The sequence below is a fragment of the Hemicordylus capensis genome, chromosome 2 (assembly GCF_027244095.1).
Source record: "Hemicordylus capensis ecotype Gifberg chromosome 2, rHemCap1.1.pri, whole genome shotgun sequence".
NCBI lineage: Eukaryota > Metazoa > Chordata > Lepidosauria > Squamata > Cordylidae > Hemicordylus > Hemicordylus capensis.
In genome coordinates, this window is record NC_069658.1 from 404,244,132 (window position 1) to 404,532,489 (window position 288,358).

General features: G+C 45.4%; 3 protein-coding genes, 2 long non-coding RNA genes and 1 pseudogene across 14 annotated transcripts; 2 read left to right on the plus strand and 4 right to left on the minus strand.

Annotated features, from left to right (window-relative positions):
- Nucleotides 1–12,917: 12,917 nt before the first annotated feature.
- Nucleotides 12,918–58,743, minus strand: DNAI2 (dynein axonemal intermediate chain 2). Its single transcript, XM_053301072.1, has 14 exons — nucleotides 58,589–58,743; nucleotides 50,400–50,590; nucleotides 48,201–48,362; nucleotides 47,980–48,101; nucleotides 45,500–45,642; nucleotides 45,044–45,157; nucleotides 40,277–40,416; nucleotides 38,499–38,621; nucleotides 34,974–35,197; nucleotides 33,139–33,274; nucleotides 31,928–32,074; nucleotides 21,916–22,149; nucleotides 20,841–20,885; nucleotides 12,918–13,125 (listed from the first exon to the last, which is right to left on the minus strand). The coding sequence occupies exons 2-14, from the start codon at nucleotides 50,580–50,582 to the stop codon at nucleotides 13,045–13,047; spliced, it is 1,854 nt and encodes a 617-aa protein (XP_053157047.1). The 5' UTR covers nucleotides 50,583–50,590; nucleotides 58,589–58,743; the 3' UTR covers nucleotides 12,918–13,044.
- A 9,253-nt stretch (nucleotides 58,744–67,996) lies between these two features.
- TTYH2 (tweety family member 2) lies at nucleotides 67,997–170,444 on the minus strand. The gene is made up of 14 exons (XM_053298422.1): nucleotides 170,337–170,444; nucleotides 122,102–122,274; nucleotides 104,156–104,267; nucleotides 101,376–101,596; nucleotides 96,293–96,388; nucleotides 94,636–94,708; nucleotides 93,622–93,691; nucleotides 92,145–92,200; nucleotides 84,357–84,449; nucleotides 82,570–82,662; nucleotides 82,309–82,451; nucleotides 80,361–80,546; nucleotides 77,936–78,014; nucleotides 67,997–70,507 (listed from the first exon to the last, which is right to left on the minus strand). Exons 2-14 carry the CDS (start codon nucleotides 122,224–122,226, stop codon nucleotides 70,427–70,429), a joined length of 1,428 nt encoding a protein of 475 aa, XP_053154397.1. The 5' UTR covers nucleotides 122,227–122,274; nucleotides 170,337–170,444; the 3' UTR covers nucleotides 67,997–70,426.
- On the plus strand, nucleotides 80,758–82,280 carry LOC128345851 (uncharacterized). The gene is made up of 2 exons (XR_008316667.1): nucleotides 80,758–80,881; nucleotides 81,935–82,280. It is a non-coding gene; the product is annotated as an uncharacterized LOC128345851 (long non-coding RNA).
- Nucleotides 170,445–193,033: 22,589 nt separating the features above from the next.
- On the minus strand, nucleotides 193,034–200,777 carry RPL38 (ribosomal protein L38). Of its 2 annotated transcripts, none has more exons than XM_053298115.1 (5): nucleotides 200,684–200,777; nucleotides 200,447–200,474; nucleotides 198,664–198,724; nucleotides 194,683–194,805; nucleotides 193,034–193,111 (listed from the first exon to the last, which is right to left on the minus strand). In XM_053298115.1, the coding sequence occupies exons 2-5, from the start codon at nucleotides 200,447–200,449 to the stop codon at nucleotides 193,086–193,088; spliced, it is 213 nt and encodes a 70-aa protein (XP_053154090.1). In that variant the 5' UTR covers nucleotides 200,450–200,474; nucleotides 200,684–200,777; the 3' UTR covers nucleotides 193,034–193,085. The 2 variants fall into 2 exon arrangements, with proteins under 2 accessions (XP_053154090.1, XP_053154091.1); XM_053298116.1 differs by having other exon boundaries at nucleotides 200,645–200,727.
- Nucleotides 200,778–200,786: 9 nt separating this feature from the next.
- On the plus strand, nucleotides 200,787–218,062 carry LOC128345728 (uncharacterized). Of its 9 annotated transcripts, none has more exons than XR_008316601.1 (3): nucleotides 200,787–202,747; nucleotides 204,220–207,310; nucleotides 215,305–218,062. It is a non-coding gene; the product is annotated as an uncharacterized LOC128345728 (long non-coding RNA). The 9 variants fall into 9 exon arrangements; XR_008316603.1 differs by having other exon boundaries at nucleotides 204,220–206,982; XR_008316606.1 differs by lacking the exon at nucleotides 215,305–218,062 and having other exon boundaries at nucleotides 204,220–206,982; nucleotides 207,187–209,146.
- LOC128345727 (UV radiation resistance-associated gene protein-like) lies at nucleotides 213,233–216,176 on the minus strand (annotated as a pseudogene).
- Nucleotides 218,063–288,358: the final 70,296 nt, after the last annotated feature.

Sequence of the window (288,358 nt, forward strand, 5' to 3'; positions counted from 1 at the left end):
GGGTGAATCTTATTTATGGGCAAAGTGGGTGGCACACACTTTCTCAGTCAGCCATGTTGTTTCTACCTCCATTTTATGTGCCTACTGCCTCCCTCTGTTGTTCCCTGCTGCTCTTGCCTGCAGCCTGGTGCTGCTGCTTTAAGAGTTGTTAAGTGGGTGATGGTAGCACCAACCTCAAAGAATAAAAGAAATGCCCTAGAGCTTTTAAAATATTAATTAATCAGGAGCCAATAAGCAAGATCACTTTTGTTTTGCAAAGTGGACAGTCCTAGGATATTGGCTCTTGTAGTGACAAGCCAGCCTCTCCTAAAGAGTTAACTGGAAGTGAACCCTGTCCTGACTGACAGGCTGGTGAACTCCAGAGCTCAGCCAATCACACCAGGTGAGTGGTAGGACCTAGAGAGCCATGAGAAGGAAGAAAAGTTTCCTTTGTTAGAATAAGCTGGCTGGGAGTACAGAGGAGGAGATGTGGCCATGAGGTCCGGCTGTAGGAAACTCTCTCTGCAAGTCTTGGGAAGCCAGGAAGCTTGAAACCTCTCCCGGAGTTTGGGTGAGTTCAAGGTAATGAAGTCAGGACTTTTGGAAGTTTATTAGGGAAACGTTTGTTTAGACAGATTTGGCGTTAGACTTTCTGTTTTCTTTTGTGTCTGCTTTCTAGATCCCTGAAACTGTTCTAGGATTGTTAACCTGTAAGATAACTAAGCTAAGAAACACTAGCCTTCGCCCACCCAGCCAGGGCATTGTAAAGGACTTTGTATAAACTTTTTAAAGGTGCTTTTGTATCTTCCTACATCCCTGTTCCTTGCAACTTTTTTGAAGTAGTCTTGTAACCACTGAGTATTTTTACCAGTAACTAAAAGCTGAGAGAGCCTCAGATGGCAGTGGTCTGTAGCCTTTGAATAAAACTTGTTTTTTCTTTGCATTTTACAAGACTCTCAGGAAAAGGGGGTTGTTTACTTTGGTGCAGACATGCCCCAGTCTCAGTCCACTTGAATCTGTTTTCTCCCCACATGTAGGCTTTCACATGGAAGGTTTTAGCATTTAGCTTAAAGCAACATAAAGGGAGTAAATCCTGAGTTTTCCACCCCAAACTCAGGGAGGGTCAAGCTCGGGGGTGGTGGTGGCGGCAGCCATTTTTGAAACTACCAGGAATACAGGAAAATTTAAGGAATAGCCTTTGCCAGGAAACCCTGCAGGGATGAGTCAGCATTTATCTCCCTCACATGAGCTTGCTCTGAGACAAAGGCTTTAATCCACTACAACCCTATAAACTAGTCAGAGTGGACTAGGCTAATTGACTTCTCAGGCATCCAATAAGAGTGCCCAGAGGGTGGTTAAATCTTTTTCGTGTAGCTACTCAAAAGAATCCAATCACCATTTTGGTTAGAGAGTAGGTCGGCTGGCTGCTGGTAAGTCTGATCTTTTGCTGGCTTCTTTGTTTGTTTGGAGGGGAGGAATACAACTTCTGCTTTCTCTCCCTTGTTCTCTGATCTGATTTGTATGCAAAGCATTATGGCCCATTCCCAAAATGACATGCTATAAAACACTGGAAGGAACAGCAAACTGTAAGACTGGACTAAATAGATTAGAAACTGGCTTAAGAGGCTGAGAAGTTCGTTGAGGGCATATGCATGGATTTCTGAGTCCAAATTGCTTTTCAAATAATTGCAGAAGTGGCTTTCCATGTGGAGTGTGGTGCAGAGAAGGAATGGATTCTGTTGGAAGGAAAATAATGTTAAAAATCAATTTGCTATGCAGAGAGGTAATCAGGTTTTTTCTCTGGACTGTGACCAGTATCTGTAACATTAATGTCCACTGACAGTTATAGTTCATTGGGCAAGGATTGAGGAAGTAATCTCTCTATTTTTTTTAAAAAAATTGTTGCTTGCTAGGATGGACATCCAGGCTAAGTGGTGGGCATCCAGCTGTTCAGCAGGCATGGAGTTGTTGTGAGAGGGTGTCTCCATGCATCTTTGCTTCCCATGTTGTCTTCTAAGTTACAAGAGATGGTTCATAATTGCAGCAAGTATCATTGAAAAACCTGGGATTTTTCTATTTATTTATGTATTTTTGAAATAGGCAAGCAGAGCTGCCCTTGTAACGTCAGAATGCATGTGTTCTTCACTTTTGTACTTGTGGCTTATATAGATTTATTTACTTCTACATGTATAGCCTGTGCTTCCTCCAAGAAGCCCAGAGTGGTGCACATGGTTACATTTATCCTCCCAAAACAGACCTATGAGGAAGGTTATGCTGATAGATAAGAGACTGTTCTAGAGTCACCCAGTGAGGTTCATTGCTGCATAGGGATTTAAACTTGGATTCCCCCAGTCTAGTCCAGCACACTAACTACTCTGGCTCAGAGTTCTTTCTTCTCTTCTTCTTTATTTTTAGTAGTAGTCATCTTTGAAATAATCAAGCAGACAGTGCTGCCTGGGGACTTTTACACACAGCAGGCTTTACCACGAGTTTACTGAGAGGCTTTACTGCAAACTCGAAGTTGCCCCCACCGATGCAAATAGTGGATTTTTAAATCTCAGATATAAATCGGGCTACACTCTAAGGTGCTTTGAAAAACCCAAATTGTGTGTGAACTGCTCTCCGATAACTCACGGGGACTTCAGGGTAAATCTGCCCTATATGTGAACACACCCGGTGTCCTGGAGGAGATGTGAGTTAAAGGGCTTTAAAAGCCTCATGTGAAAAACTTCCTGGTGACTTCAAAATTCATTTATTCCCCACAGAAGCAGCCTTTTATAGCTGGTCTGTGCTTTACTGGTGGCTTGTACAGGTTTTTTCCTGTGTGTGCGTGCTTACATTTGATCCTGCTGTGTTAGATACTAATCTACACATACTGTAGTCTTGTTAAACACTATAAAGCAACGGATATTTTCCATATTTCTCTGTATCTCTGCTGATGAGCAATTGTGATGTGTGTGTTTGTATTTTGATCACACTTGTTAGCTACAAATCTGCACTTTGCCAGTTATTTCTAAGGCACCCACCTAATCCTGGCTTCTCCTCTGTAGTTACCCACAATTGGTTCCACTTCTCACTACTAGTGTCTCCACCCATCACCTGCCCTGCCTAGTGCCCCTGCCCCCCAGTCCTAGGAACTGCCAGACCCTCTCCGTGTCCCTATCAACTTTGCAATGCCTAGACCGATTTGGACCAAATTTGGTACAGTTCAAGTGATACATAAGGACACCTCAGCAGCGCAGTTTGTGATGATGTCATCCACCTCAATTCAAGATGCTAGATGCATGAAGTTTCAGTTTAGGAAGATGTGAGATAATTTATAAAACCGTGTGCCACTGAACTTGTGCAGAGTGCCTTTACCTCACCACTGAGCAACCCAGAGCCTAGCCTCTTTAGCACATGATCAGTGAAGAGGATGCAGCATGACTCATTATTCAGGGATGGACATCTCATTTTAGAAATTAGCGACTGACTGGGCAAAAGGCAGTGGCTGCTTTTGTAATTGATGCTAAAGATGCTGAATGAAAAGAGCAGGAAAAGTGCTTGGCTGGCACATGCCCCTTCCTCTATTCACACATTACGTTCAATGCATACAGAAGTACATGCAATTGGTAGCCCTCTGCATGGGGTCCAGTCCCCATATTGACTTTTAAAATGAAATGTAGAATCATTCTTACAAAAATGTGTATGCGCCTAGGGGTGTGTGTGTGTGTGTGTGCGCATGTGTGCACACGTATAATATAAGCATGTGAATAGCCCATTTACAGGAGGAGAAACTTCAAATCAGGTAAGGGTTACTAGACACCATAGTTCACTTTGGTCACACATTTCTGGTTTGTCCTGTATGCTTTTGACCAGTAGAAGCAGGATTCTCTCTTGGCTATTTTTTGAATTTTATTTTTGTCCCACTAGTGAGTGTGTTCTCTTTACAGCACTCACATCTCCCTCCAAAGAACTTGGAGTTGCTTACATGAAATGTTACTATTATCCTTGTTACACCAGTCCATGATCCAAGTTCTCATATTTGATATTCACTCAGTAGAATTACATAGCAGGTTCCAAGCTCCTAAGCCAAATTGCTGCAAACAAAGCCCCTTCATCAGATGGAGGCATCCGACACAAGGCAGGCTTACTGTCAGAATTTGGAGGAAGAAAAGAGACAGGGGTAAACTGAACCACCACTCTCGGGGGTGTTGTGTGTGTGGGGGGGATCTTTAAGGTTTACACAAACTAAGGTTACTCCTTGCATCATTTTAAGAACAAAAAATTGAATTTCATATTTAAAAATAGATGCCAATTGCCCCCAGATGCTTTTCACTCATCCCCAAGTAGCACCTACACACTAACCAGCCAAAATGCTGGAAGGCAGATGTTTTCTTATTGAGCAACTGGGCAAGATATTACACACACACCTTGCCCCTTTAAGTGAAAAGACAGAAGCCTTCCTTTTCAAAATAACAAAAGCTGAACTTTCAGGAAAGGGACCTGGGATTTCCATGGTCCAGCCCAGCCCCAATCCAGTGGCTACAGGCCTACTACCACCAAGATCTCTTGGTACCTGTCCAACCTTTCCCCACCAACAAGAAAAACAGCATGGCAATCCTCACCTGCTTATCTGATGCTCCAGAACTTCTCAGAGTCACACCTGATTTGTCCAGGATCATAGTTATTCATGTGCATGTGTATGAGGGCGCAATGGCATCTCAGGTTACACACAGCTGTGAACAGAGGGTAGACAGAATTTTCCTTTGCCATGGGGTAAAGGGAGAGTGGTCTAAAGGGGCTGAAAGAGCGGTGACAAGAGAAACTCATGATCATAGGAGGTTTCCTGCACTGCCTGTAAATCTGCATGAGTAAGACTGCCATGTTCCACACATCCCCAACCCAATATGGAGCCTGATGCCTTTCACACTGCACACCAGAGAGTATTCTGTGCAGCTTCCCCCCTAATTGTATCTCTATCCAGAAAAAGTGTAACTTATTGAATATACCTGCTTGTCATACAGCTGTTAAAGGCACAGGAGGCCTTTTGGGGTGGGGGGAATGATTGCAGCACCACATATTGGGGTATTTCTGGGGCACTGACAAAAGGAAAGATTTGCAACAGATGAGACACTGTAAAATAAAATAGAAGTGAGCCCTATAAAAGAAATGATCTCTTCAAATATGTGGAGCAACATATTGTATTGCCAGAGGGTTTTAGTCCATTGTTATAGGGAGTGTCCTTAAGCATTTCTGTATCTTTTCAATTCCTATTCCATGTCATAATCACCATGTAAATCAGGCTGGGCTGAGAGAGAGAGTGGCTTCAGAATGGAAGAACTATCCATGGATGTTTCTCTCCTCTGAAGTCTCTCCAGAGATTCAGTTTCTTAGGGAGGTAAAAGCTCTTACACAGAGACCCGGCTGAATGCCAGCCATTCCAGACGTGGTTTTAGTAGTAGTTTCCATGGCATTTCTAACTGTGTCTGCAAATCACTGGAGCAGCTGGCCGATCAAGATCAAGCCTTGGCTTCCCTTCTGTTCATCATACCTCACCATTAATCCTCTGGTGAAACTGCTATTCTGCTTAATGAAAGGTAGCTGTGTGGTTAATCCATAGGATGTCCTGGTGAGATGTGTTGCAGAAGTGCTCTCTGATGTATCTTTACAGACCTACTTGGATATGTTGTCCATTGCCCCCATCCTTCAGTGCAGAGCATCACCCTTCCAACATCCAGGCTTCAGCAGCCTCTGGCAACCACAACACTCTTCATCCTTCCCAATCACACCCTCACAGCAAATCTTACCAAAGTTACTTACACGTTTATCCAGACCTGTTTTGAAATCCATGAATCTCTCAATCAAAGCTATTCTCTATCCTGATAAACATGCACATTTTGTTGGAGTTCCAGTGCATCGACCTTTTGCACCAGCTATCCTAATGACCACTAGGGGCATTGGGAGCAGAGACAGTGAGTAAGGGTCTCCCTAACAGTTCTGTCTCTACTTTCTGACCCCATATATGACTCTTCAGGTATTTCCTGTGCTGAGTCAGAATCCCTTCCTTTCCTCTTAGAGAGGGATGTTTCCATCTGCTCTCTCTCCCTACCTATTCATTATATAGTTATTTAGATTAAGGATTAGGTCTTTCCTATCCAAAGATGTACTTCACCAATAAATCTACTTAGTATTTAGTTCTACAAGAATCTCCATGTGTCTTCTAAATCAGAGTTTCTTAACCTTGGGCCCCGAGATGTTGTTGGACTACAACTCCCAGAATCCCCAGCCACAAAACCCATGTCTGGGGATTCTGGGAGTTATAGTCCAAAAACATGTGGGGGTCCACGGTTAAGAAACTCTGTTCTAAATAGCTGCAACAACTAAACTCTGCATTCTCTTGTGTAACTGGAGTGGGTAGCTTCTTTAGTGCTCTGCTAATTAACTGGGGGATAAAAATTGCAAACCCCAACATGTTTATCTTCCTCTCCATCTAAAATTCCACAGCAACATGTCGAAAACCAAAATACAGAAGGGGGCGAGGAAACCCTGATCTTTCTTCAGTAACACAAAACATTGATATTCTGAGTTACTTGAGAACACTCAAGCATGATGCCATTTCCCTAAAATTAGCATGCATGCATGTGGACACTTATTAGAAAGAATACTTCTATCACTGGCTTACATCCAGACTCAGCTATTCATGAGTACTCTCACTGAAATTTGGGGGACAAGTTTATTTAGTGCCAATTTGCTGAAGCTTGTCAATTAGGTCAAGGGTAGGGCTATGCTCAGTGACGGCTGGGGGTGCTATGCAGGGAAGGTGATGGTGGAGACACAGTAGTGAGAGGTGGAGCCAATAGTGGGCAGCTGTGGAGGTGGAGCCAGGACTAGGCGGGTGCCTTAGCAATAACTGGCAAAGTGCAGATTTGTAGCTAACGAGTGGGATCAAAATACAAACACACACAAAAGCACACAAATCTCAATTGCTCATCAGCAAAGATACAGAGAAATATGGGAAACAAAAGTTACTTTATAGTGCTTAACAGGACTATAGTAGAGGACTACGATAGTGTGTAGATTTGTATCTAACACAGCAGGATCAAACACAGGCACGAACATACAGGAAAAGAACTATACAAGCCACAACAAGTAAAGCACAGACCAGCTACAAGAGGCTGCTTCTGTGGAGAGTAAATGCATTCTGAAGTCACCAGGGCAGCTCTATCTGCCTGATGATTTAAAAATGAATACTAATAATAATAAAGAAGAGGAAGAAAGAACTCTGAGCCAGAGTGGTACAGTGGTTATTGTGCTGTACTAGACTAAGGGAATCCAAATTCAAATCCCCTTTCAGCCATGAAACTCACTGGGTGACTCTAGGACAGTCTCTTATCTATCAGCATACCATTCCTCATAGGACTGTGTTGGGAGGATAAATGTAACCATGTGCACCACTCAGGGCTTCTTGGAGGAAGCACAGGCTATACATGTAAAAGTAAATAAATCTATATAAGTCACAGCTATGAAAGTGGAGAACACATGCATTCTGAAGTTACAAGGGCAGCTCTGCTTGCCTATTAAAAACACACACCATAAATAACAGAAAAATCCCAGGTTTTTTTAATCATGCTTGCTGCAGCTATGAATTATCCCCTGTAACACAGAGGATACCATGGGAAGCAAAGATGCACAGGAATACCCTTTCCTTACTCCGTGCCTGCTGAACAGTTGGGTACCACTCTTTGCCCACCTTGGGTGCCCACCACTTAGCCTGGGTGTCCATCCTAGCAAGCAACATTAAAAAACTATAGAGAGATTACTTCCTCAGTCTTTGCCCAATGAACCATAATCGCCAGTGGACATATTAATGTTACAGATACTGGCCACATTCCAGAGAAGAGACTGGTTAGGTCTAGGATTTTTAATATTATTTTCCTTCCAACAGAATCCATTTCTTCTCTATACCACACCCACACTGGAAATCTACTTCTGCAATTATTTGAAAAGCAGTTTGGACTCAGAAATCCATGCATATGCCCTCAAAAAACTTTGTGTCTTCTTAAGCCAGTTTCTAATCTAATTAGCCCAGTCTTACAGTTTGCTGTTCTTTCCAGTGTTTTATGGTATGTCATTTGGGGCCATAATGCTTTGCATACAGATCAGATCAGAGAACAAGGGAGAGAAAGCAGAAGTTGTATTCCTCCCCTCCAAACAAACTAAAAAAGGCAGCAAAAGATCAGACTTACCAGCAGCCAGCCGATCTACTCTCTAACCAAAATGGTGATTGGATTCTTTTGAGTAGAGTTTTATAGCTTCTTCCCTCATACACTAGGGATGTGCACAAGTCGGTTCGGCGCCTCCTTTGGGAAGCACAGAACCAGCTTGAGCAGCCACAGCCAAACCAGTTCGGTGGGGCAGTGAGCTGTTCCCTTAATAAGCAGGTTCTTATCTGCTCCGCTGCTGCCCTGCCAGCTTTTCCTGGCGCGTCGCTCGCTCTAGCAAAGGCTGTGTATGGCTGCTGTGCTATTCCCTGCAGCCTGCATGTGGGGCATAGGCACACACATGGCTGCCATGCATGTATGTCAGCCATTTGCCGTGCATGGGGACATGGTGTTGCTGACCACGCAAATGGCCACTATGCATGTGCTGTGGCCCTGTGCATGCTGACGCCAAGCGTGCAGGCTGCAGGGAACAGCGCTTCAGCTGTGCATGACCTTTGCTAGAGCAAGCGCAGCACCTGGGAAAGTAGCAGGGCAGCAGTGGAGCAGGTAAGGACCTGCTTCCCTGCTTCGTAAGGGAACTGCCCCCTACCCCCACCTGCATGAGCCGTGGATGAACATGAGCACATCCCTATCATACACACAAGGAAATCCTAAGTAGATTTACCTAAAGGTTTATTCAGCAACAACTCCGTTTCTCCTTCCTTTCCCCTCCCTTTCCCTCTTGATTCCTCCCCCACTCTCTACAGGATCCTCCTTGGTACAAAGGTCCAAATAAACAAACTGCAAAGATGGCGGAATAGAATACAAGTAGCTAAAAGAAAGAGATTTCCCTACCCTTTGGGCACTTTGATATGCTGCCTGGGGAATCATCAATCAGCAGAATGCCTTATGACTGGTGTGCAGGGCGTTTTAAGCTCTGCCTACCTTCTGAATATAAAGGCAAGCCTTGTAATTGGCTCCTGTCTCATTAATATTCAAATCTGAACAACTCTATGTGTTTCTATTAGTGTTTACAAAATTCTGGTACTGTCACCCACCCTATGTATACACTGGGGCCAGACTGCAGGCAGGGAAGAGGCACAGAGGGAGGCAGTGAGGCAGAAAGATGAATGGCTAAAGAAGACTGACAAGAGGAGATAAAATGGATGACAAATATTTTCAGGTGGTCACCATCCACTCTTCCCTCGGGTATCAGCCACCACTGGCTATGCTGAACTTCAGCACATAGACAGCCAATCAGGAGCAGAGAAGGAGCACCTTCATCCTTCTCTCTCTCCCCTTCTGCAGCAGAAACATCACTGAAGGCACAATGGCTTCAAGCTGGCAATCCTCAGATGAGGAACAAAGCGTGGCTGCAGCATGAGAAGGCAAGAGAGCTCTGAGTCCCTCCCATGCTGGGAGCCCTTCAAGTAGCCCTAGGGGTACTACTACCTTCTGTCGGGAACCCCCCTGTACTACACTATGGGAAACAAAACCACTTTCTTCAGTTCTCTTAAAAACTGTTGTTTGTCTACAGCTACAGCCAGCCATTTCCTACTGGAGCTTAACAGGCCACTTCTCTGGCCAGCTCCAATAGGAAATGGTCTGCATATAATGGAGGTCCAATAATCTGGACCAAACAAGGTATTTGAAAGCACTGGCCAACATCCTGAGTAATGCTGCATGCAAGTGTGTGTGTGTGGGGGGGGAGCATGTGAGCAGTGCTAGCACTCACCTTCTGAAGGAGTATTCATGCAGGGGAGGCAATTTTCACTAATTTTCCCTCCCCATGGAAGTCCTTTGTGTGACCTGGAACTGGAAGTAGGTCCTTGAGGGTTACACAGCCCTCAGGGACCAACTTCTGGGTTTCACAGAGCACTTCCAAGGGAAAGGGAGATCAGTGAAAATTGCCCCCCACGAACACCTGCACTTCAGAAGTATGGATACTAGCACTGCACATATGCTCTGCTTGCATGGCTGTAGCATTGCTCAGGATATCAGCCATTGACACCATCTCTTCTGTGAGCCTGCCTCCCCACTGGAATCATCATCTGAGACCTTGCTCCAGGGTTCCCCACCTTTGACAGCTAGGCAGATGGTTATGGAGACAGGACCTCTTACTCTGTCCCAATTGTAGAATTTTCTCCCCAGACATTTGCCTAGTGTTGACACTGCTACCCTTTCTTTTGCTGTGTATCTCTGCCCTTTTACATGCTTGGTTATTAGGTGGAATGATTTCAGTTGTGGCATTTTTAAAAATCATTTTAAAATCAGGATGTTAGTTAATGTGGTGAACAGGTAAAAGGGTTTTTAAAAAAAACCCAATCAAATAAATAAATAGCGACCCATGGTAGCTGCTAATTCAAGGGCATTTTGCCCACAGGCCATATGTTGTGTCAGCCTGGTCTGAGCATTGGAGGGAAAACCAGCTGTAACAGGACTCCATTTGAGGCCGCTCCTCTCCATTACTCCTACCTTCTGCCTCCGCCTTGGGAAAAGTGTTGCACATGAGCTGCAAGATGATCACCCCATTAATCATTTACCCATCATCAACAGGCAGAGCTGTTGCCCTTCAATAATAAGTCCTGGATATGTTGACACTGCTGCGATAACTGGCATTATCTCTTGGTTGATCAGTCATTGGTGCTGATGCTTCTAGATACTGGAGTTTAACTCTGTGTGTGTGTGTGTGTGTGTGTGCGTGCGCAGGCCATTTAAAATATTGGCCATCTGAGAAGGAATGGAGGATGTTGTCTGTCACTTTTGGCAAGTGGTAAATGAGAAGTTGCAGTTGGCTCATAGAGGAGGAAGAGGGGGAGAACCAACAGCTTTCAGCTCAAAGAGGAGACAAAATATCACAGAATGTCAGAAAAAGATCGTCTCTCCCCTGCCCCAGAAGCAATAGCAATGCTGACAATGACAGTCCTCTGACCTGTCGTCTGATTAATTAGCACTTCAGGAGAGGGATATTCTGTCTTCTTGACAGATAAAAAACAACTCCCTCACTTACTGTATGTCTTTTGGAGAAATGAATGCATTTGGAGGAAAATTCATCAATTAAGAAACATATTCACACTTCAAGACTCTGCAAGGGGGCAGTCTTTCTGGGTACAGCAAAAGAACAAAAAAACGCTTGGCTATAATCTTGGCTGCCAAACACATTGTATTTTTCCAAGGGAAAAATACAATGTGACTGTTGGATATTGTTAGCCTCGTCTTGGTGCTCAGCTGAGGCTATTTGGGAGTTGCACTCTCTTCAAGGGTGTTTTGAGTAACCCTGCATAAATACAGCACATGACCAAGACATTTCTGCTGCATATCTGTTAAGTAGATGGCCCATGTCTGGCTTCATGCTTATACATTTGCCTCTGTACTCTAAAGAAAAGGTTCTGCCTTAACACTAGCCACAGATTTGGCAGAGTTATACTTTAAATAATGGCACTGCTGTTAAGAGGCCATGTTGCTTTCCTTTTCAATTTAGGTAAGGGGGAAATGTAAGAAAGAATTACGGAACAGAATGGGCAAGCTCTTAGCCCAACTCTTGTGCTGGCAGGATTCCCAAGCCAGATTTTCAGTGGCCTGGTCTACACAAAACAAGGGTTGCAGTCTCTTGGATATGTACAAAGTTGTACAATGCACCAGCATCTTCCATTAAGACAAAAACTAGTCTGAATCAGAGGTTATTTTCTTTGTTTACCACCATTAGGCTACACCTTTAAGTTTGCACAACAGCATTATGCTAGCATGACCCGAGTTTGGGTGTAGGCCATTGACTTTCACTTTAACAAAACTCTGGGAAGAGACATTCTGTAGCTTTTCAAGCTTGGCCCACTGCACTTATAGTGTTGGGAAGTGTTTCTAGATGGCCAGACTAAGCGTGGTCTAGTGCACTATGAATTTGCGGCTGCTGGTCCTTGGGAGATCCAACTGTTCTCCCCTTCAAAATGGCAGCCTTTAAAAATTTGTCTACTCATTTAATGGAATGCAGTGGTAGAATTCTGGATTGTACCACTTCAGACTGAAGGCAGGGACTAGATGAATGCTTGCTCATATGAAAAGCTCCCTTCAAGTTGTACAATGTGGAAAAAAGTAGAACACAGACTTCTCTCTCATGTTCTAGCTTAATACGTGGAAGAAGCTTTTTTAGATGGGAGAGCATTCAGAAATTATGATCAGTGGACTGAAGTGATACAGTCCAGACTTCTACTACCTCATTCTTCCACTTAATTCTGCATAATATGTAGAATGGCTGGTCCCTCTCCCTTGGTAACCTCTTCTCTAAACATGCCGTTTTCCTTGGCCTTTCGTCGGTTTTTGCAAAACACTTTTTGTTGTTCTCTAGATTCTGTCTTCACACTCTGTATTCTTACTGAAAAGCAGTGAGCAAAAGGGTCCACAATACCCCCAGTGTGGAGCAGAATGGTTCCATTAGTCATTTTGCTACCATACCACATTGCTAACCCTCATTTGGATTTCACTGACTAGAACACCTTGCTCCCCCACAAAGATGCTGGGAAATAGTTAATTTCCTCTATTTTGTACTGGAATTCTGGACTAGAGTTTTCTTTCCAGTGTGTAGTATTAAATGGTGCTATGTACTGAAGTTCCTTTTGTTGTTTTCAGTCCAATAGTGGTAATCATCTGTCATGGCTATCTTGAATTTTATTTTTGTCCTTTTACTCCTGAGAGTTACTGTGAGTTTCCATGGCAAAGGCACTCAAAGCTCAGCTGGACACTTGTTTGACTAAGACAGAGTAGGGGGAATAAAAATGCAGCTACATTTATTGATGCAGTCTGTTCTGTAGAAAAATGATAAAAAGTGAGAGCCAAGTCCCGAAAGGCAAGTTAAGTAATTTCCATGCTGGATCTTCAACTTCAGTCTTCACTCTTCTTCTTCTTCTTCCTCCTCCTCCTCCTCCTCCTCCTCTTCTTCCTTCTCTTCTTCCTTTTCTTCTTTCCCCTCCTGTCAAAAAGTACAATGGATTATTTTGCAAGATGTTACTAGAAGTTATCCTTTTTCCAAAATCAGTCCCTCGGGGTGACATCCCTATAACTTATGAATTAAAAAGGTACCATACTGAGGATCTTGCTACAAGTTCAACATAATCACATGGCATAGTCCTTCTTAGACTATGTCACTTCTAATAGCAAATGGGGGGACTGCATTTTTTTTTTTAGTCATCCTGCATGTAAACAACAACAACAAAATCACAACACATAGAAAACTAGCTTGTCAGGGGGGAAGGTTCTAGTCTAACCCACTCCCTGATGTGCTAGTTTCTACATGTAGTGTGGGTGTGCACATGCATGAGTTTTTAATAGGGAGATCATTTGGAAACATGATTCTCCACTAGTAATCTGAGGCGATACAATCCTAGAGGAATGCTACCATATGATTTTGCTTAAAAGTACAAATCAGCCTTGACCATTTGTGGTAACTATGGCAGTAAAAACTGGTGGGGCAGATGTAGTGCTAGGAAGGAAAGCAGTGAGAGTATCCATCACTGTAGATATGTCCAGGCACCATATGTATGCTTTAGTGCAGCAGCGGCAAAGCACCCCACAGTGATCTGTCAACCTTAGTCTTTTATTCAAGATAACTAGTCAGATCTTTTCTTAACCTGGCCACAGTCTTGGGTTCAGCAGCTTTAAAGAACTGTCTCTATCCACCCACACAAAAATTTCTAGATGGCATCCTAGAATGAAACTTAGCATTGCCTGGGGAACACAAGAAACATTTGGAAATGGATATTGGCCAGTCTATAATGGCATAGTAGGGAAATGACTTGATTATACAGCCAGAAGTTGCTGATTCGAATCCCCACTGGTATGTTTCCCAGACTATGGGAAACACCAATATCGGGCAGCAGCCATATAGGAAGATACTGAAAGGCATCACCTCATACTATGTGGCAAACCCCTCCTGTATTCTACCAAAGACAACCACAGGGCTCTTTGGTTGCCAGGAGTCGAAACCGACTCAATGACACACTTTATCTACTTTTCTGGGATTGCTTGATGGAGTAGAAATGGGAAATATTGGTCAATAACTTGTGTACATTATTATGTCATTTCTGGGTACAATGGGGAAAGTGGGAATATGGTAGAGACTCATGAGCATTTTTGGTGGCAATCATTGTAACATGGAGAAAGGCAATCATGCTATTCAGATATAACTTCTTATTCACAGGAGAATAAAAGTAACATCTGGATGTACCCTAAAGATAGACCAACATAGGATCTTCTAACCCCTGCTGGGCAAAGAGGTAGCTTTTAAAGTAGTGACTCTCTTGTATTGAATAAGGGGAGAACAGCTGTCCTTGTTCATCCCAACATAGTGTCCCTCCAGTGGCTGTTGCTGGTGTCTGTCTCCCATGTATTTCTTTTTACATAGTGAATGCTTCAAAGACAGAGTAACCACCACTCAAGGTGGTACCCAGATGCTGCCAGCCATACCTCCTGATGCCACCTCTCTCACTACATTGCGCTGCCCTGTCCCCAACTTCTGGGCAGCAGGAAGATAAAGCAGCAGGGATTTTAAACTACAAGTCCATGTGGGAAGGCAGCAGTGGTGGAAGAGAGGGAGATTCAAGGAGATAGGGCTTCTGTTGCCATTTCTCTAGCTAGCTTTCTTTCTTCCATCTCCCCCCACACCACCTCTTCTCCCAACAGCCTTGTGTCCTGCAAAATGGAGCAAAGCACAAAAACCTGCTACGGAAGGCAGTGGACAAGGAAACAGGAGACAGAAAGCTATCATCAGGACAGCCTAGTGGAACTAGCTGCCTCTTCACTTGTTCCAATAGCCCCCCACCCCTGATCGCGTTCTACTTCTCCCTCACTTCTCTCCCTGGTCTGCCATGTCTTCCCCAACAGGATTGTGGGCTGCACAACCGAAGCAAAGAGGTGGCTAGCTCCAGTGGCTTGCCCTGATGATAGCTTTCTCTCCTTCCTCTTTCTCTCACCGTGCCTTCCCTCAACAGGTTTGTCCTTTGCTCCATTTTGCAGCACACAAGCCTGTTGGGAGAAATTGGGAAGAGAGGGGAGAGAGGAGAAGAGAAAGATAGCTAGAGTAAAATGTTAGAGGTTGTTGATTTTTACCTACAATAGGTAAAACAGCAGAGCACTAAGGAATGAGCACACACTCCAGTTACAGAGTAGGTAGTAGAGGATGGTTTGGATATTGCAGCTGTTTAGAGAAAACACATGGAGATCCTTGTATGACTAAACACTAAATATTTATTGGTTAAATACACTTAGATAGGAAAGACCTATCTCTAATCTAAAGGACTACATAGTGGATAGGTAAGGAGAGAGAGAGATGTTCCCATCTGCTCTCTAGGAGGAAAGGAAGGATTGTGACTCAGCACAGGGAGTGCAGCAGAGTCAGTTCATGGTTCATAGAGTAGGGACAGATAGGGAGACCCTGACTCACTGTCTCTACTCCCAATGCCCCTAGTGGTCATTAGGATAGTTGGTGCAAAAGGTCGATGCACTGGAAGTTCATCTCCAACACCCCTTCTCATCGCCTGTCGCACCTGGTCACAACTCCCATCTTCTCACGAAGCATCTGGAATCTGTCTCTGGATAATGGCTTAGTTAATCCATCTGCCAGCATCTGTTCTGTGGGGCAGTACCTCAGCCGGACTATCCCTTTTTCTTGCAAGTCCCGAACATAGTGGTACTTTATGGGAATATGCTTAGTTCGAAATTTCATCTTATCCATTTGGGAGATCTGGATACAACTTTGGTTGTCCTCAAACATCACTGTGGGTTTTGGTTCCTCGATGCCAAAGTCCGATAGTAGTTGGTGTATCCATACTGCTTCCCTGCATGCTTCACTTGCTGAAACGTACTCCGCTTCTGTGGATGACTGCGCAACAAGTGACTGCTTGCGGCTACTCCAAGTTATGGCTCCACCTCCATACAGGAACAGGTGTCCACTTGTGGACTTGCAGTCCGTTCTGTCCTCGCCCCAGTCTGCATCCACATATCCCACAAGTCTGGGATTGCTGTTTGCTAGGATCTCCAATACATAATGTGCAGTAACTTTCAGGTACCTTCCCAGTCTTTTGACCGCTATCCAGTCCTTGTTCGTTGGCACACTCACTTTTCTGCTCAGGATTCCCACTGCTGAGGCAATGTCTGGCCTTGTCACTGTGGCTATGTACAAGAGTTTTCCAATTGCCTTTCTGTACTGGTTGTTGGCTGGTAAAGGCTGGTTGTCCTCATCTTGCTTCCAGAAATCAGCATCCATTGGAGTACTGACTTCATTGGCATCTATCAGTCCCAGGCATTCTAGAAGATCTTTTATCTTCTGTTTTTGGTTGAGAGGGAATGTTCCGTTCTCTTCTCTTTCTATTTGGGTGCCAAGGTAATATGAGATGCTTCCGAGTTCCTTCACCTCTATTTCCTTGATCAGGTGTTGTACAATTTCATGACTGTCTTGCATTTCCTCATGTGCAAGAATCAAATCATCAATGTAAGTCAGAATGTAAGTCCATCTATTGTCCCTGAGTCTAGAATATAGGCAGGGGTCAGCTTTTCCTTGCGTTAACCCCTCCTTAAGTAGTAATTGATTCAGTTTCTCATTCCATGCTCTGGCTGCCTGCTTTAAGCCATAGATGCTCTTTTGCAGTTTGAACACTAGCCCCTTCTTTCCAGGTTCCTCAAAGCCTGGTGGTTGTTGCATGTAGATGTCTTCCTCAATTTCCCCATGTAGGAAGGCAGTCTTTATATCCAAGTGTTCAACTTGCATCCCTTTGGCTGCTGCCACGCTGAGCAATGTTCTAATTGATGTGTGTTTCACGACTGGTGCAAAAGTCTCATCATAGTCCTGACCATAGACTTGGGAGTTTCCTTTGGCTACTAGTCTGGCTTTGTAGCACTGTACATCCCCTTCTGCATCCTGTTTGACTTTGAAGACCCATTTGCATCCCACAGTCTTTCTTCCAGCGGGTAGTTCCACAAGTCTCCAAGTCTCATTTTTGTGCAAGGAGTCAATTTCTTCCATTGCTGCTTTTCTCCACTTCTCAGCTTCATCAGCTGGCAACCTTTCTATATCTTGCCATGTAGTGGGTTCTTGCATCTCTCCTCCTTTAGCCATGAGTGAGAGTCTGTTAGGTGGAACCCCTTTGTTATGCCTCTGTGAGTGCCTCAGTTTGGGTTCTGGTTGTCCAGCCCCTTCTGAATCTGGCACTGATTTCTCGGTTAGTCCCCTCATTTGGGAGTCAGTTTCAAAGTTTAGGCTTCGGTGGCCCAATTTTCTGTGCCATGAGGAATCACAATTTTTGTGTTGGCAACTACTTGCCACGTTTGCTTGTGCAGTAGCACAGTCTACTTCAAAAAGTCCATCATCCCGCATGTGGGCAGTCATGATTAACTCATCACCTTTAGAGATGTAGCATGCTTCATTTTCAAAAATTGCTTTACACCCCTTCTTGAGTTCATGCCCAATTGAAATCAAGTTGACTTGCATCTCTGGCACGAAAAGTGCATCAGTTATCTTAACCTCATAAGCTTCAGCAGCAGAGCCACAAAGTATCTTTGCTGTCCCCTTGCCAGCCATGCTTAGCTCCTTGAATCTGCTAAGATCACAACAGAACTGTGGCTTTTATCGAGTTCGATAAATAGATTGCAATCACAGATTATATTCTGGGATGCACCTGAGTCCAGGATGAAAGTGTGACCCTTTGTTGGATCTTTTAAGGTAATGTAGCTTTTGGCATTGCTCTCCCTTTCAGATAAGCCACCTTGTCCGTGCTTCTCCTCCTCCTCTCTTTGTTTGTCACCATGACTCATCCCTGTGTTTACTTCATTGCCATGGTGACCAGGTCTGTGCCCTCTGAGTTTCCCGCTCTTTGAATTATATGCTGATGAGTCACTGAGGCTACTTAGCTTGCTAATGCTGGAATTACTTTGCCTGCTGAAATGTGCCAGAGTGCCATCGCTTTCAAATTTCTCCTGCTGCAACTTTATATTAAAATTTCTCAGACTGGACACGACAGAATCAACCTTCAGTTCACAGTGAGACAGTTCGAGAGTGACAATTGGGGGTTCAAAACTTTTAGGCAGGGATTGTAGGATTGCCCCAATTAGAATAATTTCATTCAATTCACATTGGTTATTCTTCAAAAGCCTGTTAATTTCTAAGATATTTGTTATGTGGGCTTCAAAGTCTCCCCCTTCCTGCAGTTTGCTTTCACATAGCGTTTTATACAGGAGAAGAGCTGCGTTTGCAGAGACTTGGCCACATTGCTTTTTCAGTCTATCTCACGCTTCTGAGGCTAAATCAGTATCCCGCACATAGATCAATAAATCATCACTTATACTCAAAATTAAAAGGCCATACGCATGTTGGTTTTTTCTTGTCCCACAAGGCTTGAGCAGCTTCATCTTGGGCTGGCCGTCTCTCCGTGAGCACTTCAAAGATTCCTTTTGTCATGAAGATCGCTTTCATTTTGAGGGCCCAGGTTTCGTAGTTATTGCCATCCAGTTTGGGAAAAGAAGGAGCCATTCCTGAGTAGGCTGTAGTCACAGGATCCATGCTGCAGTTCCTAACTAACTCAGCTGCACTTTCAAAATGAAAATGAAAAATAAAATAAACTCTGCTTGTGCCTAGAAGCCTGTTGCTCCTGCTGGGCCCATAACCCTGTTAGAGGTTGTTGATTTTTACCCACAATAGGTAAAACAGCAGAGCACTAAGGAATGAGCACACACTCCAGTTATAGAGTAGGTAGCAGAGGATGGTTTGGATATTGCAGCTGTTTAGAGAAAACACATGGAGATCCTTGTATGACTAAACACTAAATATTTATTGGTTAAATACACTTAGATAGGAAAGACCTATCTCTAATCTAAAGGACTACATAGTGGATAGGTAAGGAGAGAGAGAGATGTTCCCATCTGCTCTCTAGGAGGAAAGGAAGGATTGTGACTCAGCACAGGGAGTGCAGCAGAGTCAGTTCAGGGTTCATAGAATAGGGACAGATAGGGAGACCCTGACTCACTGTCTCTACTCCCAATGCCCCTAGTGGTCATTAGGATAGTTGGTGCAAAAGGTCGATGCACTGGAAGTTCATCTCCCACATAAAAGGCGCAAGATTTCTAGGATCTGAAGAGAAATCAGAGAAACCTTAACCTTCTGGGCTGCAGAGAGATGGGAAAGGTGTGACATTTGCATGGCACACCCAGTGGGAAGAAACCCAGAGCGGCTACCTGAGCTCTGTCCTTAATAAGCCGGCAGTGGCAGCAGCAGCAGCAGCAGCATTAGGGCTCTCCTTTCTCACTTATGCTAGCTCTCCATTACATGCTTGGAGGGAAGAAGATCCAGTGGAACTGAAGGTCAGGAGGATGTGAATGCTGCTGCTTCCATCTTAATAGTGAGGTTTCACGAAGCAGTCCATTCAACCTCCTATGGAGAGTGGCACCCAGGCTTGAGAGGCAGCGGTGGAGCTGGTGGCAGCACTGGCTCCTGCCTGCACGTCAATAACTAGATGGGAGGCAGGGACGTATTTTGTCATCCCCAAATTGGCTCCCTAAAGGCACGCCTGAGGCAACTGCCTCAGTTTGCCTTCTGAGAGACCCGCCCCTGCTGTGGCTTAGTGGATGTCATCAGTGGTGTAACAAACTTTGAAGGGGTTGTGTTACACTCTGAAGAATGAAACATGGGTCCCATAGGATAATTTCCCCATTGGGATAAATGGGACTGTGACATCACAGGGACACTCAAAAAGATTAATTATTCTGGAAAGGCTCAGCAGAAAGCTCTGAATTTTCATATGGTGTTCCTACATGATGATAGCATTAAGTGTACAGACTTTCTAGGATATTGGTTCACTCACTGATTTTAATGAACTTTTAAAAAGTTTCTAAATCTGTTGAAGTGTCATCATAATTCCTTTATTTATTATTTATTTAAATTATTTATACCCTGCCCCTTCAGTGCACTACTGCTCGGGGTGGCTCACAACAATAATTTCATGGTAGAAAGTTACAAAATAGTTTCATGGCAGAAAGTTAGAAAAAGTTCCAGAATTGAATCTGTCACTCTGTCCATCATTCAAGCCTTATTTGGAAGAAATTGCATCTTGCCTCCCTACCTTTTTTGCACCCAAGGTTATAAATCCAAAAAGGCTTGATGGAAAGTTCTCAGTGCATATGGTGGTAGTACACGATGGTAGCATTAAATTTGTATGTTCAAGGAGATCAGTATAACCACTGATTTGTAATGATTTAATTTTTTTTTAATTTTAAAAGTATTTCTTAAAGTTCATTAAAAATCAGTGGGTGGATTGAACTCCTTGACTATCCACATATTTAATGCTATCATCCTGTAGGAACACCATGTGAAATTTCACAGCTTTCTGCCCAGCCATTTGGGAGTTAATATTTTTGAATTTCCCATTGATCCCGATGGGACAAGTATGATTTAAATCAGAAATTCGGGTTTGGCTCTCCCTTAATTGTAGATCTGCTCCTGCATAAGGGGGAAATTCTTGAAAATGTGAACTTGGACACTGTGAACTTGTTCAGCAAGTAAACTACATTAACAAAGGGGTTCTAAAAATATGGCTTCTAAAGTAGGAGGTTGTGGCTGGTCTAGAACTTCTTCAATATCTAGAAGAAAATTAATGGAAACTATAGTTCACAAAGACATTCAGGAGTGTGAAGAATACTGACCTTAGGGGCCTCTGCTACTTCATCTTCATCTTCAAACTCCCGCTCCTGGAAAAAAAAATAAGGAGGATGTTGCAAGATTTGTCCTGATTTGAAATCGTTTCTTGGACTATTAATACCAACCAACTGGGAACTGGATTGCCTCGATGGCAGTTTTGGAGGGTTTCATCCTAGCGACTTTGAATATTGTAAATTCATTGCACCTTGATCCTAAACTTCTTCTGTGGAAGCATGTTTCCTTGACTTCCACTCAAGTAAATGTGGGTTCCTCCCCCTGCCCCCCCCCACAGATTTGCAATAATATCAGGAGCAGCACATGTGATGCAAAGTACTATCAACTAACAGTAAATCCTGCCTCAGAGTCTGAGCTGGTAAATCTGACTGCTGGTTTAATCTAATAATCCCTAGATGGTCAGGTACCATAGTATTATTTGAACATGCCAAGCCGAGATAATCAAAGGCTTTTCTCCAGGTGCCTCCACCTTTGGAGGTTAGACAACGACTACTAGAATCAGGACCCTTTTGTGGTGGCCCGATTATGGAACTCTCTCCAGAAAGATGTGAGTTCTCCAGAACTCTCACCAGAAAGGTGTCATCATTATGAGCAAGGAGAAGCCTGTCCTGTTCTCCCAAGATTTTGAGGGTGGTTAGCTTATGGTTTTGATGCCAACTGGCCTCCCCCCACTCCACTGGTTTGGTTTCTGTTCATGTTATATTTTAGTATTGCTTCTCTGAGGATACATATTTACAGTTTTGGATTCGTATTGCTGCTCAAATGACTTTTGCATATATCATTTGCTGTGCTATGATTTTTATGGTTTACTGTTTTATAGATTGATGCATGCTCTGAGGCAGAGGTGGGATACAATTTTTGGAGGCAGGATCAATTACATTTACTTAAATGACACCCGGCAGTCATTGATAGACTGCTCAGTCTCCCTTGGTCTTGTGCTGTGCCTAAGAAGCAGATCTAGCCATCATGACAAGCTCCATCCTGTTGCCATCACTTACAAGACTGAGGTTCAGAGGGGTGTCTCTGGACTCCCCCCTCTACTCCCCTGATTTGTGGCCTTTTTACCTGGCCTCCAGCTTTTTGCAGCTTGGCTCGAGCTCGCTCCCTGCGCTTGAGCTCGCCTTCAATGACTTCAAAGAACTCCTTCTGTACTCGGGCTAAGGTCTCCTCGGGCTTCTCCTCTTCCACTTCCTCTTTGACATCCTCTTCCTTGCCCTCTGCCTTGGTTCGCTCCTTCAGCCGCATTTCACGGTGCCGGGCCTCCAGAATCTTCTCCCGCTTTGTCTCCCGCTCAAACATCTAGGATGCAAGCAAAGGGACTCAACCAAGCTCCAGTGGAGATGGGGGAGACAAAATCTGAGGAACATAGTTTGCCTAATGGGGCTAAGCTCCCAGTGCTGCCATTTTGGACCAGGGGTATTAAAACTAAAGTTTCACTCTTTAACAGTTTAGAGCCTGTGATAATCCCTGCTTCTTCTATTAGCGAGAATCAGACCTCTCATTTTACTTACATTTTTCAAAATACAAAAAAATTGACATTTCATCTACTTTATAAAAATCTAGGCAGTTTACCATAGACTAAAATGTCATCCTTTGTTGCAGGCTGTGGCATATTCTGCCTGCACAGTTTGGAGCCATTTAGCTCTCCTTGCCTCCCTTCATTGCCTGTTTCCACCTAATACCTGAAAACCAATTCAACAGAACACAGAAAAGACCAGATGCCTTCCATTTCTCATGAACTGCTTCAATCTATGCATGTCTCCATGAGGGCAAAACTGAAGTTGGTTCCTGGTTCCATGCATTTCCCTCTAGGGAAGTATGTTAGGTAGGGATGTGCACAAACCTGTTTGGAGGCCCGTAAAAGGGCCTCCAAACAGGTTTGAGCTCGAAGACGGAGGGGGTCGCACTTTAAGTACAGATGAGGGTGCACTTACTCCTCCCTCTGCTTTTCCTCTGCCGGCGCCCAGTATTTCTCAAGTCCTATGGGCCAGCAGCATACTTCCCTGCCGCCCCGTTTGCTCTTTGGCCGGAAGTGGCTGGTGTGTGTACGCTCAGTGTGCACAAGCGCGTGCACATTGCAAGTGCCCATGCCCCCGCTCAATGTGTGCGTGGGCACTCGCGATGTGCATGCACTTGTGCCCAGCAGGCGCATGCGTGCCAGCTATTTCTGGCCGAAGAGCAAATGGGGCAGCAGGGAAGTACACTGCCACCACGTAGGACTTGGGGAATACCAGGTGGAAGCGGGGGAAAAGCGGAGGGAGGGGTACGTGCACCCTCCCCTGCCCTTAAAGTGCGGGCCCCTCGCCATCGAGCCACCCACGCGTGGTTCCGTGCACATCCCTAATGTCAGGCAGCCCATATTGGGAAGGTCTGCTTGAATCAAGCAATGGAAGAATTGTGCCAGCCCCACTCCACTACATCCTTCTCCCCTATACCTTCAGTCCTCCAGCTCTGCCTCAGGTATTCTAGATAAAAACAAAATGAGGACTTCCCAATCCAGGGTTCTGAATGACCAGAACACTAAAGATGAGTCCCATCCTATTTCAGTTTCTTTTTCTGTTGAAAGCAGGGCAGTGATGTGGGAGGAATGGGTAACCTTGCTCATTTTTTTCTCTTTTGAATAAAATGATAAAAGGACTACACATAGGAACAGCCTGTATGGTGCAGTGATTACTGGTGGACTGAAACTGAGCTTATATTACTATGGATGCAGTGACGGCTGGCGGTTCCTGGGACTGCAGGGTGGGGGGTACTAGGGTGCTAGGCAGGACAGGTGATGGGTGGAGTTACAGGTAGTGAGAGGTGGAGCCAATTGTGGACGGTACAGGAGGCAAAGCAGCTGTAGAGGTGGAACCAGGACTAGGCAGGTGACTTAGCAATAACTGGCAAAGTACAGATTTGTAGCTAACAAGAGCGATCAAAATACAAACCAAAACAAATCTCAATTGCTCATCAGCAGAGATACAGAGAAATATGGAAGACATCAGATGCTTTATTGTGCTTAACAGGACTACATTAGTGTGTAGATTTGTATCTAACACGGCAGGATTAGAACACAAGCACAGGAAAATAACTGTACAAGCCACAAGTACAGTACAGACCAGTCACAAAAGTCTGCTTCTGTGGAGAGTAAATGCCTTCTGGAGTTAAAAGGACAGCCACAAAAGCCTGCCTATTTCAAACCATTCCCAGTAGCTTAGAGGACACCCTCTCACAACTCCATGCCTGCTGAACAGCTGAATGCCACTCTCTGCCCACCTTAGGTGCCCACCACTTAGCCTGGGTGTCCATCCTAGCAGGCAACAATTAAAAAAAAAGAGAGATCACTTCCTCAATCCCATAACCACCAATGGACATATTAATGTCATAGATACTGGCCACAGTCCAGAGAAAACCCTAGTTAGCTCTCTGCATAGCAAATGGATTTTTAACATTTTTTCCTTCCAACAGAATCCATTCCATCTCTACACCCCACCCCACCCTACATGGAAAGCCACTTCTCCAATTATTTGAAAAGCAGTTTGGACTCAGAGATCCATGCATATGCCCTCAAAGAACTTTCTGACTTCTTAAGCCAGTTTCTAATTTAATTAGTCCAGTCTTTACAATTTGCTGTTCCTTCCATGTTTTGTAGCATGTCATTTTGGGAATGGGCCATAATGTTTTGCATACAGATCAGAAAGCAAGGGAGAGAAAGTAGAGTTTGCATTCCTCCCCTCCAAACACAAAATCGCCAGCGTAAGATCAGACTTACCAACAGCCAGCCTGCCTGCTCTCTAACCAAAATGGTGATTGGATTATTTTGAGTAGCTAAAAGGAAAAAAATGACTTCCCCACCCTCTGGGCACTCTGACTGGTTTATAGGGTGGTCCTAGGGCCACCCACTTAAAAAAACAACAACCAAAAGTGAGCAAGCTTATGGATCCTGCCTTATTTTAAAATATCTGGGCCGAGAGGTAGGAGCAGAACCACTGTAAAACAGTGCCTCCTACCCCCAACACTCTCAGACATTCCAGAAGGATACTATGGTCAATAGTATCGAAAGCCGTCGAGAGATCCAAAAGGACCAACAGAGTCACACTTCCTCTGTCAATTCCCAATTGGAGATCATCCATCAGGCCGACCAAGGCAGTCTCCACTCCATAGCCCGCCCGAAAACCAGTTTGAAATGGGTCTAGATAATCAGTTTCCTCCAAGACCGCCTGGAGCTGAGAGGCCACCACCCTCTCAATTACCTTGCCCAACCATGGGAGGTTGGAGACAGGCCTATAATTGCTAAACTCTGAGGGATCTAATGCAGGCTTCATTAGAAGAGGTCTAATAATTGCCTCCTTCAGACAAGGAAGCATCCTGCTTTTATGAGAAGCATTTATGATTTCCACCAGGCATCAGAGCAGTCAAAACACACTGCAGGTCCCATGAAGGGGACATCACAGGAGGGTCTGGGTACAGATATGACAAGCCTTTCAGGAATTGCTTCACCTCCTTCGTAGCGAAGAGGGAAGAGCTGAGAATAGGACGATCGCGGAATGCAGAGATCGCCACTAGATGTACTCTAATAGAGGAGAGAGACAGTCCGGCTTGCTTCAGGGAAAGCAGGTAGGACAATATCAAGGGTAGGGGTGCACGGGCAGGATGTGATTCACCCTGAGACAATACATAAGAGGAAAACCTCTTCCACTTAGAATTGTAAGACCTGGCCGTGGAAGGCTTTCTAGACGCTGCTAACACGTCTCTTAAGTCTTGGGACCAGAGAGCTGAATCTTCCATGCCGTCAGCCGAAGCATTCTGATGTCGGGATGTAGGATTCGTCTTTCCTGCAGAGACAGTAGAGACAGCGATAGGAGGAGACGCAGGAAGTGGTTGTTGAAAAGCAATTGAAGGCGAGGGAACCAGGGTCTCCTTGGCCACCAAGGGACTATCAGGCGGAGTCCGTCATCACCTTCTGGAGAACTCGCGCCAGCAGAGGCACAGGAGGAAAAAGGTACAGGAAATCTCCAGCCCAGGAAATTGCAAAAGCATCCCCCATGGAGCCATGTCCAACACCTGCCCTGGAACAGAAGTGTGGACACTGGCAACTGGACTTGCTGGTGAAAACGTCTATAGACGCATATCCCCACTGGTCGAATAGATGGCGAATGACCTGAGGATCCAGTCTCCACTCGTGGGAGGCATGGTGAGTTCAGCTCAGTTTGTCTGCCCGAGTGTTTGAGGGACCTCTGATGTGTACTGCCGAGAGGTCCAACTGATGGAATAGGGCCCAGTGCCAAAGGCGGAGAGACAGGGAAAGAAGGGCACGAGACCCCGTTCCGCCCTGCCTGTAGTGTTGTCGGTTATAATTTGGACATGTTTCCCCCGCAGATCTGGGAGAAAGGCTTTCAGAGCCTTGTGAATAGCAAGAAGCTCTAAATAGTTGATGTGGTGTACGGCCTCTTCACCAGACCAGTGGCCATTGACCTGCAAGGCGCCCATATGAGCCCCCCAGCCATCTTCCGAGGTGTCTGTAGTCACTTGTACGTGAGGAGTGGACCGCTGGAATGGAGTTGAGCGTTCCAAATTTGGTAGGGATGCCCACCATCGCAAGGTCTTGTGAATTTCTAGTGGAATATGAAGAATCTTGGAATTGTGCTCCTGGTGAGGATGGAAAATGTCCAGGAACCAACGATGGAGGGGTCTCATATGCAGCCTGGCCGTGGGGAGGACAGCGGTAGTCAAAGCCATGTAGCCCAGCATGTGTTGCACCATCCGTGCAGGATGGGTAGGGTGGCTGGGCAGTTCCTCTGCCAGATGTTGCACATTGAGGACCATGTCGTCTGGGTGCTTCACTGCAGCAGTGAGCGAGTCGAACATCACCCCTAGGAACCAAATACATTGGGTGGGGATGAGGTGCGACTTTCTGTAATTGATATTTAATCTGGTAGGTCTTCCAACAGGTCTATGGTCAGCTGAAGGTGGTCCCGTAATGCCTGTGGCGAATACGCTGTCAAAAGCCAATCGTCCAAATATGGGAAGATTTGGAACCCCCTCTCCTGCAGGTGGCCAACCACCACGACCATGCATTTCATAAAGACTCGGGCGGAAGAGAGACCAAATGGCATGGCCTAAAATTGGTACGTGACATCTCCTAGCTGGAATTGGAGGTACTTCCGATGCTGAGGGTGTATAGAAATATGGTAGTAAGCGTCCTCTAAATCTATGGTGGTGAACCACATGCCTTGAGACAGTAGGGTCATAATTTCCGTAATAGTGAGCATTCTGAAACGGCGGTAGCATACATATTTGTTTAGAACGCGGAGGTCCAAGATAGGTCTTAGCCCGCTGTCCCTCTTTGGTACAGTGAAGTACCTTGAGTAGAGGCCATCCTCGTGGTGGGGGGAAACATGCTCGATGGCACCTTTGAGAAGTAGTGAGTTGATCTCTTCTTGAAGGATGGGTGTCATAGGGGTTGGCAGCTTGCCCAAGTCTAGGGGGCGTTGCATAAATTCAATAGCATACCCCAGCTGGATAACGGTGAGTACCCAGGGATCTGATGTTATTGACTCCCAGTGATCTAGGTAAGGGTGTAGCCAGAAGCCCAAGCACAGGTAGTCAGGAGCACTTTGGGAAGGTCGCAGATTTCGTTTTCTGCTGGCTGGGTTTGGAGACGGGATATTGTCATCTCTTATAGTGATGGTAAGGTTGGCCCGTGTGGGGAGGACGAAAGGAATGGTCGTAGGAGGCAGTAGGCGGTGCCTGGTGCTGATAGGGCCTGTAGGAGCGAAAAGGTTTGTGAAAACGCCCTGCGGCTGAAGCAGAGGAGAAGCTCATCTATCGGGCAGTCTTGTGCATCTTTTGTACATGCTCTAATGTCTCATCGGTCTGGGTGCCAAAGAGGGCCGATAAGTCAAATGGGAGGTCTTCTATTCTGGTTCTAGCCTTGAGATTCAGACCAGAAGAGCGAAACCAAGCGTGTCTTCGCAAAGCCACTGAGGTAGTAAGTGATCGTTCTACAGAGTCAGTGGCGTGTTTACAAGCATGCAGACTTAGTTCATAGCCATCAACTTGGAAGGCCAAGAGACTCAGTCTAAGGTCAGTGGGCAGGCCCTAGGTATATTCAGAAAGCTTGCCCCAAAGGAGGTAATTATATCTTGCCATGCACGCCTGGTAGTTGGCTATTTTAATGCCCATGGTTGCACTGGCATAAAGACGCTTGCTGAAGGTATCTAGTCTACGACTCTCTTTGTCCACAGGTGTGGAGAGCATCTTGTTTTTTTATTTTGTTCGGGCAGCCTCCACAACAATAGAGTTTAGAGATGGGTGTTTCTGCAGGAACTGAGAGTCTTCGTTCTGAACCTTGTATAAGTTTTCTATTCTCCTAGAAGCCGCCGAGACCAAAGCAGGCTTGTCCCAAAACCCCTTGACTATATCCAGGAGCGTCTGGTTCATAGGGAGAGTGATGGGGGCTGAAGAAGCATCTGTAAGAACATCAAATAAAGGGTTAGCTGCTGGCGCAGGGGTGTCCTTGGGTTGGATGCCCAGAGCTTTGGCCATCATAGATACATAGGTAGAGAAGGACTTGAGATCTGCAGTAGGAGATGATGGGAGTTTGCCCTTGTCCTTCTTCCTGCGCTTGGGTGCAGGGGTGGCTGGACAGGAGGGAGGGGAGGAGGAAGAGTCAGAGTCAGAATATGATGAGGAGTCCAAAGCGGCAAAAGATGCCAAAATCTTATCCGGAGGAGCTGTTCCCAGTGAGTCCAAGAGTGATGGGGTATCCACCTGAGAGGGCTGGGCTGGTGCCTGAAGAGTCTCGCAGCCCTCCTTGGGGGCGGTCAAAGCAGACGGCGGCGGCTGTGACACAGGTATAGAATGTTTCATGCTGGGGCACACATGGTCCCGCAGTGAGGTGGCATGGACAGTAGTGTGGGGCGAGCAAGGCATCTGGCTTCATACCTGGACAAACGCTTCGTGTTCATTGGGTCGATGTTAGAGGAATGAGTAGGTTCCTCTGCCCACCTCCGATATGGCCAATAGGGTGGTTGAGAGTGGTAGCACCGGGAGGCAGAGCGAGCCTGACGAAAATGGTATCGATCCTGCACGTAAGGGTCATATTCATATGGGCCTTCACCATAGTATTCTATGTCCGAATCCTCACAAGGCACCTCCCCATAAGGGTAGTAAGCTCCTGCTGTACGTGGGGAATACCCAGACAAAGGAGAGTAGGCACTGTCCATTCTAGACTCCTCCGATAAAGATCCATCAGGATCAGAGGTGTAAACAAGGTCAGAGCGTCATGCCCCTGCATCCGTGTCAGCATCCAGAATCATAGAGTAGGATACAGCAGGAGCTGGTTGGGAGGCTGAGCGTTGCTTCTGGGAGCGGTGCTGTGCTGGTGGATTGGGAGGTGCATGCCCTTGAGCTGCAGAAAGGGGCTCAGAGTACTGTGCTTTGTGTTTACGTTTGATGGGCACAGAAGGCTCTGGACGTGAAGAGGAAGCGGCGGCGTGGGGCGCCTGCGTCGGGGCCGGCAGAGCCTTGTTCATATTCAGCACCGTGCGAACTCTCGGTGCCGAGCCTGTGACAGCCTTGTCTTTTTTAGCCTTCTTCCTTTTTGCCACCAGGGGGACCAAGAGTGCTGCAGGTGAGGCTGCACCAAAATGGAACATTTTAGTGCTGGACCCTCTGAGGTAATTTTCAATACAATGGGAGCCGATGGCACAAGGGAGGCAGAGGGAATCCCCAGGGGAGTCCCAGGCCCTCCAGGTGGCGAGGGAACCACCACCAACGATTTGCATCCTTCCCCAGAGGTACCTTCTGAAGGAGTACTGAGACGCTCCATCACAGCTGCTGACAAGGCTCGTTCTCACAGAAAAACTTGGAGCCGTGACTGTCTGTCATGCTTAGCCCTCTTTGAAAGCTTCTGGCAATGTGGGCAAGAAGTGGCTACGTGGGCTTCTCCCAAGCAAAAAAGGCAGGGGGTATGCCCATCTGAAGACAGGAAGGCTGAGCGGCAGTTCAGGCAACGTTTGAAAGGCACTGTACTGGCCATAAGCCATGGGTGCTTCAGGTGTGAGGGAAGGTTCCACTCCCCCTGAAAAGCTCCCTCCTTCTTTTGTGTTTGTTTGTTTTTAAAACCGAAGGAAATAAACACGCAAAAAAGACAGAAAGAAGTATATAGGTATAGAAGGGAGGCAGAATAAAAGGAAAAATTAAAGTAATGTAGCTAGGAGAACAGCTTGACAGATGTCCAGAGGTGTTACCTCTCCGGCCAACAAAAAAGAACTGAGGAGAAGGGGTCTGGGTCATGTGACTAAGGATAAGGGGAGGTCCTTAGCTACCTAGCTAGGAAAGCAGAAAAGAATTTATCAGCTTGATAGGTTTCTGGTCTTCCCGCAGGCGCGAAGCCCATCTGTGTGATGGACAGAGACCACTTAGAAGAACTGACTTGACGGCACACTTTACCTTTACCTTACACACATGGTATTGACACACCAGGAACCTGTCACTTAGAGGAGTATATTATACCAGCACCCAGCATAATGATCTGTATTAGACATGGCTCTTGACACACAGAATCCCATGCAGGAATGCTTTTTAAAAAATAAATGAATAAAAATACCCTGCATCATGTTTAAACCAGGCTCTAGACAGGGGACACCTGGTTTAAATCTGTGTCAACCCATAAAGTAAATTGGGTGACCAGTCACTACATCTCTCTAATTTCTCTCACAGGATTACTATAAGAAAAGAAAAAAAGAGGGGAAGAATAGCCTCACAATTCCAACCTATGATTTCTATACATAATATATAATATATCTAAGCATGAGTTTAGATTTATATATCCCATTGAAAACAGATGGGATACAGACAGTAAACGTTTTAAAGATGGACAGAATGACCCCCACCCTATGCTATGTCAATCATCACTAGTACTGTCATAAGCAATATCCAGTAGGAACTCATGGTACCTGCACAATCAAATCGTACACAGCACTAACAATTGTGTGCTCACGGGTGGAAAAAATGGCATTTTCCTGGCAACAACAGATTATGGTTTTAGTGCTGGGGAAATGCTACATCTTAACAACAGAGGTGCTTCAGTGAGAAAAGACAACTGCACACCACATTACAGTGTTATAAGCAGATGATCTGGAAAGGTGCTGAGTGCAGAACAGAAAAATGATGGACATCAGTGTTTATGTTCCAAGGAGCAGCACAGTTTGCTGTCAGCTTTACATGTATACCAACAGCCTATCCTCCAGGAAGGGCAATACTAGCATAGACAGATCACCTTGGGCCTACAGTATTTGTGTTAGTAAGCAAAAGGAGCAGTAGCCCATTCAAGCCAGAAGACAGATATACCTTGTGCAGTGAACTTGTTGTGGATTCTTTTTGGACAAGCTTCCAAAGAGAATCAAGCCCAGCAATAACTGATTCTTCTGGCTTCCTGGAAAAGCTGGCTACACAAAGAGCTAACCTCTGCTAACTGGACAAAGAGGCACCTTTTAACATGGCAGCTCTCTTGTGAGGAAAGCAACTGTTCCTATTCAGCTTGCCACAGTGTCCAGCACAAGGGCTGTTGTTGGAGTCTCCCTTGCGTTTCATTTTAGTTTTAGACTCTTTGGGACAGAGAACCATTTTCTTATTCTTTTTGCTATGGAAACCACTTTGAGAACTTTTCTTGTTGAAAAGCAGAAATAATAATACTCCTAACAATACAAAACTAGCCTTTGCAAATTCACCTTTCCTCCCACCTCCCTATCTGGGAGAGTGCAGAGTGCTGTTTAATTGCCCATTGTGGGAATCACAAAGCCAGTCCCAGAACACCACTTTAGATTTGACCAGACTGAATCATATGCTGGCTTTAAACAAAATAAAAAGCACTGAACAAACATTTCAAAATGGAAAAATATGCTAGGCACCGGGGATGGTGGTGTTGAAAGAACGTTAAATCCTTCCTGAAGCATGTGGGGGAGGAGCAAAATTGATGCTCAAGTCAGAGCTAGGTGTGTGCATCAATAGAGAAGGACGGGCAGGGAAAAGGAGGAAATCTCCTGAAGGGAGAGAGCCTGTCTGCCTCTGAGAGGCAAGAGACACTCACTGCTGAAGCCAGATTCTTCTCATTCCGCTGTAAGGTGCACAAGCCAGAGGAAACTTCTAGAAGCGTCACTGTGCCCAACTTGGAGCCACAGCCAATAAAACGTCCATTATCCTGCAAACGCAGACTGAAGAGAGGGTCATCACAGACCTGTGGAGAAAGACCAAGTCAGGAGGGAAGAAGGAGCTATACACATCAGGTCTTTCAGGCCCTTTAAAAGGATGGTGGGGTGGGGAGTAGGGATGTGCATGAAACCGCGGCGGGGCAGTTAGAAGGCAGCAGGGGGCCGCTTTAAGAGTGGGGGAGGGTGCACGTATCCCTCCCGCCGCTTTCCCCCCACTGGTGTCCTTTGTTTAGAAAGCTAATCGGGGCACCAGCGTACCTCCCTGCCGCCCCATTGGCCAGAAGTGGTGTGCCGCCACATTGAGGACTTCTGGCCATATCCAGCCAACGTGGGCAAGGGGGCGGCAGGGTGGTATGATGCTGCCCCAATTAGCTTTCTAAACAAAGGACACCTGCGGGGGGAAAGCAGCGGGAGGGGTAAGTGTACCCTCCCCCACTCTTAAAGCAGCACCCCGCTGCCTTCGAACTGGAAGAACCACCAGTTCTGTGCACATTCCTAGTGGGGAGTGGGGGTTCAACTAAGCATCTCAGAAGAACTGACAGACAGCAGAGTAGCTGAGATTTTTCAGAATGTTGTTCCAATGCCATTCTGTTGCCCCAGCCTGCCCACCTAGTGAGGGATGTTTCACTAACATTTTTCCTATGTGGAGATAATTTCCAAATATGGAAAAAATGTGTCTGAAAAGCAGCATTTATTTTGCAGCATGATAGTAAGCCACTCCAGGTAGAGGCTTCCAAACCATGCAACAGTAGCAAAATAAGACTCATGCCACTTTCAAAGCTGATGCAAGGGTGCAAGTTTTCTTTTTCAAGGAAGTGGCTAGCTGCAGATGCCATTTACTTTTCAGATTTACTAGTTGTTAGTGCAGAAGCAGAGTCTATTTAGTGGCTACCATTTACTGCAGAAATTAACAGAAGTAGCTGAAAACAGTTATTTCTAATGGTTCTAATACAGCAGCGAAATCTTTCAATTTTGCTAGTGAGATCTTCTGATTCATATTCTACCTCTAGCGAGTGGAAATATCGGGGGTGGGGAGAGTTTGGGAAGCTGACACATACAGAGCTGAGAGGCATATTTTTTCTGGAATCACCTTCAGGTTAAGGGTGGGATTATTCTGTTTGAAGAGGAAGTCCCAGACATCAAGGGTCCCGTCCATCTTGGTGGTGAAGAAGACAGCTGGTCGAATGGTGCTCCAACATGCATCTGTGAGGTAAGCCATATGGTACCTGCCCAAGAACACAACACCGGTTGGAGCTTTTCCCTTCCATCCCATAGGACCCACTTCAAAGAACTGCTACTTTCACCACCTATTGAATTGCAGTTTTATGTGAAAACTGTATGTTTCAAAGGAGGAATCAGGCGCTGATATGCAGCCATTGTGACAAAGGGGCAAATTACACTTTCCGCTTTTGTAATACACACATTCAACTCTTGCATATAATATTGGGATCCAGAATTTATATGGAGAGCCAGTTAAACAATTACATCCCTCTTTATTTGCTGGGCTTCTTGGCCCTCTAACCTTGTTGAAGCTCAGTATTCCATACTGACAGCCAGAGAATGTAGTAGCTAAAAGTGTTGAACTAGAATCTGGCCAAATCTCTATCAACTGGTTTAATCTACCTCACTGGGTGGTTTTGAGGATGGGGGGGGGGGGGAAGGGTGATCTGTATATACTACCCTGAACTCTTTGGAAGATGGGTGGGATAAAATGTAATTTTAAAAAATCAATTGGTTCACCATTTCTAAAAAATGAGGAACAAAAGCATGGATTATTTGATTGGTAATTCAACCACACATTTAAACCTTAGCACTGATTACTTGCTTTCAGCTCTCTGGATACTCCTCTTACCCTACAAGACAACTTGCTCCATCTCTGCTTTTTGCTTCTTCTTGAAAACCCCTCCAATCCCAAGAGTCAGCAAAGTGTTGACAATATGGCATTAAGCAAACAAGATCCCCACCATACTATGCACAAACCATACAATAAAGAGCATGCAACAACCTGGTCCAGTATAATTTTATAATCAAATGTATTCTCAAACTAAGATAAAACAAAGATCATAGGAAATCATATAGATGAAACCATATGATCCTTGTTTGCTTGATTTAAGAGATCCTAGTATATATTATTTATTACTGGTTATTTAGTTTTAGTTGCTGTCTTTAATCTCAAAAGTTTCCAGCTGTCTGAGATATTGATTTTTGACAAGATGGTGTAGCCAGGGCTGCCCTCCAAGACTGATGGACAGGCACATGTTTTGGGGACAGGTGAACTCAAGACAAGAAACAACACCAGCAGACTGGTTTTCCTGATGACTGGAGGGGCCTTGTCTGCTGTGCAGAGCAGAACAAGTCCCCTGCCAGACATTCCATTGCAGCAGTGGGTTTTCAACCCATTCATTGCTTAAAGGATGTTCTCTCTCCAAACCATACAAGAGTCAAAATGGCAATCAAATGAGGAAAGGAGGACACAGCCATATGGCTTTTGCATCCACAGCCAGGTTGCTGTTTGACATGCACTTTTTGTGAATGCCCACAATGAAAAAACAGATGTTGGAGCACCCTCCGGTGGGGCTGCTGTATGCTACATGCATTAATTCCTCACATTTATACCCCACCCTTCCTTCAAGGAGCTCAGGAGATGTACATAGATGGGGTGTGTTCCCCCCGCCCGCTAAACCTCACAACAACCCTGTGAGGAAGGTGAAGCAGGTAGGCTGAGAGGGACCAAGATTACCCAGTGAACTTCATGGCTCAAGTGGAGATTTGAACCTCAGGTCTTTAACCACTATAGCACACCAGCTCTTGCATGAAAGCCTCATCACCTGTGAGACACAGCCAACAAGGTACAGCCATTATGGTCAATGGTCTGTGAACAGATGAATAGATAGACAGATAATGGCAGATGAATGTGTTACCTACTTAGTCCACATGATTGATGATTCTTTGCTCTCTTCTGACCAGATGCGTGCAGTCCAGTCCCCAACTGTCAAAAAGTTCTTGGGATAGAAAGGATTTCTAGACAAGGAATAGATGGGGCCATGGTGCCCACTGAAAGTGCAGACAATTTTTTCAGCAGGAGTCTTGGCTTTGCGGTTACAGGAAATCACCACCCCTTGCTCTGTTCCCACCATGAACTTGGTCGGCTGTCAGTGGAAACACAGCAGAATGGTCTTGTTACTTGAGCATTGTGAATGCTCTTTTACTGGATGGAGACAAACTTCACAGAGGGATCCGCCCAAAGCAGTTTGCTTCTCATTATTTGCATAGAGTGGAAAGGCAAGTGATGCTGGATTCATTAAGTTTATAAACAGTGTTGCAAGGTACCATTTGGGGCGGGAAAGAGCCCAGGTATAAGAATTCAGCAAGAAGGATATTAAAGCTAAAGGAATTCAGTTAACCAAAGATTGTTTATAAAGTGGTGAGATGAGTGAACAAGGAGGAATTTGTAGACAATTAACTTGGAAATCCCCGCCCCCACCCCCCAATTAAGAACTTTTTTTTTAAAACTGTCACTGAGCACTGTTTCTTCTAAGCCATGTTAGCCTTGGTCCAACAGCAATAGTGCAATATCCCCCTAAACTGGAGGGGGGGCTCGCTATTTGAGACAAAGACTATTGAATACTGGAAAGTGTACAGTACCCAAATAACAAAACACATGTTTTTAGAAAAGCCCCCCAAAAAATCATGAAATGGTGGAGCTTATCTCTTGTGTAAGAGGAGCAGGAAGAGCAGGTTGCATGGCAACATTTAATAAAAGTTAGATGAAAACTCATGCACTAGGAAAGTATTTCAGTGGAAAGTCTTTCTCTCTCTTTTTGTACGAGTTTAAATACAAACCTTTTTTTAAAGGCCAGAAAGTGATACAAGCAAAGTGGGTGACAGAGGAGGACAGGCAGGGGGAAAGGATGCACTGTGTCAGGACTGGGTTTGAGGAGTCCTAGCACATGAGGGACAACCACTTGGCTCTGAACCTATAAACACCAGAGACATGCACCAAGGACCTTGATCAAGCAGACTAGTTATTTTGCCCCAGTTCTGAAGCAGAAGAACAGCTCCAAGGATTCTCTGTCACGTCCAAGGCCCCCTGGTTTCCATGATCGCTGCCACCAGCTGGTCAGAGTTGACGCAGCTCAGATATGAAGGGGTGCCTATTGAGTTGATTGGAACATGCCCCTTTTAAGGTACCTAGGATTTGCAGCAAGTAATGAAGCTCTGCCAGAATCAATGCCTTTATCAACTTTCTTCAAAACAAGCTGGGAAATGGTGGTGCTTATGCGTTATGTAAACTCTCAGTTGGGAACTAACAGTTGTTGGTACAGCTTTTGAGGACCTCAGCCTGAACCCCTTAGTGTTTCCTGGAGCAATTTCTCACCACCCTCATTTCATCCCCTTTCTCTGATCTGGGTTTTAGGATATCAAATTATTTCCATGCCCTGCCAGATCTGAACCTGCTGACTACTGTCTCCTGGGTGTGCTCTGCATCCTGGCCGAAAGAACATCTTATGACTTAGCCTCAGGCCTTGAACCAGAAACCACTCACCTCAGCAACAGCATGACAAGGGGGCTTCCTCCTTCGCCCTCCACCCCTAGCATATGGACTATGACCCACCAACCAGGAGGGAGGAAGAGTGGGGAGGGATTGTATGTTTGTTTGTAGAACATACACAGGAGGAAGGAAAGAATAACATTTTCTCAATGACAAAATTATGTCTTGGCCAATTTATGTTCTTTGGACGGTATGGACCTAGTCTACTTTCAAACTTTCCAAGTAAGGTTTGTATGGTGGTCAGCGGGGTATGATGTACTTATCAGTTCCATCTCCCTGCTGGTTCTCATCAAACCTGCAGTCTCTGTAATTAGGGGCTTGCCTGGTCACATAACAAAGAGATGAAAATGCTTATCAAAATTCAGTCCCTGCTAGCTGGAGAGATTAGACCCCTCACAAGCTGCAGCCAATTCCCACACCGCAATCTCAGAAGAAACCATTTTAGAACTAGATGCTTAAACACAATGTTAGAAAATGCCTTCTCCCTAATGTGGAGGCAAATAATATGTTACTGTTTGAGCCACATGATTCACCTATAAATGCTCCAATTTACAAACCATGATTGCCTGCTATTATTGCCCTGCTATGACAATGAAAGTCTCAGACAGAAAGGAAGGCAGCAGGATATTCAGTTATGCTTGAACAGAGGAAATTTATCCCAGGGGTTTATATGAGCAACCACAGGGGTAAGAATTCAAATCCTCTTTGCACCTCAACTGAGTTTGGCCCTACCACTGCGGGGTCTGAATTCTCTGTTAAAAGAGAATACCTGTATGTTTTGTTGCACAGGGCAAACAACTTCCAGCTGATGATGGGGAAGACGAAAAGGGAAGAGACAATTTCAACTGAGAAAATGGTGCAGGGGAAAAGAATGAATCCCCAGCCCTACCCTAATGCTGAGTCCAAATCCAAAACTGGGATTAGGGTTGCCAACTCTCCAGCACTGACCTGGAGTCTCCAATAATTGGCATCAATTTCCAGGAAACTACTGAAACCAATCCTAAAGTTCTTAATAGCTTGATATTGTGAAAAAACTGAAAAAGAAAAATCCACAGTTTCAGTCAAAGTTAATGACACTAATTGGGATTTTCTGCAGCTGCATTTGCCATTACAAAAACCTACATAATATTACTGATCTCTCATTGTTTTGCCAGTTGCACCTTCAGCGGTGCTGGACTGAATTAGAGTGACTGTGATCTCTGTCCAGCTTATAAGGATGTTCAGGGAGCTGGTACATCAAAAAAACACTAGGAGGTTCCATGAAACAGATTGGTACTCTGCCAATATCTTTTGGACACAATCTTTCATTTTTAAAGAGGATTACCTACTGATGTAAATTGCCCAGTGTGGTGAGGGTGGATTCTTCATCACTTGCAATCTTCCAGTTAATACTGAGTCTCAGCAGCCTGAAGTGGTCTCAGATGAAACTCTTAAGGTGATACTTCAATATGAGTATTCATATTCATACTCATTCCAGAAAAAGTTAATGTACAAAAGGACCCAGAGGATATCTCAGAGGGGTATGATATCTGAACTATGAAACTTTCCCTATTCTTCACCTTATCCAGCTTTTTTGCTGCTACATGTTAGGTTGGCAAGAGTACACCTTGTCCCCTCGACCACTCCAGTCCTCAATCAAATTTCTGAGAGTCCCAAATCACCCAATTTAGCATTTGCAAGAAATGAGGGGAAAGAAAATCTATGCAAGAACACACTATTGTGAAAAACATGGAGGTCTTTCACCCTACCCAAGGGCTGCTTTCCAACCATAGTCTACAAACTGGGCACTGAGAGCAGAAGGAGAACTCAGGGCAGGTTTTTCTTAGTTCCTGAAGCCTAGAAGGCAGGAGATTACAAAAGCTCACCTAGAGCTCACACAGTGGAGAGAAAGCACTCACCATGGTTGGCTCATACTCCAGAGCAATGGCTCCTAAAGCATTTTCCAAGATTCCTTTCCTACTGATGTCCATCACCAGTGTTTCAGTGGGCTCAGAAAGTTTACGGATGTCCCACCACAAGACCTGGCAAAGAAATGCACATTCCTATTGCTGTTTTGTTATTTCTTTGGCCCACATTATGGGCAACTTCAGATGACCTGTTTACAACCCATCACATCATACAAGTGTTACTTTTTAAGATATGAAAACAGTGGATAGATATGTAATGAGAGCTTCAAATGGCTGTGTTCAGTCATCATGCAGACAAAAGATAACATGGTCATCTGTATTCTAACCTAATTTTAATCTAATCCTTAATTAACGGCTCTAGCTATTACAATATGGAGCTGAAGGGCCCTTTATGCTCAGTCTATCTTCTGGGTCCTGAATGGGATGTCTGTTTTCCACTATTGTTTCCAAAGAGAGCAGACATTACTGTGCTGACTACATATTGTGCCTAAGGACCAGGCATGGATGCTCTTGCTGACTGCTTTTGTCTCCTGACCTCCTACAGACAGTAGTCTTTCACCCAAATCCTCTTCCTTGTCTTTCTCTGTTCCTTGTTCACTGAATCACTGCAGGGCTGCAAGTAGCATGATAGTCACTTAGTTGAATATTCTGTATTCAGGCAGAATGTGCAGTATCCAAGCATTCCTATTAGATTAGTCCAACTCTCCTAAACATCGGGTGCTATGCTAACAATGAACATGTGAACAGAAGTGCCCAGGGAACAAAGAAGAAAGTAAATTATATACTAGATGGGAAAATAGGAGAGAAATCCAGAATCACTGGGCAATCTGAATTGGAAGAAAATTCCCTGCCATCCCAAAAGATGGCCATCAGCTTGAAAATGAATTTCATAACCAAGCCATTCAGGGAACCTCACCCAAATAAAATTTCCTCAGCTATATTGCACAAGTTCTCTTGACTGAATGCTCTCTCAGTAGTGGTTGGTGATGCATCATACAAAAGGAGACCCACCACTCTTGTAACTTAAGGGAAAAGAACCTTCCTGACCATACTAGGCAATTGCAAGTTGGACTAAATTTTAAATTTGTCCTACCACATTTTTGGCTAAACGACCAACTCTTTTTTTTAAACCCTCACAAAAATAGGTAGGTCACAGAGTCTATAAGAGAGCTTTACACGTACGTTGATTAGAAACACACCTTGGGCTCCTCTGCCTCCTCTTCACTTGCCTGGACAACACAGAATCCTCCTGCATTCACCAGACCATCTCACTCCTTCAATTTACTTCCAAATTCTGCTGCAACCCTCCCAACTTAGATCTTCTCATGAGCCTGGATTGTTCTAAGGCTGCATGAGTATTTTATGCAACAGGTCCAGAAGCCTTATTTTTTATTTTTATCTATCAATCAAATTTGTATGCCATCCCAAACTTTCATCTCTGGGCGGTATTAGTTGCTCTTGGACTCTACACACCATCTGCTGCATTCACCATCTATGATACAAGTACCATATTCAACACTGCTGCTGCACTGGTCAGTGCAATTGGCTATTTGAGACAACTAAGTGTACAATAGCAGTGAAAATCACAAGCCATTTGACATCACTTCAGAGCACACAGCCAAACCACAGCAACACAAGGTATCTCCAGTGGCTCTAGAAGTTTGGTGGAACTTCTTGTTGTGCCACCCTTCCTACACAAAGCCACCAAATGTGCTATGGTTAGTTGGATCCAACTGCAACATCCATTGTGATCCTACTGAGGCCCTTACCTGTCCGTCAGTGGAGCCAGAGAAGCAATCAGTTCCTGTTTTGGACTGCAGCCAGATCGCATTATACACAGGGTCCCGGTGGCCAAGCTCAACCATGGTCAGCTCAACTGGCAGCCCTCCTTTTCGAGTGTCCCAGTAAGCTGAGGCAGTGAAAGACAGTCAAGTAATATTACCAGTAGTTGTATACCTTCCTTCCTCTTTTCCCTGTAATTATGGGTTCCTTGCAGGATGCTTACTGCCATCTCTTTCCCACTGCCTGAGGTCAGGATCACCATATATAATGCTACTACTGAATCTCTCCTTCCCCCGATTTCAAAAACAAGGTTAGCAGAAGTTTCTTTCATTTTGGCTGTTACATCCTAGCTCATGTGATTCAACGAGTGTCCTGAAATATGAATACACAGGAAAAGCACTCCAAAAAACTAATGGAGGTTCTTCACTCCAACCATAACATTTCACTCCAAAATCCACCCTCTAAAGGGCGTTTTCAAAAATGATGCTATTAAACCTTTTAGTCTGAATGTATCATTTTTTATTCTTATTAATGAAGCATAAGGAAGCATTTATTTTGTGCAATAAAAGGTCTTTTTGTTGAGAATTTGGAGTTAATATGCGCATTGCATCACCAACATATCGACTTATTCGAAGCATAAAGAGAAAATTGCTTGCGTCCCTTGCGCCCAAAGTGGCAGTTTGGCAAGAGGCTTTGCACAGAGAGGAGCTCTGCTTGCGAGCTCCTCTCTGCCTCTTAAATTGAGGGCAGTCTTCGGCCGACAGCAGTCGGCCAGGGTAAGGGGGACTCGGCAGCTGGGAGGGAGGGTGGGCGGTCGCGGCGTCGGCCGCGGGAGCAATTTTTTTTTTAAGTTACATGGCCTCCGCTCCGCCCCCGGCCTCCATCTATTTTGGCCGAGGCGGCGGCTCTGCCGCCGCCTCGGTCACTTTCCCCCGCCACCGCCTCTCCGGCTTCTTTGGGGCGGCCGCTTCTGGCCGCCCAAGATGGCTGCCGGTGCTGGCGAGCGTGTCTCCCTTGCCCTGTTCTGGGCCTGCGCTTCGCGCAGGCGCAGAACAGGGCAGGGAGGCACGGACACATGCTTGGTGTCCGTCCACGGACGGACACCAAGCGTTTTATTAGAGAGGATATAACTTGCCTCACAAAATGTCTAGCTACTAGGCAATCCCATGAGATATCCACATAATTGCTTCTCACTCAAATACACCTCCAATCATTATTATTTTCATTAAAGTATGCTGAAGTAGAGTCAAATACAACTGTATAATTTTACCGTGGTTTTCTTTTGTTGATGCAAAAGTTTAAAGAACAATTCTTAAATCAAATGTACATTCTAGTCTATGTAGTTTTTGCATTCAGTGTGCAAACACTGCCCCTGACTGTCACATAACACTGGGCACATTTGGACATAGCACAAAATCTTGGGTAGATGAATCTGTGGTTAATCTGTGAAGCCAGGAATCAGTCTGCAGACAATCACTCAACCACAGTTTCACAACCTCTGGCTCCTAGGCAGAGGGACCCCTACCTCTTCCTGGTCCATCAAGGCTGCATCCCAGCAAGCTTTGTACTGTACGTGGCACAAGACATCAGAACATCAGTAAAATGGCAACCATTGGTCACGATCTTTGAGGGGGCATGCCCAGTGCGATTGTGCCTTTTCGGCACTGATCACATGCCCTCAGCAGGGAAAAGACATTTTAATCCTTTCCTCACATCACTTGCACCATTGCCCTTGCAAGAGCCCTGTAGCCATACAGTCTCGCACAAGCACAATTACTGATACCGGGGGATGGCAAGGGGCACTAGTTTTCTGTTACCCCGGGAAGGAATCATGATGACTTCCTAGGAGGGAATATGTATATGAGGGCAGGCAAAGGATCCTGGGGTTTGGTCCACTGTGACAAAAGATGCTACTGGACTTGTAGACCCAGGCCAGGAAGCCCCAACACAGTCCTGCCCCTGTGCCGGCTTGCTGGCCGGGGATTAGCCCTCTCACGAGAAGGCCAGTCCACTGGGGAAAACTAGAGGCACCATGTGTTTTGAGTCTCTGTTGGACTGCACTCTCATGAAGTAGGCCATCCAACTACAGGAGGCCTCACTGATGTGGGGCTCCCTGTATCTCTGGCTAAACATAGAACTCATACTCCGTACTTTCCCCTCTCCACTCAGTCCTTCCTGACTTCAAAGCAATCTGGTCTGCTTAATGTGTCCGAGCAGACCAGGGATGGATTCTATGTCCACAGCCAGATGGGACGGACTGCAGTGTATGTAAATTGGTTGCCGCAGGGCATCCCAGGGCAGGGCACCCACAGATCTGAGCAATCCTTGGCAAGCCAGGTGGCTGTGCAGGGCAAAAAACCCCATGGATATGTGTTGTGGGGAGACCAGACTGACAGAGGGGACATTTGGACTCCTGGTTTGTGCCAGTTGCTGGGGCCGGGAAAGATATTGCTGGGGTACCCTTCCCCAGGGCTTGCATGGATCTCGCAAATGGGCTAGGTGGCAACAGCCCTCTGGCCTGTGTGTGTCTCCATGGCCAGGCATTCTCATGAGAGAGAGTGGTCCTTGAGATAAGTGAATGTGCATCTACTGCATGTTTTATCATCACACAGGGCTTTCAAGCATGTCCCTTTTATCCTGTTAGATGGTTCCACTCATGAGGTATGGCCAAGACTGCATGCTTGCACCCCAGGGAAAGAGGATGGGCCCCCCCTCCCCTAAGAACCAGTACAATAAAATATAACCAAACCACTGAAAAACCTAGGACTTTTCTTTTAACCTAAACTTTGGGTTATGCCATCCATGGTAGATTTTCCTTTGCCATTATGCATGATACCGCACCAGTCTGGGGTACTTCCAAGGCATGGGGGCCAAGGCCAGACAAGTGGGTAGACACACACAGACACACAGACACAGACACACACACACTTGCAGGTACCCCTCTATACAGTTGGAAGGAGCAGTACTGTCAACGGGAACCTTAAAAATACAGACACTGTCCAGGCACTCAGGGAAATCAATGCCCTGCTGCCCAACTAGACAGCACATGCAACACCTTTGAAAGAACACCTTGCTGAGCAGTCACACTGGATCAGGTGTGATATTAATGAAAGGGCTCAATGCACATGTGCCCCCCGCCCATGGAAGCTGTCAAAATGTTTTGTGTGGTAATTCCAAGTAAAGGCCCGGCATGCCTGGCAATGTGCCATATGTCAATGGTGATTATATGTATTTGGATTTATTGGCTGCCATACTACAGGATAAAGGAAAGCTTTGGTCCACCACGTCTCTCTAGCTTGGGTTTTAACTATTATCAAAACTACACCATTATCATCAAAACTACACCATTATGAAAGAGTTATATTAAAGAATCCCCCCCTTAAAGAATCCTTTTCAACCAGGCAGATGGGCTGGAACTTTGCACACGCAGCAGGGAATTGCTCTTGCTTTCTATGGCTCGGTTATAATTAAGCAATGGAAAATGACAGAAAGGGTTTCATCAGGCCATTACTGCATGCTTGGGGAGGCCTGCGAAGGACAGGGCAAAATCAACTCTCTCTTCCATCACCTATGAAAGTGCCTGATAATGTTGCTTAACATATACCGTCAGGTCTAATTGCTGCTGAAAATAGCAACTGAAACGTAACAGGGAGCACAATTAAATCAAAGGGCACATGCGAAATGGGAAAGTAATAGGATCATAAATGGACCAGGCCTAGTGGAATACTTAAAAGAAAGGTGCAAAATCACTCAGTCAAATGGAAACAATTATGAGTAATGGGGCCATAGGTCTCCTGGGTAATGCTTCACAGCAGCAGCTGTGAGCCCCTGGTGGCGCAGTGGTAAAAAAACCTGCCGCCCTGTAACCAGAAGGTTACAAGTTCGATCCTGACCAGGGGCTCAAGGTTGACTCAGCCTTCCATCCTTCCGAGGTCGGTAAAATGAGTACCCAGAATGTTGGGGGCAATATGCTAAATCATTGTAAACCGCTTAGAGAGCTTCCAGCTATAGAGCAGTATATAAATGTAAGTGCTATTGCTATTGCTACACAATACACAGTTCCCCACTCCAAACAGGATCCCCAAGAGCAGGCTTGTTGCTACAAATGTGACCTGCTTCTTCACACTGTACCTTGGCAAAGCCATGGGCCAGCCAAAACACTAGCTGTCAGGCCACAGATCAGTGGTGGAGCACTTACTTTGCATGTGGAAGATCCCAGGTGTGAATTCATGACAACTTCAGGGTTTGTTTGTTTTTAAGATCAAATAGCAGGTGATGGAAAAGATACCTGCCTGAAATCTTAGAAAGCTGATGGCAGTCATCATAAATAAAACTGGGCAAGATGAACCAGTAATTTAGGTGGCTGGTTGCTGTTAGATACAGGATAGATATTGCCACAAAGATGGACCAGTGGTCAGTGAACTGATTTCATATTGGTTTTATTTTTCTGCTTTGACTATTCATAGCTGACTCTTTTTTTTTAAAAGAAGAAAAGAAAATACATGTGCGCAATTTGAAACCTGCAGACCTTTTAAAAAACCAGATGGTCAATCCAATAAAATATATTATAAATATTATTTGAAATAATATCTTCCTCTATTAAGTAATCTTCCTCTATTTTCTTTTCAGTGCTCCAGGAACTGAGGCTGGTTGAAAGATGTTTATAATTAAGAGTCAAATAAGAGATGGATTCAGGTTACACACACAATAATTCCCAGGACTTTTGCCAATTATATATTATCTATTTCCCTTACCAATCTGTCCATTGTAGCACCCTCCAATTAGGATGTGTGAGTCTTTGGGGTTGTATTCTAAGCAGATCAGAGGTGAGGATGGTCGGATAAGCATTTCTGGTTTGTTGGGGGTTTCTAAAAAAGACAGAATTTATTACAGTACTGGAGGAAAAAAAGCATATATTGCATAGTCCCCTCTAGATATTCCTCTCTAATGTGGATGATCCCTCCGGTTTATTCACTCAACTTCCCCCACCTGAAAGGGTTGCCACTAGGCAGAACTGTAGTGAGATGAGGCCTTAGGTGCATCAAAGTCAGGCAAAATCAGAGTCAGGGAAGCTTTTTGTTTCCTCCACAGTATTTAGGATGGTCATGGCAGTATGTTAGAGCATCCCCTGTAGATTCAAGATGAATCAGCTGGCACTCAGACCCTTTCTAGGGAAGATGATTATGTTCCTGCCTTTCCCCCACTCTTACCAAGATCCCATATGTATGAGTCAAAGCTCATATCTTTTGAACTCCGCTGGAACTCTAGGCTGGAATAAGCTACAGCCAGCTTCCGGCTTCTGTCAGGGTGCCAGGAGAGATGAGTGGCTGTCCTCTTGATAAGATTTGGGTCCCTTGTTGATAATAAAGCAGAAGAGAATGACATTCATTTGCTAACATACTGTAGCATGCCACAAGAACTCACTGAAAATTGCTTTATGTAGATCTGTTATAATATGTGAGCATTTAGAAGAATGCACTATAAAAATCCTTTGTTTGGCTGGGAGGTTAAAAAAATGTATACTAAATAAAAGGTTTCTATTCCAATTCCAGCAGGTCAAAATTTGCCACAATTGCTTAACTAGTATACACTTTCCCTTGTTTTGTCTTCATCTAGTACAGCGTTTCTCAACCACCAGTCCGCAGATCGGTGCTGGTTTGTGAGCTGTTGGGTACCAGTCCCTCACACATAGAGGGGCAGGGCCTGGGATCCACGGAGCCTGGGCGAGCTCTCCAGAGCTCATTTCTAGGCAGGCAGCCCTTGTTGCTGGATAACATTAATTTAGCTTCCTCAGATGAACATTATCCAGCAACTAGGGCTGCCTGGAAATGAGCTCCAGAGAGCTCCCGGTGGTGGCCCCTACTGGCACAAAATTGTTTTTAGGGGCCTGGGGTTGGGATGGGGGGGGGGGTGACTCCTCTATTAACTGCTGGTCCGGGAAACTGCACACGAAGAATGTACCAGTCAATGACTCCAAAAACATTGAGAAACACTGATCTAGTACCATAAGACCTTGACCCTAAGATCTTATGATCTGACATTTCCTGCCATCACTATCACAAGCGCATTTTTCTGCTGCCATCTGTGTTTCTCCAGTTGAAACCTAGTTTGTACTTAGATGAATTATTATCCAAGAGGCCCCAATTCCAGTTCTGTTTGATTGGCACACCCTTCTGGTTTCCAATCAAACACAGCCATTTGGGTGGCAACCAATGCCAGGAAAACAGGGTTTTCCCCCCTACAGGGAAAAGGTGTGAGGGGTATAGTTATTCTAACTATGTCAAGGTCCTGCCATCAAATCACAGCTTTCAAATAGGATCAGGAAGTGGCAGTTGTGTGTCACTCTAGTCTTTTCTTAGCTCTGTGGGTATGACCTTCTGTATCTTATGGCTTATCCAGCTAATCAATGAATGAGTGCCCCAGTCCCAATACAGCTTATGCACAAATGTCCTATACAGGGGCATAGCAAAGTTGGAGTGGGCCCAGAGACAAGATTTTAAAATGGGCCCCCCCTCACTGAAGCTCAGCTCATGAAGAAATCTTAAATGAGGCTTAATAGTGGTAACAAAAAGCATAGTGTGTGTATATACACACACACACACACACACACCCCTATGTGCCACAATAGAACATCATCCATTCCTAAACTATTTTTAAGAAGGTTTTGTACATTGTGGACGATGCAAGTCATTTAATGGTGCTAGAGAAAGACATGCTGTTCTAGTAGCTCCAGGTCTTAACACTCACATCAGTTTCGGAGGATGAATACAACTGAAGGAAGCCCAGGTGGGTGAGCGGCTGGGAGTCAGTCATGTGACTTGCCTCTGGGGGTCCCCGCAAGGCAGTGGGCCCCCAGACAACTGTCTCCCCTTGCACTATTATAGTTACGCCCTGGTCCTACATCTCAAGACAACAATGTGATATCCAGTTGTCATGCAACATAGTGGGGTGGGGAGGGCAAAAACCTCCCTCCACTTGCTGCTTTTCCTCATCCCTGCCCCCAACATATAGCAAACACAGGTCTGGCGACTGGCTGTGGGCAAAGCGATGAGTAAGAGAAGGGTTAAGTGCACTGTCCCCTCTTGCTATTTCATTGCAAATTGTGCCCTTCTACCCCACACTGTTAGGGTAGATTGATTATAATGAGCGTGTTTTCTCCATCTCTTTTTTTTTAGATTATTCAGGGCTGAACTAAATATATGGTGGCAGAAATCGAGCTGGAAACCCTTGTTACCACCAAACAACTGCAAAACAGTGGGACAGTTTTGCAGCTGTTTGGTAGTAACAAGGGTTTCCAGCTCAATTTCTGCCATCATATATCTAGTTCAGCCCTGAGTAATCTAAAAGAGATGGAGAAAACACGCTCATCATAATCAATTCACTCTAACTTGGAAAGCTAAATGAAAATCGTCAGAGAGATATTCATAGTGCTTGATTTCAGGGACTGTCAGTGAAAAGAAGCTAGAAGTAATTTTCAGGTATGCAGAAAAAATTAATGGTAACATAAAAGGGGCAGTCCCATTCTCAGATAATTTAGATTTAATAACAACTGCTGTAACAATGCTTGTACCTTTGCTGAACAAATGCAGTAGCCAACCAAAGCAGTCATTAAAGCAGAGCCAATGATAATCTCAGATTAGATTAGAACCGAATCCTGAACAGCATAGAGGTTTCAGGCCACTGGAGTTACCTGAAGACATTGATCGTTTTTGCTGAAGGAGGCTCATCTGTAAGTTCTTCCATCTCATCTTCCTCAAAGTATTCATCGTAGATATTAATGGCATTATTCTGTTTGATGCAGTGATCCATCAGCTACAAAATACACAATGGCTTGAATCAATGGGCAGCCAGAGAACAAATGGTGGGATGTTATAGAAAAAATGCACTAACAGAGCAGGCAAAGGACCTTACACTGCCAAGCTGCATGATGACGTTGATATAGTTCTCGTCCTTCTCAACTTTCTTCCGGAAGCGAATTGTCTGTTCCATTTCCAGTGGGTTGACATCTTTAGGCCAGCCACCTTCCAAATGGTTAATGCCCCGAGTTTCCATCTCAAAACGTTCTGTGTTAATCTGATGTAAAGGAAAACCAGAACTGCTTCCAGTGTTTAGAATTACCATAATCTTCAAAGGCTCTGTGTGTATGTGTGTGTGTACACACACATATATACATACACACCTTTCTTAACAATGGCAGCTGACATCCAGACTAAGTGACTCATTAATAGTCCCGCTGCAATTAATGGAAGAAGCTAGTTGTGACTAACTTGTTTCATTAATGTAAATGGTATTACTCCCAAATAATAATCTGGCTGTTAGTCATAGATAAGTGATTCTCGGACTTGGGTCCCCAAATGTTGTTGGACTATAAATCCCAGCCACAATGGCCTTTGAGTGGTAGTTCAAGAACATCTGGGGACCCAAGTTTGAAAACCCTGACTTAGATAATATACCACCAATGCTGCCAATTCCTGTTGGGAGTCTACACATCCCAGTAGCAGTTTAAAGTATTATGGTACCCAGGGGAGAATTTGTATGGACAGTTGGAATTGCATATCACCAATGGTAAAGGAATAATACAGTGGAAGCAATAAATTGCACTTCCCACTGGTAGTGGTCCCAGTGGTGGTAAACGTACTGTTGTGGGCTGTTTTACATGAGTGCTTGTTGCTCTTTTTCTCCACAATCAACATTATCCTTCCCATGTAAATAACTGTGTGAGAATTTCCAGCATGACCCATACTTACACAGACTTGGCCCACAACAGTCAATATATGGACACATGAAGCTATATACCGAGTCATATACGTATACCAAGATGTATACCAAGTCAGGCCATTAGTTGTGCAGTCCGGTTTTGCTGGCTCAAACCGGCTGCCCAAGGTCTCAGGCCATGTTTTCCCCCATCTCTGTTATCTGAGATTTTTTTTAAAACTAGCAGGGATTGAACCTGGGACCCTGTGCATGCTGAGTATGGGTCTTGTTTCTGAGCAATGCCCCACCCCAGCAGCTATTTCCATTATTGGGGTGGCAATGTAACCATGTAAATGAGAGGGATCTCATAGAGCAAAATAAATGGCCAGCTTGCATGAGAGTTGACTTGTGCATGCTGAACACATAAGCATCTCTGAAACGAGAAGGAGATGATAGTTGAAAGTAGTTTGAAAAATACATCATTTATGTTCTCAGCTTTTGGGGGGGCACAGAAAATGATGCCTCTCTCTCATGCCATCTTCAGCTCCCTTAAAAACAATAGCCACCTGCAAGCAGCCAATAACAGAGAAACACCAGTGATACAATTCCCTTATCACTGGTGACACTTACTCTCATATATGGACTTTATAGAAAAGCTTAATGATGCAAGAATAAACTTTTGAGTCATATCTCTCTCTTCTCTGCTATAGATGAATGCATGTATTTCACTGTGACTGCTAGAAAACTCAATATAAAAGTGTGCCTGCCTTGTGTGGTCTGTTGGAGAAGTGTTCCCTGCAATGCTATTGCTACCTGTCTAGAGACAGGAGGGATGTACCAAGGAATTCACTTGTTCATGAGCATGCCAAACACCACCTGTGTCTAAGTGTCCATCAGAGTCATGAGAACCTCAGCTTTCCTTCGAGGGTGGGAGGAAATATGCACAGGTCCAGTCTGCATGGCTGCGCAGCAAAACCCAAATACATGCAATTAATTAAAAACATTAAGGAAATGTTATTTCATTGAAGCCTTTGAGTTTTCTGGCTCTTCCTTGGGTTTAAATGAATATTTTGTGGTGGTGGTTTTTAAGATTGTGAACCAAGAGACTTACGTATGGAGCAATATAAAAATGTGTTATAAATAAATGAAATAATCACCACCAAACCAGATTGTTTTTGGTTGCAGATTTTAGAATGTTTTTTAAAAACTGCAGAAATCTAAACCCCTTGCTTGTATTCTCCTGTGCCAGAATCCTCCCCTCTTCCTGGCTAGCAGAATTATGCAGAGTGGAAATCCTATCAGCCATACATCTCCTTTTTCATCACCAGAGAGACCCTTGCAGATTGAAGATTCATGTACTATACAAAGTAGTTTTCAGGATCAAGTAGTTTCAACAAAAAGTATCAAGCATTCTACCTCATGCTCTGACATATCACTGGCACACTGTATTCCCCTATCAATTGGGTCTCTCTCAATAAAATTCATAGCCAGCAAGGGATCCGGATGAATGTCCACATTGACCTCTGCCATCCGGTCGGAAAAGTTGCATTGTCGACCAAACTCATTGCGGTTTTTCACATAAACGTAGACGATCTCCATGGTGCTCACTGCAAATGAAAGAGAAAAAGCCTATCTTGCTCCTTGGACACAAATTTTGTCACGAGTGCATAATTTGCACCCTACAACATGAAATTTGGTGGAGAAGAAGAGTCTAAAGAGCTTAGCTTAGGGGTCTTGCAAAGACTGGAACAGCAGATACTAATTAACTGATTGGCAAATAATGAGATGCGTGATGTTTTACCACTTTGCACTGATCTTACTTTTTCTTTTTCGAGACTACCAAAGTGCAAATGTCACAATAACACTCCAGACGTCTTCATATCCAAGATATCCCTTCTGAGCAGGGGCAGGCTTTCCATGAGGCAGGGTGAGGCAGTTACCTCAGGCACGAGGAGGGGCAGCAGGGGGCCTCTGTCACCTCAGACACCACCCTGCTGTTCACTGCTGCTGCTCTCCTGTGCCCTGCTGGGCCACACTGTTCATTTTCTCACCTCACTGGTGTGCATCTCTTCTCCCCCTGCAACCAAATTGAGCTAGGAACACCTCTTCAGCCAGTGCCTGGCTTGGTGGCATAGTCTAAAAGCTCTCACATGTTGCTGTCTCAGCCTCAGCAGCACGGCCCTGGGAGAATGCTGAGCAGCCACCTGCAGATGGTGGGTGGCCATGATGCTGTCCTTTGCCTCTGCAGCAAAATGTCTCAGACCACCCCTCCTTCTGAGTGGGAATATTCCATTTCCCCAGCATTTCCCGGTAGCTAAATTTCTCCTTCAGCTAGGGAATCAATTAATCTTACAGTTTCCATGGGCAAGTGGTTACACAAATATCACAGGTACTAATTGGACAGGGACTATTACATCACTGATGATGAGTGATGCAATATCTCCATGCCTGTTCTCTGTTACAACCTTGAAGATAGAAAAGTAAAGCAGTCTCTGGAAAGTATGGATAGTCTTAAATTATTCTTTGGACAGAGAGAGACTCCAACCCTATTCGGACATTAATTATTGACTGATTGATTGATTGTTACATTTATATACCGCCTTTCATTAAAGCAATCCCAAGGCAGTTTACAGCAAAAAAAAATTTTAAACACAAGATGGTAAAAAAGACACAATTAAAATATTAAGTGTGTGTGTGTGTGGGGGGGGGATATTAAACAAATCTGATTTTAAAAATTAAAACAAAAAGCATAAAAGCAATAAAGATTATAAAGAGCAGCAGCAGAGAATCAAATAAATGCCTGGGCAAAAAGCCAAGATTTTACATTTTTTCTAAAAGCTGTGATGGAAACTGAGGAGCAAATAGCCACCGGGAGAGCATTCCAGAGTCTGGGGGCAGCAACAGAGAAGGCCCTGTCCCGCGTGCACGACAACCGATAATGTCATACAAATATGCAGGTTTCTATATACATGCTTTTGTTTGAATGATTGTACACTGGTTTATTTTAAAAATGAATTTGAATGCAGTTCCCATGAAACACAAGGTACAGTAAGGAAGTGTATTATGCTATGTATGTTGAACATAATGTGTGATCCACATGCATTCAGCTCTGTACATACATAAGCTGTACACAAGTTGAATGTGTGTTAAACATAATAGGAATAAGACTTCCAGTGCTAAGGAAAACAGGAAAAGCAGCAGCTAAAGCAGCCTAAGATCCTTTATATTCCAGACAGTCTTCTTTGCCAGTTAGGAGAAGCTGTAGTTAAAAGTAAATAAGGTTTCCAAATGCTGGAGGAATGCTTTCCTCCAGCATTTCAGCTGAAGGCAGAATAATTCTGAGGGAAAATAAGTTTCTGGGTAGATAGGCCTTAACATGAAGTAGTTGCTTCAGGGCAAGGGATTTCAAAAGGCCTCCAACTTGCCTTTAAGAACCTCTAGAGGCAGCTCAGGACTTCCGTGTGCCCGAGACAGGGCTCTAAATGCTGCCCACTTGTGTGTACCACCACCACCACCACCACCAAAAGCACCTCCTCCCCTTGCTGGGGCCCCAATAATGAGTTGTCTGAGGTGACAGCTTCATCTCACCTCATGGAAGGGCTGCCCCAAGGACCTCTACTTATATTGTAGGAACATAGGAAAGTGTCATATACTGAGTCAGACCATTGGTCTATCTAGCTCAGTATTGTCTTCACAGACTGGCAGTGGCTTCTCCAAGGTTGCAGGCTGGAATCTCTCTCAGCCCTATCTTGGAGAAGCCAGGGAGGGAACTTGAACCCTTCTGCTCTTCCCAGAGCGGCATCATCCCCTGAGGAGAATATCTTGCAGTGCTCACACATCAAGTCTCCCATTCAGATGCAACCAGGGCAGACCCTGCTTAGCTACGGGGACAAGTCATGCCTGCTACCACAAGACCAGCTCTCCTCTCCTCTCTCCTCTCAGTCACATTGTGTTTGTGACTGTGAAATCTCTGGTTTCAATTGGTCCACAAACATTCCATTGTTCAGGGAACAAAACTATTGGGTGCAAATGTTCACAGACCAACTCCTGTGGGAAGGGATAGCTGCCACTTTGGCTGGGATTAAAGTATGAGAAACAACTGAGAATCAAAAAGTGCTAAAAGCCTGAAGCAAAGTGACTGAAGAAAAGTACATGAAAAAGCAGAGATACAAGAACCTGGGGGAAATGCAGCCGGAGAAGACAGGGGATGGGGGGAAATGCCACAGGCTGAAAACTAGGCAGCCAAGGGGATTGCCAGCTTCAGACCTTGAGGTGGCTCCTGTGCTTCTAAAGGGTTTCACAGAAGGGAGAACTGTTTTGTGCTTCAGTCATCAGTGCGGCATGGCGACCTAGCAAGTGTGAAGAGTGAGCACTAAGAGATAGTGGAATGGGATGGGCTACTCAACTGAACCTACTGATTTGAAAAGAAGTCGGACCTGACCTCAGTCATTCATGCTTTGGTAATATCCGGATTGGACTGCTGCAATGCGCTCTGCGTGGGGCTGCCCTTGAAGATGGTTCAGAAGCTTCAGCTGGTGCAGAATGCTGCTGAAAGGATGCTTGTGGGTGCAAGTCGCTTCACGAGTATCACACCCATCCTGTGACAGCTTCATTGGTTACTGGTCCACTTCTGAGCTAGATTCAAGGTAGTGGTCTTGACCTTTAAAACTCTACATGCCTTGGGCCTGAGGTATCTCTCGGACCGCATTCACCCATATGAACCTGCCATGGCCCTCTGCTCATCATCTCAGGCCCTGCTCATGGCCCTGCCACTGACAGGGATCCAGTTGGTGGGGACAAGAGAAAGGGCTTATTAGGTTATATGGTCTCTCGGCTCTGGAACACCCTCCCTGTAGAGCTTCGCCATGCTCCCACCCTGAGATTTTTTAAAAACAACAACTAAAAACACATCTTTTAAAAGAGGCTTTTTAATGTTTCACACGTTGCTTATATCTGGTAGTTTTTTTGAGTTTTTACAATTCTTTGTTTTTAAGGTTTTTTTAAAAATATAACTTTTAATTTGAAATTTTAAAATCTGTAATTCAGATAGTGGTTTTAACTTGGATTTTTAAATTGTTTAGCTTAATTTGTTTAATTGTATTAGTCTGATTTTACATTGCAACTATTTTATAAATGTGAGCTGCCCTAAGCAGTAGTGTACTGGAGGGAAGGGGTATAAATATTTTAAATAAATAATAATAAATAAATACTGTAAGCAGCCAATTCTCTGGGTACACACATTCAGGTTCTCTGGTTTAAAATAATGAGTTGCAGCAGGAAGAAAAACTATTTGTTATTACTTCATGTGTGGAACTAGGTAAGACTGGCCCTGATTTCTGGTATACCTGCATCTTATAATGGTGAGTGTACAGGTGGCAGCAGAAAACAAAACCCTGTTTGGATTTGACAATATCAAGACAGCAAAAATAATTAAAATACTATATACTGATTTAATATAATAGTAATAAAACTATCTAGTTAAGAACTATCCAGACTATATTAAATATAATGAATCCAACTCAATATATTTATATACTACAATGAAGTTGGTGAAAAATGATCAATAAAATTTCATTAAAATAGTCTCTATGTGTCTGATAGAAAAGATTGAACTGGATAATTCATTTCCAAAAGATCGTGTTGTCGATGAATGGGAGAAGTGCTGACAAATGTTCCCTTGTAGTCGCAATGTTACATTTTGATTGGTAGTCTCAAGTCCCAACATGGGGATTAAACTGGCACTAGTTTCTCCCTTCAGCAGACATGCTCTTACTCCTGGACTTCGGGGCTGAAGCCCAGGGCCTCCACAGCCCCTGGGGGCCCCCAAATCCTTTTTAATCTGTCTTGGGTGGTGTAGTTGCCCAGCCAAGTATGATGATGCTTAATTTGCAGGGGAGGGGCGCAGGGTCAGCTCTTGAGAGTAAGCAAGAGATGCGTTGCATAGGGGCGCAGCTTGCTGTGGGAGGCGCAGAGTGCCGCCCACTGGGAAGGTGCCGCTGCCGATGGAACTTGAAGAAAAGCAACAGGCTTTTCTGTCTCTTTCAGAGCAGGTAATCTGCAGCCAAGTGGATTCTGAAGTGGATTGCAAAGACAGACTCGCAGAGGTGGGGGTGGACTCGGGCTTCCCTTTGTTCTCCCAGCGGCCAGTGCCCTCTGCTCAGTCTGAGTCAATAAGTCATCAAGTCAAAACAAAGGGACTCTCTTTGTTTTGCAAAGGGACTCTCAAACAAACTTGACCAGAAGCTCTCCTCCTCCCCTCACTTGCTCTCTGGGCTAGACTCTCTGTACATGCACATAGTCACTCCTCACCTCATGTGTGAGGCTCTTCAGATCAGAGTGAGGAGAAAGGAGACATGGGGAGCAAGACCACAGGCACAGTCTCATTTCAAAGAGGAAGCATCCTTTATCATTCAAATTTCAAAAACAGTAAGCAAAAATGGAAGGGTGCATATGGGGGATGTTTTGTGAAATGGGGAGATATCAGGCATGAAATCACTGTGTCTGTGATTCTGGGGATGGCAGAGTATTGAATGCAAAACATGCAGTGCCTGTAGAATCCAGGGCAAAAAATGCAGTATATTTTAGTTGCTTAATGCAGTATAATGCTCAATTTAATTTTCAGTATGATTATTTTGAGTTAATTGAGTAGAATTTACAGGAATAGGTAGGGACTATTTTTTAAAGGGTGAAAATAAGGAGCAAGGACTACTTCAGTGTTTTGCCTGCTTAATCATGAATGTATGCACAAAATTGAGATTAATTGGCACAAAGAAAAAAGCCTGTGTGTGATCTTGTGTATGTTTCAATGGTGATATAGAGGGGAGTAAGAAGGAGGTTGTTCATGCTGGCCAGTGAATTGCTGTGAAATGAATACCTTACTTATATGTTACACCTTAGTTTAAAGAATATACATACAGATCTCTCTCTCTCTCACACACACACACACACACTCACTCCTCATTCAGTTCTGGACATGTAAAGGTAAAGTGTGCTATTGAGTTGGTGTCTACTCAAGGTGACCACAGACCATGTGGTTGTCTTAGGTAGAATACAGGAGGGGTTTACCATTGCCATCTCCCACGCAGTATGAGATGATGCCTTTCAGCATCGTCCATGTAGCATGTTTATAAATGTGGTGTAGTGGTTAGAGTGCTGGACTAGGACCAGGGAGACCCGAGTTCAAATCCCCATTCAGCCATGAAACTAGCTGGGTGACTCTGGGCCAGTCACTTCTCTCTCAGCCTAACCTACTTCACAGGGTTGTTGTGAAAGAGAAACTTAAGTATGTAGTACACCACTCTGGGCTCCTTGGAGGAAGAGCGGGATATGAAATGTAAACAACAACAACAACAACAACAACAGAAAACAGAGTTTATATATCAACAGTTAACAGAAAAAAATTATTAAATGGGGGGGGGAAGTACTGTGAAGCCCACCCATTCCGCTGAAAACTTGGCGCCCTCCCCACATACGTTCCCCCGCCCTCTCAGTGCCCCCAGTCTGGCCCTGGTCCCTCCGCTCCATCCCGATCGCGCGCTGCTGCTGGCGCCGCTGTTACTGTGCATCACATGGACCTGCCTGGCGCCTGCATGCAGCATCCCAACCATCTCCCGCTGGCGCCTCCTTCGTCTTCCTGCACTCCAGACGCTGTGCTTGCTGTGACTCCCCTCTGAGCTTGTTGTGGGAATTTTGGGGGAAAGGTTTAAACAACAAGCAGCAGCAACCAACCAAACCAATTCTCTAGCCTGTGTTGTTTTCCTGCATGCGGGTCCGACTGTTCCCCTTTCCCTGCTCTTGAGGGAGGACAGAGCTGCCTGAGCATATGATATCAGACAGGGTGAAAAGCTGTGGAGGAGCTGCGCCCTGAAAGGAGTGGAAAACAGGTTCCCATTTCCCTGCTCTTGAGGGAAGAGCTGCCTGCCTCAGCATATTATATCAGCGTAAACAATTAGCAGTCTGACATTTACTCAACTAAGTTTACTTCAGCTAAGGTTGAAACCTTAGTATAATTATCCCAGCCATATCCACTATAATAATCCCAACCTGATCCATTTGTTTGTTTTCCTGGCTGTCCATGGTATCCTCAAAAGTCTTCTCCAGGATGAAAGTTCAAAAGTGTCGATGCTTTTTCTATCTTGCTTCTTCAAAGTCCATATATATTATATACATAATTATACTATATACAATGTTATGTACTTAATTACATAAAATCTTTGTGTATTAGATTTTGAGTACACACTAATTGTATTTCAAATTTTTATTTTTCACGATATCTAAGGGCACTCAACAGAATGTTGCATCTGGGCACCAGATCCCCTAGAGCCGGCCCTGGGAGCGGGGGTGCCTTTAGGTCCAGGCTCCAACATTACCTAGGTGCACCTCAGCCCTTGTTATTCATGGTTTCGGCAACCACGGTTTTGCTTGCCTGCGGATGGGTCTTAGAGGCCCAGTTTCATTATCTGCGGTATACAAAATAGGCAGTTTTTGTGTATCCACAGTTCCTGGGCCACTGGAGGCAGCTTGGGAGTCATTTAGAGGCTCATGTTTACAGAAAAAGAGCGGGGGCGGGGGGAGGGAAGCCTGTGAAAATCATTTTTTAAAAAAATTGGCCGATCTGGAGGCTTGGGAGGAAACACTTTTATTGGAAACACTTTTATTTCTGCTTCCCTCCTGCGTTTTTTGTGATTTTAGGAGTGGGGGAAAGTGCAGGAACCTAACCCCCGGATTCCCATATAGTTAAGATTTCATTATTCATGGTTTCCATATTTGCTATTGTAGGTGAAAATGGAATCCCCATGAATAACAAGGGCTTCCTGTACTTACTTGCAGCTACTTTCCCAGATATCTATTAGTAACTAACTTCCCAGAATCCAGAATGTAAGGCATATATATTACAATCCCTCTTCTGGCCAAAATCGCAGGTCAAATGCCCACAGCTTTCTAGAAACTCTGCATCACTGCCAATCAAATTGTCTAATATATATAAAAAAGATATGTAACTGTGGAGCACTTGCCCATTTAAAAGAGGGGACTCAGATGAAGACCGGGAGGAAGATTTAGGGGGCAGGAGCAAGGCACTGAGTTATGAATGAAGGTGGAAAGAGGCAGCAGGTAGGAATTTGGATTAACAGAACTGAAGGTGAAAGGAAGGGGTTGCTGGAGTGAGGGAGGTTTTAATTGGAGCCAAGGCTCACCTGGGCTGAGCTTTGGGTTCCTTTGCTTCCTTCAGTGGCTGAGCTCAGCCTTCGCTCATGCGACGAGTAAAGAACAGAGTGCTTCTGAGTATGTGCAGAATCGATGGCCTCATCATACTGAACAGCCACAATGCGCATCCCAAACATCTGGGATCAGGACTGCCAGGCAGAGAGACCCGAGCCCCAGAACCCCACTTGTTAGGAACTGAGCACCGGAGGAAGGAGAGAGGGGGGGCAAGGGGCTCCTCATCATGAGTCACCTCGAGTATGCAGGAGGGAGCCAGGGCTGCACCATTCCGCAGTGGGAGGGGAGAGCGGAGGTGCAGCGGTGAAGGGTGCGCGTGCCTATTCTACACGCAGAGAGATAAAACTCCCCCAATCCCCCCGCTGCCTGCATTAGCACCTCCTTACCTGGTTCCTCTTCCAGTCGTGCAAGATCCCGCCGATTGGAGCAGCGTTTACAAGTCTCCTAGCAACCACCTCAAGCGTCACGTGCCGAGCTGGGCGGGACTAAAGAAGAGAGCGGCGGAGAGCATCTACTTTCCTGGAGGAGCAGCGGGCGGGAGACGCCATCTGAGAAGGCTCCGGGGGCGGGAAAAGGAGAGAAGACAAACTCCCCCTCCTCTCGTTCCCTAGTGTGGTTCTTACCACCCTTTGAAGGGCACGAAAAAGCTTTTATATATGGGATGCATTCAGTCCTCAAGGTTTCTTTTGAGCCGTTAGGGGAGGGAGTGCTCAGACTCAGAGCACAAGAAGCAAGGAACCAGCTTGCGATGCTAGGCAGTGCGCACTGGCGTAAATGCAGAAAACGGGCCTCTTGGCATGTGCAAAGTGTTTTGCATCTTGCCAGTCTATACCTCATCCTCACACCCCTGAACTTATAGGAAGGATTTCCCAGGCAAAGAGTAGGACCTCTAAGCAGGCTTCAGCTCTGGAACCATGAGTTGTAAGTAAGCTCGCTTAATCTAGTCAAAATTGAAGAACAACTCTTCTATTTCAACAGAGCTGAAAGCATATTACACCTTATAATTTATTTAGTGTTTGTAATTTGCAGAACGTTTCACAGCTTTCAATATTGTCAACCTCACTCACAACAAGCCTGTGAAGTAGATAATGATTAGTCCTATTGGACAGATGGGAAGCTGAGATTAAGACAGACTCTGTCAAAGCCCTACAAGCCATGAGCCCCTAGAAGAGGTAGAACCAGGTAGACTCACACTGCCATTATATTAGGGTAGTGCTACTCTGAAATAAAAGGTCACCTGGCAATCACCAACCCTCCCTCATAATGTTATAGAGATACAAAGCTGCACATCCTTCTCCCTCCCCAACAGCTTCTAGGCTAGACTTTATACTTCTGTGGCCCGGATCTCTTTACAACATTAACCAAGCTGCAGCCTGGATGTATGAATTAGAAGAGAACCTGTTAATGCTATCAGAGGGAGTGTTAAACAATAATGATAGCATGAACACTAGTGAGCAAGGTGTTGGACTAGGACAGAGGAGACCCGAATTCAGATCCTTGTTCAGCCATGAAACTACACTGGGTGACTCTGGGCCAGTCATCTCTCGGCCTTGTTGTGAGGATAAACATGACCATGTAACCATCACTCCAGCCTCAGAGGCAAGATGCCTCCATAAGAGATGCAGGAGTAACAGCATGAGAGAGGCATGCCTTCACTTCTCTTGCCTGTGGGCTTAGGAGCATCTGGTGGGCCACTCTGGGGGAAAGGATGCTGGACTAGATAAGCCTTGGGCCTGATCCAGCAGGGATGTTCATGTCACCGCTCTGGGCTCCCTGGTGGAAGAGCAGAATATTTTTAAATGTAAAAATAAAATAAACTGGTATTTCTGCATGAGGGCAAAAGAAAGTCATTCTGGTTAGGGGGGCAGTAGTACAAGGATGCATGGTCAATCCCTAGGAGTGCACCCTCTTTATTCATTGCCAGATGTATTCCTCATCCAAGCTGTTAGTGTTATAACCCCAATATGGAAGTGCTTACCTATCACATGGTTCACTCCTTATCACAACTGTAAAATTATTATGCAGGTAAAATATATCAGGTGAAGTCTTCCTTGTAAATTTATTAGTACTGTATTATTATTTGCAGGCATCCGAAACTAGCTGACCCTGTATCCACCCATACAATCTGTGATTGGGAAGGTTTGCAAGCACCAGCCATGTAGTAGGTATCCGTGTTTCCCCAAGAGCCTTGCATCAGTCTGTATGAATTTCTGGCTCTTTTAAAACACAACCCTCTTTTTGTGAAAGAAGAGAGTTTTGATTGAAGAGAGCAGCTTTTAAGACCAGGCTTCACAAGGGAACAAATTTCATCCTTACCCAGCTGTTTCCCACAGGCACATGACATGCTTTCAAAAGAAGAGAATCAGACAGAAAGGACTGCTCTTTTTTGTATTCTCTTAATGATTTATTACAGCATCCAGTGACCCAACATCCGTGCACTGCCAACAGTCATAAGCAGTGCCATTCACTATCAAAACAGTTATCATCTGTCAGAGGCCTACATCCAGATACTGCCGCAAGCAGCCCAGGAGAACAGAAGAGAATGCATAATAAAGGCTCTGTGTAAAAATATGCTGTTGCTGGAAAACATTCAGAAGGGGATAGGAAAGTGTGAGTCATTGGAATAATATCAAACTCGCGTAGCATTTTAAAGTCCACTGATATGGATTAGGATATGGAAATTGACTTCTAGACTCATTCACTCCAATTTTATTCAGATTTGACTTTACAGGTGTCAGAACATTAAGCAATCACTGAGAGAAAACAAGAATCACAGGACTCCACTGCAAAGGGCAAATGAATGCTTGTGCAGCATTATGTTATAATTGTTCTCTCTTAATTTATTTATAACACGTATGTCTCACTTTCCTGATCAATGCAAAGCAATCAATTAATAAAAACCAATAAAATGCTATGCTAGCTAGCTTTCAGCTACCATCACAATAATGCAATAAAAACACAAGAGGAAGCTATTGTATAGTGCAACAAATACTCATCTGTTGAGCAGCATCATCTGTTTGGGGGATTAGAGCATTTTTGCACCACTTCAAGCACATTCTACCTTTGCTAGGAGCTTCTAATGCACACTTCAAAGTGCACTTTACTGCATTTCAGTTCTTTATAGGATATACCCCTCAAGTCTTCTTACATAAAGTATGTGGGCCACATGAGTCATGCTCAGCCTAGCTACTCTAGAGAAGGAACCCCTTCTGCAACCAGCTCTGATCAAATTCCAAAACTAAAGTTGAAGATTTTGTTAGGGAGGAGACGAGTGAGACTAGTCCCTCTTTTGCAGGGTAAGTGCTAATGTTGCTAAGGTATAGACATGATAGGCTGGAGTTGCTGTTTATTTTAAAAATATCACATATCGCTTTCCCCCTCCTACAGGAGGCTCTCATGTCTTGTTAGGTATACATGGAACAAAACAGTTTCAAAATAAAGAGGGGGACAATGGAGAGAAAATGAGCATAAACCACAGAATGGAACACCTTCCCAAACAAAAGGATTTTTAAAACAATTGAAAAGGGAGCCAGATAAGCCTCCTGCATCGGGGAGTTCTAGGCACCACCACTATAGAAGGCCTCTTTTGTCCCCACCAACTGCACCTCAGTGAATGGTGGAATGTACAAGAGGGTCTCGCCTTATAAATGATATCGCTAATGAGGGCTGTCCCTAATGGTTTAAAGGTCTCCAAAGAAGACAGGCCCCCCAGGGCCCCTGCTATCTGCCCCGCCTGCCCCTGCCCTGCTGGCAACCATGGCTTGCATTCTCCTCTGCTTCCTCTCACCCTCACTGTGCCTTCTGCCCTGCCATTCCTCACCATCACTGTTCCTTGCCTCTGTTGCTGGGTAGCCAGTTTGTGCAGCGGTTGGAAAATGTTCCATGGTTTATCTCCTTGCTCAAATGAGGAAATAAGCCACAGAAGCCCTCAGTGCTGTGCAAGCCAGCAAAGAAATGGAAATGACATTATGGACAGCACTGTTTTGATTGATTGATTGATTGATATACTGCCCTTCCAAAATGGCTCAGGGTGGTTTGGTGGGTGTCTGATCCTAAATTGGCAAAAGGGCCTGAGCTGAGCCGTTTTGACTCAGGAACAAACATTTTGTGCTGTTTATTCACAGCCCTATTTATGCTGAGAACAGCAAGACAGCAAAAGTACCTGTGTGGCTATGCACTCTGTGCTTGCACCTTGAAGCCTAACCTGGGTGCATGTGCTATGGCTCTATGGCTTCTCTCCTCATTCAAGTGAGGAGAGAAGTCATGGACCTCCCCCACTGCTGTGCAAACCAGCTGCTGAGGAATGGGGATAAGGAGCAGCAGGGGCAAGAAGCAGTGGGACAGGAGCAAGCAATGGGAGTGAGGAGTGAGTGGGGGCAGGAGGAGGAGGATTAGTTGCAGAAACGTTGGCAGTGGCAGCAGTAGGTAAAAAATAAAGTAATAAGGTTTAAAGGGGGAGGTGTTCCCCCATGATCATTCATTGAACATAGGCCCTTGCTATACCCCTATAATGTTAACACTATCAAACTGGTATTTGCACAACCACAGCCAGACAAGAAGTCACAATGACCTGTGTAGCAAGGGAAAGAATTATATTTTCCCAGTTACCATGATAGAATGCTGGGGAAATGTAATGTCCCTAAATTAGATCACTGGATCCTCCCATATAATAGCAATAGCAATAGCACTTACATTTATATACCGCTCTATAGCCAGAGCTCTCTAAGTGGTTTACAATGATTTTTAGCATATTGCCCCCAACATTCTGGGTACTCATTTTACCGACCTCGGAAGTATGGAAGGCTGAGTCAACCTTGAGCCCCTGGTCAGGATTGAACTTGTAACCTTCTGGTTACAGGGCGGCAGTTTTACCACTGCACCACCAGGGGCTCTTCAGCCATAGTGCTGATTGGGAAAAACTCTGAGGAACTGCAAGTAAGGTCTTGGATAATAGGAACAACTTAAAGGTAAAGTGTGTCATCTAGTTGATGTTGACTCCTGGTGACCACAGAGCCCTGTGGTTTTTCTTTGGTAGAATACAGGTTTACCATTGCCATCTCCTGCACAGTGTGAGATGATGCATTTCAGCATCTTCCTATATTGCTGCTGCCCGATATAGGTGTTTCCTTTAGTCTGAGAAACATACCAGTGGGGATTTGAACTGGCAACTTCTGGCTAGCTATTCAAGTCATTTCCCCGCTGTGCCATTAGGTACAGAAACTTTATCCAGACAAGACATAGTGCTGATTTGGGGAAAAGTGTTAAGACTGTTCTGGATGAAATTGCATTCCCTCTGAACGATCGAGTGTGCAGTTTAGGAAATGCTCCTAGACCAAGCTTTTTAGAGTTTATATAAACAGATATTACATATATTAACAAAATGCACACAGCATACATAAGAAACTATCGGACCTATAAATTATTGAACATTCTGGATGATTTATAAGAGGTTAACATTTTCCATTTCCCAGTCTGTAATCTACCAGAGGATTATTAGGATCGCTTGAAATATAATTAGTTATAAACTCTCTGAAATCATTATTCAGTTTTAAAGATGCGATTAATCATTTTAGTCGAATTCCCAAATTTTCTGCAGCCATTTTGTTTTTAGGTGGATGTAGAGGTTTTTCAGTGTTTTACCAATATTAATCTAGCTGCATTAAGCAGATACAGGAATATTTACAAGAATTCTTTAAGGAAATAAGTAAAGAGGCATAACTTTGGCTCCAGCATGGATGTAGCTACAATACTGCCTGGTAGGGCACATACACTACCAACCTCACCAATTGTTTAGTTACTGTGCACTGCCAATGCTGGTAGCCACACGACTGCACTTCCTCCTCCTTCTGTCTCCTGTTTAGGAACATAGGAAGCTGCCATATACTGCTCAGTATTATCTTCACAGACTGGCAGCAGCTTCTCCAAGGTTCCAGGCAGGAATCTCTCTCAGCCCTATCTTGGAGAAGCCAGGGAGGGAACTTGGAACCTTCTACAAAGAAGGTTTCTACCCTGTTTCCCCGAAAGTAAGACCTAGCAGTAATTTCTGATGTACTAATTGCCCTAGTGCATTTTTTGGGGCTAAAATTAATATAAGACACTGTATTATTTTCGGGGAAACACGGTAGGTTATAACCAGCACCTTGTATTTTGCCTGGAAACTTACTGGTAACCAGTGTCGTTCTTTTAATGTAGGAGTGATATGTTCTCTTCAAGATGACCCAGAGACCAACCTGGCTGCCACATTGTGTACCAACTGCAGTTTGCAGACTATGTGCAAAGGCAGTTGTCAAGGCTGGAGATTCCCAGCATATGTACCATTGTTCTGAGCTCATTTATCTCAAGAAATGGATGCCACTGGCATATCAGCCGAAGCAGCGCATATTTGTAGCATTTTGTTATGCTGGGAAGAAACCGTTTAAAGCAGAAGTTGGTCTTGAGACCTGATATGGTATTTTGTGTGTGTTTCAATTAACCTTTTTGAAAACTTGCTTTAAATGCTTAAAAAATTATTTAGGGCCTACATAGGCAAGGAACAGAGTCAGATAGTGAAGAAATGACTTCAAAAAAGCAGCAAAGTTTACCAAAAAGTCACCCATCTAAATAGCAGAAGGAAAACAGCAAGAGTGGTGCATTACCAGATCATCATGTTCTCAGTTTTAAGACTAGGAATTGCAGGTACCAAGTGTGTGGAGCTCTCAAAATTGTTTAAGCCACATAATAAATTTTCCTGGTTCATCACCCACTTGAGCTGTAACTCTGCACCCCTAGATCCCAGTGTTAGATGTAGGTGAAGTTTTTTTGTTCAGAATATTTAGCACCAAAGATAGGATTCAGATTTGCTGCTGGAGGTCCAGGTGGCAGCTGTGGCCAGGAGTGTCTTCAGACAGCTTTGGTTTATGTGCCAGTTTGCTCTTTTTCCTGGAGAAGGTAGATCTAGCCTATCACTATTGCAGCTGGGGATTATGGGAGTTGTGGTCAACATCATCTGGGAATCCCTGTTACAGGGAACACTGCTCATCACTTATGCTTTTGACATACCCCATTTGAAGTATTGCAACATACTGCATGTGGGCCTGCCATTGCAAAGTATGCTAAAACAAGTGGTACAAAATGCTGCCACCAGTTTGTTGATGGGAGTCTCAAGAGATGGAGCATCTTGCTCTGATACTGCTTGAATTGCACCCAGAAGCCAGTAAAATTCAAAGTGCTGGTTGTTACCTTTAAATCCCTAAATGGTTTGGTCCCTATGTATCTGTAGAACTGTTTGCTCCCATGCAATTCTTCGGGCTTAGTAAGAACTGCAGAGGAGACTCTGCTTCATATGTTAATGCTTGGTTGGTGAGCATAAGGGGCATTTAGCTGCTTTGAGACTATAACACACACACACATTACACACTTTAAATAAATACAAAATAGAAGAAAATCTGAGCCAGCCTTTAGCACTTAATTGTAGCGTGTGACCTGGTGTCACGGTTATTAAGGAGGCAGCAGTTATTTGGCCTTTCCAACACAATTTGGCTTTAATAGCGGTTGAAATATGCATCAGACAGTAGCTTTAGATTTACTGATGTTTAATGCCCTTTAAACCTCTTGTGATTAACATTTATAATGCCTCAACATGCTCCAGCTGCGTGAGCCAAGAGCCAATGATAATACAGAGGAATGGTTCAGCTGGGCTGTCATGGGTGTTCTTATGTAGTCTTATTCATTCAGTGCAAGGACAGCTTTTGCCATAAGGTGGCACTCCTCTCCAAATCCAAGAGCCAAGCCTTGGAATGTGTTCAACCAGAACACTTCCCAGTTCTGAAGACAGCAGGTCTACAGTGGGATTGTCACAACTGCTCAACAGCATTTGGGGGGGATCAAACAGTGTTTAGCAATGCTTTCAATACTGCCCCACCAAAAAGAACCACCCTCCCCAGCACATGATGTAGAAAGAAGTTGGGCTGAACCCTCTTCCCACTAACCTGCTGGTTTCCTACATGCAATGATATTTATCCTGGGGATCTTTCAAATATGCATCCCGTCCAAAATAGTACAATCCAGGACAACCTTTATCATGAGATTCTGTCAATGGTGTAAAAGAGATACTGCCAGCAGATGTTTTAGTGATGTTGTATGTGTTTTAAAAAAGAACTACTATATTTCCTGGTTTGCCAAAGGCAGTCTGAATTCCAATGAGTGCAGAATGTAATGGGTGGTCCATCAAGCAGGCACATACGTGAACCCCTACTTATCCTAGAGCAGCTGTTACATTTGAGAACGATAGACACCATTTCCATTTGTAGAAAACTATAAAGGGCCAAATCAGATGAGAGGAGAGCTGGTCTTGTGGTAGCAAGCATGACTTGTCCCCTTAAGCTAAGCAGGATCTGCCCTGGTTGCATATGAAAGGGAGACTAGAAGTGTGAGCGCTGTAAGATATTCCCCTTAGGGGATGGAGCTGCTCTGGGAAGAACATCTTGGCTCCAAGTTCCTTCCCTGGCATCTCCAAGATAGGGCTGAGAGAGATTCCTGCCTGCAACCTTGGAGAAGCCGCTGCTAGTCTGTGTAGACAATACTGAGCGAGATGGACTTATGGTCTGACTCAGTATATGGCAGCTTCCTATGTTCCAGGTAAGAACTGACCTGCCTACTTTCCATGTGGCTGCTAGCTTGGATTGGGGTGCATGATGTCATCAGAAAGCACGCCATTCACCATGTGCCACAACATCTGTACCAAATTTGGTGCAAATCAGTAAAGGCATTGTGAAGTTGTGACAGACACACACAGCAAGGTGGTCTCAAGAGTATTTTCCATATGGAAAGTAGGCTAAAAATGCATAAGAAAAAAACAATCAGCGCCTTGGGTTGTACTTGAAAGGCAATAATGAACTGAGGCACATGCTAGAACAATGATGCAACCACCATGTTTCATACCACTAGACACACTTATCAAGGGCAGCCCTATATAGAGGAAAAAATCGCAGTAGTCAAGCTCCAGTGTTTATGAGGACAGCAGTGACCACACCAATTTCTAAAACCAGTTTGTGGGGCTGAAGTTAGACTCTACTATTCACTGTGCAAGCACAGGTTTTCCTTGTATTTGAGACCTTTAATAGAATATTCCTAAAGGACCACGGCAGTTCAAGGACTTGTGCATGTACATGCATGACTCACCTACCACGCAGCACACCACCCCTCAAAGAGGGACACTCGTGCAGCTTCCAAGCCAGCCAGCTGCTAGCAGAGGCAGACACTGCCGTGTGCACACAAAGCTGTGAATCATTGTTGCTGAGCTGCTATTGCCATTAGGAATCATGGCATTAGTGGTGCAGCGGCAATTGTACACTGCTTCATGGGCACACAACAGCCCTGCCTCCACCAGCAGCAGGGATTAGCTCTTAGTTCACTCAGAAGCCACACAGGTCTCTCACTTCAAAGGACAGCCCACTGCGTGTTATGTGGGCCATGTTTTTATAGTCAGTGGTACACAATTCACTCTGGTCGTAACACCACAGGAATTTGCCTTATACAGAGTCAGACCATTGGTCCATCCAGCTCAATATTGTCTGCACTGACTGGCAACAGCTCTCCCAAGGTTTCAGTCAGGGGTCTTTTCCAGCCTTATCTGGAGATACCAGGGATTGAACTTGGGCTTTTTGCAGGCACAGCAGATGCCTTACCATTGAGCTGTGCCCCCCTCCCCAAACTGGTATTTAAATGTGTGGTTATTCCTCATTAGATTCAGTTGTGGCCAACACATGGTTCTATACTGAACACACAAACTTTTCAAGAACTCAGGCAATTGGAAGTTGCCTTTTAGTACAAGTGTTTATTTGCTTCCCAGTCAGTACATACAAATCAGGCATAGCTCCAAGAGGAGCTCGAGATGAGGTTAGTTCACATGCGTTTTTAAAAACAGTTTCAACGGTATTGTTACAATGACGAGATTAAAAGCATAAAATGAGGGTGTACCTCCCCATGCCTTAAGTTGTAGTCAATCACATATAGGATGAATGTACAAATGATGTTGCCGTATATTATGTGTACAAGTTATCCTTGATAAAAGACAAAATGAGTCATTGCTGTCACATTGTTAAAACCTCTATGTGGCACTGCATGCCTAGGACGACAACTTTATACCCCTGTAGTTTTTTTTAGCACTGTGCAGTTGTTGGCAAAAGCAATTCCTAAGGATGTGCAGCTGAAAATTCACTGTCCCAAACTGATGGCACTTGAAGTCTTATTTGCAGTGCTCATGCTTGGGAGTGAATGTATTTTCTGGGTTCTTTGTGCTTGGGTGGGCAGACCCATCCCTTTGTGTTCCCATGAGAGTGTTGTATATTGCTTTCTCTTCCAACAATTTTAAGGTATGAAGTTCCAGGAAACATTCACGGGTGTGGGGGGAAACTCATAAGCACTTAAGAGCCTTGCTGGATCAGGCCAAAGACCTATCTAGTTCAGCATCCGGTTTCCCAATGGCCCATTAGATGCCTCTGGGAAGCCCACAAGCAGGAGATGAAGATAAGCCCTTCTCCTGAAACTGGTATTCAGTCACTTAACACAGCCGAAGCCAATGCAGCCTCACAGACTTTAAAAAAGGAATTAAACTGGTTTAGCCAAAAGCTGCAATTAGATCAGTAAGATGGCAGAACTGGAAAACCTGTAAATGAAAGAACATTTCACTTATTGATTTGGACAGATTTTGATCCTTTTACACTTCTCCCTGTCCCTCAGCAATCTCCCATTACTCCTTCAGTGGGGGAGTGAGACAGGCATGGGAAGAGAAAGGCATAGAGGATCCCTGTGGATTGAGGTGGAGAATCAAGTTCTATTTGTATTGACAGCCAAAACTATGCTAGCCATTACTGCAGTGATGAAGAGCAGTTCATTTAGCAAGACTTCCTTGATCAGTGTCGATAGGAGGTTACTTTCAAGACCCTCTAAGAGGGATGTAGCTGCTGCTACAACTCTGTCATTGCAAGACAGATGTTACTCAAAGGAGATTGTGCTAACACATTGTTGGTCAACAGCATCTTCACTGCAGTGCTCTGGAGCTATCACTTCTCAACCTGATTTTCACAGATACTTCTCTCACCCCCAACACAGCAAAAGAAAAGAATGCTTGAATGAGTTAAAGTTTTCCCACAGAGTTGCATTGCCTTGGGAGGGTTCATTTTAATGTTTCTTTTCATCAGAAAAAAAGTCAGTGCTAAAAACAAAAAGCCCTGCAAAATATTTATACATATATAAAAACCATGTTTAATAAATTTTAAAAACCAAAACCAAAAAAGGTTATCTTCTTTGGAAAGTCAATATAAAAACACTGGGAGAAAGAAATACAGAACAAAAATACACAGAACAAAAATTCAGTTTGTTCCAAATAATACCTGAGGCCCCCACAACAATGGCTGGCGAGGCAAGTGGCTTGTTAACTGCAGGAGCAAAGGAACAGGTGACAAGGGAGAATACTGCATGGAGCTTGTACCACACACACCAAAACTGGTGCTCTTGAAAGGGATGATGATGGTAAAAAGTAGCATAGTGCCAAGTCAGCATCAGGGCTTTGTTTTGAACCCTCTCCAGAGGAAAACATGAAAATCACTCTAGTGGTTGGTATTGCATTGACTCAGAGATGAGGAGCATTTTCTTTTGTGGCCAGCATCCCCATTTCCCTTAAGTCATTGTACACCATGCGTCAGTTTTCTATTTACTTGTACAGTGTACTGGTCTTATTTGCTCGAATAAAATAAAAGGAAGCCTGAGCCACATCATCAACAATGGACAAAATAGCCCCAAAGTCAGTGCAGAGGGAAAGCAGGAACTGATGGCCTGGGCACAAACTTGTGACAGTCCATACCCAAATTTCCCCACCCGCCACATAAAGAGGATGGGGAGGACAATGCACTGGTGGCAGGAAGGGGGCCGGAGATGTCAAGTCAAGGAGAAGACTTCAGAGCAGCTTGCTCAGAGGATGGAGGCACTGGGTAGTATCCTATGTGTGCAAGAGAGGAAGACTAAACGCTAGGAGAAAAAAGCTGCCAGTCAAGCACATGGGATAACCCCTGGAAGACTATCCAGAATGCCAGCAGGTGTTGTCTTCAACTGATTCCCTCTCCAATTGTCCTCCTCTGCCATTTCACTATGAGGCAATCGTAGTCCCTGCAGTCCACACACCTTCAGTTGTTGCCGGGTTCCACTATAGAAACATTGTTTGTGGGTTTTTCTCTACCAGTTGACTGCTAGGCTGGAAATTCGCTGCCGTACTGTCGCCTGTGATCATCATTAACCGAAAGATAGGTGGCTCGCATACTTGGAGAATACTAGGGAGAGAAGAGAAGGGGAGAGAAGTCATACCTTGCAGTTCCAACTACCAGCTTAGGCTCTGACAGATCACTGTACAATCCCCTAAATCGGGGATTCCCAACATTGGGTCCCCAGATGTTACTGAACTTCAACTTCCATAACCCCCAGCCAAAGGAGCATTGGGGCTGGGGTTTATGGGAGTTCAAGTCCAGTAACATCTGGGGACCCAAAGTTGAGAATCCCTGCACTAAGTGACTGTGTAGAGTCCTACACAAGCAACATTAAACGTGACAAAACAGATCATATCAGGTCTAAATTTTTGCAAGTGTTCTTGAAATTGGCCCGTTTCATGTACTGGAACCAGCAAAGTTGGCAGGGAGTGGAATGAAATGAGATGGTAACAGAAAGGCATCCAGAATAAAAGAAACGTGATAATGCCAAGGGTTTTATACCATGTGTTATTTTGAAAACACACTGGCAGCAGTTGGGAAACAAGACATCCAGCAGAGGGAGAACATGTGAATTTTCTCCACTCAAGAATTGGGATGTGGGTGGGAAGGAGGATCTATTTTGGAAATGTTTTTTGGGGCACACAATTCAGCTGTTAACACACTCAGTTTGGAGTTGCCCCCACAGTAAAGGATAAGAATTTCAATCTTCCATTCCTCCAGCCTTGAAGCATTCAAGTGACTCTAAATGACATTTGTAAACATTGGTCAGTTGCAGTCTGCTTTCTGCAATCCCCTGAATGAACATATTACATCTAGAGAGAAGTCCAAGTTATTTTGCAGATTCCTGTTTTTCATACTATGAACAAACAGAAGTCCTCATTCACGGGGGTGGGGATCCACATGCATTCCCTCAAGGAACTACATCTGTTGTAAAGACACCATATATTGTCCAGTATGGTGCAGTAGTTGGAGCAATAGACTGATCAGGGAGTCCTGGGTTCAAATGTCCACTCAGCAATGAAGCAGACTAGGTAGCTGTGGACAAGTAATTATCTCCCAAGCCTAAGCTGCTTTGCTGGGTTGTTAGGAGCATAACATGGGAAACACAGATGAAGCTCCTTAGAAGGATACTAGTGCAACAGCCAGCAACACACCTGTTACTGGGAGGGAACTATATTCTCCCCCCAGCTGATAGGCATCTAACAACTATTATTGTGATGTCATTAGTAACTTCTCCCCTTTCCCATACTACTGCCATTTTACCTATCTACAATTATCTTAAACATACCCATAGCTAATCCCATGCGTGGCAGCTCTTGCGAGAGTTCGCAAGCGAGCTGCTAGGGGAAAAGCGGACGGGCAGGTTCATGGCCGGCCGAATGGCCGAGAGAAAGTGGTGCCGAGGAGGTAAGAAAGCGGTGGCCGAAATGGGCCGAGAATAGGGGAAAAGATGAGGGGGAGGGGAGGGGGGGGAGAGCCAAGAGGGATGGGGGAGGGCCAAGGATGAGGTGGGTAGAACTAGAGGCACAGATACTCTGTGCCCGGGCCAGCTAGTTCTAAATATTTTAACACATATTGAAGTCTTCAATGGACAAGAATAGCTTGTCCAATATTAGTATTTTTTTCTTTAAACTGTGAAAGCAGGCAAGACTCCATGGACCTCCCTCCAATTCATAAACCTATCTGTAGATTATATTAGACAAATCCTATGCTGCCTCACTATTTCATTCACTTTCACTTAAAAATTACATTATTCTTTATTCCCTTATGCTCTTCCAGTGTCCAAAGCCTGCTCTAGGGCATACAGCCAGCCTGTTTCTTAAAATGTAGTTCTAAGTAAAAACAAATGGAGTCTACTTTCTGCTTCTTTTAACATGGCAACTCTCATGTGGGACCCTACCTCCCATGTGCTGTTAATTTGACTTTCATCTGACTGTGAGTACATGAGCTACAATATGTACTTTGAGTGGCTATACACTTGAATGGCTGCCATCTTGAACCAACATGGCAGACTGGCAAAAAACACCCTGAGGCTATCCACACAACGGAGAAAAACCAGGCTAAGGCAGCCCAGCCCAGTTTTCCTCCATCATGAGAACCACCGGGCTCATGGGTGAGCCCAATGGTTCAACAGTGGCCAGCCCTCCCCTTAAAAGAGGTTAGCAGAGCGAGTGCTCCGCTACCCCTGTTTCTTTGATTGTGAGTTGCTGTGGCATGGTGCCGTGGCGACTCATGAGGAGGATCCCCAACCGGGAAGCTAACACAAGCCTCCCAGCATTGGGGGTCTCCCCAGAATGCCCCACGCACTCATGCAAGACTTCCAGGGGCCAGGCGGTCCCCGGTCCCCACTGGCTCTGTGACGGAGCTAGTAATCGTGTGGGAGACTGATCTGGCCACCCAGGGAGGGTGGAATGCTCGTGTGCGAGGAGAGCAGGTCAAGCCTGCTCTCCCTGCACAAGCCCTGCAGGCTCTCCACACTGCTCGTGTGGAGAGGCTCCCTGTCGGAGTCCCCTCAGACTCTCTCCCATGTGCTGTACATTTGGTTTATACTGGACTCTAAATACAGATGTTATTAGAGGGACACCTGCCCCCCATAAGCCTTCCCTCTGGATAAAAGGCTAAAAATGAACTGGGAAACTGCAGCATAATCACCCTACTCCATTCAATTTGTGGAGACAAGATCATACTTTTGGTGCCATTGTTACAGCACTATGGAAAACAGCTGAATTGGGGATGCTTTGGTCTGCTTGGAAAGAATGCATGTAGGGGTGGGTGGAAGAGTTTCTTCCAGGTCACAGCATTAAGGAAAATAATTCACAGTCTATTTTTCTGGAATTTAAAAAAAAGTTCAAAGGTCTTTCCTTGGGTGATTGAAATCTTATTTAAATTGGACTGTTCAGTGTGTGGGTGGGAGGGTTTGAATCGATCTGGTTGCATTTTGTTTCATCATCATCCTAGAGCTTCCCAACTGCAAAATGAAACAGCAAGATTAAAAACTTTCAAGCTGGAACAGTCCCTACATTTACACACCTGATTTAAAAATAGTTCCTCCAATTATTTTTTTTAAATATTGAATTGGCAGTTGAGCCTTTCTTTTTAGAAGAGATTGCAGTAGCTGAATTCAAACTTCAAGAACAAAAGGTTCTCAGAACAGTTTTTCATCCAGGCCATGTACTCGAGTACAATGCACATCTAATTTGCACTTTTGTAGCATGCAACACAGTAAACCTGCATTTGTCTGCACTGCACAGTTCAGCTCTGCCCAGATAAACTGGTTTGGAGTAGGGGTGTGCATGAATCAATTTTTGTGATTTGATTCAAGCCCAAATCAAATTGCAAAAACCTCGAATTGACTTTTCAAGAACAGCTGGCTTGGCTGGCTGCCTCGATGAATCAACCTTGAATCAATTTGAGTGATTCGACCACCATTTTTCTGGCGAGAGCTGGTCTACTGATTGGGATTAGCAGATAGACCAGCCCTCTGCTCCAGACTTAGCGCATCTACCTGCCTAGTCCGTGCAGACCAGACTTGGCATGTCTGCCCACCTTGGAGGACCAGTCCTCTGAGGCAGGCAGGCACACCAAGTCTGGAGCAGAGGGCTGGCCTATATGCTGATCCCAATCGATAGACGAGCTCTCCGCAGAAAAAAAAGTGCAATTCTGAGGCCAGTTTTCCCAGCAAACAACGGGCCTCAAACTGGCATCTGAACTCATTCAGGTCAAATCAGGAATGATTATCCTTGACCCTGAAATGAGGCATCTATTTTGAGGGAGATTCTATGCAGGGTCAAAGTTGTGCCCCCCCCCCCAATTCAACCCAAATCGATTCAAGGGCATAGCGAATTGCACACCCCTAGTTTGGAGCAACAGGAAGTTCTTTTATACTTCCTGTTCCCTGAGCAGCTCCATTGTGTATGATTATTAAAATATTTATGTATTGCTTTTCCAGAGCTCAAAGTGGTGGCAGAATTTGTGCATCTCTCCAACCTGAGAGTTCGCAACATTTCAATATGAAGACAGCTTCCATGACTCTCTGGCAAGGGAAATAGCATAAGTTACCATATTTACCCGAATACAAGACTCCTCTGAATTTAAGATGAGCCTCTTTTAAAAAATAGAGGTTAAATACCCATATTTACCCAAAAGGACGAGGTCTCTGAATTTAGGATGACCCCCTGATTTCTAATATGAAAGAACTTGGAAAAACCTAGTCTTAAATTCTGGTAAATACAGTATATTCCAGATGTGAGACAAATGCAGAAGAGTTGAAACACTTAAGCTTTCCATTTCCTGTACACAATGCCATGTCTGAAGCTACTTTTAGTCTGGTAATGATAATCAATAAGTATATTTTCTTAGTTATAAGTGAGGTCAATATTTCAAAGTAGTTATTGAAGTGTTTTCTTCCCTTGTTTGTTCAATACCAAAATGATCGCCATGATAGCTCTGGGGGCTTCTTTCTCATCTCTTATAATACATGTCACCACCCTGGATTAAAAACTGAGGTGCTTTGAGTGGCTGACTGCCTCCATCACAAGCCAGGATCTGAATGTGGCATGTATACACTTCAAAAATATGAGTTTCTGGGCTTGTGGGAAATGAGCCTAAAAAGGCAAAAGAGTTTTCTTGGTTTTAAGAAGTCTTTAACTCACAACTTTAATTCTGGGGATTATTTAAGTGAGAATTTTTAAGTAAGGGTACTATTCTCTCTAGTTGACCAATATGTATTGTTAATTAAAGAATCTGAAGGACAGCAGAAGAATCTGTTCAATGGACAAATCCCTTTTTTGTTGCTTGAAAACACTGTACATCTTGATCTTTGTTTCCCCCACTTCTGGTTCCAAATGGAGCTCTTCTACCCAGTAAGAGAGTGGGCATGATCTGCATACCCCACCACCACTTCATCAAAGGATCTGGTGGCACCTTAAAAAGTCACCACGGCATGACACAACCCACTACCTCAAGATGGGTATAGACAGAAGTCAGGAAAGGGAAGCTTATTACAAAGCAAGGTCCAGGGGCGGAGCCACCATTGGGCCAATGGGTTCAAAGAACCCAGGCTGCTGACCAATCAGGGGCCGCGAGAGCAGCCCCGACATGCCCCCCCCCCACTTCTGAAGTCAGACGCGGGGAGACTAGTTTAGCTCCCGAGCGGGGTCTGCGCAGCCCCTTCGGCAGTTAAACGAAGGCTGGCGTGGCTTTCGCAGTGCCAGCCAGGAGCGGCTCTTCCCTGCAAAGGCAGGGAAGAGCCACTCCTGGTTGCGCACTGCAAACGCAGCGCCAGCCTAAGTAGCTCCTGAAGGGGCTGCGCGGCCCCTTCAGGAGTTAAAAGGCTGGCACTGCCTTCGCAGCACAGCCCAGAAGTGGCTCTTCCCAGCCTTTGCAGGGAAGAGCCTCTCCTGGCTGGCACTGCGAAAGCAGCGCCAGCCTTCGTTTAACTGCCGAAGGGGCTGCGCGGCCCCTTCGGCAGTTAAAGGGCAACTGAGACAAACGGAGCCTCAAGGCTCCGTCCAGCCAGACCACGGCCCCCGCATCTGACATCAGACGTGGGGGCGTGACTAGCCCCAGCATCTGACATCAGATGCGGGGGTGGGGTCAGCGGAGCCACGGCACACAAGCCGCCGGTGGTCCCGTTCCACCAGGGGCGAGGTCAGAGGGCCAAGTCCAGCATAAGATGGGGAAATCACAGTATTATGCAAAACTTAAGTGAGATGAGATCTAATAAAGAATGTAAAACAAAATCTAATCGGTGCAGGTCTGATCCATTTCTAACTGGGCTTTGGCCTATAAATGCAAGTCTTGAAGCTGCCACCTGTCTCTTTACTGACTAACATGGCTGCTACTCTGAAATTTGTAGACTATGTGTAGAATGAAATATGCAGCTGGTCAGTCAGCTAGTAGAAGTTATTTACTATTTAAAATACAATTTGCTGGAAGAACACCACACAAGTTTCCAGAGTGATAACAGTTGGGCATCATTAAGACCTCATTCCCACCCACCCCAATTAAGACTCCACACCCAAAACACAAGAAGTACATCCCAGTAATAAGAAACCAACTGGAAGAAACCCTATCAGCCTCAAATTCTGGATGTCTCCTTCAGTTTGCATTTTCCTCAGTTCCACCCTGCATGGTACAGAGCTGGAAGAGATCTCCAGCATCAAACAGAAATTGCCACATCTACAGTAAAAGTCAATAAGATATAGTAAAAGATGCATCTGATGAAGTAAACTGTAGTCCACAAAAGCTTATGCTACAATAAATTTAATGTCTATAGAAGCAAAAAGTGTCCTATGGCGTCCTAAAAGCTAACATGGCCACCCTTCTGGAAGCAAGAGAGTTAACAGCCTAGATCCCAGAGTCTATTGTTTGCGAGGGGAAGGGAAATTTACAGCACAAGGAAGTGAAAATTATGGGAAGTCATGGGGTGGGGAAAAACACAAGACAAGAACAGCCCAAACCGAGTGGGGGGGTGGAAGAAACAAAATAGGCGACTTACTCTTGAAGGACAACATAGCTCCAAAATAGTTGATGCAAAAACAAAGCAAACATTAGCAGGCAAGATGCTTTTTAAAGGAATGCTATGTCAAACGTAAAGAGTGTTTTTGCTTACAGTGAAATCAGTTGAAACTTGAAAGGATTATAGAACAAAAAGGAAAAGCAAGCACAAGTACATAATCTTCTTAATGGTTAGAATGTGCAAGTTTCCTCCAGAAGCAAAACAATTAAAGAAATGTTAACGCACCCAGGAAAAAAAATATTTTAAAAAGATATGGCACTGAGTAACATTATGATAAAGAGATAATGCAAAGCTTCAGGTACAATGGGAAAAGTCTGTCAACGTGATAGGCCTGCAGGACAGCCTCATGCAAGGCAGCAGGTGCAACAGTGACCGAGTACCAATGCCGTAACATGGAGCAGCTCTGTAGTCCACAGCCATACAGCTCCCCACAGCTAGCCTGCAAGGATGCAGCCCGAATGGATTGCACCTTATGTTGCCAATAGGTGCAATTATGCAACCAGGGGCGCAGATACATCTGAACAAGGGCCGGGCGGGGGAGATCAAGTGACCCAGGGGGAGGGGGTCCCCATTGACTGGGTGACAACTTGCTCTTCCCATTGCACCTCTCTGGAGAAGATGGGGAGGGGGCAAGGGCCCACTGTCATTTTGTGGGCCAGGGTCTGCTCCAACCCTGCTATGCCCCTGGTTGCAGCTAAACAATTGTGGGCAAAAATCTGCCAGCATGACAGGTCTGCAGGACAGCCTCATGCAAAGCAGCAGGTGCAACAGTGACTGAGTACCAATGCCGTAACAGTTTCCTCATCTCTAACATCAGAAACAAAATTAATTTGGCTTTTGATAAAAGCAGGCTTTCTCGTCCCAATTTAAAAATATGTATTTCAATAGAGAGAGAGTGTGTGTTTGTGTTAGTAAAAGAGAAAGAAATAAAGGGTCTGTTATAAAAATGATTTGGCCTCTGACGCCCACCGTACCGTGGGGGGAGGCGATCCTCTTCCAATCAGTGGGACGTTTTCATAGCGTGGGTTCCCACCAAAGAGCACAGCTTGGTTCCTGCAGGTAGAGAGGAGTAAGATCAGGAGGACAATCTAGTCAATAAACTCCATTGTGAGCTACTGGCTAGAAAATGTTTCTCTTGTGTTACTACAAAAGTAGCTGTCCTAGTTGGGATAAGTGGGGCTGGGGGTTGAGGAAGGAAGAGGGGAAATTAGAAATGCTAACTCTGAGCTGGCCATTTCTATTCAGTTGAGAAAAGCTACTGCCAGTCTAGAGCAAGGGTGGCAGAATGTCAGCCACAGTCCACTGGTGGCATGCAAACACCTCCTCCACTATAAGGAGGGAAACACACCAGTCCACCAGGGGAATTAAGAACAATTCTCAAACTTAAGAATAGTCATTAAACACATTTCTCTTAATAACAAAAGAAATGTGTCTCTTCATAGACAAATGGATTGCAGTTAACATTCTGCATATTTCTGGCCTAGCGATTCTCAACCTTTAGCCTACCAAACCTCACTAAGGAGGAGGCTGGGGGGAGAGAAGGGAGGATGATGATCTTGTATTAAAATTCTGAAGGTTTTACCAATTTTAAAAAGTAGTTGAAAACTGGCTGTTCAGAAGGCAGCACTCAACCAATTCTACCACATGTAGCTATACATGTGGTACCATCCATTGGATGGTACAGCTCCTAAATGTCTGTAAGGGAATCACTGGTCTGAAAAGTTCCTCCCTATGTCCAGTCTCCCTGCATGTGGTAACCTACAAGGGTAGGTACTCTTTGATGGCACTGTTCCGTGCAAGAACTTACTGTGGCATGTTAGAGACAGCACATTTGAATCAGCTCCCACTTGCCCAGGTCTGGAACAGGCATATTAAGGACTGCTTCTGATATTGTTTGGAACACACATAAAGGGAAGCAATTTTGTATTTTTTGTCTCTTAAGATGTGTACATGGAACAATCCATTTTGGCACAGTAGTTTCGAAACACAAATATCTGATTTTTTAAAAAAAGACATTGAAAAAGATTAATATCCTACAGTTTCAGCTAGACTTTACAGCAGTAATCAAAATATATTTGCCTTCATGACAAAAGGAAATCCTGTTAATCCCAATCCTGATGACCTAGCATCCTTGAGCAATGTGATGTGAAGGCTCACATGATATCCATTATTCCTTAAGAGCACCAAATATATATTAGACCCAAGAGAGTTGCTAAGAGGTACTGGGCGAATAATGAAGCATGCAGGTAAGTGCAAAAACAGGTCCTGGGGAAACCCACTCTAAGAACTTCCCACACATCTATTCTATGAGAACTCCCTGTTCTAGAAAGACAAAAGTGTTGGATCCACCTAATCAAGGGAAAGACCATCAGCATACAACTCTGCTGAAAACAGAGGTTCAACAGCTGGCCATAGTCCAAAAGGCACATTAAACAGGGAGACATATTGCATCTTCACACAAGAGTTTCCTGCCCTGTTCCACTTTACTGGAGGTTGCTTTCTGGGGCAGAAAAAATTCTGTACCACCAAGCCATATCACATACCTTATCTAACTAAAGTATGAGAAGAAAAGCAACAGAAATAAATTTTCTCCATTAAAAAAAAATGGACAAAATGGGAAATGTTTGGGTAAAAACATGCAAAATGTAGAACAGTATAAAACAAAATAACTCTGTGTTAAATCAAATGCTTGCAGAACAGCAGTCAATAATGTTTAGTCCAGAAGAGTAGTAATATTTTACCCGTTTCATTTGTGGCAATTTGCCACACACATCCTCCATAAGTATAAACATATCAAGGATTACATCCATGGGCTTTTAAAATACTTTCTAGAGCACCCCATCCAGTGAGCAAGATTTGCAAGCATTTAATGGAAAAGTAGTCTGACATTTGAAAGCTGGCTCATCCATTGATGAGGCCATAGCTCATGACAGAGCATCTGCTTAGCATGCAGAAGGTCTCTGGTTCAGTCTAGGTAGAGCAGAGAATAGTTCCTGCTTGAAGCCCTGGAGAGTGATTGCCAATCAGAGCATACAACACTGAGCTAGATAGATCAATGGTCTGAATCAGTAGATGACAGTTTCATATGTTTGTTTGGATAGCTGGAACATCTGCCTAGGGTATCAAACACATAGGGGATGCTGAATCACTTGCTGTTCTGACAGGATGGAGAGATACATTATGGTTCTTGAAACAAGAGATGGAGAAGAGAAAGCTCATGGGAAAGACAGCATGGGTCCAAGGAGAAGCAGATGATACCGGAGGATGAAGACAAAAGGACGGGTGGCAACTCTTTGTATCCAGGCATCAAAATAGCTGGTTGCACTATGTCTGTGGTGATCCCAGGACCCTCACAAGTCTTAACAGAGACTTAGGTGCTGACAGACATCTTGTACTCACATGTACTCAGACACTGGGGCATTGGAGATGGTCTGTGCTGGAGGCTGGAGACTTGTTTGACTGCCCAGGCTGCTACTGTAACTGCAGAAGCTACGGAGCTGCCCACGGGAGGGGTTGTGGGCAGCAATACGTCGGGCCTGTGGATTGAAGGGGTCTTCTTCATCTATGTCATCGTAATCCCGGTCCCTGGAAAGGAGAACAGTTGTTTATACACTGCTGTTCCACCAAAGGCCTTCAAAGTGGCATACATCAAATAAAAGACAAATCAGAATACAAGACTGAAGACTGCTTCTCTTTATGTTTTATAAACTATTTTCTTTGTATTGGGGTTTGTTCTATGTTCCTCTGGTTCTGTAAAGCTCCGCAAGGGTTCAAAGGTTGCAGACTCTGATTGACAGCTAAGTCTGAGGTTAAAAGTTGTGTTGCTACTGGGCTTTGGAGGGAATGTATCTAAGTGATCTAACCAGTTGTTTCCAGGCAGAGACAGAAGGTTTTGGTTGCCTGAGGGAAGAATCACTCTGGTCTGTGTATACTTTTTCGTGTGTGTGTGTGTGTGTGTGTGTGTGTGTGTGTGTGTGTGTGTGTGTGTAGGGGACAATGGAATAAAAAGACTGGGTTGGAGAGAAGAAAGGGAGAGTGAAGCGGACAGCTGTATGAGCTGAGAGGCTGGAAAGTTGGAAGACTGAATAGGATCAGGCTGATGTTGCTGGGGACATTAACAGCGAGGGAGCTGGGCCTACTGGCACCTGTTAGGCCTTAGTTTAGAAGGCTAGCAAGCTTGTTTGTTCTATACAGGTCGAGAATCCTTTATCCGGACTGCTTGGGACCAGAGGTGTTCCGGATTTTGGATTTTTCCAGATTTCGGAATATTTTCATAAATGAGATATCTTAGGCATGAACGGTGGTTGTTTTTTTAAAGGTTTTATTTAATATACTATACCCCTCCTTCCCCTCTCTCAGACCAGCTTGAGAAGCGTGTGAGTGGCAGTGCGATCGAATTCACAAAACTGGCTTGGCTCTGCCCCAAGGAGGACTCTTCTCGGTTGCTGAAGCCGGCATTTCTCTCTTTCTCTTCTCAGCTATTTATTCTGCTAGATCTTTATTCATCTGTGTGTTATCTCCTAAACCTTTTAAAAAAACAAACCTTCTTTCATCTTCCCCCCTCCCCCCCCTTTCCTTTCCTTCCCTCCTGGAAACTTGAGAAGGCAGTAAACAAAAGGCAGATAGCAAAGCCTGAGGAGAAAAGAGAAGGATAGCTAATGAGCTGAGGAATCAAGGGCTGTATTGCTCCTGCAAACTGGAGGAGGTTGAAGTGACAAGCATTCTCTCTCTCCCCCACCCCCCCACCCGTGGTGTCAGGATTTTGGAGCTTTCCGGATTTCAGAAGTCTGGATAAAGGATTCCCGACCTGTAGTTGTAAAGTGTACTCTTTCCTAACTTAATTTTCCCATTTGTTCCTGTACTGTTTTGTTTTTTGTGTTTTTTTTGCTATTTGAAGATTTTATTCTAGTAAGCTTATTCTCATGTTTCCACTATTTTCCCATTATCTCTGCTGTTTTGTTCGCACCTCACAGCTACTTGCCCTATTGATTGGCTACACTACTGAGTTGTTAAAGGCAGAGCTTCATCTGAAGGAACAGCGCCTTTGCTTGCAAGAGGCACAGATGTAGCAGCAGGAGGAACAATGCAGAAACAAGAGATGCTGAGGCTTAAAAAAAGCAATTGTGTGCCAAAGTCACTCCAGAAGATTTCACCATCGTTACTGTAGGGGCGGACCCTCATATGTTCCTCACCACCTTTAGTGGGCAGTACAAAAATGTACAAACAAAAATCCAAGTACCCAACACACCACTGATTTTTAATTTATCTATCCTCATTGTTAAAAACCCTTCATAAAAAGCAAGGATCTTTTTTGCAGTGTACATTTCTGGAAGACTCTTTATTGTACCTGCTGGCTAAATGCTTCCAGGCACGTGGCATGGCACAAATGATGGTGGAGAAGGACATGGCAGCCAACAGGGAGAAGAGGATGAGGTAGAGCAAGCCTTCCACTCCATCGTAGCAGATCCCAATCAAGCCATCCAGATAATCCTGTAATCAGTGGAGGAAAGGGGAATGGGGCAGGGAAGAGAGACTGTCTCAGTCCTGTACCAACAGGCACCATGTGGCTCATGCCTCCAAAGGACATTGTGTCCTGGATACGGCTCACCTTGTGTAGGCCCCTGCAATCCAACATGGCAGTTAGCTGGTGAAGGCTGGTCTCAGAGTAGTTCAGTAACTGCTGTATACCAAGCAAGTCTTTCTGCAGCAAAAGGGAAAGTGCAGTGAAGGGCATGATATATTGCACAAGAGGGAACAGGAACGTTAATCAGTAGTATGGCTGCCAGCAACTCCAGAACAGATATGCTCCCAAATATACCCAGCTAAAATGCACAGTCTTGTGATTTCTCACAGCCTTGCACAGGAATTCAGGGTTCCTGCTGCTTGCTATTATCATTTCTATCTTCTGTCAAACAGTATCAAGTTGGAACCTTGAAACCAGGCAGTTTCCCTGCTCGTGGGCACCTCTCAGGCAAAGGGCCAAAACGGTAACCATATGAATGCACAAATGTAGTCCACAGTAGGGACTTGCTCATGATAATCTGATCATCTGTTTATTCCCAGCTAACTGGGTCCCTCTCCTTATGAAACGGCAATTCCTCTGTAGTCTGAGAGAGTGTTTCCAGGATAGTTGCTGCCCAAACCTCTAGACTCCTGCCTCCCCTATCCTACTCCTCGATCATGGCACTTTTGCTCCATGAGCTGCATGCTTTATTCCAGGGGTGTCAAACTCAATCGGGTAGTGGGGCTGCATTTAATCTGATGCACTTCTGGAGGGCCGCATATAGCCTTGCACTGTCTCCCATCGCCTCCCACTCATTCTCTTCTCTCTCTCTCCCCACCCCCCGCCACCATTTAAATTAGCTGAATACACTGCTTTTACACCAGAATATGTTGGGGTAAAATTCAAATTATTTTTTAGTTTTCTGAACAAATTCTGAACACCATACTTCCCAGTGACCTAGAGATACCAAATTTTGCATACACAATCCTGCCAATGAAATCAGCTGAATGCACTACTTTTTATTATTAGAATAGGCTCTGGGAATTTTTTTTCTATTTTAAAAAGGAATTCTGATTATCATATTTTAACTGTTAATGTTCTGAAAAGATTTTTAGCACTCAATAGTCAGATTAATAATTCCAAAGTAACATGATGCCCCAGGAAAAGCAGAGCTCCTCTCCCCCACCCACCCACCCCCACTCATTCTCCTTTCTTCTTCTCCTCTCTCTGTCCCTTCCTTGGGTGTGTGTGTGATTGTCCTCCTCCTCCCTGTTCTTTATCTCCAGTCTCCCTCTTCTGGGCTAGTGCTTCATGCACTGAAAAGCCCAAGGGAGAAGGGGGGTAGGAGAGTGGCAGTGGGGAGGAAGGAGGAAACTTACAACTTCCACTGCTGTGCATGGGGTAGTGGTGGGCGAAAAATACTGGCACCAGAGGTGGCGGGAGAAGGGGGGAGCTCAGAGAGAAATACGTATATGTGCTACCTCTTCTTCAGCAATTGGACCGCGGGGGGCGGGGGGAAAGGGAGGAGAGGCAGCAGCGGGGCTCATCCTGGCCTCATGTGGGCTGGTTAGTTGACCTCTGTGGGCCTGATCCAGCACACGAGCCAGCAGTTTGATGCTATGGCTTTATCCTTTCTACAGCTTGGCACAGCATTCATAAGAGTTCCATGCTATGAATGCCCCTTATCACATTACTTAACCCAGTCCTTGACAAACACTTATTTTGAAAACAGAAGGTGTGCATTTGCTTAGGCTACTTCATTCTCTGTGTATATAAAATTTAGAGCCCCCACCCCCACCCCTCACAAAAGAGACTAAATAAATCAGTCATGTGCTGTTCCATAAGATATTATGGTACTGTGGTTTTGGCTGTATGCATTTTTTTTTTTTTACCTCAGCTGTAGGGAAAAGGGGTACAGCAAATTGCATAAGGCCTTGAATCTGGATCTGCATGGTAGTGAGAGAGCGCTGGTAGATGGTCAGGGCCTACAAACAGATAATAGTAAACAATGTATTATTACCTAAAGCTTTTACTGACAGTGTATGAATTCCAACTACCTCCACTACAGCTTAAGGCAAAGAGAATTTTGCAACAATGAAGCAAGCAGATCAACATTACCCGCCTCTAAATCTTGGTAGTTGGGTCCCCTTTACACAGCAACACTCAACACACCACACCCCTCAAAACTGTGGAAGCTAAATAGAACTATCTATGGGCTCTCTCACAACCATGTTATTTAAATACTTCTATCCCACCCTCTCCATTAAAAAAACCCCCACCCAAGGCGGTTTACGACAAATTTTAGAAACCAACCCTTTACCATCAAAGCCAATAATAAGCAGCTAAAATGATTAAGAGTCAGCAATTAATCCAGACAAGTGTAACTTGTTCCAGAGAGTCATTTTATGGCTTATCCTGAATGGCCAATCCTTTCCCAAGAGCCATGGCTACAGTATGCTGAGATTTAGGAAGGCCCTAACCATGCACTCAGAAGTAGTCATAGGGCTGAAGTTGCCATAGTGTCATCACCAAGATACAGCAATATAGAAGAGTCCTTCTCTGGACAGACCGTGTCAGAGAGAGGCACAACGCTCCACAATCCCCAAATGAGAACTACCAGTTGCTTACCTGTAACTTTAGTTCTTCTAGTGGTCATCTGTCCTTTTACACCAATGGGCTATGCACCTGCGCAGAGACCTCGTCGGAACCTAATAAGCTCAATTCTCCTGCTTTGGGCGGGAACCTGCCCCCAGTTGCTATATGCAGCTCGCCACTCCACATCCCCTCAGTCACAGAGTCCACCTTACAGGTGAAACTCAGAAAATTAGAATATCGTGCAAAAGTCCATTAATTTCAGTAATGCAAATTAAAAGGTGAAACTGATATATGAGACAGACGCATTACATGCAAAGCGAGATAAGTCAAGCCTTAATTTGTTATAATTGTGATGATCATGGCGTACAGATCATGAAAACCCCAAATCCACAATCTCAGAAAATTAGAATATTACATGGAACCAAGAAGACAAGGATTGAAGAATAGAACAATATCAGACCTCTGAAAAGTATAAGCATGCATATGTATTCAGTACTTGGTTTGGGCCCCTTTTGCAGCAATTACTGCCTCAATGCGGCATGGCATGGATGCTATCAGCCTGTGGCACTGATGAGGTATTATGGAAGACCAGGATGCTTCATTAGCGGCCTTCAGCAATTCTGCATTGTTTGTTCTCATGTCTCTCATCCTTCTCTTGGCAATGCCCCATAGATTCTCTATGGGGTCAGGTCAGGCGAGTTTGCTGGCCAATCAAGCACAGTACACTGTATACTTTTCAGAGGTCCGATATTGTTCTATTCTTCAATCCTTGTCTTCTTGGTTCCATGTAATATTCTAATTTTCTGAGATTGTGGATTTGGGGTTTTCATGAGCTGTACGCCATGATCATCACAATTATAACAAATTAAGGCTTGACTTATCTTGCTCTGCATGTAATGCGTCTGTCTCATATATCAGTTTCACCTTTTAATTTGCATTACTGAAATTAATGGACTTTTGCACGATATTCTAATTTTCCGAGTTTCACCTGTAAGTAGACCCAGCGGGGAGGATAGGAGGGCATGTAAAAGGACAGATGACAACTAGAAGAATCAAAGTTACAGGTAAGCAACCTGCAGTTCTTCGACATGGTCTCTGTCTTTTACACCAATGGGCGCATAATAAGCTAGCACCCAAAGAAGAGGGAACAAATTGAAACAATATGTAAGCTGCCAGAAGTATTTATTTCAGAAACAAGTACATCAACTGAAAATAGACTGCAAGACACTCCTGCCAAATAGCATCATTCTGTGCCCTGGCATCAGTATCATAATGATGGATAAAGGAGTGGGGTGCAGCCCAATTAACTGCCTGACAGATAGTGTCCAAAGGGACCGCACGATCAAAGGCCACAGAGGCCACCATGGACCTAACCAAGTGCGCCTTAATGGTCGCAGGCAACTGTTTATGTGACAACTTGTAGCAAAGTTCAATTGTTGACACTATCCACCTAGACATGGACTGAGCAGAAACTTGTAGAGCTTTACACGGTCCATTATACAGAACAAACAGAGAAGGAGTTTTCCTCCATTCAGCTGACCTCTGGACATAGAAGGATAATGCCCTCCTGATGTCCAAACGATGCAACCTGCACTCTGCATCAGAGGAAGGGTCCTGGAAAAACATGGGCAAAGTGAGTGGCAAGGAACGACAGAACATGGAAATCACCTTCGGAAGGAATTGGACATCCAGTCAGAGTACCACCTTGTCCGTGTGAAATTGTAGGTAGGGCGGATCAACCCCCAGGGTCCATAATTCACTCACTCTCCTAGCGGAGGTGACAGCCACCAGGAAGGCAACTTTCCACGTCAGGAGACGGGGGTCAATCGAGGCCAAGGGCTCAAAGGGAGGCTGTAGCAACCCAGCCAAAACCACGGACAGGTCCTAGGCTGGTGACACAACAGGGTCATCTGAAAAACATGGGACAAGCCTTTCAGGAAACTTTTAATTAATGGTTCCTTAAACCAGGAAGCTTGGGGGCTGGTGAATGTACCACAATGGCCACCAAATGTACCCTGAGAGAGGAGAGCTTCAGACCAGACTCTTTCAGAGAGAGCAAATAGGTACAGATATCTTGAACAGATCGATTAAGCACATCAAACCCATTTTGAGAAGCAAAAGAACAGAAACGGGTCCACTTATGTTCATATGATTTTCACGTCGATGGCTTTCTGGCCACAAGCAGAATGTCTCTGAGCCTCACCGGGAAATTGGAAGGACCTTCCAGGCCATCAGATGTAGGAACTGAACGTCCGGATGGAGCACTCGACCCATCTCCTGCAACAGCAGGTAAGAGAGAGCAGGGAGGCACACCCAAGTCACTGCCAGCCACCTAAGAGCTGCAAACCAAGGCCTCCTGGGCCACCAGGGGACTATCAGGATGGCCCTGGTGTGGTCTTCCCTCAGTTTGTGTAGAACCCTTGGGTTGAGGGGAAACAGAGGAAACCTGTCCAGGACAGGACAAAAGCATCGCCCCGAGAGCCCTCGCCGTCCCCTCCTCTGGAGCAATTGAGGGCACATTGAGCATTGTCCAGAGATGCAAACACATCTAGAGCCGAGCACCCCATGCTGCAAATATGCCCTGGAGAACACCCCGGTCCAAAGTCCATTCGTGGGAGACCATAGTCAGCTTGTTCAACATGTCTGCCTGGACATTCAGGGACCCTTGGATGTAGACCGCATGAGGTAACATGCATGTGCCATACACCAGTGCCACAGCTCTAGTGACAGGAAGAGAAGGCTCCTCAAAGTCGTGCCTCCTTGACGATTTATATAGGCTTCTGAAGTCGTATTGTCCATTTGGATTGTCACCGAGCAACCTGCGATCACAGGCAAGAAACCCTTGAGTGCATGGAATATGGCCAACAGTTCCAGATAATTGATGTGTTGACCTTTCTCCATCAACGACCAATAGCCACTCAGGCAAAACCCGTCCAAATGAGCGCCCCAACCCAGCTCTGATGCGTCGGTCATAATCACCCATTGCAACTGAGGAAGCTGGAAGGGGGCGCTGAAGTTCAGATGACGAGTTGCGACCCACCATGCCATGACTTCCCGCACCCACCGAGAGGGTGTGCGCTCCAAACGAGCTGAGTCTCGAAGAAGATAGAACACGTCCAGGAACCAGTGTTGAATGACGTGCATCCGAAGGCAAGCATGACGGACCACATATGTGGTGGCAGCCATATGCCCCAAGAGGCGCTGCACCGAGCGCATGGTCTGTGGCCCTCCAGCCAGAAAAACGGAGGCCAGCCTTACGAGCGTTCTTATGCAGGCCTCCGGGAGGAAGACCTTCTCCAGACCAGTTTTGAAAATCAGCCTATAAATTGTATCCTGCGGACCGGCTGCAGCTGGGACTTCTCAAAATTAATCTGGAAGCCCATATCCTGCAGGGTATTTACGATTGATCGGAGAACCTCCAGGGCAGTGTGCCTGGAACTCATCAGCATGAGCCAATCATCTAAATAAGGCAGGATCTGCATCCCTTGCTCCTGTAGAAAAGCCACCATCGGGGCCAGGCATTTTGTAAAAACCCTTGGTGCTGTTGTGAGACCAAACGGCAAGGCCTTGAACTGGTACGGGATCCCTGATCTGGAAACGTAGGAAGCGTCAGTGCTGGGGATATATCAAGACATGGTAATACGTGTCTTTCAAGTCTAGGGAGACCATCCACATGTCTTTTTCTAGGAGGACCAGTATAGTTGGTACCAACAATATTTGGAAACACCTGTACACCAGGTGCTTGTTCAGGGCCCGGAGGTCCAGTATAGGATGCTGACCACCATCCACCGTCTGGTTTTGGAATGACAAAGTACTGGGAATAGAAACCGGGGCTTTCCATGTTTGCAACCATTTCTATTGCATCCTTCGAGAGGAGAGTGGAGACCTCCTTGTCCAACTCCAGAGTAGATGGAGTAGTCACGACCCCGGACACGGGTGGCGTCCTGCGGAACTCGAGAGCGTAGCCCATACATATGACTGTTAGGACCCACTGATCCACGGTCACCCTGTCCCAAGTCACTGCAAATGAAGCCTGGTGGGTCTGAAAGGGCCCACAGTCATTGTATCTTTTGAAAAGTGTCCAGACATTTCTGAAAGGCCGGTTTACTAGGTTGGAACCTGGACTTGTATTGAGACTGGAACTTGTTGCTGCGAAAGAAACATTCCGATGAAGTTTGCTGCTGTGAAGGGTTTTTTGGTTGTTGATAAGGAGACCAGCTGGACTGCCTCTGCGGCTTAGGGGCCAAGGACAAGTAGGGCATTGACTTAGCCATACTCCTCAGCTTCTGGACCTTCTGTAGCGTGTCATCCGTTTGCTCTGCAAAGAGGCTAGAACCCTCGAAGGGAAGATCTTCAATCCTGGTGCGGGCCTCATAGGTCAGACTGGACCAACACAGCCAGGAATGCCATCTAAGAGCCATGGACGTGGCCATCACCTTGGCTGCATACTCTACAGAATGTCTAGCCGAGTAGAGCTCCTGTTTAGCCACCTGTACCATTTTGTGAAGAAACGCCTTAGCCAGGTCACGTTTGTCTTGTGGCAGGAGATCCAAAAGAGGGCCACCTTTTCCCATAAAAAGTGGTTGTACCTGGCATTGTAGGCCTGCTACTTAGCTACTCGCAAGTGTAGAGCGTAAAGCCTTCTCCCAAGGGAGTCCAATTTCCTGCCCTCTTTATCACCAGACGCAGAATGACTGTGACTTCTGAAGAGATGCCTCCACCAGAACGGAGTTAGGAGTGGGATGATTCTTCAGGAAAGCTATATCATCCTACAGCTGTACCCTGCAGAAGTTCTCCAAGCACCTGTTGGGCTGGGAGAGTGTTGCTGGCTTTTCCCAATGCATGCATGTCCCACAACAAAGCAGTGTTAAGGGGCAGAGAGGATGGTACCTTAGCCTCCACATCAATAAGGCTGAACAAAGGGTCCAGTTCTCCTTTCTGCTACATACCAAGGCTCATGCCCAGGGCAGAAGCCATGCGGGTCACATATGCTGAGTATTGCTTATGGTCCTCTGATGGAGAAACGGGCTTAGAATCCGATTGAATGTCCAGGGGGCAAAACCCCAGGGAAACAGCATCAGAACCCAGAGAGTCAGGTTCGTTCTCACTGTCCGACTCGGGAGACACCACATAGTCCTCGGCCAATGCGAATGAAATAGTAGGGGAATTCACTTGGCTCTCCAAAATGTCAGGTACTGAGACATCTGGCTCTGCTGGCAGTACCTGGTAGGTTTCGAAACTCTGAGGTTGAACCAGAGCTTCAGAGTGCTCAGGCCGATCTTGAAGGCATCTCTGAGGAGAGCGAGAATGAGGTCTTCCTTCCGAATGTGAAGGGGGCTCACACCAATCACGAACAGTCCCGGCTTTCCCATTAGGAGGTTCCTCTTGGTACCGAGAGCCATATCAGGGCTTCCCAAAGTCCGAACGATAGTTCGTGGGGTAATGTCTATAAGCACTTGAGTCTCGATGCCAAGCACCATATGACGAGGGCTCATCCTCAACAAAGGAGGAACATTGTGCAGGTATATGGTACCGATCTGCATAAAAGTTTCACAATGGTCCCAGTCCTGACCGGGCCTGTATTCGGAGGAGCGTTCTTCCAAGTCCCAACGCCGATCCCTAGGAGGGAGACGTCCCAGGAGCCAAGGAGGGGAAGACCGACGTCGAGGCAACCACGACATGTTCTCGGCGCGCTTGTCCAGCAAATACGGCTCCTCATCAGAGGTAGCACATTATTATTATTGGTAGCTACTGACCCGTACGGGTACGGTCAAGCGTCAGGATAGGAGACATTTCAGCCAGTGGTGAGCTAGGCCGAACAGAGACCAAAGAGCTCGGTATCAGAGGGGCTAGTACCACGGCTGGGCGACCATGGGACGCTTGGTCCACGACAGTCGCGCCAAGTCCCGAAGCCAACTTTGGTTTCTTGGCCAGTGGGGTCTCTGAAGTAGAAACTGGTGTGAGCTTTTTCTTCTTAGGAATAGGCGGAAGGTGTTGACCCGCTGGCAAACTCAGAGGCAACTTTGGCTTTTTCTTCAGTATTGGCACAGAAGATATCAGGGAAGGGTCCGGTACCGCAGGCGTAGGACGCTTAGGTAAGTCGCCCAATTGTGCCAATGGGGCCAATACTGTTGAGGGGTCCGGGACGAGTGCCACCGAAAACAGTACCAAGGCTGGGAGTTCAAGCTCCGTAGGAACGGAGTCTGATCGCTCCGATTGCATTGAAGAAGCCATCCTGAATGACCGCTTCAATGATAAGGCCTCCAACAAACAGAGTCAAGTTCCAGAGGGCAGCGCGCAAGTGAGAAGCCCTATTTTTTCGAGCCTGTTTTGTAAACCTCTGGCAATGAATACAGGTCTCGACAATGTGGGATTCTCCCAGGCAGAGAAGACACTCTGTATGAGTATTGGGAGAAGGGAGCTTAGATCCACAATGAATACATTTCTTGGTTCTTCGTGTCCAGCATTAACACTGCAGGCTGGCTGGCCACCAAGCTCTGTCCCAGCCGGGACCGGAGCCATGGAGATATTGGAGGGGGGTGGTTCGTTAGAATAAAAACGCTACTGCGCAAATAAAGAAGTAAAGAGAAAGAAACAGGGAGAAAAACAACAAGAAGATACAGTAATAGTCCTACTCATTGCTGAGCTACAGATTTCACGATGTCTACTGAAGCCGACGAAGACTGAGTGGTGCAGCTGTGTATAGCGGCTGGGGGCGGGGTTCCTGCCCAAAGCAGAAAAATTTAGCTTGTTAGGTTCCAAAGAGGGCTCTGCGCAGGTACATGGCCCATTGGTGTAAAAGACAGAGACCATGTCAAAGAACCTACCATCCAATGATCTATGTTTTTATATTTTTAGCTTAATATTTTAATTGTAATTGTTATAGTCTTTAATTTTTTTGATGTGAACCGCCTTGGGATTGTTTTTAATGAAAGGCGGTATACAAATTCAACAATAAATAAAATACAATGATGGTAAGTTCTCTTTTAGAATGAAGATACATTCCTCTTCCCAATATAAGCAGACTGAAGACACAGCAGTGGAAAGCTCTTATCACCAGGAAGCACACATGGCCAAGTATATACCTGCTGGAAGGGACTGGTCAGACTCTGGCTGCAATACAAGTAGTAGCGAACAATCTCTGAAAAGCAAGATACAGGTGAAGTCAGAAACTATAGCAGCACCATAGTATCCAATACAAACTTTAGCCTCTCCCAGCTTGGATAAGGAATCTGGTGTGGAAGCATGGCTTCATAAACATTTCAGTCTTCTGCTAGGGCAGAACCACACATACAAGCAAGTATTTCTCTACGCCTCTACCAATTTGTGCAGGTGCAGGAGACAATTGTCATGGGGGTGGGGAATCTTTTTCATACCTGCTAGTTCTCTCTGGCAAGCACTCCCGCTCCCACCCTCTAACGTATCGTTCTGCCCTAACATTAATTTTGCTTTTAGAAAAACTTGTTACAGAAGGACCCCCCAGGGGTCCAAGGGATAACCCATGATTCAGTGTGCATCCTGGTTCTAGTTGTGTGTTCTCTGCTGGCTCTAGAGAACAACTTCAGCATTTATCAGTGGTTAGGAGGCAAGTGAAGGGATTTCAACAGTGGTTTTCTCTTCTATGTTTATCAACTGCAGAAATGAAACCAGGGTGTCATCACAGGGTAGTGCACAGGTTCTTAAACCTTTTGATTGATACCTTGACTCCCTAAAATCATGGTGCCTCACTGTGGGTTGGGATCCTACCCACCAGGGGGGCTGCAAGCAACTGTAAAGGGAGTCAGCAGAGAGCTGTTAAATGGTAGGGGTCTTAGCCAGTGTCTCAAAGGCACAGGGCTGACAGAGTCAACTGAGAGTGAATAAGGGAGACAAGAGCTGACAATCACTCACCTCCACCTTTCACAGAGGGCAGGCACAGCAGTGGCACTTCTTTGGTCAGTGGCCCATAAGAGAATTCTCTCTTTGCTCCTGGTCATCCCTGTGCCTTGGAGATATCTGGTAAGGTCCTGCCTCTGACAGTTCCTTCCTGACTCCTGAGCCCCTTTGAAATGGCTTGTGACCATCACCCACCAGGGCCTCAACCAGTGTCCCTTGTTAACAGGGAATCCTAGATGTTGACGACTACAACTTCCAGCATTCCCAGCCAAAGATCACTGCAGATAGGGATGCTGGGTCTGGTAGCAAACATCTGAGATTCCTTGTTACAGAGAATACATTTCGCTCAACTCACAGTTTGAGAACCCCTGGAGTAGGGGATTAGCAGGAAAATGGGTTCGGAAAACATCCTGTTTAAACCATATTATTTAAGATAAGTTCAACTCTGACCCTAGCAGGACTCTGGACATCCTCCCCACGCAGATTTCCTGCAATCCAGGTCTACAGATTGACTGCCTGAGCTCCTCTATATGTGAGCATAGGCCATGGAGAGCAATGTCTACAGAGAGAGCTTGGAGGGGTGGGGGGCTCACAAAATATGGTCAGCTATGCTTCTCTTTTGGTAAAATCTCCCTAAGGCAAGGCTTGTCTGCATGACACTGATAATGCCCAAAACAATACTCTCACCTGCACTGAGGTCACCTTGCGTCATGTTCACAATGAATTTATCTGGGGCCACACAGAAATCACTGGTACCCTGCAATAACCAGAATTTAATCTGTCACATGAGCAGGAAAACTAACATTGGTAGAATGTGCATTTGATTTTAAGAGTTAACATTTTTATGCATGTGCATTTAAATATTGCTCTTCATTTTTTTGCCCATCTTGGCAACATTCACCTGCACACACAAAACAATAATTCTAGTGTTCTGCATGAACACTTTTACCACTGCAAAGATCAATCTCTTGGGATGGTAAATGAAAGCAGAGTGACGCATGGGCTGTGTATCAGTAAACTGCCACCTGCTCAACTGATCTCCTTGATGTATCCAGCTACTGAGATATTGGAATCACTAGTTTGCAGATGGCAGAAGAGGAGCTAGGTGTCTGGCCTGCTTTCCCTCACCAAAGCCTGATTGCAGAAAATATGTGATCTAAAGCCCTGAACACCCCACAACTAGAGCTTGTTTGGGAATTGGCACATGCATGTGATAGGTAGTGCTAAAGGTGTGCTGCAGCCTGAAATGTAGCAAACAGCATTTGGTACAGGGAAAGCAGTTGGACAGCCTAGGGAAGTAAGCAGATCACTTAATGTACTTCAATAATCAACCCTTTTGTACGTACAATCCGGTCATTAGTGGGAGTCCCAGTAACGTTAGTCATAAATGAACAGGGAACCATGGGATGGCATGGGGAAGAAAAGTATAGGGAGGACTGTGCAGCAGGCATAGTGAGAAGACCAAAATGCTTGCTCTGCCTTAAGTGCCTTCAAAACCAGCAGGGCTTTACAGCAGCTGTGCACCAGTTAAAAAGGCCCCTGTTACCAGCGAGAGCTACTGGGGCAGCCAGAAGGGAGGACAGGAGATGCACAAAAGCCATTGTGCGATGGACCAAGATTGTTTCAGCTCTTAAAGTGACCCCCGCTTTAGCAAACTGGGAGACAGGAAGCAAGCAGCTATGCCTCAGCCATTGTGCTTACCACAGCTGCCGAAACATCTGCTGAAAAGGAGGCCCAGCTGAGAATAAGCGTGAGAAGTCCAGAGCACAGCATCCTATGGACAGAAGGCAAACAGTAAGGGAGCAGTAGCAGGATTCATCAAGGTGGCAGCAAGACTTGGAAAACCAGGAATCATGCCAACACACTGGATACAGTACTGCATTCACAGTGACTTGTGATTTTTATTGCACACTTCCTCACAGCCACCAGTTATACCCATTTTACAGATACAGAAAGAGGCAGCAGGAAGGGGTGGCAAAAGCCACTCAGTGAGTCCATAGCAGATAGGGAACTGAACTCCAGTTGCTTGATTTCAAGTCCAATTAAGCAAGTCCTGTCAAACCAGAGCACCACCCCTGGACTAATTTATGACCCCCAGACCACAAATACCTGCACTAGAAAGAGTATGTAAATTGTGAGGCAGGAACAGTTGGACAAGTATCAAGTTTCCTCACAGTTTACAATTCTAGGAACTTGCATGGCCACATTCACCTTATATTTGTGAGCTTTTCCAGCATATCTGTGGTTAAAGAGAGGGTAATGCTAGGATCTGCCCCAAGCTTCCCGAAGATCAATGCTGGGTAAATTATTTAGAGTATTTATGCGCCACTTTTCAACAAATGCAAATGATTTTCATAGCAAAGGAAATGAGATGGTTCCCAGTTGTCAGAGGACTCACAATCTAAACAGGCCCACCCCCACCCCCCGAACAGCCACTGGAAGAGATACTATGCTGGATTGAACAGAGATAGTTTGTGGCCTACTGCTAAAGGCAAAAGCGCCACTATTTTTAAAATGCACCACTTCACCCAATTAGTAGGATTGGGCCTTTGGCACGATTCAGCAAGGCTGTTCTTATGGCTATGAAATCTGGTGTTTGCACAGAGATTCCACTGACAGATTTATGCTTTGTGCAATAGCTGCAGAAATATCCACATTGCCTTTTTCAGAGATATTAATGTGAGAAATAGCCCCGAGCTTTCTTCAGATTAGTGTTAGATATCTGTTGAAACCCCCATGTGTCAGAATAAAGCAGCTGCCCATGACAAGTCACCTAGAGAGTGTTGCTTCATGCCTCTACCTTACCCACCTGCCAGCATTCATTCTGACCCTTTAGCCTGTCCTGGTTGCAGTCATGAAACTGCCAAGAACAGATGCTGTTAAGAGGCGGAAAGGAGAAAGCCAGCCCAAATCCCCTATGCCAGCATTACAATGAAATGGTGAGTCTGAAGAGAGCAGTGTAGTATATGGATGGAAAACCTTTTACAGCTTCTTTCATTCTTCCTTGGGCAAAATAAAGGTTTTTCTATTAGGAGGAAGCAGGCCGAGGCTGCATCAATGTTGAGACATGCCCCAATTCCATGATGAAAAAATGATGTATGTGTAAAGACATATTAGAAAATGGAATGTAGGAAGCCAGACACTGCTCCCTGAGTCCCATAATGACCACACCAGTTCTACAGAAACCTGATAACACTCCTGCCCCAGAATAGAGAGATAAAGAAGATTAATTTCCCTAAGCTCAGGACCTTGCTAGACGTGGGGGTACTCCCTTAATCTGGAAGCCAACATCAAGGGCACTATGCATGCAGATGTTCCCAACACTTTCTTTCTCCAGACACTGACCATGTATACTCACGTAATAAGCAGACATTTAGAGTGCTTTGCAAGACCCAGGCAGGCAATAAGGCAAATCACCAAGTCCAGGATGAACAGGAAGAGGTAGGACAGCCACCTTTCAAGAGAGGAAACTGGTAAGACCCAGACAGGCCTGCAGAAACCAAGACACTTAGACCTTTGCTGGCAGCCAGCAGAGGGCATACTGAAATCCAAGTAAGACCATTTTAACATTGTGTGTGTGTGTGTGTGTGTGTGTGTGTGTGTGTAATTCCTCAAAACCAATGAATTCGCTGCATTTCTCCCAAGAGCTAGGCTTAAGACAAACCCTTTGCCCATCAAGGCTTGCAGATACATCAATGCAGAAAGGTGAATTATCCAAAGAAACTTGAAATCTGAATGGCTGTGATTGCATTATGACTTAGAGAATCACATGGGAGTTTTGCTTAGATTTGATCCTTGTTTCCCCTTCAAATACATCATCTAGGAAAAATCTGCAGGAGAAAAACTTATCTCAGAAAGCTGCATCATTGATTTTGGTGCACAAGCATTTTTGTGGATGCCAGCAGGAGTGGGGTGGGGGGTGGGGGGATGCGGTTACTGTGTCCCTCCCATGCAGATTTTTGTATGGGGCAGGCTTTCATAGTTTTTACTGTAATGTTCCTTTATGTCTATCTTTATGGATATTATAGGACTCCAGCAATTTTGAGAATTGCACAGTCTATAAGGCTGTGAAAACATGCTTGTGGATGTGCAGGGTAACTCACAATGTCTCAGAAAGTGGGGTGTACTGCTGAGCATTTGCGGGGCTAGACTCAAGGTTGCAGAATTTTATTCTTCTAGACAGAGAATTTGGGTTCTCTAGGTGCAGATTTCTGCCCCCTGCTATCCAAATGCAGAGCTTTTATACATAGCTCTGGATTTGGTGTTGCTTGTACTAGATTAAGTGGCTTTCCAGCCTTCTTTGCAGAAGGTGCCCCTTGCTCAGAAGGGGAAGAGACAGCCACAACACACAGCACTGTGCAAGCTGCAGTGTATGTGATGCAGGCCTGGTCTCCAGGGCACGTGAGCAAATCCTCCTTTTCAGTCACTGGCAAAAACTGGGCTTTTGATCCCTCCCACCCTGCAGATGCTGCTGTGCTCTAGTTTTATTCACAGCTAGTGACTTTCTGCCTCATTAACACTACAGAAGAGAGGAGGAGCAAGATCAGTGGATTCTTCCCATTTTAATCACCGCCTGGAGTCAGAAAGGACCCAATTAAAATTCCTCTACTGCAGCCAAGACCTGGGCACAAGCAGGCTGCAGCTTGGGGTCCACAGTCACTGCTCCAGGGGAGGTTGCTAAATTTGGAAGGGGAAAAAGTCACCAGCAGGGAGCGGAGCTCTGGCCTCATTTTTGGCTTTCACTAATATACTCCAACACTTATGACCTACTGCAGGCAGCTTCCTGAACAGCTTACAGGAAGGAAGCACAAGCTCCAAAACTTTCCCAAGTCTGAAAGCTTCATGGTGAATTCAGTGCATGTTACAGCTGGTCACAGTGAGGCAAGTGCATACAATTTCTTTGCTGCATAGCCAGGTCAATTTTCAGAACAGTATGAGACACTGCAGGCTGAAAAGATTAATCTGTCTGCATGACAACCAGCTTTTGCTCTGACCGGTCAACTACAGATCAAGCCTTGGTCCTCTCCAATTTGACAGAGAAATACTATAGCAAAAACTCGTCATTATACGTGGCCTTCACTGACTTCAGGGCCATGTTTGACTCAATTTCTAGGACGCGTCTTTGGAACAAATTAGCTAGGTCCTCCATTGATTCTTGCCTTCTTTTTTTAATCTGTACTTTTTATGAAAATATGTCTCTGATGGTTAAGTATGACAGCGAAGATCATCTATCGGACCCTATCCCAGTTCAGAAAGGGGTTAAACAGGGCTGTATTTTGGTTCCCTTCCCATTTAATTTTTATATTAATTATTTAATCCCCCTCTTAGTTGACCCTGTTTTTCATCAGCCCAAGCTAGTAGGCAGAATATCTATCTTGCTGTATGCTGACGATGCAGCACTACTAGCCACTACGCTTGTCGGCATGTGGAGGGCTCTGAGAACTCTTGCACAATTTTGTGCTGAGGAATTTCTGGCCATTAATACGCATAAAACCAAGGTGATGGTGTTTGGTAGGAGAGCGAAAAAGCATTGCTGGTCCATAAATGGTAATAGTGTTCACCAAGTTAAAACGTATCTTGGCCTTGTGCTCCATGAACGTCTCTCATGGAGACCCCACTGTGACTATTTAGCAGCTAAGGTTCAACATACAGTCACAGCTGTATTAAAAAAATTTTTTACACCAAAGGGGCCAATTCCATTCCTGCTGTACTGAAGGTTTACCAAGCTAAAATTTTAGCCCAGATGCTCTATGGAATACAGATTTTTTTGACAGGAAATCTACAGTCACTTGAACAGGTTCAAATGAGATTTCTATGAGGTATTTTCCAACAGAGAATTTGGGACCTGGAGAAACAAAGGGACCTGAGTAGGGTCTCTATTGGAGTTTATAATGATTACTTCACAAGTTACCCACTTCCGGCAATTTATCTTACGTACTTGTCTGCTCTGACCCAAAGGAGAGCATTCTCCCAGGCTCAGTTTAATGTCTTGCCATCTATGGTTTTGGAGGAAAGGTATAAGGGCGTCCCTTATAAGGATCGACTATGCCCTTGTGGTGCAGAAGTGGTTGAAACAACTGCACATGTGCTCTTACACTGTACCTTTTACAAAACCATCCATACCTCCTGGCTCGAACCTTATTTGTGCCATTTTTGGGGACATCAGGATGAGTTCTATGTTGAGCTCTTCCTGTCAGATCAGCACAAGGAGATTACCCTGGCCACGGCCAGATTTTGTGCAGCTGCTATAAAAATAAGAAATGTTTTACAAATTTTAATTGATATGTTTTATGCGCTATTCTTTTTCTTTTTTTCTTTTCTTTCCTTTCTTCTTCTGATAATTGTATTATTGCTGCTTGTTGTATGTATGCTATGTTTGGTCTTGTACCGCAAACAAATAAACAAACAAACCAAAGAACTCAATCCAGTTTGCTTCACTTTGGCCCCAACCAGATGATGATGCTTCAATTCAGATTGAAGCAGGCTGAAACTGAATGGGCACCAGAAGTTATGCACAGCCTTACTGTGTATACAAGTCTTTTGACAATTCAGAGGACTGATGTTGCCACACACACTTATGGGCAACTCCTTAAAGAACTGGTCATGTTCTCCTTCATATTTAAACCATGACCCTTTTGGCAGTCCTTCTGGCCAAGTAAAATTATTAGCCAAATGTTATTCTGGATATTCTCTAAGCCTTTCAGATAAAATTAGGTTGTGCAACAGTATTTGCCAGCCTCCATTTGATTCACAAACATTAAGGCTTGAAAATAATGATTGTGAGATTTTTTTGCTACCTTCCCTGTTGCTATACCACATCCGTTCCTTGGACCACCTCTCACTGACTTAAGTTAACCCCATTAAATATATTTCTATACCACTTTTAAACACACACACACACACACACACACACACACACACACACACACACACACGCAGATTACATAGCAAAGGACATGGGGAAATGGTTCCCTGCCCCAACAGAGTTTACAGTCTAAAAAGAAACACACGGAAGACACCAGCAACAGCCACTGGAAGGTCTGTGCTAGGATGAATAGGGGAAATTGCTCTGTCCCTGCTGGTACAGGGAAAAAGATGCCTCTCTGCCCAGTTAGCAGGAGCTTACTTGGTTAGCAAGGCTACTTGTCAAGCTTCATCAAATCCTGTGGGCTCACTGAGATTCAAGAGAGAGAGGGAGGTACAAGCACTGGGTAACAGCTGCAAGAGCATGCCCATCTCTAGAGTGTTGCGATCCCCAAGAGATACAGGATTGGAAGCAAGTTTTTGTCTCTTTCACCCTTACAGGGATATTCAGTTGCTACACTGGACCAAATGCTCTTACATCAGAGTGCAGTGGAGTTTTCCAGAGTGCCACAGCCTCCTCTGTTCACTTCCACAGCTAATACGATTGCCTAACATAGACAGAAGATGCCATCTGCCTCAGCAAACTGCTGGCTTGTCTTCCTGGGCAGAAATGTCACCAGTGCTTGCAGCCAAGGGGTAGGCTGACGGGTAAACGAGAGAAAGAAGAATCTCCCAATTAAAAAGTTGTCACTGAACAGAGAGGGTACAGATGCCAACATACTGCTCTGGCTTTGACAAAGCCCCAGGGGCAGCATTGTAGGCAGTGGAGTTGGCGAAGGCAGGGCTGGATTGAACAGGAAAAGGGGAGGAGAGTGCCTTAGCAAGACCAAGGTTCCCTGTTGTCAGACATTTCTCCCACTCCCACCCCTCCTGCTGAGAAAAACACCCTCAAGGACTTACCAACAAGAGAAGATGAGGTCACCACGGGTGAGCTGTCATCCCAATCCCTCAAACCAAGATAGGGGTATCTATTCAGACAACTCTGCTTCCAGGTATTTGTAATAATATCTACATCTTTGTTCCAACAGGGTCCAGTCAAAAGCAGCTGGAAAGTGATGTTCACTCTCTCTCTCACTAACAGTATAATCACTGCCTCAGATTCTGTATGCTTAACAATGTAATTTGAAATATGTGTTTTACCACCAGCAGGTGCTAAAAAGTGTTCTAATGTTTTCCATCTGTGTGCAGAATGAGTTTTGTTCTGGGCAGCAGTATCGAAGCAGTGTGTGCATGCATGTGCATTCAGGATGGGGCGTTCCTGATTCAACCTGAGTGGAATCTAAATTTAACTGAGTGGACACAAAAAACTTGTGTGCGCATGGACATCTTAGAGGGAACACTGGTGCTGAAACATGTTACAACTCCTTAATCTCTCTGATTGTGCATATGAAGAGGCAATTATTGGCAATAAATTATCTTGATGAAATGGTTTTCTGAACCTAACAGAGTATCATCTTTGTACCATCAAGGTGTGCTTCTCGTGTTGCCTCCAGGAGAAACATACCAAATGCAAAGCAATTCTGCAGGGACCTGACTGGTCACCCATCTCTCCCTTTGCAACATCTGCTCCCACTTACCTATAGTACTCCACATAGCTGACTTCATTGGCTACCTGGGACAGGTCTACAGTGACATCACCCCAGATAGGGAGCCCTGAGAGCTGCAGCACAATGTTGCCTGCCATCTGCTGCAAGAATTTGAGTGTCTGCACATAGTCGCCTCGTATGGCAAAGATCTCATTCAGTCGCGCCAGATGCTGCTCCAGAGCCACCTTCATCTCCACAGTGGTACTTGAGACCTGGTAAAAAAGAAAGTCCAACTTTTCAATAAGAGCAGGTTGATATCCTTCCACTGTTCATATTTATGGGTAAAATGGATAGCCAAGATCAACTTGACCAGAGTATGTATAAGATTGAGCTCTCATTCTAAAGCCAGAGTAATCACCACCACTTCAATTCAACACTCAATTCCAACAGCAGGCTAGAACAGTGTTTCTCAACCACCGGTCCGTGGACCAGTGCCAGTCTGTGAGGAGTTGCGTGCCGGTCCGTGCTGGTCCATGAGGAATGAATCCCCCCACCAAACAATTTTGAGCCAGTGGGGGCCACCGCTGCTGGGAGCTCTCTGGAGCTCATTTCTAGGCAGGCAGCCCTCACTGCTGGGATAATGTTCATTTCGAGGAAGCTAAATGAGTGTTATCTCAGCAGTGAGGGTTGCCTGCCTAGAAATGAGCTCTGGAGAGCTCCCAGCAGCAGTGCCCCCACCCTGGCTTGAAACTGTCTTGGGGGGTGTCTGGGGGTGGGGGTGAGGGGGTCGGCCCCTTTACTAACTGCTGGTCCTGGAAACTGCGCACAAAGGACGTACCGGTCCATGACTCCAAGAAGTTGAGAGACACTGGGCTAGAATACATCACTCCATGTGATTTATACTCCTTCCATACATACACTGAAGAACGGGCAAGCATCTACCCTTGTACTATTTGAATTGCCCATCATTGTGTGGACAAAGGTATGGTAAAGTGAGTTATGGGTAAACTTAGCTCTCCTAACTTATCTTAAGCAGGCAATCACAACAAGGCATCCCTTTCCAATATAAGAGCTGCTGTGCAGCCCCTTCTAAGGCAGCTGAAGCTTGTTCACATGCAACAAGTCTGGTAATAGTGCTATGCTATGCCTAATCTTGGCCTATCCTCATGGCACCATTTAGACACACAATTGGTGGAGTTTTACATAGCTGGCCACCATTACTCATCAATACTTGATCCAGTGGCATTGAACCAGTGTCTTTTGAAGTCCAGACAGCAAAAATATTCTTCACTAAAAATGGAAAGAGGGTGGGCTCAACCATAATGCCACTCTCTCCAGAGGGTCCAGGTGCCGACAATGAGGGAGGCTCAGCTGTCATGCACTCGGGACAGGGCCTTCTCTGTTGCTGCCCCCAGATTCTGGAATGCTCTCCTGGTGACTATTTGTTTCTCAGCCTCCATCACAGTTTTTAGAGTGCATGTTAAATCTTGGCTTTTTATCTAGGCTTTTCTATTATTGCTTTTCTATTATTGTCTCTACTGCTGCTTCTTTGTATATTGTATTTTGTATGGTTATTTTATGCTTTTATTTTAAATCCTTTTAGTCAGATTCATGTTTTTTATATTTTAGTTTAATATTTTAATTGTGTATTTAAATAATCTGGTTTTAATTTTTCTGTGTGAACCGCCTTGGGATTGTTTTAATGAAAGGCGGTATATACATTTAACAATAAATAAAAATAAAATATAGAAGTGAAGCCTCACCATAACCTGAACAAACCAGCCCTGCCCTCATTTCAGTGCCCTTTTGTATCGTCAACTTTTAATCAGAACATATCTGTCTTGTGAGTCCAGTGTGTGGAAGCAAAGGATAAACAAAAGTGAATTAAGTTACTAAGCCTTCCCTCACACAGCCATGGCATGAAATCAAGCAAGACTGCCGAGGCACAGCTGTGAGGCAAACAGCGGCTGAACGAACTTCTTTTCGTGCCTCTGGTTTCCTTACAGAGAACCAGTAACAACGCAGCATGTTAGGAACATTTTGGAGAATTTGAGAGAATGGAAAAGCAGCAGCAACCAGTCCAAGAATCAGTCCAAGGCTGGTCCCAGTCTCTTTTCTACATTGTGGAACAGATTCATTGGCCTTCCCAATAAAGGCCTGGTTTCATCTTCTGTCAGCAGAGTCAGAGAGATGGTGAGCTGAAACAATACCCAGGAGTATGGATTTCCTGGCACTACAGAAGTCCATTTTCCCACACTAGCCAGAGCAAGGATTTCCAGTTTTATGCTCAGATTTCTGTGTGTCAGTTTTTGCAGCCAACGTGGCCTGCAGAAAGGGAACACTGCCAGCATGGCCCATGCCCAGCAGAGACACCACTTGATCCTGGTAATCTGTACAGGAACACAGCTGTCTAAGACCAAGTCAGTCTGAAAGCTCCTGCAGATTATAGCAGCTTAAGGATGGATGCACTGATGGACTCCAGGACAGGCAGATGATACAGGATGCTGCCTTATACCAAGTCAGACCCTTGGTCCATCTAACTCATTATTGTCTACACTGCCTGGCAGCGGCTCTCCAAGGTTTCGGGCAGCAGTCTTTCCCAGCCCTAGCTGGAGATGCTGCCAGGGATTGCACCTGGGACCTTCTACACAAAAGCAGATGAACTTCTACTGAGCTATGGCCTCATGACTAAAATGTGGCATGCATGGGTCTCCCATCCAGGCACTGATGATATCAAAACCCGCTTAGCTTCAGCAGGGTGGCTACAGAATCCATCAGGACCAGACTATGAAGGCAAAAAGCAAACGAGTTCAACCTGTATGATTTCTTACCAGTGAATCAATCTCTGAGAGAGTGTGATTCGCATTATCAAGAGCATAGATCAGCTGATATACTCCATCGTTGGTTTCGCTGTTGCCATAGAAACCAATGCCAACAGCAGCACTAGAAAAAATAATCAGAGAAATGTGGGTTAAACAAAACAGGTATTTACATTGAGGGCCACAGCCACAATCCAGACTGATACTCATCATGACATTTTATATGCACAGCTAGGGAATAAGATGTTCTCAGATCACTCCCTACAGTTGTAAAGTGGGCAAGATGCATGTAAGCTGCAAGGGTGCCTAAATGGGCCCCAGGAGAAGATTCCTTAATACTAGATGCAGAAAGGTATTGGATTCTGGAATATCCCATTTTGCTAGTCTATTCCCCACAAAGCCATCAGGGGATGAGGGTTACAGATGCATGCAACAATTATTACTGAATCAATGTGATGTGCAAGCAGAGAGAGTTGGTGTTGGAGAGGAGAGCTGGTGTTTTGGTAGCAAGCATGACTTGTCCCCTTAGCTAAGCAAGGTCTGCCGTGGTTGCATATGAAAAGGGAGACTAGAAGTGTGAGCACTGAAAGATATTCCCCTCAGGGGATGGAGCTGCTCTGGGAAGAGCAGAAGGTTCCAAATTCCCTCCCTGGCTTCTCCAAAATAGGACAAGATTTTTTTTAATTGAACCAACAAACTACCAAAACATACAGTACGTTGCCCAAGCCCAATTATATACAAAGTGGTTGTCTGTACATGATATATCTACAAAGATTTACACACAATGATTTGGAAACCCACAAGGTTATGAAGTATATGCAGGTAGTACTGTAACTCGGGGGTGGGGGATTTCAAGGCACATCAGGTAATCGGGGGGGGGGGTTATATCCGACGTCCATTTCTACAATTTGTCCCATTGCTGTTTAGAAGAGATACTCTTGTCTTTTTGCACATAACCATACAAACTTTTCCAGAAGAGATTTACTGTCTCATCTGCGTGAACCTCTTGGTCGCGTCTTCCCTCCCTATTCCTATGCAGGAGTGTTGCATAAATGGCATACAGATTTACTAACCTGATTACGAGGAGTGGAACATTCCAATTCCCTAGTATGAGGGCACCTGTTCTGTCCCGTTTCCTTGAAGGTTTCTTTCTGGGACCTTGAAAAGAGGTTCTATCGCTCAAACCCGATGTTAGTTCTTCCCAAGTCTGTTTTTCCAAATCAGGCCACTCTAACAGCTTGCTTATTCCCTGCCACACTCTTTTGGCTACCACACACTCTTTTAAGAAATGTGAGTGGGTTTCCCTGAATGTTTTGCCTAGCTCACTAGCTTTCTGTTTGCAGGTGATTTTAGGGCACTCTTGCTGGTCCTCTGGGAGCCACGGCTTAGCCGCATTAAGTGGTAGTACTTGATGGTATAAGCGCCACCTTGTTTCCCATAAATGGAAAGGGACTTTTTTCTCCTTAAAGAGAGCGATAGGGTGATCGGGTTGCAACAAGTACTGTGAAGTGCGGTGTTTGTAGCGTTTACGTTCTAAATCAGGTTTTAAGAAACCCACTTCTAGAATCTCTCCATAAATTGTTTTCCTTAGCTGCTTAAACTGAGGAGGATCCTTTAAATAGATCCGGTTCAACCTTCCATTTTTAAAGTGTGAATAACAAATCTCTCAAGTAGTCTGGGTGTTCTCTTTTTAATACTTGTGTGATATTTCCACTGAAAGATCCTTTCCCCCACCATGCTATGCCCCATGCTGACTTGCGCCAATGCAGAGCGAAAAGCGAGACCCAGGTTTTTTGCAGGAGATTGGACATATTATGTACATTCACAAAAATCCAGTTTCCAAAATTGTAGGACATGAATTCAGTTACAAAATAGGGTTGCAGGGCAGGTAGGGCTAGGCCTCCCCGCTCAACCTCCTTAAATGCTACTGCACGGGCCAAGGGACTCCTGCCTGCAACCTTGGAGAAGCCGCTGCCAGTCTGTGAAGACAATATTGAGCTAGATAGACCAATGGTCTGACTCAGTATATGGCAGCTTCCTTTGTTCCTATGTTCCACAAGTCCTCTCCTTGGCTGCAACTAGCTGCTGTACCTCCTTGGTCTGAAGGGCTCCAGTTCCCAGAAGTTACTGAGATGAACCATTTCTTGTCCTGAATTATTGCTTTACACTTTTGAACCTATTTATGGGATTATTTTGAATGTTCTAATTTCCCCCTCTGTACTGAGTTGTTAGCTGTTTGGTCAAGGTAAAGTATGTGTTTCCCATAGTCTAGGAAACACCTATATCAGTATATTAATGTTATTTCTGTTATGCATTCTCTTTCACTATTTATTATTCAATTTAGATTTGTTGTGAGCTGCCTTGGATTCAGTTCTGGGGGAAAGTGGCATACAAATAAATGGATTGATTGGCATGTGGGAAGTTTGCTTCCCTACAGTTTATTAGTTTGTAATTCACTTCCTTTCAGTTTGGGGCCTAAAAGCAAGGAGGAAATTGGTTTTAGAGAATGCATGGCTAACAGCACTTGTCCTCCACAGCCCAATTCCAGCATTCCCAAGGAATCCTTGCATTGCCTGGGAACAGACCTTTACTGATTAGAAGAGGAAGAATAAGTTACTGCCTTGGTCCCCATGGGCTACATTCTGCCCCCCCCCCCCCCCGCATACACCACAGTGCCCATGATTCAGTGAGGGGACCACATCAAGATGTTGACAGAAAAGTTTTCCTTTTTCTGGATCAGGAGACATCAGGGTAATGGGGAAATGGGTTGCTTCAGCCAAAATTCCTCCTATTTGCGATGGCCTTCTCCCCCCACCCCCAATTCCCACATTTTATTGTGGTGTTCATTTGTATACAGGAGAACCCTGGTATCTGCAGGGATTCACTTCTCTTCTACTATAACAGACAATGGAACTGAGGATATTGGGTCATTGAGGCTATGGGACTCATGGGGTTAGATTCCTGGAAGGCAAAAAAAGCCTTCCCAAAAAGCTTTAAGATGCTGAAACATGTGAAATAGCGTGCCATTGCCATGCTCTCCAGGTGTTCAGCAATGCCCCAGTGTGTGTGTGTGTGTGTGTGTGCGCGCGCGCTGTTTTTAAAAAGACAAATGAGCCAGAAGATGTCAGCAAGAATTTACCTCAGAGGTAATTTCCAACCACCCCAAACCCACGGAATTAACCCTTTTTTGCTGCCCCCCTCCTCATGTATGCCAGTATCAGAAACTGCGGATGCTGGACTGGCGGCAAGCTTCTCCTGTACTCTAATTAGGAAAGGCTGGTGGTAGGACTTGCGTGTTTGGCTACTAGGCAGAGTCTCCATTTTGCTGCGTGATCTTGGCCAAGCCACTTGGCTGAGATAGACTGAACGCTTGAGCTGGTGTGTATGTATTTGCCAGATGAACTTGTTTTAAATTATGTAAGTAACACCTCATACATGACATTATCTCATGGGTTTGGGAATGGGGAGCACCACACATTTAATGTGTGTAAAGATTGTGCATATGTATGTAGTATAGACTTCATTCCACATCCTATGCATTTGTATACATTCATGGAAGTAATACATCATTTGTAAAGTGGCTCTGAGAAACAGACTCAAGCTGGGGAGGAAGAGGAGAAAAAGTACAAGCAATGTGACCCAACTCCAAGGTGGGAAACAGTTTGTGCCCATTTTATTAAACAACTCCCAACTGAGAAGAAAATGGCATTGCTTTGAAGTGGTTAAAATGGATTCCCAAAAGAAATTGCTCATTTTATCATTTCCACAATTCATGTTTGTCATGCCCTTTAAAATGCTGTCTCTTGAAAGAGGAAATTGAATAATTTTTGACCTTTAATGTAAAGTAATTTACAGTTTTATCTGTAAAATCTGTTTTGCTACTTATTTTTACAGTTTTATACAAGCATTATGGCTAAACTTAGCAAAAAAGCTGCTTCTGTCAGTCTGTGAAAGCTGCCTCCATGAGGATCAGTAGCCAACACACCCTAATGAATGCCACCATTCATTAGCTTCAAATGCACATCTCCTTACCTAACTGGGGTGGGTGGGGAGTGGGATACAATATCTGCATGTTTTTCAGAATATTGTTCGCAAACACTATACCATATTTCCCAATACAGAGACTACTGATAAGCGTTTCTTGCCTCCAGCACAATCTCCTGGTTAAAAAGCAGGGCTGGATTATAAAAGGCCTTCAGACTCAGAATCTGATTGACAGAAACTACAACTCCATCAGTTGCAGTCAAGCTCACCCCCCTCAAGGATCCGAGGAAAGCTCACAGGCATCACCCTGACTTGCCTGATTTATTAAATCAGTGGATGTGGAGAATGTGGATTGCTTCACATTGAGAACATAGGTATGTAGGAAAATATCCTGAAGTCTGCATGGAGATCAGCACTCAAGGTTGCACACTTGCATATCCAGTGAAATGCACATTCAGGCAGTGGTTACATGGGATGATCTACAGGCACGTTTTATGTTTTTTTCCTTCATAGAAGTGCTTTCTATGCACAAAAACCCTACAAAGTGTGCATATGTGTGAGGAGAACTGCAAACACTGTAAGACAGTCAATACTGGAAATGCAAGAAAGCCAGAGCTAGAGAAAGAATCTAGTTATACATATCAGGTAACCAGTTAGGAATGATTTACAAACAGTTTTAAAACCCAAGCAGGGAGATACTACATTCTGGGAGTGGCTGATAACTTGGAGTGGCTGATAAGAAAGCAGCCATTCCCCTGTAGATGAAAAATCCTCTGGTTTCAGAAGAGCCCCAACCCACTCTTCCCTCTCAGTGGGCTCAAGGTACCCACAAGTCATTGCTCTAGGAGTCAAAAAAGATAGTTTCAAACATCTGCTCAGCACAAGAGCCAAATAAGCCACGTATTACTGTTTAGCCGGACTGCATTTCCACAAGTCCCTCAACATTTAACAAGCCAGACAGGTCCTTATGGGGCATCTTCCTTATTCACCTGTTCTCAGTCTCGTGTCTGATCTGCATTGTGCAGGTGGATGTCCAACAATGAATCAAAGAGAGGCTCAGACCACTACATGTTCCTCATACCGCCAACATGTTCCTATTTTCCCATTCAGATGAATGGGAAAATAGAGACAGGTTGGCAGATATGGTTCTTTTCTTTGTTGTCTGCTCTTTAGTAATTCTGGAACTCTCTAGCCATTTACTGTCTTTCCCTCCCTCTCTTTTTCCTGACCTTTCTAATAGAAAATCCACCTCTTTCAGCAAAACCCTTCAAAAACTACTGAGAACCCTACATGACAGACTAATGTATCTTCTCTTTCAACTTGTGGTTAGTTATATCCGTTTTGCTAACTTAGCTCTAAGTGTTTCCTCACATTGTGGTAGCATCTCTCTTCACATTACCCTATATATTTAAAGCCTGCTAAATGAAATAAATATTGAGGCCTAGCCAATACAAAACGGTTCCCAAACCTGTTGCTATTCTAAAATATAGTTCACCATTTTTGTAAAACTGGCAAGGTTATTTCATTACAACTAACACAGCATTTCTTTCTTTCTTTTTTTAAAGAGAGCTTACAATTTAGGTAATTTGGACTGGGTCTGAGAAGCCCAGAGACTGACCACTATACAGTGGGAGAGGAGAGAACAGAGAGTTCCAGACTTTAGCAGAGAGTGCAAGAAAAGCTTCCATAAAGGTGCCAACAGGAAGTTCCTCCTCCATTGACCTTTTAGGACATTTGTGGTCACTCCCCAACTGACACCAAACTACTTTCACCTCTTCCAATACTAGGGCTTAAAAAGGATGCTACAAGCCAGCAATACACTGAATTATAATTTGTAAGCCAGTTCCCTCCCAAATGCTGAGAGATTTAGGCCAAAAAGCAAAAGACCGGACTAAGCAGATTATGAGAATCTGTCGAAAGAAATACTGCTCTGGATTAGAGCTGCTCCTTGGTTAAGCCTCAAGGGAAGGCGTGCACACAGAGGGAAGAATTCCAGACTCACTAGCGAGCTCCGCTCCGATAAGAGTGACTATGGAGAGATTATCCCTCTTTCTTCAATAGTGCTGAGGCAGATACTCTTGGGGTGGGGGTGGGGAGAAGTAAGCCCCTACAAGGTGTCACCCTGTCTTGGAGCCCCGCCCCCCACCTGCCCTGATGCACCACCTCTTGGATGGAAGACAATTCAGCCCCTTTGTTTGCAGGGCCAAGACACCACACACACACACACACACAAGATCCCACTCTCTCACACTGTATTGATTCATTCTGATTAATGAACGTCCTCTGGTATAATCCTTGTATTCATTAATGTGAACGAAAATCCCCATTTCATCCACGAATGCACATTTAAAGGAGGGGGGAATCCATCACAATTGCCCTAACTGTGAATAGAGCAGGGTAGGGCTAAAGGGTGTCAAGAGGTAGTTAATTCACAGTAAGTGACCTTGAGTTTGCACACAGAGGCAGTCACAGAGAGATATCCCCTCTCTTCAAAACAAATAGCAATATGAGCAGATCACAAAACAGTCACCCTATTTTCCCCTAGTAGCACTGGCTCCATGATTTCAGTTTGCCACTTGATGTTATGCTTCCTGAAAGGACAAGGAGGTTGCCCTGACACCAAAATAGAAAGGAGTGCAAGACCTTTGCAAAGCTAGGCTTGAGACAGTACAGAGCAATTAACTCAGCAGAAGAGAACAGTGGCGAGTAGGAATCTCTCCCTCAGACAGAGAAATCCCTCCTATACTGGCCAACAAAAAAGGAGCTTCATTGCATTGATAGACTGCTTCTTACATGGTAGTTCATACGTGGGTGCAGATATATAAGCTTAAAAAATGCATTCGTTCTCCTGTATGAAGGATGCCCATGTGCACAAGATTTTTTTTTTTAAAGCAGAGCTCCAATAACAAATCTTTTCCTGAGTGTTTCCCCCATGTATTTTAAAAGGAAAACGCAGAGATCCATGCATGCTTGTGCTCTTATTTGGTACAAGTCAAGATACCATAGTACAAAAAACATATGTATCAGCAACCAAGTATGAACTATTGTCAAAGCAGCAGCTTTTTCACGTAGTATATCAATAATTCAGTTTCTCTCAGTTTCTCCAACAGGGGAAACCTGGTAAAAGCCATCGACCACCCACCACAAAAAACCCAACACACACGGAACAGCACAGCAGCGACGCAAACTAGTTTTTCTTGGGAAATGGCCAAACCTCTCAGAAGCCTAGCATGGGGGAACAATAACATGAGGATCTCCCCAAAGTAGCACTGAAGTTAGCTATCTGAGAAGATCTGCTGCTGCTCAGTTGGGTAGAAGAGGAACCTATATCCACTGGCCCTGTCTTGATCCTAAAGGTTTTCATTGATTTACACTGCCATAAGGAAAGCCTGGGGTGGGGGGAGAAGAGAGGAGAAGGGCCTGAAAACAGCAGGGGATTGAAAAGGGTAGAGTGGGGAGGGAATAACCTCAGGATAGAAAAATAAGCTTGATTGATCTAGAATTGTAATAAAGTTGAAGAGCAAGAATAAAACTTGAGACTTTGAAATTATCAGATTTGCCTAAAATCATTTATTTCCTGGCATGCTGCAAGCAAAAAAAAAGGTAGGGTTAGCATAACATGCAGGGAGCTTCACTCCAATCAATGCATTTAAGATTCAAAAGGGACTAGATGCCCAGTTTGCTCTGTATTGTTGCACTTGCAATCAAAGCACCCTAGGGATCTGAAGGAGCACTTAGCTATTTGTTACTCTGCCGACCCCCACCTCACCCATCCATGGTTTATGTATTTATCTTATTGCATAGGAACAATACATGCAGAGTTTTAATGAGCCCAAGGCCCTGGAAGTCATGTGCCTGAGTTAGGGAAGAAGGCAAGTCATGGGAAGAGCATGCCAGTTTAATCAGTGTGTTTACTCTCAGATACAGATAGCTGCATTCAGCTAATGAAAGGAAAAACCTCACCCTTCCCCCACACCCGAAGGCTCAGATCACCCTCAAACAATTAAACAGAAGGGTATTTGCAGTCAAAGAGATAAGCAATAGAATGTAACATGCAGGACTCCCCGCAAACAGATGGAAAGAGGAATATATCTCAAACAGATGTAAGGGTGCCATTTCCTCCATGATTGCATCCATTGATGGGCAGATAAAGTTGGAAATTTAAGTTTATATTGTAAACGCATACATTTATTATGTGTGCCTAGTTTTTAAATTCTACCATTTGAAAAGGTAATGAAGATTAGAGTCCAAAGATGAGTCAAAGTTAGCCCAAAATCAAGACTGTCTCCTGGTTAGAAAGCCCTAAGCAGTTTCAGTTCATAAGAGAGGAAAGGTCAGTTTAGTACAGAACTGTCACCTGGGATGATCCACGTGTCCTGTGTAGATGATAAAATAAAGTGTGCCGTCAAGTTGATTTGGCGACCACAGAGCCCTGTGGTTTTCTTTGGTAGTATACAGGAGGGGTTTACCATTGCCTCCTGCCACGCAGTATGAGATAAGGCCTTTCAGAATCTTCCTATATCGCTGCTGCCCGATATAGTACCAGCAGGGATTTGAACTGGCAACCTTCTGCTTGTTAGTCAAACATTTCCCTGCTGTGCCACTTAAGGTGACATGTGAGAAGAAAAGTGACCTAGTTTTTGCCCAAAGACCCAGGATACTTATAGCCCCAACTACTCCCCAGTTTGGGCAAATTTAACACTGCTTCATAAAAAGCAATTTGCAAAATGGCAGTTGCACAACAGGTAGAAGAAAGGCATGAAAGGTAGACAGTCTTCACCTGCAAGATCCACACGGCTCTCTGGAAAATCCACACTGAAAATAAAGAACTGCAGATGCTCATGATTGTTCTGCTTGTCACAAACTTTTACCCCTCCTTAGCAGTGCCCATGGCAGCTGCTTCCATACATTTTGTCCAATTCATTCATCATTCCACCTTACACGGTTGCATTCACACAGCAGTGGTATACAATTGTGAGCAAGAGTTCAACTTCTGCTAACAGAACAAGCCAGATGAGCAGGGAGCAGCTACCATGGGTTCTGATGACGATGACGATGAGAAGAAGCAGCAGGATATTTATATACCACTTTTCAACAAGCATTCTCAAAGCGCTTTACATAGACATAGATAAAGTGGCTACCTGTCCCCAAAGGGCTCATAATCTAAAAAACAAGATAGACACCAGCAACAGCTGCTGGAGGAATGCAATGCTGTGCTGGGGATTATGTGGCCACCATGAGTTGTGCTCTTACCAGCTCTAAATGGGAGAGTGGAAAGAAAGAGAATCTTCAGTGAGGCTCTTCTCGGGAGCAGCAGGAACCGGGCTAAGGGAGTCCAGCCCAGTTCCTGCTGCTCGTGTGTGCTGCAACAGGAACTGTGCAGCTCCCGGCAGCAAACCTCTGTAAATGCCCCCACCTTTAAATGAGGTTAGCAGAGCGAGTGCTCTGCTAACCCTGTTTTTTCAATCGTGAGTCACAACGGCATGGCTCTTCTCTGTGCCGATTCATGAGGAGACCCCCAACCAGGAGACGACAACAAGTCTCCTGGCCTCAGGGGTCTCCCCAGAATGCCCAGGGCATCCTGGGACATCCGGGGGCAAGGTGGCCCCTGATTCCCACCGCCTCTACCAACTCCGCAACGGAGCTCCGTAATGGAGCTGGTAACAGTGTGGGCGGCCAATCCAGTCAAGCCCACTCTCCCCGGCTCTCTGCACTGCTTGTATGGAGAGCCTCAGTATGTTAGAGATCCTCAAGCTGGCTGATCCTGCCTTGGTTGCCTTCCATTAGCCATTCACGCACTGGAAAGCCTGTTCAAGTGATTTCACAGTACCAGTTATCTGGGGATGGGGGAGAGCCTATATCTTGTTTTTAAACTGGAATCTGATCAGTCCCTCCTAGCCATTAGTAGTTGTTTCTTTAGATGGGTAAACACTCCCTTTGGCATTAAACAATGAATGTTTCAGTAAGTAGCTTAATGAACCAGGCAGGCACAGGACTGCTGATTTACAGGCTACTGAACAAACAAGACTGCTTCTCCAGGGCCTCCACAAACCCACCCCTAACAAATTTCCCCTTTTTAATTGACTTCAAGACCAAAAGAAGCAGTTCAGCTTTTTGTTCACGTGGCAGAGGAGAGGGAACAGTGCTGCCAGGAGGTTCTCTGTAGGCCCTGAAGCTCTTAAGGGGACATTTGCACATGTATGGACACTGCCACATCCTCCAGAGAGTGGGCCCTGGGCAGGCATTTCCCCCTCATTATGAAGAACATTTACTGGTATTAAGAATAACCCCTTCTGGAAGACCGATACTTGATAAGTTGAAGTGCATTTAAAGTGCACCTTCCTTCCAAGGGGATTTAATAGGTTTGGCTTGCATGTTTGGGGCTTGAACTGAACAAGGAATTTTCTTCTAGCCCTGGTGACTGCCTCCAGGTGTGTCCAGGGAGGGGGAAGAGGATGGGACACAAGTGTGGCATGGGTGCTCACTGTCTTCTGAAGTAAATGTTCTCCTTTGTGCGATAGGCAAGGCTAGCATAGCAATGTGACCTCCACTGACCTCTCCCTGCAGCACATCCTGGTTTGCAGCCTTCTACTCTATGAATGCATTTGTCTAAAATGGTTCAGAGTATATGGAAGATTTTGTCTCTGGGTAGAAGCGGGTTGTCTTGGGGTAGACGATCCATTGGTCTTTTGCCCTTCTAGACAGTTCCCTGGTGCAGCTATAAGCCGAAGTTAGCGTTCTTTACCAGTAGTACCACTGAGGGGTGAGCCGGGCACTTGATCCATTATTTGCTTAATCTCCCATTCTTCCCAATGTTAAATCTCTCACAATACCCAGCTCTGGACCAGCTCATCCAAAGAGATTCAACACCACCCAAGCCTGCAGGAAGCTGATAGGTGAAGTTGTGTGCAGGGAGGAGACAAGGACATAGAGCTTTCCCTTTCCAGAGACTCCCAACACTGCTGTTCTCCTTTAATTGACTCTTACTCCATATGCAATTAACCTCAAGCCTCATGGGACCCCAGCCAGCCAGCTGTGCCATCTGCTCAGGGGGTGGGATTAAGAGCTAAAGGACTCCTCCACACCCCAATCTCCCCCTTTCTCTTGGGATTAGCCACAAGAGGAATGAGTACTGGGGCAGAAGCCCTCTGGAGGAGAGAGAGTATAAAAAGCAAGGCTGCAGAACCTAGGAGCAGCTGGAAATAGACCCAACACACCTATTCTTCCAAGGCAGACAGGAAAAGGCAGTCTAAGAGTCCCTGTGGTTTGCAGCCTTCATACAGGAAAATGAATCACCCAAAGGTGTTGGATGCACTTTGCCTCTGTCTCCTTCAGGAAGCAGTTAGTGAAACTGGAGGAGAATTGCATTTCCATTCACAATAGAGCAACCTTATTTAGGACTGGGAGAAATGTGACAAGGGGAGTCTGGTCACGTACACAAGGCAAAATAGCCACATGTGCTTTTGTCACACATTATGGTCTGCAGGCAATTTTTGTTCATGGAAGCAGCAGCTGACATCCTTACAAAGTACACACACATCAGAAGGCTCTGTCTGTGGGGATGCAACAGGGGCCCACGTGCAACTACCCAAGTCCCCCGTGCACGTGGTTCCACAAGGGAGAGTAATACTTCCAACACTGCTCACACTCCAGAAGCGCTCTGTAAGGGAGGAAACACGTTGCAGTGGCACAGCAACATTTCTTCTCTTTCAGAGCACTTCCGGAGTACAGACAGAGCTGGGAAGTTGCGCCTGGTAGCGCAACAGCACACACAGAGAACTGGAAGAGTTGTGTGCAGGCCCTTGTTGTGTCCCCACGGAGCCCGCTACTGCATGTTCTTTGTTAGGATGTCAGCCAGTATCTCTGCAGGACATTAGTTTCTGGTAAAGCGTTTCCTACTAAAAAAACGGGGTTCTCAATATTAGCATACCTGTCAAACACTTAAAGCAACGTTTTCCAGATATTATGGTCTACCCATCTTATTTAGATCCTAGCTGTATTTTGGGAGAGACAACCAAGTTCCTTGTTAATCCTCACATACAATCCTCAGGGCTGTATTTCCATTTTATAATCAGAGAACCAAAGTCATGGAGACCTCGAAGTAGTACTGGGGAACCGATTCACCCATGGTCACTGGAAGAGTCCACTAATAAGCAGGTGACTGAACTTAGGAGTTTAAGATGCATTGGACCACACTCTCCTCACAAATAAGCCCTTCCCAGTGGTTATTGTCTCCCCACAAGACTCATCCAGGTCACCTTCTTAAAGAGCATTCTCTCTCTCTCTCCACCGGGCCCTGCGAGCACGTGCGCACCCCACCCCCAAAGGGCACCAGTGGCTAATCACTCATGCTAGGCTTTTTTAAAATGGTGATAGTCTTCTGTAGCCAGTCCACTCACCACAACGCTTTCCTTACAGCTTAGCTGGGGAGGGGAGAAAAGCAAGCCTGCAAACTGTATTTGCTATACCGTATCTTCCCATGCACCTCGCCTTCATGACATCCCGTATCGCTGGCTTCTCTTTCTGCAAAAACTTAGGGAATGTGAGACTCAAATAGTTGTCTAACTATTTCTACCCATCAAGTGAATGAACGCCCTATTTGAAAGTGACATATTATGGCCAATATGCAGAACAATCTCATGCCTCCTCTTCCCACCCCACAATTAAACAGAAAGAGACTTGCAGCTCAACAGTCCAGGGGAAGCCAGTGATGTGGCATGTCTAGGAGTCCATCTTACTACCTGACATTTTCTCCATTGATTGCCAAGACAGGTAAGCCCTCAAAAGGGAAGGGATCAGTGTCATTAGAGATACTACTAGTACAAATATTTATACCACTTTTCAACGTTCTCAGAGTGGTTTATACAGATAAATAAGACAGTTCCCTGTCCCAAAGGGGCTCATAAGCTAAAAGGAAATGCAATGTAGATACTAGCAGCAGCCACTGAAGGAGTGCTATGCTGGAGTTGGATAGGGACAGTTGCTCTCCCTGTGCTATATACCAGAGAATCACTGCTTTGAAAAACTGTGCTCAGTGACACCATAGAGAAAGCTATAGCAGACAATGGCTGAAATTCATTCACCTCCTGAAAAGGGCTTGGGGGGGGGGGAATCAAACCAACTAGATAGGGCTATGAATGACACCAGTACCCTACATAGGACACTTCTTAACATCTCAACATTTGCAGCCAGCAGACCCTTCAAATGTTGACAGCAGTGCAGCAAATGTCCACTTTACTGAGCACCAAAATCTCTGCAGCAACAAGCATGTTAGCTAACCAATCCCCTCCGCCCCACTTCTGATGAATGTGAGCCTCTACAACAACTATCTTAGAGAGCGCTTTCTTTTACATGACCCCCACTGCACGTTAAGGTCATCTGAGGAGGTCCGTCTCCAGTTACCACCAGTTCGTTTGGTGGCGACTCGGAGGCGGGCCTTCTCTGTAGCTGCTCCTGGGCTGTGGAATGCACTCCCAGCAGAAATCCGTAATTTGAGATCATTACTGTCCTTTAGGAGAGCCCTTAAAACCTATCTGTTTGGCCTGGCCTTTCAGGGTTTTAATTAGTTTAAATTGTTTTAATGCTAACCTGGTTTTCAGGGTTTTAATTGTTCTGATAGTTTGTTTTTTAAGATGTTTTTAATTGGTGTTCATATATATATTTCTGTTTTAATTGTTATTGGTTTTAATGGTTTCTGTTTTTAATTGTAAACCACCCTGAGCCATTTCGGAAGGGTGGTATAAAAATCGAATAAATAAATAAATAATAAATTACTGGATCCAGTTACAACTCGGATGTGGCTACCCCTGCCCTTTACCAGATCTAGTTACCAATTACTCCATTTTGAAAATATGAACAGAATGAGGAGATCATTATCCAGTTCAATGCCAGTGAAGCTGGTCTTGGTGCAGTGCTCTTGCAAAATGAACAGCCTGTGTCTGTTCATTTTGCAGATGAAGTGGTATTCAGCCCAAACTGAGGAGCGGGGGAAAGGGTGCCTAGCAATAACTTTTACACCTGTGGGGAAAAAAATCTGACCAATATTATAGGAGATCAGAAATCCATCTGGGCTGACAGTGGTTATAAGCTACAAGTAATTCAAGAAACCAGTGTAATCACCTCCAAAATGCCTCCAATGCATGCTACTCAGACTGCATACAAGAAAACAGATGTACGTAACAGATCTCCAGTACAGGGCACTGTGGCCCCAAAAATGCCCCCAGTCAGGCAAAACTGAAATATTCTGTTCATCTTATGTAAGTGAACTACAAGTGGAGGTAGAAGGCATTAAATCAAGCAAACTACATAGCCATCTCAGAAAGGACTTCAAGGAGTCCAGACTTCATGGAGTCCTAAATTGAGCAGGACAATGAGCTAGTGTTTCTATGTCATTTTATCAGGTTGGCCCGATACCTGGGAAAAAGCTCTAGTGTCCACTCAAAAAGAGAGAGGAGAGCCCGTCTTGTGGTAGCAAGCATGGACTTCTCCCCCTAGCTAAGCAGGGTCCACCCTGGTTGCATACAAATGGGAGACCACATGTGAGCACTGTAAGATATTCCCCTCAGGAGATGGAGTGGCTCTGGGAAGAGCAGAAGGTTTCAAGTTTCCTCCCTGGCATCTCCAAGATAGGGCTGAGAGAGATTCCTGCCTGCAAACGTGGAGAAGCCACTGCCAGTCTGGGTAGACAATACTGAGCTAGATAGACCAATGGTCTGACTCAGTATATGACAGCTTCCCATGTTCTAAAAATACTGATGAACTGCCAGCTCAAAAAAACAAAACAAAAATCCCAAATACACCAGATGTGTAAGTTGGTGATATAAAGGATCCTTCTACCTCACTTCCAAACACAGATGGTTTGGGTGACAGCTATAATCATGAAGTCAAAGAAAAACTGAAGCAATGTATATGCTCTAGATGGTACAGGTGTATATAGTGTGAGCCTACAAAGGCCCCCCGTAGGCATAGCAAACCACCTTCACGTTACAAAGATAATGTGATGGACACCACACTGAGCAACTTATCAGTACTGCACAGGGTTAAAGTATTAAGTGTCCATAATCTTTATCCTGAAGGGTTATACCATAATGTTGTTTGTGTTTTCTTAAATAAATGAGACACTGAGGATGTTATGTTAGGTAGGCCTCCTTTCCCTCAGAGGAACATGAAGCAATGGCCTTTCCTGGCTTTATACGAGACTTGGAAGGGCAGCTCCAGAATATGGATTAGACGGCAGAGGGAAGCAGGGCTCAACCAACCCCAGGTGCCAGCTCACCACTAGAAAATTTAATCATGGTATTTCGGCGCTACAGCTTAAGGGGAGAGGGAGTCCTGACAGCGTTGCTGTTAGCAGTCACCTCTTCTCCTTCCAGCGCTAACAGTAGTTTGATCCCCCCCCCCCCAAATCATGCCGTTGAAAGGGAAAAGGAGGGCTGCCTGCTGCTCACTGGCATGCTCAGCTGAGCCAGCAGCAGCAGCCAGTCGCAGAAGCATTGCTGGTGGGTGGTGGGTCCTTCTGCTTCCTCTCCCCAGAAAGCCAGTCTCTGCCCCACAACCCCACCTAGCTACTTAATACAGCTACTAGTCCCTGCTGGCTGCCTCGTTTGTGCACTCTTTTGGGGGCGTGGGGGTGGCCAGCAGCTGCCGCCACAGAGAACATGAAAGTAGATAAGGCTCAGCATTCCTGCTGCAGTCCCTTCCTGCTGCCAGCAGCAGCCGCCGCCTACTGGCCCTTCTCCTTTGGTTCCGGTCTTGTGTTCCTCCCCACTCAGAATCTGAATGCTATTGCACAGCAAGAGAACCACAAGCCAGATGGGAGGCAGTAGATGGCTGCTGTGCTGTTCCCCTCAGGGAAAAGAGAAAGCAACAAGAATTCATCTTGTGTGTGTGAGATTCCCCCCACAATGCTTAAAAGCCTGTGTGTGGGGGTGGGGTGGGATCTGGTCTTAAGCTCTTTTTTGGCATCCAAGCATGAGCGGTTGGGGGGAGATAAGAGAATCCTGGGTTAATGCTCCAGCTCTAGCAAAATTGACGTGTGGTTTTTCCCACCATATCTGCCTTTTGGTTTCCCATGTGGTGGTTGGAGTAGGGTTGAAGATTAAAGCCAAACTAAACTAATCCGTATTTTTCCCTTTGTGCCTTTGCTTATTGTTAAAAAGTGGTACATAAATGTATTATTAACAACAACAAAAAAAGGTTCAAAATGATTTGCACAGCAAAAATGTTTAAGGCAATTACATATTTTTATGATTTAAAAAAAGAGGAAAAGTTCCAAGCAACACGAAACCTCTTTTAGTATTTTTTCACTTTTCTCAATGGTTTTACATGTATGCAGTCAAACAGTAGTGTCAGATTTTGTTTGAAGTAGATCTCAGTTTGAAACCCTGAATCCAAGACTCACTCATCCTGACAAGCTGGAGGTGGCAGCCGTGGGCACTAAAGGCAGCACAGCTCCCATTCCTTTTCAGAGCTTCCTTTGCTCTTCTCCCCACATCCTGCCCTGTCCACCCCAGTGTTTGAGAGTCAAGCTGCCTGCAGGCTGGCCATTCATCAGATAGAGCTGTGCAGGCTGGTTAATCATTGACTAGCCTGCACAACTCTACCACCACATGGGAAACCAAAAGGCAGATATGGTGGGAAAAACCACACGTCAATTTTGCTAGAGCTGGAGCATTAACCCAGGATTCTCTTATCTCCCCCCAACCGCTCATGCTTGGATGCCAAAAAAGAGCTTAAGACCAGATCCCACCCCACCCCCCCACACAGACTCTCATTAAACACTAGGGTGGAGCAGAATGGGGAAGAGAAGAACAAATTGAGCTTTGAGAAGGAGAGGCAGCTGTGCTGCCTTTAGTGCACCCCTCCACCAGCTCGTCAGGCTGAGCCACTCCTTAAGGTAAAGGCTTTCAAGATAAAGTGTGCTGTTGAGTCTGCGTTGATTCCTGGCACCCACAGAGCCCTGTGGTTGTCTTTGGTAGAATACAGAAGGGGTTTACCATTGCCTTCTGCTGCGCAGTATGAGATGAGGCCTTTTAGCATCTTCCTATATCACTGCTGCCTGATAGAGGTGTTTCCTATACCAGCAGGGATTCGAACTGGCAACCTCTGGCTTGCTAGTCAAGTCATTTCCCCGCTGTGCTATTAGGTGGCCTGAGCCACTCTTGCCCAAGCCTAAAAAGTGAGTCTGATTACTAAACCCAAAGAAAATTTGTCCTGAAGGATAGAGTCAGAGCAGCAGCACTAAATGATCAAGCGTGATTAATAGAACCCCAGGCTTATTTGAACAAGGCACTACTACTACTTTTCAACAAAAGGTTTCCAAAGTGGTTTACATAGGATTAGGTGCTGGTTTTAACTTTTAAAGCCCTAAATGGCTTGGGACTGGGTTACCTGAACATATGCCTTGCTCCAACCTGTTCCTTAAGATCTTTGGAGGCCCTCCTCCGGGTGCCCCTACCAAATGAGGTGCGATGGGTGGCTACTAGGGAGAGGGCCTTTTTGGTGGTTGCACCCTGTTTATGGAATAGCCTCCATAGTAAGGTTCGCCTGGCTTCATCGTTTTGTTTTTTTAGAGGCCAGGTAAAGACCTTTTGTTCACTCAAGCCTTTTAATTCGATTGTAACTGATTTTAAAAAAATGTTTTTAAGACTGTTTTTGTATTGTATTTTCTCCCCCGCCCTACTTTTTTTTGTCTGTTATGATTTGATGTGTGTTTATCTCATGTTTTAATGTTGTGTTGTAAGCTACCCAGAGAAAAATGTGTTATGGGGTGGCTAACGAATCATCATCATAAGACAAGTCAGCTCTTCAAGAGGATCTAGTGTTTTTAAAATACACTTCTGGGAAAGCACCAGTGTTATGGAGTTACTGCTCAGTTAAGGCCTTTCCTATAAGAGCTAATTATAAGTTAACCATGAAAGTTGCAGGTACCAACACACATCCTCAACCACATTTTTTCGCCTGAAGGGAACTCACCAGCAGATGAGGCCAGCTACCACAGCAGTCCAGGTGATGCAGCAAGAATTGGGTCTCTTGGTCTCAGACTCTTCCTCCTTCTTGCAGCAGCAAAAGCAAATCAGGTAGATGCCAAGGAAGACCATGTTGAGGCCCAAGAAGATTGCTCCCACCAGGGCCAAAAAGAGCAGGGACTGGGAAAGGAGAGAAAGAGGAAATACTTTATCATTTTTTTGCCAGCACATCAAGGCAGTCTACAATTTTAAAATAGTGGAATGCACTCCGACACAAAAAGGAAAGAGGTATGGGGAAGAAAGGAGAGCAAGCAACTAAATTACCAATTCTTACCTAATTGTTAAAGTGACCAGATGGAACAGCTGCTGATGTGGGAAGGGACTAGTCAAATGGTGGATTGGACTAATGGTAATGGAGGCGGCCTTGCCATCTCACCTCTCCCTCAGATGCAGTCAGGTGAAGTGTATATGAGCAGCTTTGGTCACAAAAAGAAAGTTGTTCTCCCACTCTGCTCCATTAACATGCATTTGAAGATATACAATTTACCAGAACAGCGTCCTGAGAACATGCTCGGAAGTTCTACCCTGGAGCTGATGCACCTAGAAGCACCACACCGCCATGCTCTCCATTCTTACAGCATTTGTCTGAACAGGCAAATGACTTAAGCATGATGGGGGCAGTTTCTTGGTGAATCAGTGCAGGGCTTGCCAGCATAGGACATTGTACATGGAGTCCCTTTTTGCATGTGAAAAGGGCTCATATATTAATTTAGTAACGTGCAAAGTGGTCCTCACTTGCCTTCCCACCATCCGAAATGGCCGCTTTTTTAGAAAGGTTTGTAACAGGGACAGATACCAGAGACTCAAACCAAGCACACAAAGGAGGGCAGCCCATCTCCCCCAAATCATCTCAATCCAAACTAGTTTCAAACTAAAGTAAAGTAAAATGTGCCATTGAGTTGATTTTGACTGCTGGTGCCCGCAGAGCCCTGTGGTTTTCTTTGGGTTTACCATTGCCTCCTCCCGCACAAAATGAGATGATGCCTTTCAGCATCTTCCTATATAGCTGCTGCCCAATATAGTACCAGTGGGGATTTGAACCAGCAACCTTCTGCTTGTTAGTCAAGCATTTCCCCACTGTACCACTTAAGGTGGAGGTTTCAAACTAGCCATCCTCAAAACAAAGTTCCTGATGCCACCTCCTCAGAGGAAGATCTCTGCCCTTGCTGGTTGTGTTGACACAACCAGGTGGTGGCGGCGGCAGCAGCTAACAAAGAAGGACAGGTTACTCCTTCTTCGTCCTGGTCACCTCATCTGCCTGAGTCAAGACAGGCATGACTAGTAAGAGAAGGGAGCAGTCAACCTCCATTTTACCTGCTCACTAACTCTTCCTACTGGTCACAATTGTCTGGCTCAGGCAGGTGATGGATGGAACACAACCAGGAGCTTTCCCAGACAGTAGCAATAGCACTTACATTTATATACCGCTCTATAGCCGAAGCTCTCTAAGCGGTTTACAATGATTTAGCATATTGCCCCCAACATTCTGGGTACTCATTTTACCGACCTCGGAAGGATGGAAGGCTGAGTCAACCTTGAGCCCTTGGTCAGGATCGAACTTGTAACCTTCTGGTTACAGGGCAGCAGTTTTACCACTGCGCCACCAGGGGCTCTTACAGTGAGGGAAATAAGTATTTGTTCTCCTGCTGATTTTGTCCGTTTGCCCTCTGACACAGAAATGACCAGGCTGTAACTGGAATGGTAGGTTTATTGTAGCTGTGAGAGACAGAATAACAAGAAACAAACCCTCAAAAGCCCAGTGCCCAAAAGTCAGCGATGGATTTGCATTGTAGTGAGGGAAATAAGTATTCGATCCCCTATCAACCAGCAAGATTTCAGGCTCCCAGGTGTCTTTTCACTATATGCAGGTAACGAGCTGAGATGAGGAACACCCTCTGTAAGGGAGTGCTCCTAATCTCAGCTTGTTACAGTACCTGTATAAAAGATACCTGTCCATAGAAGCAAGCAATCACTCAGCTTCCAAACTCACCACCATGCCCAAGACCAAAGAGCTGTCGAAGGATGTCATGGACAAGGTTGTAGACCTGCACAAGGCTGGACTGGGCTACAAGACTATCGCTAAGCAGCTTGGTGAGAAGGTGACTACAGTTGGCACGATAACTCGCAAATGGAAGAAACACAAAATAACTTTCAATCTCCCTCGGTCTGGGGCTCCATGCAAGATCTCACCTCATGGAGTTGCAATGATCATGAGAACGGTGACAAAGCAGCCCAGAACTACACGGGGGGAACTTGTCAATGATCTCAGGGCAGCTGGAACCATAGTCACCAAGAAAACAATTGGTAACACACTACGCCGTGAAGGACTGAAATCTTGCAGTGCCCTCAAGGTCCCCCTGCTCAAGGCAGCACATGTACAGGCCCGTCTGCAGTTTGCCAATGCACATCTGAATGATCCAGAGGAGAACTGGGCAAAAGTGTTGTGGTCAGATGAGACCAAAATCGAGCTCTTTGGCATCAACTCAACTCGTCGTGTGTGGAGGAGGAGAAATGCTCCCTATGAGCCCAAGAACACCATCCCCACCGTCAAACATGGAGGTGGACACATTATGCTTTGGGGGTGTTTTTCTGCTAAGGGGACAGGACACCTTCACCGCATCGAAGGGACAATGGACGGGACCATGTACCGTCAGATCTTGGGTGAGCACCTCCTTCCCTCAGCCAGGGCATTGAGAATGGGTCGTGGATGGGTATTCCAGCATGACAATGACCCAAAACACACAGCCAAGGCAACAAAGGAGTGGCTCAAGAAGAAGCACATGAAGGTCCTGGAGTGGCCCAGCCAGTCTCCAGACCTTAATCCCATAGAAAATCTGTGGAGGGAGCTGAAGGTTCGGGTTGCCAAACATCAGCCTCGAAACCTTTCTGACTTGGAGAGGATCTGCAAAGAGGAGTGGGACAACATCCCTCCTGGGTTGTGTGCAAACCTGGTGGCCAACTACAAGAAACGTCTGACCTCTGTGATTGCCAGCAAGGGTTTTGCCACCAAGTACTAAGACATCTTTTGTGAAGGGATCGAATACTTATTTCCCTCACTACAATGCAAATCCATCGCTGACTTTTGGGCACTGGGCTTTTGAGGGTTTGTTTCTTGTTATTCTGTCTCTCACAGCTACAATAAACCTACCATTCCAATTATAGCCTGGTCATTTCTGTGTCAGAGGGCAAACGGACAAAATCAGCAGGGGATCAAATACTTATTTCCCTCACTGTATCAGTAGGCTTTACTGTGGATTTTCTTAACTGTAAGTTTAAAGTTGCCCCCCCCCCAACCACCAAATGATGCAGAAAGGTGGATTTTTTAATCCCGGATATAAATCAGGCTATACACTAACCCGTGATGAAAAACCTGAATTGTGTGCAAAGTGCTCCCCGATAGCTCAAAGGGACTTTGGGGGTAAGTTTGGCCCATATGTGAACACACCCCTCCATTCTGGTGGAGATGCAAACTAAAAGCCGGGAGTGAAAAACTTCCAGGAGGTGGGGTGTATGTGGAGCAAGCAAGCAGGGATAGGTTGCGCAGGCCTCCCTTCTCCTCCTGGCCAAATCTTCCTGGCTCAGACTAGGAGAAGGAAGGAAGACCCCATCCCCACCTTGCTTGCTCCCTCCTCCTGGATGCATCCACCCACCACTTGGCTCAGGTCAGATGCCATGGCAAGGAAGAGCTTGAATATCAGCAAGCCCTGTTTTACATATGATTTAATATTCAAGGGGACCTCAGGAGACAAAAAACAGGCAAACATTCCAGTGTTGGCAGCCCAAGCAGCTATATTCTCAACATGCATGTAACCTGTCAGAAATGGTTCCACTAGACAGCATAAATGGCATTACAGATACCACAGTGGGCTTAGGGAGGATTCTGCTAGCATACACAGCTGCAACACAGTGCACCAAGGTAGGCTATCATGGAGTCTGTTGCTTGTTACAATGGCCCCAATGGTCTTTGGGAGTGCCACTGCCTGAGCAGGAACACGGGTGTTTACAAGACCATCACATCCACTGGTTAACTTCAGTGTACATTTACACATTTTTCTCCCTCCATTCAGTAAAATCCCTAGTTTAACTATAAGCAACATCTGTGCCCCATTCTTTTTTGCTTCAACAAATAAGCTAATCACAAGACAACACAGTGCCACAAATGAGGACCGTTCACAGTCCCAGAACAGCAGCACAACAGAAGTTAACATTAGCTATCGCAAGCCACACTGTTTGCTGCGAGGCTGTCACAAAAGTGACACCTACATGCAGTGCAAAGTGTAATGCCATTCCCAAGCAGCTGAACTAACAGGATAAGTTATGGCTCCTGCAACTCAAAATACATAAAAACACACTTAAAAATATGAAGGTCAGGGATTTAAAGCCAGCCTAAGGGAAGAAAAGTCATGTGCAAATTTTTCCAAGTGTGCAATTTTAGCAGGGTCCCCCCCCCACCCCACTTCACTTTGGACTCAGCACTAGACTGCAAACCAAACCACATTAGATTTGCAAACATGCACATGAAATGATCACAAATCATTTAAACTGGAAGAAGAGATAATTTCATCAAAATATGCAAGTAGGTCTGGAGCATGCATGACACACAACCTAGAAACAACTGGGACAAATATTAAGTGCATGTGGGAAAAGGGAGGAGAGCCGCTGCTGGATTAGGGGTGGAGCTCTGAAACCTAGATGTCTAATATGCAAATGAGGAAATTGTTTCTGCAAAAAAAGAGTAAGTGTACATCCACATTTCAACAGATACTTAGATCTATGGTCCATTCTCCTGTTAACAGGACCAATACCAAAAGCCACTTTAGCACAGCTGTTCAAGTTCTGATGCCTGTACAGATAACCAGCAAAGCCCGTTCTGGCTGGCAATGATCACACGTTCCATTCACTGCTTTTCTTTACGGCTCCTAGGAGCATCCCACACTGCTCAGTCACCAAACAGAGATGAGCTTGGGTGGGGTGGGGGAAACATAGGAAACTGCCATATACTGAGTCAGATCATTGGTCTATCTAGCTCAGTTTTGTCTTCACAGACTGGCAGCGGCTTCTCCAAGGTTGCAGGCAGGAATCTCTCTCAGCCCTATCTTGGAGAAGCCAGGGAAGGAAGGAACTTGAAACCTTCTGCTCTTCCCAGAGCGGCTTCATCCCCAGAGGGGAATATCTTGCAGTGCTCACACATCATGTCTCCCATTCAGATGCAACCAGGGCAGACCCTGCTTAGCTATGGGGACAAGTCATGCTTGCTACCACAAGACCAGCCCTCCTCTCCCAAAAAATCTTGTCCTATCTTGGAGAAACCAGGGAGGGAACTTGAAACCTTCTGCTCTTCCCAGAGCGGCTTCATCCCCTGAGGGAATATCTTGCAGTGCTCACTCATCAAGTCTCCCATTTAGATGCAACCAGGGCAGACCCTGCTTAGCTATCAGTGTTGGAATGCCTGGAGCCAGCCAAACATCATCAGTACAAGGCAGAGCCTCCAACATTATGTTTTATCAGTAATCACCACACTGCATTTAATATCTGAAAAACCAGCTTTAACTGCTTATGAGTTAAGGGCAGCATTAAATGCATGTCAGGTCAGGAATTGAACAGAAAAAGCAGCACAAGAAACCTATTAACTCCAATTTACACACACACACACACACACACACACACACACACAAACACGTGCGAGCGCATGCAGAGAGCCAAGGGAAAAAAGCTCAAGCAGGCAAGTCAGGTGGTGTTTGGCTGACCACATGACCTGTAGGAAGGCTACATTTCCAGTCAAGCAAATATATAGGAAAAGTCTAGCAGGAGCTGTTCTCATGAGATTGGTTTATTTTCTTCCAAGCAAAATGGTCAGTGCCAGTCTTCAATCAACATCTGGCAAGGGCAGTGACAAAGAGGAGAAACAAAGGTTCTTTTATGTGAAAGCATGTTCAAACTGCGCTGCAAAACAGTCCGCAAGTCACAATTACGTATCCTCCCTGGCTAGTTCCTAGCCAGGATTGCCAAATGGCTGGATTGTTAACCTTTTTAGTTAAATGCAGAACAAGGAAGATTCCCAGCTAAGGTTTTCTGCCTTCTAACCGGGCAAGGGACTACACGTGCAAGACAGAATCAGTGGTTGAGAAAGAGGTAGTGATCAACTCTTCCTCTGCAGCCCCTCCCTGTCTCTGAGCGGGGTGGGGGGTGGGGTGGGGTCGGGGGTAGAGACCAGAAACAGAATAAGCCCAACTGCAGTTGGGGCAGTGGTAGGCCTCAGGGCAGATGTTTTTTGCTGGGATGGTGGTGGTGGTGAGAGAATTGGCAGACTAGAGGCACTTAACCTTTCCCTTTCCCAAGTTAGTATTAACTAGCCTGCACTTTCCCCCGAACCTTCCAGTTCGGGAAAAACACATTTGCTGTTTTCCCCTCCTTTGTATATGTGCCTGTGGTGTTGTAGGGCACACATGGGCAGCATATAGAGAGCAGGGTGCATTTGAGAGAGCCAGCGTGGTGTAGTGGTTAGAATGCTGGACTAGGACCAAGGAGACCCGAGTTCAAATCCCCATTCAGCCACGATACTTGCTGGGTGACTCTGGGCCAGTCACTTCTCTCTCAGCCTAACCTACTTCACAGGGTTGTTGTGAAAGAGAAACTCAAGTATGTAGTGCCGCTCTGGGCTCCTTGGAGGAAGAGTGGGATATAAATGTAGTAGTAGTAATAATAATAATAATTATGATGATGATTAATAATAATAATAATAATAATAATAATAATTATTATTATTATTATTAAGTCCTACTGAGTACATGCATGTTTGTCTTCAGCCCTTCCTCTTCATCTCAAAAGAGAAGAGAGTAGCTTTACAAAATCTGAGTGGTTAAGAGTGCACAAAGTATGCATGCCGTTAGTTTTGTAGTTCATCTGATCCGCATGTAATCAGTTTGGAAGGGTCCTTTTATTCAAATGGATAGTCAAAATATCATCAGCAGCTAGTTTTACAACTGCCAAAGAGGACTGACAAGTTCTGTTGTCTCAGCTGCAGTTCCCTCCATACACTTCTATTCCCGGGTGGGGGTGGTGGAGGATTTCTTAGTGGGCTGAAATTGGTAGTGGGGCCTCTAGTTGCTGATATGTATCCAAGATCTAAATTTTTAAAAAGCAGTCCTGCTTTTAAGCAGCAAGTTGTCAAATGAAAATTCTGGGTTTTTCCCCCCAGAGGGGAAAGTGCATTCTGTATGTGCTCAGAAGCATTCTGCCCAATTTTCTAGAATTGTCAAAGAGGGGGAAAAGTTAACATTCCCCTAGGTCCTGTAACACCTGTTTGGGTCTCCGGTTCCTTTGTTTTTGAAAGGCCCATATCCATCACTTTGCTTTATTTAACAATATCTACACTAGGGTTGTCACATTCCCCAGAGGAAAACAGCCACTCACCACTGTTAGATTGGATTTAAGGGAGGCCAACACCTTTAGAAGCATCCATGTGTTACCCACTGATGCGAACAGAGACAGAGTTTAAAATGCTGATAGATGATTGACAGGCAAGCTTAGACTCCATCTATTTTTACTTTTCAAGCATGTAATACCAAGCTGCCTTTACAAGCAACTGAATCTTGAGGAGCTCAGATGGGAAGAACTGCATCCATATTACCAAATCCAGATACCCAGCACTGTTCCTCCCGTATTGCCAGAGAACACTGTACATTCTAGAATAATTCAGTCATCAGAATAATATAATGTATGTAAATTGACTATGCAGCATAATTGTATGTATATATTTGCCTAGGCTATTTTCAGCACAGAAGCTTCTTTAATGTAAAACATGCAAGACATTCAATTGAGATCATCTCATCTCTCCCCCTGCTAAATAAAGAGAATCACCACGTTAAAAGGTGCCTCTTGCCAAGTTAGCAGGGGTTAACTAGTTTGCTAGCATGTCTGCCCTGTGTTGCCAATGTCAGGCTAACACAGTTATCTAGTATCTGAGCACTGCCAGTTTAAGAGCAGAGCTGAGCAAACTTGGGGAAGCTGCAACATTAATTTAAAATCAAAACACATTTAGCTCTCATTCACACTGTGCCACATGCAAATGTTGTTCAGACACATAACAGAAAGCATTCTAAGATTTAAGTTACCATTACATAGGAAGCTGCCTTATACCGAGTCAGGCCATTGGTCAATCTAGGTCAGTGTTGTCTCCACAGACTGGCAGTGGCTTCTCCAAGGTTGCAGGCAGGAATCTCTCTCAGCCCTGTCTTGGAGATGATGCCAGGGAGGGAACTTGGAAACTTCTGCATGCAAGCAGGCAGATTCTCTTCCCAGAGTGGCCCCATCCTCCAAGGGGAACCTTATAGTATTCACATGTCTCCCATTCAAATGCAATCCAGGGCAGACCCTACTTAAGTAAAGGGGACAATTCATGCTTGCTACCACAAGAGCAGCTCTCCTCCCCGTTGACTTAAATGCAGCGTCTTAGAGACAAATGAGAAAGTACAATGTGATGTTACTGATATAGCTTCAGGATTTATTCATTACATTTCTATACTACCCCATCCAAAGGTTCTGGGCAGTGCACAACAAGTAAAACACAAGGCAAACACCATTAAAAACAAGCTACTTAAAACAATGTAAAAACAAATTTAACACAATTCAGCATCATTTAAAACCAATTAAAAATACTTAAACACAATTTAAAAACCTTGGAAGGCTAGGCCAAACAAATCTTTAGGGGCTCTCTTGAAGGCCAACGAGTCCAAACTATGGATATCTGCCAGGAGTGCATTCCACAGACCAGGAGCCGATACAGAGACTTGAATTCAAATTACACTTCAGCCTCACTGAACCTACTGTGAACACATGCAAAATGTGAACTGAACAATGTGAACTGAGGTCAGCTACTGCTTATCCACATTGGCAGCTAAAATGAGTAAGGAAGGTGCTGATGAACACCCTGCAGGATATGTGCAAACTTAATATTACAAGCCTAAGCCTTAAGTTACAGGCTAGTTTGCAAGCTCAGTTTTTTCAGCCACAAAATAAAATTTTACCAGGTAATTCACATTATGGGCCAATTTACAGAAGTATGCAAACTCCTTTTAATACCAAGCAGTGGCTGCACTCTGGCTTAATGTCTATTCATGGTTTTCAAGTTATGAGAGGACAATACAGAGAGTATAGTTGGCCTCTTACTGCAAGACTGCAGCCTCACCATATAACCCTCTCTTCTCCAGCCCTGTAACATGCAGTGGCCTTTTCACCAGACTGGGCTTCAAACTTCAGATGCAGCTCTGTATTGTGGCTGGCAGGAGCCAGCCCACTCTGCAACCTCTCCTGTTAAACAGGGGCAGATGCTGCAACTTCTGTTTAAATGCCAGTTGCAGAGTTCTGTATGGAGCAAGACAGTGTTAGAAGTAACCCCATTTTCAGCTCCAACTATCTGTTTATGAGCCTCCCAGGGAGGACCAGGACTTTCTCAGGTCCAGACTGGCATTACCAGAGATGAAATATAAAAAATACATTTTACAACGGAATGTGAGAGAAGGTTTGGCACCCGTGCCCTCTCCCATGCTGGATACTAACAACAAAAGGGCTGAACAGGCCTTTGAGTAGATCAGCAACATGGGAGCAGTGCTCCCTGCATGCGCTCACACTTTTTGGATGTCCACTCAGTTCATTTTAGATCCTGCTCAGGTTTAATCAGGAAGGTCCCACTCTGAATGCATGTGTGCACACTCTGCCTTGATACTGCTGCCCAGAACAAACTCATTCCCCATACAGATGGTTTATTTGTTTTGTTTTTGTTTTTAAGAGAGAGAACACTGCTTGGGGGGGACCCTAGAACAACTGCAAACAAGTCTGGTATGCATCTCCTAAGAAGCCCTCCCCAGGAAGTTAAGAAACTCCTAAACAGAGCAATCTTCCCATTCAAGCACAAAACCTATTTCCTACTACTGATTAATCCTTGAGGACTTTAACCTCAGTATTAGATCAATCTCCAAGGAACAGTTTCACACCCACAGTGATCCCTGCCTTTAGGCGATTCATCCTATTTCCTTAAACAGTAAGCTTAGTCACAAGATTTCATCGATAGAGTACTGTATCGATGAAGCTTTGTGACTAAGCTTACTGTTTAAGGAGTGTCTCGCTTTATAAGGTAGAAGATTCTCAGTCCCTCTGTCAAAAACACTTAGTCTTTAGGGTATTATTCTCACACACACACACCCAGAATTTTTTAGTCTTTTTTGAGTGTGTGTTCTGTTCAGCACTTGGTGTGTGGGTATCATTTTTTTTTTTGCACTTTATTTTTTATTAGTTTTCTACATAGAAGAAGATTGAGTAGTAGAAGATTGGAAACCCTTTTTGCAGTACATGAAAAACAATGTGAATTTGGATTTATTAATAGGGGGTTGAAATGTAAAAACAACAGTTGGGGAATTTGTTATAGTAATGAAACTAATAGATTACTATGGTGATGAAAACAAGGATTAGGGCATAATAACGAGATATATAAATACAAAGAAAATATTCACATGAGAGCAAATATGGATGTTGTAGTATAACTGTGTTGAAAGATGAACTGGAAGTCACATTGATATGTGTGTGGGTATCATTCAGCATTTGTGGCCCAACCTTTGGTTAGCTTTGCTACCCTTACTAACATCCCCTTGGATATACCTCCATGTTGCTGTTCCCAGGGATTGAGGCCACCCCAGTTCTCGTTACTCAGACCACTGGAGTGTGAATTCTGTGGATGAGTCCTAGAGATTCCCAAGCTTGAGAATCTCTGAGCTGAAATAACTATTTCTGGGCCCCCTCAATTCCTCGCAAGCCGCTAAACCTCATTACCCGGAATTCCCCGTGCTACACAAATCTCCAATGTTGTCATTGTTCCAGCCCAGGCAAAGCTGCAAGACAAGCAGATACAACCCATTTTAACAACTGCCTGCTTTAGGACAAGGATTCATTTTCTCTCTTTCCATTCCCCAACCCCCCTATCTTTTACTAGTACAGTGGAGTCCCTGGCCAGGGATTCCTTTTGGTGAACGCTGTGCAGAGCTGAAGTGCCTTTATGATCAAAAATCTAGCTCTGCAAAAATTTAGCATAGTGGAAATCTATATTCATGAAGAGGTTTCTCCAACTACGCTCGGAGATTAACTAAATTTTCTAAAAATCCCCATCCTAACTTCCTCCGCTAACAACCCAATTATAGTGAGCCTGGGAGAACTGCCATCTTGCTTGTGTTCATCTTCTGTCAAAAACGAGCCTCCCTTCTTGCTTTTCAACCAGCATGTAGCAGCTGCTGATTTAAGTCACCTGGCCTACCTCCAAGAGCAGCTGCATTGCATTAACATGTTTTGCCTATTCCCTCCTCCTCTAACTATATGGTTCCCCCAGTTCACTGTGTCTCTTGTCAATTAACTCCCCACCTGTCTCAGGAATCATCGCCATATAGCACTGCCACACTAGCAGCTGTGACACATCACTAGGAGGCTATTCTCACAGTGGGGGAAAACCAGGCTAAGGGAGCCCAGCCCAGTTTCCCCCCATTGTGAGAACCACCGGGTTCACGGGGTGAGCCAGGTGGTTCAACGGTGGCTAGCCTGCCAAAGTAACCCTCCTCTAAAATGGAGTTAGCGGAGACCTTGCTCCGCTAACCCCGTTTTTCGATCACGAGATGCTGTGGCGCAGTCCACACCACAGCAACTTGCAAACAGACCCCCGACCGAGAGGCTGCAGCAAGCCTCCTGGTGTTGGGGACCCCCCAGAATGCCCTGTGCACTCCCATGGGTAATGCTGGGACTTCCAGGGGCTGAATGGCCCCCGATCCTTGCCGTCCCCACCGGCTCTGTGACGGAGCTGATAATCGTGTGGGCAGCCAGTGTGGGCAGCAGGGAGGGCTTGACGCGCTCTCCCTGCCAAACCCCAACTGGCTCTCCACACTGGCCCCCATCGTGAATTGCTTTCCCCCTATGGGTGTGAATGAATTGCATTTTTGTGTCAATATTCATGCAAGCAAGTTTTAGTCTCTTAAATCCCCAAGTTTGATAGTATTACAATTAGGTATCCATTTATTGATTCGCCAAATGAGAATGTGGTATTTTATTATTCATTCATTCATTCTATTTCTATACCACCCTTCCAAAAATAGCTCAGGGTGGTTTACACAGAGAAATAACAAATAAATAAGATGGACCCCTGTCCCCAAAGAGCTCACAATCTAAAAAGGAACTGATTTTGATTGCTATTCAATAAATATTGTATATTTTGCCTTTGAACCTTTTATCATTCCCACGTCAGTAGTCAGATTAGCTCTCACTGTAAAGACCCTGCAGTGTACATGTATCTTGCCCTGTGTCTCACAGCAGCAGACTAACAAACAGAAGCACAAAGCAAGATTCAAGGCAAGATGGGTGCCACTGTGCAGAGACAATAATAGCAATAGCAATAGCACTTACATTTATATACCGCTCTATAGCTGGAGCTCTCTAAGCGGTTTACAATGATTTTAGCATATTGCCCCCCAACATTCTGGGTACTCATTTTACCGACCTCGGAAGGATGGAAGGCTGAGTCAACCTTCAGCCCCTGGTCAGGATCGAACTTGTAACCTTCTGGTTACAGGGCGGCAGTTTTACCACTGTGCCACCAGGGGCTCTAATGCACCAGTAAAAGTTTGGCAAGAGGTTGAGAGTACTATTCACAGGGAACCTGTGCGTGGGTCAGTTAACTAGCTGCTGACATTTGTATCTGCCTTTCCAGAGTTTGCTCAAGGTAGGAATACACAGCAAAGCAACACTAACTCAGCACCAACACCAGCCTCTTTACGACTACTTTGGCTCCTTCCCTCTGCTATTCAAAGGCCTTAGTAAGGCAGGTCTTTCTCAGTTTCTCAATCCAGAAGGAGAAACAAGGAGCAGCCGCCTCCTGTCAGAAGAAGTCCTAGAGAACCAGGGTAGCCACCAAGAATAGCTCTGCTCTGCACCCCCAGGGACGCTCACCTCATGAGGGATCTTGGAGCAGGGTCCTTGGTGAGGATCTTAGCAAGTAGGTGAGCTTAGATATGGAGAGGTTCTCTCCAAGGTGTGGGCCACAGGCCACGAAGGTCAATGCCAGGATCTGGAATGGGCCCAGAAGCTCACTGGTAGTCGGTGCAGAGCCAGCTGAATAGGCGCCCATCTGCCTCCACTTGCCAACCATTGGGCTGCAGCATTCCACACAAGCTGCAGCTTACAGACAGTCTTCAAGAGCAGCCCCACAGACTGCATCACCGCAGGCCATCCTTGAGACTCACAGAGGTCCTTCCTACCTAATAAGGTACAGTGAGAAGCTGAAGCAAAGCAGGTACGGCAGACGTAACTTAACACATTCCTGGCTATCCGTGCCATCTGCATATCCAGAAGGATAAGCAAGTGGAGCACACCTAAACGTGCCTGCACAAGCAGTGCCCACCCCACCCCACATAGCCAATAAGAACTCAGTACTGCCCACCTAGGATTGGCAAATAAATGAAAGATGAGCCTGCAAGGAAAGCAGGATCCACCAGAAGCGGCTTTATGTGGGGTGAGGGAGGAGATGGCTCTGAAGTCACTTCCGTAGCTACGGCAGCTCAGTGCTTGGTCCAGCTGCCCTCTTTCTGCCCTAAAATGGGCTTTGAATATATATGCATACTCCAGACAAGTATTTGAACCAAAATGTTCAGACCGCACCTGTGCAGCAGTAGTGGCTTTGTTAAGTGCCTTCTCTACATTGCCAGCACCTGCCTCTCAAGAATCCCCATGGGATTGCACAGTCTTCCTTGCAGTCCTACTCCCTCTGATAAAATCCTGCTGCCATCCTTTAGAGCAGTGCCCTTTAGGTCTCCCAAATCCTAGCCTGGACACTAACCACACTTGGCTCTTCTCAGAAAAACGAGGGGGCATGGGCTCTTCCTTCTACCGTATCAGCATTTTAGGGAGATGGTATGTCCTAGTGTTAGGCTTCAGCATAAAGCCTAGTTGACTTAGTCTTGGTCATTTAGAACTGTTCTGCCGTGGTAATATAAGTGACAACCATGTAGGGTCTCAAGGTCTAGAGTGATCTCTGGACCCTCAAAGGAAAATGGGATACAATTGGGTACTACCCAATTTTGTATGGTGAAAATATTCTCACTCAATCACAGGCTAAGAAACACCTTAGTGTCCCAGGCTCAGGTGTAGTGCGTGGTGCCTGGGCCCATACAAGGGCTTTCTCTGTGGCCACCCCTTTTTTGGAACACTCTTCCTCTCCCCACTGCCGAGATTCGTTCAGCCCCCCTCCCTGGCTGCTTTTAAGGCCCTTCTCAGTCAGTCAGTCACTTTATTGTTACGGTCACAGACCAGTACAATATTAACAGTACATTAAGTAAAAGAGTAGAGGAGCTTAAAATACATTTATATCTAAAATTAAAACAGTTAAGACAACGGTAATTCCTTATTAACCAATCGCCGACGAGTACTAATAGCAGCAGCACAGTATCTAGCAACAATATTCTCAAGGCCCTTCTCAAGACCCACCTGTTTTGCCAGGCATTTGCCCTTTAATAATAATTATTATTGTAATTGTTATTAGTATCGTTCACAGCCTAGAGTCTTTGGGAGAGGAGGTATATAAGAAAATTTTAATAAATAAATACATTTCAAAGGGGCAGTGATATTATGCCTTCACCTGTCAGAAGACATGTACTACAGAGTCATTGGCCACAATGGTCATAATCAATTGCTGTCTAATAAGCAGAGCAAGTATAGTAGGAGATAAGGACTATCCAAAACAGTTCTGAAGAGGGAAAAGCTGAATCACTTGCAGATCCACAAAGCAACAGAAAGGTAAATATTCTTGGCTTTTCTTTTGTTGAAGGAGCTCTCTGTGGAAGTGGCTCAGCCTTTCCTACACACAGTGAAGGAGAAATTGGTTAGGAAGGTCTGTTTTTCAAATTGGTACCAGGGTCTTCTGTAGTTTCTGCTGCCATATCTATAGTATCTCATTTTCCCTTCTAGATGACTTTTTGTGCAACTTGCATTTTAGAAAATATTTATTCTTATGACACATCTTTATGAGGCAGGGCAATGCAGCTAACCTCGTTTGAAAGAGGAAGAACTGAGGCATTGAACAAAACCAATTATTTGGTCACAAAGGTCCCTCTGAGGACAAGGAAGGAGTTAAATTAAGGGAATGGTGAGAAAGTGAACACAGCTACTAAAGCATTTTTCTTCTCCTGGGAGACATGTTCTATGAAGTTATGCACAGCACTCAATGAAACAGACTTTTAGATGCTTATGATTTAGTAAATAAACTTTTGAACAACAAAGCTGCTGGGCTGTGTTCCTTAGCAACAAACCCGGCAAGGCAGCTGCTATCAACTCATTTTAGCTCTCACTGAATCCTCATCATTGTGGGGCTGATTACACCAACTGCAAATATTGCCATAACACACTTCTCTTTCCCAGACCTCCAGTGGCACAGCCTGGGTGTTGCTCACCGAGTCAGTCATGTGTCAAACTGTGGATAATGCAGCTCAGTAAAGTGGCGAAGGAGACTGACCAAACATCCTTGGATGTCTCCATTGCTAGACTCTTGAAACAAAGCCCTGATTAATTAATGAGAAGAACTTCTGTCCATGGTGTGTGTGTCACACACACACACACACACACACACACACACACACACACACACACACACACGGTTTGATACAAAGCCCAGTAATGGATTTGTGTTCCCCATATACACACGTGGACAAATTCGTTGGTACCCTTACAGCTCACTGAAAAAGTGTTTTATGCCTCCTGAAAAGTGATTAAATGAAAAGCAATTGTCCCATGTATACCTGCATGCCTTTGATATGTCATCGAGTAAAGCAAAGCAAGTGTAAAAAGAGATAAAGTCTTGCTTATTCTACAAAGATATTCTAAAGTGGCATGGACACATTTGTTGGTACCCCTAGAGAAGATCATAAATTACTGGATGAGAGTGATTTTTCAAATTAGCTGTTTTCTTTAATTAGTATCACACATATCTCCAATCGCGCAATCAGTCATTCAGCCTACTGAAATGGAGAAAAGTAGTCATTATGCTGTTTGGTATCATCGTGTGTCCCACAATGAACATGGACCAGAGAAAGAGAAGGAGAGAGTTGTCTGAGGAGATCAGAAAGAAAATGATAGCCAAGCATGTTAAAGGCAAAGGCTATAAGACCATCTCCAAGCAGTTTGATGTTCCTGTGACAACAGTTGCAAAGATTATTAAGAAGTTCAAGGTCTATGGGACTGTAGCCAACCTCCCTGGACGCGGCCGCAAAAGGAAAATCGACCCCAGAATGGGCAGGATAGTGAGAATGGTAGACAAAAAGCCAAGGACAACTTCCAAAGAGATACAAACTGAACTCCAAGGTCAAGCTCCATCAGTTAGTGCTCAAAAAGCACACCATCCATCGCTTTTTGAGTGACAGTGGGCTCAATGGAAGACGACCCAGGAGGACTTCAGTGTTGAAAGAAAAACATAAAAAAGCCAGACTGGAATTTGCTAAGATGCATATTGACAAGCCACAATGCTTCTGGAAGTATATTTAGCATTGAAGGGAGTGAGATGGCACTGTTTATGAGAAATAGCAGCCCATCAAGGGCAATGAGAACTCTCTCAGATCCGAGAGAACAGAATAAGCATCCAGCTCTATCTTCCTTTCTCCTGACTTTGCACCTGCTGTGTCTAGTCTTGTCTCTGCCCCCCTTCCAGACATCTAAAACAAGAGTTAAGGGCAAAACAGTCTAAGCAGATACACAACAGCAGAACCTTCTTGATGGACTAGTTGTTTTCCCCTGCTTCATTCTGTAAACACATCAGAAACGTCCCATACATTTATTAGGCTGAAGCTATAGGTTACCAAGTCACATTTTCAAACCCCGATTGCCATTACTTCAAGGCAAAGCGATGTGATGGAGTGCATAGCAGGAAAAGACATTTAACTGTGGAGGAAAAGAGGTGGACAGAGAAAGGGTTCACTCTTGCTCCAACCAGATCTGGGTAGCAACACCCCTTTTCTCCCCGCCCCCCCTCCCTAGCCTCTCTTCCCCAGCAAGCCCTTCAAAGTGGTGGGAAAGAAGCTACTAGGGTTTGGAAGCATGACTTAGTGATATATGCATTCTGGCATTAGTTCCTACAGCCTCAAAATCAGCAATTTAAATCTTTTTGGCCTAATTTAAATGCTTCTAGTTTTAGAAGCTATGGCTAATTTGGAATAAATGCTGTTTGATCCTCACACTCACCAGCATGTTCTCTTTGCTTGAAAAAAAATGCAGGTCTACTGAGGCCATGAAGTCCAAGTGATGGAGAGATTTGTCTATGGACCACAGAGTCTCCATTCTGAACTTTCGGAGCTTCCCAAATTTGTTTAGGAACTTTAAGTTGAGGGAGCCAAACTTTTTGGGCATAGTGAACAAAAATAGAATAGATCCCCTTGCCCCCGTTTTATGTCGACAGATTCCAGATGATGAACTGCGTGAAGTATGCCTGAGTGTTTGATAGGAGAGTGCAACTGGGTGTGTGTGTGTGGGGGGGGAGATAAGCCAGCAGCAGGAAACAGCCATTGGGGAAGGAGGTTAACTATTTTGTAACCATGTAGTATGGGGTTGAAGAACCAATGATCGGGGATGTTGGCTTCCCAGGTGTGGAAGAAGTTTGACAGATGACCACCCACCCTGGGAGGCAGAGAATCAGGACTGCTGCTTAGGTCTGGACTGGGTAGTGAAGGTCTGGCGTGGGCTGTATTGTTGGCACACTGACTGTTCCAGAATGAACATTGTGGTCTAGAATCTCTGTCTCTGGGTCTGACAGGGTGTCTAAAAGAACAAAAGGACTGAAAGGGTCGTCTTAGTTGCTGCTTGTCATCCCTGTGAAGGATCGAAGGCAAAGCCCTCCTCTTGTCCTTAGTTGCAATGAGTACTTCAAGTACTCATCACCAAAGAGCTTGGATGGAGTATATAGTACGGCTGCCAAATTAGTGTGTAATGAGGAGTCAGCTCTCCAGTACTTAAGCCATAGGTTGCGTCCAGCCACCACCATAGAGGCTGTGGAATAAGACGTGAAGCAGATAGAGTCTAACATAGCATCTTCTATAAAAGCTTGTGCTTTTTGGATCTTTAAGAGTGTCTGTTTTGGGCAAGTTGGGTTCTAAAGCGTTGCATAGTCCTGCCTCTGAAGCACATGGGAACGATAACCCACATGAGACACAAATAACCATTGCAGGTATGCATGGGCTAGTAGCTTTCATGGCCTTATTTTACCAGACTGTTTCATAGAGCTGTAGCCCCAAGCATGAATCTGCTCAGCTGAAGGGGTTTCAGTATTCCTCTTTTATACTTGTGCATCACATTCTACAGTGGCCTGACTATTCCAGATGGGAGTGGGGGGGTTGTAGCTTGCCAACACCATCTAAATATGTTCAGGGCCAAGCTGAGGGAAGAACTGAGATCTGTTCATGCCTCATATGTTTAACCACTATGATCCACATCTCCTAAAATGATGATGTGTGGAATTAACTGAAATTCTGAGCAGTTAGACAAGAGCAAAAAATAATTCACATACACATGTGTACTTGAAGCTACATGAGTATATTTGAGTATACATCACAAGGCATTTTACAGAAAAGTGACAACTCTCTACAAGAGGAACTTATAATCTATACAGTGATTTGGAGGATACTGTCTGCCAGACAGACAGCCTACCATGCAGTCAGAATGAGAGTGCACACATCCTGTTCAGGTGGGGGCTGTTCAAGCCACCCTGAATACTAGCAGTATGTAAGCTACACAATTAAGGGGCATCCAAACCACCTTTAATACCGGTGGTATTTAAGCTACACAATTAAGGGTGGTTCAGACATACAGTTCCACTCATGAGTGTGCAGAATGAAACAGTGTGCAGGGTTGGGGTGAGTGGGATGCATACATGCCTCACTTTTAATCACATGGTAGGAAGGCCAACAGATATTCTTGAGCCAGCCCTACCTGATCAAGTTTGCAGAGAAGAGTAATGTATTAATGGACACATCAAGGCTGGTCTCTAAAAAGGGGGGGGGGAGAGAGTATTTTCCACACTCTTCCCCCAAGTATTGTCCCACTGATTGTATTTGTCCTACTGACTTCCAAAGAGGTTGTGGGCTGCTTTTCATCATCAACGAATGATGAGAAGGAAGGGTCTTGAAGAGAGGGGACAGAAAGCCCAAATGAGAGGAAATGTGTTCAAAAATCACAAGGATTGTCTCATTGCCCAGAGCAGCTTTTCCTGGTCCATTCCTAGCTGCTGTCAAAAGGCGTCTCTTCCACCCAGTGGGATAGAAGGATGCTTTGTCAGTCTCTGTTAAGATCAGAGACTCCTATCAGCAGGTTCAAACCAATGCTGGAGCAGAGGGGTGAAAGAAAGCACAAACTGTTAAGACTCACAAGAGGGCCTGAAAGCAAAAGCCCCAGCATGGATTATGTGGATATTAGATGAGACAGTATGGTAAAGGGAGTCACAAGGTCACCATTAAGAAGAAAGGGCATTTTTCACTAATCCAGAGAGGCCTAACGGCAACAGTAAGCATCCCATTAGAGAGAGAGAGCATGAGGGAGCCCTCTGTGGCAAGGAAGACCTTTAACTTGAAGTGACACAGAAGAACAAAGACTGGCCTTGCTCAGTGTGTGGTTTCTCTGCCTTAGGAGCCAGGGCCTCTGAGCTGCCACAGCAGACAAGAACTTGTGATCTTGTGGCTGCTTCCTCTGATCCAAATAATTCAATTCAGCTACCCCTTCAGACATTTTCAACCACCTTTTAAGGGGGCGGCAATCTATTCTGGGGGCAATGGACAAAGAATTCTAAAAGGCAGCCTTTTTCCCCTGCTTCTGCAAAGAGCATTTCAAGGGGGCAAGGACCATTCTAGATTCTAGGAATTAACACTCCAGATTGCACAATTTAGAATAAGAACTTGGATTAATATAGGACTAAATGTTTCTTTGAATGGAAAAACAACTATTTCAAACCTGGCGATTGTTCATATTAGAAGTGTCAGTTTCACCACCACCCTGCCAGCTTTTAATCTGTTTTTTCCAGAAAAGTAAGCAGTGCCAAGTCAGAAAATATTTTAGCAGAATGGTTAAAAAAAGGGAACCCTTTTGGAACAGAGGTTAAAAAAAGAGGAACAGAGGTTGCCTTTTCTATGGTGAGGCAGTGGTCAACAATTAGAGATATTCCATCAAGCTCAGGATAGCCGTCAAGCTTGTAAACAGAGACCATAAACCACCGACCAGCAATTTATTCCATCTTCAGTACAAAATATCCTTATTTTCTCCATACTTAAAACAGGCTCAAATCAGCAGAAGAGAAGAAGCAATTCCAGCACTGTAGTTTCTGCTTTCAGTGCATGGACCTACACCTCTGGTGGGGCCCGGATTAAGAATTAGACCCAAGAATTACATGCCTGCTTGATTTTCACTATCTTTAGGCTGGAATCCCACCTGCCATGCCCCCAAGGGACTAACACCACATTATGTACAACATTATGTATGGCAGGGAGGGGCTATAGTCTTTTTAACCTTTTCCATGCCTGCAGCTGATCTGCTCCAAATCAACTTGTGAACACACACTTGTAACCACATGGGCAAGGTGAGGGGAAAGAGAAGCAGTAGCAGCAGCAGCAGCAGCAGCAGCAGCACCACCACCACCACCACCACCACCACCACCACCACCAGGAAGTGGGAACTTTAGAACAGAGTGTGCCAGGCAAGGCAAGAGTGAGTTTGTACTCACCTCTGTTCAAAAATCTGTCCAGCTTTTTAAAATAGCACTAAGACATTTACATGCATTTGTACAAACTGACACACACGCATGCGCGCGCGCGCACACGCGCACACGCACACACACACACACACCTCAATTTTAATTGCATATATCATTCAATGAGAAGCAGCCACAGAGAGAGGTGGGAACCATGATTGAGAGGCATATTAAATCCATCTTATTTATTTATTATTTCTCTATGTAAACCACCCTGAGCCATTTTTGGAAGGGCAGTATAGAAATTGAACAAACAACAATAATAAAGAAATCTGTGCTTAGATGTCAAGGCTGCACAGCAACTGCAGAGTTCTGCTATGTGCTGAGCTGGGGGACAATGCTCTTAAGTTCACCAGCACACATCATGCAGACAAGTTGCCTTGCAGTATGCAATAGCCTGCCAGTGCCAGAATTGCCAGCCGAAGATGCTACAGCCACGTGACCCAGTGTCTTTAACTGGCAGTCATTCTCTGCCTGAAACAAAGAACGTTCCATGTGCATTTCCCCAGCACCACCATGTGCCCTTGGGAATGAAGGATAAACATCAGGAATCCCCTCCTCACACACACACAGCAGGCAGCTGTGCCATGCTCCACAGACCACTGCCCTGCTGCTGGCACAAATCTTTCCAAGCAATGCCAGGCTTTTAACAGGCAACGGTCCGCAGCCTGGGCTGTCTCTGTCTCCACTTGGGCCATTTCCAAGCCTGAGCTCAGAGCAGTGTTTTATGAAGGGGTGGGTGTAGGGGAAGAGAAGCAGGCAAAGGAAGATTCCATCCACTTCCGTCCCCAACCACCAGAAGCACGCACTCGAGGGCTGATAAATGGCTGCTCAGTTTCATTTTGGCAAAGCGCCCCACAGGCAGCCTCCAAACATCCTATGTGGTCAGTCAGGCAACACCCACAAGCTTTCCACAGGAACCATCATCTACCCACCAAGGAGGGAAAACAAAGCCCTCTGGTCTTGTAGATAGAATGCCCCTTGCCCACATGCGGAGCTACCCATCTTCCGAATGGTTATCACACAGATTCCAAAGTCCCAAAGTCAGAGGAAACTTTACACACACACACACACACCCCAACCACGTGCACTTGCTACCTACCTCTCATAATAATACAAGATGAGATGAGCTCCAGAACTCTCCTTCAAGGCTAAACTAGATGTGTCCCAGCTTGTATTTGTAAGAGCCGTATCTATTACTGGAAGCACCTCCCCGCGCAATGCATCCTTCACAAAAATGCAACAGGGGAAATTCTCATCAAGCCCACAGCATACTTAGTGAGGGAGGTGAGCCCCTTTCCACTGAAAATCCTATCCATCATCCCCTAAACTACTAATTGCAGCAAATACCTACTTTGGGGAGCAGGGGTGTAGCTAGGGGACAAGGGGCCCGTGTCCATCCCTCTCTCTGGCAGCCCACCAGAGTGAGGGAGATAATAAAGAAAATAGGGAGGGGTGGAGCTGGAGGGCCCTCAGGAGCTGGGGGCCCGTGTTCTTTGAACCCTTTCGCTCAATTATAGCTACACCTCTGTTGGGGAGTTGGGTCTTAAGTGGGTTAATTTTTAGCAGGAAAATAGGCCAGCCTCCCCCGATGCCATGCACCACAATCTCAACAAGAATCCCCCCCCTACCATGTTCTTTTGAGGGGGAAAGGTGGGGAAGAGGCACTTCTGGTAATAAACATGCCCCAATACAAGTCAGCACATGCCTAGTTTTGCACTTATTTCCAACTTCAATCATCTTCTTATCCTTTAAAAGCTACACAAGCTTCTTTGGTTTGTTTTTTTCTTTTTTACTGTTCACATCTGATGCGGGAATGACAGCAGAAGGGGGGAAGCAACCGCTCTGACCTTTCTGATCTAAAAATCAACCACTGCCAGTCAGAAAACGCAGAGCAGCGCTAGTGACACAATGAAATTCTCCTCTTTTATGAACACAGAAACTTCTGGTATAACAAACAATAAAAGGCTTGCTCTATTAGGGGTGTGGGAGCTGGCCATTCGGCCGGCTTGGTTCAAATCCAGACTGGACTCAAACCAACCCAGCCAGCTCAGCAGAACCAGGGAGAGCCGTTTTGCGGGCCTGCTTGGTATACTTGTAAAGGGATTCCTCTTTACAAGTAAAGGGCATCCATAATCCTAATGGTAAAGGTGGTGCAGGTTGGGGGGGGTTGCTAAAGAAAGCTGCCTCCATAACTTTAAAGGAGGTGGCGAAGCAGTGAGGGCTCCTCCAAGCCCCCCACTGGCCTCCCAAATGACAGCCAAGGGGCCAGCTGTGGCCTGGTTTGGGCCTCTGTACATGAGCAGAGACCATTGAATCACAACACAAATCACACCAGGCCATACCCATCCTGGGCTGTCATTTGGGAGGCCGGTGTAGAGCTTGCAGGAACCCCCGTCGCCCCCTCTAAAGGTGTGGAGGCTGCTTTCTGTAGCTACCCCCCCCAAATGCTCTGCCTTTACCATTAGGATTAGGGGTGCCCTTTACTTGTAGAGGAGAATCCTCAAGGATTGTCCTTTACAAGTATACCCAAGTGGGCCCACGGGCCAGTTCTTTGAACTGGGGGCCTGGTCCAGTTCGAATTTGGACTGCTCAAACAAGGCGGGCTTGATGTTGAGGCAGGCTTGAAGCGAGCCAGCTCGTGCTTCCCTAAGCTCTACTGTTGGGATAGAGTGCTGGACTAGGACCACGGAGACCCAGAGTTCAAATCCCCATTCAGCCATAATACTAGCTGAGTAACTCTGGGCCAGTCACTTCTCTCTCAGCCTAACCTACTTCACAGGGTTGTTGTGAAGAGAAACTTCAAGTATGTAGTACATCGCTCTGGGCTCCTTAGAGAAAGAGTGGGATATAAAACGTAAAATAAAATTTAAAAAAATTCTGTGCTCAGGATCTGTGCAGATCTTACACATTTTCTGCCACTGCTTGATTGGGACATAACTGTTTCAGCACACAAGCATCCAACCAGAAGTAGAAGCTTTCCTTCCCACAGTTAAGCCTTTGAATCTGAGGTCAGAGATGTCAAGCAGGAAGCCAAATACAACGCAGCATTGTTGAAGTGCTTCCTTCCTCTGGATATAATTTGGTATGAAACTCTGCTCCCCACAAGCAGAGATAAGATCAAACTCATCACCAGAGTTTCTGGGTATTGCAACAACCTATAAGACTGACTGTTAGTTGTGTGCATGTGTATACACACACACACACCCTGCATGTGCACCAGCCAAAAAACCCCAAAACCTTTCCTCTTTAAAATTAACGATGACATTCAAGAGAAATCCGAGCAACTCCAAAGGACAACTGTGAAGGATTCAGGCCTCCAAATATTGTCTTCAAATCTAGGAGCCGGATTCGCTTTCAGTCTTCGGGGATTCAGATGTCAAGTTAACACAAAGAACCTTCTCTCCCTTCTCCCTCCATAGTTGTGTGTGTCTGTGTCTATTATGTCCCTGTATAAGCGTCAGTAAGCCAGTGAGATGGCCCATAGTTCCTTAGCCCATCACAGTTTCCAGTCAGTTTTCTAAAGCTCTTCCACATATTTCTACTGTGGCCATTGCCACCTCCCTACAGTTTCTCCCAAGATCCACCCCCAGGCTCCTCACAGTTCTATGTACCTATGCTAGACCCTCCTGAGTAAATTTAACAACAGTTCTCTGCTCCACCCCCTTTCAAATTCTACCCTATTTGGTCCATATGCACCTGCATGTCTTCGTTTTTAGAAGGAAAATCCAGGCTTGTGAGTGCTGATGGGAAGGGGAAGAAACACACAGCCAGGAGTAGGTAACTATGTCACACATCATCAGAAACCCTGAAACAACCCTGGGTGGGGGCTTTTTCCTGTGTGATCTGAGAAAAGGCAAGTGCTATGGTGTTGGCAATATTTCCCTGGAAGGCCTGCAGGCAGCTACAGGGTGTGAGAGGGGTGGATGGCAGGATGAGGAAGGAATTTCAATAGCAACACTCTCAACCCCCTCAGCTTCCCAGACAGGGACTGGTTGAGTATAAAGTAGAAAAGAAAAAGAAGAAAGGCTAAGCACCTGTAGCAATTGCTTCTCTGCCATTTTGCAGGCAGAAGGCTTTTTGGAAAAAGGAATCCACAGCAGGTTCCTTCAGTCAGCTTGCTGTCACTCCTCTCTCTCTTTCTCTCTCTCTCTCTCTCTCTCTCTCTCTGCCTGCCCCACCTCTCAAGAGCTCTGCAGTAGCTGCACAACACCCAACCCTGCCTCTGCTCCTACCCCTGTGTGGGGCTATCTAGCTGGCTGGTGTATGCAAGTCTGTGATCTCCAGGCAAGCCCACTCACTATTTGCACTGAGGCACCATCAGGAGGCGAACAAAAAGCAGAAGTGTGCGACCCATATGTAGAGGCCCGTGCGCACACACACAGAGGGCCAAAAAGCTGCATCCGGGGCAATGCAGGGCACTAGGGGCCACTTTGCTGTTGCTTAGCCAAGCTATGGTTGCAAAGAGAAGGAAGGAAAGACAGCAGCCTGCCCCAGTCCTGCTTGCTGCCTCCTACTCATGTCCATCCATCACCTGGTCCAGGCACCAAACTTAAATTCCCAGGTGCCAAGGTGAGATGTGGCCTGGGATTTGTCAAGCCCTGAAAGGATTCATACCTTTCAGAGCTAAGTGTGGGTGGATACACGTTTTGGTTTACAATTACAGCACAGCTATCTTCATACAATATAGCAGCCACCCTGGAAAACTCTGAAGTTTGTCATCAGACTGCCAGTGAATTCTTGAAAGCATGCTTTAGCCAAAGGCACCTAGCTGAGTGTGGGACTCCCAACAACCTAATACATAAACTTCCAAGTTTTAGCTTGCATGCAAGGCAAAAGTAATCTGTTTAGTACAACCTTATAGCCAGTCCACAATTACCCCTGCTAATTTGGCAAAGAGGCACCTTTTAACATGGTGATTCTCTTTATTTAGCAGGGGGAGAGTAAGTGGCCCTATCCATCCCCAGCACAGTACTTCCAGTGACTGTTGCTGGTGTCTATCATGTTTCTTTTTAGATTGTGAGCCCTCTGGGGACAGGGAGCGATCTTATTTCTCTGCGTAAACCGCCTTGAGCCATTTTTGGAAGGGTGGTATAGAAATCGAATAAATAATAATAATCACAGTATCCCACATATTTTAACCTAGTTGCTGTGAAAGACACAGTTCAAACACTGATACTGGCAGAAAAGCTCTCTTTCAAGCACTGGGTAACTTTGAAGCCATTCCATGCTTCACAACCAGGTGTAAAAGCTTTAGCCTTGCAGGTGTTTCCAAACTGAAGCTTGGCTCTTTCTGCACTTCAGTGCAGCTGTGTTGAATGCACAGGTGAAAGCAGAGCAAGAGCATTGCTAGGTAAGGCATCCCCAGAACTGCACCTTATTTTTCTCAAATGCCAGATGTCTCCAAACCACTGAATTGGACTGCAAAAGGAGCCAAGTTTTAAATTTGGCATTCCATCGCTATTAGCTCAAGGAAAGGCCTTCAGCATTTCCCCTTTTTTGTATTGTGGTTTCACAGAAAATAATTTAAGAAATATCTTTCACGATATCTCACTATCTTGCCAAAGAAAGAAAGGGGGTGGGAGAACAGAACTGGACCATGATACTATGCTATTCAAATTCCAAAGCTTCAAATATTTATATCAGCATCCATATTAAGTTCCAAAGTCTCAATGGAATTAACAAGAAAAATTAATAATGACTAAGCTGACTCACTGATTTCAATGGTGCTTAGTCAGGCCTAGTCTGGATGCTGTCTGTAGTGAACATGGACATCTTGTTATTCAGCAATCCATATTTAAAATCAGCCCATGCCTCTGTTAATAGAACTACAAAATGGCTTAGTGGAGACAGAAGCATCCATCATCTTTGCTTACAGATAAATTTACCTTAAAGTGCAGCTAGATGCAGCTTTGAATACACAACATATCTGGGTAAATGTCTCCCCCGATATGTTAAGTAATAATGCCCCACACAAACAAGCTTCAGTCCATGAACACGAGTCATCCTGCAAGAGGCTGCAATTCCCAATGGTGTGCAACATGATGTCAAGATGCGCCTTCTCCACCCCTGAGTCTAGGCAAGAACCACTCCTCCCTAAGTCAGCAGAAGCAAGTTTCCATTTATTCTCTTCTTGGCATCAGAACACTCTGTGCCCAGCTGCTCCAAGGGGTGAACTAGCTCCTCTAGTATCTTACCAACTTGGCCTTTACTCACTGGAAGACACTGCCCAGCCCAATTTGGACAACACCTCATAATCTAAGGAAGTGGGTCCTTGCCCACAAGACGCTTATGTTACAAAACAATTTGTTAGTCTGAAGGTTTTGCAAAGGCCATTCTCACTTCCAGAGAACTGACTGAAGCACTTCAGTTCCTCACCCCTTAATCACAGAACCCGTCAAGCAAATGTACAGCTTGCTAAGGAAAGTTTTGTTGATAAAAATGGAACCAAAAAAAGTGTGATTAGGCCAGGAGTGGCCAACCTCAGGCGCTCCAGCTGTTGTTGAACTCCCACCATCTCTGGCTGCAATAATTTGCAGCTGGGGCTGATGGGAGAGACAGGCCAGCAGAGTTGGAGGTTAGCCAGCCCTGGATTAGGCTACTGCTAGAGGTGCTCTACCTTGGCATACTAACCCATGGGAGATCAGATTCTTTGTTAATTCCTGTTGAGTGCCCAACACTGGAGACTCCAGACCAAATATGTGGGAGGAAAATGCCTTGTCTATAAATGCGTGGGGGAGGGCAGGGCTTAAAGAGGATCACACAGGCAGGCACCACAATCCAGCTCTTATGTGATTAAACGTGTAGACAAAACATTTCCCTTTGGGAAAGATGCACAGGTTTTGTTAAGTAGTAATACAAAAAGCCACCACAAATTGAGCTGTCTCCTTGGGGCTGGAATTTTCTTCCCCCAGATACCTAGGCACCAGAATCAAGCTCCTAGGAGCACAGGTGTCAGCGGACACAGGGGGCAGCGTTCTTTCTATTTTTTTTTCATCTTTGTGAAGAATGAGTTTTGATCGGGGGGGGGCAGTATCAAAGCAGTGTGCATGCACATGCATTTAGAGTGGGGCCTTCCTGATTCAACCGGAGCGGAATCTAAAGTTAACTGAGTGGACATCCAAAAAACTTGTCAGCACATGCACGCCTTAGGAGGAATACTGCTGGTGCGGATGGATGGGAGGTTTCAGTCCAATATGCATCATTAATACTTTTTCTGAAATGTTTTGCTTGCAGCTAAGTCCTCCATTTCTGGCCTTCTAAAACAGACTTTTTCTTAAGAGAAGCAGACCCGAGAAGTAGCAGCAAGCTTCTCTAAAAGATTTCTTCTTCTTCAAACAGGACAAGTGGGAGATTTTGAAGGGCTGGTATCTTTTTAGGGGAGAAATCCCAGTGTGTGTCTGGGGGGGGGGGGGTTGCCAGGGCTTGTTTTTGTGGCTTTCAATTTTATAGTTTCTCTCCTGTCTGGAGAGAGGCAGTGAGAGGAGCCAGCTAGGGATGAGGTGAGTCACACCTGGTGAGAGGGGCCACATTCCTGTTGAGCCCATTTGCCTCAGTTTGAAGCCTTTTCTCTACATAAGAGGAAGTGGACAGGGAACCTCGCGAACAGGAATTAGCAAACAGGTATACAGAAGTTTTGCATGGAGTTTAGCAGGGACATGTGGGAGAGAGCTTGGAAGGAGCCCCCTTGATCACAAGGAGCCCAGAGGGAAAAGGTAGTAAGTACTACTCCCTCCTTCATATTCTTGGGAAACAAAGTTTGAACTGTTGAATAGTTGACAACTTAAGCTAAGACCTAAATTTCAAAACAGCCAACAAAAGCAGTCATGAAGATAGTAAACCAGCAGGGAAGGGGGTTGTTCACAGTGTATTACACAGAGTGTTGCATTTATGACTATCTGTTTGATGGGCAGAAAAGTCATGGGTGTGCGCTCAGTGCAAGGAGCTCCTGGCTCTCAGGGAACAAGTTTGTTCACTCAAAGCCAAGCTCCAAAGCCACTCAGTGGAGACAATTCTTATATGCTTATTAGAAGACAGGGACCCAACAATATCCCTGGCGGTTGCTAAATTTTGTTACACATTGACCAAACTAAGATAAGCTAGAGCACAGCAATCGGTTACTGTCAAAGATTCCTGATTTTATATATTTGATGACATTTTAGACTTTGTCTCCATTATTTTCTTTTTACTGTGTATATTCTGTGTATATTGATGTTTGATCTAAGATCGTAAATAAACAACTAACTAACACTCAAAGCCAAGGTGGCTGCTCTGGAGAAGCTCAGAGTCAGAAAGGTATGTGAAAGAGAACTTCAGGGACGAAAGAGAGGCATCCAAGGCTGATGGCTCCGAGCCAAGATGGGCGACCTAAATACTCAACTGCTAATGAAAACTGAGTGGGCATAACAGAAGCATGGTGGAACAGTGAGAACCAGTGGGACACAGTTTATATTCCTCTATATTATAAACTCTATAGAAAGGACAGGGAGGGGTGAACTGGGGGTGGAGTAGCACTGTATGTTAAAGAAGGGATAGAATCCTACAAGCTAGAAAACCTAGGAAGACCCGAGTCCTTCACAGAAACTGTGGGTGACAATACAAGGCTTGAAAAGAAATGTGTTATTAGGGACATGCTATCGCCCTCCTGACCACAATACTGACAGTGACTGGGAGTTGCAGAAGGAAATCAGGGAGACATTAGAGACAGAGCTGTAATAATGGGTAATTTCAATTACTCACACAGATTGGGTAAATTCACATTCAGGTAGTGACAAAGAGTCCAAATTTCTAGATACGCTAAATGACTGTGCCCTAGAACAGTTGGTCGTGGAACCAAACAAAGAGAAGGTGACCTTAGACTTAATCCTGAATGATGCCCAGGACCTGGTGTGAGATGTCAGTGTTGTGGAACCTTTAGGGAACAGTGACCATAGTGTGATCATATTCAGCAAACATGCAATGAGAGAATCACCAAGGAAGTCTAACACAAACACTTTGAACTTCAGAAGAGGAAATATCTCTAAAATGAGGAGTTTGGTGAAAAGACAAAGGGGAAATCAGGATAGTCACTTGGCTCCAGAATGTATGGTATATACTTAAATCCACAATACTTGGAGCCCAGTTAGAATGTATACTAAAAAGGAGGAAAGGTACTACCAAGTCCAGAAAGATGCCAGCATGGCTAACAAGTAAAGTCAAGGAAGCTATAAAGGGGGAAAAGACTCTTCAGGCCTGCCAAAATGGAGAACAGAAAGGAACACAAACTCTGGCAGAAGAAATGCAAGGAGACAATAAGAGACTAAAAGAGAATTTGAGGAACATTCAGCTAAAAGCATCAAGAGGAATAACAAAAACTTCTTTAAGTACTTCAGAAGCAGGAAACCTGCCAGGGAGGTGGTTGGACCCTTAGATGATAAGTGAAAGGGATTATTGAGGATATAGAGATTGCAGAGAAGCTAAACAAGTTATTTGCATCTGTCTTCACGACAGAGGATACTGAGCATATACCTGTGCCTGAAATGACCTTCTCTGGGACAGAGGCTAAAGAACCGAGTTAGATAGAAGGGAAGAGAGATGATGTCCTAAACTGTCTGGAAAAAGTAAAAATTAACCAATTGCCAGGGCCAGATGACATCCACCTGAGTGTCCTTAAAGAACTCAAATGTGAAATTACCAAACTCCTTACAAGGGTATGTACTTTATCCCTACAATATGGCTCTGTACTAGAGGACTGGAAAGTAGCCAATGTAACACCGGATTTTAAAAAGGGATCCAAGAAATTATAGGCCAGTTAGATTGAAGTCTGTTCTGGGCTAATTGATGGAAAGCATTCTCAAGGATAACATTTTTAAGCCTATAAAAGAACAGGCCTTGCTGAAGGAGAACCAGAATGGCTTCTGCAAAAATAAATCTTGCCTCACCAACTTGTTGGAGTTCTTTAAGAGTATCAACAGGTATGTGGATAAAGGTAGTCCAGTTGAAACAGTATTCTTGGACTTTCAAAAGGATTTTGACAAAGCTCATCAAAGACTCTTGTAAAAACTTAGCAGTCACGGGATAAGTGGGACAGGTTCATGTGTGGATTGGTAACTGGCTGAAGGACAGAAGACAGAGGGTAGGTATAAAAGGACAGTTCTCTAAATGGAGGAAAGTAAGAAGTGGGCTCCCCTAGGGATCTGTACTGGGACCAGTGCTCTTTAACTAGTTCATAAATGATCTAGGTAAGCAGTGTGGTGGCCAAATTTGCAAATGACATCAAACTATTCAGGGTAGTGAAATCCAAAACAGATTGCGAGGAGATCCAAAAGGATCTCTTCAACTGGGTGAGTGGACAACAAAATGGCAAATGTAGTTCCATGTTAGCAAGTGTAAAGAGATGCATATTGGGGCAAAAAACCCATACTTCACATATACACTGATAGGGTCTCAGCTGCCAGTGACTGACCAAGATAGAGATCTTGGGGTTGTGGTGGACAGCTCATTGAAAGTGTTGACACAATGTGTGGCAGCTGTGGAAGGCCAATTCCATGCTAGGGATAATTAGGAAGGGGATTCAAATTAAGACAATATTATAATGCCCTTGTACAAAACCATGGTGCAGCCACAATTGGAGTACTGTGTACAGTTCTGGTCACCATAGAAAAGACATTACAGAACTGGAGAGGGTGCAGAAAAGGGCAACCAAGATGATCAGGGGCCTAGAGCACCTTCCTTTCAAGGGAAGGCTACAACACCTGGGACTTTTTAGTTTAGAAAAAAGGCTACTGAGGAGAGACATGACAGAAGTCTATAAAATCATGCATGGTGTGGAGAAAGCTGTTAGAGATAATTTTCTCTCCCTCTTTCATAACACTAGAACCACAGGTTCTAGTGAACCCAATTGCCAAGAAATTTAGGACCAACAAAAGGAAGTGCTTTTTCACACAATGCATAATCAACCTATGAAATTCTCTGCCACAAGATGTGGTGACAGCCAACAACCTGGATGGCTTTAAGAGGGGTTTAGATAAATTAATGGAGGATAGGTCTCTCAATGGTCACTAGTCTGAGGGAACATAGGCCACCTCCAGCCTCAGAGGCAAGATGCTGCTGAGTATCAGCAGCAGGGGAGCAACATCAGGAGAGAGGGCATGCCCTCCCCTCCTGCCTGTGGGCTTCCAGCGGCATCTGGTGAACCACTGTGAGAAACAGGGTGCTGGATTAGATAGGCCTTGGGCCTGATCCAGCAGGACTCTTCTTATGTTCCTATCACACTCCCATTATATGGCAGTAAGCTAACCTTTGCACTTTAGTGAATGGCAGTCTGACAAGCAAGATAGCCTGGTGAGCCCATGAATCACCTCTAGGTTAATGAGAAAGGCTGGCTATATCATCTGCATTTGGAGAGGCTGGTGTTTCTGCTTTAATTCCAGCCCATTTCCAAATTCAAATAGATTAATCTACAAGTCATATAGAATGCAGAAGCAAGGGCAGATGTGTTCTACTCAAATCCAAGGGATAAGTGTTTTATTCGCTTATCCTGACCTACACAAAAGAGTGTATGTTGAGGGCTGCAGTGCTTTTCCTTTTGGCAACAGAATACTGGAACCAAATTTCAGGTTGCACCACATGGTTGGCAACCATTTGTCTGCAAGAAGACGTGCCTGCAATGTTCCTCTGAGCAACTTGTACTACATTAGGTTACATTTCCTCTGCTGCTCTGCAAGCCTATCTTAGATCAGCAGAACCTGCATCAAATACCAGATCCATGATCTTAGTGATAAGATGCATTGCCAGTCATGATTTACCCTATGCTAATAATTTTTCTGGAGCGCTAGGAGCCACATCTTGTCAGTTTTATTTGCCAGAGCTGGGAGCCAAGGAGCTTTCACACACTGATTGGAAGGGAGGGTGCTAAATTCTCCTTCCAGCAGCAGACCTTTTCTCTACATCAAATACTGTTCTGTAGGAGTAGTTTTTGAGGGGGGAGGCACAGGAAGTTGTGTTGAGTAGAGGGCCTTTGAAAAGCTTCGGGTACATAACAGGTCACTAGCCCTATTGGGATATTATGTTCTATGAGTGTACATGTGTTTGTGTGAATGGCAGTAAAGTGTGCTGTCAAGTCGGTGTTGACTCCTGGCGACCACAGAGCCCCTTGGTTGTCTCTGGTAGAATACAGGAGGGATACCTGCATTCATTTAAAGAGAGACATCAGGTACAGGTCCCTCAAATGCATGGTACAGATAGTACTAGTACTGCTACTGCTCTACCTGTGTTCAACATAACGTGTTAATAACTGTACTTGTGTTCAAATCTATACTTCAGTTTACTGCACACTTGTTCGAGTGTCCAACAATTTTTTAATAGGGCTACCATCAGTGTTCTCTCTAACAGGGATTTGCAGATGTTGTTGACTACAACTTTCAGAATCCCCAGCTGCAGTGGCTTTTGCTTGGGGATTCTGGGAGTTGTAGTCAACAAAATCTGGGAATCCTTGTTAAAGGGAACACTGGCTACCATGTGCATCATTTAGGATCCATTCCCCACTGCAGAAGAGAGGCACAGCAGTGAATACAAGTTAAATTCTTTGCTTTTTAGCCAAATTCAATTCAGACACCGTATGATTTATTTATCTATCTATCATATTTATATACCACCCAAACTTTCGTCTCTTGGTGGTTAACATAAAACAATTAAAACACATATAAAAAGTTAAAACAATTCAACAATTTAAAACCAATCACAAAATTAAAACCAACAAATTTTAAAAGACTGAGAAAGCTTGGTTAAAAAGATGTGTTTTCAGACTTTTAAAAAAATTGCCAGAGATGGGGAGGATAGACTCTTAGTAGGGAGTGCATTCCATAATCTCCGAGAAGGCACGTCTCTGTGTAGCCATCAGACAAGTCAGCGGTAACTGGAGACGGACCTCCTCAGATGAGCTCAGTGGGTGGTGGGGCTCATAGGGAAGAAGACGCTCTCTTAAATACCCAGGGCCTAATCCATTTAGGGCTTTATAAGTTATAACCAGAACTTTGTATCTGTCAATTGCCAATTGGAGATAATCCATTAGGCTGACCAAGGCAGTCTCCACCCCATAGCCCATTAGATGATCACGACTAATATATCTATGGTCTGCTTGATTAAAACAGGTCAGTCTGAATTAGTCCTGTGCTTCCCATCTTGAATCAAAGCTCCATTAGTTTGCTTACCAGGCAACACTACCTAAAAACTGGCTGTAGTGAGGTCCATTTAGTTGCTATTCCCCACAAACGTTTCCCTACTCTCCATCCCAGATCCATCAGTACTATTACCCACTTTTTCTATCTGCAATGCTAGCTCTTGATATATCATAGATGTCTGTGTCTCAGACACATGGGGAATTACTAAGAGTCCCAGATTCAGCGTGCCTGTCAACTTAAATTAGAAAGCTTTCACCTGTATACAGCCAAATCTCCAGTGGACAACATTTTGAAAGATGCAACCAGAAGTGGCATGGATAGAACCACACATTAAAAAAAAACCCACGAGTGTTTCGCTGGGCTACAATCATGTCTGAGGTGAATGTTAGCGGTTGACCAGTACACTGTACCAATGACTGCAAGTGGGCGTCTTGCAACTGAATCCTAATCTGGGTTAGCAGTTTCCTAGCAGAAAGAATTACTTTTGCATAGGGCACTGATAATTGCCAGTTTATCATTGGGTTTTTCCACTTATAAGTGAGAAAATCTGCACATATATACCATGGAAGATAGCTGCTGAATAGGCAATGATTTTGGCTATTGGGGAAAAAGATATTTATATACTGTTCATATTGCATCATGCTTTAATTTTAAGTAAAGGAAGAAGTCAATGAGAAAGCAAGCCATACTAGGGGAAGATGTTTTAAAATGCAGCAGAAGAGAGAGAAAGCACTGTCACTGGGGATTAGTTCTGCCAAGTGTTCGCAAATAGAGTTCTACAGGTGACAGAATACTGCATTGCCTAGTATTTTAAATTTTTAGACTGTCACAAGACTTTAAACCCAAACCAAGATGTATATATTCAGGGATTCAGTATGTAAACTACACTTCTGCTGGTTTTATTTAGGTATACCAGCCTCTCTCATCAGTTAATCTACTGTTTTATGCAGTCGCCATTTGAATGTGTAGCTGAAACTGTACCAAAATCCACAGCAATGTGGTATATACTGATAGAGCAGTATTAAATAAAAAGTGTTAATGCTTTAAGCTGGGACCAATTAGTTTCCCCAGGCGGAAAAAAACTAAATTAAAATTCCCTTGGCAAAACACTTATTTGTCATGGCAGTAAAAAAAATCATTAAATGTCGTGCCAAGTCTATCTTTAATTATTAAGAGAACACCTTTTACTGAACCAACTATGTTCGAAAATTAAGCAAGTTTCAAATTGCACAGAGCTCTTCTTTAGACAGGAAGGAGGGGAAATCAGAATAAGGTTTAAGGGTGGGTAAAGGCTTGAGCAATATAGCTTTTGGGGAGCAGAGTTTCAGCTGCATAGACAATGTCAGCTGCAAGGCAGTATATGGAATGGAGCCAGATGCAGCTATCTATCACATCCCATTACAACATCAAAGTCTAGAAGTGTTACATACAAAGTTGTAGGCACATCCAAACAATTAAAGCCACCATTTTACAGACGGGGACCACTGAGGCAAAGAGGTAAGTGAGTTATGCCAAGTCCAGCCACTGAATTTATGGCAGAGAATTTTTTTAGATTTTTAACACAGCAATGTTGGTGTACCGATCGCCCTGCTGCCCAGCAGAATCCCTTACTGAGCTCATGAACTTGGTTGCGGAACTTGCGTTGGAGTCTCCCAGACTCTTGGTACTGGGGGACTTCAATGTTCATTTTGGGACCAATCTGTCTGGGGCAGCTCAGGCGTTCATAGTGGCCATGACAACTATGGGCCTATCCCAAGTGGTCTCTGGACTGACGCATATTGCAGGTCACATGCTTGATTTGGTATTTTACTCTGATCAGGGTGATGTTCCGTGGGTGGGGACTCCTATGATTTCCCCATTGTCATAGACGGACCACCATCTGGTTAAGGTTGGACTTACAACCACTTCCCACCTCTGCAGGGGTGAGGGGCCCATTAGAATGGTCCGCCTGAAGAGGTTACTGGATCCATTAAGATTCCAAGAAGCCTTGGAGGGATTTAATGTTGGCTTTGCTGGTGATCCTGTTGATGCCCTGGTTGAGAATTGGAACAACTTGCTCACCAGGGCAGTAGACACGATTGCTCCCAAGCGTCCCCTCCGACCCGCTTCAAAATTGGCCCCTTGGTATACGGAAGATCTATGGGAGCTGAAATGGCAAGGTAGGCGACTGGAGCGCAAGTGGAGGAAGACTAGACTCGACTCAAATCTGACAGATTGCGACATGGAGCACATCTAAAGATCTATGCTCAGGCAATACATGCAGCAAAGAGGCGGTTCTTTTCTGCCCGTATTGCCTCTGCAAATTCACGTCCAGCGGAGTTGTTCAGGGTTGTGAGGGGATTAGTATCTGCCCCCCCTCCCTTGAATCAGAATTTGGAGTCATCAGTTACCCGCTGTGATATGTTTAAAGAGTTTTTCCCAGATAAAATCTCTCGGATTCGGGCCGACCTAGATGGAGACTCCACAATTAATTTGATGTCTGAGCCGGAGGTGCCAAACGACTCCTCTTATGTGATTCAACTGGATTGGTTTCAGTTTGTGACTCCTGAGGATGTGGACAAGCTGCTTGGATCGGTGAGGCCTACCACTTGTTCTCTTGTCCCTTGTCCAACATGGCTTGTTCGATCTAGCAGGGAGGTTGTTGTAAACAGCCTGGTGGATATCATAAATGCTTCTCTGAGGGAGGACAGGATGCCTCCTTGTCTTAAGGAGGCAATCATTACACCTCTTCTAAAGAAGCCTGCATGAGATCCCTTGGAGTTGAGCAATTATAGGCCTGTTTCCAACCTACCATAGCTGGGCAAGGTAATTGAGAGGGTGGTGGCCTCTCAGATCCAGGCGGTCTTGGAGGAAACTGATTATCTAGACCACAGTTTCTCAACTGCTGGTCCCCAGACCGCTGCCGGTCCCCAGGGGGTTGAGTGCAAGTCTTTTAACACCCCCTCCTTTTCAAGCATGCCAGTCCTTTAACACCCTGGAGATTAGCTCCCTGGAGCTAATCTTTAACCAGGCAGCCTTCGCTGCAGGGCTCTGTCTTCTGCAGGGCTCTGTCTTCTCACTCCCAGCTAATCTCTCCAGTCTCTTTGATGATAGCGAGAGCGAGTGATGTCACTGGTATGCAGCTGGTGAAACACACGAGGCAGGTAGCAGGGCGAGTGAGAGGGGATCAACAAAAGGGGATGAAGATCAAATAAAATGGGATTTTTAAAAGCAAGCATACAGGAGAGAACAAGTACAATCTGTGTGAACTGAGAAATAAAATGTGGGGGGGGGGATGAGGGAGATGAAGAAAGGGGTGGCTAGGGTGAGCTACTGACTTACCAAAAAGGGGATGAAGCTAACATAAACTGGGATTTTTAAAAGCAAACATGCAGGCAGGAGAGAGAACTAGTGCAATGTGTGTGAACTGAGAAAACCAGTGGAAAAAAGAGATCACGAGAAAGGGGATGGAGTGGGGGCTGGGTGTAGCAAGGTATGAAATGGTGAATAGAGGAGAGAGGAGGAGGGAAAGAAGGATGAAGAAGAGACCCACTAAAAGTCTTCCCACTCATGTGTGAGTACATAGTACTCCCCCCCCTCTTAAACCTCTGCCTAAAAATCATTACAGTTGTAAAAACCTGGATATATATGAATGTGTGGTATGAAGGGTTAAATCTCCCACCCCATTCCCTGTGGTTTACTTTCCTAATGTGGATGCCATATTGATGTGTAAAGTTCATTACCATAACATTACCTTTTCAAGGTAATGAGTGTTTTAGTTCTGAGTGTACTGCTTGGAGGTTTTTTGGATGATGTTTGGTTACAGACTTCCAGTATGATATGAGATGTCATGTTTTAAGCTTCCTATCAATTAAGTTGATAAGCTGGTTTTATGGTAGCAAACATGCATTGTCCCATTTGCTAAGGAGAGCAAGGGCAGTGATTACCAAATGAAGAGAGGAGGAAAGCTGGAGGCGGAGTACTGTGTGTGTAAGAGAGAGTACTATTTTAAAAGCAATATTAAATTACTATTTTTATGCATTTAAGAAGCAAGATATTATGTATACAGGAACTTGACACAAGTTCCTGCCTGCATGTTTATATGCAAAACAGATAGATGAGGAGTAAGAAAAGACAGAATTGGAAGAATGGAGTGTAAGGTTGCAACCTATTTTTAAAATATGGTAATGTTAAATCTGGACTGGACAAATCTCAGGTGCCAGGGAGCCATGATGTCTCATCCTTTCCTCCCTCCCCCTTTTGAGCCAGAACTTCAAAAGTTAAATATTGATTAAATTCATTTTCATTAATTTCACTTTGATTTGATTGATTAAGTCACGGTCAGTTTTGGCCCATCAGGACATCTGAGTTGTGAACGCCTGTGCTAATAGATAAACTTGAAACCCCTTTGCTAACTGCTGGTCTGGGACTAGAAACTGCACACAAAAAATGTAGCGGTCCTTGAAACTCTGCATGATGAATTTAGCAGTCCTTGACTCCAAAAAGGTTGAGAAACACTGATCTAGACCCATTTCAAATTGGTTTTTGGACGGGCTATGGGGTGGATACTGCCTTGAACGGCTTGATGGATGATCTCCAATTGGCAATTGACAGAGGAAGTGTGACTCTGTTGGTCCTTTTGGATCTCTTGGCAGCTTTCGATACTATCGACCATAGTATCCTTCCGGAACGTCTGAGGTTGTTGGGGGTGGGAGGCACTGTTTTACAGTGGTTCCGCTCCTACCTCTCGGATAGATTCCAGATGGTGTCAATTGGATACTGTTGCTCTTCAAAATCTGAGCTTAAGAATGGTGTCCCTCAAGGCTCCATACTCTCTCCACTGCTTTTTAATATCTACATGAAACCGCTGGGAGAGATCATCAGGGGATTTGGAGCTGGGTGTTACCAGTATGCTGATGACACCCAGATCTACTTCTCCATGTCAACTTCTTCAGGAGCTGACATATCCTCCCTAAATGCATGTCTGGAAGCAGTAATAGGCTGGATAAGAGAGAATAAACTGAAGCTGAATCCAGATAAGATGGAGGTACTTATTGTGTGGGGTCAGAACTCTAGAGACTATTTTGATCTACCTGTTCTAGATGGGATTACACTTCCCCAAAAGGAACAGGTTCGCAGTCTGGGAGTACTTCTGGATCCACACCTCTCCCTGGTTTCTCAGGTTGAGGCGGTGGACAGGGGTGCTTTCTATCAGCTCCGGCTGATATGCCAGCTGCGCCCGTTTCTCGAGATCAATGACCTCAAAACATTGGTACATCTGTTGGTGACCTCCAGACTTGACTTTTGTAATGCGCTCTACATGGGGCTGCCTTTGTACGTAGTCTGGAAACTTCCGTTGGTTCAGAACACGGCAGCCAGGTTGGTCTCTGGGTCATCTCGGAGAGACCATGTTAATCCTTTACTGATGGAGTTACACTGGCTGCCAATAGGTTTCCAGACAAAATACAAAGTGCTAGTTATAGCTTACTTACAAAGCCCTAAACGGCTTAGGCCCTGAGTACCTAAGAGAGCGTCTTCTTCGTTATGAGCCCCACCGCCCACTGAAATCATCTGAGGAGGTCCATCTCCAGTTACCGCCAACTCGTTTGGTGGCTACACAGAGACTGGCCTTCTCGGTCGCTGCCCCGAGACTGTGGAATGCGCTCCTTGCTGGGATGCAATCCTCCCCATCTCTGGCAATTTTCAAAAAACACCTGAAAACCCTTCTTTTCACCCAAGCTTTCTCAGCTTCCTAAATTGTGGGGTTTTTAATTTCTGGTTTATTTTAAAATTCAAAACCCGATTTTGGGGTTTTTAATCACTGTAATTGTTTAATTGTTGTTTTAAAATGTTTTTAAATTGTTAATTGTTATATTGTTTTTTAATTTGTTTTAGTTCTTTACTGTTTTAGTGGTGTGTTTTAATTGTAAACTGCCCTGAGCCGTTTTGGAAGGGTGGTATACAAATCAAATTAATAAATTAATAAATAAATTTGTGCAAACATTATTATTCATAGTTTACTAAAATTAAGGTTTCAGGCTTGCCCAATTTCTAGCATTTTATAATATGAATTGTAAAGTGACCTTAAATGTAAGTTTGCCAATATAGAAATGTTTAAAAAGAAATTAAAATTAAAAATAAAATTTTCTTGTTACTATATAAAAGATAACCCCACAGTTATTTCAGCTTGGAAGGTTCTCAGCATCTGGCAGTTTACTGTGGGTTTACCAGTACCAAACTCAGAATCTGGAGTGAATTTGTGATATCCACAGGCAGAATATGATTTTGTGCAAATGAAATTAAGCTAGGAACCATTTGTTTAAGAGCTGTTAATGGGAGCAAGTTAATGGAAGCCACTGGAAGGAGTAAGGTAATAAGTGCAAAGAAATGAGAAGAAATGGCCCCAACATACAGACTACAATTCTGATACAGTGTGTTACTAAGACCCATTATGTGCATTAATATTATAGCTAAAACAAGAGATATTGGAAACCAGGGAGAATGTAGATTACAGGAAACAGAAACATGCCTAAATCACCTGGCACATCCGGGGCATCACCAAAAAAAGACCACTAATTTTCTTTAAACCCAGACAATTGTGCTACAGTCAGAAAGCTGGGGGTGCAGCTTTCTGACTGTATGAAATTACATGCAGAGCAGATTCAAGGACAGGTTTCCACATTTCATTCGCTCCCCTCACCATGGTGAGTTAGATGCCGTCTTCTGGCAATGGAGACAAATGAACCCCAGCCTTCATTCCAACTTTGGAGCCATAGAGATAGACGGAGATCATCTTGTTCAGCAATTCCTACCACTCTACAGTTCACAGAGCCAAAGAAGGCTGGGTAGACTTTGCTGATGTGTTGCCAAAATGCTTCAGGCATGTCTTGCTGGCACAGAGCCAACTCAGGAAGCTTCTGGCACCCTTTCCTGCACTGGAGCCAGAAAGGGTGCCTGGGGCATAAGAACAGCCCTGCTGGATCAGGCCCAAGGCCCATCTAGTCCAGCATCCTGTTTTAACACAGTGGACCAACAGATGCTACTTGAAGCCTACAGGCAGGAGTTGCGGGAATGCCCTCTCTCTCCTGCTGTTACTCCCCTGCAACTGCCTTGGCCACCCTGCTACAAAGACACACAGAGTGCCTTGCCAGCACATAGCTGGACCAGAAAGCACCAGTACCATTTTCAGCTAAAAGAAGGAGGCTGCAACTGTTTGGCCACAGTGCTTGAAGTGCGGGCTACCTTGGCCCTGGTTTAGCTGAGCTGGCAAGATTGCCTTGGTCCAGTAATGGCCAATTCGATGACTCCCTTTCCCATGGAAAAAAGAGAAACAGGAACAAACAAAACTGCCTGATACTGAGTCAGACCATTGGTCTATCTAGCTCAGTATTGTCTAGACTGACTGGCAGCAGGTTCTCCAAGGCTACAGGCAGGAGACTTTCCCAGCACTACCTGGAGACGCCAGGGATGCCAATCTGGGATGGGATTTTCTGTATGCAAAGCAGATGCTCTACCACCGAACTGTGGCCCATCCCCTTAGGGCTTCTCTGGTCCCTGCTTGGTGGTGGAGGCACCTGGAGAAGGGGGAGAGGGGCAGATGACCAGGATTTGACAACCAAGGCCAGCCCCTAAGGAACTGAGACAAGTCAGAGGTCAAGTGGCACATACTGAGTTAAGGATGCAGAAGAAATCCTAGAAGACAGACCAGTTTTACAAGCAAGAAACATGGAAGCTGAGATAAGTCCCAAGAGTTACCTCTTGGATAAGTCCCAATTGAATGAATGGATGAATGAACCTGTGGATCCATGGTAGAGAACTCACATGCTAACACAAACACTTCTCTTAGTCCCCCTTTACAGCAGATAGCACTAAATGGGCCAGTTCAGATGACCAAACAAACCATGGCTTGTTCCGCTGTGAATGCATCCATAACTCTCCCAAAACCTGCATGCTTGCCCGCCCCCCACAGCAAAGCTGTGATGTCAACATCCTGGTACATGTGAACAGCCCCGTGTGTCATCCATACTCAGGAACTGTTTACAAACCACAATCAACATACAGCTCTGGCTTCAGATCACGGTCTGTAAGCCACAGTTGACAACAGGCAGAGATGTTAACCAGAGCAAACCAGGACCCCCCTGGCATGTACGGCTAGAGAAGTGAGACAGTCGCTTCAGGCTGTGGATTGGTGGAGGCAGCAAGTTAGTTGGCTCCAGCCATCACCACCTCACCAGCCCTATTGGCAAGCAGATGACTGCCCCTTCCTGCTGGCAGCAGTCATGCCCATTGCCGCCACCCCCCATTGTGCCTCCTCCCCATCCCCCAATAGCTCATCCTGCTCTCCCAGACTTCTGGAAAAATTGGCTGGCAGGGGAAGAGTCCAATCAGGGGGATGAAGGAAAAACTGCATGGGCAGGTACATGCTGGTTTAGGGTGCAGATACATCCCAGCCCACCACACACACACCCTTGCTTTACCACTACCCACAAAGAGCTCCTTCCCTGCTGGTTGCCAATTGTGCCCATCTCCAGACCCACAGCTTTTCTGCTTGCTATAAATACTCAGAGGTTATGCCATTTGGGACACCACTGCTGCAGAATGGCCACTCCGTGTTTTTAAATACACTCCCTACTGTATGTAGTGCACCTATTGTGCTCCAGGAGTCTTTTGGCAGAGAGTCAATTAGCTGTAATCGGAAGAAATTATCAGGCCAGCAAACTTGATACGGGATCAACGAAAAGGTTTGGGAGCAGGCCTTACCATTACCAATTCCTGCCTACCTGCGGTAGCCGTCAATACCATTTGGCCAAACACCAATTCTTTCACTCCACTTGTAGGGAGCAGTTTTACTTTCAACAATAACTCTGGAGTTTTATCTAGTTCCTTGTGGTGAAATCAGTCAGACGATTATAGAAGCACAGAGTCCTGCTCCTTGGAGTAGACAACAAAATCCTAATTGAAATTATTTAAAGAGCGAACTGAAGAAGTATCCGAAACTTCGCAGTAGCGCTGCAAATCTTCACTTGTACATTCTTACACAGTCATCTCTTGCCAACTGTTCAGGGAAAACCATGTGGTTGGCGAATTCGTGGTAGACAAGACAAGCCATTGAAATCAATGGCAAACAGGGGGTTAAGGGAATCGCAGTCGCAAAAGACCAAAAAATGCAGGAAAAAAATCCCCCCAAATCACCAGAAGTCAGTAAGAGGAGTGAAGGGGACCCCCCCAAATGACCCCCACATATGCCAGAAATGGTGAAAAACACTCCAAAACTGGGTGGGGGGGAATCTCACCAAACCATGGATACTCAGGTTGGTGAGACCTGCCAGAATTTCCCAGTCGTAGATACTCAAAACCACAATTGAGAAACCCGCGGTTGGCAAGGGATGGCTGTATCTTGATACCCCATTATTAGTCATCTGTATATCCTTGCATTTTGCTCTTTATATAATTACTTATTGTTTTCTATATTGTTCAGGAATCTGTTATACATATTTTTATTATCTTTGTTATCGAAATATACTTCTATTTATTAGGTACTTTGTTTTGTGTTATATAGTCATTCCTTGCCAACGGCGGTTTTCCCAATTGTGATTTTGAGTATCCGTGACTGGGAAATTGTGACCGTCTCACCAACCGTGACCTGAGTACCCACGGTTTGATGAGATTTTTTTAGTGATTGGGTTCTCCCCCCTCCCCCACAATTTTGGGGGGTTCAGCAGTTCAATCCACTCATTCCTCTTGCTGACCCTGCCAATTCCTCATGATTTAAAGTGAGTTTGAGTGGAATGTATGGGGTTCAAAAGTGCCTATGAGCGATTTTTGAGGGTTCAAAGTTTTCCAGAGGTTCAATTTGCTCACTTCTCTTGCTTATTCTGGGTGATTTGGGGCAATTTGGGGGTATTTTTTCTTGGATTTTTTTTAGTCTTTTTGCAACCGATTCCCAACTGTAAGAGTTGTTTACTAGTGGAACTGCATGCCTCATGCAGTGGTTGGCTCCTCTTTCGAATGGAGACTGGGCAGCTGTCAGGGATGCTGTAGCAGTTTCCTGCACTGAGTAAGGGGTTTGGACTAGATGACCTCCAAGGTTGTTCTTTCTCTAGGATTCTATGTTTCAAAACAGAGCTTGTGGAATCAGACACTTCTCAAGCACTTTGAATGTGCTAGATGAACATTGTGCAAAGAACACAGAAATGTATCTTCACAGAGACCGTGTCCAAATACAAGGACGCCTATACATTGCTTGAGCACTTTCCATGCAAAATAACTACTTCCTTGTCCAATATTCCAACTGAATTCATACTCTTTACTTTCACAACACATTCAAGGCACATTCATATAACTGAGGGTAACACAATTGTTGGAGACTGTTAGTTCTAGGCAACTGCAGGCTACAAATAGTCATGGTTCAAAGAGATTCTTCAACACTAAGCAAATATATCAGAAAGTGAAGCAAGAATTATCACCACGACCCAAGTAATCAAGGAAGGAAGCTCCAGGATAAGTTACACAGCAAGGAGCTCAAGCTCTTGAATAAACAGAAGACATTGCTCACTCACCAACAAAAACACCCCCCCCACACACACACACAATTCCAATAGAGCACTCTGAAGCAGCCACTGCCAAGCCAATGTATGCCTCTGACTTTTCACAAACCCTCTTTCTACAGGTTTTCTGTGTCCACAATCCTCTCCTTGAACTAGCACACAACTATCTATTCTTAACGGCAACTGAAAGAAAGAGAACACACAACAAACAGTTTGCTATTTTAGTTCCTTGGTTCTGCAAAGCCTTTGATCCTGTGCAAACAGCACAGGCAATTCCCCTGCTGAACCCCTCTTCTCCAGAACACCCCACAAGCCGTGAACAGAAGAGCATAAAGGAACTCTGCCACATCCATTCCAGAGATATCACAGGAGACGTTCAGTACCAAGATGCCCAAAATAGAGATGACATTGAGGCAAAATACATTCTGAATGGCCAACGGCATATCCAAAGTATCCAGCTAATTAGACAAGGTTAATGGGAGCACTATTTACACAGATTTACGCTATCATGAGGACACAAAGGGAATTGGGGGACAGATAGTGGATTCAGCTGATTGAAGATTGGATGATGGGAGTTTGGAACATACCAACATACCCACATGAGACAGCTGGAGGAGGATCTTACAAGGGGAGAGAGTAGATCAGGGACAGCTGCAAGAAACCCAGTGAAAGATGGAGTTTTCACATGTTTAGGAGCAGACCACCACACAATTTTTAGAACTCCAGAAGGTTGTCTTAAAGTTCCTAAGAAACACTCATTCAGAGAAAGTCTTTATTCATGTTTATTTGCAACAAATCCATTTAATCCTCAGGAGATCAAGACTGTTTGGATGACAAAATGCCACACAGCTTCACATTTAAAAATCAAACCTCAACATTTGCCCAGCAGCAAGCAAAAACTACACTAGAGCTTGGGTAAAGAAATCAAATTATTTGCTGAGACAGGGATGGAAGACTGCAAATGGGGTCAAAGAGGCACTGCTGGAGTGTGACTTCTGGGCTGCTTTATTCAAGAAGCACGGGGCGAGTGGTGATTAGATACGAGGGGCAGGCATAGGGCACTCTGCCAGGGCCAGTCAAGGGCGAGATGGACTGTCATGAACAATTCATACCCACATAGGGGAGTGTACGGGAACAGGATAATTTCAGTAGACCACGATGCGCAGAGGGGGAAAACCAGGGGGCCAGCAAGGGTACAAAGGACATTTCACGGGAGTTGCCAATTTTCTTCCGACAGAAGACTCATATTCTAGACTAGAGTGGCTATCTCATCGGGCTTTTCACAGAAAGCCGGAACAGACGATGCGAACCCCCAGGAAAGGCAGAGCCCTGCAGAAGCTCGCTGCTCGCAGGCCAAGGGAAAAAGTCTAAAGGGGTCTCCCACTGCAAGATCAAGGCACTGCACAAGAGCTGGAGGGTGGGGAACACCACCCGGCCGCTTGCCTTGTAGAGAACACGATACAGAGAGCAGCAGGAGGAGGACCCACGCAAAGGCTACTAGCGGCGCCTCGAGGCCAAGGGACCTCCCACCAGCTGCAGAAGGGTTCTATAGGGGGGCGAGGATGACGCAAAGCGCCCTGGGCAAGGTCAGCCCCGAGTGGGGCCTTACACAAGAACCCAGCGGTCCCGGAGGCAGCACCATGCGGGGAGGGCGGGGGGAGAAAGCGCACCTGCTGGTAATCGGCGTCCTTCGGGCGGAAGGTGCTGGACACGGGTTGCAGGCTCAAGCTCAGATGGGGGAGCCCGTGCAGCCAGGATGCCCACCAGGGCGCCAGGTAATCAGCGCGCGCCGCCAGCAGCATCGCTCGGCTTCCCTGCTCCAGGTCTAGGTCCTCGAACCAGCGGCGCGCTCCTCCCGCCCCAGCCGTGCGCTCTACACGCCGGCCCGAGCCCTGCCCGCGCGCACCTAATGGACTCCGCCCCTTCTTTTCTTTGAGCGGAGGGAGGGGAGGGGCTAGGCAGGGTGGGGCGGGGAGAGGGAGCCCCTAGCACAGGAGCGAACGCCCTCTGCAGGATCCGAACTACAGCGGTACGTGGTTCTTATGAATGGGTAGGCTTGCTTTTAGATTATCGCTAGTATTCAAACCCCGCCCCCCAACTCCCCGTGAATTTTGGGCAATATTATCACGACACGGTGGATATCAGTATTAATGCAGTACAATAGGGATTCAACCCGTCTTTTCCTTTCTATTACGATTCCCTCTCTAGAGTTTATATGCCCCCCCCAAGGGACAATAGCCATTATTTTTTCTTTGTCTCACCAACTGAAATCTGCGTTGTACCTAGTAAATTCTACTCTAATTAAGTGTGCCTAAGATGCTCTGCGCGCTGCCTCTTAAGACTGTTGCAAACTGCAGGTTTGGGGGTTTCAAGTTCAGTTTTATGCCCGCCTGTTTCCTCTCACCTTCCCCGTTCTGTTTAATACCCAGCTTGATGAAGAGTTCTCTGCAGAATCAGCGATGGCTCCAGGGTTCAAGGAGCCCTCGGCAAACTGTGCTCTCTGTAGAACCCCTTCAGCCTGAGTGGGCTTCAAGAGACAGGAGTATAGATCCCTCCCTAATCATTTGAGGAGTTCCCCATCGTTTTATTTAATGTTCCCTGCCAAACCTAATAACAAAATCTCCCCCACAAAAAGTATTTCCCCACCCCTGGGTGGGGTGGGGGGACAATAGGTGAGGAGAGTTAGTCTTCAATCTTTCCCTCTGTCTGCACCCTTATCAAGAAAGTCCCTTCAGTGCCGCTGCCACACACAAAAGCTTTGGGCACAAAAGTGATATCGGAACCTATCTAAAGGCCCTGGGCAGCTGTCCAGCTAGATCAAATCTTGATGCCAATCCTGTGCAGCAGGGGCGTAGCAAGGTTGGAGTGGGCCCAGAGATGAGATTTTAAAATGGGGGGGCCCCCACACTCAAAGTCCAGGGCCTCCGCACACCCCAGGCCCCCAAGGATTTAAGTCTGATATTCCAAAATAAATATGCTGCCTGGAAATACATTTCACTGAATACACACACACACACGTCACAATATATAGTGATATACATTGAGTACTATACATTTGTTTTACTTTTAATGCCTAGAACACACTAGAAAGATGAATGATTAAAATGGCCCCCTCGCTGCAGATTAGCAAAGGAGACTTTCAACCCTGCAGGGTGAGCCTATGTTTGTTTTCTCAGAATTCTGAACAAATTCAGTCAAGTTTGATTCCAGGAGTCTTTTCACAGGGGGCTTTTAAAGCCCTTTAACACACATCTCCTCTGGAATGGAGGTGCTGCATTCACATGTTGGCCAGATTTACCCTGAAGTCCCTGCGAGTTATTGGGGAGCAGTTCACAAACAAGAAAAATAAAATAAAAGCACAAGACATGCTTCACAGTTCTCACTCAGACCTTCTGGGTTGCAAAACAACTTGAACATAAGTGCATTTATAAATGAATGAATGAATGAATGAATAAAATAAATATAATACTCTTTCTTCCAGAAGTTTTTGTAATTTTCTGCCATGAAACAAGCCACTTATAGGACTTTTTAGATAGTTTTTTTTTAAGCCAGCAAATTTTCCAAGCTGTTTAAAAATAAATATTCAGAGTCTTCTCAGTCCCTCCCCCCCCCATATCAAAGCCCTATGGCAAGCAGATCCCTATATATCGGGGTGGGGGTGGGGAAGGTAACCACAAAAAGGAGTTCACACTCTACCTGGCATGAGTAGGCTGGGCAGGGCAGCAGGGGGTCTTCTGCTGAAGAGAACAGTGGTGGCCACTCTGGCTACCTCCTCCTTCCTGGCTGGCTTGGGCCCTACTAAAGTTCAGGCTTCACAGAGGCCTACAGGAGGCCTCCGTGGAAGCCCCGCCCACCCACCGATCAGCTGAGAGGCGGGAGAAAAGGAGCTCTTTGCAGCTTGTCTGCCGCCTGGATTGCCGGCCAGGAGAACAAGCTGGAGAGACGGCGAACAGGGCAAGTGGCTGAGGGGCCTTGGGGCTGGGCAGGGGGCAATGTGGAGTCATGTGAGGTGCCTCTGGGGGGCCCCTCCAGGCAGTGGGGCCCCCAGACAACTGTCTCCCCTTGCCCGATCGTTGTTACGTGCCTGCTGTGCAGAACTTGTGAGCTGACTCACAACTTTGTGACTTTTTAGGCCTAATAAAGGCATATTAGTCTATTGAGGCTTTTGAATTTTTTCCTAATGCACCACAAGATTTATATTTTTCTCCCTAGAAACATATGTGGTGCCATACTCTTTCTCTTCCTTCAAATCCTACCTTTTGCACAATAACCGCTTCATTCTCATTTCCAACCAGTTTGTCAGGCTGCTTTTCTCTTGGAATAACTAAGGGGGAAGAAGAGGAATAGCAAGGAGGGAAGTAAACAGGCATGGGAAAGATAGATGCAAAAAGGAGGCCGGAAATGTGAAGAGTTAAAAGTGACACACGACACACACGTATGGTGGTTTTGTGTTGCAGCAGCCTTTCCCCTCCTGTTTGCTTTCTCCTGTGCCAGAGAACATAGCCATACCATTTGTTTTTCTAAAAGGGTGGAGGGGACAGTACTGTACCTGTCCTCCTGCAATAAGGCTATTCTTACCTAGTCTATCAGTTTAATGTATTTCCATATAGGACTGCAGGCACTTGCTTTGCATGCAGAAGATCCAAGGTTCAATCCCTGGCATCTCCAAGTAAGGCTGGGAAAGACTCCTGCCTGAAACACCAGTTTTGGCCCAGAGGCCTCTAATATTATCTTTTTTAAAAAAAGGAAAAAGCTGCTGACTCTGAAATAATTGGTGGTATCATTTTGGCAGTACATATAGCATCCTGGCATTTTACAGAGAGGCCTAACAAAATGGTAATCTCATGCATTTTACAGTCCAAATGACAACATCAGGGGGACTAAGGGAGCGACAGAGGTAATAATGGATTAATATGAACAAAGACAATTACATGGACTTAAATTTAATTTCGGCTGGGGAAGAGGAGGACTATGGAGTTAAGCCAAAGGATTAATGGCACATGTTAAGTTGGCTTGGGAAATGGCTGCTGTTCTTTAGTCTTCTGGCAAGGGAGTAGTAGCTATGTTCAGAACTGTTGGGAAGTTTAAAGGAAGCTGCAAGAAGGACTTTATTGGGACAAATTTCTGAAGTGTAGAAGTGTAAAGACATTTCTCTTTATTACTAAGATAACACAAAACTCATGGCACAATAAAATAACCAAGTCTGACTCAAAAGCCCATATGCAGGGACAGTAAAACTGAATCAGTAGTACTGACTCAGTTTTCATAAGGGTGTGTGTGGGGGTGGGGGGTAATTCCTGTGTCCAAGAAAAAGATCTATAACTCTTATTTAAGTACAGTACCTAAGCAAGCTTCTTTGTATCCAAGCTCTCTTTGCCAGATCCACTGAAGAACTACAGAAGCATGCTGCCATTTCATGTCTGCTAGTTTAACTGAAGAAACTGGAAGGAATCAAAGAGCTAGACTTGTGGCAAAGTTGCTATTACTGCCTACTCATGAGAAAGCCAGCTTTGTGTTCAGACAGAGGAGGAGAAAAGCATGATCTCAGGGCACACAATACAGCTACTAGGGATGTGCAGAACCAGTTTGATCATGAATTGGACCGCTGCGAACCAGGCCAGTTTGCGTGGTTTGATAGCGAACCGACTGGTCCAGGCAGTCGGTTCAACAGAATCAGTTTGCATACCTGTGATTCGGTCTGAATTTGGACTGAATTACGCCAAACAGCCCTTGCACATCCCTAACAGCCACCTTGCTGAAGCTAAGCAGGTCTTGGTGTGGCCAGTGCCTGGATGGGAGACCCATGCATGACTTTTGGAAATGGGGCTTTAGCTCAGAAATAGAGCATCTGCTTTGCATGTGGAAGTTCCTAGGTTCAATCTCTGGCATCTCCAGGTAGGGCTGGGAAAGACTCCTGCCTGAAACTTTGGAGAAGCCTCTGTCAGTCAGTGTAGACAATACTGAGCTAGATGGACCAAGGATTTGACTCGGTATAAGGCAGTAAGATATTGTTTTCTTAAAGATCAAATCAGTAGTGAACAGCAGCAGCTTCAGAAAGATTATGTTATCCATGACCAGAATCTGCCAGGGATGGAATTATAATGACAGCAGTTTGCATTCATCTGCATGAATGAGGTTGGGGTGGGGGCAGATTTAAGAAAATGACATGCTAAACCCAGCATGAAAAAACCCAGCATGAAAAAACAATTTTCCCCATCCCACTCCCTTCAAGGTCTGATCATCAACAGAAGTAATGGATGGAGGAGTAGTACGGACCAAATAGCAGCCAGAACTCTTATTTCAGGAAGGCAGGAGTGACTAATTCAGCTTCCTTCAGGCCCACTTCCTGTAAGAATTCTTTCTGACATCTGGAGAAGGCAGCTGTGAGAGCGAAAGCTGCTTCTATGCTATATATAAGCCAAATCTACTCGGCACCTCAGTTGTTTGCCATACAGCACTTCCCTAATGAGCTCTGTCTGGCAGCCTAGGATTTCCCCGGGAGAGCTGGAATGGCCTTGGGTCGCATATTATGAATGGACATTTGTATCCATCTTTTTTTTTTTAAAGGACAGGTCCCCTAGCAAATCACTGAGAAAATAAGTGAATGAAATAACATCTAACCTGCTAGTCAAAGAGTGGAGGAACAGAGTTATGTATACAAACAAATTCTGAGGTAAGGGGAATATTTTCTCTTTGGTTATTCAGGATCACACTGGGGAATGCTGCCCCCAGTGTCTTTCCCTAATTATTTTCTTAATCAGCTCTAGAGGGGGCACCCCCTTTTGCAGAAAAAACAACATAGAGTCCAGTGACATCTCTAAGATTAGCACATTTATTCAGGTACTCTCTTTCGTGGACCAATGCCCTCTTTGTCAGCTGCATGAAGTATTATCCTTAGCTGGAAGATATATATCTATATGGCTATAGAATGAAGGGGCAGGGAGGGTGGAAAGTTCATTTCAAGCAATTTAAGAGAGAGGTTAGTAGCACTGCTATGCAAATGAAATTAAGACCCAGTCAATAGGAGTAAAAGATGTAATCAGAGAGGGGTGAGCCACTCCCAGCTGATAATGGAATCATGTCAAAAACACCAACCATATTTCACTGACAATAAGATAAAATGTTATCCTCAAGACAAAATGTTAAACATTCAGAAGATGACTGAAGGAGTTAGAATGAAGATGTCCTTGAAGCTGTCTCCTCTAACCCTATGCTCTGATAGTACTCCTCCAAACTCATTAAATAGTTCTAACTGATGAGATTAGCTAACAGAAGAATTCAGCCAGCAGTGACCACATCACATGCATTAGGGAATTCCACATGCCATGCTAAAGGTGTTTGCAGGACATGGTGAAACCAGGTGGCACCCAGCAACATCATGCTGTGTAGACGAAGGTGAAAACAAAATGTAGACCAGAACTGGGAATTCGTTGCCCGTAGTTCGAGTTAGCCAAAAATAGTAAATTCATTTTCAGATATAGCAATAGCAATAGCACTTACATTTATATACCGCTCTATAGCCGGAGCTCTCTAAGCGGTTTACAATGATTTAGCATATTGCCCCCAACATTCTGGGTACTCATTTTACCGACCTCGGAAGGATGGAAGGCTGAGTCAACCTTGAGATATGTAAGAATGCAGAGCCCTCTCTTTATTCATACACAGATACTTGATGAATCACTTTTCTGAAAAGTAACTCTAGACCTCATTGCTTCAGGGGTGTGTGGAAATGTGTGCTGCCTTTACAGCATGGATCAGTTAGTTGTGATTTTAACCCTCTACCCTGCACCACTGTGGACAGTGTAGTTATACTGTATGTCTTATATTGCTCTTCCTTATTTCTTTTAGTTGGAATAACAAAAATATGTAGTATTAGTGTAGGGTTTTAGAATGCTCAAAATATTTTACATACATTAACTTAGAAATTGAGAACAAATCTGTAAGGTCAGTATTGTTATATTATCCCCATACTGCAGATAGGTGGGAATGGAGGGAGAGAGAGAGAGAGAGAGAGAGAGAGAGAGAGAGAGAGAGAGAGAGGGTGAGAGACTTACTTCAGGCTACCAAGAAAGTTCAAGGCTCAGGTCAATTTTGAAACAAGAACTTCCTGGTTCATAACTCATTTTGTAGGTTTGGAAGTAAATTCCATTGAAATGAGTAGGACCTTCAAAGTAAACATGATAGGATTGCACAATGGATAGCCATTCTGTTTCACTAGTTCAGAATTTGGACCCAACAAGTTCCATCTAGGACCTTAAGAGAAAATGGTTGCAACTCTAGATACTGTTGGGATGGATGTTCAGAATGGAACTTGGCACCTTTTATGGACTGAATGTCTAGTAATCCATTATGTCTGTGTGGTCAGATGTCCTTGCAGATATATGCAGTACCATTGGTTGTCTCCTAGACTGGACTCCTAGATTTTGCTGGATCTAATCTTAGTCCATGTTGTGATAAACAGCTTGTTATGTACATGCTGCTAACTGTATCAAGAATGACCATAGTAGCTATTAACAAATAACACAAAGCTGTTAGATATTTGTGTCAATAAAGACTGAATGAATTAAAAAGAAAGGAAGGAAGGAAGGACCATAGTTAGTGTGGTGTAGTGGTTAGAGTGCTGGACTAGGACCAAGGAGACCAAGGTTCAAATCCCCATTCAGGAGACCAAGGTTCAAATCCCCATTCAGCGATGAAACTAGCTGGGTGACTCTGGGCCAGTCACTTCTCTCTCAGCCTAACCTACTTCACAGGGTTGTTGTGGAAGAGAAACTCAAGTATGTAGTACACCGCTCTGGGCTCCTTGGAGGAAGAGTGGGATATAAATGTAATAATAAATAATAATAATAATAATAATAATAATAATAATGGGACAGTGAGGAGATACCCCTAGTTGCATGTTCATAGCTAGCCCCATGTTCTTATCCAGGTAGAAAGTTGGCAACCTGAAAGTCAGAGGACATGTAAAAAGCCCTCTTGGTTGTGAAATGTTTCTGCTGGCATGAGGACATGAGTCATCAGTCTAGCTAATCAGACTGTGATTGCATCCACCCGCCAACACTGCTTTTACAGAGAAAGGAGTTCCTGGGATTTTCTTATAGAAGACTTACTGATAAGTCACAAGAACAATGGCCTCTCCAAAGCATCCAGGTATTTAATTAAAATAATCTGACCAAAGTCAGCACAACTGTATATCCAAAACAAAAGGACAGGCTCTTGTCCAAGGAAGTTCCCACCAGCTATACCCCGTAGGTCAAATTGAGCCAGTTCCTCTACTGTAAAGAGGAAACCCTGAAGTGGCCAAGCTGCACCTACCCCATTCATAGGTAGTGTAGCAAGTCCTTTGTTTAAATCCAGTCAAGAAGACACCCATGGATGGCACCCACTCCAACAGTTCCTTTCAGAACTTTGTAATTCTACTGGGAACAAAGGCCAGGCCAACCCTTATGTAACTGGATGAACTCTGCACTGGGCAGAGAGGAATTGGAATGTCAGCAGTTCCACAAAACATGCTGAAACTTTTGAAACTACCAACCTATTCTGGGCAAGCATTCTGCCCAAAGATCTAAGAGGTGTATTTTCCTGGTTGACTCACTCCATCTTATTTCCTCTCCCATTCTTCCATTTTGCTGCCCTTCTCAGTGCACAAGCGGTGCTTGTGCTCGTTTGTGCGCTCTCGCTCTCTCTCTCCCCCCCTCTCCCCCTTGCTCTCATGCTTCCCCGCTTATTGTTTTCTATTGTTAATTTGATTAAAATGCCGTATTGGCCTGCTAGTCTCGTGCTCAACCCCACCTCCGTCATTTTTTGCCCAAATAAATGTTTGATTATTAGTAACAAATCCCATCTTTTGCCTCTTCATTTTGGCATGTACTTTCCAACATCTGAGGATCCTAACGTGTCTCTTGCAGGCCATCAAGAACACATGGTAACAGGATCTCCCCCAGACTCAGTGGCACCTAAAAATTTATACTTCTCAAATGGGAAAAACTAACTTGTCAAGAACAGTTAATGCCAGAAAAATAACAAATTATTTGAATGTTTGTTTCATTAGATTTCTCTCAAACAGAAAACTTAGTCAGAGATACTAGACCACAACACTACTGGTTTCTATTTTTATACTAATTAAAACACATTGTAAACTCTAAAGGGTTAATCTATAGCATAGATTGGGGAAAATATTATAAAATATTTATTTTGTGTACATTGAGTGATTCTGAAAGTTGTGCTATTTTATAAGGAAGTGGTGGAATCACAGATTTTAGTCCATTATTTAAAAAATAGTCACATCCTTGTCATATCATTGTCCCTCCCACATCTCAGTTTTGAGAATGAGCCTGTTGTTCCACTTCATTAGTGTGATGGCAGTTGGCTCCATTTTTACATGTGCCCTACTTGAAAACTAAATTTTAACTTATATTTAAACAGTTGCTCAACACAACTATAGAAGAAAAGAAATCTCTTGAAACCTTACATTTGGAGAAAGCTATTGTGCAATGCACCTTCAGGAAATTAGCCAGACAACTTAATAGGCTGTTCTGCTTTCTAGCCTCTATGAATCACAGTAGCTGTGCTTTGTATTTATAGCTTCCTATGCCTTTGGTTAATAGAGTGTATAAATCCCAAGGCGTTTTCAGCATGATGTCAAGGCCTCCAGCCTGATGCAATGAATCTTTCACACCCTTCCAGTTCAAGGCTCCTTTCTAGGGGAATGGTAATTAGCACACTGCTAGAATGACCCACTCTGCAACCTCATTACACTGCTTAAGACAAACAATATTTGAAACTGGAACTACCTTCAGCTAGATTGTTCTGTTGAACACTTGGGGCTGGTCCAGATGTAATCTTAAGCCATGATTTGGTTTTATGCAGGGGCGTATCTAGGGTGGGGCAGGCAGGGCACATGCCCCGCGCGCCACTTGAAGGGGGGTGCTGTTTCTTAAAATTAAAAAAATGGCCGCCAAAAACAAAATGGCCACCATGCATGCTCAAATGTCTTCTAAGAGGCCCTAGGCCATGCCAGGCCTCACAGAGGCCATTTGAGCATGCACAGTGGCCATTTTGTTTTCGGAGGCCATTAAAAAAAATTAAATGGCCACTGCATGTGCTCAAATGGTCCCTGTGAGGCCCTAGGCCTTGCCAGGCCTCACAGAGGCCATTTGAGCATGCATTGCAGCTTCCAAAATGACCACCAAGCTGATCTTTGCAGGCCCGAAAATCAGCCTGGGACGGGCTGTGGCGGTGAATTAAAAGGCCAGCGGGGGAGGGGGAATGGTGAGTTTGTCTTTGAATCAGTGTGAAATCCTTAGTATAAGGCCCACTGGGAGTTTCTTGCTCTCTTTCTCTCATTTTAACTGTCTTTCTGAAATACTAGAATATATTCCAAGTGGTGACACAGTTTACTCTGCATATCCTTTAATTATTTTCAGAGTATCTGGGAAAGTCAAATTCTTCATTTATTTTTAAAACTTATGTAATAGTGATGCTACAATGCAGAGTAGAGAATTAGACAGGCACTTCTGTTCAGTTTTCCAAGTATACTTCCACATAGTATTTGGGTATTTCATGAGCCCCAACATACTGAAATTTGTAGTTTCCCAGCATTTTTTGGTCTGGCTACGTCCACTGCTAAATAGTTTTTGAAATATTAAAAGAATAATGAGCATGACTTGTATTTTTGAGCTGATATTATGGTAAAGTTATCTGAAAGATGGGTGTCAGATGTTTGGACAGGGGGCGCAATTTCAATGCTTGCCCTAGGCGCTATTTTCCCTAGATTCGCCTCTGGTTCTATGTGAATAAGCCCTTGTGCTCATGCACTTCCTTCTCCCCCCACATGCTCTGGTTTAATTCATCACTTCTAATTTTGCGACAAGCAATAGTTTGCTGTTACAACTAAACCCAGCAAACTATGGTTTGTCTGTGAACTAGGACTGCAAACCCAGTTTAAACTGTAGTTTGCAATCCTGATTTGTGGAAAACATAGGTTGCACTATTTGAATATCATGGCAAACCACGATTTGCCATAAAATTGGAATGGAGGAAATCAAAGCATGGGAGATGAAGGGGGAGGAGGGCACACATGAGCATGGGCCTCATTCCCATAACAACAATCTTTAAAAAAAAACAAAAACTCTTCCAATGTGTGCTTATTAATAGCTGTAGTGCTAATTGCTGCTGTGGAAAAAAATATCCCAGAAATGTGTTAGGTTTTATGAGCATCAGCTAAAATTGCACTCATGGAGAAGAGGGGAAAAGGGAGAAACATAAAATGTAAAACCTACAACAAATGGATTCAAGTTATTACTTCTGGAGGCAGACAGAATCTTGCTTTTAAGAACAATTAGAAAACTTTCATTTACAATGGCAAAGCAGCTCATTCCTCTTTCCTACACAAGCTCTTTCCACAGTCAGAAGAGAGCAAGAATTTAAAGCTTGTCTGAGGTGGTTTCAGCTCCGTTCCTGCAAAGCAGAGCATCATGTCTACCACAATCCAACTGCAGAACACATGGAGGAGACCGTTTTCAAGGACGTGACTCAAACTATGCTTAAAAGCACCGACAAGAGGAAATGGGAACCAAAGTTCACATTTCGATAAAAATCTCCCACCACAGTGCTGATGAATCCCAGGCCCATTCAGTGCTTTCTGCCAAAGCAAGCAGCATTTGCTTGAGCTTTTTGAAGAAATCACTCCCCCATTTCCACAACTGGTATAGTGAACAGACAGTGGGAGCATCAATTCATGAAGGCATATTAAATGTCTCCAGAGTTTTCTCTGACAAACGTTTCTGCACCATTTAACAATACACAATGGAAAGAGCTACAGTAGTGTGAGAAGAACAGTTTGGTGCCTATTATTAGATGTCAGCGCAAAGCATTTCAAGATGTAGCTTAAACTGAAGCTATAAATATTTTAGTTTTTGCCTCGTTCCTGTTCTGTTTAGCTATACATGGTTTATTTAAACAATAGGGAAGCAAGAACCATGATTATCTATGAGGCATTTTATTGAAGCTTTTGTAATGATAGCTATAATTTTTAATTTGGTATCTCAGTAGTATTTTAATGGGGTTAGGAAGAGTGTCCCCCTTTGCATTACAACTATGACGGTGTATATCGCATTGGCTGAAACTTCCAGCTACCACTTTTTCCCCCTTATAGGACCTTGTGCAACTTGTTTCTTTTAAGAGACTTGAACTGCAAACCTATTGGGGCGGCCCTTCCATGAGGCAAGGTGAAGTGGTAGCCTTAGGCACGAAGGTCAGGAAGGGCACAAGGGTGGCAAGTGCTGGCCTTCTACCACCACGGGCACTACCCCACTTGTCTCCTTGCCACCTTCTTCCCTCAACATGGGCATGCTGTTCATTTTCTCCTCCTTCCACCCCTGGGGCATGCCTTATCTTTCCCCTCTTCTCTCTCACAAGCTAGAAATGGCCCTGCCCATTGCCTGGCTTGATAAGACCGTCTGAGAGTGCTTGTGTACCGTCACCCCTGCCTTGGCAGCAGGTCCAAACCCGGGTGTGTGTGAGGACCCAGGCTGAATGTGGTGTACAGGATGCATGCAAGACAAAGTGGCAGCTTTGATTCCTGCCTGGAGGAACTGGTTGAGAATCCTGCCTGCGCAACTGGTGAGTCTGAGGCCAGGGGGCTGGAGAGCATGGCAGGCAGGGCAGAACTGGCCACAGCTGCATCTCTACCCCACCCCACCCCACCCTAGTTGACTGACACTCTCTCCCTCTCCCTCTCTCCCCCGAGCTTTAACCTGAGCCAAGTGGGCTTTGCTGGGTTGCTTCACCTGGTGAATGATTAGCCTGCATGGTTCAAGTTAAAGCTGAGGTGAGAAGAGAGAGAAAGAAAGAGGCAGCCACAGTGGGGCAGGGAGAGGGAGAGGGAGAGGGAGAGGGAGAGGGAGAGGGAGGGGAAATGAATGACACCACTGCCTGCAGCCATTTCTGCTCCTGCCCTCTGCTCCCACAGCCCCAGCCTCCCTGGCCACATTTCCTCCAACCCAGCTGGGGCTCACAATGTGCTCAGCTGAGCTGCGCACAATGGTGGCTCTGGTTGAGTTGCGTTCCTCTCTGGGCCAACCAGAAAGGAGAGCAGCCCAGGCAGGGCTGCACCACATACTGAGTGCACTGCTGCGGGGGTCTGGCTGGGTTGGGAGCTGCACTCCGAAGACAGCGGCAGTAGAGACAGGGAAATTCCAGGCTGGAATTCCTATGCTGCCACCTGCACAAAACCAGAGATGTAGTGGGGCTTAGGACGATGGCCCTGATCTCCCCTCACCTGATCTCCCCCCACCCACTCCGCAAAAAGGATGGCACTGCTCAACAGCATGGCCCAAGAATGCTGAGCATCTGAGTGTGTGTATTATATTATCCTTAGCCTCAGGCAGCAAAGTCTTGAACTGCCCTTGAATCCTATACACATTTATCTGGGAGTAAGCCCCAGTGAACAGGAGAACTTACTTTTGAGTAAACATTTATTTTATTTTATTTTTTACATTTTACATCCGGTTCTTCCTCCAAGGAGCCCAGAGCGGTGTACTACATACTTAAGTATCTCCTCACAACAACCCTGTGAAGTAGGTTAGGCTGAGAGAGAAGTGACTGGCCAAGAGTCACCCAGCAAGTCTCTTGGCTGAATGGGGATTTAACTTGGGTCTCCCCGGTCCTAGTCCAGCACTCTAACCATTACACCGCGCTGTCTCTCATGCATGGGATTGCATTGTTATTCCTTATTTGCATCAAACAAGCAGCCTCTGTGATATTGCAGGAATCACTAAGTACTAGCTGACGCTGCACAGAGCATCTGTGCAGTTGTGCACTGAGCCTGTGGCATCCCCCCCGCAGCTCCCCCCTGCAGTTCGCTCACTCGCTCGCTCTCCTCCCACAGCTCACTCTCGCTCTCCCCCCGCAGGTCACTCGCCCGCACTCCCCCCCGCAGCTCGTTCACCCGCGCTCCCCTCCGCAGCTCGTTTACCCGCACTCCCCCCCGCAGCTCGCTCGCCCGCGCTCCCCCCCGCAGCTCGCGCACTCACTTGCTCTCCCCATCGCAGCTTGCTCGCGCTCTCCCCCACAGCTCGCTCCCTCGCACTCCCCCCGCAACTCGCTCCCTCGCACTCCCCCCGCAGCTCACTCGCTCGCTCTCCCCCCCGCAGCTCGCTCCCTCACTCTCTCCCCCCCGCAGCTCGCTCCCTCACTCTCTCCCCACCGCAGCTCGCTCCCCCACCCGCAGCTCTCCCCGTTGGGCGGGTCATGGCCATGCCATCCCACCGCCGCCTCCCAGCTCCTTCTCTTGGCTGGTAGTGCTTTACCCGCCGTCTGCCCACCTCCTCACTGCCACCATTATTTCTCCCTGCCACCGCCTCCTCTTCCTGGCCGGAGGGGCTTCGCCTGCCGGTCCTCCACCTCTGCCCCTGGCCGCCGCCATTTTTTCCTTCAATGCTAGAACTCTTGCACGCTCTAGAGCATCTGCGCGTTAGTACTTGATTGCTCCCCTCACCTCAGAGATCTCCCCACCCTCACCTGGTCTGCACTCCTGCTCCTCCTCCATCCCGTTGCTTCCATCCCCCTCACCCTTCTTGGTCGTGGCTGCAGCATTGCTGCCGCCTATTGGCCAAGCTGCAGCCCCCTATCCCCAGAGACCTTCCCAGCCTCACCCGAGCCCTGCTCCTGCTCCTTCCCCCAGGAGCAGCAGCAGGGGTTGACCGGGCCGTTCCTTGCTGCTGCCACCACCATGGCCGCTTGTTCCCCTCAGGCTGCTGACAGGCCCGGGTCCATCCTTTGCCTGCCTGCCTCCCTCTGACAATGGCCTCAGTAGCCCCCAACAGCAGCAGTGGTTGACTGGGCCCTTCCTTGCTGCTAGCGCTGCCATGGCCACTCATTCCCCTCAGGCTGCTGCCAGGCTTGGGCCCATCCCTTGCCCTTCTTTCTGTCTCTCTTTCCTCCTCCCTTCTTTTTCTCTTTCTCTCTCCTCCACATGCTCTTCACCACTCTTTCTTCCCCCTTCCTTCATGTTTGTTCTCTCCCTTCCTCCCTGAGTTAACAGATTTTGTTCATCTTGTTTCCTCATCTAATTCACACAACAGCAGCCCCCTCCTCCTGAAGGGGCTCCTCCCTCCCTCACAACTCGTCTTTTTGCAGACCCCTGCCTGATATCCTTTAATATATATACTAGCTGACCGGGCGCATAGCATCTGCGCCCCAGTGGTGCTGCCGCGGCTGTGGCCGAGCCCGAGAGTGCCGCCGCGGCCGGGCCCGAGAGTGCCAGTGCCACCGCTGCGGCCGGGCCCGAGAGTGCCAGTGCCAGTGCCAGTGCCAGTGCCAGTGCCGCCGCCGGGCCCGAGAGTGCCACCGCCACCTTGCCTCCGCAGCCACCCAGCCAGGCAATTCTCCTGGGTGCGCCAGGACCAATCAGGCGCCCCCGCAGCCCAGCCAATCAGCTGGGCTGCCGGGACGCACGTTCCAAAGGCACACTCAGGAGAATTAAATATATAGATAGATTCCTCTCCTCTACAATCAAGAACATCTTTTGACCAGTAACAGTTGCATTCCAACTGACCTTAACCATCACGGGCTCCTCCTCCTTATCTGCATATGGAATCCCCACTGCCCAGTCAGGTGCTTCTGCTTGCAAGCTCTGTCAGCCAATCGCCTCCTTTCTACCACATCCCCATGCATGGCCCGTCTTGGAGAATTAATAATATAGATATTTCAGACTGCATGTGATTTCTGGCATTGGTTCCTGTGTAGCATGCCTTCCAAGAGGTGTATTCTAATATCCTGTGATACCGCAGAAGGTGCTGGGATACAGCTGTAACTTCAGATGGCAAAACAACTTGGGCCAGTCTAGGGTCAGGGAGGGGACACTGGGTTGATTTGTCTGATCCAACATTCTTAAACATCACTGCAGCCATTTGCACACATGATGTGTCAGTAACACATTTCCCCAACAAGACCATCTCTTCTCATATGTGAAACCAGTTTGATTTCTCAGGATTCTAAGTCTATAGCCAAGACAAGAGACCATTGCAGTTAATAACATCACAGTAAAATCTGTAAATCAAAAGCAGTCCCAACAGAGCGCAGTGCCTTATTGAGCACTCTGAACATTTCCTCATAGACATGCAGAAGCAAATATAAACATTCTAAGCTTAGAAGACATTTGTGTAGGTGAAGTGTTGCTCTATTTATGCATGTTCATGAACAATTGATCCCAAGATGCCAAACCCTTAACTTTAGTTTCTGTCTCAAATTGGTTCACATAGATGTGAGCAAATCCCACATCTATGTGGGTAAATCCAGGCTTGAATAAGGTTTAAAATGAGTTGAAGCAAGGAAGACAGACCCTGGATAATTAAATTATTAACCAAGGACTTCTGCCTCATCTCTTTCGTGTCCTCAGGGAACTGAGTGTGTATACAGTGTCCATTATCTTTCTCTGCTGTCACAAAGGGCAGGCAGGCAGGCAGGCAGGCAGGCAGGGCTGCCCTTGCCTGAGGGAGATGTTGTGATCTCAAACACTTCCCCCGTGAGGGGAGGAGCATGAGCACCCACTTCCAGGGGCATAGCTATAATTGAGCGAAAGGGTTCAACGAACACGGGCCCCCAGCTCCTGAGGGCCCTCCAGCTCCACCCCTCCCTATTTTCTTCATTATCTCCCTCACTCTGCGGGGCCACCAGAGAGAGGGATAAACACTAGTAGTGTGCACGGATCGGTTCGGAGGCCATTCTACTGGCCTCCGAACCGGTCCGGACAAGGGGTGGTTTTAGTTCGGGAGGGTTAGGGTGGGGGGGTCCATTAAGGGCGGGGGGGGCTTTACTCACCCCTCCCACGCTTTGCTGCTTCGGCGCCATAATTACTTTAAAAAATGCGCCGCAGAATCATTTGCCGCTCCGGGGCTCCTTGACTTCAAAATCGGGCGGCAGGATACTTCCCTGCCGCCCCCAAAGCCCCCTCAAGCCATTTGAGCTCTTTAAATCTCGCCCCGGACCGAGTGCTAAAGCGCTCGGGCGGGCGGCGGGGAGATGTCCGTCCGTCTGCCCGCCCCCTTCCCTGCCTTCTGCGAAGTGCAGGGAGCCTTCTGCGCATGAAGGCTCCCTGCACTTCGCAGAAGGCAGGGAAGGGGGCGGGCGGACGGACGGACATCTCCCCGCCGCCCGCCCGAGCGCTTTAGCACTCGGTCTGGGGCGAGATTTAAAGAGCTCAAATGGCTTGAGGGGGCTTTGGGGGCGGCAGGGAAGTATCCTGCCGCCCGATTTTGAAGTCAAGGAGCCCCGGAGCGGCAAATGATTCTGCGGCGCATTTTTAAAAGTAATTATGGCGCCGAAGCAGCAAAGCGCGGGAGGGGTGAGTAAAGCCCCCCCCGCCCTTAATGGACCCCCCCACCCCAGTGCCGAGCCGCAGGTCCGCGGTCCGGTGCACACCCCTAATAAACACGGCCCCCTCTCCCCTAGCTAAGCCCCTGCCCACTTCTGCTCCTAAACTCTCAAACGGTCATCTTCACTATTTTCCAAGCAGAAGCCACTTGGGCAGAAAAGCTTCCAGGCAGGAGCTACCACCCAACACATGGACTTCCATGCAGTGCTGCACTTTCCCCAGCAGTAGCAGGAGCCCTAGAGAGAAATGAAGTCATGTCTAGCCCCAGTCAGGCCTGTAACTAGCCTCAAAAATATTTCGGGGGGGGGGGGGATTGCAGATGCCAGGGGAGGCAGGTTATAAAATTTTCAGTGAAAACAGGCAGTGAGGGTGGGGAGGAAAGAGAATTTTTTGGTGTGGCAGGTACACACCACGCCACCAGCTGGCTACGGGCCTGCTGCCCCAGTACCATCTTGGAAGCACACACAGAGCCCTGGGGAGTCCTCCTTAGTGTGTTCCCCACAGATCTCAATTGGGGAAAGCACTAGGAGGACTACATTCTCCCCTTCCCCTGGCCAGGGCTCCTGCTGCTGCTGGCCACCGGAAGCTGCCTCCTGTGGCTGCTTACCCTCCACCCATTGTTTTTCCATTGGCTGGGAGTCTGGCTGATGGAAGGAGGATGGATGAGCAGGAGTGTGCATGCACATATGCAGCACAGGGTCGGGGGGCACCACCATGAGTAGGGAGCCCACCTGCATGTGAACATGGGGTCCCTCTCCCCTCGCTACACTCCTGGCTCTGTGTACACCTTCCATGATGGTGCTGGGACTTATTATTTTTATTATTTACATTTTATATCCTGCTCTTCCTCCAAGGAGCCCAGAGCAGTGTACTACATACTTTAGTTTCTCCTCACAACTGTTGGGAATTCTCTCTGGTAGGAGAAACCCTTTTTCATTATAGCAGAGTGCACAGAGGCACAACACAGCGGAATTTGGTTAGGCATGCATGTATGCTGAGAGTAAAGTAACTTGGAGCCAGTTCATAGTTTCAAATCAATATAAATGGTATTTATTAGAGAACTCCATTCTAGATAGGAAAGTGAGGAGTTAGGATCTCTAATCTATCTATCTATCTGGATGCAGATGGATTCTACATCTTCTCTGCACACATGGTGCAGGCGAGAGGAGCTTGCATGTTGCAAGGGAGAAGGAACAGAAAGAGAAGGGAGGAGGAAGTGCAAAGCAGGAAGTAAGTAAGTTAGTCTCTAAGAGTAGCAATCTACATACCAAAGAGATAGTGTCAGAGCAGTAGAGAAGGGATGACCAGTGTCTTGACCCTCTAGCCCTCTGACTCACTAGTCTGTCCTCCACTGTCTTTGAGACCAGAGACAGCACAAAGTCCTTCACTTCCAGCAACAACCACCCTGTGAAGTAGGTTAGGCTGAGAGAGAAGTGACTGGGCCAGAGTCACCCAGCAAGTAACATGGCTGAATGGGGATTTGAACTCGGGTCTCCCTGCTCCTAGTCCAGCACTCTAACCACTACACCACACTGTCAGTTTTCTAAAGAAGCCCCTCCCCCTGGCCAGTGCGGGGCAGAACAGAGGTGGGAAAATTGGCTTCTGCACAGTGCCGTGTGTGTGTGTGTGAAGCTGTGCAGAGTACTTGGCTTCAGCCTAAGCTTTGCAAAGGCCTAAGAAACAATTAGTCAGGGAACTGCACTCATGGTCAGTGGGAACTGCCACTGGCTCCTGGGCCTTGCAATGAAGTACTCTGTCCTAACATTGCTGAGATGTGGCTTTGAACAGGATCCTACATGTGCCTAGAACTGATGATGTTATTCCAGGAGCCAGTGCCAACCGTCTGGTGCTTCCCCATCTGCTGAAGCCTCCAGGTTCCCTTCCCCCCACAACACAATGCATTGGGCTGCCAGTTAGGATTTACAGTGCAGTCCTCTTATCTATTTAGTACAATGGAATTTAATGGGACTTATTCGCAGGCAAATGGGTACAGGATTGCAACCTAGAAAAATCACGGATATCCCTCAGGAGGATGTAGTCAGTCTATGTAGCAAAATCTGGCAGGTCACAGGGTGGAGACCAGTGCCAATTAACAAACAGGGCCTTTTCTGTGGTGGTGCTGACTTTGTGGCTCTCAAGGGAACCACAGTGGCTCCTGAACATACATCTTCAGACATCTGGCCAAGATCTGATGTTGTGTTTTTTTAAAGAGGCTTGGAAGTCATTTGAATCTCTGCTGTCTCTTTTCTGCTGTCATTTTTTGTTATTTGCCCAATTTTGCTTTTTTCTCCTGCTATGAAGTAATCTGATGTATTATTTGATATTTTAAATTTGTACTATGTAGTAACTTGGAGGGGCTTACTTGGTAAGAAAGGCGGAATGTATATATTCAAAACAAATACTTTGCACAACTTTGGCCCTCCAACTGTTGTTGGACTACAACTCCCATCATCCCCAGCAGCCAATAATAAGGGATGACAGGAGCAGTAATCTTAACAACAGCTGCCGCCCAACCTTAGACTAATAAGGCTGGTTGTTGGCAACACCACAGTGAATTCTACTCTTGCCTCAGGTTGCTGAGGACCAGCAACCGCTCTCCCATGCCCTGTTCAGACATTAGGTTGAATACTCATACAAGGAGTGTAGAGTGTACAGGGGTATAGTTATTTACACATTATGTTATACACAGGTACAGCAGTACACTTCTTGTCTGTACCATGCATTTGAGGGGCCTGTACTGAGGTTTACTTTCAAAATGAATGGAGGTATGGCCACTTACTCAAAAACATGTATGAGTGTACAGACATTTGTACACACATACCACATAATGCCTGAACAGGGCTATAGTCAGGCCCAAATATAGCCAAACAGCGGTCTCATTCATCACAGCCCACTACTGCTAGGTTAGCCGACCCTTCCAAGCTTTGCTTCCCGGTCAAACGAATTCTTTGCCCCTTGCTGTTTCTGAGCAGCAGAAGCCATATACTGTGAGCTAGCAGTGGGAAAGGGAAAGTTGCTTCTCTGCATCAAAAAGACAGCCCCAACTAACCAACTGTATATTATTTGTCACAAGGGAAGATTTTTAAACAAAATGATTTGCAAGCAGGCTAACATTTTCAAAAACATCAGTTCTGTTTCAGCCTTGCAGACCAGCTTAATTGTAAGTATCTATGGGGTGTATGTTGATATTCAGAGAACTGTGGCAAGGAACAGCAGTGGGCTGGATTATTTTGGAGTACATTCTAGATGTACATTGTGATTTGATGTAAGTGTGCCTTTTATTTGTGGGTGGTGTGTCTGCTTTAACATGCAGCAACATCTAGAGGCAGGATTTTGAACAGCATTCAACTTGCCTGTACAATTTTTAATAGTTAAAGTGGTTGTTATTGGTGCAATCGGCTTAGAGAAAAATTATTCCGCTGCCTTCAGTGCAAATAATAATAGTAGCTACTTTGAACACTTGAGGGTACTGCTGAGGCTAGAGCAGAATCTGTACTGTTTTGTAAAGCTTCAAATTCAACTGCAGCGTGGAGAAAATGGAATGTATCAGACCATTCTGTCCACATTTCCAGGTAAATCAGAACAGATGACTTGCTGTGTGCATCTTAAAGTTACAAAAGTTGGGGTGGAGCTAGTGGTGCTCCACCGTGTTCTGAGAATGTGGCTTGCTGGGGGGCGCCACTGCCGCCCTGCCATCTGCCTCCACCTTGCTCCTGCTGCACAACACCACTTGCCAGCTGCCTGGCAGAAACTGGAAGGGCCCCATTCCTCTTTGAAACGCTGCCAGCTTGCTTCTGACAGGCCTGCCAGCCGGCTGGGAATGGAGGGCACACATGTGCCCTGTGTCTGCATCAAGGCGTATGCACGTCCTCCATTCCCAGCCAGATAGCAGGCCAGTCAGAAAATGGAAGGCCCCGTTCCTCTTTGGAGAGAGATGAGCAGGGCTCTTGCAGCTTCTGACTGGCCTGTCAACCAGCTGACAAGTGGTGGTGAGTGGCAGAAGCAGCAGCACCAGCAAGGGGTCACAGCAGCAAGGTATTGCCAGTGGTGGGCAGGAGGATGCATGTGCCACCATGGGGGTGGGGCGGGGCGGCACCCATGTGAATATGGGCCTTCTCTGCCCTTGCTGTGCCACTGAGAAAAGTCAAATCATTCTCTGATCACAGATGTTACACATTGCCCACCTCAGTAAATCCAGGCGTGCACCTTTTGACACTTACTAAGTAGGCAAAATTAGGCATTTACAGAAGGCGGAATTCAGACCATCAGCACAGTGGTGTACTATTGGCAGAAGTCCTTCACTTTTGTGCCATGGTTTCCCAGCCTATGGAATTGCACACTTCTATTGTCATTCAGCAGCATCTGGAGTATGATAGGTTAGGAAACCCTGCTTTATGCAAAAGGTTCTTCTGCTCACAGAATTCTTCTGTTCACAAGAGAAGCTTGAACTGACAGAACACTGCTCTGCCCAAGACTGCAGAATAGCATGATTGTATTTGTGGCTCAAGCCACATAGATCTTATTTGTTTATATTTCCCATCCTTTCTATATAGAACGTCATAGGAAATCTGTATCTTCAGCACAGATAATCTACTAGCAAAAACCAGACAATGATCCATATGTTACACACAGGCTCTCCTTATTGGCTATGGAAGTAAGCAAATTGAGGGCCAAAAAGCTGGATTTTAAATACTTTTGTAGGAAATGGACTTTTCTTTAGTGTTAGTGTTTTTGTCAAACCAACCCACCATTTTAATGAGATTGTTGAGCTGCTGTGGTACATGGTACCATTAATGGATATGCAGTCTTTTATTTAAAGACATTCCAAGATAAGACAATCACAAGATGTTTGCAAATTGTCACCTTGTTTCAACTTTACAACGCCCACTACGGGAGGGGAGGCTCCCCCAGAGGGCAGCTGGTACATGGACCAGAGATGTCGCCAATGGTGGCTCCCACTCACATTCTCACCAGTTTTGGCAATCTGAGAGTCAGCAGCTGCTGCACCATTGGAGGCTGTAGAGGGATTGTCCAGGATGCATTCCAGGTTGCTTATTTGGCTCCTCCTTGTCCAGGCTCAGTTGCTGTGCTGTGACAGGGACAGAGAGACTGCAGAGCCTGTTCCCAGTTCACACATTTCCCTTCCACCTTCATTTCTTCCACATCTAACTGTTGCCCAGGTGGAGATGGAGGCAAACTACCCAGTTGCCTCCTTTCCTCATACGTGGAAGTGAGAAAAGGCCAGGAATGGGACTGGGAAAGGAGGGGTGACAAGGATGAACCTCCAGCTCTCCACCATCAACTTCTCTACTGCATGTCTGCACATCTAAGACTAACACACCACCAGCCAGCAGCAGAAAAAGAATAGAGTATCCAGCCTTGGTCCAGGAAGCACATCCCCATTTATAACCAATGTTTGTAGATTCAATTAATGTATACTCCAAAGCAGACAAAAACTTTAGTATCAAATCTATTGCAGAAGGTATAGATTCCTCACCATCTTAAGAGACATTTACATGCTCTTGATACCTACAGAGGCTGTTCTCACACACAACATAACCCAGGCTAGAGAAGCCCAACTTAGTTTCGGCTGCACATAAGTACCACCAGGATTGGGCCCGATCCTGGCAAGACAGTGCTGCCTAGCCTGGCTTTTTAGCCCAGCCGTTAGCTGAGGTTAAGGGAGCAAACGCTCCCTTAACTGGGGCTTGCTGCTTGTGTGAGAGCTGGGCTGCTTCCAGCCTGGCTGCACACAGACAGGCACCTAGAGCACCCATCTCCTGGGGTAATCCCCCAATGTACTGCGCTCAGCGTGCAGTGCATTGTGGGATTCCTGTAGGCCAAGACATGTCATCCTGACCTGGCCTTAAGTTCCGTGCTGCAGCACACAGTGTGGATCATCTGGGAATATGGTCCACATTCCCAGAAACAATCAGTGCTCGTCTGAGGGGTAAGGCAAGTACAACCTGCTTTTGCCCCTGCCTGCCACCCCACCCAGTTGTGTGAACAACCTCAGTGTTATCCATAACTGCAATTGTTAAATTCTCAGTAAATGGTGCAAATACCATTTAAGAGGGTGCATTTCACACCACAGATGTGCCAAATTAATATCAACTTGATTGGTTATGCCTTCCTCTCTTGAGCTAAGCTGCCTCCATCTTCCTCTAAGCTCTTCATCAGGCCATTGGAAATAGACACAGCTTGGTTTCTGGAGACACATAGAAGCCTCAGGACTGCTTATAAGTTGCACCCTGTGAACTAGAAACCTTGGGTTTCTAACCCCAGATGTAAGTGTTGACTATGCTTGTGCACTTTGCATAAGCTTAGGGGCACCCTCAATTATTCATTCATGTACTCTATTAATATTTGAAAACCAGAGTTCTCAAACAAGATCTCAGGCAGAGTCTTGGCTCCAATTAAGTCTGATGTGGACCTGAGTAATATTCAAGCTGCAAATGAAAAAGAAGCATTACTTGTAATAGCCACTAGGGACTCATTGTACCATACACATAACAGATGGATAATGTATTTTATGAAATTTGCAATTTTATTGCTGTGTTTGGTATATTTTTGCTATGCTAGTGTAGAATTTAGTGGTTTTGCTCTCCAATACTGTAGATCCTGACAGTTCAGGCTACCATAACCTTTTGCTAGTTTATACCTTCCAAAGTACTACATGTGACTTATTAAGTGCTGTCAAGTTGATGTCTACTCTTAGCGACCACATAGATTCTCCCCAGTCTTCAACTTGGCCTCTAAGGTCTCAGTGGTGCATTCATTGCAGTCATGAGTCCATCCACCTTGCTGCTGGTCATCCTCTTATTCCTTCAACTTTTCCCAGCATTATGGACGTCTCAAGGGAGCTGGATCATAGCATGTGTCCAAAATATGAGTTTGAGCCTGGTCATTTGTGCCTCGAGTGAAAATTCTGGATTGATTTGTTCTATGATCCATTTGTTTCTTTTCCTGGTTGTCCATGGCATCCTCAGAAGTCTTCTCCAGCACCAAAGTTCAAGTGTCAATACCTTTTCTATCCTGCTTCTTCAAAGCCATTGTCCAAACCAGTCAAATTCTTTGTAGGTATAGCTATATCACAATTTGAACCAAACTGGGTACAGTTGTAGTGAGTGACACATAGGGACACCTCAAAGACATAGTTTGTGATGTCAACCGCCCCAGTTCAAGATAGTGGACATGTGAACGTTTAAGGCTGAAGTGGGCTAACTTGTGAGGATGCTAATTATCCATTAAGTTTATGGTGAAAGGAAAGTAGGCAGATTAGTTCTTACCAGAACATCCTGTTTATGTGTGAGGTTCATTTGAAGATAGGTTCTTCAAATGTGTACTTGCAATGAAAGAACTGTAGGTTGAGGCTGCACATGGAATCCCATAAACTCAACCTCAGAGTAAGATAGGGACATTCTAAGCCAGGGGTGTCCTACTGCAGCCCCCCTGCTCTTTTTGGCCTACAACTCCAACCATCCCTGGCAACTGTGACAGGGGATGATGGGAGTTGTAGCCCAACACAGCCGGAAGGCTGCAGTTGGACATCCCTGTTCTAAGCCCTCCCCTACCCAGAGTTGTCATTCCTGTAAATTCCTTATTGGTGGGTTTCAATGAGAGGGAAACACTGAATCTGGGTGCCTGTTGTGATGTTAATATAAATCTTTGAACTCTGGGCTTTTAATGTAACCGAAGTGCAGAGTGATTCAAATTAGTGTCCACATGTTCTGTTAGCACCCAGAAGAGCTATTAGCAAAACTGTCTCCACCCTACACTGAAAGCTCCCCACCTATTTTATTATTGCTGTGTTTCAAAATCTGGAGCATCTGGAAATAACGGGCCCAACAGGCTGACCCATGATCACTGAACCCATCTTTCTCAAGAAAGTGCACAGAGTTCTTCAGCACCACAGACCAGAGCCCTTGAGTAGCTACTGCTCTTCAAGGAACAGAATTGCATAAGCAGCAACCTTTCACCCAATCTACCCTTCAGAAAGATAACACTGAGAAGGAAGAAAAGTACACTCCTTTATTACAACCGATGGCCCAATTCCAAGCATGACTGGTTCACTTCAGCTCTTTCACAGCCAAACCTAAAGAGAAGGGAGAAATAAAGAAGATGAAGAACTGTGAAGAGACAGATTCTGCTCTCATTACTTCTGCTTGTCAGGCTGGCAAACCCTCAGAGGTTTTTACTACATCCCTGCCATGAGCTGCCAAGGCTTGTTAGCTGGCCTCACAAGTACGCAAAGTAGCAAGACTTGCAGCCTGCTGGCTTGGGAACTAGGTGGCTTGAACACTCACAGGGCTTTTCATACATGTACTGCCACCATGGCTGGATGTTCAATGACATTTCACAGCAGAAGTGTCTATGTCATTCTTCAGGTTGACATATCTTCACTCTGCCCAGTGGTTTTCCTCCTGGGCAAGTGACATGTAGAAATAAGGCTTTAAAAGCTGATCTCATTAGACTGACACTTCTACAGTCTCTGTTGCAAAACCCAGAGACACCTCTCCTGCCACGTCCTTGGTAGATGCTTCACTGAGGAAATGGTGTTACTGTTCAGTCATTTCTTGAATTGGGCTTCTAGTTTCCCCCATCAATTTCTGAAGTACACACCAAGTACTGGTGCTCATTCTGATCACTACTGTGTTTTCATCCTCTTTTCATCAGTTCCAGTGACATAAAAGGGAGTGACTTAGGGCCATGCTTTCCTCTCTGTAGAAATAAACTGAAGTTGGATGCACTGAACTGTGGCTAGATTGCACCCATATTGTTCATCTCATGGAGAAACACTGACTGACATCTTGACTGCTTCAAGGAACTGAGAGGGCACACCAGGAGCCCTCACAGCAACCCCCCCTTCCCCCCTCTGTTGTACAAGAGGCATTAGGTTTCTGAGTGCTGCTCATGCTCGAAGGATTCTGCAAGATCAGGAACACTTCACTGATGTTCTCAGAAAATACCAGCCCCTGCTCTGGGAATTCTGGGCATTTAATCTTTTTGGTAAGTGAGCTTGCTTAAAGCCCTTGCACATGTACAGACACAAACATATGTTAATTACACAACTGCCTGGGTTCCATGGAGATAATCCTATGGTGCAAAAGGCATATGGACTATATGTTCAAAGATCTACTGTGCTCCTAGAAGAGAGCTGGTGCAACATCTTAACTAAGCGCCTGAGCCATAAATCAGGAAATCGCCAGTTTGAATCTCATCTCTGCTATAAGCTCACTAGGTGGCCTTAGGCAAGCTACTACCTCTCAGCCTCAGCTCCCCCATCTGCAATTTGGGAATAATATTCACCTGTCTGTGGAACTCTGCCACAGAAGGTTAGAGCAGTTCCCACTGTGCTAGTAAAAACAAGCAAGAGCTTTCTGGCCCAACAGGCATTTTAATGAAATCTGATCCTCTTTTATGCTTTTCTTATTTTTTTCAATATATGTTGGATACTGTAGAATGCTGTTACCATTTGTTATTTACTGATTATTTTTTATTGAATTTAATCCTTTGATTTTGCTGTTTTAAACATTAAAAGCTTAACTGCTTTGGGCACCTGTCTTTGGAGGGGGAGTGAGTGAGTGTGTGCATACACACCCACCCAAAACAGGGCTACCTTCTTGTCCCCAATAATATGTCCCATGACGCTTCAGCTTCAGTTACCTGGTGGAAGTGACTGTTTCAGTTTTTCAGCCTTTTCCTTGTCTGTGATTACCAGCGTGTAGAGATACCGGCTGCAACGCACCTTGAATTTCACATTATCTTTGTTCTTCTTGATCTTGACAGCTACAATGTAAGAACATTGGGGTTAGAACACATCCATAACACCTTGAACAGGCAGTCCAGTATAACATCAGAAGCAAAACCTAGTTTAATACAATCTCCTTTCAAGACAAGAGATTTGATTAATCTTGTGTTATCCCATGGGGAGTGCAGTCAGTATAGGCAAGTGACATCTGTACACTAATGCTGCTCTGTCTTTGTGCCCATGGAAGTAACCTTCCTACACACACACAAACAAACATACACACTTAATCTTGTATTAACTCTTTCATCAGTGATAAAACCCTTTTGAAAACAGATTTATATCATTTTCTATCTCAGACTGAGTGCCACATTACTGTACCTCACACACACACACTTAGTAGGTGTACTAAATAAAAGCCTACTAAATAAAAGCCACTAATATTTAAATACTACTAAATAAAAGCCACTAATATTTAAATACATATAATTTTGCAATACATTCTTATCCTATACATCTATTATAAAAAATTGACCAGATCAAAGCAGGTCATGTTAACTTGCTTGGATCCTGCAAAGATATGATGTGACTTCTGGTCTCTTTTTGGAATTCAAAATGGTTAGAAATATTTCTCATGGCAATTTTTCAATATATTACAGAGTCCCAAACAGCTGCTATATGCAAGTAAAGCCCCTGAATCAGGGCTTGACAAATCCCAGGTGCCAGGAAGACATGGCACTTAGAAATTTAACCACAGAGCCTAGACTAGGATATTCAGGAGGTAGAGCTTTTTAGTAACATCTTTATTTGTCCCAGGCAGCCTTGTTTCTGCTCAATGTTACTTGTAAAATGGATAAAGAGAAGCCCTCACTCCCTCCACAATATCTGTCACTAAGTGTGGCAATTGCATCAAGTATCTAGTGTCTGGTTCCTAAAATCCAAATAAAATTTGCCAAGGCCTGCCCTGAACCACCAAGCCACTCAAAAAGATTCCAACCCTAAATTGTTCTGTAAGTAGGTGAAGCTACCAATTTCTCTATGCAAGAAGCTATCCAATTTCCAACTCTTATTCCAAGAGCATGGGATGTGTAAGAGGCTTTGACAAATTTTCTTTGGCTCTGTGAGCCAGCCCAAACATTTAGGAGTCTTCTGCTACACAGGAAGGGGGCTCAACATTTTGGGCTGACCCACAGGAATGGCTCCTAAATTTTTGGGCTGGCTACACCAGAAAAGGGGGGGGGCAGACTCGCCAATCTCTTCCAGCAATGCCTTCTGCTCCATATGAGGTCCAACTCTTCTGGATCCCCACTCCTCCTAGCTGCATCCTTCTAGCTCAGGCAGGAGAAAGACGGACACAAGAGGTATAGTCTTGAATTCATTTTTGCGCAAGATGTAGATATAAAGTCTATATTTCAGAGCCAGCAGTAGAAATTTGCTAAACAGAGCTCAAAATGTCTAATGCAGAGAAAGCTAGAAAACTCATTTGTATAGAAGCAAACGGGGGGGAAACCAAACACAAACACTTGCTCTAGTTCAACTCTGACCTTGAGAGTTACCATACTCAGAAAAGACTCCAAGCTAACACATCCATGAGAACTTACCCTAAATTTATGGAACATTTTTTCTATATAGACCAAACAGGAAAGAAAACACACTGCAACTTTTACAGTGAAGATCAACCAAAGAGCACAAGATCAAGAAGTTTTCTACTGAAGTTTCCACATCAGGGCCTTTTCAATATCCAGAACAAACCAGCATGCCAACGTTTTCCATTGCAGCAAGGGAGATTTCCAGCAATCCCCCTTCCAAAACTATACCCGAGGACTGGGGGCCTTCAATGACACTATTTCACGAGGCATGGGCAGCTGTGAAGTGGGGTAATTGGAGGGTAACATCTTCACAGTCCCTCCAAAATGAGGTGCTCCTCATAATAGACATCACATATCAACTAGGACCATCTACTTAACAGAAGAGGGCATACTAGCCATTAGGCCTGTGCATATGTAATAGTACAGTGGTCCCTCGACTTACGAAGATAATCTGTTCCGAACGCACGTTCGTAGGTCAAAATTTCCGTAAGTCGAAAAGCGCATCCACGGAGGTCCGGAAACATTCGTAAGTTGAGGTAACCGCATCTAAAAATTCGTAGGTCGAGGAAGCCGCATCTAAACCGGCAACGACTTCCGGTATTTTTTGTCGTTCGTAAGTCGAAATCTTCGGATGTCGAGTACTTCGTAAGTCGAGGGACCACTGTACAGCTATAATTAGGAGCACAGGAAGCTGCCAGAGTCAACCTTGGTCCCTAGCTCAGTGTTGTCTACACAGACTGGCAGCAGCTTCTCCAAGGTCGCAGGCAGGAGTCTCTCTCAGCCCTATCTTGGAGATGCCAAGGGGGGAATTTGGAACCTTATGCATGTAGGCATGCAGGTGCTATTCCCAGAGTGGCCCCATCCCCTAAAGGGAATATTTCCCAGTGCACAGCGGGGAAATGCTTGCACACCCCACCCTTTACATTTTATATCCCACTCTTCCTCCAAGGAGCCCAGAGTGGTGAACTACATACTTAAGTTTCTCCTCACAACAACCCTGTGAAGTAGGCTAGGCTGAGAGTTATATGACTGGCCCAAAGTCACCCAGCAAGTCTCATGGCTGAATGGGGATTTGAACTTGGGTCTACCCGGTCCTAGTCCAGCACTCTAACCACCACACACACCACGCTGGCTCATTGCTTGACTAACAAGCAGAAGGTTGCCAGTTCGAATCCCCACTGGTATGTTTCCCAGACTATGGGAAACTCCTATATCAGGCAGCAGCAATACAGGAAGATGTTGAAAGGCATCATCTTATACTGCACAGGAGGCAATGGTAAACCCCTTCTGTATTCTACCAAAGACAACCACAGGGCTCTATGGGCACGAGGAGGCGAAACGGACTTGATGGCACACTTTACTTTTTATATGTAATCTCCCATTCAAATGCAAACCAGGGTGGACCCTGCTTAGCAAAGGGAACAATTAATGCTTGCTACCACAAGAACAGCTCAAATAAAGGTGTTTGGTATTGTGTTATGGTTGGGGTTTTTATGTTTATACAGGTAGTGATGAAACTGATTGCCCCTAGAATTGATGAGAAGCTTGCTAAATGTAGGGAAACAATTGCTAGGTCTACAGATGCGCCTGCATGAGCAAGGTTTCCAGCAAGTGGAAGGGGTAGACTGTTCATCTGGTCCCTGCCCCAGCCTCCACACCAGAAGAGGCGAGTAGGTGTAGAAGTCATGGGGGTAGACGTCAAAAACTTATCTATTTTAACAGAAGAGGGCATACTAGTCATTAGGCCTGTGCAGGTATATCATATTGGCGCTTCCGATATGCATGTTTTCCCCTGGCACGGGTGCTCCTGGGGCAATTAGTGGCAGGAAGTACTTCTGGGGCAGTGTGGCAGGGAATCCTTGTAATTGGAAGGAGTACTTGCACAGGGACAGCTGGGAGGGTGTGGGGAGAGCCTACAGGGAAGACATGCAGGGGAGGGTGGGAAAGAGCACAGGGAAGCCTGGGAATTGTAGTTCCTCTCAGTGCTTTCCCCATGGGGAAAATGCTGGGAGGAACTAAGACTAATGGCCATTACAGAGAGCAAAGTGTCCACAAATAGATTTTAATAAATAGATTTTCCCTTCTGTGAAAAACTGCAGTATGTTTTGAAGGGTATATTGTTTCTGCATGTTCTAGTTTTCTTTTCAATTCTCCCTACTTTTCCCAACTCTTGTGCAGTGTTGATATTTCAGATTCTAAGCCTTATTTTTAGTTCTTCACCAACATAAAATCCTAAACTTAACCCCCCCACCACCCCCATGAAGAGACCAAGACAAATGACCACCACAAAAGCCAAGCATTATCACTCACATTTTGCATCTTTCCTCCTGGCTGTCAACAGGAAATCTTTGATCTCCTCAATTTTGCGAGGCTGTAATAAATAAAGATGGAGAGGTGGGTCTAATCAGAGTTGAGGCCCAGGGGTGGCTTCACTCATTTAATTACTGGCTCAAATTGCTGCCAAAGTAGTTATTAAACAACATATTATGGATGTGGAGAAGTAATCCTATTTAAGTCTTGTTAACCTCAGTAGCATTCCAGAGGGCTTCTCATACTACCCTCAGCCAGCAACGTACCTTACAAATTTGACCACTCTAAACCAGAGGAGCTCATTCTCACTGGAGCAGTTTAATATTATTATTATTTTACATTTATATCCCACTCTTCCTCCAAGGAGCCCAGAGCAATGTACTACATACTTAAGTTTCTCCTCACAACAACCCTGTGAAGTAGGTTAGGCTGAGATAAGTGACTGGCCCAGAGTCACCCAGCTAGTTTCATGGCTGAATGGGGATTTGAACTCGGGTCTCCCCAGTCCTAGTCCAGCACTCTAACCACAACACCACACTGGCTCTCTGACACTGCCATTCTGGATGGAAGATTTAAGAGAATACCTCTCAGGAACCAGCTATGTCCATGCAGTTCAGGCAACATCGAGTCCACCTCACACATGCTTTTATATTGTTTATATTATAGGGATATTCACAATGCCTGGATTGAACCACTTATAAAAAGCATGCCAGGTCGATCAGAAGAGTATCACACTTCCTTTCTTCTGGCAGACCAGTATACAGCAGTTATAGCTGGGGTAGCAAGATTCTGTGTCACAACATGCAAACTGAGAAGGGAGCAGTTGATGCTCTGTATGTCTATGCTTTGATACTCTTATCACCCAGTCCTGTTTTTTATTTTACTTTACTCTAATTTTATTTTCTGACTGCTGGTCACTGACTAATAATAAAATTCATTCAAAGATGAAGACTTTTGAACACAAGATTGATATTTAATGCAATTATTTTTATCATCAAGATGAAAAGATAAGTTTTATAATACACCATATGGAAGTCCATTCATAAATTCTGAAACACCAGAATCTTAAAACAAAAAAACCTCAGTAGATAGGATTCTCCAGTTTTTTTGGGGGGAATGCATTGCATTCCATGTTTCCTTCTAACTTTTCTAGCACAGGCCAAACAATCCTAAGAGATTTAGTTCTGCAGCCAATTAATTTATACATGGGAGAGTGTATGCTTCATTAAAGAAAGCCTTGCAGTCTTTAAAACTGCAAAGGAAGTACCACTTTGCTCTGCCTTGTTGCAAGCAGAAAATATAACTTCTCCAATATAACTTCTCCACAGTAGCTGCCTGCTCCAAGCCATGTTAGGCAAGCACAGCTGAGCTGAATTAGGTACTTTTACATTACACATAGATCCCCATCTGCTTAGCTGTACTGCGAACATACAGCTCCTACATTTTCATGGTAATCGTTCAGTGCAGCAAGAGTTTCAGTGGTCCAATACGGGAAAGAGGATGCTGAACTAGATGGGCCCTTGGCCTGGGTTCAGCAGGGCTCCTGAACTCTTAGAGGTAGCAGGAGGTATATTAAGAGAAAGAACAGGTTTTATCCCAAAGCCAACAGTGCATAAGGCCATTCTCCCAGTAGGACAGATATAAAAGTCCTAGGAAAAACTCCCCCCTGCCCCCCCGACCCTCCTTTCCGAGAAGGCTCCACGCCTCAAAAATCCACACCCGAACCCAAATATACGCCGAGGCAGACCCCGGAGGCCCGCCTCCCCTTCCTCCTCGCACTCACCATGGCGAAGGTTTCTGGCTGCGACTGCCTGCAGGAGAGAAATCAAAATGGCAGATTCAGTTGCGATTCACGAGAAGAGCCACAACGCCGAGCGTTTTCCCCGCTAGCCTCCTCCTCTGCCTCCCCCAAACTCTCGCCGTTATGCTCCTCGCCCCCCACCGTTTCTCCGCCACCCGCTCGCCAACTTCCCCCAGCCACCTCCACTACGGATGGAACCAGATCCGAACCGTCTCTCACCGAGATACCGAGCGTAACGGCCAGAAACCAAAAAGAACTAACACTTCCGCATCCGGGTTATTAAAACCAGCGTCGGGGCTGAGCTACTTACGGAAAGCGAAAAGGGACAGCGTTAAACAGTTCTTGAGAAACTGAAGGAAACTGCGTTGCCTTAGACCGGGGGCGAAACGTCCGAAATGTCCTGTATTTCCAGTTTGGTGGACAGTGATCTTGTTGCAACATGAATTAGATCAGCGCTATATTTTATTGGCCACATTCATTAATTAACAGAAGTAGTTCCATATAGTGGCACAATATGCTCTGAAGGAACCTGTGTGCAAGAACTGGACATGATAGGCCTCCTCGGATAATTTTGCCATAGGGATCAGCGTAAATCTGAAAAAGATTACGAACTCCAATAATTTTCAGCACTCTCTCCAGACTAGAACTCCCAGGACAGGACCGGTATAAAACACATATATGCTTGTCGGGTAGATTGGTGCCCACCAGCTACATCTATTCCCAGTGCTGAGGGATGACACTTTGCACCCACCTCTCTGCAGGTATGACACTGCCTGTGGCTTCTCTGTTATGATGCACTCATTAATCTCCTTGGTGATGGCTAAAGCTCAATGGTCAGACTCAGTGATGTAGAGAAGAAGCAGCATTTCACAGGGGCAGCTTGATTCCCCTCCTATCTCAGTAATAGATGGGGTAATCATGAAAAAGCTGTTGTGGTCATTTTAAATATACAGATGAGTGGTAAGGTTAGGAACATAGGAAGCTGCCTTATACTGAGTCAGACCATTGGTCCATCTAGCTCAGTATTGTCTTCACAGACTGGCAGCGTAGCTTGTCAGGTAAGAAGTATATTTTTTATTATTAATAATTATTATAATAATTAATAGTTAATAATTGTGAGCTGCCCCAAGCAGTAGTGCACTGGAGAGGCGGGGTGTAAATATTTCAAATAAATAAATATTATAATAAAATATTTATGCCCCAACCCTTCAGAATACTACTGCTCAGGGCAGCTCATAACATTAATAACATAGATACAATGTAAAATAAAAGATTAATAAAGTTAAACAAGTTAAAAGACCAGGCTAAAACCACATTTAAAATTTAAAACCACAAATCTTTTTGTTCTAGAACAGGAATTTGTAACAGTGGGAAGCAGTTTGAAACTAAGCGATCCAGCAGATGAGGCAAATATTTCAGCATCTCTAAACGCCAGATCTTTCTCTTCCTTTGTTTGGTTGTGTAAATAACCTGTGCCGAAGTTAATTCTAGAGGTAGTAGGGGGAAAAGATACTACGTTGCCTGGAGAAGAATCTTCATTCTGCAAATAGAGCGACTTGAACAGGAAACTACAGACAATTGGGCAACAATAAGACAACCTTCATTTTGGGAATCATCTGGAAAAAGGTTTTTTTTTAAGTTTAAGAAAATTAAGTCATAACAAATATTGTGATGCAAGGTAAGGAATATGCAAAGTAAAGAACATAACTTGTTGCACTGTTTCAGAAAAAGGGGAGCCAAAAAATCCAGATATTAACATCAGCAACACAGAGGTAAGTGCTTTCTTGCTGAAGAAAGCAGCCCTTTGTTTTCTTTCCTAGAGAATGAGATATAGTGGGGCTGCTGCTGCTGCTATAAAGTGGGGCTGGGCCAGGGGCGTGAGCCTCTTGGCGAGAGCACAAAGGCTCTCATCCTTGTGGCGCTTAGACTTGGGGTGAGCAGTCTGGGGCCTTGGAAGACCTTCCTTTTTCCATCAAGAAGCTAGCGAGAGTGTGACAGAGTGAGTCCTGGACCTGGTTTTCATCAAACAGAAGAGCTGTGGTTGGTTGGGCTGAGGAGATGTGTCTGGGAGAGCAGAAAAGTGGGGATGGTCTGAGGGTGGCAATATTACAGGTAGCGGGGCAGAGGGAGGTATGGTGGTGGGAGTTGGGCAGGCCGTTACAGGGGGAAACAGTCCAGGCAATTGAGGCCTGTTCTTTTTTCCAGCTCTTCTCTCAACCCTGTGGCTCCAGGGAGCTCTGAGAACACTCCCTCAAGGATTAGGGTGCTGCTGTTGAATGTCAGGTTGGTAAACTCTAAAACATCTCTCATCCATGATTTGATTGTGGATGAGCATGCTGACCTGGTATGTGTGACGGAGACCTGGTTGGATGAGCTGGGCGGGGTTGGTCTCTCTCAGCTCTGTCCTCCAGGTTTCCTGATCATGCAGCAGCCCCACCTGGAGGGTCGGGGAGGGGGCACTGCAGTCATCTATTGAGAGACCTTTCCCATTTCCAGGTGCCTAGTCAGGCAATCTCAGAATTTTGAGTGTATGTCCTTGAGGGTGGGCCTCCGAGATAGACTGGGGATTCTGCTGGTGTACTGACCACCCTGCTGCACTTCGGTCTCCCTACCTGAGGTGGCGGGGGTGGTCTCAAAGGTGGCTTTGGGTCCCCCCAGCATATTTTCCTGGGGGATTTCAATATCCATGCTGAGTCCCCCCTAGTAGGAGTGGCTCAGGATTTCATGACCTTGGCAATCATGGGCCTGTCTCAGCTGGTATCTGGCCCTACCCACATGGCAGGACAGGACATACTCTGGATCTGGTTTTTGCCGACCAGGGAATAAATGATCTGGAGGTGGGGGAGTTTGAGATAACTCCCTTGTCATGGACTGATCATCATCTGATGGGGTTTAATTTGACTACTCCGTCTGCCATCTGCAGGGGTGGTGGACCAATTAGAATGGTCCGCCTCCAGAGGCTTATGGATATGCTTGGTTTTCAGACGGCACTCGGTGAGTTTCCAGTTTCTAGAGCTGGTGAATCTGTTGAGGCCCTGGTGAATCTCTGGAACGGAGAGACAGCCTGGGCTGTTGACACAGGAGCTCCTAAACACCCTCTCCGGCTTGGTGGAGCCTGTTCTGCTCCTTGGTTTTCCTCGGAGCTTAGGGTGATGAAACAACTTGAGCGACGGCTGGAACAATGCTGGAATAAGAGTTGTGATGAATGTGACCAAACATGGGCTAGAGCCCATTTTAGGAACTACTTGGTGGGGGTGGCAAAGAAACATTTTGCTCCGCCTTCATTGCATCTGCTCAGGGCAGACCAGCGGAGCTGTTTCGTGTAGCAAAGACATTGCTCCACATATCCCCCCAGGTAATGGGGGAGGAATCATCTGCAGCCCATTGTGATCAATTTGCATGGTGGCACAGCCCCTGGTGGCACAGTGGTAAAACTGCCACCCTGTAACCAGAAGGTTACAAGTTTGATCCTGACCAGGGGCTCAAGGTTGACTCAGCCTTCCATCCTTCCGAGGTCAGTAAAATGAGTACCCAGAATGTTGGGGGCAATATGCTAAATCATTGTAAACCGCTTAGAGAGCTCCGGCTATAGAGCGGTATATAAATGTAAGTGCTATTGCTATTGCTATATGGCACTTTGCAGATAAAGTTGCTCGCATCCTCGCATCCGTGCTGATTTGGATTCCAGAGTTTTGGCAGTTCTGGCAGTTGTGCCTCTGGTACCATCTGGTTCTATTGTGTTGGATTCTTTTCAGTTGGTGCAGCCTGAGGATGTGGACAGGATCCTGGGCAGTGTGCAGGCGACATCATGCGGTCTTGATTCTTGCCCTTCATGGCCAGTAAAAGCTGCCCGGGAGGGTACGAACAGATGGTTGGAGGTGATTATAAATGCTTCATTAAGGGAGGGCAGGATGCCATCATGTCTCAAGGAGGCGATGCTGAGACCATTATTTAAAAAAGCCCTCCCTTGACCCCTCAAACCTGGACAACTATAGACCTGTTTCTAACCTTCCCTTTTTAGGCAAGGTGACAGAGCATGTGGTGGTGTCCTGGCTGCATAGGGTCTTGGATGATACAGATTATCTAGACCCCTTTCAATCTGGCTTCTGCCCTGGATATGGGACTGAAACTGCCTTGGTCGCTCTAGTGGATGAGTTATGTGGATGACCTACGCCGGGAGCTAGACAGTGGGGAGTGCGTCCCTGCTGGTTCTGCTGGACCTCTCAGCGGCATTCAGTACCATCGACCATGGTATCCTCCTGGACCACCTCTCAAGTATGGGAATCTGAGGTTCTGCTTTGGAGTGGCTCCGGTCCTTTCTTGGGGGGAGGGTCCAGAAGGTGGTACTGGGGGACTATTGTGCGGCTCCATGGCCATTGGGGCTGTGGGGTCCTGCAGGGTTCAGTTTTGTCCCCCATGCTGTTTAACATCTACATGAAACCGCTGGGAGAGGTCATCCGGGGACTTGGACTGAGTTGTCAGTAATATGCAGATGACACTCAGCTCTATCTCTCCTTGTCACCTGATCCTAGGGAGGCGGTGGATGTCCTGAATCAGGGGCTGGAGGCTGTGATGGGTTGGATGTGGGCTAATAAACAGAGACTGAATCCGGACAAGACAGAGGTAATGTTGGTCAGTAGGAGAGCCAGTCAGGATGAGGAGATTCTACCAGTTCTGGATGGGGTTGCACTCTCCTTGAAGGAGCAAGTATGCAGCTTGGTGGTATTGCTGGAAGCTCAGGTGTAGGCGGCAGCCAGGGGTGCATTTGCACGGCTTTGGCTAGTGCGCCAGCAGCCTCGTTCTTGAGAAGGCAGCTCTTCTCTTTCTTGAGAAGGCAGCTCTGGCCACAGTTACCCATGCCTTAGTCACATCACATCATGTAACGCGCTCTATGTGGAGCTGCCCTTGAAGAATATTTGGAAACTGCAGCTAGTGCAAATGTGGCAGCTAGGATTTTATCTGGAGCTGCCCGCTGGGATCACATCACACCCATTTTGAAAGAGCTGCACTGGCTACCAATTTGTTTCTGGGTGTAATTCAAGGTGCTGATTTTGACCTTTAAAGCCCTTAATGGTTTGGGCCCTGGATACCTAAGGGACCGCCTGCTCCCAAGGGTTGTTGCCCGCTTGACAGGGTCATCTGAGGGGGCTCTGCTCTGTGTGTCGACAATGAGGAAGTCTAAGCTGTAGTGCACTCGGGATAGGGCCTTCTCTGTTGCTGCCCCCATACTCTGGAATGCTGTCCCGGTGGCTATTTGCTCCTCAGTCTCCATCCCAGTTTTTAGAAAGCATGTGAAATCTTGTCTTTTTACCCAGGCTTTTATATGATTGTGTATACTGCTGCTTCTTTGTATATTGTATTTTGTATTTGGTTATTTTATGCTTGTATTTGACATCTTTAGTCAGATACATGTTTTTATATTTTAGCATAATATTTTAAGTGTGTATTTATATAGTCTTGTGTTAATTTTTTTGTAAACTGCCTTGGGATTGTTTTAATGAAAGGCATTATATAAATTTAATAATAAATAAATACATAAATTGTACAATCACAATGTGCTTTATTATCAGCTGGGTCATGGGGACAATGGAGCAGGGGGGATGACTGTTCCTCAGCTTCCAGAGTTGGGGGAGGGGGTGCCAACAAGGCACCTCCTTGCCCTTTGCCAGGGAACCCCATTCTCCCCTCCTGCAGCCAGCCGGTGAACGAAGCACTTGCCGGCTGGGAGCATGAGATGTGCCTCTCTCCTCCCTATCCAATTTTTCATTGAAACACTGGCTGGGCTGGTGGAAAAAGCCCAGCCAGTCCACTTATTTGTTCTTTCAAAAGATAATGGGACACTTCTCCAAGGTAAGTAAAAATACACCTTTGTGAGGATTTGAACAGGCCCTCTCCCAGGCAGTAGCCACGCCCTATGTGTCTGCAGAGGCAGAGATAGGAGCTCCCAGTCAGCTATTCAACGAACTGCTGACTGGGGAAACTCTGCAGGGACTGACTGGCCCCGTCCTTGATCATGTCCCTTACGTCTGATGTCAGACATGGATGTATGGCTTGGGCTGTGTGCGTGCTCTGCGCACATGATTAAAAATCAAAAGGAGGGAGGGAGCTGCCAGCAGGACTTTGTCCTCCAGCCATAGGCAAGCTCCCTACGCTCCTGATAGCGGCAAATGGCTTGGCTTGAAATGCATAGTTTTCAATCAGCAACAAACTCATAACAAAAAGTCCAATGATACACATGGTTGCAATGTTTCAGGAAGGAGGAAGTATAAAAGTTTGCAGATGGTCAGCCACAACATGGAGGTAAGGTCTTAAGAGGTAAGTCCTTTCTTGCCAAAGAAAATGACTACTTGGTTTCTTTTCTGGCCCACTGACCTTTTCAAGTTAACCGCAGAAGATATCTGTCATGGTCAGATGCTGCCCTGGCCATTTTGATTACTCTTTTGCAGACTGAATTTTCCAGTTTACAAGGAATTGCAAGCTATCTGTTATATCAAAAGAAAATAAGACACTTCTCCAAGGTAAGTAAAAAATACACCTTTGTTTAGCGTGGGACCAGACTTGTGCAGAGAACTGGATGGGGGGCAATCTTTATTTGCAGGAAATGGCTTGGCTTGAAAAGCATAAAGCAATTAATGGTTTCTCACAAGCTTAAGAAAGCAAAAAACTCATAAGAAACAGTCTGGTGGGAGGTATGGAACATCAAAATTGTTGCTTTGTTTCAGGATAAGTGAAATATCACCAATATGGAAATAGACCCTTAAGAACCAAGACATTTATTGCTGTTGGGAGTGGCTGCTCGGTTCCATTTCTAGCCCACTGGTCTTTTCAGACTACTCACTGAAGATGGTGTGGACTTTAAAGAATATTGGTTTACTTGTTGATTTTAATGCATTTTTTAAAAGTTTCAAAAACTGTTTAAAAGTCACAACTGCTTTGTTTCATGGCAGAAAGTTTTAAAAAGTTCTGGACTTGAATTCCATCCCCCTCTCTCCGTCATTCAAGCCTCATTTGCAGGAAGCTTCTCCTTGCCTTCATATAAAGTAGTACTCCCATTTTTTGCATCCCATCTTATAACTCCAGAATGGCTGGGCAGAAAGTTATCAAATGCATATAGGGTAGCAGAGATCAGTCCCCCCTGTTGATTTTTAATGATTTTTAAAAAGCTTAAAAAAAAAATAATTAAAAATAAACTGGTGGACTGATGTCCTTGAACACCCACACATGCAATCCTACAATTATTTAGGAACAGCATATGAAATTTCAGAGCTTTCTACCTAGCCAGTTGGTAGTTATTAATACTTTTGAGTTTCCAGTTGATTTCTATGGGGAAATTATAATTTAAATTGGAAATTTGGGCACACCTCCCCCTAGCGGTGGCCCATGCTCATTGCACACATTTGCTCAATTGCAGATCTGCCCCTGTGATGCTTTGTATTAACAATGCACAATCCATTAAGCTGGTTAGTTTTATTTTAGTAATTATAGACTTGCAGCCAGGATCCTGTGCTTCTTTGTGTTGCATTCTTATATGTGTATTGAATTTGGAACAGGCCCCTGTGAAATCAATGGGTCTTCACATCCTTGAGTCAACTTCATTACAAGCAGGGGTTTTGTTAGGTATTTGAAAGATCCAGGGCCTTGGCACACAGCCCCACTCTTCATAATAAAACTCAAAGCAAAGCTGGAGGTGAAAGATGCTGTATTTGGGGCTAGAGTCTCTATTTTGTCCCCAACACTGCCCTCTTTAAGGAGGAGACAGAGACGAGGAGAGACAAGCCCCATGATGTCCCTAGTTATAAACAATTGGCCTGCAAATGCAATAGAGTTGGAAGGGCTAAGTGGTTAGTCCATATTGTTCCCTTGGTCATGAGCCATTGTTTTTGTTGTTGAAGTAAATTAAACTTTTATTCATATATATATATATATATATATATATATATATATATATATATATATATGAATGATTGAGCCCAGACTTCATTATACATTGCAGAAAACAAGACTCAGACTCATCTCATCTCCAAAATGCATATTGTTGAGAATCTCAAGCAGACCACAACATCCACTTGTATGTTAAAGTTAGTGCAGTTGGAAACATGTGTGCCAGTGGTAAGCTACCTCATCTAGAGTCAAACTTGCCCCATTGATAAATTGTAGGAGACACCTCCAATTGAATGGCTTGGTTAATTGGTTGGTTTTTCTTTTAATGGATTAAGTACTATTCATGTAACCCCAAACCTGTTGCACTGTATATATAAAGTCTGACTTGCACATCTGTAAACTGTTTCAGAGCTCTATTAAGGTCTGAAAATAATGATGTGCATAAGGGTGGTTTTGTTATTTGTTTTTATGGTCCCATGAGGCACACCTGTAGTACACATGGATCATCTCCCAGACAGGCAGAACACACTCTCCAAACAGCAGCTTCCATTTACAGGGCTGGGCTGGGAGCACATACCATGTGTCTGCTCACTCAAGACAAAATGTGTGGTTTATTCTTTAACTAGAGAGTAGGGATGTGCAAAAAATTTCGGGCACAGATCAATCTGTGCCTGAAATGAGCAATTTCGGGTGATTCGGGGCCAAGCCGAATCACCCGAATTTCAGGGCCGAAAAATTCGGGTGATTCGGCTCATGACCGATTTTTTGGGAATTTTTGAAGTTTTAGTGACTTTGGGGCAGTTCGGGGGCATAGCATGGGATCTGGGCAAAAAGAGTGGGGTGGGGGGGTAGTGCCTAATGGGTGCAGGCTACCACCCCAATTTCAGGGGGATTGGGCAAAGGGCTGATTTTTGCGGAATTTCTGAAGTTTTTGTGTCTTTGGGGCAGATTGGGGCAGAAGGTGGGGCCCGGGGCAGAAGAGTGGGGTGGGGTGGTAGTGCCCAGTGGGTGGAGGCTACCACCCCAATTTCAGGGGGATTGGACAAAGGGCTGATTTTTTGGGAATTTTTGAAGTTTTGGTGTCTTTGGGGCAGATTGGGGGCAGAAAGTGGATCTGCCCCAAAAGAGTGGGGTGGGCTGGTAGATAGTGCTTAATGGGTGGCGGCTACCACCCATCCCCAATTTCAGAGTGATTGGGCAGAGGGCTGAATTTTGGTGAATTTCTGAGGTTTTTCTTCATAAGGTGCAGTGTACTAGATTGATCCATTCATCATATTCTTAGTAAATGAGAGTGTGAAAAAGTGAAAGTGGGGTCATGAGAGTTGTTTAATTGAAAAAAATCTCATTTGCTATCATTGAATGAGAATTCACACCTCAGAAAATAAGGGAATAACGTCCCTTCAGAAAAACCTCTGAGGGGACGGGTGAAATTGGGGACGGGTGGTAGCCTCCACCCATTAGGCACTATCTACCAGCCCACCCCACTCTTTTGGGGCAGATCCACTTTCTGCCCCCAATCTGCCCCAAAGACACCAAAACTTCAAAAATTCCCAAAAAATCAGCCCTCTGCCCAATCCCCCTGAAATTGGGGTGGTAGCCTCCACCCAATAGGCACTACCACCCCACCCTACTCTTTTGGGGCAGATCCACTTTCTGCCCCCAAACTGCCCCAAAGACACAAAAACTTCAAAAATTCCCCCAAAATCAGCCCTTTGTTCAATCCCCCTTAAATTGGGGTGGTAGCCTCCACCCATTAGGCACAACAATCCCACCCCACTATTCTGCCCCAGGCCCCACTTTCTGCCCCAATCTGCCCCAAAGACACGGAAACTTCAGAAATTCCCCAAAAATCAGCCCTTTGCCCAATCCCCCTGAAACTGGGGTGGTAGCCTGCACCCATTAGGCACTACCACCCCACCCTACTCTTTTTGCCCAGATCCCATGCTATGCCCCCGAACTGCCCCAAAGTCACTAAAACTTCAAAAATTCCCCAAAAATCAGCCCTTTGCCCAATCCCCCTGAAATTGGGGTGGTAGCTTCCACCCATTGGGCACTACCACCCCACCCCAATATTTTGCCCCTGGGCCCCTTTCCCCCCGAATCGATTCAGATTCGGATTAAATCCGAATCCGAACCGAATCAAGGGTGAGTCGGGTGGCCCATATTCGGGCACAAAACAGAACAGGGGTGATTCGGTTCGGGTCCCGAACCGACTCACCAAAAATCCGAATTGCACACCCCTACTAGAGAGGAGTCACCAGTTTCAAATGATAAGACTGGGGCGACACTTAAACACATTAAGTTTGTCTCTCAGCCCAAAATTCTCTACCTAAAAGCAAAGGGTACAATCCACTGGGAACATCTCCTGCACATAACCGATTTAAAGGAGTAGGACTCATTCAAGGGCTCTTACATAAGCCCCATTCATTTCCCTGAGCCATGCCCAATTGCTCAGTGACTGCTGACAACAAGATCATGTGGGAAGGAAGGAAATAAAATGGGGAGAAAAGGAGTTTTTACATGCTTTTGCCCAGTACAGGTGTCACTGAGAGAGACAAGTCTCCCTAACTTTCTTGCTCATTTCCCAAGCTAAGAAATCCACTTGTGCTTGCCCCTGAACTAGGAAGGACTGCAAGACCTAGCTGAATGCAACAAGCTTTTGATGTGTATGTTTGGACACATGTACACACACATACGCACACACTCCTGGAAGTTTTCCACACCTGGTTTTTAGTTTGCATCTCCTTTGGAATGGAGGTGTGCGTTCACATATTGGTCAAATTTACCCCAAAGTCCCTGTGAGCTATTGGGGAGCACTTCACACACAATTTGGGGCTTTCAGCACTCGTTAGAGTGTAGCTTGATTTATATCTGGGGTCAGGGGCTTAGCAAGGTTGAGGTGGGCCTGGGGACAAGATTTTAAAATGGGCCCCTCACTGCTGATGAACAAAGGGGACTTTCAACCATGCAGTGTGATCCTGTGTGTGTTTTCTCAGAAATCCTAACAAATTCAGTGGAGTTTGCTTCCAGGTAAGTGTGTGTAGAATTGCAGCCTCAGGCAGCAAATTTAACCACATTTAGCTGGAAGTATATTTTACTGAAACCTAAAGGACTTTGTAATTTTCTGCCATGAAACAAGCCACTTACAGGACCTTTTTGATGGGTTTTTAAAATTAAAAAAATATTAAAAACCAACCATTTGTCCAATCCACCTCAGTTTAAATATACACTAGCTGACCTGGCGCAGAGCATCTGCGCCCCTAGTCTTCCCTGTCTCTCCTCCCACCCTTCAGCCCAAGTCCATTCTCCTTCTGCCCTTCAGCCCCAGTCTGTTCTCCCCCTCCCAGTCTGCTTTCCCTTCCCTCTCCATCCGTTGGCCTGGCCAGTGCCCGGTGCTTTTCTTACCTCCCCGGCCAGCCCGGGGTGCTTTCCCTCTCTGCCAGCCAGACCGGCAGGCATTTTCCCTCACCGCCTGTGGCCTGGCGGTGGCGCTTTCCCTCGCTGCCTGCGGCAGCATACCCATGACTATCTGGTAGCTGCTTGCGAACTCTTGCGAGAGCTGCCACACATGGGATTAGCCACGGGTATGCCTTAGGGAATTAAATATATAGATATTCTTCCCACCCTGCCCTACATCTCTAACAAAGCCCTATGCCAAGTCATTCCAGGTGATCTAAAGGCTGGGGCAGAAAGGGGGTTGTTTTTTTTATGAAGGCAAAGAGCAGATTCCTTCATATGAGGGTGGAATGATGGTCTAAGAGGATCTTCAGCTCCAGACATTTTTGTATTTTTGGCCATGAAACAAGTCACTTATAAGATCTATCTATCTATCTATCTATCTATCTATCTATCTATCTCCAGCAAATCCCTCAATCTGTTTCAGATTAAATATGCAGAGTCTTCTCAATCTGCCCTACAGTATCTCCCCCATATCAAAGCCCTATGACAAACCAATTGCTAAATATCCAGGGGGGGTGGGATCACCACAAAAAGGAAATCACATTGTACCTCCATTACTAAGCCTGAGGAGTCACAGGCTGGGCAGAGCTGTGGTGGACAGGGGCAAGCAGCGCTGGCCACCCTTCCTTCCTTCCTTCCTTCCTTCCTTCCTTCCTTCCTTCCTTCCTTCCTTCCTTCCTTCCTTCTTTGTTGCCTGCCTGCCAGCTGGCACTAGAGTTCAGGCTTCAGTGAGGCCTGCATGGAGGCCTCTCTGGAAGTCCCACCCATCCACTGAACAGCTGAGAGGCTGAGACTGAAGGACCTGAAACAGCTTGTGGCTGCTTAGCTCACCTGGCCAGCGAGCAGGATGTTAAGCAGGAGAGAGTGCGAGCAGGCAAGGGGAACTGGCTGAGAGCCCCCCCCCAGCTCTGTGGGCCTAGGGACAATTGTCCCCCTTTGTCTAATGGATGCTATGCCCCTGTCTGGGGTTAAAAAAATCCACTTTTTTCATTGTTTTGGCGGGGCAACTGAACTCTTAGTAAAGCCTCGCAGTAAGCCCACAGTAAACCCTGCTGTCTGGAAAAGCTCCTGGTAAACATTTGACTCAATCTTCCCACTAAATTGGTTGAAAAATCTATATAATAAAACTTAAAGCAGACAGCTACCACAGCGTGATCCAAATGCCAAAGCCATCCATAAATACTAGAAAACTAGGCTAGGAAACAGCAGATGTTTACCTGGACTGTGGACCATGATTATGTGTAACCAAAATCTACTTCCCAAAACTACAGCAACAGTTCTGCCCCTGCCCCCATTCCACCACCCCACCCCGTTGCACCCCATAAATGATCAGGGATTATGAGTGCAAGTTATATCTTCATTCCAGATTCTACATATAGTTTCACCTTGCTAATGTGCTGCTGCCTGCTCCACCTTGGCACCCAAAGCTCACTTGTCTGAACCCTTCCATGGCCTGCGGAAAGTGGGGGCATCCTTGTTCAATGCACAGATCCTTTGGAAGAACTCTTTCAGATTCTCCGAGGACCTGTTCATCACATTCCACTCCTACAGTGTGGTCCACAGGGATGCAATTAAAGTCTGTGAGAGCTGGTCTCCTGTCCCAAGCCCCATGGCTTCCATCCCCATGATTTCTTCTGCCTGCTCGACTGTGCAGAGTAGGTCAGCACCAAGGGGTGTGTGGAACACGCACAACTGCTCATTGGTTGTGGCACCAGCATGCTCGGCAGGCAAGATCATGCCATTGATTGCACAAGGGGGTCCCAGGAAAAATTCTTGCCAATCTTGGGCACTGTTTAGGCTCCTGGTTTCACCATTTAAACCAGGCCTGCACAACATACGGCCTGCGGACCACATGCGGCCCACGAGGCCTTTTTTCTTGGCCCCCAGGGCTACACTTCCCGTTCCTCCCCATGGTGCGAACCTCCTTTAACCCCGCCGCAATTCCAGCCGATGTGCGGCCGGGGAATGGCTCTCTGTGTGTGTGTGTGTGTGTGTCCTTCTACCCCCTCTCTCCCCTCCCCTCTTCTCCCCAGCAGCAGCAGCAGCAGCAGCAGCAGCAGCAGCAGCAGCAGCAGCGGCAAATAGCAGAGCGACACTGGAGCCTGGTGTTTGTCCCCGCGTCGCTTCCCCAACTGTCTGCGAGCGAGGTGTACGCGCCTGCAGTTAAGAGATTTAACTGCGCAGGTGTGCCTTGCATTTGGGAAGTGACACAGGGCCAAACACCAGGCCCCAGAGTCGCTCTGCTGTCTGCTGCTGTGCGCTGCCGCTGCCGAGGGGTGGGGGAGGGAGGAGGACACACATGTACCCCATAGCCATCCCCTCAGCAGCTTGAATTGGCGGCGAGAAAAATAGTGCCGGTGATGAGGTGGGAGGAGGACGCGGGAGGCGGCGGCTGGCGGCCCTATGCTAGGAGGGAGCCTGGCAGTGGTGGGCCTTGGCAGAGGGGGCAAGCACAAATGGCAGGCAGGGAGGGAGCCCAGTGGGGAAGAGAAAGCGTTGCCAGGACGAGAGGAGGACGAGGACCTCTGGAATCACGGTGAATGGACTCTCTCTCTCTCTTTCTCTCTCGCCAAGGCTGCTCCATTCTCTCTCTCTCTCTCTCTCTCTCTCTCTCTCTCTCTCTCTCTCCCCCCAAGACTGCCCCATTTTGGGAGAGGTGGAAAGGAAGAACAATGCATCTTATTATGTATTTTGTACAGATTGCATTGTATGTATTTTATTATATTTTGAATTTATTACATTTTGAATTTTTAATTCAATTTATTTTATTTTAATTTAAATTAATTCTTGCCCGGCCAGAACTTCAAAAGTTAAATTTTAATTAAATTCATTTTAATTAATTTTAGTTTAATTTGATTTAATTAATTGATTGATATTAGGTGTTAATTTAATAATCAGTACCCTAAAAATTGACTTTGGACCCCATGGTCAGTTTCGGCCCACCAGGTCATTTGAGTTGTGCAGGCCTGATTTAAACTGTCACACTAATGCACTCCCTTGTTGTTTTCTTTTGAGAAGTCATGGAGGTATCTAGAGAAGAGGACAGAGACCCAGCCTTTTTCTCAGGCTCTCCTACAATGACAATGAGCTGTGTTAAAGCAAGAGTTGTAACTTGGAGGAGTCTTGTACTGCAGTCTCTTGTTCTCTGAGTTGGCCCATTTTCAGAGTCCCTTGTCTGGAGAAGGATGGCTGCTGGAGAAGCTAACATCCCAACCCCCAAACATGGAACCTTATCTCTTTGGAACTGTCTGGAATAGCACTGGAAATGTGATGCTGATCACATCTGACAGTAAGCCTATGCTCCAGGATGTTTTTCGGGTTAAGAAGAGTCTGCCTTAGATCTGGAGTCCTAAGCTCATGTTGGTATCTAAGCTGTGCAATATTTTTGTTGAGAAGATAGACACCATAATCAAACTGCAGTTTCTCTCCTCCTTTTGGATATGATGAAAAGTATCTTTCTTTCTCTGTCAGTTTGCCATTAATATTATCTTTGATTGCAGACCTGGAGCCCTTGTGAATTACTGGATACCTGAGTGGCACTTGCAGGAAGAAAGAAATCCTGGAGACCAAGTGAGTGGTGTAGACCAGCGCAACAGCAGTGCTGCCATTGTTCTTTCCTTGGAAGTCTTCAGAACTGGGCAACTTGACTCCACAAATAAAATAATCCTTTTGATCATTCAAATCAGCAGGGTAAATATAAGAAAGCTCTGAAAGTAACTGTCTGCATCGGCCAGTCAGTTGTGTATTGGTCTTCAAGAATTGCTCTCTTAGCAGTGCATTCTTTCCTTCTTACAAGGGTTCTTTATCCATTCAAAGCTTCTGATATTCTTCTTCAGACGCATTTCCTCTGTCATATAGTGTGCTTTGTTCCTTTTGTAATAAGGCCACCTCTCGGCCCAGGGCTTTCTTCTGCCTCTCCAGCTCATTCCAAAGCACCCAAATCTTCAACCATAAACATTCACTTTGTTTTTTCAGTGCTCTGCTTGCAGACTTAAGCCTCAGTTTCTCTTCAATCTCCCTTCCTATTTTCTGAACAGTTACCTGAGTCTGTTTAATTGCACATTGGACTCAGTGAAGTCTAAACAAATATAAGATGTCATGAGTTGTGAACACAGTTCTGATCCACCTGGAGGAGGCTATTCTAGATTCCTGAGTGGCCCTTTTGTTCATATGAGGCTCCATAATAACCATTGTTCAGCCCCAAAATGATTTCATTTGAGCTCCGAGCATGTATCTGCAGATATTTGAGTCTATCTAGACTGACTTTCCACTCAATCAGTAGCTGACGGGCATCATTCTTGCCACCCCATATCCTCACAACAAAACAGGACACAGATGTATCGAGGTGATTGGGCATTAGATCAAAGTCAAGACTTTGCCATGTTGGATTCAGAGACTTCTTTATTATTTCACTCTTATAAAATTCTTTACATATCTTTGTATTATCACACAGATGAAGGGTGAAGTAGGTGTCAAGAAGGCGCTAACCATCCCTGTTGATAATGTTACATGCAGCAATGTTCCGCAGATGAGGAAGATGCCACTGCTGCGAGGAGAGCTCCATGTAGAGGGTGTAGGAGGTGGCACCTGGTGGGACCAGGACAGTGGAGGTGGTGACGCCTTAGCTCATGCTGGCGGGGCCCAGCGGGGAGGGGTTAGACTGGGAGAAGTGGGACAAGTGAGGAAAGGGGTGTAGGGTATAGTTGGTAGTACACCAGAAAAAAAAAAGTCATGTGGCTCCAAAACAATAATTTTGAGATGCCTTACACACTCGGTACCTACAATTGGTGTTCTTCAAACTGAAAATCTTTATGGGCTGATGATGCATCATTCTTACTCGAAGTCCAGATTAGAGCACTTATTCTGTATGCAATGATACAAGTTGAACACAAGAGGGCACTTTGATTCTAGCTTTAAAATAAACGGGGACAGTAAAATTAATAAATAACATTACAACCAGCGTGAAAACAATCATAGTTGCAGCATGGTTCACCTTGCACAGTAGTTGCCTATTATTTTGTCATTAAGCATTATGAAAAAGCCCATGTCTTCCCGTGATGGGCTGTACTGATATTTTATGGAATTGATAATTGGCAAGAGGTAACCCTTAGTAACTCCCTGGTTATGAACAGATTTACTAGGGTATGTTGGGCGGGCGATTACTGCCGACAATTCTTGCTTCAAGATGGAACTGTTGCTGCAATTTATTGTGATGCAAAAAAGCAAGGGGACACATGGTAAAATTAAGAGGCATTAAAAGGCATGTTAGAATAAACAAGACGTCTCCCAAATACATCATATCATGTTCTAAAGGATTAGAGATAAGCAGGATTCAACTTTATTTATTAGGGCCCCTAATTATTACTTATCACTTGTATCACCTTTTTTTGGTACATGAAGTGTTTACAATCCTCCGGAATTTTGTGAAGTAGATCTTATTACTTATATTTTGTGGAGAAGGAACTGAAGTTTTGGTACAGTCACTTGTTAAACTGATTATGAAACATCTCCCATCCTTGAGGCTAACCATTTACTAAACTCTAAGAGACACTTCACACATGATGGCCAACATGTTGCACAGCGTTATAATTGCAGAAGGATGTTGCTGTAGCACAAAATCCATGACCAAGGGAGATCCACTATACTTGGAACTTATGTTGCTGATTAGTGTTTCCACTTGCACAACTGCAGTAGTGCAAGAAATAAGCCAGCACTTGCGCAGGAGGAGTTAGCAGCCCAAGCTGTGCTTGCTCAGGATGCATTGTGCAGTTTTGCTGCTTGCACATTTGGACATAATGCAGTTATGATATTTTCTTGTGCAAATTCCTGAGTTCTACCAGTGCAATGCTGCACAACATGTTGGCCAATTTCTCACCCAACATTGAGATAATCTCCACATGGGAAGAACTGTCATTGCTGGTGCTAGCACTTGGCAAGCTTGAGCATTTGCCACATCTCTGGCCAGTTTAGGCCCATTGTACAAATAGCACCATGTTCTTCAGTGACATGTAATGTGCTCCCAATTAGGATCAAGCACCAACATGATCAGATTACTGAGCTGGCCCAGCATCACACATATTGACAATGCACTCTTCCTTTCTTTGTCACCCTCCCTGCCCCTTACCTGTGGATGGCCCAGACATGAGGCTCACTGCTTGACTGAAGTATGGGTGGCCGTGAGAAGCTGGGTAGGCAGTTTGGGAATAGGGCTCCCTGACGGTGTCCTTCCTGGGAGCTCACAAGAACCTGCGTCTAGCCCTGAAAGGCATCATATGTGAAGCAAAGTACAAATACTTCTGCTGTGAATACTGGGGGTTAAAAGCTGCCGTGTGCATCATTTTGTACCCAAATAAACAGTGGCACAGCACTTCGCATCCGGCAGTGTTCACAGTTTTTCTTGTGCTGAGATGATTCATATGTGAAGTATTCCCTCCAGCTGCATCCAAACAGCAGCTTCCTGTGGTGCAAATTGCACTATCTAGAGGTAAGCCAAGAATGCTGGGGAAACAAGGTGCAAAGCTGCACAGGGTTTTGTGAAACAGTGGCTGGGCAGCCCTTTGTCTTATGCCACCCATAGTGACCCCATGAATCCCCTGGTTGGTAATTTGGGCTAGTAGTGATGAGAACGGAGATTGTTACGATCACTGTGTGGCTTGTGGATGTTGGGTCCCTTGAAGCACTGCACCTACTACTAGAAAATTACTTCCTCTAGAAGCGCCTGTTTTGTACAATGACTCCTGAGAAATTTTCACCAGGGAAGCAACGGAGGGAGAGGCAGACCATCTCTTGTAACCTTTTCAGTCAAGATTAAACCTCTATCTAAAAATACTTTCATCTAAATGGAAAAGATTCCAGAGTTCCAACTAGGGGACAACAAAGATATCTCTCATGCTCTAAAACTCCAAACCACCCATGCCATAGCTGCCACAGCAAAGGAAATGAGGACATTTCCGCATGCCTAGGAAAATGATTTTCAAGCAAGGAAGCATCCATCTTCAGTCCAGTGGAGATGGCATCTCCCAATCTATCAAAATGTGGTGGGGGAAAGGAACATGAGCTTCAGAGAAGTGCCCCAGCCCTTCAGAGAGTAAGGGACAGGAGGCCAGCCTATCGGCTTGTATATATCTTGCATTATGCAGCGGTAGAGAGGAAATCGATATTGCTGTCAGGCCATTAATGCATTCAGTACTGCAAACTCTCCAATCATGGCAATTGCCAGATGGATGTTTCAAATTAAAAAAGAGGAGGGAGGGGGGAGATAAACATCTGACATGCTGTTGGGGAAGCCAGGAAGAAGAGCAAGTATTGGGGAAAATTAAAGACCATAAATCACAGTGACCTGCACAAAACCCAGAATGGGTTAGTGACAGAAAAGTCCCTTTACATTAAATAAATAAATAAAAATGATCGCATCAGCCACTTGGTTGCAGCCTTGTTCAGGGAAATCTGTCAGCACCTTTCAGTGCAAAAGCTCTATTTCTGAGCAGTGGCTCCAGGCCATGGAGGAAGTAGAGGACATTTGGCGCCAAGGAAGTTGTGCTCCCATTCTCTTGGGAGGATTACGGCTGACCACAAGATGACCAGGAATCTAAAACAGGGAGCTGCAGTTGCCATTTGGAGATGGTTTCCAGAAGTTTCACCAGCAAGGCTCCGTAAACTTCGTGCCAAAACCATACCAAATTATATATCAAAGACACTTAAATTGTGTGTCTAGAATAAAACCAGCAAAAACAAAATTGTACTTAACTTTCTCAGCCTGCAGAAATCCCGTATCCATGTCCTAGTTTATTCCACAGTAACTGAATCTTTACAAAATCTCTATATATAATTCTCTTAAACGTAAAAGGTAAAGTGTGCCATCAAGTCGATTTTGACTCCTGGCACTCATAGAGCCCTGTGGTTGTCTTTGTTAGAATACAGGAGTGGTTTACCATTGCCTCCTCCCACACAGTATGAGCTGATGCCTTTCAGCATCTTCCTCTATCACTGCTGCCCGATATAGGTGTTTCCCATAGTGGGAAAAATACCAGCGGGGATTCGAACCGGCAACTTTCTGCTTGTTAGTGAAGCATTTCCCCACTGCGCCACTTAAGGTGACTACCTCTTAAACGTACCTGTCACTAATCCTATGTGTGGCAGCTCTCGTGAGAGTTCGTGAGCAGCTGCCGGTAGCGCCGGGGACGGGCGAGAGAAAGAATATGGTGGCGGTGGTGGCAGCAGCCAAAGAAAACTGCAGGAGGGAGGGGGCCATGACCGGCAGCTGGATGCAGCCAGAAAATGGGGGCAGGCGGCGGGAAAGAAGATGGGGTTGGGCAGGGAAGAGGAAGAAGGTGGCTGTGGGTGGGCAGGGGGAGAAGAAGGCAGCTTTGGGTGGGTGAGGGGAGAAGAAGGTGGCTCAGCCTACAGGTGGGTGTGCGAAGAAGAAGGCTGGTGGGGTGGCAAACTAGAGGCGTAGATTATCTGTGCCCAGCCCAGCAAGTTTGGAATATTCTTCTAAAGCAGTGTTTCTTAACCTTGGGCCCCCAGACGTTGTTGGACTACAACTCCCATAATCCCCAAGCAAAAGCCATCGCAGCTGAGGATTCTGGGAGTTGTAGTCCAACAACATCTGGGAGCCCAAGGTTAAAAAACCCTGTTCTAAAGACTGGGGTGGTAAAGAAGAATGAAGACAGGGAGGAACCAGGAGGTAAGAACTTGGAGTCGTCAGGAGGGAGAAGCTGTCCCGAAGCCCTGCATACCTCACCAGCATCCCCTTTCAAGGTAGGGTTATGGCAGCCTTGAGCACCATTTACTCTTTCATGTTTTCTCTGCAGCCTTGAAGGTTAGGAAGTTATTTAAAAGTCAAAGTTGAGATTCACAAGACCTTTTTAGCTAATCAGTTCAGAGTACTAAAGGAAGTGCTTTTATCTGGGGAATGCTGCATTCCCACTCCACTGTGGAAAGAATATATTGATGATGAGCAAACGTGACTCCTTTTCCAGCTCGTGGGCGTAATGTTTAGAATGTGTTTATAGGAGGCTTGGCATCAGCAGGCAGTACCTGGAGGCAAGTGCTGGGGCTTTAGTACCCAAAGAGGACCCACTGCTGCAGACACCTGCCACCCCTAGTGCTACTGTTCTTGGCTGCCATAGCTAGACAAAGGTGCCATTTTAATTTGCCCACAATGCCTCAGGCCTTGGCGTAGTGTCGCTTTTGTTTTGATCATCCAGGTTCCTGCCAATATGGTCTGTATGATTACAGTCCCTTTCTTAAGGATGCCAAATGTGTGCCAGAGGGTGTGGCCAGCAGGTGTGTAGGAAGGGAGCAGGGCCAGTGGGCATTCCTGCTGTGTTCAGTAAACATGAGGAGTGTTACATGAGAGGAGGGCTCATGTGAAAACCCAGCTCATTTACGGTTGACTGATAAGCAGCAGTTGTAACAACAAGCAATGTTGTCATAATCATACCAGCCAATAAGGGGGCATCTTCAGTCTCCGGTGTTGCCAGCAGAGGCACTCTTACCCCCAGACTTGGGGGCTAAAGTCCAGGGCCTCCACACCCCCTGGGCCCCCCCAAATCCTCTATAGTCTGTCCTGGGTTGTGTGGTTTGTTCCCTTAAGAACCTACATGTTAAAAAATAAGGCTTAACTTGCAGCGGTGCGGTGGGAGGGGATTCCAAAGGCCTTTAGATCCAGGTTCCAAAATTACCTAGGTGCACCTCCGGTTGCCAGGCAAATTTAAATGATATTTCCTTTAAAATGCTATTAGCTATGGTGGTGATTGTTGTTCCTTTATCTACTGAGTATGTAATTATGAGACTGTCATTGAGAGTTAGGAAAAAATCTCCATTGGGATCTGCAGCACAATGTGCAGGATTCCATATTCTTGGTTGCTATTCTCTCCATTGAAGAGTGGGACTGCTGGCCTCAAGCAAAGATGATGAGCAACCCCGACTTTCCTTGCTACTAGAAGACGTGTTGGAGAGGCAAGCAAGGATGGTCCTGGCAGTCATATGCAAATCCCCACCCCAGCTCCAAGGCTGTGAAGAAAGTGGAGGAATGTTTCTTGGCCACTGCATTGCCATGGTGCGTGCAAACCCTGTGCCTCCTTTCCCTATTTTGGAGGAGGAAAGGGAGGCAGAGGGCTTCCTTGGCCCCTGCTTGATCATGGAGCCCAGGGCAGCTCCACCAAGCAACCGCCAAGCACACAAGCCCCACACTTTCCTCTTCTGCTCCAGTGCAGGAAAGAGAAGTGGGAGGGGATCTTTGGCTGCGGTTGGTGGAAGCTGACAATTCCACAAATGCTAAACTGGGGTAGGAGACATACTTTGTGCGGAATGCCTGGGTCAGTCCTCAAGAAAGCAGACTCGAATCCATTGCCACGATCCAGGTTTAGCAGTGCGGTATGGAGAGCACATGTGTGCCAAAGATGTTTTCTAGGCTATGTAAACAAAGCACAAGGATATAATCATCTCACTCCGCAGGTTAAATTTGAATCCTCACTTCCCTGCACTTTAGTAAAAAAGCAGCTTTTTTTTAAAAGGATGTAGCTGAGGGCCAAACAACATGTGACATTGGAGCTCCCAACTTTCTTTTTAAAAAACTTTCAAGCAGCCATGCTGCGGGGTTCTGGTTTTGACTGAAACAGCAGTGCTGTGGAGGGGTTAGTAACCCTTTCCTATTGCACAGTCTTCTTGATCTAAATTGCTTTCTGTCCCTCCACCTGCAAATAGCCCTATAGTGAAAAAGTGCAGATATCTGTATTGTGCCTGTATTCCCCCCACCCCACCTCCTGCCACTGTGGGGCTAATAGCAGCCTGAGGGGGGAGATTTAGATCAGGAAAATGGTGCAGAAGAAAAAGATTAAACATCCCTCCCTCCCTTCCCACCAGTGTTCCAAACAAAACCAGATTGCTCCCCTCACAGTGACTTTAAAGTTTTTGCTTGCTTGTTTGTTTTTAAGGAGACCCAGTTACAGATCTTCTGAATCCCTTAGGGACCCTCAGTCAGTGATGAGAGGTCCATGGCTGGGTCTGGATGTGATCATAGGGATCTGTGTACATTGTTGAAGCTCTTCAAAAGACATGAAGAACTGAAAGGCAACAAGGCTCATGGCATTCTATGAAAGAGCCCCTTGATTCTGTGCTAGACATTGTCTTTTACATTGATAAAACATTTACAGTTAATCAACTAAAAGGAAGTTCAATTCTTGGCATCCTGAGAGCCTATCTTTCTAGACTTCTGCTGTGCTCTCTCACTAGCTGACTCACCATTGTTCATTGGGGATACATACCTCTCAATGGAATAAAAGCAGGAAGAGATTAACGGACTGATGTCTTCACTGTATTACATCAGACCGGGCAACAGGTTCGAGCAATTAAAGCAATGGCCATATATTCCAAAAGTAATTACTGGAGCGTCACTGCAGTCCCCAAGGTGAGAAGATTAAAAAGAACTTTTTAAATAAATGACTGGCTGTAAATGAAAACATGCTCTATACAGAGTTGGCACCGTGAAAATCACCAAGTCTGGGAGCAAGCAGGACACCAAACCCATCAGGACAGACCACCAGCATTCCAAAGGGAAAACTGAGTTCCACAAAAGGCAGATTCACTAAAGAGAGACCAACCATTTTGCTGTCTTCATATAATCTTCAGTGAGACCCAGAATTGTAGATGCTCAGAGATCTATGGATACAATCATCTTCCTCCATTTAGTGGTGGGGAAAATAGCCCCAGAGGCAATAGCCCCAGAGACATAACTTTGATTTTCTTGGAGAAACTGCCAAGCAGCAAGGTATGTTGGAATATGGCCGTTGTGGGAGGGTGAATCAATGAACCAGCTGCTGCTGCTGCAGCCAAAAAAAAAAAAGGATGCATAAAGGAGGGAGGACTGGACTTCAGCTGCCAACTTCTGACTGCAAGGGACTCATGCATTTTGGATTGTTGCATGACTGGGAGACGTTCAAGGGTGCAGCTTCTCACAGCACAGTGGTGTAGTGATTGAGAAAACCAAACCTGTTGAACTGATCCTTAGATGGCTTTTAAAAGTGCAGAAGCATCCAACCAGATGTTGTCAACCTTAATATCAAGCTTTGTGGTAAGAACTAATTAAAGTTCTTCCAAATTCTTCTCTACTGGTTGGCAAAATCATTTTATTTCATCTACCCCTAGAATAACAGGACCATCGTTTGCATCAGTCACCTCCCCTAAAATGGGATATGTCATACTTAAAGCATCCTTGACAGATGCTGCTCCAATTTTTGTTTTCAAGGAAAGAGATTCCTAAATACCTTCTTGAGGTTAGTTTATTTTATCCATGAAACTAATTAAATAAACTTTCAGAAATAACAGCACTTCTCTGCTGGATTGTGACCACAACATTCCTTTAATCTTTCCTCTGAAGATTGATCATTTTGGCTCTCATATCATTTTTATAGCTCTCTTCTGTATCCTTTCCAGCTTGTTAACATCTTTATAAAACCCTGGAAGCCAGGACATCCTATAATACATACGTTTGGTCCATGAAAATCCAAATTTCAAAAGTCTACACTGCAAACTTTGATTTGTGATAAGATGTATGCACCAGTTTGAAGGACATGCCCCACAAGTTGCAACCACTAACTCAACCAATGGATGAGTTAAAAAACCACACCACCATTATTGGTTCATCGAATCATTTAAGGTGCCCCTACTCTTATTGATAACTGATGTTCACTTTTCGCTGAGTCCCACATCAAAGAACTTATCCAGTCCGTCCCCCTACTTAGCTTTTGATCTCAGTTTCTCAGCTTCGGGCAAAAGAGAAAATTAAAAGCAGAGACGGAATGATGTTTCAAATGTAATCTCTGCAAAACAGAAGTATTATGGTTTCCCTTTTTATCAATTGCTTTCCACAGAAAGCCTCCAATAGTGTAATTACAGAAGGACTTTGGATGAAAAAGCAAAGAGAAAACTCCAGCCCCTCCAAATAGTGTTGTAATAAATCAGGGAGACGTCAGATGTCCTAATAAAAAGAGCAATAATTTTAACTGAAATCCAATTTCAGACCAGAGTGGGGGGAGGTGCTGGTATTCAGTAGATCAGTTCTTAAGGAAGGCAATTGGAGTTGATGTTCTGTAGTCAAGAGCAGATATAAAAAACATTAGACAGAGATTACTGGATGATTCACAAAGTTCGGAAAGATTTTTTATGTCTCAGTAGGGAAAGAAGGTCATCACTGATGACATGATAATCCCACCGTTCTCCCAAATGGCTCAGGGCAATGCACATAATGTTCTTCCCCATTCAATCTCCACAACAGCCCTGTGCAGGAGGTCAGACTGGGAGACAGAAGGACAGTTCACACAATCAACATTAGGGTCGGAGAAGCCTCCTCACTTGGATTGGAAGCTAAGCCCCAGCTGCGTAGGGCAATTTCCCTTCCAATCTCATTTTGAAGCTGGGGAAGGAATCTGGGTAGGGTGTGCTCATCCTACCCAGCTAGGGCTTGAATGATCATTGAGTTCTCAGTCTCTGGCCTAGTTTTAAACTGACACACAACAAGCAAACAAGAGCCCTCACAGCAACCAAATTAGGGGAGGAAGCTTCTCCTACTCTAACATCGATTGTGTGTACTATCCTATTGTCTGGCTCAAGGTCATACAGGAAGCTTCATGACTGAGTAAGATTTTGAATCCACTGGAACACAGGAAGCTGCCATATACTGAGTCAGGTCTATCTAACTCAGTATTGTCTTCACAGACTGGGAGCGGCTTCTCCAAGGTTTCAGACAGGAATCTCTCTCAGCCCTATCTTGGAGAAGCCAGGGAGGGAATGTGGGACCTTCTGCTCTTCCCAGAGTGGCTCCATCCCCTGAGGGGAATATCTTACAGTGCTCACACTTCTAGTCCCCCATTCATATGCAACCAGGCAGACCCTGCTTAGCTAAGGGGACAAGTCATGCTTGCTATCACAAGACCAGCTCTCCTCTCCTAATCCAGATCTTCCTGATCTAATACTTTGTTCATTGCACTATGCTGGCTCTCTACAACTTGTAATCATAACATCATAGACATTCAGCAGTTGCAGAAAGGATGAGAGAGAGAGAGAGAGAGAGAGAGAGAGAGAGTTAGTTAGTTCCATAATTGGAGTAGGGGCTAGCCACCAAGAATATTTTTGCTATCAGAACCTGTCACACAAAAGATTTCATTAAGAGGGCACCTGCAACATATTTCACAAATATCAGAAAGGGGTACATGGAAGAAGCATTCTTTAAGGTACACTGGGCTCTTAGGGCTTGCTTTATACGTTTAAAACAGAGACTGATCTTTGGTGTAGTAAGATGCCTAGCCTACTGAATTCTTTAATATGTTTAGAACTCTTAAGATCTGCTTCTTTAACGCAATAAAATGTTAATTTGATTTCTGGAGTGTGTGCTTCATTTTCTGGGCAGTGGGCAAACAGCTGGTCAGAACTCAATAAGCTTATGGCTAAAATCCTGGCGATGGGGGAATTTTCAGAATTAGAAATAAATAATTCCAACAACCAGCATCTGGAACGGTGTTGGGAAGACAATGAAGAAACCGTGAAAACATCAGCGCACTGGCTCAATGTGGTGTTTCCCATGACTCTTGCCTTTCAACTGGTGGTCTGCTGCATTTTGCAGCACCACTGGAAGCTTCTGGGCAGTTTTCAAAGGTCGTCTCACATGCAGTCTTGTCTTGAGGTGACAGTGGCATGAGAAGGATGATTGCCGGGTCTTTGTCAGCTAGGAAGGGCCACAGCTGCTGCCCAGATGGTGTTGACAGCAAGTGCCCTGCCCTGACTACCTGTGCAAACTGAACATCCAGGCCCAGACACAGATCCAAAAGCATCTCATGGCTGTAAGCCTGAATTTGTCATTGCCAGGAGTAATCTGTGGAGTGGCATGTTTAAAAAGACAGATTGCCAGTGAGCAGCAGTAATTATGGCAGTGTACCTGGGGGAGACGTTTATAACTCACTAAAAGCTACCTTTTTTGTTGTTGTTGCAAGCCTATTAAACAAAGCTGTTTAACAGAGAACAAGGAATTACAGCTCCTTGGAGACTCTTCCATTTTGTAGCTTGTGCAGCAGAAAGCCTGTGGATCTTGACTCCCTTGTTTCCCTTCCTGGGGGAGTGGTGAGAAATCTCTCCAGCTAGTGAGACTAAGCGTCAGCTTTTTCAGAGACTCAATGTCTGTTTGTGCACCAAATGGGCATCTTGATCCTATCAATATGCACAGCTTCAACAACAGATCAAGTCGCTCTCGCACTGAAAGTAACTACAGCAGATGAGGTGTTTGTTCTACAAGGCTGCCTGCCTGTCAGCTGCAAACATACAAGCGAAGCACTACAGAATTTCAGCCTTCAAATTGTATCTGAATTTCAGGCCTTCCCTCTGCCACTCTCCCTTGGCCTCACACTGTCTCTGTGACTCCCCAGCCTGCAGTTTCCTTGCCTCCAAGATTTCGCTTGTCATCCACTTTTCTTTTCTGTTAGAGAGCTTTCATCCTTCTGTTTCTAGGCCCTCTTTGAGATTTCCTGATCCCCACTTTCTGCTTGACCCCTCTTGGGGAAGTCCGTTTTGCCTCTCTTTCCCTCAGCCTCCCTGAACCTGCCTTTAGGTCCCTGCTTCTCAGCCCCCTGCTCAGCCCACTGCTTGGGCTTTGGCCATGCTGTCTTGAAGCCCAGCTCCCAGTTAGCTTCTCTACCTTCACCACCCCTGCCTCTTCAGCACTCCTACCAATGTCCTTCTTCTTCCTTCCAAAGCACATGGCTGACATGCCTTGCCTGGCTGCCAGTTAGCCCTTCTGCTCTGAATCTGCCCTTCCTTCAAGTTCTGGCTTCTGAGCCCAAGCCCATGCTTTTTCTGCCACCCTTGCTCTGTCTCCTGTGCCCACTTCCTACTCAGCTTCCCCGCTTTCAGACTTCCTGCCAGTACCCAAGCTGCATTTCTTTAGACCAGGCATGAACATGTAACTGGGGCCTCCTCCCCCTCACGAAAGGCCATGTCTATTTCAAAATAATGGAGGAGGATTGATTGGTGTCCTTTAGCTTCATTTAGTTCCCTCTGCTTAAACTCCTCATTCTGGCTGCCTCATTTGTGATTTTAGATAGACATGGCGATAGGGCATGTATATATATTCATCATGCATGAATGAGGGACACTCTTTAGACATGGTTCCTGTGCCTGAGATCCAGCAGTGCCTCTTCTTCCATGCACACTGGAGACCAGAGGCCTAACTCAGTCTCAATGTTCTCAGACCTGTCGGTCATTGTTAGCAGCACTGGTTCTCACTGTCCTTTGGACTTGGTGCCCCTGAATATTATGGGGCTTGTCCCTCCCTCCTACTGGCAGTTGGGTGCCACCTTAGAGTCAAAAACGGCTAGAGCAGGGGTGGACAACTCAAGTGCCCCAGTGGGCCAGAACCAACCACGACTAGGCAAAGACCCATTTTCAGTGCATTATTTCAATAAAATTAATTAATGAAAGAAGTTGTTAGCTATTTAGTGATCTTTTCCTCCTATCAAGGGACCCATAATTTTAACCAAGGATAGTGGCCATAAAAGAACAGGCCCTGTCCCTGCTCAGTCAGTAGGGCACCTGGAGTGCACTCCAGCCCCAAACAAACGCCAAGTCCTCTTCTCTCTCTAAATCGCTCTTGCTTTCAGGCTGCAAGCCTAGGCACATTTACTAAGCCTCACTGGGTACACCAAGGGATGTATTAATGATTTAACATGTATGGGTGGGTGGGTGTAAGGCAATTTCTAGAGAGGGCAGAAGATGCCCTCCCCCCATGGAGAAGAGGAAGCTGACCAAAAGAGTGACCCTCTGCCTTTCTAGGGTGTGCTCTGCCTGTGCCCACTGGCCTGCTGCTGGGGCTCGTGGTGGTCTTTGTTCCAGTCCATCACCACTGCTACTGCTGAAGCAGCAGCAACTGGCTCACTTGCCCATCACTCCATCACTGCTGCATATGCATCTCATCTGTTCTCAGGCGTGCCCAATTGCATTGAACCACTGCTGCTCATCAAGGGGAACAAGCCAAGATCTCTTCATAGCTCCCGCTATTGCTGCAGGATATTCCTCCCTGTGAGCTAGCATAAAAATCCCCGTGGGCCTGATCTGGCCCCTGGGACTTATGTTGTGACGCATAAGCTAGAGTGACACAGGCTGTTTCTGGTAAAACGGAAAGCTGCCGTTGGCCACGATCCTCTATGGATGCTAATCAACCAGGTTTTCTACAAAATCTGATGGGCTGTTTTTTGTTCCCAGAACAACCCAGTTTCCAGCCCCTAAAACAGCTCTGGTGTTGGTCCTGAAGTTTTTCACATCCGGCTTTTAGGTCGCATCTCCTCCAGAATGGAGGTGTGCATCCACATATCCGCCAGATTTGCCCTGAAGTCCCTGCAAGCTATTGAGGAGCTTCACACACAATTCGGGTTTTTCATTGCACGTTAGAAAGTACCCTGCTTTATCTCTGGTAAAGAAAATCCACTTTTTGCATCGGGTTTTTGAGGCAACTTTGAACTCGCAGTAAAGCTCCCTCAGTTGCTATTTTTGTATCATTTCAAGCATTTTCATGTCTGTGACCCTGTAATTATTTTTCTTACACTCAGGAGATCCAATCTTTTATTGGCCAAATTAAAGATACCACCTTTTATGTGAATGTGTCTGCATGCCTGGTGGAGACTTCTCAGAGTGTGCGGGCTTTTTACGTATCGGGAGACTGGCAGTTCACAGCAGGTCTGATTAGCAAATGTCTGTGCTCTTTCACTTGCTCGTGCCTCTCTTGCAGCTGTGCTTCCCTGATCTGGATATCACTCATGCTGATCATAAAAATCACAACTGATGTTTCCATTAGTTATAATTTACAGAGCGATTACCTTTAATTTCTCTTTTATTGTATTTTAATGGCTCAAAATTTCATCTTGATGAGGCTGAGCACGCTGGGATGGGGGTGGAGGATCTGCTTGCACTGTGTGTGTGTGTGTGTGTGTACACTGAGTTGTCAACCCACTCCTTTCAATTTAACTAATTTCAAAGTGCTGCCTGCTTTCCTTGACACCATGTGGGATCAGTGGGAATTGGTAGTGCAAACCTAGACAAAGAATGAAGAAAAGAAGCTGGTCTTCCTGCCTTCTCCCACCTGCAGCACAAACAGAGGACGTTCACACAATCAAGAACTGTATTCTGCCTGGGTTGGGAGCTGTGTGTACTCCCAATTTTTGGTTGTGTGGAAGCAAGGTATGAGGAGAACCTGGGTAGAAGTGATTGTGTGGAAGCAAGGTGGGAGGAAAACCTGGGTAGCCTTTCCTCCTACCTTGCTTCCACACAATCACTTCACAATCATTCATGCTGACACACAATCCCGGGAGCTGGGTTAAGAGTACAGTGCATTTGCACTGCTAACCTCAGCTAAAAGCTGGGCTTTGGTGCTGGGTTTAATGCCACAGCATTGCCAGGATCCGCATGGATCCTGGTGGTTCTCATGGGCAGCCAAGACCAGCCTTGGCTGCTTGTGAGAACAGCCTCAGTGAGTGACTACTGATGAATGTAGGTCATGTGGATATAATAGGATATAATTAGGAGATAGGCCCCTTCATCTCATATGGTCCCCTCAGGCACTTATGTCTGTGTGCACACACATGCGTGCTCACACATGTTGAGACTTGACATGCCAACGTCAATGGCCCCACACAGTGAGTCAAAAGTTGATAGCACTGAAAATCCAGTGGTATCTCATGCTCCAAGTTCAGTCAAACCTGGAAATTAACCATAGCATGAAAATAACTGTAATCTCCTGGGCAGCCCATTGTGTAGGTGCTGAGTAGACTTTATAGGTGACAAAGTTGACCGAGATGCAGTCCTTTGTCCAGTAGGAGAGGGAAGAAAATTCCTGTAAAGAAGAGGACTCAATGGTGAACACAGACTGCAAAGTCGGCACCTCTGACCACTGGACTGGGTAGCCTAACACACACCCCTTGGTCTGTCAACAAGGGCCCAGAGGCCCTTGCTCTCCTGTCATAGGCATGTGTGGGGTGTGTGTACTATGGAGTTTCATTTGGACTCCCTTCATTTGCAGTCCCTTCTGACTAATGCAAAAAAAAAAAAAAGTACAGTAGACTCTCTTTAATGACCAAGCCTTTGCCTCACAATTCCCCTCAATTGGCGCTAGACTAGTCCTCCACCATGTGTTAGAAAGGGATAGGCTTAGCTTGTATCACAAAACTGGCTGGCCTGCAAACACTTTTGTAGAATGGAGTATATTTACATTTGTTATTTTTGAGGCCAGCTGTCTTATTTGCTGTCACAGGTAGTCTACAGTTTGTCTGTGTTTGTTTAATCAATCAATCAATCAATCAATCAATCAATCAATCAATCAGTCAATCATATTTTTATACTGCCTGACGTGTGCATCCCTAGGTGGTGTACATAAGTTCAAATATAATATAACAAGTTGTTCTGGTAAGAACTCATCTGCCTACTTTCCTTTCACTATAATCTTATTTGATAATTACCATTTCCACAAGTTAGCCCACTTCAGCCTTAAACGTTCACATGTCCGCCAACTTGAATTGGGGCCATCATCACAAACTATGCCATTGAGGTGTCCCTATGTGTCCCTAAAACTGTACCCAATTTGGTTCATATTGGTCCAGGCATTGTGAAGTTGATGGGGGACACACAGATGGACACACAAACACACACTGCCTGGAAATCTCATAAGCTTACTTTCCTTAAGGAAAATAGGCTAAAAACAGGATAAAATGATTAAAATGATTATGATAGAAAACCAATTAAAGTCAATTAAAAGCCAAAGATGAAGAAACTCTGATTTTAACAGGGAGTGCATTCCAGAACCCCAGGGCAGCCACAGAGAAGGCCCAGTCCCATGTAGCCACTAAACGAGCTGGTGGTAGCAGTAACCAGACCTCTCTAGATGATCTTAATAGGTGGAAGGATTCATGACAAAAGAGGCACTCTTTTAAATACCCTGGACCCAAGCCATTAAGGACTTTATAGGCAATAATTAGCTCTTTGTATTTCTCTCAGAAACATAGAAGCAGCCAGTGCAGTTCCTTTAAAATCAGCGTTATATGGTCTCTTTGGGTTATCCTGGAGACCAGTCTAGCTGCTGCATTCTGCACCAACTGTACTTTTTGTACAAAGGTAGCCCCATGTAGAGTGCATTACAGTAGGCAAAACTGGAGGTTACAGCATAAGTACTACTGTTTTAAGATAATTTCCCATTCCCTCCAGCAATGGCATAGCTGATGTATCAACTGAAGCTGATAAAAAGTGCCCCTGGCCATTGCCTCAGCCTGAGAAACCAGAGAGAGTTTTGTATGCAGGAGCACTCCCAAGCAACATACTTTTTCTTTCTAGGGGAGTATAACCCCATCCAGATCTAAACCATCTCTCCAGTCCAGACCCTCCCCACCCCCAGTTAGTACCTTCATCTTATTTTGATTCAGTTCCAGTTTGTTATCCCTCATCCAGCCCATTACTACCTCGAGGCAGGCATTTAGGGAAGTTATGCCATTACCTGATGAAGTTGATATAGAGAAATAGATGTGGGTGTCATCAGCATATTGATAACACCCTGCACCAATTCTCCTGATGATCTCTCACAGCGGTTTCATGTAGATGTTAAAAAGCATTGGAAACAGTATGGGGCCTTGTGGAACTCTGTACATTAACTCCAACTTTGCAGAGCAACAGACTCCAAGTGACACCATCTGGAATCTGCCAGAGAGGTAGGAATGGAACCACTGTGTCACCCCGTCCTAACTCCCTCAGGTGACCCACAAGGATACCATAGTTGATGGTACTGAAAGCTGCTGAGAGATCCAGAAGGATCAACAGAGTCACACTCCTTCTGTTAATACCCAATTAGAGATTATCCATCAGGTCAACCAAGGCAGTCTCAACCCCTTAGCTCGCTTGAAAGTCATTTTGAAATTGATCTAAATAATCTTCAAGACTGACTCAATCACCTTGTGCAACCATGGAAGACTGGAGACAGGTCTATAATTGTCTAACTCTGATGGATCCAGTGCAGGTTTGGTTTCTACAGGTAAGGTCTAATAATAGTCTCCTTAAGGCAAGGATGCATCCTGCCCTTCCCCAGAGAAGCATTTATAATATGTACCAAACTCTCTATGATAGTAACATTGGCAGATGAAATGAGCCAAGTTGGGCAAGGGTCAGGAGAACAGGTGGTAGGATGTACAGTACAAAGCAGCTTGTCCACATCCTCAGGAGTCACAAACTCTTGAAAGTGAAAGTGATCCAATCTAATTTCATAAAAGGAGTTGCTGGACACCTCTCTAATAGACTCTGCAACAAATGTGAAATCCAGTTTGGTCCGAATACCAGAGATTTTATCTGCAAAAAAGTCATTAAAAATGTAACAGTGGGTGATTTAAGGTTCCAGATTTGATTTCAAGGGGGAAGGGGCACATACTATCCCTCTCGCAATCCTAAACAACTCTGCTGGATGTGAATTTGCAGAAGCAATATGGGCAGAAAAGAACCGCTTCTTTGCCACCCATATTGCCAGAGCATAGATTGTAATACATCGGATCTGAGTCAAGTCTTTCTCCACTTGTGCTTTAGTCATCTACCTTGCCATTTCAGCTCCCATAATTCTTCTGAGTACCATGGTGCTAATTTTGAAGCAGGTTGGAAAGGATGCTTAGGAGCCATTGTGTCAATTGCTCTAGTGAGTTCATTATTCCATGTTTGCACCAGAACATTGACAGAACCTTCGGCAGAGCCAACTCGAAACCCTTCCAGGGCTACTTGGAATCCTATTGGATCCAATAACCTTCTCTGGTGTACCAGCCTAATATGTCCTTCACCCTTGCAGAGAGCTCAGGAGGGAAGGTTTCTACATCTACCCCAATTGCAGTGGAAGTGCACAGCTAAGGGAGTACTGCTCATGAATACTGTCTGGAGACATGGAGAGTTCCAAATAAAGTAGTTTATTTGGGAAATCCATCAGTGAGATAGACTGAGAGCCAAATGCCTCATTTCTAGCTACATACAGGAAGAGGGGAAGGGAAAAGAAGGCTCTCTCTCTCTCTCTCTCTCTCTCTCTCTCTCTCTCTCTCTCTCTCTCTCTCAGGTGAGAGAATGAAACCTGAGACTATTAGTCTAACAAAGGGGAATTAGAGTAGAGAGAGCATGGTCAGAGAGGGAATGCTCTTACTAGTTGTGTCTATTCCTAATTTCTCTAGTGGACAATAGGGTTGTTGGTGCTAAGAGGTGATGCCATCAGGAGCTGAGGTGGCTTGCGGCTGCAAATCCTACCTTAACCAGATGGTGGTCCATCCATGACAATGGGGAAATAACAGGAGTCTCCACCAATGGAACACCACCCTGATCAGGGCAAAAGATCAAATTGAGCGTGTGGCCAGCATCATATGTTGGTCCCGAGATCACTTGGGATAGGCCCATGGTTGTCATGGCAGCTATGAACTCCTGAGCTGCTCCAGTCCCAAAGTGAATACTGAAGTCCCCCACTACCAACAGTCTGGGTGACTCCAGCACCAATGCCACAACCAGATCTGTCAGCTCAGTTAGGGACTCTGTTGGGCAGTGAAGTGATTGGTACACCAACAGAAGTCCCAGTCTGTTGGTCCCTACGCTTATGTACACACATTTAGTATAGGCCAGTTGCCTGACAGGGATCCTGGTAAGCGAGATGGTATTCATTTAGACCACAGCCACACCACCTCTCCACCCGCATCTGCTCACCTGCTCCATCACAGAGTATCCCACTGGGTGAAGCTGGGACCACTAGCCACTCCTGACCAGGTCTCCGTAATGCATACCAGGTCGGTTCCTTCATCCACAATCAAGTCATGAATGGTATTAGATTTATTCTGGACAAACGTGGCATCACACAGTAGTAAGGTGAAGCTCTGTTGGTGATTGGCAGTGCTCCCCAAGGTCAAAGAGTTCACTGACAGCTCCATCAGTTCTATCATGTATGAATGTCTTGATGGACAATCTATTAACCTGTTATCATGACTTGCGCATTATGTCACATTATACCATTTTAAATACAGTACTCGGTGATGCACCCCCATTACTGACACTGTGCGTGCTTATGTCTTCTGTGAGCCCCACCTGTGATAGTAGAGGTCACACCAGGAAGCAAGACAGTCATCATCAGGCAATGTGAACAGTGTGCAAAATGCAAGACTCCAAGCCAGAGGACTGCCCTTAAGGTCTCTTGCAGGATTTTTTTTTTTTGTTATTCTCCTCAAACATATTAATTCTGGTTGGTTACCCTTGCTGCTTTTTGCTAGGTTGGGGCTAGCAGTCACCTGTAGGCACACAGTACAGCTAATCCAAATGGCGGTGGTCTTGTTTGTCACACTGCATAGAGCAACATTCTTCATTGTGCAGCCCGGAACCCAGTGGCTGCTCCCAGACATCAGTTGAGATCATGGAGCAGATGGATTGGTCAGGTGATGGCAGCCAGGGTTTCCCTGGCCCCTCACTTGTCTGACCCCTCTGCTCCATGATCCTGGTTGGCCTGTATTCTCCACCAGTAATGAAACATATGTTGATTATGTTCAAGAGCAAAGTAAATTGAGGTGACATCTTTGATTACAAACGGAAGGATCGGAGAGAACATTAAGTAAACAGAGCAGCCGCTAGTTGATTCAGAGCTAAACCAAGTAAAGGCGAGGGCATAATTGACAAACATGCTCATCTTCACCCCTAAAAATAGACTGTGCATATATTTGTGCCCCCCCCCTCTTTTAGGAGAAAAAATGTGTCAGCATGTTCTAAGGCAACCAGGCAATGCTCCCCATCTTCTTGTTCAAAATGGGCATGTAGTGAAATGTATTTAAACATAGGGTACAAATTCAGGAAGCGTTCCATCCTTGCAATCTTTCCTCTGATATTATTTATTTGTTTGTTTGTTTAACATATTTCTATACCATCCAAAACTTGCGTCTCTGGGAGGTTTAGACTAAGGGCCAAGAAAGCCCTTGCATACAGAACTTCCTGAAGGTAAAAGTCAAGTGTGCCGTTGAATCGGTGTTGACTCCTGGTGCCCACAGAGCCCTGTGGTTATCTTTGGTAGAATACAGAAAGGGTTTACCATTGCCATCTCCCACACAGTATGAGATGATGATGCCTTTCAGCATCTTCTTATATTGCTGCTGCCCGATGTAGGTGTTTCCCATAGTCTGGAAAACATACCAGTGGGGATTCGAACCAGCAACCTCTGGCTTCCTAGTCAAGTCATTTCCCCTGAAGGTAGGAGGAAGAAGAACTTACTAAAGAACATAAGAACAGCCCTGCTGGATCAGGCCCAAGGCCCATCTAGTTCAGCATCCTGTTTCGCACAGTGGCCCACCAGATGCCGCTGGAAGCCACAGACAGGAGTTGAGGGCATGCCCTCTGTCCTGCCATTACTCCCCTGCAACTGGTACTCAGAGGCACCCTGCCCTTGATGCTGGAGGTGGCCCACAGCCCTCCGACTAGTAGCCATTGATAGACCTCTCCTCCATGAAGTCATCCAAACCCCTTTTAAAGCCATCCAGGTTGTTGGCTGCCACCATGTCCTGTGGCAGAGAGTTCCACAAGTGGATCACGTGTTGTGTGAAAAAGTACTTCCGTTTGTTGGTCCTAGACCTCCTGGCAATCAATTTCATGGAGTGACCCCTGGTTCTAGTGTTGTGTGAGAGGGAAAAGAATCTCTTTCTCTCCACTTTCTCTACACCATGCATGATTTTATAGACCTCTATCATGTCTCCCCGCAGTCGTCTTTTTTCTAAACTAAAAAGCCCCAGGTGTTGCAGTCTTGCCTCATAAGAAAGGTGCTCTAGGCCCCTGATCATCTTGGTTGCCCTCTTCTGTACCTTCTCTAGTTCAACAATGTCCTTTTTAAGATGTGGTGACCAGAATTGTACGCAGTACTCCAGGTGTGGCCACACCATAGTTTTGTATAAGGGCATTATAATGTTAGCTGTTTTATTTTCAATCCCCTTTCTAATGATCCCTAGCATGGAATTTGCCTTTTTCACAGCTGCCGCACATTGAGTGAACACTTTCAACGAGCTGTCCACCACAACCCCAAGATCCCTCTCCTGGTCAGTCACCGACAGCTCGGATCCCATCAGCATATACTTAAAGTTGGGTTTTTTTGTCCCAATGTGCATCACTTTACACTTGCTAACACTGAACCGCATTTTCCATTTTGTTGCCCACTCCCCCAGTTTGGAGAGATCCTTTTGGAGCTGCTCACAGTCTGTTTGGGATTTCACTACCTGGAAGAGTTTGGTATCATCTGCAAATTTGGCCACAATCTCTGCTTACCCCTGCTTCTAGATCATTTATGCATAGATTAAAAAGCACCGGTCCCAGTACAGATCCCTGGGGGACCCCACTTCTTACTTCCCTCCATTGTGAAACTCTCCATTTATACCTACCCTCTGTTTCCTGTCTTTCAACCAGTTAGCAATCCACACATGTACCTGTCCCCTTATCCCATGACTGCTAAGTTTCCTCAGGAGTCTTTGATGAGGAACTTTGTCAAAAGCTTTTTGGAAGTCCAGGTAGACTATGTCAACTGGATCACCTTGATCCACACACTCGTTGACACTCTCAAAGAAGTCCAAAAGGTTGGTGAGGCAAGATTTACCTTTGCGGAAGCCATGCTGGCTCACTCCCATCAGGGCCTGTTCTTCTAGGTGCTTTACAATTTTATCCTTGAGGATGCTTTCCATCAATTTGCCTGGAACGGACGTTAGGCTAACTGGCCTGTAATTTCCCGGATCGCCCCTGGATCCTTTTTTGAAAATCGGTGTTACATTTGCTACTCTCCAGTCCTCTGGTACAGAGCCCAATTTCAGGGATAAGTTAAATATTTTAGCAAGGTAGCGATATGTGAAAGAGGAGTGATATGTGAAAGTGTAACAAGTCTTGAATTTCTGCCTTGATGTTTACTATAGTACATAGCCAGTACACCCTCAGATGTATCTGTAGGAAGTGATTTTGCCTGACATGGGGACAGTTGCTCTGTAGCCCTGTGTGTGTCGCTCTTGAACATAATTGACATACATTTCATAGGTTATGTAGGTTTATTTTGTTGGGCTTCTGTTTGTAGTGTGCTAGTCAGCGACTGTAATAAAGGAATTGAAATTGAACATACATTTCATTATTGTATGTGTCAGTGAGTGCTACACATCACTTTGCAAAATAAATAATAATGGCTAGGCAATCTTTTCTGTTTGCTGACAAGCTACTAATATAACCTGGATAAATGCATCCCTCCTCAGCCCAATGTCCAGCTGAAAGACTAAGACAAAATGTGGGCTCATGAAGCCTCATTTCTAAAGCCAGCATGACTGTACAAAGTCTTAACAGCTTATATGGCGCAGAAGTTAAGATGGGAATCTTAACATGCAATTTCCATGATTTTTAGAGCATATGTGAAAATGTAAACCCATCTTAACTCTCATCTTAAACTGGAGGCCTTTTATTATTAACTATATAGTTGGTGAGATCATTTTTTTAAATTGGACAAACTGGTAAAGTAAGCTTCTGAGTTTCATGTAATTCTCCATCAGGCAAAATGAGTATTCAGATCATTTAAAACTGGCATTGATACTTGGTGGTTTGTGCAGAGACTAATAGCTAAACTTACCTTATCCTGTGTGCTTCATGAATACGGGAGTCTATTGTGGATGCTAACACCTCCCCCCACCCCATCCCATTCCGCAGCTCCTTCTCCTATTTCAATGCCATTCACCTGCAAAGGCTTCTCTGTAGCTGCAAGGCATGTCTTGCTCAATGATCCCTTCGATGGGGTCTGGGAGTTGTTGGATTTATGATCAAGCCCCCTGCAGTAGCTGAAAGACGCTTGAAATCTTAGAAGAAAACACAAAGGGAAGAAGGACGAGGAGGAGGAGAATAAGAAGGAGAAGAAGAATGAAGTTTGCTGGGATGGCAATCAAAACACCCACATAAGGCACTGCGGAAGAGTTTGGATCTAAGTGCTTTGGCACTTTTTTCTCCCAGTAAATAGTGTGTGGTGGTGAAAACAGGACATGAGCCTTTTTCAAGCCATATTTATGTGCTCTGCACAACATAGTGTCAAACAAATGCACAAAATAATCTTACTTCAGCTGCAGTTCCAAACCCTGTGCACACTTACTTGGGAGTAACCTGGATGGGACAGAATGGCTGACATCCGGACCAAAGCTGTGAGTGCACTGAAAACATCAATGCATAGGCCGTGCTAGCCACTGTTCTAGCATGTGATCTTCTGACTCCCAGGGATGTGTTTCTGGTCTAACAGCATACTCCTGATGTACGGGGAGAACTCCAAAGTCTGTCCACTTGTGCTCATGCTTCGGAAGCATGGGAACTAGCTCAGAAGCTAGCACTGTGTGTACACATTGATGTCGGACACGCGCATGCAGCATTAGTCAGGGAGTCAGCCAGTGAGACTTTCTTTGGAGTAAATACTTATAGGATTGGGCTGTAAGGCTTCAGTTCTATGCTTGCCTTCTTTGATTTGTTAGCAGCTGAAGCACCACACAAGCAAACTGTGTCTGTGTGGTTTGTGTGGTACTTCTACAGTACCAGAAGATCACAAGTTATCCTACATTATGAGATTTATTTTCTGGTAAACATGCAAAGGATTGGACTTCACAGGTTCAGCTTGTGCTCTTGTGTGTGAATAATGAAGGATTTTTCAGATTGCTGAAAAATTACAACCAGCATTTCTTGATTACACATACATTTCAAGGCCCCCCCCCCCACAAGTTCCATGCCTGGACCAAAAGGACCAAGTGGTTTCCTCTAATGAGGAGCAGCTAGTTGGTTCCAGACATAACACATGTTCTTTCATAACTTGTGGTTCCCAGTTTACTATCCTTCACCTCCCTATGTGTGACCAAGCTTCATGCTTCCTTGGTACTGTGTCAGAAGATCACAAACCATTCTTGATTGTTCTAAAGATGAATCTTTGATGATGTGTGCATGCGTGTGTGTATGTGGGCATGCACAGAGAGCACTCTTTTGTATGCCATTGTTCAGATGGTAGGAAGTTAAGCATCCTATTCTAAAATCCTGTCTCCAACATTCCACAGTGTCCTCCAGTTTCCGAGTGGGACTCTCATATGTCTATGGATGCTCTGCATCATAAGGGCACCTCTATAACACATGAGGTTCCAGCTGAGGTCTGCCAGTCCTACACAGAGAAGGAAGCACCACACCAGTGTTGGCTAAGCGCTTTACTTTTATCAGTCAAATGGGTTGTGTCCCAATGGGCTAAAATCGGATAGACCCTGTTTTTTTAATTTTGAAAAGGGCCAGAAAAGTCTTAGACTGTTGGGGAAATGAGCCGGGACCCCTCGCTGCATCCTGTGATGAAATGATCAGAGAGTTGCATCTTAGAGCAATAGACTGATGAGCCCCAAGTGGCCACTAGGTGCCAGTCTATGCTAATAGATGGAACAGAAGCAAATTGGGTTCTTTAGGATAGGCAGGTCAATAATGTCTCAGGATATTAATGTACCCTGGAGAACTGGGGTCCATTTGTGCGTTCAGACTGTGAAAACAGATCAGACCTGCCCTCCCCTTTATGAGTGATAAGATAGAACATTAGCCTTCTACAGCCAGGCAAGACAAGCAGAGGGAAATGCTACCCAAACAGAAAGCTGGTGTGGTGCAGGGGCTAGGGTGTTGGCCTTGGGCACATGCAGTTCAGATCCCTGCTCTGGGCCACTTTGCTCTGTACATGTCAAGCACATCAGGGTTTGCAGCCCTTGTGCATATCTGCAAATCATTCAGGGCATTATTCATTATTTATTCAATTTCTATACCACCCTTCCAAAAATGGCTTAGGGCAGTTTACATAGAGAAATAATAAATAAATAAGATGGATCTCTGTCCCCAAAGGGCTCACAATCTAAAAGAAACATAAGACAGACACCAGCAACAGTCACTGGAGGTACTGAGCTGGGGGTGCATAGGGCCAGTTACTCTCCCCCTGCTCAATAAAGAGAATCACCACGTTAAAAGGTGCCTCTTTGCCCAGTTAGCAGGGGTAATGTCGAGGGCATGTCAAGGGATTGTGACTGACAATGGCTCCCTAGTGTGTGCTCACCACATCTCACAGACTCTTTGAAAATGCACAGCTCTCCCATTGCAATATTCAGCACAGCGCACACTGGTGGGCAAACAGCAAGTGTCTGCTGAGTATGTCAGTCACCTTTCCTAACCTCTTCGACCACCCAGGATGGCAGTAAGGCTGGAAGCTTCTCTACTCTCCTTGGAGGAAGGGCATGAGATAAATACAAGACATAAGCAGAAGTGTTTAGAACCATGCATGCAGATCACACTGTTCTGGTTGCCTACTAGGCCATGGCATGCTACAGGACCTCAGAAGGCCCAGAGGGAGCAAGCTGATCAGATCGAGTTCCAATTCCAATTGGAATGTTCCAGTTCCGATTGAGCCCTTTTATATCTCTAGGCTCTGAAACTCCCTTCCTCAGACTCTACTCTTCTCCTGCAGGGTGTAGATCCATAAAGGGACTGTCCCCAAGCCTGGAGCCAAGCAATCTGTCATCTCTCAGCCACCTCTTGCCTGATGTGTTCCCTGCATCAGTGAGTGGGAACTAAAGAGTGAGAAAATCTTGATTCATCTGAGACTGACTTCTCAGGTGAGTGAGAAGCCCAGTGAGGACAATCTCTGGGGACCTGAGTTCCAGTTTCCAGGGCTCCTCATAGTCTGGTTCACCTTTGCCACTTGGGCCTGGGTCATGCACTTTTGCAATTGGAATTGATACTGGGGGTTGCCTGACTCCGTCCCCCCTCCCAGGAACTATCACTTGAGGTCAAGGTCATCACACATACAACACGCCAAGCATGAGAGCATGGCTCAGCCTAAGAGCATGCTGTGTAACTAAGAGCATGTTGTATGTGTGATGACCTTGATAAAGGGATCGTCTCTCCACATAGAGAGAGCACCTCTTTGCCTTATCAAGGGCTTTACTATTGTAACATGTGCTACAGGGGGCTGGGTTCACGAAGCATCTGGAAATTCAGCTGTAGTGAATGGAGCTGCCAGGCTGTTGTCTGGAGTTGGCTGGTCAGAGTGTCTTACTCCAGGCTTGTTAGCAATTCCAGATGCTGGACTTAACTTTTATTTATGTGTTTATGTATTTATGATATTTATATACCGCCTGATATGTGTATCTCTAGGCGGTGTGTACACAATTCAAAACAAGAATAAAACAGAATAAAAACAATTAAAACAATTGCATGGAATAAAACAGTTAAAACAATTCCATGGGATAAAAACAATTAAACAGTTTAAAATTAATTTCAGTTAAAAGCCTGAGAGAACAGGGTTTCATGGTCTTCCTAAAAGCAAACAGAGATGGAGATGCTCTTACTTTGACAAGGAGCATATTCCAAAGCCCTGGGGCAGCCACAGAGAAGGCCCAGTCCAGAGACACCACCAAACGAGCTGATGGCAACCGTAACTGGACCTCTCCAGATGATCTCAATAAGCGACAGGGTTCATGACAAAGAATGCGCTCTCTGAAGTACCCTGGACCCAAGCCGCTTGGTTCTAACTTTTAGAATCAAAATGGGTTGGAGACCTGGGTATCTTAATGACTTCTTTTTCTCATATAAGCCATTCTGTTAAACTTTGGAAGACCTTCTGCTAGTGGCCCTGGTGGATGGGTTTGGGTGGATGTCCACTAGGAACAGGGCTTCTTTAGCAGTGGCACCAGCCTTGTGCAATGTCTTTCCCAGTAAGGCCTGTCAAACCCCAACATTGTGCACCTTCAGGCACCAAGATAAAACTGAGTTCTTCCAAAAAGCTGTAGAGGTACAATGGATGATGTTTCCATTTGGATTAACCATTGCTCTGCTGAATATATGCACTTTTAACTGCCGCTGTGTTAATTTTGTGTGTTTCTGCCAGAGCCAGTATTGGGGCAGCTGCTGAGGGCCCAGCACGCCAGTGGGGGGGACCACTGCTAACACCTGCCATGCCCTCCTGGGGAGGGGTCCAGCCGCTGGCAATTGCTGACTGAGTAGGGGCCCCTCCTCTTACCATGTTGACAGATGTAACTTGCTTTCATTCTTAATAGGCCAGCAACAGCTGCAGAAAAAAACAGTATTCTTGCCAGAACTGCTAGAAAATTTCTCAGAGTGTTTTTTAAAAGATGCACATAGGACATTGTTGGGGTTAGCTAGGGCTAGCATGCTGGTGTTGCTGCTGCTGGCCCACTGAGGATGCTTTTGATGCTGTTGCTTTATTTAATGCAGGGGAGGTGAGATGAGGCAATGGTCACAGGTGATGCCTGTACCTGGGGTGGTGAGTATGGGCATCCTGCCCTGCCTCCCAACTACAATTGTCACCTCACCTGCCTTGCCTTCCTGATCCCTACTGCCCCCAGTTTGCAAGCTAGCATGGGACATGGACACTACGCCTCCCAGCATCTCCCAGCCAGCAAGTGCTTTGCTCGTTGGTTGTGTGGCTACCTTCTCCCTTGCTCAGAGTGAGAGAAAGAAGCCACCCAGCCAGCTAGGGAAGTACTTTCTGGCTGGGAGATGCCTATGGGTGACACATCTGTGCCCCACTGCAGGCCACCCCCCCCCCCCAATGTCAACATGTCAGCATCAGTGGCATGGCTGGCAGTGTGTTGGCATCTCCTTTCATGGAGCCAGCATCTGAGATGGCCCGGATTTAATGCTGCTGTTTATTGAGGTATGACTGTTAAAACAACAGTTGTTATTTCTCAGTTGCCTTTGAGTTTGTTTTTGACAAAGATAAAGTGGGATATACATCATGTTTTAAATAAAATAAAGAGAAAACATACAGAGTTACTCCCCGTGCACCTTGGACTGGGGAAGGAGTGCTTTTGGATCAGAAAGCAAGGCTTCAGTCAATTAGTTTGATTTCTATTTGGGTTACAGGCCATCACAGAAATGCAGAATGCAGTGCAGAAAATGACAGAAATTATTTCAGTGGGCAAGAGGTAAGTCATCAATTTGCATAACAGTGGAAGCAAGACTGGGAAGGAACACATTCTCTTTGGAAATTTAGCCAAAGCATGAAAAGAACTAATCCCCTAGCACAGGTAACCCAAGACAGCCCTTTATGGAGGTGTGGAATGGACTCTGAACATGACAAAGGTGGCTGAGCTACAACCATCATTTTGTCTTGTTAAAGTTGTGCCGTTGAGTTGGTGTCGACTCCTGGGGCCCACAGAGCCCCGTGGTTCTCTTTGGTAGAATACAGGAGGGGTATACCATTGCCTCCTCCCGCACCGTATGAGATGATGCCTTTCAGCATCTTCCTATCTCACTGCTGCCCGATATAGGTGTTTCCATACCAGCGGGGATTCGAACTGGCAACCTCTTGCTCGCTAGGCAAGTCATTTCCCTGCTGCGCCATTAGGTGGCTACTTTGCCTTGTCCCCGCCCTACGTAAAGTAAAGTAAAGTGTGCCGTGGAATCAGTGTTGACTCCTGGTGCCCATAGAGCCCTGTGGTTTTCTTTGGTAGAATACAGGAGGGGTTTACCATTGCTTCCTCCTGCGCAGTATGAGATGATGCCTTTCAACATTTTCCTATAGTGCTGCTGCCTGATATAGTACCAGCAGAGATTCGAACCGGCAACCTTCTGCTTGTTAGTCAAGCATTTCCCCGCTGCGCCACTTAAGGTGACACTCGCCCTATGTAGTCGCCCTCCATAACCTCAGCTCAGTATCCCTCCAGTGGCTGATGCTGGTGCCTCCCATGTGTTTCTTCTTAGACTGTGAGCCCTTTGGGGACAGGGGACCATCTTCTTAATTTTCTGTGTAAACTGCTAGGGACAATGAACTGGTGGAGGAATACAGGGCTGCTCTGGGGAAAGGCTCTGGCCTACAGGGGCAGAGCTGGCTGATAAAACCTGCTGAAGAGCAAGTGACTTGTGGCCTTTCCTATCGTTTTTGTTTGGTTTGGGGTTTGCTACTCATTTGTTTCTTATTTGTTGCCAGGGATCCAGAGGTCTTTTCTCAAGGCAGCGCTTTGGTTGAGGAGACTGCATATTTCCCAGCACTCAAAACAGCAATTTTCTGTTGCTGGGAAAACGTGACAGTGCTCCTCTCCCTAGGCACCTTGGGACAGCACCACAATAGGTAACTGAAGGTGTTGTAGGGAATGTGGTCCCCCAGTTGACCCAGAAGAAGAAAAGCCACAGATATGCTCGAGGATTTATTCAGGAGTTATGAGCCCTGTGTGTTCTGAGCAGAACTCTTCATGAGGGCAGAATGTAAATGATATCATTCACTTGCAGTTAGGGTGAAGACAAATGTAAGATTTTGCAACATGCAACACAAACATAAATCAAACCACTTTCTTGTGGTCAGTGACCACCTTAGTACGGAATACAAAATATCATATTTAAAATAAGAATATGTTACATCACACATTCCAGCAAGTTGAATGCAGGATCAGCCAGCAGTGTTGCCTCTCCTCTCATGCACCCAGTGGAGTGTCTGCCTATTTATTTATTTGTTTGCAAGGTGTATATACGGCCATACTCCATGTATGAATCTATGGCGGATCACAACAAAATGTGAGAAAAGCCACAATTAAACATTACAGCCTTTAAAAGCACAAAAATGTGGGGTAAAAGACAATCATTAGAACATAACCATCAGAGAGAAATATGTATATTTTACATAAGAGCCCCTGGTGGCGCAGTGGTAAAACTGCTGCCCTGTAACCAGAAGGTTACAAGTTCGATCCTGACCAGGGGCTCAAGGTTGACTCAGCCTTCCATCCTTCCGAGGTCTATAAAATGAGTACCTAGAATGTTGGGGGGCAATATGCTAAATCATTGTAAACCACTTAGAGAGCTTCGGGTATAGAGCGGTATATAAATGTAAGTGCTATTGCTATATAGTTGGAGAAGAGCCTCTGAAATAAGAAAATCTTTTTTAAAAACTTTAATATTTTTTAAAGTGGCTTATCTATGTCTACTACTACTACTACTATACCACTTTTCAACAAAAGTCCTCAAAGTGGTTTACATAGAAAAAAATAAAAAAAAATGAAGATGGTTCCCTGGCCTCAGAGGGCTCACAGTCTAAAAAGAAAAACAAGGTGGACTCCAGCAACAGCCACTGGAAGAATGATGCACTGTGGTTGGATAGGGACAGTTGCTCCCCCCACCCCCACTGTATAATATTAGAGACCTACCACTTTAAGGTGCCTCTTTGCTCAGTCAGCAGGGGTAACTGCCTATTTGTTTATATGTCTGTCCTTCACCTCGTTAAGAAACAACAACAACAACAACAACAACAACACAACATTTAAAAGAACAGTTGCAAAATTGCTTCAGCAACTGGAATGGGGTGGCGAAAGAGGTGTGATGGTGATGGTACAGCGGTTAGTCAATAGAAGTCACCCTTTCTAACTGAACAAAGAGACACCGTCTAAAGTGGCGATTCTCTTATATTTAGCAGGGGGAGAGCAACTGGCCCTACCCAACCCCAGCATAGCATCCCTCCAGAGGCTCTTGCTGATGTCTACCTTATGTTTCTTTTTAGATTGTGAGCCCTTTTGGGGATAGGCAACCCACCATCTTATTTATGTATTTTCCTATGTAAACTGCTTTGAGAGCTTTGGTTGAAGAGCGGTATATAAATATTCATAGTAACTAGCCAAGCCCCGCACAGAGCATCTGTGTGCTCTTTGGGGTCGGCTACCTCTCCCCCCCACACCTGCCCCAGTCTCCGGCCGGGCCCAGGCTGCCAGGCCGTGGTGCTGTCACGGCGGCCAGGCTCGCCGCCTCCTTGCCTCAGTGGCCGGGCCTGCCGCTGCTGCCTCGCCTCTGTGGTTGCCCGGCTGGCCAGTTCTCCTGGGTGCGCCTCAGCCAATCAGGCGCCTCTGCTGGCCAGCCAATCAGCTGGGTGCCGGGACGCACATTCCAAGGCACACCCAGGAGAATTAATATAATAGATGGTAGCCGTAGTAGTAATTGTAGGCACCCTCTGCTGCTGGTTTCCCCCCAGTTCAAACTGCCCAGCCCATGATGAAAACTTGAGAAAATGTTTTTAAAGAACTTTTCTGAGGAATACATTTGTATTACGTGCAGAGAGGGCACTGTCAAACTCGCCCTTTGGCTCTAAACTATTATGGTTTTTTTTTAACCTTATGTCACCTTAAAAAAAATCTTTGTGAATGCATCTTGCAAAGATTTGAGTGGGTGATGTGGTGTAAATGAACAAGGGGCTAACCTAACAAGGGTTGAACAATTGCTGATCAGCAGACTTCAATGAGCTTTGCAGAAAACCCCCTCCTCTCTTCAGAGCAACCCTACCCTATCCCAACCCTCAGATGGCAACTAATGCAAGGAGAGAGGAAGAAAGCTACAGTGAGCTTCCCCACGGAGCCCGTCTTTGCCTTCAAAGCTGCCTGCTATTCTCTCTATACCATGTTAGGGAAGAAGAGAAATAATGAGAGAGCAAAAGCACAGATTCATCAGGAAGTCCAGGCACTTCTGAAGCCCAGCAGTGGTGGTTCCTTTATTTATTTAGTTAGTTCAGTGTCACTTGCCTGTTCTTTCTTCAGGCTTCAGGATGGGATCCCAAACATTTCTTGCTCATTTTATGTAGTAAATTAGGCTAGGGCCTATTTGCATTCCACCCTTTCATGTGGTAGTGCCATCACAAGTTGATTTCACTGTGTTTGTTTGCCACAGTGAATACATTTGAATGTACCCCCACGCTTGGTGAGAACTGGTAGTTATATGATTATACCAGAGCCAACCTTGCTTTGCTCCAGTAAATAAATACCGACTCAGTCTCGGCATGCGAGGGGCCACATTCACACAAGATATTTGCTACATGGAATTGATACGAGTATGACTAGGTCCAAAATGACCTTGTGATTTCGAGCATGGTGGCTCGTCAAGGTCGTTTGGTGGCTTTCATGGATGCACCGACAATGTATCCACTCTGCTAAAGTGACAGTCTACAGCCCAACAACACTTAGCGTATGAAGTCTGCATCTCTCCGTGTCACTTGACCAGAGTACTCTCCATTCCAAGGTGGCTTACGAACATATGAAGCTATCTTCTACTGACACAGACCATGGGTCCATTCAGCCCAGGAATATCTACCCTGACTGTCAGTGGCTCTCCAGGGCCTACCGTTAGGGCCCCCATCTTCAGCAGTAGCCCCAAGTCCAACCCTGAGGAAAGAGGAGCAGTCAGGCTGGAGGAGCTAGCTCTGGACCCATTCCTTGATATTACCTGGAGTCTGAGCCTTTCACCTGAGAAACCTTGGAATTGTCAGTCATTGAGCTTGAGCCCAAGCCCACTGATGAGCCAGCCTTTTCCATGCCAAGTACCTCATGCTCTCCCAAACCTGCATACCAATGCTGGCAATGGGTCAGGAGGCACTTGATGGAATGTGGGAGAGCTAGCTGCCAGGGAAGAGAGTTGCCCCGTTAAAGCTCTCTACTCTCCAAGCAGGGCGGCAGAGCCGGGGAGGCATCATTTGAGCCTAGAGGTAATTAAGACCTCATTCACCCTCTGGCCCTTTATGGAGCAAGTTGCTCACTTGGAGTTCTCCAGGGTTCTTCAGTCCTGACTGCCTTGCCTTATGGGTTCTTGACTGTGGAACACAACACAAGGCCTGAAGATGCTAGACACTGAAACTGGGATTTCCTGCATGCAAAAGTGTGCTCTTTTGTATGCAATGAGCTAGTGAACTAGGGGCCCACCCACCAACTGACCCACATACAAAATGTCCTGCAGATAGTACCAGAACACTTCTGGCTAATCCATTATCATTATCCCCAAGACTGAAACGAGGACTTCACTAGGAATTATGGGAAATACCGGCCTGCTACTACTGCATGTCTCTTTGCCCCCTCTTCTTCATCGCTTGCAGGTCAACCTAATGCATGATGTGATATCACCATGCTGTAGCTGGCAGCCAATAAAGTGAGGTGGGGTTGGGCAACACACAATGTGATGACATCATGTCACATCATGATATTATGGGAAGAGGTGAAAGAGAGAAGGAGCAGTGGGACCTCTTTGTGTCTCATAATGTCCAGTGATTCTGGGAAATGGATGGAACTCGAAAGCAAACTATAAGCACCATATGCAGCCATGGGTATGGACACATTCTGAGCAGAGAGAGCCAATGCAGACATGGCATGGGTGTCATTTTATGAATGTGGGCTTTGTATGATGAAACTGCAGGCTGAATGCATGTCTATGTACCTACACAATTATTATTTCACTCAGAAGAGCTTGTAACTTGGGGCTGGCAGATGAAACATACCCTGTTTGCGATTGATTACACAGCCTACCATGTGGAAAGAAAGGTACCTGCCAAGTTAAGAAGCAAGTTAACATTTTGCAATGAAAGCATGAAGACTGGAACAAGCCAAGTGACATGCAACAAGATTGAGGGTTTGATGTGGAACAGGTTAATGAGAATTAAAGGCAGAACAATGACTTATTTAATATGGATCCCAGAAAGATTAATCACACTGTTGACAATGTGTTGATAGATGTTCTCACAGAAGCCCCTGGAAGGTAAGGGCAAATCATCCTAAGAATGGACCCTGAGTTAGCAAAAGGTACTAAGAGAAATAACTCTAGGGAAAGGGCTTGAAGGAACTTTATTACAAAGGATGGGCTCTCTAATTGGGAGAATCTAAGGCAGTTCACACACTTGTTTAGGGTAGGATGGGGGTCCTACCTAGAGGGTAGGATGAGGGTCCTACCTAGCTTTGGGAGTTGTGTGCACTCTTGATTTTTGATTGCCTGCCAGCAAACAACTAAGTAAGAGGAGTGGGGGTGGTCATCTGCAAGAAATGAGCTGGGTAGGGCAGCACCAAACTACCCAGCACTTGTAACTAGCATTGCAATGAGGCAGGAGGAAAAAGCTGTCGTCCCCAGCTCCTCTCTCTCACACACAGTAACTCCCCCGTCCTCCTACCTAGTTGTTTGCTAAGAGGACTGAAAACCAGGAGCACTCACTTCTCCTGAAGCAGGGTAGGAAACTTGTCCTCTCCTCTTAATGATGGCGTGGATTGCCTTATAGTATTGGGAAAACAGGGTGCTTCGAGAAAGGTGGAAGGGGCAAAAAGTAGGCTGATTTCAGAGGTCCTGTGCCAGTTATTCAGGCATAGGTCCCACTTTTTGTGGATACATAACAATAAAATATGAGTCCTACAACATTCCTTCGCCTCAAGCCAAATATCCCATCAACCCCATGCAGGGAATGTTTTGCAAGAAGGTCAATTTGTGTTATGGTTCTAACATAGCAAATATGATATCAGCACGGTAGTGTGCAAAAATGAAAGACATCCATTTTGTTCTAATCTAGGAGTCTGTAATGTTGGTTATGTAGACCTTTCCTATCAGGGCTATTCCTTAACGCAGGAGACCTTGGCAATGCTGATATACACACACCTCTGCCTGCAGACTCTTTCCATCCCACCCTGGCTCATTTAACACTCCTGTATAGTCCAGTGAATCTGTCGCCATGCCTGGCCTGCAGTCTGTCTCTCTAGGTTTGTTTGCCACCTGTCAGCAGAGTAATTGAGCTGCTTCTTCCATGTTAGAAGGCTGACAGTAGTCAAGTCCTCCAGGAATGGCCTCTCTCTTTAGTTTGTGCAGAGCTTTGCCTTTAGGAATAACTTAATGAAAGCCTTGTTAGAAACGACTAAAACAAACCTCAACAAACCTGGAGGCCTGTGTGGTCATTCCCCAGGCCCCAATGCCTGTCAGAAATGTTTTTCTTGAGCCATCTTGGAGAAATCTTGTGGTGTAGTCTGTGTGCTCCTTGATGAAATATCTAGCAGAATTAGCTTTAGCAGATTGTGATGAGCATATTCTCACTTTCTGATCTGATCTGGGGAAAATTAATTTGCTAGCAGACTGTTGGGACTGGCTAACATACTGTGCAGCATTATGCATGGTGGGACATCACATTTGCGCTGTTGCACAAGTGCAAAAATTGTGCAGATGGAGCTGTGCAATGGTGCCAGTATATATAATGGCCTCACTGTTACACAACTCAATTGGTGCAATTTTTCGACGACACCAACATTACATCCCATTCCACACTATGCCAGCCCCATCATCCATCTTCCCACATGTCTCAAATCCTAGTTTTCTCCACTTGCAATGCTAAATATGCTTACCGAAAATGCTTACTGTGCTCAGTAAGGCCCACTGAACACAGAAAGTAAGCATGCCTAGGGTTGTACTGTCCCCAACTTCTTTTGTTTTGCTTCTTTATTTTATGTATTTATATGTGCTTTTCATATGTAACAACAAAAAGGTTTACAATCAATCATAATACTGTCTAAAAGAGGAAAACTGTTTAAAACATGTAAAACTAAGACAGTGATTACAATAATATACAATAGAATACATAACAACAGGACAGTAAGCAACCGGAATAAAATCAAGTTCTATGGGGAAAGCGCTCAACTAATTCTCCTCCTAAAGACTGCAAGTGAGGGAAGCAGCCTGATTGCACTTGGCAGGAGTATGGTGCCAGCACAGAGAAGTCTCTGTCTCTGGTACCCACCACCCTGTTAATGGTGGCGCAGAAAGCAGGGCATATGAGGCTGATCTCAAGGACGGGGAGGTTCATATGGAAGAATTAAAGTTGAACGAGACTCTACAGTTCTGTATTCAAGCTAAACTAGACTCTACAGTTACTGCAGAGACGAATGTGGAGGTGTTTAGCAGCTCCAATTATATGGTTAAACTTGATCAATTTCAATTTGTGACTCCCAAGGATGTGGACAAGCTGCTTGGGACACTTTGAGGCTGTTCTTACATGCACCCTAACCCAGGCTAGGGAAGGTCAGCTTGGGTTAGGCTGCACATGAGAACCACCAGGATTGGGCCTGATCCTGGAGGGGCAGCGGGAGGGAAGGCATGATGCCACCTTGTCTCAAGGAGGGAATTATTAGACTACTATTGAAAAAGACTGCATTGGATCCCTCAGAATTAGGCAATTATAGGCCTGTCTCAAACTTCCCATGGTTGGGCAAGGTGATTGAGAAGGTGATGGCATCTCAGCTCCAGGCAGTCTTGGTAGAAGAATATTATCATGACCCATTTCATACTGGCTTTCAGACGGGCTATGGGGATGAGATGGCCTTGGTCGGCCTGTTGGATGATCTCCAATTAGGAATCAACAGGGGGTATGAGACTCTGTTGATCCTTTTGGATCTCTCAGCGACTTTTGAAACCATCAACCATGGTATCTTCCTGGAGTGCTTGAAATGATTGGAATTGGGAGGCACTGCTTTGCCGTGGTTCTGCTCCTACCTCTTGGATAGGTTCCAGATGGTGTTGCTTGGGGATTGTTGCTCTTTAAAATGAGAGCTATTGCATGGGGTGTTATGCCCTCACCTATGGAGAGTGAAGAGGAGGGGGAAGTTGACAACCCTCCAGCAGAGGAAGAGGCACCTGAAGGGGAGAGCTTGATGGTCAGGCTGCAGGAGGCAGCTGAGACAGGCCAAGATGAAGCTTCAGCTACAGAGGGGCTGTCAGAAGCAGAAGAGATAGGGGGTGAAAAGTCTGACCCTGAGCTGGAAGAGGAACAACCAGTTACCCCTCAAGAGTGAAGGCGTGGCAAACACCAGCAGCAGCTGCAGCCAGTGAAGCAAAGTCAGCGTCTTTTTAACAGATGAGATAAACGCCGAATCTCCAACAGCTGGCTGGAGGAGCAGAGCAATTAGCCAAGCACCATAAATTAGCCAGCAGACAACGTCCAAGCTGCTGGAAAGCAACACATCACTTGGGCTTGTTGCAGACCAGCCTTCGGCTGCTTGGATTTCCCAACTCCTTGTTCAGACCCTTGAGAGCCTAACTCCGGCTACTTGAGACCTGGTTGTTGGGTGTGCGTTCGGTGCAAAGAGCTCCTGGCTCTCAGGGAGCAAGTTTATTCCCACAAAGCCAAGGTGGCTGACCTCGAGAAGCACAGGAAGGCAGAGAGGTTGTGGGTGAGATCCTCAGGGAAGTGATAGAGGCACCCCACTCAGGGGCATAGCAAGGTTGGAGTGGGCCTGGAGACGAGATTTTAAAACGGGCCCCTCACTACTGATTAACAAAGGAGACTTTCAGCCATGCAATGTGATCCTATGCATGTTTTCTCATAAATCAGTACAGTTTGCTTCCAGGTTTGCTTCTCATAAATTCAGTACAGTTTGCTTCCAGGTAAGTGTGCAGAGAATTGCAGCCTCAGGCAGAAAATCTAACCACATTTAGCTGGAAGTACATTTCACTGAAACCTAAAGGACTTTGTAATTTTTGTCATGAAAAGAAGCCACTTATATGACTTTTTTGATGTTTTTTTAATTTAAAAAATATTAAAAACCAACAATTTGTCCAATCCACTTTAATTTAAATATACATATTCCTACCGCATCTCTCTGCTCAAAACCAAAGCCCTAAGCCCAGTCATTCCAGGTGATCTAAAGACTGGGGCTGAAATAAGGTTGTTTTTTTTTAAAAATGAAGACAAAGGGAAGATTCTTCCATATCAAGGCAGAACTACTTTTTTAAAAATAGTTTTTTTAATTAAAAAAACATTTAAACCCAGAACATTCCTCAATCTCTGAATTAAATATTCAGAATCATTTCAATCTGCCTTACATCCCCTCCACCTTATATTAAAGCTCTATGGCAAGTAATCCCTAAATATCCAAGGGTGTGTGTGAAATAACCACAAAAAGGAAATCACATCATACCTCCGTTACTAAGCCTGAGGAGTCAAAAGCTGGGCAGATCTGTGGTGGGCAAGGGCAGCCAGTGATGTCCACCCTGTCTCCCTCCCTCCCTCCCTCCCTCCTTCCTTCCTGCTGGCAGAGTTCCGGCTTCAGGGAGGCCTGCACGGAGATCTCTCTGGAAGCTCCGCCCACCCGCCAAACAACTGAGGTGGAGACTGAAGGCAACTGGCAGGCTGTTTCACTCCCCTGGTCTGAGCAGGGGGCCTAGCAGGACAGGGGGCCAGCAGGCAAAGCAAGGGGGACTGGCTAAGGGGCCTTGGGAGGCCCTCCCTGTGGGCCTAGAGACATTTGTCTCCCCTTGTCGGATGAAACTTATGCCCCTGATCCCCCTTCTAGGCTGGCAGCTCCCCTGCCGTCATTGAGAATAAAGATCTCAGGGAAGGAGGACATCATTGGAGGGACAGCTCCACTTGAACCAAGATGGAACCAGACTGCTGGCACTTAAAATAAAAAAGGCTGGGGGATTGCCAATAGGAACTGGGTGGTATCTGGTTCAGCAAGCAAAATCCTCTTAAGATGCAAGGGTGCAAACATTTCAGATAAACCAGAAGGGGACAGAGTAGAACCAGGAGCAGAGCAGATGGAAATATGACAGATAGTCTAAAAAGACAAATGACAGTAAGGGAGATAGCATGTGCCAACAACAGGTAGACTCGGCATATAGGTGTTTATATACCAATGCCAGAATCCTCTTAGCCAAGAAGGGAGAGTTGGAGGGCTTGGTTGCTAATGAAAACATAGATATAGTGGGCATAGTGGAATCTGGTGGAACAGTAAGAACCAGTGGAACACTTTTATCCTTGGATACAAATCCTATAGAAATGACAGGGAGGGGAGGATTTGGGGTAGATTACCACTGTATATTAAAGAAGAGATTGATTCCAATAAGCTAGAAAACCTAGGAGGACCAGAGTCCTCCACAGAATCATTATGGGTGACAATACGAGGACTGAAAGGAAATGCATTACTAGGGACGTGCTATCGGCCTCCAGATCAAAATGCTGAGAGTGACCTGGAGTTGGAGAAGCAAATAAGAGAGGCATCAAAGAGAGACTGAGCTGTAATAATGGGTGACTTCAATTACTGGGCAAATTCATGTGTGGGTATTGACAGAGAGGCCAGATTTCTAGACATGCTAAATGACTGTGGCTTAGAACAGTTAGTCACAGAACCAACCAGAGATAAGGCAATCTTGGACTTAATCCTGAGTGGTGCCCAGGATCTGGTACAAGATATCAGAGTTGTAGAACCATTGGGGAACAGTGACCATAGTGTGATCCAATTCAGCTTATATGTGAAGCACTGGCAAGAGAGTCCAACACAGATGCATTGGACTTCAGAAGAGGAAACGTCTCAAAAATGAGGGGACTGATAAAAAGGAAGCTAAAAGGGAAAGTCAGGAGGGTCAAATCACTCCAGAAAGCATGGAACGTATTCAAAACCACAATGATAGAAGCTCAGTTGGAATGTATTCCAAGAAGAAGGAAAGGTACCACCAAGATTAGAAGGACGCTAGTGTGGCTAACAAGTAGAGTCAGGGAAGCTATAAAAGGGAAGAAGACTTCCTTAAAAAATAGAAGCCCTGCCCAAATGAACAGAACAGAAAGGAACATGAACTCTAGTAAAAGAAATGCAAGGAGACAAAAAGGAATGCAAAAAGAGAGTTTCAGGAGCATATATCTAGAAGTGTCAAGAGGAATAAGAAAAACTTCTTTAAATATATCAGAAGCAGAAAACCTGCCAGGGAGGTCACTGGATCCTTAGATGATGAGGGTGAGAATGGGATTAATAAGGAGGATAAGGAGATTGCAGAGAAGCTGAATGAGTTCTTTGCATCTGTCTTCATGGCGGAGGATACTGATCATATACCCACTCTGGAACTGAGCTTTTCAGGTGTGGAGGCTGAAGAACTTGACCAATTTGAGGTTACAGGAGAGGATGTTCTAAATTGTCTTGAGAAACTAAAAATTAACAAATCACAAGGGCCAGATGGCATCCACCCAGGAGTTCTGAAGGAACTTGAATGTAAAATTGCTGATCTCCTAGCAAAAATATGTAACTGGTCCCTACAATCAGGCTCTTACCAGAGGACTGGAAAGTAGCTAATGTAACTCCAGTTTTCAAAAAGAGATCCAGCGGAGATCCGGGAAACTACAGGCTGGGTTCGCTTAACTTCTGTGCCGGCAGCTATGAAAAAATTCCATGCTAGGGATCATTAGGAAGGGGATTGAAAATAAAAATGCTAATGTTGTAATGCCCTTAGACAAATCTATGGTTTGGGCACATTTGGAATACTGCATGGAGTTCTGATCACCGTATCTTAAGGAGGACATTGTAGGACAGGAAAAGGTGCCTGGAGCACTTTCCTTCTGAGGTAAGGCTAAAACATCTGGGGCTTTTTAGTTTGGAAAAGAGGTGACTATGGGGAGACATGATTGAGGTGTATAAAATTATGCATGTAGTAGAAGAGTGGAGAGAGAGAAATTTTTCTCCCCCTCTCACAACACTAGAACCAGGGGTCACTCCACAAAACTGAGGGCCAGTTTAGGAACAAGAAAAGGAAGTACTTTTTTTACACAGTGTGTAATTAATCTGGGAGAGGAGAGCTGGTCTTGTGGTAGCAAGCATGACTTGTCCCCATAGCTAAGCAGGGTCTGCCCTGGTTGCATATGAATGGGAGACTTGATGTGTGAGCACTGCAAAATATTCCCCTCAGGGGATGAAGCTGCTCTGGGAAGAGCATAAGGTTTCAAGTTCCCTCCCTGGCTTCTCCAAGATAGGGCTGAGAGAGATTCCTGCCTGCAACCTTGGAGAAGCCACTGCCAGTCTGTGAAGACAATACTGAGCTAGATAGACCAATGGTCTGACTCAGTATATGACAGTTTTCTATGTTCCTATGTTCCTAATCTATGGAATTCTCTGCCACAGGATTTGGTAATGGCCACTAGTTTGGATGGCTTTAAAAGAGTCTTAGACAAATTCATGGAGACAAATTCATGGTCTATCAATGGCCACTAGTCTGTTGGCTATAGGCCACCTACAGCCTCAGAGGCAAGATGCCTTTAAATGCCAGTTGCAGGGAAGCAACAGCAAGAGAGAGGGCATGTCCTCACCTCTTGCCTGTGGTCTTCTCAGAGGTATCTGGTGGGCCACTGTGGGAAACAGCATTGGCCTTTGGCCTGATCCAGCCAGTCTGTTCTTATGTTCAAGCAAATGGAGGTACTCATTGTGGGACGTCAGAACTTAGGAAGTGGCTTAGATCTGCCTGTTCTGGGCGGGGTTACACTCCTCCAGAAAGAGTAGGTACATAGTTTGGGAGAACCTCTGGACTCAACCCTTTCCCTGGTCTCTCAGGTTGTGGCAGTAGAGGGCTTTCTATCAGCTTCGGCCATTTTTCTGGAGAAAAATGACCTCAAAACAGTGGTGCATATGCTCTATGTTGGGCTGCTTCTGTACATTCTCTGGAAACTACAGTTGGTTGAGAATGAAGCAGCCAGGTTGTTATCCGGGGTTACCTGAAGAAATCACATTATACCCATTTTAAAAGAATTGCATTGGCTGCCAATAATTTTCTGGGTGAAATACCAAGTGCTGGCTATTACCTATAAAGCCCTGTATGGCTTGGGTCCAACGTATTTAAGAGAACACCTTCTTCTCCATGAACCCAGCTGCCTATTAAGATCATCTAGGGAGGTCTGGTTGCAGTTTTCACGGACTCAGTTGGTGGCGACTCAAAACTGGGCCATTTTTAGGGTTGTCCCGGGACTTTGGACGTGCTTCCTAATGAAATTAGAGCCTTCCCTTCTCTGCATATTTTAAAGAAGGGCCTGAAAACATACCTGTTTTGTCAGGCTTTTAGTTTATAGTTTTAAAGTTTAAGGTTTTAGAGTCTTGATCTGTATTTTAAACTTTTAATTGTGTTAAAGTTGTAATTGTTGTATTTTTAGAATGTGAACCACTCAGGGACTTGAGTATGGGGCAGTATAGAAATGTGTTAAATAAATGGCTAACACCAGCACTTTAAATTGAAGCCTAGTGGCAGCCAGTGTAGTTAGAACAAAATTGGTGCTATATATGTTCCAGCAGGGTAGCATCTACTAGCAATCAGCAGCCACATTCGGAACTCACTGAACTTTCTGAACCATCTTAGAAGGCAACTTCATGTAGACTGCATTGCAGCAGTCCAGTCTAGAAGTAAGCAATGCATTGATGCCATGTCCTCCGTTTCTAGATAGGGCCATAGCTGGTGGACCCATCAAAGCTGGTAAAGAGCATTCCTGGCCATTGCAATCACTTGGGCATCCAGGGATAGCGCTGGGTCCAGCACCACTCCCAAACTGCATAGATCTTTCAGAGGGAGCACAAACCCATCCAAGACTAGTAAATGTTGCAATAAGTCTTTCACTAGAAAGCTTATTTCAGCCGCATGCATTCAACATCTCTAGATGATCACATTTCAATATGTGAAAAGGCTCCAGTGCCCCTAAGTAATAAGAGATGTCAGTAGGAGTAATTTCTCTTATCCGTGTGATTCATTATTATCGTGGGAGAAACTTCACCTCTCATATGGGAGGAACTATAGCTCAGTGGAAAAGCACATACTTTGCATTCAGAAGATCCCAGGATCAAACCTTTGCATTTCTAGGTATGGTAAAGTGTGGCATCGAGTCGGTGTCGACTCCTGGCGACCACAGAGTTATGTGGTTGTCTTTGGTAGAATACAGGAGGGATTTACCATTGCCATCACCCACGCAGTATGAGATAATGATGCATTTCAGCATCTTCCTGTATCGCTGCTGCCCGATATAGGTGTTTCCCATAATCTGAGAAACATACCAGTGGGGATTCGAACCGGCAACCTCTGGCGTGCGAATCAAGTCATTTCTCCACTGCGCCATTAGGTGGCTTTTGGGACTAGGATAAGGTCCCTGTTATGAAACCCTGGAGAGGCACTGCCGGTCAGCAGGTAGTACTGACCTGGATGTGCCTACGGACTGACTCAGAATATAAGGCAGCTTCCTCTGTTCATCTGCTTCTATCTCTTACACATTTCTTCATAGGCATTCTCTTGTTGCTTTTTTTCCAGTTGAGTTTTGTCCCTAATTGCACCAGAGGAACTTGGTTTCGAGGATTTCCACGTATGTCAGCTTTCTCCCCTCCGAACAGCACACATGGGTCTTAAATGTGTTTTCTTAATACATGCTGAATCTGCATAACTCTACACAAAAATGTTCCCGCTAATATAGGTCTCTGAAATGGGGGCAGGGCACAGCCTTGAAACAGTATGAGGAAGTACTAGCCAGGTGCTGAGAGAATGAAGTTGCCAGGATGCTTTCTAGACTGCATGGGAAGAAGTGGGGTAAAATCCAAAAGCTAGCCTTCACGTTTTGAAGCCAGTTAGAGTTAGCTGCTTTAGATTGTACATCACTTCCTCCCTTGCTGAGGCTTTGAGGGGAGAGAGAGAAAGGAGGAGGAAACAACCCCCACCCTTGGATCTGCAAACAGGGCACTTCCCTGAGGGAGAAGAGGTGGAGGGGTGAGTGACTGACAGCTTTCCCTCAACCCTCCCCCCACCCTCTTGGTGAATTTGCGTAAGGGCAGCAGACTCATGCAAAAATAAATAAAAATACAAATTGGCGATTCACACACACACACACACACACACACACCCCTCTAAAAGTAAGCCACACTTCTACAGCTGCAATCCTATGTAGTCTTACCTAGGAGGAACCCCATTGAACTAAATCATGTACCTCTGAGTAATCTCAGCAAGCCTGCAAACTGTTCTCAAAACTAAGAAAACCACTGTTCCCATAGGCAAGATGGTGTCAAAACCCATTTCATACGAATGGACAGCAAGCCTATATGGAATGAAGCAATTTCAAGGTGCCATCCGGAAAGTCCCCAGGTTTAGTTTTTGCTGGGAGAAATCCGAAGATGGCATTTGGAAGGTGAAGGGGTGCAGAGGTGAAACTGCACAGATTTACAGTGTAAAGGAAGTGTGTCCTGCTCAGAGTGGTAGGAAGTTCCAGGGGTGCAATGCTGCTCCGATTCTGGCTTCCTTTGAGGGAGAGGTCAGTGGAGACTTGTGGTGACTTTGGAATATTGGGTTTGGCATTGGATGGAGTTGGGAAAGCAGCAGCACTCCTCTGAGCACAGCAACAGTTTATATCAGGCCCCAGAGAGCAAAGCCCTTGGTATCCTAAGGTGCCCCTCAGCTTTCATGTTAGTTTATGCATCCACCCTCAAAAAGCAAGTCTGTCCTTCTCTCACATGCAGCAGCTGCTTCCAAACTGCCCTTCCTTTACACAGGCTACTTTCTGAGAGAGAGGCGGGAGATGGAGCCACCCAGCTCACCCCTCACCAGCCCCTTCTTTCAGGTCAGGCATACTTGACTCTCATGAAATCCTTCTGCCAAGTGATGCGAAGCCATTAGCACCACTTAAGAAACATCAGACTGAGCCTCTGGAGTGATTGTCTAGCACTTTACTTAACAAAAGAGTTGGCCAGCTAGCTATGGCCTAATCCATCACACAAGGAAAAGAGGAAAGAAGTAGAAGAAAAGAACTCTAATAATGAAGATGAAGGGGTGAGACTGGAAGAGGAATCATGTGAGATTTCCCTACAGACCAATCATGCACAAACATGGACATCTTTAAGGAGGCAAATGCTTTCACATTAGGAAAAAAAAGTGGGCGGAACCAAGCTAGGAGGACCAGAAAGTGGGTGGGGCAGCTCTAATCTGCCGCTGGAGGTTCCAAAACTGGGAATTGGGGACTGTCTGTGATGCGATCCCCAGTTTAGAATGTTAACTGCAAACTGAAGTTTTAAATCAGTTCCTTCAATGCCTGAATTCAGCCTGAGACTGAATCCAAACAAGACATAGGTCCTCATGTAGGAAGCTGCCTGCAGTTCAAGAAATGGGATAGATATGCCTGTTCTGGATGGGGTTACACTCTCCCAGAAGGAACAGGTCCACAGTTTGGGATTACTTCTGGATCCAACCCTTTCTCTGATACCTCAGGTGGAGGTGGTGGAAATGAGTGACCTTAAGTCAGTGGTGCACATGCTGGTAATCTGCAGGCTTGACTACCACAATGCACTATACGTTGGGCTGCCTCAGTATGTAGTCCTGGTCTCTCTGCGTTTGTACATAATCCAGAAACTGCAATTGGTGTAGAATGCTGCTGCCAGATTGGTCTCTGGGATGTCCCAAAGAGATCATATCTCTTTGGTTTAAAAGAACTACACTGGCTACCAATAGGTTTCTGGGGGCGGGGGGCAGGAGGCGGGGGCAGGGGGCGGGGGAATAAAGTGCTGGTTATTAACTTTCTGTTGGTACTCTTGTTTTTAACACTATGAGCCGGGTCTCACGATCAGTAAGACCTGGTTTAGAATGGTGAGCAGGGAGGGAGCCCTGGGTGCAGGGGCATAGCTTGGGAGAGGGGGCCCGTGTCCATGCCTCTCTCTGGCTGCCCCCCAGAGTGAGGGAGATAATGAAGAAAATAGGGAGGGCGGAGCTGGAGGGCCCTCAGGAGCTGGGGGCCTGTGTCCTTTGAACCCTCTCGCTCAATTATAGCTACGACCCTGACTGGGTGGCCGGATCGGCTGCCCACACGATTGCCGGATCCATGACGGAGCCAGTGGGGGCTGGGGAGCTTGGGGGCTGAGCGTGCAGGGCATGCTGGGGAGACCCCCGGAGCTGGGAGGCGGCTTTTGGCCACCCCGTCGGCGGCCTACTCGTGAATAACTCCACCGCGGAACCATGCCGCGGCTACTCACAACTGGGAAGCCCAGGTTTGCAGAGCGCTCGCTCCGCAAATCCGGGCTTCGGTGAGGGCTAAAAAAGTGGGCTAGCTGCTAGTAAGCCACCGGGCTCACCTGTGGCTTACACGATCGTGGTTTACACGATCAGACAAAATCAGGCTAGGCTCCCCTAGCCCGATTTTGCCTGATTGTGAGAATAGCCCCTATGGAATGCATTTTGGTTGGTGATGAATACATCATGACTCCTATTGGATGATGCAGATGGCATCATGGCAAGACACATGAGATGGGCATCTGCCATCTATTGTCGTATTCTTCATTTATAAATAATTTTTCTCCTATGATTATTTGGAGTATGATCACTTTCTCTAATATTGTTGCGCACATCGCTATGGGGAAAAGTGCACTGGCAGCAAGGCCATTCCTGCTGTCATTCTTTGCATGAGGACAGAGATATAATGCAACTGGTGCTGGTTTGAGGTTGCTGCTATTTTACTGCTAGCAACTGAAAATGCTTTGCTTGTGATTTGGGAAGGCGTAGGCATCCATACAGCTTGGTTCTCAGCCAACGTCTTGGGTTCTGTCTGAGACATACCATTAGACTCCTGTAAAGTTATTGTTCACTTGTGGAGGCAGCTGGAATTTTTTCTGAAATGTGGAGACTAAAGCAGAAAGGGAAGGAAGCCACTTGTAAACTAAAGGGTTCCAGCTGCTCTTTCTAAGCTGCTCTTTCTGCCAACTTGTCAAGATTCCACAGAACCAAATAAACTATCTGGTCCATTCCTTTCTTCCATTGTCCTACCCACGCCTGACTCCACAATTTTAGGTGTGCTGTGATAATCCTATTGTTCAATGTGGGTAATTTTTTAGAACAAAATCAGGCCAAAGTTTCCATATTCACTCACAGACAGACAGACAGACAGACACACACACACTTCCTTCCTTCAATTTTTTATGATAACTGGTAATGGAAAGGTATTAGTGTAATCTAATTTTGTTTACTCATTGTCTGGTCACACGGTGAGGACCCCATCACCCAGCCTGCTTGGGCACCCAGGGCCGGCCTCAGGGTAGGGATGGGGTGGGGTTAATCGCCACCCTTGGTCTCCTCCACCCCAAGCTGTTCATTCTTTGTACTGGCCTCTCTCCAGAGGACCCAGCACTCACTGTTTGCCTGGCCACTGATCTCCGGCCGGCTCCTTAAATGCCCCCTTGCAGGCTGTGCACCTCCCATCTCCAATTAGGGGGCCAACGCCCCTCTTTATTAGCCCCTTATCTCTGGCAGCTGCATTCTCCATCTTCCCCGTTCCTCTCCCCTGAGCCCCCTCCTCTTGGGAGGCACACCGATGACATCATTCTTGCGCGCCTCCCTCGAAGTGCTCCCGGGCCCCAGCTTGCCCGGCCTCGCTTCCCTGCCTGGAGCACCGTTTGATGGAGAGGCCGGCCGGCCGGTGGGGCCCATCAGCGTGCCATCCTTCTCTTTTGCCAGCTCGCTGTCCTCTCCTGCAGTGTCAGACGGCCGCCCCGCCCCGCCCTGGACGGTAAGGGTGGCTGGCACAGCTGGACACTCATAAAAACGTGAAGTACCTCAGCTCATTGCTTAAGATCTCTAGCAATACTTTTAAAGGCTAACTTGAAGCGCACTTCTCCATTGGACCTGTGGTCCCCTCCCCCTCCCCCCACTCTCCCAGCTGAATTTGGACTTCACGGAGAGCTCTCTCTCTGCAGTCTCGCTGACTTCAGAGAGGAGGGAGAACTGGCTGCCTGGGCTTCCTCCTTGACTGAAGGACGGCCCCGGCAGTCCATAGCAACTAGAGCGAGGGAGGAGCTTCCTTCCTCAACTCCAGTTGTGAAAGAGCCTGACTGCGGTGCCATATTTGGACATAATGGATGACTGGAGTTGAAGGCAATTGAACTTACTACAGACTGAAGGTACAAATTGGAGTGCAGGGAGGGAAACTATGGGTCCATTTTTCAGTGAAACTGTGGTTGCCTGTGTTCAGATGTACACAAATTCACCTCCAGTTTTGTGATACATGTGAATGCGGCCATTGTGTGTGCAGGAAGGGGCAGGAAGAGCTTACCCGTGTTGTGCCTTCCAGAACAACATGGGAAGGTAAGGGAGTGTTACCAGTTGTTTAGTGTAGACCAGGGCTGCTCAACTTCAGCCCTCCTGCAGATGTTGGCCTACAATTCCCATAATCCCTGGCTATTGGCCACTGTGCCTGGGGATTATGGGAGTTGTCATCCAAAAACAGCTGGGGGGCCTAAGTTGAGCAGGCCTGGTGTGGATAATACTGAGCCAAATGGACCAGTTGTCTCGGAATAAGGGAAGCTTCCAATGTTCACCTCGTGAGAAGCCTAGTAATAGTAACTTGAATCAATTTGCATTTTAGTATGTGTCATATGCTCGAAGGCCAAATTTGATGGAGCGTATAATAGCTATATTTGAACATGAGCAGGCATCTTTGTTTCTGAAAGTGATTCTGTTTTTCAAAGGCCAAGGGTTCTCTCGATTAAATGATTTGCAGGATGTACATAATGTGTTTGCTGAAAACCTACATTATTATATAAATTGTTTGTACAAGTATTATTGAAGTGTAAGTGTGCAGCAGCTTAGGAAACAACCTGGAGAGTCAAGGACAGCATTGCACGATGGAGTATTATTGGTTATCATGAATGAGATGAAGCTACATCTATGTATATGTGCAGATCTCATACTCACTGACTTAAATGGTGGTAGAAAGGGCATTGTCGGACTGTGTAATTACAAACAACCCCTGATAAGGTAGTTTGGAGATGCAAAAGAAGTTCTCAGTGCCGAGAGAAGTTAACAAACCAGAGCGATTTTTCATCCTGTCAGTTTCTGCAGAGGAAAGCACTGACAACATCAGATCAGCCACCACACTTCGTAGCAGTACACAGCTTCTGAAGTCAGTGTTGCGATTGTTGTGGCAAAGATGACTTACAAAAAGCATGGCAAGGGGTGCTCATTCCATATGATGTTCTATTCTTTTTTGGAGAGCAATTTGGTTTCTCTCCAGAGCACTTTCACAGAAAAGATAAAACAGTAAAAATGGCAATGTAAGTGATGGAAATGATTGTGAGCTAATGAGTAGCAGTCAAAATCTTGTGCTTTGTTTGAAGAAAAGAAGTTTAAAATAATTTAGCTATTTCAAATGATGTATTGTTTTAAACATAATTTTGAAGAAATGTTCATCACTGCATGTGATGAATGCTCTATCAAATAAACCAGCAGGAGTAAGACACTGATATCACTCTTTAATAATCAAGGAGTGTACGTCAGGCATGAGAAAGTTTGCAGCACCATAATAACTTGGGAAGATCTTTGTGGGAACAATATATGAAAATGTCCTTACCAAAGAAATTTAATACTGACATGATCATTCTTGGTGCTTTTGATACTTTTGACTGTCAGGAGGGGACTCTGACAGGCATTGATGGAAACCATGATACTGGGCTGGTTCATACAATCATTCCCATGTCAGTTAAATGAAAACCAAAGATCCTGGTAGCATGCATGGTCCTGTGGAGCATGTTGTGTGAATCCAAGATTTTCCAGTTATCTCAGATTGGTGCCGCATCAAACTGACAATAAGCTGATATTGACACGTCATGTTCAAGTCTAAGATAATGGATCTCGGCTTAATGCTGGTTTGACTCGGCACCAACTGGAAATAACTGAGAAATCCTGAGTTCATGCAATGTATTCTGCAGGAGCGCATCTGCTTCCAGCCTTCCAGTTTTCATCTAATTGACATAGTGGCCTGGTTCACATGTACACTTTAACTGCAGTTAAAGCTGCCAGAGGTTGTAACTGTAGAACTCCCAAATGCGCAAAACTGCGGTTAAGGGTCTGAAGTTAATTCCATTTTCCCCATCAAACTCCAATTGGAACCTGAGGTTTTCCCTAAGCTTCGCTGCCAAGAACTGTGGTTTTGCTGCCGAACAGTTATGCCCGAAGGCAGACTTGCCCATAACCACGGTTAAGTCCCCATTTCCAAATCCCAATAGGAACTTAGGAACATAGGAAGCTGCCATATACTGAGTCAGACCATTGGTCTATCTAGCTCAGTATTGTCTTCACAGACTGGCCGCGGCTTCTCCAAGGCTGCAGGCAGGAATCTCTCTCAGCCCTATCTTGGAGATGCTGCTAGGGAGGGAACTTGGAACCTAGATGCTCTTCCCAGACAGCGCTCACACATCAAGACTCCCATTCATAGCAGACCCTGCTTAGCTAAAGGAACAAGTCATACTTGCTACCACGAGACCAGCCATCATAGAGGCGGTGGCGCAGACTCGTCCAAGGATGTGGCTGCTCCATGCTTTTGACACTTCTCACTGGCAGTCGCTCAGAAATCCAGCCATGCCCCTCCTGTCAGCCATGCAGCTATGAAGTTGTCAGGCTACAACTGACAACTTCAGTTGGTCAGGGACACCAACATGCCCCATCCCGGACTGGCCATCCTGTCGAGCCGCACAGCTGCTAGGGGAAAACAGGGGGTGTCCTGTCATGGATGTCCACAAGCACAAACACCCCAAGTGGAAGCAAAAGCAGGGCAGCCCATCATGGTGCGGGGAAACTGGAGAAGCCAAGTTCTATTTTTCACACGGAAAGGATGGGGAAGGGGGCCCCAGACCCTTCATGTTTGCTCCCTTACTCATGAGCAGGCCAGTCCACTGGTGTCGCCACTCTGGCAACAGTGGCTCAGAGCATGGCAGAATTGCCCATTTGCCCATGGACTGCTCTCTCATGAGAGTGGCAGATTAAGGACAGTGAGGGAGGATGCTCCATGTAGGAAACCTGTGGGGATGGTACCTGGGCAAGTACTGTCCTGGTCTTGGCATCTGCCGCCAAGCCACTGTCAAACCCTGCATCCTGCTCACCCCCCCCCCCATGTGGAGATGTTCACCCCTACCGGCGGCCCCCAATGGATGACACAGCCATCCCAGGTGGCTGGAAACTGGGGCTAACTACTCCTGAGAATCACCACTCTTGGAGATCTACATACGCCACAATGCCTGGCCCGGCCTGGGAATTCTGAATGGCTGGAAGGGTCCACTCTGCAGCCCACTGCCCTCACTATCTATGCAAATGGTTTGTGTGTGGGGTGCTAATGGCAGGGTCTGAGAGGGAGACCCAAGCAGGGAAGCTGGAGCAGCCAAGTTCTATTTTTCACACAGAAGGGGTGGGGAAGGGAGGCCCAGACCCTTCCCCTTTTGCAGATTCATGCCCCTAGAGGCTTGCTCATGAGAAGAACCGTCGATGGGTTACGGATGCCAAATGTACTAGATGGTACTCCCCTGGCACGAGGTGGTGCTCTCGATGTACGATGAAGAGCACCCCATCACCCCATGGACTGCTCTCTCACAAGAATGGCAGACTAAAGAGAGCAAGGGAGGATGCTCCATGCAGGGGAGCTGCAGGGATGGGCAAGTGCTGTCCTGGTCTTGGCGACTGCTGCCAAACCACTGCCAAACCCTGCGCCCTGCCAACCCACCCACCCAGGTGGAGATGTGCACCCCTACCTGTGGCCCCCAATGGGCAACACAGCCATCCCGGAGTGGCTGGAAACTGCTCAACTCCAGGGAATCACCGCGCCTGGAGATCTACATACGCCACAATGCTAGCCCTTGCTTGCGTATGTTGGGAGGATGGACCAGGAACCAGATGTTCTGAATAGGTGGAAAGGTCTGTGCCGGTGTCTAGGCCTCCACCAATACTGTGCATGCACCAGGGCAAGAGAAAGGGGGGCATCTAGGTGTCCTCTGGGTACCAGGCTATGACACATGGGGTGTGGCATTCTAGGGAGTACATGCAAGGCTGCAGAAGGGGTGTGGGGAGAGGGAAGTTGGGTTCCCCCTATTTTTCAACAGTCAGGGGTCCAACTAGAGAGGGGACCCCTTGGACTCCCTGGTGATTAAGTGGGCGGCTCAGCTCATGAGCTCACAGTCCGCAGGTGGGGATAGCGCCTTAACAGGCACAGGCATATCCCCAATAGACTGGCCCTCTCATGAGAGTGTGAGCCCACTGGGCAGCAAGCTGCTTGCAGCGGCTTAGTGATGGTTCTGGATGGAGTTCTCTCCTCGTGACATCTTCCCTGGTCATGGTGGGACAGAACCACCAGCATCCTTTGCCCATCTCCATCTGCATGTCCTGTTCTAGAGAATGTGGGTTCTCCCCTCCCCCACCACAATGAAAGCAGGATTCCATCCACCCCAGGCCCTCAACCCCCCCCCCCACGGGGGGATTGGAGTTTACGTGGTATTTGGGGGGTGCAGGGTCACTTGGGGGGCAGCAGTGCCATGACTGGCAGAGGCAGTGCTGGAATTGAAGGGAATTTAAAGGGCTTTCAATGGGCTTCCCTTGCCGAGGGTAGGTGGGGCACTCTGAAAATGCACGGTTGTGCTTGTCCCGCCCATTCAAGACCGTGGCTGAGCTGCTGATGTGGTGACGTTTTGCCCACAGTCAGACCATGGAGCTGGCTGTCTGGGATTGGGCTGGCAGGCCAAGCAGCAGGGAGGGGCTGCCCTCTCCCTCAACTCCAGTTAGGCTAGCGGCAGTTTGCTGTACATCTGCAGTGCGAATTGGAGTTAGGAATTGTAACTCTGGTTAGGGTTAACTGCAGTTATAGTGTGTGTCTGAATTATCTGGCCAGGTTCAATCATGTGAACCAGCCCATTGTATAACGTACATCAGAAAGTTTCTGAATATCAAACCACGAATCCTAAACTTTGGAAACATTCGCTTGTTATGGTTTCAAAACATTCAGACCTAAGCTACTTTGTCAGAAGCTGCAGCATTTCATAAATTGTCTGTAAGGGCTACTCTCTCACCTGAATGATGTATGGCCAGAGATCTATGTGAAGTGAATGAAAATGATGACGGGAAGATATGAGCCTCCTTCAGATGTCATCCAACAGACCCACTGTAGTCGTGCCCATCAGGGTGAAGGGGGAGGAGATCCATGCAGGGGAGATCCCCCACCATGTCCACTCACTCGCACCCCCACTTCTCATGGTTACGACAGGGCTTGTCTGAAGAGGGAGGAAGCCCTCCCCACAATGGCGGGCACATCCATAATCGCAAGGGTGGATCGATCCATACTCGCAATTCTAGGTGTGCCCGCCACCATAGGGAGGGCTCATGCATCCCTCTTCAGGCAAGCCCCATCATAACTGTGAGCAGCTAGGCATATGGCAGGGCATGTGGCTGATGTGGTGGGGGGCGGGGCTTCCTCCCCTGCGCCCTGCTGTATACGGCTGCAGCAGGGCTTTTGGATGTCTGAATAAGGCGATGGTGTGAAGCCTTAGTTAAAGTAAAGTTGTGCCCTCGAGTCGGTGACGACTCCTGGCAACCACAGAGCCATGTGGTTTTCTGTGGTAGAAGACAGGAGGGGTTTACCATTGCCATCTCCCACGCACTGTGAGAGGATGCCTGTCAGCACCGTCCTGTATCGCTGCTGCCTGATATACTGTAGGTGTTTCTCATATTCTGGGAAACATACCAGTGGGGATTTGAATCAGTGGCCTCTTGCTCCCGAGGCAAGTCATTTCCCCGCTGTGCCATTAGGTGGCTACCCAAGCTTAATTGCTTATTTGTGCCTAATTGTTGCTGCATGTGCTTCACACTTCCCAAACTGTGAGAAGTTCTAGGAGCAGCATGACTTGGATTCTAGCTTTCTTAGTAGAAGAGATCACTGGAGGCGTCTGGTGTATTTCTAATATTTGGTTTATTTACAAATATACTGATTGAGCATCAGATGGTGATAAATAGCAGTGCACTTTTACAAATCAGCAGCAGACTACATCAGATCCCTCAGAGACCCACCTCTGCACCCTAGGGTGCCTTTCATCAGCCTTCAGCTTTGTAGTGACCAGTACAACAGTTGATTATAGGTTAAGCCTCAGCACCTCCCATTTTAGACACGAACTATAGGATTAAGTGTGGTATGGAGAGGAGAGCTGGTCTTGTGGTAGCAAGCATGACTTGTCCCCTTAGCTAAGCAGGGTCTGCCCTGGTTGCATATGAATGGGGGACTAGAAGTGTGAGCACTGTAAGATATTCCCCTTAGGGGATGGAACCTCAGCCGCTCTGGGAAGAGCAGAATGTTCCAAGTTCCCTCTCTGGCTTCTCCAAGATAGGGCTGTGAGAGCTTCCTGCCTGGAACCTTGGAGAAGCTGCTGCCAGTCTGTGAAGACAATACTGAGCTAGATAGACCAATGGTCTGACTCAGTATATGGCAGCTTCCAATGTTCCTATGTTCCTATGATCTACTACCGAGAAATACGGCAGGCACTGTGGTGTCAGCTGAGAGCTGCTCTAGACATGAATTTAAACATGTCATTGACTCTGGCATGCTTACTTTTTCCTTGTAAGCAGCAGTCAGTGGGCCCCTGATTTTAGTTAAGACCATAGTAGCGGGGGGCATATGGCAGCTTTATCCATACTCGACTACCATGGTCCCTTTCCCGTGCATGCGATTTGCTCAATAAAAGAGCTCCGGTTGGAGCCAAATGAAGACTCCCCCCTGCCCCAAGTCAAAAAGCATGTGTGAGGCCTGCCTGATCTGGATTGCGACAGGGTGGGGAAGAGTTAAAGCCATCCACCTCCACTTCACTGCCATGGTCCTGATCTGGATCCCACTGCAAGCTGCTTTCATAAAAATGCAAGCACAGCAGGGCCAATGGCATGGTCAATATCTTGTCCAGTTTCATCCTCAGAATGTTTTCACACAAGACACAGAAGAGTCAATTTGAGCATCTCTCATATCATGGTGTTTGTCTCTCGTGTTGCTGTTCATGTGAGAGAGAAAATAATGTGGTTGTCTATTCTAACAGTATAGGCTTTATTTATAGGCACATTACAGAAAGCAGCAGAACTTAGCCTTTCATGAGCATTCTAATCAAAACCATGAAAAGGAGTGTGTTGCTAAGTTGAATCCTCCCTCCCAGTCCAGACCTCTCGTGGACACCCTGATGTTCACCAGGGGCACTTCTGCAACCAGGCTTCCTCTCTGCCTTTGGGGCCAGCTCCATATGCACAAAGGCATTTAGAAGCCCCCCACCAGCTGCTGCTCAGCTCTATATCTAATCGATATAAATATTTGGCAGCTTATATTGATCAACCAAAAGGTTTTGACAGATCTCTCCTAGTCCCTGGTGTGTCACTCATATGAAAATGTCATGGGATTGCATAAACCTTCATATATAGGTTTGACAGCTGTATCAGTCAATCAAAATGTATGACAGAACATTCATTGTACCTCAGTATGTCATTCTTATGAAAAATGTGACGCTGATATTCAGGAAATATGGGAAGCAATGACTGATCTTGGAAATAACTCTCACAAGTGTGTGATCTATGTTTCTTTATATTTACTCTTTCACAAAATCCGCAAGATTCCCTGGCTTGAGCTCCTCCCAAAATGTTTGTGTGTGTGTGTGAGTAATTATGGTGTTTCATAGAAGCTGTTAAATAAACAACAACAACAAAAGCTTGACTTCAGCTTACACATATAAACAAACTTCCTTTTATGTACAGAAAATAGCAACCAATCACTTATTGTTTAACCAAACAGGTCATAACAATGACATTAACATAAACATATACCAGCATTGATCACTCTAAACATTTTTTGTTGATAGAAGCATCAAAGCATAATAAAATTAAAATTAAAACTTTCTAAAAGGAAGATAGGGTAACCAAAACCTCAAGAACAAGATTATTTACAGTGTATGAAATCTGTTTCCATAAATCTTCTCTTCTTGTACTGCACAGCTATAGTAGATTTAGATAGCTACCCTGAAGGTAACATGTTTCTCAAAACCACACAGAAGGAATTTCAGCCTAGTTGATCATTTTCATTTCAAATATATTTCAACAATCCAAACATATATTTCCTGTATATCATTAGAGATAAGATTATTATAGTTTATTAAATCTAGTAAGGAGGGAATTTTTAGCTGGGTCCAGAAGGTTCTAAACGGCTGGAGAGGGAATGGTCCCAGCTCCACCAAAGGAAGCAGTTATTTGACCACTCTTAAAGAAACCCAGTCTGTACCCAGAGGATGTTTTATAAACAACTATAGGCCTGTGGCCAATATTCCCTTCTTGGGCAAAGTGCTTGAGTGTGTAGTGGCTGACTATCTAGATCCATTTCAATCAGGTTTCAAGCCCAGTTTGGGGACAGAAACTGCTTTGGTCACCCTGTGGAATGACCTGTGCAGAGAGAGAGACAGGGGGAGTGCAACTCTGTTATTTCTGTTGGATCTCTCAGCGGCTTTCTACACCACTGACCATGGTACCCTACTGGATAGGCTGGTCGAGTTGGGTGTGGGAGGCATGGCTTGGAGGTGGTTCCGCTCCTATCTTGAGGCCCGTTCCCAAAAGGTGGTGCTGGGGGACTACTGCTCAACCACTTGGCAGTTATGTTATGGGGTTCCGCAAGGTTCCATTCTTTCCCCTATGCTGCTTAACATCTACACCAGGGGTGCACAAGTCAAATACCCTGGTGGGCCGGAACCAACCATGACTTGGTAGGCAAGGGCCAAGGTAAATTTTCAGCACATTAATGATTACATTAAAATTATTAAAAATATTAATGAAAGCAATTATGAGCCTTTTGGGTGGTATAAAATTTATAATGATGATGATGATGATGATGATGATGAAAGCAAGTATTAGTTACCCACAACATGAGGAGGGACGAGGAGGCTCCTAGCAACCTTTCCTCTTCCTTGTCCCCCATGTACTTTCAATGCCTTCAAAGGTCAATTTTGAAAAGGGGCTGACCCCCACCAGGTCCCTGGGGCAAGGCAGCATTTTGCAACTTACCTCAAGCGCCACAATACTGTGGCCCAGCCCTGGGGCCAGCAAAAAAGTACCCGCGGGCTGGATCCAGCCCCCGGGCCTTATGTTGTGCAGGCCTGATCTACATGAAACCACTGGGAAAGGTCATCAAGAGATTTGGCTTGAGATGTCATCAGTATGCAGATGACACTGCATACTGATGACACTCAGTTGTATTTCTCTTTTTCATCAGACGCAGGTGAAGCGGTGACTGTCCTGAATCGGGGCTTGGATGCAGTAATGGATTGGATGAGGGTGAATAAGCTGAGACTCAGTCCAGACAAGACAGAAGTACTGTTGGTCGGTGGTTCCTCTGCCCGGGTGAATGATGTTCAGCCTGTTCTAAATGGGGTTGCACTCCTCCAAAGGACCAGGTTCACAGCTTGGGGGTATTCATTGATCCAGCGCTGTCTAGAGACTCAAGTGGCCTCTGTGGCTCAGAGCGCCTTTTATTCGCTTTGGCTGATACACCAACTGCGACCTTACCTGGACAGAGATAGCTTGGCCACAGTTACTCATGCTCTGGTAATCTCTCGCTTGGATTACTGCAATGCATTGTATGTGGGACTGACTTTGAAAATGGTCCAGAAACTGCAGCTGGTACAAAATGGGACTACAAGATTATTAACTGGGACTGGACGTTTTGATCATATCACAGCAATGCTTTGTCAGCTGCTCTGGATCCCAGGCTGTTTCTGGGCCCAATTCAAGGTGCTGGTTTTAACCTTTAAAGCCCTAAATGGCTTGGGACCGTGTTACCTGAGAGAGCACCTTGCCCCATATGTCCCTACCTGAACTTTAAAATCTTCTTTGGAGACCCTCATTCAGGTGCCCCTGCCAAACAAGGTGAGTTGGGTGGCTACCTAGGAGAGGGCCTTTTTGGTGTTTGCACCCCGTTTATGGAATAGCCTCCCCAGTGAGGTTCACCTGGCTTCACCACTTTGCTCTTCTAGACGCCAGATAAAGACCTTTTTGTTCACCCAGGCCTTTTCAATTTTGGTTTTCAAATTTGATCTGATTTTTAACTAACTTTAAAATGAGTTTTTAGCTGCATTTTGCATATTCTTTTTTTGTATATTTTGTATATTTTTAGCTGCATTTTGTATATTCTTTTCTTCTTTTTTGTCTGTTATGATTTAATGTTTTATGTGTTTTTATTGTATGTTTCAATCCTCTGTGCTGAGCTGCCCAGAGAACAATTTGTTATGGGGTGGCTAACAGATAAAGTTGTGTTGTTGTTGTTGTTAAGCTGATATAAGAGCAAGGAATGACCGAGACTTGCTACCCACTGTGTGCACCGCATATGCAGAACTGTGAGGCTGAAGGAATATTTTTGTATTGCCCCTACAGATACTGTAATGGCATGGTTTGCATTCTTAAGGGCCAAAAAGGATTGATGGAGTGAGGTAGACGATATTAAGGTCATCCTCACAACCAGCCCTACCTGAGTAGGAGAGGGCTAGCCTAGGTAGGGCTGGCTGTGAGAAGCCCTGAGATGGCTCCTGATCCTGCCGCTCCTCCTCCGTGTAGCCCTGTTTTTAAATCTTTATCAGAAAGCTGGCGGGGAAGGAACAGTCTGGCTGGCGGGAGCTTTCCCAATGCACGATGCTGCTAGTGCATCCCAGTGTGGGATATCTGGCTGCCTGGCTTCCTTTCCCGGCCTCCTGCTCACTGCGCTGATCGACGCCGAGCCTTCATCTGGGTGCACAGGCAGCAGAGTCCTGTTTGGGGAAGGCAGGTAGGCTCATGCCTTCCCTCAAGCTTCCCCCCTCCCCATTTGGGCTGCTCCTGGATCCCTGCTTGGGGCTGCCCTTAACACCTGGCCAAGGGCACCCCCCATGAAGCATTCACACTGACGTGAATTCATTCATTCTTCTAAGAAGGGCCTTTAGACCCATTCAAAATTCCCAGGTCCAGTCCGGTGTTGCACCATATGCAGATCTGTTTATGCAGAGCTTTGTGGGAGAGGGGAGCCCCAGTTTCCAGCTGCCCCAATCTTGAAACTCCAACTCTTTTACGGGATGAAAACCTATAGGAGCCTTTGCATCGTCTTCTTTTTCTCCTTCCTTCACTGGGGACACAGCAGCCCTCCCTCTACCTTCCTAGGCCCTGTTCTCTGGCTACAGTTGAGCTCTGAGAAGCTGATATGAGCTCTTCTGGTCTTGGCTCTTCTTCTTCTTCTTCTTCTTCTTCTTCTTCTTCTTCTTCTTCTTCTTCTTCTTCTTCTTCTTCTTCTTCTTCTTCTTCTTCTTCTTCTGTAGTGAAATGTTTGAATGATACTTATTAGGGTCTGTCTCTTTCCTTTCTGTCTAGAAAGTAGTATATTTTAAAAGTTGTACACAAGTGACATAGCCTCTGAGCATAGACGGAATAGATTTCTTCCCTTTAAGCCTCAGGTCTCCACTTAATGGTTAATGGCTGATAAGATAATAGCTCACTCAAAGTAGTCTCACTGAAATTAAAAGGACATTAGCATTCCTTAACATGTTCTTTTAATTTCAGTAGGATAACTTTGAGTAATATTCCTCATTATGTTAGTCACTATTATAAACAGTAAAGGATCCAGCAGTCAAGAAATATGCTGCAGACTAGCACTTGTTAGGGTTGCAATGAAGGTGCTGGAAAGGATATTTTGATGCTGCTGTGACGTGTCTATACCTACAAAGATTAGAATCATTTGGACAATGGTTTTCCCCATGACACTCTATGGATGCAAAAGCTGGACTTTGAAGAAGCAAGATAGAAAAAGTATTGACGCTTTTGAACTTTGGTGCTGGAGAAGACTCTTGAGAATACCTTGGACAGTCAGGAAAACAAACAAATGGATCATAGGACAAATCAATCCAGAATTTTCACTCGAGGTACAAATGACCAGACTCAAGCTATCATACTTTGGACACATTATGCGAAGACTGAGCTCCCTTGAGAAGTCCATAATGCTGGGGAAAGTTGAAGGAAAGAGAAGAAGAGGACGACCAGCGGCAAGGTGGATGGACTCGATTACGACAGCAATGAATGCACCACTGAGAGACCTTAAAGGCCAAGTTGAAGACAGATCATCCTGGAGGGAATTTATGTGGGCACTAAGAGTCGACACCGATTTGACAGTACTTAATCTCTTTTTTGCTGTATTCTCTACAAAGTAGGAGAGGGTGGATTACTGGCATTTTTGTTTTAAATATACTAACAGATCTTATGCCCTATGGGATGCTTTGGCTAATGTCAGATACTTTGAGAACAATCTGTGTGCTGGGTGGGGTGTTGCTGGACTTCACAGGATTTTTACATTGTTTTCCACTCATTTTTTAAAAGGACCTTTCCATTATTCTCCCCAATTCCAAGACCATTTCCCAGGGATTGTTTAACTGTTTCCTCATTATATGGAAGCACGTCCCTTTGAGTTTATTGGAGTTTACTTCCTTCTAGATGTACACATAGAATTGCAGTTATCAAAATGCTGCTGGAAAATGCATATGTACTCAGTTCCAGCAACCTCTTTCTCACCGTGCTCAGCTACATGCTTTCAGAAAGCTCCAAAAAAGTGCAGCAAGGAAATCCCAGAAACCATTCCCACCCAGTCCCATCAAACTGCTATTGTGATATAGACTGCCCTTGAATATGGAGGTTCTACATGAAAGCCAAACCACCTGTGAATATGGAGGCTTCATTTCTTAAGTATGGCCAAGTGAAGCTTCTCGTTTGGCTCTGATGTAGAATCTCTATGTTCAGGAGCAGTCTACACTTTGAGGAACCATTTGTGGTAAGGCAGGCAAGTCCCTAAGACTAGTTTTATTCTTTTTATAATACACATTTAAACCCTCTCTTTCCAAAAAAAAGGGGGGGGGGAAGCTCCATATTGCTTGAATAAATATGTTTGTCTAAATTGTGTGGTAGATAACAGGCCCATATCATCGGCAAACAATGAAATAGACAAACTGTATGAGAGGACTGAAAAACGAAAATGTGCTGCTGGAGACTGGAGATCAGAAATGAAATTGTTAACATAAATATTAAAGCACAACCTTTATGAAACCAATTTCATAAGTCCTTTGAGATAGGAAAGTTGCCAGGATATAGTACACACACAAAAGGAAATTGAGCTAATTAGTTTACTTTTCATTTTTCGCTAATATCAGAATTGGTGGCTATATGTGCAGCAACAACAATAACGTGATTATGTATTTATGCATTGATTTGTTTATTTTGAAAAAAATATGCTGCTTCCTCATAAAAAACGTCCCAGAATGGCTTGCAATATCAAATACCAATAAAGACAACAAAAATATGTATATTTATTTAAAAAATTGAATGCACTGATGAAAAATACAAAGATGAACCCCCCCAAATCGTTTAAAGATAAAACCAAAAGTCAGCCCACCAGATTAAAAGCTTGTCTGAACAGTTGTGTTCACAAGACATCTAAAACAAAGGTGAGGGTGGGCAACTGCGGCTCTCTAGGTAGGGAGGGAGGGAGGGGGCCACCACAGAGAAGACCCCACCACATGAACCTCACTGTGGGGGCTCTCTCTCTCTGATCTTACAGACCTTATTTTCCCTAATATAAACCTTGTAGCTCATTTGTTTAAAATGTCAAGCTGTAGCGTCAGCCCTAAAGAATGGGTTTATGTTATGTTCAGGTCTACATTATGTTCAAACTCCTATAGCTATCCTTAAATGGTCACAGAAGAACCATAGCTATAAGTCCTCATGGCTGTGTTGTAAACCTTGGGTCTTAATCCTGCCAGACTGAAATCGTAGGTATTCCAGTGCTCTGACATTGCTCGTAGATTCTTGGCAAGCACTTCCTTAACTTACCAGGGAAAGAAACAAAGAGGCTGTTCCCTTGTCTTGTAATGAAACAACAATAGCCATCTTCTGTCACTCATATCATTAATCCTTGAAACTGTGACTTGGAATTAGGGGTTTGTGCCTGGCCTGTGAGTGTATCCATGGAAGTTCTTTGTTGCAGTTATTAAATGCATCTTTTAACTGAAACTGTTACTCCCCCCCCCCCCGAAGGAATGTATTGTTCTAATCACTATGAGGAAGTTAGAGAACAAGACTCTCTGGCATAGTGCTACATAAATACTATTATTATTTTTTCAGCAGCTGAGAGTGGAGATGTTGCATTGTCTGACTAGCTTGGGCTGTACAATGCTTATCTAGATTGTCAGCTGCAGATACGGGTCTTGTGTTAGTGTTTCCGGGGAGGAGTTGCACTGCCCGGGCTCACTGAAGAGCTACCATTAGCTGCTAATGAACAGGGGCCACTCCATTCCAAAAGTTACAAACTGTTGACAACCTGAAATGAATGGCCTAAAAATTCTGTGTGTTAAAAAAGAAATTAAGAGACGAGAAGGAAAAAGAGAAAGATTATCCAGTCATCATGCATCACTGTTTTCAGCACAGACTCTGTGCCCAAGCCGATCTGCTAATTATTTCCTGATCAATGGATCACTTCTGGGGTTTGTCAGTTCCGAGAGCCTTTGCTCCATATTTGTTTGCTCACAGTTGCATCAAACAGAGATGCAACATTTCATGAAATTTGGAAGTCATGGAAGAAGCCCATTCTCCACCCCCTTCTTTTTTGGGGGGGATGAAATTTTTGGGGAAACTGAAACATATGCAATACTTATTTTTGTATCATATTTAAACTTACCTTGCTCTTTTAAGACACAAAGTGAACAAAGTACAACTTATGTGTTAAGATTTCCCTTTTAAAAAGTAAAATCAAGGCATGTATACTTTTAAATGTAATAAGTATACTAAACAATAATTACAAATATATGTCGTGCTAGAGACTAATCTGTAAGATGTAGTTTATGTACTTCCTTTGGTGGATCTGGTGGTGGAATTGGTTGGGACTAGGAAGAAGCAGATTCCAAGCTACACCATTTAAATGTTCATGAGTCTCCTGTGTCTTTGCTATGCAAAAGTCTCTTGCAGCATCTACCACATTTGACTTCATTCTCTCAACACAAGAGGTAGGGCAATAGACTGCTTGTTTCCTTGTAAGATAGTGAAACACAGGCCCGGTTCATACATAACAGGAAACCGGAGGTCCAGCCGCAGAGCCAGCCAAACGGCGGCCTGGGTCTGGCCCCGCACGGTGGCCCGCTCCACATACGCCTGTGCACATGATGTCACGTGCACAGGGGTGTGGCTTGGGCTCCAGAGGAGCCCAGAGCAAACTCCCCCTCCTGCCTGGGCTACCGAGAGCCCAAGCGAACTCTCCATCTGTTATTTCAGGCCTTGCTGGCTGCCTGAAAGGACGTTTCTCTCTTTCTCTCCCTGAGGGAGAGAAAGGGGAAAACATCCTATCGGGCAGCCGGTGCTGCCTGAAATGACAAGCTGAGAGCTCACGCAGGCTCTCGGCAGCCCGGGCCATGCCCCTTTGCGTGTGAAATCACGAACAAAGGGGATGTGGTCTGGGCTGCTGAGAGCCCAAGCGAGCTCTCGGCTTGTCGTTTCAGGCAGTGCCAGCTGCCTGATAGGAAGTCCCCCCACCTTCTCTCCCTCCAGAGAGAAAGGGAAAAATGTATCGGGCAGTTGGTGCTGCCTGAAATAATCGATGGAGAGTTCTCCTGGGCTCTCGGCAGCCCGGGTGTGGGAGGGGGGAGTTTGCTCTGGACTCCTTCAGAGCCCGACCCATGGGGCTTTGACCCATGGGCCCTTTTCATTGGAGGCCCAGGTTCTTTGAGATCATTGGCACAACGGTTGCTATGCCCTTGCGGAGGTCCCTTCAGATCTGGTTCCCAAACCTGAATGTACGAAGCAGAGGAGAAAGAGTTTGCAGGGGGAAAGCAACCCATGGTTTCCCTCACCAAACTCCACTCTGAATCTTCGGTCAGAGTGGAATTTCGCCACTGCAAGCTCCATTTCTGTGACACCAGTGTTACATATAAATGCTGGCACTGCAGTTTGGGCCCCACGGAGCTGAAGTTGAGGAAGGAAGCTCCTCACTCACTCCAGCCCAATTGGCTGTGTCAGTTGTCCTTCTGTGAAGAAGGAAGCCCACACAGCCAGCTCCCCTGCCTCTCTGCAGTCTCACTAACTGCAGAGAGACTGCTTTCCCCAGCATCTGAATGCGGACAAGAGAGCGAGGGGTGGGTTACAGAACCATGGGTCCATTGAACCCATGGTTCTATGTTATATATGACCTGGGCCACACAGTCACAGTTCTCTGAGGTGAAAGATAGGCCTATCCAACTATTTGGCTTTGAAGTGTCAAAAACAGTCATTTACACCTCACCCCCAGCCCTGCTGTGGAGGCAGCTGCTCCTTGCACTTACCTTGCACTTACCTGCTGTGGAGGCAGCTGCTCCTTGCTGCCAGGGTGGTCCATGCACAGCACCTGGGAGGGCCCTTAAAGGGAAACAAAGCTGTGGAAGCTCCTGTGAAGTTGTGGAAGCTGTGCAGGGAAGAATGTGAGGAATGCTGGGAAAAGCAGGCTTTCCCAGCACTTCTCCCATAGAGCAAGGTATTGAATCAACATTCACTACAAGTATTCAAAGACAAAACTTGAAGATTTGTAAAATCAAAATTTCAAATGACATCTGATTTTTTGTAAAAAAAAAACACACAACACTGCTGTAATTCTCAATCATTGTTAAAAAAATAAGTACTTCAATTTTTATTTTATTTTCATATAGCACATGATCTATTGCAATTCCAAAAAATGTAAGACAGAGAGAACAAAATTATCTTCATATATTAATATAACATAAAAGACATTTTGTAACATTGACAGAACCTGAACACACAGATTTTCACATTTATGTTTCTTAGTTCTAAAAAGGTTTCTTAATCTTTCAAAACAAATCCATAACAATATTTGTTCAGATTTCATCTTCACTAAAGCAGTCATTTGACTTACAACCATGACCAGCCAAACCTTTTTGCACCACTCATGAACCAAAGGTGCTATAGGGTTCTTCTGGTTTTTTCAATGGTAAACCCCTCATGTATTCTACCAAAGAAAACCACAGGGCTCTGTGGGCTTCAGGAGTCGAAATCGACTTGATGGCACACTTTACCTTTAATACACTATTATTCAAATTCTTGTTTGCTTTGTTAACAAGCCTTACAAGCAATATGTGGTAGAAAACACAAGGTTTCTCCAGTAATAGATGTAATTTTATGTACACCATCTACCCCCAAATTTTGTTAATTATACATCCCCACCAGACATGCACAAATCCAGCATAATTTTTATAACATTTCCCAGTAGCTGTGCTATACATCTGCTTTATTCTAGCGAGTGTATAATATCATTGAAGTAAGATCTTACAAACAATTCCCTTTATTACTACAATAAAATATACTGTGAAGCCTAGCTGACATACATAATTCCATTGTTCTGTAGAGATATCCATGTGTAATTCTTTCCTTACTTCTTTCCTATATATATCATTTCTTGACTGTAACTTCATTGGAATATTTATAATCTAGGCAGGAGTGTATGGAGCTCTTTGGGGCCCAGAGGAAACAGTCCTGCCGGCAGTTCCCCTGCCCCTTCTGATTTCTAATAGTGCACGCATGCCCCAAGCCACATACCCCTGTGTCTTATGTCTGACTGTGGACGGGGCCAGTCAGCCTTGCAGAGCTTCCCCAGACAGCAGTTTATTGAGTCACTGACTGGGAGCTCCTTTTTCTGCCTCCTCCATCTCCATTGGCAACACCCCCTGCATCTGATGTCAGGCGCAGGGGATGTGGCCACTGCCTGGGAGAGGGTCTGTTTGGACCCTCTTCCATCTTCCCCAGTCAGCGTTTCATTTAAATGAAACTCCCCCCCACAGCCCAACCAGCATTTCAATGAAACACTGGATGGAAAGGAGAGGGGCCCGCCTCACGTTTCCAGCTGGTGAGCACTTCATTCACCAGCTGCATGCAGGAGGAGGCAGGGGGTCACCCTGGCCAAGGGGAGGGGCTGCCTTGTGTAGGGGAAGAATGGCAGTTCAGTCCCCAAATAGCAAAGCAAAACCAGTTGGGTGAGAAAGCAGCAAAGCAGGAGATCTTGAGACAGTTCCTTAGTCTTGAAGAATTACAAGGATTTATTTAAAGAAAAGGTTACAAACAAATGTGAAAAGGCCTGCAGCTTAATTTCAGCTATAGCTCATGGCTGAAGAGAGAGACCAAAACAAACAACCATCTCTGGGGAGACAAAATGGAGACTAACCCTGAAAGAACAAAGAGGGGAGGAATCCACCAGCATTTTGATCCATGACCCTAACCCCCCCCCCAACCCAGTGGTCACTATGAGACATTGCAACTGAGAGCTGATGCTGCCAGGGTCCTAGCTCCAACACCTTGGCAGCTTCCCCAGACCCTGGCGGCTAAGGGATGGTCATCCCCCCTTGCTCCATTGTCCCCATGTCCCTGATTATAGGTGCAGGGATAGGCAACCTTGGCTCTCCACTTGTTGTTGAACTACAACTTCCATCCTCCTCCTCAGCCACAGTTCATTGTGGCTGGGGATGATGAATTGCAATTCAACAACAGCTGAAGAGCCAAGGTTGTAGAGAATAGACCACTACAAAGCTCCCAAGTGGATAACAGTTTTTCAAAAACATTCGCTAACAAAGCTATCAAGGTATGATAGCTTTAATTTGTTTCTGTTCCACTTCTGCTATTAATTTTTACACACACACACACACACACACACACACACACACACACACACACAAAGGAATTTTGTTAAAATTCATCAACTGATTTTCTATATACAAATCACAGGATCTTGCAATACTTGCCTTATCTATCCATAAACATTAGTAACTGTCTGTGTTACAGAAAAGTCCGATAAACAGTGTTCTAGAAGATTGTTTTGAGACTAAATCTTTACTATATTTATCTCAAATAGATTCAATAGCTTTCCTTAATAGAGTGGGGTTTATAATATATCTAGCTCTGTCTATCATCATTATCTAATCTCAATAGTATAGAAACACTATTTTGGTCAATATCCCAGCATGAATTAACAGCCTGAAGTTCCCAGCATGAACATAAAGCCATGAATATGGCAGCAACGTAATATTTAATGACAGGAGGAACCATCAACCATCCCTCTTTAAGCTTTTGCTGCATGATGCACACTTTGATCCTAGGAGGGTTTTTTTAAATTCCAACAAACAGATACATAATATTTTGAACTGTATTAAGGTTTTCTCCATCGGCTTTTCACTGTCATTTTTTTGAAAGGAATTTATACAGAATATTCATTTTGACTGCAGCTATTTTGCCAGCCATGAAAATTTTAATTTACTCAATTCTTGGAATGTATGTTTAGTTCTTTCTGTCAATTTAGTTCTTTCTGTCAATGACCACCTTTGCATATAATGCCAGATTGGAGACGAACAAGCCATTTCGTGGTCCACAGTTTCATCACAAAAGCAATTTCCACGGTTTCATCACAAAAGCGACCTGAGGTTTTAGAGCAGACACTGTAATCTGAACCTTTGGTTTGTAGCGAGTTTCATTGCTCCAACCTGAGGTTTGAAAATCTTCAGTGGCATCGTGGCATCTGAATCCTGCTGCTGTCGTAACCTGGGGTTTGTGTTGTGGCTGTTTCCAAAACCATAGAGAGGGCAGCTCAGACCATCCCAGAAATGCACGACACGCTTCTCACTGGCTGGCTCTCAGAGTACTTGCCCCGCCCCCGCTGTCTCCACAATCCTCCAGCTGTTGCTTGGCAACAGGGATGCCATGTTGCTGCATCCCAAGCTTCCTAGCATGTCAAAGGGAAAAGTCACATTGGGGGATGCCTGCTCTGCACTGTGTCTCATGTCCCCCCCTTTGGCAATCTGCAAAAAAGGGGGATGGGATGACAAGATGGGCACTTTGTGGAGAAGTCTCCACAGATCAAGTGAAGACGAAGTATTTGCACAAGCACACGCAGTCCCGGTGGCGCCATGAACCAGGCAACCAGTTGTATCTCAATAAAGATAACGCTTGCCAGTTGAATGAGACCTGGGGTCTGGGTTGAAAGTCAGCTCAGGAAATCTTGAGAGGCTCTGCTCTTTTTTTTTTGGTACAAATTAGTACGGGAAGGGGCCCAGCCTCTTCCCCTTGGGTGCAAGCATGCAGACTCTGGCATTACTCATGAGAAGAACCAGTTTGGGGTATACCGGGATAATGTATGATGATGCCCCCTAATAATGTGTGATGATGCCCTTTCTCCTGCGGACCGCTCTCTTATGAGAGTGGAAGGCCATAGAGACACACATGCGGGCTGGAAGTCTGTCACCACCCAGCCCTGTTGCTAGATTTACACAAGCCCCAGGGAAGGGTGCCACACCAACACCTTGCCAGATTGCAGAGACTGACAGACAGCAGGAATGAAAACATTCACTCTGACAGTCTGGTCGTCCTTCTGCATGGTGATTTTTGTCCAGTATGGCCACCCTGCTTGCCAGGGAAAACTGCAAATAGGGGCTTCCCTCCAGGGCTGTCCTTAGGGCATGGCAAGCAGGGCGACCGCCCTGGGCCCCACACTTCTATCCCCCATTAGAATTAACTGGAAGGGGCCCCCACACTGGTTGATTTGCCCTGGGCCCCGCACCCTTCCAGGGCTCTCTAAGGATAGCCCTGCTCCCCTCACCCACAATCCCTGCAGTGGCCAATCTGCATACGTCGGAACGCTGGTCAGAACCTGGGAATTTTGAATTTGTACTAGGAGCTATCCCCGATCTTGCCAGACTGAGCCCACAAGACACATGGAGTGAAAATGGCAACACTCCCTGCTTCTGACATCAGGAGCAGGGGATTGGCCACTCCCCAGGAGAGAGTCTATTCGGACCAGGGTGGCTGTACTGTATATTTTATTTACTGGTTGCCTTGGGAGTCTGTAGGGGTTTTGTGTGGAGGTGAAGGCTAGGAGTATGAGCTATATTTTTAAACTGGGGTGGGGGGTGGGGACATCAGCAGGGCCCCTATAGTTGGATGGCCAAACTCGTGAGGGTGCAGTCCTATAGAGGCCTAGTTCATGGAGCCTCTGGTCCTCCCCAGTGGCCTGACCCTCTCACAAGAGGGGTAATCCCTAGTCAGCAAGGGAACACAGGGGCAGGAGCACGTTGGGGGTTCCTGGACTGCTTTGACCGTGTCTGCCATCACAAAAGCATCCTTTGTCAGAGTGGACCAGATCCCATGATGCTTTGCCTGCCCTCATATACATATCCCCTCCTAGGAAATCATCATGATCCCTGCTTGGAGTAACAGGAAATAGGGCCCCTCTCCACCCCCATTACCAGTAACTGTGCTTCTGGAAGACTGTCTGGTTGCAGTAGGGATGTGTGAACTGGCTCAAGCTTTAGCTGGTTAGATATCAAACTTAAATGCCATTTTAAATGCCCTTTCCCTGCCGAGGGTGGGCATTCAATGTCAAAAAGGCATGATTGCACTGGGCACGTCCCCTGAAGAATGTGGCCAATGGCTGCTGTGTGCTATCCTGCTGATGTACGAATGCCTTGTCCACAGTCTGACGATGCAAGCACTATGGAGCTTGCTGGGATGTGGCCTTGGCAGACCAGGAAGAGGAAGAACATAAGCATAGCCCTACTGTATCAGGCCCGCGACCCATTTAGTCCAGCATCCTGCTTCACACAGTGGCCCACCAGATGCCTCTGGGAAGCCCACAGCCAAGAGCTGATGGCATGCCCTCTCTCCTACTGCTACACCCCTGCAAATGGTATTTAGAGGCATCTTGCCTCTGAAGCTGGAGGTGGCTTTTGGTCTAGTAGCCTGATGGGGGGATGGAGAGGGGCCCTATTTCCCTGTTACTTCAGGAAGGGATCATGATGATTTCCTTGGAGGGGATATGTATATGAGGGCAGGCAAAGCATCATGGGATCCAGTCCACTGTGAAAAAGAATGCTCTTGTGATGGCAGAGTCATTAGACTAGTAGCCCTGAAACTGGAGGTTTCCCAACCCAGGTTGCAAGATCGTCTATAGGACGATTTCCAAGTTCAAGAATTAACCTCAGGTTCATCAATCCATGGTTATATTCAAAAGGGCCCTCTGTCACCTTTATCCAGATTGCTAATATTTCTTAATAACTAGGATCATACTAGAGATTATGTGGAATGCATAACCACATTTCTGTTTATCACATAATTAATTTCTTAAATATAACAGACATGGGAGGTTTCTGATCTGTAGCAGGGATGTGATGGGGTGGGGGGCTTAACTTTCTCCTCTGCTGTTTTCCGGTGGTGGGGGGAGTTGCTTTTCCAAAACTGCTGTTTACTCCTGAAGATAAACTGCTATTGATGCCAATAGCGGTTTCCCTCCTGGGTCAAATAGCAGCTTCAGAGAGGGAGAATTCAGCTTCAGAAAGAGGGGGTTTAAAATTGTAGAAGCAGTATGGGGGAAAGGGTTAGTTTCCCCTCCTTACCTCAGTAAGGTTCTGCTCCAGATTTCCCTCCCATGACTGCTGCTTCATTTTTTAAAAAATGCAGAAGATGGAGATGAGATAATGCATTTCATTATCTTAAAGGGTCTTTTTTGACCCTTTATTCTAAGGTACCTAATGTCTTTCTCTTTCTTACACAGTACAACTTAGTTATCTTTCCCTTCTCAGTATTTTATATTAAACTCTAATATACTTGATTTTAATTGGTTGACTTTATAACCTGTAACTAAGCCAGTCATCTAATATGTTCGTTAAGGGAATTTGATAGATGTATTAGGGAAAAAATGTCATCAGCGAGTCATACAATTTACATCTCTTTCAAATCTCTTAACTCCAAGGATATTTGGATTTTGATCCAGCAGCAACAGCCAAAGTTTTATACAGAGATGGAACAAATAAAGGAGAAAGCAGACAACCCTACCTAACACTTCATTTAAGGGCGGGGGGCTGTGAAAGAAATATATTAACCACATCAATACTACTGCTATAGGGAAAATGTACAATAATCTACCCAAGTATGTCCAAATAATCTGTCCAATAAAAAGTCCAAAACCAAGACAGTTCTTTACTTAGTTAATATTCAGCCATTCTATCCTATCAGAATCTTTCTCAGCATCTACAAAATGTAATAACATACCCACATTGTTCTTTCATAACATATCAATAATATTTGTAACTTTTCTAACCTTTCCCTAAAGCTGTCTCCCTTTAATGAAGCATAACTAGTTTTTATGTATATATTACCCCAGAATATTGTTAAGATGGCAGATTATAAGACATTATACATTTAATAATGCTACCCAGGGGTGGAGCTATAATTGGGCAGATGTGTCCAAAGAAAACACAGCACCCTGCTTCTGTGGCTGCCTTGCTCATTTCCCCCGCCTCCCCCCCACCCTCTGGGCAGCTGGCCAGCCATACCTGCTGCCGCTGCTTGCCATCCATTTGCTGGCTCACCACACTACTCCCTTGCTGCCCATTTGCCAGGCTCCACCCAGTCTGTGGGAAGCAGTAACATTCTGAATAGGTTCTTCCTGCTTTCCATTGGCCCGGAGCGGGCGAGCAATGCATCTTGCACATGTGCCTTGTGCCTACAGCAGGGCACATGCACATCTTGCATTCCCAACTGGCTCCAGGCTGGCTTTCTTGCTTGCCACTGGCTGGGATGAGTCTGGCAAACTGGAGCAGGGGTGCGGGTGGCAACGGGTGAATGGGGTGTTAAAGTGACCCCATTTCCTTATGGTGTTGTATACTTTCCCGTCAGTGTCATTGTAATAGCAAAGCATTTTTATCCAAATCATTTTTTAAAAAAAATGCTTCTGAACTGTACTATTTGGTAGGGGTGTGCACGGAACCAGCTGGACCAGTTCACTTTGAGTCTGGATTGGACTCAAACCATACTGGGCCAGTTCGGTCCGGCACCCCCTTGAACCCCTCCCCAGTTCCAGTCCAGTCCAGGAGTGTGTGTTTCGTGAACATTAATTTTTTAAAAAACTTAACCCCTTTGGGGGAGTTGTTGGAGGTGGCAGGGGGGGAGTCCACAGAGGTTCCCCCTCCCCCGACTGGTCTCCATTACAGCCGAAACCGGCCCGTTCGGCCTGCTCTTTGGCCCGTTTGGGTCTTCCCCCTTTGGCGTGGTGGCCATTTTGGAGGCCACTGCACCTGCAATTGGCCTCTGTATGACCCAGGCCATGCAGAGGCCAATTGCGCAGGTGCGGCGGCCTCCAAAATGGCTGCTGTGCCAGAGGGGGACGGTCCGAATGGGCTGAAGAGCTGGCAGAATGGGCCGGTTTGGGCTGTAAGGGAGGCCGGTGAGGGGTGGGGGAACCTCCACAGACACCCACCCGCCTCCAACAACTTTAATTTTTTTTAAAGTTCGCGAACCCCTGAACAGTTGGAGGGGGGCGTGTTTGGTCCAGGGTTGGACTGAACAGGGGATGGTTTGGCTCGACCCCGAACCATCAAACCTGTTTACATATCCCTACTGTTTGGAACCATTTGTACTATAAAGCTCTGCAATATTTTTGAAACCTAGACTGGATTGGATTGAACCTAATCAAAGATTGGGTTGGACCGAAACCTGTCTAGAGTCTTTAAAACACTGTTGGCTTCCCAGAGCCTCTCATTTTATTTATTTATTGTTTGATTTATATACTTTTCATTAAAATAATCTCATTTCTCTTGGTTGACACCATCTTGTAAACACCTCTAAAATGGTGGACCACACTGGTGGCCCAAGAGTGTTCAATAGTACTCTCTCAGAAACTGATGCTATCTTGGAGGTCCTTTCCTCAGTCTACGTAAGAACAGAAAGACTGATGATGTAGGAGTGTAAGCAAGGTACATGGGAGGAGTGGGGAGGATGATGGTGTGAGTAGTTGGAAATGAGAGCAATGGTGGAAGGTGCTGAGGATTTGTATGCATTGTGTATGCTGGAACATGACAGAAATGGAAAACTAGTTTTTAATATCTGTACCATAGGCAAAGCTTAAGAATATTTTTGCTTCCTACGTGTCATGAAGATAAGCAAAAACAGGCTAAGCCGCATTACAGTACTACGGGTCTATCCCTCTTACATAGCAAATAGTCACCTAACTAGCTCCAGCCAGCAGCCAATATTAGGTCACATCTATCTTAAGGTGCATTTTATTTTTTTTAACTAAGCAGTGACAGGATCTGAGTATAAAAAAGCAGCCCCTAATAC

Excerpts from the sequence above, each read along its gene's own strand:
- DNAI2 (XM_053301072.1), bottom strand. The coding sequence starts at position 50,582 with ATGGAGATCGTCTACGTTTATGTGAAAAACCGCAATGAGTTTGGTCGA. Across the intron at positions 35,198-38,498 it reads TGGAGTATGAGCCAACCATG|CCGACCAAGTTCATGGTGGG; the intron begins GTGAGTGCTTTC and ends TTCCACTGACAG. Across the intron at positions 32,075-33,138 it reads ATCCCACCCTTAACCTGAAG|GTCTGTGATGACCCTCTCTT; the intron begins GTGATTCCAGAA and ends CTTTCTCCACAG.
- TTYH2 (XM_053298422.1), bottom strand. The coding sequence starts at position 122,226 with ATGGTCTTCCTTGGCATCTACCTGATTTGCTTTTGCTGCTGCAAGAAG. Across the intron at positions 94,709-96,292 it reads TCTAAATGTCTGCTTATTAC|GATGCTGTGCTCTGGACTTC; the intron begins GTGAGTATACAT and ends TTCTGTCCATAG. Across the intron at positions 78,015-80,360 it reads GCCCCAGTGTCTGAGTACAT|GAACCAAGCTGTGCTCTTTG; the intron begins GTGAGTACAAGA and ends CTCTACCTGCAG.
- RPL38 (XM_053298115.1), bottom strand. Across the intron at positions 194,806-198,663 it reads CAGGAGGAAAGATGCAAAAT|CTGTCAAGATCAAGAAGAAC; the intron begins GTGAGTGATAAT and ends CTTACATTGTAG. Across the intron at positions 193,112-194,682 it reads GAAACAGTCACTTCCACCAG|GTTTGGCTGTGAAAGAGCTG; the intron begins GTAACTGAAGCT and ends CCTTCTCTTTAG.